This window comes from Cyprinodon tularosa, unplaced genomic scaffold, assembly GCF_016077235.1.
Source record: "Cyprinodon tularosa strain WSP-4 unplaced genomic scaffold, ASM1607723v1 ctg126, whole genome shotgun sequence".
NCBI lineage: Eukaryota > Metazoa > Chordata > Actinopteri > Cyprinodontiformes > Cyprinodontidae > Cyprinodon > Cyprinodon tularosa.
In genome coordinates, this window is record NW_024038070.1 from 1281070 (window position 1) to 1485531 (window position 204462).

Consider the following 204462-nt stretch of genomic DNA (forward strand, 5'->3'; position numbering starts at 1 on the left):
CTAAGTGTGTCACCCCGTTTTATTTTCATCACAGATCCACATCCTGCCAGCAGCTTTGAGCTGCAGGGACATCTTGTGGTTGCTACGTGGGCTTCAGTTTAACTCCAAGCATGCCCATGCCTCCACCAGAAATCTCTTCAATTCTTGCAGAGACAATTCCAATCTTAAGCAAATGGGTTTGATTTTTCCTTTCAATTTACCAACAACTATCAATATACGTAGATTAAGCTCACAAAATGTTAATCAGCTGTTTCCTTTGTGTCACAAACTAAATAATTTATAGAATGGATTTCAGTTTTCCTGCAAGGAGAAACAGCAACCAGTCTTTTATGGAACAGTGTTCATGTCTTTTAATTGTTTAAAGACTTAGACAGACTTTTATTGTCATTTTGTACACACAGAGTCCAGTCCAGTACAGCTCTCAAGACATTTCCATTTCTAAAGTGCAGCAGTGATCAAATGTAAACATAAGACTGGTATATGATTTACATTTTTTTAAGCCCCATTTTATACAACATTCAGCTGTCTGTTGGCAGTGGGGAAGAAGCTGTTTCGGAATCTGCTGGTCCTGCATCGGATGCTTTGAAGCCTCTTCCCAGAAGGCACCAGGAAGAACAATCCATGGTGGGGTGTGAGGGGTCATTGATGATGTTACGGGCTCGGGACACGCAGCGCTGAGATGAAAAGTTTTCTCCATGTTCAGGATCAGGCTGTTTTCACTGCACTAGTCCACCAGCTGCTCCACCTCCTCCCTATAGTTTTGGTTGTTGTCATCTCTGATGAGGCCCACCACCAAGGTGTCGTCTGCGAACTTCACGATGAGATTGGTGGTGAACCTGGGGATGCAGTCATGTGTCATCAGGGTGAACAGCATGGGGCTCAGGACGCAGCCCTGAGGGGAGCCTTTGCTTAGAATGATGATGTCAGAGGTGTTCTGTCCGACCCGGACAGATTGACGTCTGTCTGTGCGGAAGTCTATCAGCCAATTGCAGAGGGATGTATTGAAGCCCAGCTGTTCCAAATGAAAATATAACAGAAGCAACATCCGCAGCATCCATATTCCCATGGATCGCTACTCACCACATCAGCACGGTTGCCAGATGACACTGACTCACGTTTTCTAGCCCAAAAAATGTTCATGAACCGCCTGATACCCAATTTGAACCCAAGTCTTTTGATCTCTTAAGCCATCAATCTAAAGAAAAAAATGTTTTACCCATAGAAGGCCACCCTAAACTGCCAGATTGGGAAACATCCCAACCTGGCAACAATGCACGTAGGAATGTAAACGTTAGCCTTTAGATGCAAAACCCCATAATGAACCGCAACATATTTTTGCAAAATATTCTAACAAAAATTTGCCAAATATAAGTGGAACATCGTAGTCAAGTTTAAAGAAAGCATTTTGGTTTTATTATAATTTAGTTTGTTGAAATGATTTGAAGAAAGTTTGAAGAAATAGAAAAGGACACCATATGCCAACCGTCATAAGGATGTGCATGACAAGGAAGGCCTATATATACTGGATGCATCATTTAGGGACTTAACATTGTATTACTTCTTATTTACTGTCACAGGTAGGAGGTTCAGCCGGAGAGTAAGTAAGTGTCGCACGCTGACATTAGGACCGGCCCATCGGGCAAATGTCCGTTATCACAGATTACCAGCCTGACCATGAGCCAGCTTTTTGTTTCATCTGTGGGTAAACGGTAAGCTGCATGACCCCTAAAAAAAACAATAAGTTGACCAACTACAGTTTAGGTAACATTCCTGACTGAAAGCAAATTACCTATGAACAATGAGAATTGACAACAACAATCTGCCACATAACAGCTACAGCACTTGTCATTAGAGATGGAAAGATTAGACATTTAGAGACAGAAGATGTAAAATACAAAGCTGTAGTATCAAAGTATAAAAGCCAGGTGGGAAACTTTCACTTGCATATATCACCTACCAGTGGGAAAGAACAGATATTACTAACCTTGCTGATTATGAATATGTAAAACGGCTAGAGGCAAAAACAGAAAAAGGTCATGGCAGACTAGTTTGAAGATGTAGATGAAGCTGCTAAGTAAATCTTAACCTGCAAAGGTGCAAATTTAAACTGAATGCAGGATGTTCTTTCCTTTTGTTTTGCGGAAAATCTTGTCAGGTTTATATTGAAACATTACCTCTCCTATGATATATTAGATTAGCAGTCTGTGGAGGCTGGTGTAGGCTGATGTCTTCAAGAGGAAGTGGTGAAACTCAAAGAGCTTGCTTCTGTCTTACACAAATCCCTGCTGATTCCGTCAAGCAGAGGAAGTTGTTGGATCTCTGGCTGACTGAACTGAGCAAATTGTAGCTTCTAGCTCCTATCTTTTAACATTTCTGGGCGCAACCTTAAGAATGCTATCCTGGGTAGGGAATGAGCTCCAGACTGCTTAGCTGAATCTGGACAGCCTTCAGCCTTATAAACATCATTACAGGATGGAACCAGACAGGGAACCAGACTGCAGTCCGAACTGAATATCCCTTTGGGACTAATAAAGTATTATTGAATTGAAAAGTGACACAAATGTAGTCAGCGGCTAAAGATCTCCACCATAAAACTTTATGAAGGTGGATATATTTACAGTGTACACCTGAAGAAATCATGCCTTTTGTCACAATCCATAGGATAGGCTTCCTATACAGTTGTAATTGAAAGCTTATATACCTATCCATTAAAGACTGAAAAAAACAGCAACCAGTAAAACAAACAGACATTGACCAAGGTAATAATGAATAATAAAAATTATGAAAAATGAAACTCGTGAAATTGATTTTGTGTATATATTGATAAAATAAAGTAAAAAAGCTTGATGGAGCTTCTGAACAATTTTTTTTAGAGCACCACTAAAATAAGGTTATTTCTGTAATGTTCAGGAAATGTTCAGTCAGACTTCTGAACATGTTGACAGGTATGTTGGTTCACTGTTCATGAGCAATGCACTTTATTTTGTCTGGGACTTTTTTATCTTTAGAATAGTTTCTGCAATTTCTGCCAGCATTATTAAAGCACTTATTGTGGCAACCGCTGATGCACTTCCGCTTTAACTGAAGTGCTCTTATCAATTTGCACTATTGGGAATCAGCCTACACCTCAGCTCTGCTCCCCAACTCTCATTGTTGATATAGGTTGAATTCAGTTCTGCTCTCCTTCTTCAGTGCTATACATGGATTCATCCTCATGATGTGTCCCACATTATAAGGGATGACAGCTTTAGTTTCAGTCTTTTGTATCTCTTGTAAAAACCATAAAAGAGACCATACTGCTCTGTTGTAACTTTTCTCTGTACATGTTGGACTGATAACATAAGAAAGTATCTTAGCCAGGTGCACTTCAGTCACATTCCAAGCTTCTAGCATGATTCTAGTCATATTTGTAGAATTACTTAAAATTTTCTGGTTTTCTGCCACCACCTGAAAGTTTTGAGCTTTAATTAAAAATCATTTGCATGTTGATAGATGCATGTGTTTCCTCCAACCATTTGACACAGGTCTCACTGCACTCATTAATTCAAAGGAAGCTGGACCAAACTGTAAACAGGAACTCAGGAACCACAAAAACCACATGGACTGGATGTTTTTTTTTTTTTTTTTTTTTTTAGGTTAAAAAAACAGATAGTCAAACAGCTATTTTTGCTATATTTATTCTAGGAAAAAAATATTGTTATTATTAATCAGCCAATTGAGATATGAAATATCAAGATTCTAATATTGTACATTCGGTAACAAAACCATAACTAAACTAGAGAAAAATGCTGGGGGAAAAAATTTAATAAACGAAACCATGCAGAAATTAATATACCGTAAGATAAATTAGATACATCTGACTATATAATAAATGAGACAACATGGAAAAACACAAAATGTAATACAATTATTTCAGTTAATCAATATGGTAAGACCCAAATGCCCAAAAAACAGGCTCAGGTTAATACAAAACAAATTCCTAATGTAAACAACTAAAACCAAACATGGGAAAAACTCCAAACAGAAATGATAACCCCTAAAACTAAACAGAATAAAATGTAAAGATCACAATAAACATAGAGAGGAAAAAAAAAAAAAATAAAAATCTCAAATGACCCAAAATCATAACAGAAAACCAAAATTAACAAGGGCAACCATTGGGGGGACAGATCAGGGAACTGGCAGGTAGCTCATGTAGAGTAAAATCACAGAGGCAACAGTGCTTCAATGATAACAAAATTATTAAACATATTTTTCAAGTGCTGAAGATGATGCAACCAAGCCTAGAAATATTCCTCTAGAGTATTCATGGTGAAGGCAGCATTGTCCTGAAAGAGTTGGATTGCTCCAACTATACTGGTGCTTTGATGCGGTAGTGAAGTGTGGTCTGAATTCTTTAATCTCATTTGGCATCATCTACTGTAGGGGGATTTACCCACATATTCATGAAACTTGCTTTATATCTCAATAACATCTAAAACACATCCGGTTTCTGCTGTAAAATTCAGGTGCACTTTAACCAGAAAAGTGGGGCAGTTTATGTTATATTTAACTATATAAAAAAAGGAAAAACAACCTGTGTGGAAAAAAAAAACACAGAGATCAGAGAATCTGAAACCAGACATGTTACATCTGAACTAGTGAACTGCTTACTCTCCTGAAAGCACCTCCAGATATGAACAAGTTTCCACCGTTTCCTTACATAATGTGCAAACCAGAACATTTGCTACTGAGGTGTTTTTTTGTTAGTTTTTTTCAAAGCAGTCAAAGTTTAATCACTTTTCCGTTAATGTCTGTGATGGGTATTCATCCTGTTTATCAGTTAAAGCTATAAAGCACTTTCTGAGCTTTCTGAAACAGTTCCTTTTTTTCTGTTTCCTGCCATGATGTTTGTGACACATTTAAAAAAATCTGCTGCAGGTGCGTTATGAAAAGTTTCCACATCTTATGTGATGCTCAAAAGTGAGTAAAACTATTTTTGAACAGCTTCAAAGTGAGTAGAGTTCATTTCAAAAAAGAAAAAAAAAAGCTTTGGTCGTTGGATGTTCTTGATGTAAAAAGTGCTTAGGCTGCATTTCTCGGAACAGTGGTCCCTGTTTCCTTTTGCTGCAGTTTGTGATACAGTTTGGTTTCCACCTCAATTTGGACCGTTCGCAAGCTGACACAGAACACCAGCCGTGTTTTTGCCCTGCTCATCACTGACATTTCGCCTACAAGCAAACAGGAAGACACGTTTCACACTTCGCTGTCCTGCTTAGCATCTTGTGAGGAGAGTAAGATAGAGCCTCTGACCACAAGCCTGCCGTCTAAGTAAACATCCACCTTAGCCACAGGTTTCAAGCATTTTTTTTTTCAACAAAGCTTTTTGTGTTGAATAATACTCTCATTTACCTTTCCGTTATCTTTAACTTGACAAGTTTTGTTTGAACAGCTTAAAGATTTTAACACTTGAAGACCCACTATTTGCTTAAGGAAGACATGCACTTGCTTTGGTCGGCAGTGATAATTTCATTCTTTTACTTCTTGTGTGGCTTAATTGCGATCTTTAACATCATCAGCAGGAGCAAATCATCTGTTTGCCATTTTAGCTCATATCTGTTAACAAAAAATAAATAAAACATTCAACATGAAATTGTAGTCTGGCATGTAGGTAGTTGTTCCTGCAACTTATTAGGCTTTGTACCTATAAAGGTGCGCAGAATGACTGTACACATACTATTTCTGCTAACTCTCTCCACGCTTATGGTAAAACAGAAGGTTTTTGTCTCTACAGTCACTGATTGTCGTGTTGTGGGGTAGAATGGTGTTGGCGGTTTTAGTGTACAAGCAGACCACTGTGTGGTAAAAGCTCAAAAGATAGAAGCTAGCTTATAAATCAAACCAATACCATTAAAACTAGCACGGTATTCTTTCCCTTTTAACATTTTCAACATGTTAACACGTTAGAACCACAATGATTGTTTTTTTGATGTGGCAAATATTTAAACTGATATGGAAAGAGGCTGTGTGGCTTGGTTACAGTATTCATACTGCAAGCACTTTAATTAAATATGGCTGACCTGAGCAGGTTAGAAGCTTTTATCTCACTCTAATTAGAAGTAAACTACAGGGATTTACAGATTTTCAGTTTTTTTAAGAAGGTTGGTCTTTGAATAGTTAAGTTAAACTGAATTATGTGATTAAATGACACCTTAATTCCTTTTAAAATCTTGATAAAAGAGAATCTCAGTGCTACTGAGGTACCAAGACCTCCTAATATCAAGGGAACCATAAAAATATCACTATACTGAATGATTTTAGACTGATTATGGATTCATCAAAGACAATTAGACATTTTTATTTAATAAAGAAACTATTCAGTGTTTTTTTCTTATCTCCTTGCCTTTTGAGCCCAAAATGTGTTTTGAACTCAAGCCACACAAGGAGGAATAAAAGAATGCTTCCTGCACAGCAAGCATTTCATTTTCTTTATCTGTGAGAAAGAAAAAACAAAACCTTGTATTATTTTCCTTCCATGTTCCAGTTATGAGCTAGTTTCTTATGCTGCAGGATAAGAACATAAGTTTGCAGTATGGCTTGGTTGCAATGTTACAAAATCTGAACCACAAGAGGTTTTTGCCTTTGTTATATGTATATGTATATGTATATGTATATGTATATGTATATGTATATGTATATATATATATATATATATATATATATATATATATATATATATATATATATATATATATATATATATATATATAAAACATGTAGATTAAAATTCAGTAAAAGTATTGCTTTATTGATAAAAAAAAAAAATACGGACAATTTATTTTTACAATTAACTGTAACGTAGTATCTAAAATGTATACATAGTATTTATATACATAGTTTTCTAATCGAAAATAAACACAGACCATTGCACTGTCGATTCCTTCATACAATAAGGTTAGTATTATCATGTTAAGCTGGAAGTAAATGCAAACACCATCTTAAAATATACTTGGAGTTTGATATCTGGAGAAACTCAGTTTTTAAGTGGTGTTTGTAAACCAGCTTTTCCTAATGATCATATTGGTGCATAATATTAGAGATTTCCTGACCCAAAACTATTTTGCACGTAGAGGTTCTAAGTTGAACATGAAACCAAATACATTGGCATTTACTTAAAGGTGATTCATATTAAAGTCTATCTTTGCAAACCTTCTCAAATAAAAAAAAAACTTTTAAAAACTGAGTGAATTGAGAAATTTAGCTCACAAATCATCAAATCTCTGTCCAGCTGAATTACATGGCATTGGAGGCATCATGGTTTGGTGGTACTGTACGTTATATCCCAAAATCAATAACAGTGATGTAAAATTCTAAAAAAGATATTTTGAAAATATTTGTATGCTTTGAAAATGTTTCGGAAGACTTCTGACTTAGATGCTTTTTTATAGAATGATTACCGGTACCAAAGACATCTCAGAAATCTGGGAACAGGAAAGGATATGGGATTGTTTAAAACTCTTAAACAATTTGCCTTCAGTTTTAAGTGATTTTCAATGTTTATACAAAATTCAAATAACAAAAAAAAAAACAACCAAAACAAAACTATATAACTTTTATTTATTCTATTCTACACATGATAAATTTAACAATACAACATTTACAAAAATACAAACACCAATTCACTGTCACTGTCTCTTCTTGATTTCTTTCTGACCCACTCTTATAAACAAACAGTTTATAAGTTTTTCAGATGGAGAATTTTTTGAAGAGGTGTAGGAACTGACATGCTGCATAACATGCATCCCTTTTGTTTCAGTGGTTTATGGTTTAAAGAGTTTCATGCATAGCATTGTCCTGCAGTCTTGCATCATTAGCGCCTGATCGTTCCTCGCATGTCCTCATAAACATCATTGGTATTTTCAATGCGCCGTGGTTTCACTGTGTTTAATGAGGTCTTGGTCTGGCAAAAAAAGATTGTCAACATGTTAGACTGGTTTGAAACAGAAATGAAATATATACATATTGCATTGGTCAACTGAAAGATGTTTGGAACAAAAGGTAAAAGTTCTGAAAATTCATCTAATAAATGTTTTGCAATTAAGATATTTGCTCAAGAGCAACAGTGTGATTAGGGTAGTTGCAGGACTTTATGATGTTGGCCAATTTATCAGACCACAATCAGCCATTTTAAACCCTGTTTTAAGAATTGAAGTGCAGAAGACTAATGCATTCTAACTCATTTCAAATCAAGAGAAGTACTGTATACATGACCCAGGTTTGTTATGTAAAATCATAACAGTGTAATAAAAGCTGTTTAAAGGAAACTCCACTGTTTCCGTTTCAGATTCAAACTATTTCTTTAGCCTTAAAGGTTGTGCAGACCTTTTGTCTGATACTGATTTGCACTTCTGAGTTTTCATTTTAACACAGCTTATTTCCTCTTCACATCAAAGTGTGAAAATGTTGACTTTTGCAGTACAGTCTCAGCATTAACTGGCAGGAAGCTAAGATCAGTTCATGATTTCAAAAATAATAAACCCATTAGGATCTAATCCAAGAGGCTGTTTGAACACTTAGTGGAATCTGTTTTTTTGTTTTTTTTCTTTGTTTTTTTTTTACAATAAAAAGCATGATACTTCAAATTAAGGCTTTTTTTATCAGATCTGTTTCTCAATTCAGCAGATGATTATAGAAGTAGATTTCCCACGAAACAAAGAAGATTCCACTTTGACATTTGACATGTCCCTTGTAGATATTTTCTTTTTTTTTTCTGGCCTTATATTGAATTTGGTTTATTTGCTGTTTTAGACCCCTAACTGTCAGAATATTCAGAACATTCTATTTGCTAATATAAAATATCTATGTTCAGGATCAGTCGTGTTAGGTTACTGTCACAGGTCAGTGCCTTATTATAGGACAAACAATTAAAAAGGCATAGTTGTGGCATCTTACTCTTCCAGAGAGTTTGTTTAAACGGCAATTTTGGAGGAAAGAAATTGACTTTTTTGTGTGACAATAAAGTCTGTGTGTGAACGAACAACACTGAGGAAATTGCTTGCGAAAGAAAAAAAATGTAGCTAAACTATGTGGTGAGGCTGAAGAAACATTCTTGTTATATATTTAGGTTTCCTGTCATGAAAAACATGGAGTAAAAGAGAACCTGCTCAGCAAATGGCCTAAAACCCAAACCTAGAAATTACCAGACAAAGTGTAAAGCGCCAGGAAACCCTGAGCTACAGAACATAAACCATCATGCTGAACTAGAGGACACTCCAGCCTCTGAGAACTGATCCAATGACAGCAACCAGAAATACACTGTGACAACAAAAGAAGATGCAAAACCCGACTAATTACTTTAACTACGGTAATCCTCATTACAGCAAGCTTCAGTTTACTGGATTTAACCACATCCTAGATATTTAGGCCAGAGTAGCGATACCTGTTGTATTTTGATTGTTTATTATATTTCTCCCAAATTAAACACGTATTTGGTGACTTTAAAATCTTGAAAAACTCAACAAAATTTACAGAAAGTTGTCCCCTGTCTGAAATGTATGTATTTGAATGGAATCAGAAACGGGCGTGGCCAAATACCTCAACAGCGCCCCCTAAAGTGAGATTGGGAAAACCAATCTCACTTGTCAATTGGAGGAGTGGCCTAAATCCCACAGGAAGACAGTCCTTTTGCATCAAAGTTAAATTTTTTGTTCTTGTTTGTGTCAAACTTGAAAAAACTCCTAAAGATTTTAAGCAAGCCACATTGCACTTAGTCAGCATGCAGATAAGGCATTTGAGATTTAAAGTGATCAAAATCGTGAGGTTTTGAGAGTTTTGAACAGGAGTGGGCAGACCCCAAAGTTAGCGTTCTTTTCAAGCAATTTGAAGTTTAGAACTTTTTTCCAAAAAAATCTAGATCAAATGAAATTGAAGTTTGGTATTATTGATACCCTTTTGGTTTCTGATGATATCGCCCGGCCAAATGGTGATATCATCAAAGCCCTAATGCCTGACAGAAAAATGTCACTTTTTTCATTTGGGAGGGTCCCTTTCTGACATTTTTAACCCCATCTAATTGAAACCAGGTCAGAAGGCAGATAACATGTTGGTCTAAATTTATTTAAGGCGAGTGTTTGGATGTTAGTTCAACCCCACACAAATATAATCCAGTGCAATATTTGGTAGTGTGGCTTAATATCTCTACATCGCCCCCTGGAAACATTAAAAGAACCAGCCCCAAGCCATGCTTATACAGAGAATTATGAAACTTGGCACACATGTGTATGCCTCCTGGATCTTCAAAAAAGTATCCTGGGGCTATGGTCCAAACAACACAAAAAATCTGCCATTTTGGATCAAATGTGTCATTTTCTCTCAGTTACTGTTCATATTGAACTCCTTCTTTTGAGTTTATATTTTGAGTTACAGAATTTAAATTCACTCTACATTGTCCTTAGGCATCGGTTTTCAAAAGTTCTGAAAATTATTTTTTTAAATCAAAGCATGCGATGTCAAAATTGGTCATTTCACCATAACATAAAAGGGGAACCTTGGGTCGTGTTTTGACTGAGAATGATAAACATCAAAACCTATATATATATATATATATATATATATATATATATATATATAAAGTCTCTTTGTCTCTTTGAGCCAAACCCCACAGGAAGTCGGCCATTTTGAATCAAAGCCACCCGTTTTCTTTTTTACCTTCATTATGTATCTGGGCAAACTCCTTCTAGAGCTTTTGAGCTACAAACTTCTAACTGACTGAGCCAAGACTTGAGGTATTAGGGATTCAAAAGTTATCAAAAAATTTTTGCTGTGACAAAGCTTGTGGGCATTGCCAAACTTCAAATTCAGATATCTCACATTTGGACATCTCACCATAGACAAAATCAAAGCAGCAACCAAGCCATGTTTTTATTAAGGATTATGAAGTTTGGTAAACATGAATATACCAAAAAGACTCATAAAAAGGTCTGATGAAATTATGGCCTAAACCAAAATCTGCCATTTTTCCTTTACTCGTTTCATATCATAGCAAACTTTTCCTAAAGCTTTTGAATTACAGATTTCATATTCACTCTGCATAGACTTTAGACATATGGGATCAAAAGTTGTGGAAATACTTTTCTGCATCAAAGCATGTGGTTGTGGTCAAGCATCAAAGTCTGTCCTCTCACCATACAACATCATGGTGTTAAAACCTAATGCAGTAGATTTTGGTTTTAAACTCATCCATAGCTTACTGTAAGGTTTGATCTACATTGTCTAGGGTTAGTGGACAAGATAATTGTGTAATACGTACAGGTCCACAAAAATTATTATTTTCTCAGATCCTCACATACATTTATATTCGTAACATTACTGTGATGTCCTAAATCAAAATGAGATGGAGAATTTTTAGCTGTTTCATCAACACACTAGAAGTTCTTCCCAAAGACTTTTAATACTATGAACTCATATTTTAACCTTCCTTTTGATAATCACAATGACATGAAAAGTTAATTTAGTCTTTATTAAATGTGCTTTGTGGTTTTAAAATTGCAATCCTATATGTCACATATAGGACACATGATGTATTTTGTTTTTTAATTGTCTTCAGGAAGTGTGTACTACATTTTCATTTTGCATTAGAAGCTTTATGAAGCGTGTTAAATAGGCCACCGTCAAAGATATTCAGCATTATTAGGATAAGACTTCAGGTAGAAACAAGAACCTATCAAATTATTTTAAAAACTCGACAAGAAATGGAGCTGCTTTCTGCACCGTTCATTCTTATATACTTTATACATAGTATAAGTTAAAAGATTTTCAAAGTATTCTAAATATTTTTGCTGTTAAAAGTATTAAAAAACATATTTGAATTAATTTTTAAGTTAAAGTAATAGAGTACTGTTTTTCTATATTTTTCATTTTATAGAGGGAGGTAATTTGAACAAAAAAATATGAGGAGGTTAGTAAATTCCGTCTAACTATATAACTTTATAGTTGAACTTTCAGTTCAACTATAAAATGTCATTCATGGTGTGTGAATGACATTTGCAAACAACATGTCTGACAGAATCAGGACCATCCCCAGAGACCCAAGCAGCAGTGATGAGTGAAACAGAAACAGTGAACTATTAAATATAGACAAGAGAAAAAGCAACTGAACTGTTACCTTTTGCATGGTCCTACAGATGACTACCAGCATGATGATAAGCAGGACGCCAACAGCGATGACAATATATACCACGGTCATGTTTAGATTCGGTTGACCACGTACATCTTCCTTATGTGGCTTACTCCCTTAAAAAGCAAAATAATATACTGTTTTCTCCACAGTAAAAGTAAAAGTATACAAAATGACAAGTTGTCTAAGTCTAAAACTTTAAAAAAATCTTTTTTTTAATGGATGTCATTTTGCTTGTAGTATCTGTTTTCTTTCTATCAGAATGTTCAAACCAGCCAGACAAAAAAGATAGAATAGTAATAAACACAATGTGACAATCTTTGTCTGCAAAAGTTGCGTTAATCTGTGTGTTTGTATCTAAAACCAATTCACTGAAATTAAGCTGTCTGCAGGTAGTTCATATCTCTGTTTACACGTCATGCAGGATTATATTGTAGCTGATTAAGGTTTGTTGATCTACAGTGGAGGCAGTAAAGTAGAAAAAAAAAGAACTCACCAGCAACAACCAGCAGTATGGATCCCTGTCCTTTTTCGGTAACTTCTGTATAAGTAGCACTTAGTTTAGTATACATACACCAGTATACATCCGTGTCATTTTCATTCAAGTCTTTGATGAGAATATCCACATTTAGGGATTTTCCATGTGTTTGAACTCTATGTATCATTTCTGTATTAATAGTTTCCTTTCCCGTGTCTCTGTGTTTAGTAAAAATGACAGTCTCCATGTGGATGCCCTTTTTTAATTGCAGACTTTCATAATCAGAACTTGATTTGCACTGGATTGTGATGGATTGTCCAGGTTTTTTCCAAACCACTTTCATCTCTACACAACAAGAAATAGCACAGCTTTACAACCATAACATTACTTGAAACATGCATTTTACTTTTTATAATTTTGCTTGACTGAGTCTTACCTGCGGTGCAGCAGAGACATAGGATGGTAGAGAACTTAAGCCAGTTGGCAGACATGGTGATAGTTCGCTTTTGCTAAATTCAGACCAACTCTGGCACCACAGTCAGAAATGTCTTCAACAAGCTCTAACTTGACAGCCAACAGAAACGCATGACCTACATAAAAAATACCTTTTTATGTGGGCGGGAAGATGTCAGCGTCATCACTTGTCAACCCTCATTTATCGGTGAATAAAATCTACAGTGAAGAGAGATTGCAAGCAGCTGGTATAGGAAGTAGAAGTGCTGCATGAGAGCTTTTAATCTTTTCCGAAAGTGCAAGGCAACACACAAACAAGACTAACCAAGGAAAGCTCTCAGCAGAAAAGCAGAAGAAATCTTTATTCATTTTACTTCTGCTTTTGAAGTTGTTCTGTGCACGAGTAAACTTTAAACTTTCAGTTCATATAAAGGCTATGAACTGAAAGGTTTTCATTATTTCTTTCTTCATCAATCATTATGTCTCAGTTATATTACCCTCACTTTCACACTATTTATTCTGTCCTTAGGATTTAAAGAGCAGGGCTAGGGTAGTTTATGGGTTAGACAAGACCATATATTGTGACAAAGACACAACATAGCTTTTAAAAGGCTTTGAGATCTTTTTTCCCACTTTATATTTTCTGACTTCTTTGGTAAACAGAAATCAAAATTACAGTTTTCTCATTTGGCCTTTAATAAATATACTGGTATAGAATGGCAGGAGCTGACAGGCTAATTGAGAGCTAAAAAGAAACAATAAACTAAATATGGCGTATCTGTTTTTTTTTTTTTTTTTTTTTTTTTTACTTTAATTATTACATGTGACCAAACTTCATTCAGTGTTTTTTTTTTAGTTAAACTACAAACACAGTCAACTTTTCAGACTTCAAAACTTTACTGCTATGGCAGGTTTGCAGCCATCAATATCAGATTGACTCACTTTTTTATTTAGGTGACTTCTGAAGCTACAGTAAGAAGTCTCATAAGGGCATAATTACACACTTCGTCCCTTTGTTCTTTCACATGAAAACAAATTAAAGATATCAAAATATGTGATTAGCAGGTGAGGACATTTCATAAAATTCAAGGTAAAAAATACTTTGGCAGACCCGTCGTGTTCCAAAAATAAAAAGACAAGAGGTGAAATCTATTTTATTTTTATTAAAGGCATCCATTATGGCAAGAGCCTTTGCTTTATTAATGTTATATATTTTATAACGGTTGAATAGTCTTCCTTAAAATAGGTTATAGAGGGCCTCTATAACCATCTTTGTACTGCCCACTTGTGGCCAAAAAATAAAAGTGACTTACTGTCTTGTTCTCAACAAAACTAAGGAAGTTTTATCTGTCTGAGGATTAATTGGATACCTCTATGGGTCAATTTCTGAAAATGTGTCTAGAGTAAAGTCCTGATTCTGGTCACAATCAGGGTGCAGAGATGAGGATGTTGCTGTAGGTTGTCATGGTATGTGAATAAGCTCTGTTTAAAAAGCAGTTTATCAATGCATCTACATCCCAACTTTCACCTCTGGTTATCTCACATTAGAACTGAAATTTGAAGCATCTGAGATGGGAAGATTTTTCCTCCCTTTTTAAAACAGTCATCAATACCAAATTCAATCTAATTGGATGGGAACCTACGTTGCATTTGACGCACCACTACAAGATGAATCGACAGATTCGGCTGTATTCATTCGTGGCAAATCATTGCAGCTTGGTAGTGGTGACGTTAGCATAGAATTTGGTATTGATGATGTGAAAAATAATAACGGTAACTCCATTGAAATTATTCAAAACTAAAGTAACGAGCCAATTTGTTAAAATGTAAGGAGTAGAAAGTACAGATATTTGTGTAAAAATGTAAGGAGTAGAAGTAAAAAGTCAATAAAAATAAGTAGTAAAGTAAAGTAAAAATATCAGAAAAATCTATTTGAGTACAGTGACAAAGTATTTGTCTTGGGATCTGGAGAAGTACCACCTTTCTCCAGCAGAGTGCGCCGTGGGTCTCCTGGGCTGGAGCCCTCCTGCACACCTGGTTCTCGTCAGCCCATCAGGAGACCTGCTCTACTTAAGCAGCTGCCAGACCTTCCTTCAACGCCGCAGTGTTGACCAAGTTTGGTTAGCAAACCTGAGCCTCTGTGATTACTAGAATCTTCGTCTCCCAAGAGAAACCCAATTCTAACCTGCCTCTGTCTTCTCACTCACAGGAAACCTATCTCTTGTCTGAAGCTCTGGATGAGCTTAGCCTGTTACCTGCCTGCCTGCCCTAGAGAGCCAAACCTGAAGATCTCACTCTGGAATCCACCTGCTGCTCTCAGGGAAAGAGCTGATCAGTCAAACCAAGGTCTGTCACTGGAGAATCAGAAGCTAGACGCTGCTGCTGCTGAGCACTCTGCTGAACCAACAGTCTCTGGACCCAACCGGTTCCCTCTCTCAAAGGAGAAAGCCTGAACCTCTTCAAGGTATTTCCAGAAACATCTGAAACTCAACAATTCACCTGTTTAACTGGCCAATCAAACTATCCGTCTCTGCAGACGCCAGAGAATCCTGCCCGGACCAGTTTCCTGAATCCAGTCCATGTTGTTATTGTGAAAACTTTCAATAAACTCTGAACTTTTTGTCAGTCTCCAGTGGTGATCTGCATGTGGGTTTAATCCCTAAACCAACCATGACAATTTGTACTTCGTTACTTCCCATCTCTGGTCACTAACCTGAGTTTTCTTCTCTACAGAGATTCCGGCCTTTAGCTACTGAGTCGCAGATTCAACGTGTTGTCAATAAAAACTTTTTTAAATTACATCAGTCTGTCTGCCTGAAATTCTGGGTCCACAGTTCTGAGACATATTTCTTGCTTTTTCTTCTGAACTTATGTTAAATGCTCCAAATAAATAACAATGCATGTTTTAGTATCTTATATCCTTGTATTTCACTTAGCCATGCATCCCAGTAGCATGTCTCACTTATGACCCTTTAATCTTTGTCAAAATTCTTATATGTTTGCAGGTTTTTTATACATTTATCTAATAGGAATCCCTGACTCCCTTTGTCTGTTTAATGACGTTCCTCCTCCTTTCATTCTTCTCAACATATGTCTTCAATATAAAGGATTTTGTTTTTCGAAACAACCAACAAACCTCTACATCTTAGTCTTTTGCATAATGATCCTCTTTAGTTTTCTAGACACTGCTATTGGGCTTAGATGTATAATTTTATCCTTACATTTTAGAAATGTTCTGAGCTCTTCACAAGTGTTTCGAAAACTATCCCGCTTCCCTCCTCTGAGCTAATTTGCACCAAAATTTAGTTTGCAACTAAACTTCTCTCTTGTCTAATTCTTCTCCACCGTCTCTTTTGTCCATTCCTGACCTGAGACAATTTGTTAAAATCAGTGTTTTCATCATTTACCTTTGTTTCTTTTTTACTATTGCTGAAGTTTAGGACATTAAGCACATATAGCCAACCTGTAAACTCGACTTATGATCTCCATTTTATCATGTCTTGATTTGGGTCCTTTTTACAGAATCAGAGGCAGAATGAGGCCCAAATATTACAAATCATTGTCAATGTAGTACAGTAACTACAAATGAGAAATAAGCAAAGAAAATCAAGAATTTATTTATTAAAAATCACAATAAAAAACATTATCCTATAGAAAGTTATCTTAGTCCCTTAAAAACACGTTGAGTTTGACTGAACTATAGCAACAAGCGTACAAAAAAATCATTTATAACTACACACGCATTAGACTGGTTTGTCCATTTTATGAATGTGAGCATTTATTTATGATTAACGGTGCGTGATAATGGTTTATTTTATATGATTCGTCACTGCATTAAATGTTTAAGTGTATTATTATCTATTAATATTGTTTCTCTGATTAAATATTTTTATAATGTTTACAGTATACATCATGCAAAAAAACCTTTTAGCTTAGAATATAAAAGGATAAATTACACATAAAAGATAAAACAAGTATACATTTCTAATGTTTAACATGATAATGATCTTTTCCATTTTTACATTTGACAGCATCATTTATTCAAATTTGGCACCAACATCCACTTCTGTGCACACAAGAAAACTGGGTATAGGAAACTGTTAATGGTCTGAGGTGGGGGTGCAAAACTACTTAACGCGCATCTCTTTTAACGCTGTGGTCCAGGGTGTCACTTGTTTCAGTCGGGTTTGCATGCTGCAAACTCAGGCTGCCATCCTCGGGAGAAGGACCTCGCTGCAGCAAACAGAAAGGGGCGGGGACGGACCTTTCCGTCAGTCCCATACCTTATTTGGAAATGGGACTATTGCATTCCGGAAATGAAGGGGGCGCTATTTTCATAATCACTAGTATAAATGCCTTAAAGACGCGGGGTTAAGAGGAAAGGAAGAAGAAAGAAAGAAGTTTGAATATATATCCCAGAGTTTAAAAAATGTATTCACAAAAGAATATCAGATCAATTGTCGGTATTTACAGCAGAAATGGTGGCAGTTATATTAGGCTTGCAATGGGTGGAGGAGATTCGACCGATCAGGGTGGTGGTGTGCACAGACTCTAAAGCAGTAGTGGAAAGTATTAAGGGAGAAGGAAATAATAGAAAAGATTTGGTATTAGAAATTCATCATATTTTATTTAGACTATATAGGGGTGGCATTGATGTTTGGTTTTGTTGGGTGCCGGCACATGAAGGAGTAAAAGGCAATGAAAAGGCAGATAAATTAGCTAAAAGGGCTTTAGAGGGGGAAATAACGATTTCAATTCCTTTTGGAAAAGGGGAAGGGAAATCACTTATTAAAAGTAAAGAAATGGAGGAATGGCAAAAAATATGGAACGAAGATAGGAAAGGAAGAAGATTATATGAAGTGCAAAAGTCAGTTCGAATTCGAAACAATGAAAGAAACAGAAGAGAAGAAATAATAGTTAGTAGATTAAGAATAGGTCATACCTACTTAAATGACATGCTTTACTTAATAGGGAGGAAAAATAGTGAGAAATGTGAGAAATGTGGTGAAAAAGAAAATGTAGAACACATACTGATGAACTGTAAGTTATATGAACACGAAAGGGAAAAATTAAAGAGAATAGTTAGAAGTATAGGGCATGAATGGAATCTTAAAGGAATATTAGGAAATGAAGGAAACATAACAGATATTCATAAACTAAGGAAAGCATTGTTTTTGTATCTTAAGAATACAAAATTAAAAAATAGAATCTAATAGATGTGAAGTAACGCTGCTACACACTCATGTACAGTAGGTGGCGGTATGCACCTTAAAGTTGCTTGTGATCCGCCATAATAGAAGAGAAGAAGAAGAAGAAGAAAGAAGTTTGAAAAGTTTTTGCACTGGTGTTCGGCACACGATCCATAATGCAAAACCCACAAAATCAACAAAAGGTAATTTTACCTTCTTAAAATTTTTTTCACATAGTAAATTAATACGCTTTTCTAGATTCAGTTTTTTAAGAAAACCTTCAATTTGTCCTTTTTAAAAGGTCCAGAGAAGAACTACAAAAGGAGAGAAAGCGGAAAAAAGTTAATGAGAGGGCAAAATGTGAGGTAAGCTGTAGCTAAAATTCATCACTTTGTTGATTTAAGTCATAGAATTTGTATTATGTCCATTCACAGTGTACTTTTGTTCTATGCTTATTTTTTTAAGTCTGAAAGAAAATCAGTATAGAAGAATTAAAAGGGTTGAAGCAGTTTTGATGTTATTTGGATTTGCATTCATCTTTCACTTAGAACATATCTGTATTTTTACAGACTCTGTGTGCTGATGACCACACCTATGCCAAAGGAGCCGAGGCACAAATTGAGGTTCATTTTTTAAATTTACACATAACTAGTAATTTTGATTTGTGTATCTTTATGTGCAAATGAGACTAAAACCCTAAATGATTTTATTTTTTTTTTTTATTAAAATTCATTATTTGGACAACTTTTTTTTATATCATTAGAGATGAAAGGATAAGATACTGAGAGATATAAAGTATTAATTATTGTTTAATGCTCTTCACCATGCAGGTAGAAAGGATACCGCCAATCTTACAGGTAAGATTCATTCATAATCATATGTATCATCCATTCTTCCTGTATTACAGTCTTGCAATGCACCTGTTTTTTATTTTGTTTGTTTTTTTATTTTTTTATTTTCAGATGCGGAGGAGAGGAGAGTACCCTCGTTACTACTGTGATGGCATACCTGGACTTTGCCCTGAGTGCCAACATTGAATTCAAAGAAAATATAAGTTGCTTTCCACAATCTGTCACATATTGTTAGTTTTTTTGTGACATGCCATTTGAAATCGTTTCTGATAAAGAATATTTACCTTTTGACTTGTGCAGTCCTCCTTTTTCATAATGTGTTCTTTCAATATTATTTACATTTTTGAAAGTTCCTTTTGTTGTAGCTCAGTTGATTTACATCATTTAGTTTTCATAGAAATGGTGTTGTTTCCACAAAGTTACATTGTGGCTGTAATTTGTTGGAGAGACAGTAGAACCAATAAAGTAGTTGTAAATATATTGTAACAGCGTTGTTTAACAATTGGAAAATTTTAAATGCAAGCAAAGCTAATAACTTGCAATATACAATGTTTCCTATACATTTTTGAACAATGACTGGAATCAATACAAATTTTCTTTACAAACCTGACATACAGACAAGTTGTTTATGTTTTAACAGTTAGAATCAACTTGTTTTATGTAATAAAAAATAAGTTGCAGAAACATATTGTTCAGATATAAACATAAGATTAAACGAGCAAAGCGAAGGTGTAATCAGGGTGGAGGTGATGGAAGCTCAGGTGAGGAGCAGTTGCACACATCAAGCTGGACTTTATGAAGGGTGAAGGACTTGAGACCGGCGCCGTTAGGCTGGGAGGGAGGCACCTGAGCAGGTGATTGGCTGAGCAGGTGAGATGAAGACAGACTATTCAAAAAGGTTTTCATGTAGAAAAAAGATCATTCTCTCTGGTCGTTACCAGTACAGTGTCTACTGCCGGGATCAGAAAGTTGAAGATTATTGTCAAATGAACTTTCTAAAACCTACTTTCTGTGCGAGTCTTTCCAGGTTGAAGCTACATTTAAGGTTTTAATTAATCACTTTGGGTTTTGCTACAATTGGATATTCATGTTTTTGGAGTGCAGTTCATGAATTTATTGCAATTGATAAAATTAATATGGTATTTCTAAATGGAATAGTGGGACACCAGTCAGTTTACTAGTTGAGCTGGAGTCCTTATAGGAGATAATAATTGAGCCAGGTCACCTGCAACCAAGTATATTCTAGTTACCGAATGGCACTTGTTAAAAGTTCAAAAGTCCTTTGGTTTGTTTGTAAATTATATTCACAATGAGAATAATAAGAAAAAATATTTGGCAAATAAACAACAAAAGTGCACCGTGAATGGACGTACTAAGTTGGCCAAAATTGTCGACTAAATATTTTACAGACCAAACCTCTTTTCCATCTAGTTCTTATTAAATAAGCCAAAGGCTATTATATTTTAGATTTTAACTTATTTATTTTAAGAGTACCGTTCACAACATCAAAATATATTATTTGAACTTCAGCACCAGCATGTATTTGTTTATATCTGTTTTCTTAATCAGCGATGGACTGGGGATCTGTCCAGGGTCAGCAGCCTTCATGACCCCACTTGAGGATAATTCATAAAAATTAATGGATGGATAAATGTGCTCTTAATGTAATGTACATTTGTCTCCAAAATATTGATTTTATTTTATTTTTTATGATTTTTGTTAGAGATATATAGGGTGTAAGGATAGATAAATACATCTCCATAATGATTCCTTATTGTTGCTTATTTTAGATTGTTTGTTACTAAGATAATTTTAAATAAAGATTTCAAAATAAAAAAGGGACATACCACGTGAAAGACATGCCACGTGACATATCACGTTTTGTAGCCTTTTCTTTACTGTTTAATTAGTATTTTTAATGTTGAAAGTGTTCTTGGGTGTTTTGAAAGGCGTTGTCAAATAAAATACGTTATTATTATTATAATTATTATGAAACGGTCGGTACAGAAAATAGTGTCACTAGCGCCCCCGTCAGTTCCGGAATGAAATGGTCCCATTTCCATGTAAGGTATGAGACTGACAGTGGTCCGTCCCCGCCCCTTTCTGTTTGCTGCAGCGAAGTGTACTTCATCCTCGGCTTCATCTTCAGCCTTGACACATTCTTTGTCCTCATAAACCTTGGTGCTGGTGGCAACGCACGTCTGTTCAACTGTGATGTCAGAGGACTTGGTCTGTAGGAAGATTAGAACATATCAAGACATTTGTTGATCTCACAGCAGTTCATCAGCAAAAGTTGGTTTTAATACTTCTTAAATTAATTTTAATACATTCGGAATAGAAAAAACACAAAAACAATGTAATAAAAAACTGGAGAAATTTTGAAACAGTTCTGAATTAAAGGTGCAAATACATAAAAAAGTGTAAAGAATGATTAAAATATGTCACAAATAAGCGACAAAAAAAGAATATTTGTCTTGTGTAGTGTCATAAAAATACATGCTAGATTGTATTTTTTTTTGTATACTTTGCACTACTCTACACTCTCTTTGCTAAAAGTGTTGCACTCTCGATTTTTTACTTAGCTTCTTGAAGATATTGAATCTAAAAGTTATTTGCACAGTTCTCATCATAGATTCTTATGTATAGATAGAAATATTTCTATCTCCAGAAATATACACATATAAAATATTGCTTAATCTTTAAGAAAAGTAGTCTTATGAGACGACAGGACTGTTCACTCAAAGAGAAAGAGATCAATTAAAAAGGAAAAGCAGTGATAATTCAACCTTGCGCTTAAACCAAATGAAACCGCCTAATATGATCCCAAGGAGAAGGGCTGTAGCAGGGACTGCATACACCATAGGCATGTTCAGCTTTGGCTCCTCGGGGTCCTGCACTGCTTCTGCTCTGGCACATGAGTTTTCTTCTAAATTAGACACAGAGGTCACAACAATGTTTGTCGTTTAAAGCCCAGAATTAATACAGACAGTTTGTTAGGATACAGAAAGATCAAAAAACAAAGAAACAGTCACTTTAAACTTGCATAATTAAAGTAATATTAAAAATAATTCATTTTATTTAATGTCTGATGGTAATGTGTACGGCTAATAAAACGAGATGCATTTACATCACTGCTAAAAGTGATTTAATTCTGGAGAACCTGCGTGTTACAGACCCTTAGCCTACTGTTCATCATATTTCATTTTCTGTGCAAAACATAATTTTCTAACTAAATGCAACAGTGTCTTACAAGAAATATTACTCTTACCTTTTACCACCAGGACCACTGATCCCTCGCCCACTGTAACCATCTCCTTATATGTGTTTTTAGAATAAATGCACCAGTATGGTCCTGTGTCATTTAAATCCAAGTTTCTAAGAATAATATTTATTTTGGGGAATGTTCCATTTATCTGGACTCTGTCGACCAATCCTCGAACAACAGGTTTTTTTTGTATAGATTTTTCTGCATAAACAATGCTTGTCTCCTGCCTGAGGCCCCTTTTGAAATGTATAAAACTTTGACTGGATTTACTTCTGCATTGGAATGTGATGTATTCCCCAACTTCTCTCCAAACCACCACTTTCACTTCTGAATATAAAAAATGGAAAGAGCACCATTTTATAAAAGTTATGAAGCTTTAACAGTAAATGATAAATCAATCTTTTTGGGTCCTATGCACTCTTCTTAGGCTTACCTGCAGTGTAGCAGAGAAAGAGGATGGCACAGACCTTTACCCAGACACCCAGCATATCTACAGCTACCACTAAAAAGATTTACTCAAGCTTTGACACCTCAGTTGGAAATGTGCTCGGTTTTTTACCCACATCGATTAGACTCACGGCTAACAAGAACACGTGACACAGAGAGCTGGTGGTTTTTGTACTCTGACTTTTCAGCAGATAAAAAAAAAAAGTCAGGCATAAGCAGCTGAGCCATACATTAGAACTCATAGCATAGGATACCATCATATGATCTAACCCTGCTTTGAATTTCTCCACCCCTTGATCCCTGACTGTGTAGCTTGGCCCTTTATGATGATTTTAGTTTATCAATAATCAAACAACAAGCAAACATTTCAGGACTTCACAGAACTGCTGGACTTTGTTTACTAATTGGGTGAATTCAGAAGTCAAGAAAAAAAACCCGATAATTTCATATATTTATATATCCAAAAACATTTTATTTCTCTACTTTTTTCACTACTTTTTCACTACTGGCCGATAGAGGGCACTACAGCCCTCTACCTGATATATACCGGTATGTGTATTTAAATATGTATATATAATATATAATATATAATATATATATATATATATATATATATATATATATATATATATATATATATATATATATATATATATATATATATATATATATAGTGAAATAAAATTAAAAAATTCTTCAATAGGTATATCATCAAACTTCCTGTTCGGGCTGTATATTAAATCAACATAAAAACAAAAGTGTGTTTTATACAGACCTCTAGCCTTATCAGACAGGCTAAACAAAATAAAGTTCAAATGAAATTTAAAAGAAGCTCACGGATCACATAAAAGACAGCAGTCACAAAAACAGGATCATTGGAAAATCTCCAAAATAAAATAAATTCTTCCAAAACCAGACTATTGACAGTAAGTGGTGAGTAGAGGGCATAGAGTCATGCAGAAGGCAGGTTTGATTTAAAATAAAAGAGTTTAATATAAAAATGAACAAAACCTGGAAAAAACAAAATGCAAATGAAGGCTCAATTAAACTAGAGACTAGGGGCCAAAGGCTTTTAAGGTTGTTGTAATTAAACCTTTGCTTAAGAAACTGTCACTTGACCCAGATGACTTGGTCAATAATAGACCTTTATCCAATCTTCCTTTCCTATCTAAAATTCTTCAGAAAGTAGTTGCCAAACAAGTGTGCGATCACTTACTTCATAATGAACTTTATGAAGAGTTTCAGTCTGGCTTTAAAGCTCATCATAGAAGTCCTAAATGGAAATGAGGTGGAGTATTTTTAGCTGATTCTTCAACACACTAGAAATTCTTTCCAAAGACTTTTAATACCATGAAATAATATTTTAACCTTCTTGTAAAATTAATTTAGTCTTTATTAAATATGCTTTGTGGTTTTAAAATTGCAATCCTATATTTCCTAGCACACATGATGTATTTTGTTTTCTAAGTGTCTTCAGGAAGTGTGTTCTACAGTTTAATTTTGCATTTGAAGCTTTATGGAGCGTGTTAAATAGGCCATCGCCAAGAATATTCAGCATTATTAGGATAAGACTTCAGGTAGAAACAAGAAACTATCAAATTATTTTAAAAACTCGACAAGAAATGGAGCTGGTTTCTGCACTGTTCATTCTTATATAATTTATACATAGTACAAGTAAGAAGATTTTCAAAGTATTCTAAATATTTTTGCTGTTAAAAGCATTAAAAAACATATTTGATTTAATTTTAAAGTTAATGAAATAGAGAACTGCTTTTTTTATATTTTTCTTTTTATAGAGGGAGTTAATTGGAACAAAAAAAAAAACATTAGGAGCTTAATAAATTCCATCTAACCATAAATCCTTTTGACTTATTCATGGTGTGTGAATGACATTTGCAAACAACATGGCTGACAGAATCAGGACCATCCCCAGAGACCCAAGCAGCAGTGGTGAGTGAAACAGAAACAGTGAACTTTTAAATGTAGACAAGAGAAAAAGCAACTGAACTGTTACCTTTTGCATGGTCCTACAGATGACTACCAGCATGATGATAAGCAGGACGCCAACAGCGATGACAATAAATACAACGGTCATGTTTAGATTCGGTTGTCCACGTACATCGTCCTTATGTGGCTTGTTCCCTTAAAAAGCAAAATAATATACTGTTTTCTCCACAGTCATAGTACAAGTATACAAAATGACAAGTTGTCTATGTCTAAAACTTTAAATATTCTGTTTTTTTAATGATGTAATTTTGCTTGTAGTATCTGTTTTCTTTCTATCAGAAGGTTCAAATCAGCCAGACAAAAACATCAAATAGTGATAAACTCAATGTGACAATATATATCTGCAAAAGTTGCGTTAATCTGTGTGTTTGTATCTAAAACCAATTCACTGAAATTAAGCTGTCTGCAGGTAGTTCATATCTCTATTTACACGTCATGCAGGATTATATTGTAGCTGATTAAGGCTTGTTGATCTACAGTGGAGGCAGAAAAGTGAAAAAAAAAGAACTCACCAGCAACAACCAGCAGTATGGATCCCTGTCCTTTTTCGTAAACTTCTGTATAAGCATCACTTAGTTTGGTATACATACACCAGTATACATCCGTGTCATTTTAATTCAAGTCTTTGATGAGAATATCCACATTTAGGGATTTTCCATGTGTTTGAACTCTATGTATCATTTCTGTATTAATAGCTTCCTTTCCCGTGTCTCTGTGTTGAGTAAAAATTATAGTCTCCTCGTGGATGCCCTTTTTTAATTGCAGACTTTCATAATCAGAACTTGATTTGCACTGGATTGTGATGGATTGTCCAGGTTTTTTCCGAACCAATTTCATCTCTACACAACAAGAAATAGCACAGCTTTACAACCATAACATTACTTGAAACATGCATTTTACTTTTTATAATTTTACTTGACTGAGTCTTACCTGCGGTGCAGCAGAGACATAGGATGGTAGAGAACTTAAGCCAGATGACAGACATGGTAATTATTCGCTTTTGCTTTTGCAAAGTTCAGTTCAACTCTGGCACCACAGTCAGAACTGTTTTCAACAAGTTCTAACTTGACAGCCTGAACATACACGGACCGTTTCTGTTTGCTGTTAGGTTAGAGCTTGTTGAATGTTTACAACAAGTTCTAACTTGATAGTGTTAAGCAGCTGGTATAGGAAGTAGTAGTCCTGCGTGAGAGCTTATAATCTTTTCCGAAAGTGCAAGGCAACGCACAAACAAGAGTAACCAAGGAACGCTCTCAGCAGAAAAGCAGAAGAAATCTTTATTTTGCTTCTGCTTTTGAAGTTGTTCTGTGCACGGCTAATCTTTAAACTTTCAATTCATACAGTATATGAACTGAAAGATTTTGATTATTTCTTTTTTCATTAATCATTATGCCTCAGTTACATTCAGGTACCCTCAAGTTCACACTATTTATCCGGTCCTTATTTAAAGAGTAGGGCTAGGGTAGTTTACGGGTTAGACAAGACAGTATGCAACATTATTCCGACTTTAGATTTTATGACTTCTTTAGTAATCAGAAATCATCAAAGCTAGAGTTTTTGTCAGCCTTGAAACGTAGGACCCAACATTCAAACAGACAAATCCGAATTAGTTCAAACAGTCGTTATCAGCCATTTATTCTAGTCACTGACCAGAGTTTCTGTTTCTACAGAGGATCTGGTTTAACTGCTCCAGCTGGCGAGTGGTCGCGCGCAGTTTATAAGTAAAGACTAAGAGCAATAGTCACTGATCTGGTTCAGAGTTCAGTACGACTACAAAAGGATGTGAGGGATCTCAAGAAGGAGATTGTCTTTCGCTTATGGCGGGCGCCGCCCCCGGAGCTCTGTTTGATGACTGGAGCTGATGCCAACCGACGCCGAGGAGCAGCTATGTCCAGAAGGGAAAATCTGAGCCAAAGTTATAACAGAACCAAGTTCGTAAATCAGACGATAACAGAGCCGATGGGGTAAAGATGAGGGAATCCAAGCCGTGGTCAGATAAACAGTCTAGGCTCGGTAAGCCAGTAGAATCCAGGAAAGAGTCCAGAACAGATCAGACTGATAGAGAAGACAGGGGAAGGGCAAAACTCGGGAACCACTAGACAGAAATAGGTCACAATTAAGTCATCAGAACTATAATCAAAACGCTAGAGTTACTCTCACCAAACAACTCGAATAATCTGGCTCTGGTAGCTTGAAAACAAACAACATACAGTATATAGGAGATGGAAACAGGTGGATCAGATAAGCAATGATGACAAAATGGGCAGAGTGAAACAGTTGGATGGAAAGAACAATCAAGGAAGCCACCAGTGCCAGGAAAGTTTTACATGTACTGGTATAGAATGGCAGGAGCTGACAGGCTAACTGAGAGCTACAAAGATACAATACACTAAAGATGGTGTATCTGGTTTTTGATTGACCTAGATTTTTTTTTTTGCCTTAATTATTACATGTGACCAAACTAAGAATCTAATAAATAGGCTTTCATTCAGTGTCTTTGAATTAAACTACAAACATGGTCAAGTTTTTAGACTTCAAAAGTTTCTCTCTGGACTTTTGCAGCTCCTCCAGAGTTACCATGAAGCTTCTGGAAACTTCTCTGGTTTATATTCTTTTTCCCTGACTTTTCAGTTTTGGAGGACTGCTATGGCAGGATTGCAGCCATGGATATCAGATTCACTCACTTTTTTATTTAGGTGACTTCTAAAGCTACACTAAGAGGTCCTCTAAGGCTATAAGCTTGGGTCAGGAGACAGATCCAAGGATAAAGAAGGCAGAATCCAAATAGCAGTCTGAAGACAGGTCAGGCAAAACAGAAACGAGTCAACAGTTTATTAATATAGACTAAATTTTTTCTGTGTGTATAAGCCATGGAAAGAGTTTCTACTAATTTTCGTTATAAATTCACATTCTTTTGTCCATTCAGAGTTAAACAAGGTCTTGCATTTTCATTATGCTAATTTTCTGTCAATATTTAATTCTGATCCTTGTTTACTTTTTTAACTAATGACAAACAGATATTTATGTGACACAGCACCCCTCTTAGCCAGTCATCTATTAGATACTTGATGCATTTTATACATTCTATGATTGGATATTGTGATGCAGCCTAGCATAAATGGAAATATATCTGCTCTTCAAGCCTTGTCCCTACTAGAGGAGGACAAATACGCATCCGGATGCCTGACAGCACAATGAAAATCCAGACTGTCCGGCCTATAACTGGACATTTGGCCACCCTACTTCAACCAGTCATTAGTGCTGGATTATTCGAGCCTTTGGAGAGTGTTCTCCAGTGTACCTAAGTGTTACTGATTGTCTGAGCCTGACATGTTCTGCTTCTGGACCTCTGAGCCTGCCTGTCCCAGTTCTGACCTTTGTACCTGACCTGACCTCAGACGCCTGCTGGTTTTCTGCCTGTTTACTGAACCCGGAACTGATTTCTGACTCCGTCCTGGATTTCTCTTCAGAACCTCTCTGTACCTCTGATTTCCTGGTTCTGAATCCTGAGCATGCCTTTGAAACTGACTTTGGCTTTGCCTTCTGGATTATCCCGGTTCTGATCTCCTGCCTGTCCCCTGACTTCTGAGACATCAGCGTCTGCCTTAGATTCTGATGCAGTTCTCTACAGTTCCATCTGAAATAAACGTTTTGTGAAACCTAACTCTCTCTCCGCATCGAAAACTGGGTCCTTTAGTTATGAGCCCGACAGTATATTAGTGATGTTAGAGGGGCTCTTAACTGGAGGTTGGCCCCTTCATCTGATCCTGCTACATCCAACATCCTACATCCATTTGGCAGCTAATGGCGATCCTAATAAAACCTAACTAAACTAAACCTTGGATTCTCCATGTTTGCAGAAGCAATGAGAAAAGCTTTCCTTTTACAATGTCAAATGCCTGACATAGGGAAGCCAATAATGATTTTGTTTTGCCTACTTTGCACCGCCCCCTTGTGGCAGAAGAGGAAAGCTTTGTTTTATTTACCCACTAGATTCAGAAAGCCAAAGCACAGGAGTAAAAAAAGTCAAAATATTACATTTTCTGCTGACCTTTAAAATAGATATCTCCTTTTGTATCATCAGCTTACTTTACAATATGAATTATTTGTTCATATATGATGGAACGGTATTACTGCTAAAATCATATTTTAAAAATCCAGAATTAAATGCTCAAATATAATTAACTGCTTTGCCTTTTAACAGAATAGCCACAGAATAAATATTAGCCAATTCAAAGGTCTTTAGTATAAAACAACTACCCCCTGTCATAAAAAGAAATGTTTATATTGTTTAATAAAGTTTAATTTGAAGCATACCTTAATTCTATTTTTAAGGTTCTTGACAGATAACAACTAAACTGGTGATATCAGCTTCACTGTGTTTTTCTGTCAGACAGGGACAGTTTATATGCTTCATAAGAAGTCTACTTATATAATAGATACAGAATCACAGTTATGTGCTCATTGATGTAAAACCTTACACATACAGTGGAATACAGGCGCAAAGTATTTTCATATTGAGATGAGCACACACAATAACAAACTCCATTAGACTGGTAGTCTCCCAAGGGGACAACAAAATCAATCAATCGATCAATAGCTGCAATATAGGTGTGTCTAGTTTTGTCTCATATCCCCTGAGGGAAAGCAGGAACAAATGGTCCTGGTTTCATGGTGTCATCATTCTTTTCTTCATGAGTGCCCTTCCTCCAGTTTCTTCCAGTTTAGGAGGTGGGATATAAGCCACAGGGGAAAGTGAAAGGAGCTTTTACGTCCCTTTGTTGCTACAGAAACAGTCCTGTCCATTTACCAGCCGGTGCTTCCTGTTTAATGTCCCGGAGGGTGGGAGGCAGCACCAGACCAGACCAGGATGATTCCTGGCTTGGTCACAGTCAGGGCAGGAAATCAGACAAAACAGGACAAGAATGATTCATCTCACTGTTGTTTTTTTAAATCAATAACTAGTCATTTTTGCAAGCCTTTTTAATAAAGCCCCTCCACTGAATATTTGCAGAGTCATTTCACATGACTAAATGGTGGTATCGATTAACAGATTGTTTGAGCATCACTCAGAAGTGACTCACCTCATTTCCGCACTCGACTTCCCGTGGTTACGCCTCCTCTTCCTCCTCAGAGACCTCTGGATGGCCTCATCTGGACTCCACATGGCCTAATAGGACTGTTGATCAATTAATCAGCAAATGAGCTAGGCTGCTTAAACACATGGCACCCACACATGGTAGATAAATAACTCAGAGAGTACCAGACCTTAAACAGAATGGGGAGGGTAAAGGTAATCTCCCATCTTTGGGGAAAGATTAATCAGATAAACAAAGGGAATAGACAGCAGAGACTGATTAGCTGCTGGCCAGAACAAAAGCACAGTACATTTAAAAAGTATTTATACCCATTTGAACCTTTCACTGTAAAATATGCATGGAAATGAACTGTCTGTAGTTGATTTTACTGAAGGATCACATAGTAAAAGGGTTTTAAACATTAATTTGATTTTTATAAATTTGATTTTATTTGAAGAAATAATGAGGGTTTTTTTTCTGCTTCACATTTATTTGCTCCTTTGTCTTAGTCATTTGAATAAGATCCTAATAGAACACACTGAAATTTGAGGTTGTGACCTGATGTAATGTGAAAATGTTCAAGGGCTGAGACTTCTTTTGCAAGAGGAAAGACTTTAAAAACTAAAATAAGCACATAAAAGCACAAATCTAATCTTTTCTCTGATTTTTTTTGGTAAGAATTAAAAAAGACTAAGTAGAATATGTGCACTTCTTTGATATTGGCATATAGGCTGGTAGTATGGAGTAAGTGTGTATAATAATTCTGTTCCCTAAGATAAGATAAGATAAGATAAGATAATACTTTATTTGTCCCACAGTGGGGAAATTGCAGCGTCGCATCACAGTGAACAGTACAGTAGGAAACAAAGAAAGAATACAAAATATTAAAAATATTAAAAATATATTTAAAAAAAAATATACATTAAGTATATACAGACAAGGCCATCACACTTGGTGTGAACAGTTAAATGGCTACGGCTAAGGTTACAAACACTGGTATAAAGTGACAACAGTAAAGTTCTGTGCAAATGATTGATTGTATTAAATTATTGCAGAGTTAAATAAATATGAGTGAAGTATACAATAGATATGCAATAATAACAGGTAAAGTGACGGTGGACATATGGTTGATACGGAGCTAGCATTGTTGGTTGTACAGTCTGACAGCAGCAGGAAGAAAGGATCTGAGTAATCTCTCCTTTATACAGCGAGGGTGTATCAGTCTTTCACTGAAGCTGCTCTCGAGAGCAGAGAGAGTGTCCTTCAGGGGGTGGTCCTCATGGTCCAGCATAGACATGAGTTTGGACAGGGCCCTTCTGTCCCCCACCTGCTGTACAGAGTCCAGAGGACAGCCCAGGACTGAGCTGGACCTCTTGATGATCTTGTCCAGTCTTTTCCTATCCCTCTCAGTGATGCTGTTGCCCCAGCAGGCCACACTGTACAGGTTGGCTGAAGCCACCACAGAGTCGTAGAAGGTCTTCAGGAGTGGCCCTCTCACCCCAAAAGACCTGAGCTTCCTCAGGAGGTAGAGCCGGCTCTGGCCCTTCCTGTACAGAGCCTCTGTGTTGTGAGTTCAGTCCAGTTTGTTGTTGAGATGAACACCCAGGTACTTGTAAGTGTCCACCCTTTCAATGTCCTTTCCCTGGATGTTCACTGGGGGAGGGACTGGAGGATATTGTTATATTGATATATTAGGTTTATATTATATTGATATATAGATATTGAAAAAAGAAACAAGAAAATGTATGTAAATCTGAAGACTTTTAAAATAATAGTTCTCTATTAATTCTGGTCATATCTTCATCAGGAGGTTGAGGCAGCTGCAGCCAATGAGAACCACTATAAAGGGCACAGGACTTTCCCTGTTTGCACAACACTTACAGCAAACAAGCTTTCATTGAGCGAAATAAAACATCCTGGCTATTCTCCAGGGCAGGAAGTTCTTTTCCTGATCTTTAGTGACCCATGCATGCCTTTCTTGGTAGAAAAGTGGCCGACACACACTGCTGCTGCTGCACAGCACTAAGCAGCATGAGGTTTGGGGCTGAGAGGTTTCTTTAGCGGGTGACTTGGTAAGATACACAGAAAATGTTGTGGTACCAACCATGTTATATAGTATATTCAGAGTCTCGTTTGGAATGTTTTACATTTTGTGAACATCTGAAAACTTAAATGTATTTTTATGATGTTTTATGTGATAGAGCAACACAAAGTAGCTCATTATTGCGAAATATAAGATAAATCATGAAGATGAAACATCCTACTGAGCCGATATTTGGGATGTCCCCTATTCATTTAAAATTAAGTTCACACTCAGAATGGATGGAGAACATCTCTGATATATCAAGTCTTGCTACATATTAGTAATTAAATATGGGTCTGACTTGGACATTCTTACGTATGACATGATTTGATCTAAAACATTTTGTTGCTGCTCTGACTCTAAGTTTAGTGTTGTTGTCTGGCTTATCTAGCTAAACCTTTTAGCCCAAAGTCTTTAGCAAACAGGCTTAGCCCATGTTCTTAATAAACCCTGTTAATTGATGGTATACCCTCAGCATGACGCTGCCACTACAGTTCTTAATAGTGGAAATGATGGGTTTAGGTTTATGTACAATGGTCTCGATTCCAAGCCCTTCATCTTGGCTGGAATCATTATGTCTTAGAAATGTTTGCATTTGTATCATTTTCAATTAAAGCCTAGATGGTGAACAGGATGTTAATATGATGTTAAAAACTTAGGATATTTTTGTATTATCAATTTTAACTTATCAACAAGTTTATCCCTGAGCTGCCTGTGGTGATTGAGACTTTAATAAGATAAAATATTAAAAACAAAAAAGGGAAATGGTCAATTTTAAAGAAAGGTGTGGTACAGTTTAGTTACATTGAAGAATTAAATGAAAAATGCTAGAATTGAAATAGACAAATGTATTGCTTTTGTTTTCCTAAAGATGGTTTTAAAACTTTAAGTCTGTAGAGATAAGCTTCATCATGACTAATCTATAAAGGAGGACCTGCTTCCAAGGGATTACATGCTTCACAATAAGCAGCTTATAGAGACTTATAAAATCAACAATACGCCCCCATTCAAGGAACCCCCATGTTCTAAAGACCAGAACTTACAGTAGAGTTAAGTGCTTGTGTCATCATAGTTCTTCAGACTTTAGCTCCAACAATGTGCTGGATTGTTTTCATGTTTTAAATTATATAAAAAAAAACATGATTCATTTTGAAGCTAGCATTTAATCAGTATTTAATAACAGTGAGAGACTTGTGGAAAGATTTTAAACAGGACTGTCTCAAAATTTTCTACTTTCATAGACATAACAAGGAAATGCTTTTAGACACAAATTTAAAGAAGTTTTAGATCTACTTCTGAAAACCTCAGTTTTATTTTGAGTTCTTTACACATTCCCAATGAAGTTAAAGAGGCTGCTTTGACATTTATGTTCTAATTTTTAAATGTTGCTTTGAGTTTTCAGACCCTGTTTAGTTCTTAGTCAGATAAATGTTTGGCTGCTATGCTAACAAATGTCTTGTTTTGTTTGATTAGGTGAAATGCAGCTTATGTCGTATTTCAGACACTTACCAGACAGCTGCAGGAATTTTATGAAATCTTTCTTCCCCCTTGAGAATCTCTCTCCCATTACTCAGAGGTTAGAGGAAGTCCATCTCTTCCTTTTTGGAGCCACGAAAAGGTGGAGAAAATCTAACATAAATCCTTTCAATCTAAGGGATTCCAATAAGGAGCTGGTTGGTAGGATTTACAGTTGAAAATTTTGTCATTAATCACATATTTTGTTTCTGATAGAACATGACTGAAGGCAATGACAAAAACATGACTATCTCCAATATGTTCAAATTAAAAAACTTCATTAAATGGAAAAATCTGTATTGATATTACAGCAATTATACTCTTATAAGAGCTGACAGGCTTTTTTAATGTTTTCACTGGTATTTTAATAATAAGCTCCAAGTCTCCACATATTCATCATCAGTTTCAAGTTGGGTAACTGCCTGGGCAGTTCCATCATATTGTTACTTCCAGTCATGAAAAGCATATTCTGTAAACCTTAATCTGGAAAGGGTACTTATAATCTTGACCTTTACATCGTTACCTTTAACATTTGAATCCCTAAAAAGGTTTTTAATCCAAGCCATGTGCTGCTGAATACTGATTTTATTTTGAACAGAAAATTAAACAATTTAGGAGTAAAATTAAACAATCCAACAACTAGGAGCAAATTAATCAATGATTTGTTCCTTTTAAGGTTTCTAAACTAATTAATCAACGTAAAAATCAAGTAAAAATGCATCTATTTTCAACTGAACACACACACACATAATAGAATAAGGTACTTTATTTCCTGATTAAAATGTAAACCTGAAAAAGGTTTGTTTTTTTTGTTCAAGATCAACTCAGTGAAAGCTTTGGGGCATTTGGCCATCATTTAAATGAGTGTTAGCAATTTTTTTTATTAATTAATTTCAAATGTTGCTTTACCTTTGATTGTTTAAGTCCCATCAGGTCCCTGAAGTAATGATTCATCACTTAAAATGTAAGTAAATCAAACTTAGAAGAAACTGAAAAAGACCCCTCCCTATGCTATTTTATCCTGCATCCTCCTCCCGTTATTTAAAAATGGTGAATCTCTAGGAGGGAAACCAAATAAGGAATTATGGAAAGACCAGGATGATCTTCCAGCTTATGTTAAAAAAAAACAAAAAAAACAACAACCTTTAGACGTAACAAAATCCAACACCCAGCTTGAACCAGAAACACACAGAGAGCCAAATATTCAGATCATGATGTCATAAAAAGATCTTGCTATTCTTTTGACCCATTTCTGCAGAAACTATCCGTTATTTGAGCCGTGCAGCTTTCCAGTTTGTAGCCTGTCTTTGCTCCCTGTCGCCATAAGGCTTCATTTCAGTGTTCATAAATATTACTCGGCTCTTTGCTTCTGGACATTTATGCAGATGGAAACCAAGGAGGAGAGAATTAACAGTCGCTTTATGTGCAGTATGTCTAGACTGGCGGGTTCACAACATAAACTGAGCAGTAAGAAAGAAAACAGAGGCAGCATGGGCAATTTCATATGAATCTTTATTGTATTTAGAAATCCACACATCAAATCTTTTTTATTCTTTTTGTTTTACCATTTACAACCGGGGAAGAAATGAGGGACAAACTATGTCATGCCTTTCCCAGCAGGCGAGATGCACTACAGGATGGGCTTAAATGGAAGGGGTGTGGGAGATACATAAAGTGCTTTTGTCAACAGTTTTCTTCTTTCAATAGAAAAAAGGATCAAACAAAAGGTTTGAGGGTGGAGTGAGAGGACATGAGAGTCCATGCATGTGAAGGCATGGGAAGGACAGACGGTGGCATGTTGATGAGGTGGAGGAGAGAGGTGGGGTGTTGTTGTTTTCAAAAAATAAAAAAGTGATTGAATGAAAAAAAAAAAAATAGAAAAAGAAAACAAAAGAGAAAGTTGTTTTAACCAAGGATGAGGCTGGATTTGCCACCAGGAGGGTTTCTTCGACCTCCCGCGGCAGCATTGGCACCTCCCGACGGGGCGGGGGGCTGTGACGTCTCCTTCTGCTCTGGCTCCTCCTGCTCCCCCTCCACATCTTCAGGACTTTCTACAGCAACAATAAAAGGCCACTGTGACTTCATCTGAACTGAATTAGTTGATTACAGCAAATATGATTCAAATCAGCAGCTGAAGACACTGCAGACATTTAGACTAAACCAGGGCTGGTCTACTGCTCCTGCTGTATAATGGCCAAACATTCTGGCTCCACAATCATGGTAGCTTATCAGAGCAGCTCAGTATCAACTAATCAGAAGCTGAACTTTAGGGCTAATTCACATGAACAAACAAAACAAAAGGTGATTAAAAGAAGCAACGTAAAGAAATATGAGAACCAAACGAGCAAGTGGTGGTTGGTCAGTGTGTGACATTGTGGGTCAGCCGATTGGCCGACACCAGAGCTGAACCAAAAATAAGCATGAATAAGAACGGCTGTGTTTGAGCAGCTTTGCATAGGCGTACATGGACATGGATAATGCCTTTTATTCACTCTGACCTCAAACGCTGCTGCTTTTCCACAGCAAACACTCAGCATGGGTTTACAGTAAAGCTGCATTCAATAAGTGAAAGTTATTATTTAGGTTCATTACACACAAATATATTTAAAACCTTTTGCCTTTTAGTTTGAATGAAGTTTTGAAGATTACAAACTAAAGTCTGCCCTATAATTTGTACAATTATTAACATTTCTGTTTAATACTGAAATCACAAGAAAGGTACGTCAGTCTGAGGTCACATCTTAGGTAGTTAGGAACTCAAAAGATACTACATCCAGTAGTATATCAATGGAAAGTTAAGAAGAAGGAGAAATACATTTCCCAGAATCTGGAGGAACACTGGAGAGGCACAAGCTGGTGAGGAAGGCCACTTGTATCCTGGTCTTCGCTCTGCACTCAGTGGAGGAAATGGCTGAGGGGAGGGTCCTGGCCAAGCTTACATCCATCATGGACAACACCTCTCACCCCCTGCACCAGACTGTAGAGGAGCTGAGCAGCTCCTTTAGTAGCAGACATAGAGTGTAATAAGGAGCGCTACCGCAGGTTATTCATCCCTGCTGGCCTTTACAGTGCCACTGCACTATAACCTGATGTAAAAACGTATACTATCTATTTAACAAACCAGAAACCACACTTTACCTGTCACTGGAATAAAGGGAGAAGTTTCTCTAACTTCCTGTTCTCTTGCTTATGGGAAAAAAAAACAACAACTTGGATGCTTGGAAATATATCCAAAACATCTAACCTTCTGCTTCAATCTGCAGGGGAGGCTTGGTAAAAATGTATTAAATAAAACAGGGAGGTATTGAGCTGTTTTTCAATGTAAAATGAATAGCTAAACTTAAGTCCTGTGATTCAAAGAGGATGTATTTTGTCTTATTGCTGTGTGTAATGTCCTGCAGCTGTGAGGTTTGGGGCGCTAAAACTTTCTTGTAAACCAAAGGGGGGACAACCAAGAAAAGTTTGGAAACCACGGGTATAGATGATAATATGATGCCTGATCAGTTTATCCTATTAATTTGCAGCATTATGAGTAAGTGTCACATTTCTATCTAAATTGGAAGCAGTTACTTCCTGTTGTACAGTCCTGAGTAAATATCAAAGTTTGTATTTGTATTATTATCATACCATAAGAATCCCATAGCAGCCCTGCCAAGTGAACACTATTTATGACCCTATTTTAAGAGCAACAGTAGAAGCAGCTGTGGCAACTGGATTCATTGGGAGTTAATGGGCTCTTTGCCACAGACAGTGGGCCTGCATCGTTTGGTTAAAATGGACGCAGATGTTAAGATATTCCTGCAGGCTTTGCTGCCTTTAAATCTGACGCCTTGCTTTCTGCTAGCATACGTTCAAACTGACAAAACAGGAGTTGCAGCATCGTCAGAAACTAGAGTTCACCCAAGAGGAAATAGATCACTTACAGGCAGTGCAACAAAGGCTGCTTTAGTTCCAATATTTCTCCATTCAAACCAGAGTGCAGACCCCTTTTATTATCAGAGGACCCAACCATTGGGCTCCAAACCTGCACCTGGTGATTAATAAAAGGCTTTTCATACTAAGTGAAGCCTGCCATCAAAGAACAGCTGCTTGACTCCAGATCGCCATGCCATGATGACAGGAACTAACCACATCAAAGAGGTCATGTGTTGCTGACTCAGAAAGGGAGAAGCTGAATCCTGTATATATATTCTTTTATTTAAGAAGTATGACTTCCAGCATAGATGAGACACTCTGCAAAGATGTGATATTAAAGGGCCAGGATAAAATTACCTGGTTTGTTTTCAGAGACCATGGAGCTTTTCACTGAGTAATCCAAGTCATGCCCTTCTGGTTAGTCACAGCCATCCTGTGACAGACACTTAGCTTTTGTTTTATAAAAACAGATGAGGAAGGCAGAGTGCTTACCATCGTTTGCTTGTTCTTGGCCGTTTTCACCCTAAAATGTAAAGAAAAGAACAACAGTGTCAAACTGGTCATTGAAAGTATGAGGAACTTTTAATACATGAAAATAAAAGTAAATTTTCTATCGTCTGCTATGTGACCGTCTATGGTAGAGTCCCTGATCCTAGTTTATTCCTAAATTATTTATCTAAATTAAAATTTTAGATTTGCCTTCCAATGAAAATTTCCATCTTTTGACTTGTTATAAACAAAAACTTTATGTTGTTTTGTTTGGATTTTATTTTACAGACAAATACAAAGTACAGAATAACTATAAAGCAAAGGAAAAACAATCTTTGTTTTAAAACAAATATAAAAACTGTGGCGAGGATTTGTATCTAGCCGCTTATTGAAAAAAAAAAAAAAAAACGTAAGAAAACAAAATCTAGGCCTTAGAAAGTCGCCTAAACAAAGTCCATTTATTCTGTGAAGTTTTTTTAATGAGGACAAAGGAACCCAACAGTCAGATCAGAGAGCTTATAAAACAGCCACAGAGATGGTCAAGGAATGAATCCACAAAGCAACCACTGGCCATGAACTCCACAAACATGCTGTAGTAGTTTTCATTTACATTTGACCACAAACCAAGCAAAATGGTAATAAAACCCCAAAATAAGCTTGTGGTCATAATGTGACGGCATTCTTAAATGCATAAAACTCATGGGTAAACTGTGGCTCTTGTTTTGACCAGCTGTTTAAAGTGTTTTTTTTTCTCTCAGTATTTTGTATTTTTAACAATCCTGTAATGTTACAGTGATTATTAGTGTTGCACCCATACCAAAATTGCACTAAAATGGTATTGGCAAGTACCGAGAAATGGGGCACAGATACCATTTTGAGAGCCAAAAGTTTATTCAACTATCGTCACCAATTCCAGGTAGGCAATAAAGTGTTCTACAGGATTCACTTTGTATTAGTCTTTTTCCTGCTTCGCAAAGGTAGGCAGCAGCTTGACAAAGCCGTGATGGCAATTACTTTACATCCAAAACCACACTAGTGGTTAGAAAAGAAAATGATGCTCCATAGGTAAATCTTGCACATCTTGTACAATATGGACTGATAAACTCACTGATTAATGTTCAGGGTCCCTTTTCAATAAACTGAAAAAAGTACAAGCAACATTTAAAATTGGAAGTTTTTTTTTCTATATTTTGTGACGATTTCCTTCACTAAAACTGCTCTTTGAAGACATTCTTTCCATGTCTGCAAGAAAATGTGTTAAAAAACAATAAAATGTGTTGGGATTACAAACGTCGCAGTGAACATTTATCTGAAGAAGTGGATCAGATTCAAAAGCAGAAATCAAGCCATGAAATTTTCCACTCAGACACATTTCCTCTGTGATACTGAGCTCAACTAGACTCTTGCTCTGTTTTGGAAACAGAGCCTCCTCACTGTACCTCTCGTCTCTGGTTCCAGATCAAAGCTGCTCCAGAGTTGTGGATAGTGGTCAGCTCCGGCTGGGGGTTCTTGGGGAAGAGGAGAGGCTGCTGGACCCTCCTCAGAGGGGCTGATGGTTCTCCGCACAGAGTTCCTGTAGGTGCCCCAGCTGGATATTTGAAAGAAAAAAAAAAAACACACCTTAGAGCTGCATGGGCGCTGCCTAGATGAACTCATATGGTAAAGCTAAACAGGAAACATGAACATGGCTTCAAAGCAACAGTCACGCCATATAAAGACTAATCCAATAAGCACCAAAGCCAAACCAGACCCAAATATCTTCAGCTCACCAGGACTCATCAACTCAGCTTTGACTAAAACAGCAGCTTTAAAAATCATCTGACTGAAATACGTCACTGGGAACCAACACTGAGCATCAAATCTGCTTGGACGGCTGCTTCAGACCCAGAAAGACGCAGTGGAAGGCGTCCAACCAGACGACCCCGGTTGCCAAGACCCACATTACCCCATGTAGTGCCTTCATCATTTCCCTTCCGCAGAAAAAAAGCGTTAAAACCCAGCGTTGGCTCAGTGCAGAGAGACAGGCCGTGCTATCCGAGGCCACATAAGTCCGCTGCCATCATCCAGAGGGCCTGAGAGGCGACAATCTGCCTTTGTTATGAGGGGAAACACTGGCTGCTGAAGAGCCAGGAGAGAGGCCACTGTTGTTAATGGAGTTCAATGAATTAGAAAGAGTATATACCCCCAACAAGAGCTCGTTCATAACTCAATATTTCTGAGCCCGATCAGCTTAGTGCCCATTGAACAAGACGTATGAAACATGAGAGCATTTAACGGCAGAGATTGATGGATCATACAAAACAGAGCATCCTACTTATCTTTATTGATCTCAGCGGTCCATGGCATAAAGGCATGGAAGCAGCGAGACAGGAAAAGTAATTCTGTGGTTACCGCTAGTCTGTGCTTCCCCCTTTATTAGAAATAGCTCATCATGTGGGCAGAGGCTGAGGGCTCTTAAACATACCAACCAGCTCTGCTGTTATAACATCCATCAATACTTGAGCTTTCAGGCAAACATATCCTCCCGCAGTCAAACCTATGAAGCTCTCATTAAATCATTTCCTCTTCCTGCTTTCCTTTATTGTCTTTTAGTTTAATACTATGGGAAATTAATTACCAATACAGACATGAGTGCTGGGATAAGAGGGCTCTAAAGCCTGCACTTCATTAGCAAACCAACAAAGTTTCTTGTGGACTATTTGGAAAGAAAAATAAAACAGGATTTGTTTTGCTGTTTAAGTGGCTGGAGCATTTCTGCAGCTTCTTCCTGACTGGCCGCTACATGGCTCCAGATGGTGGAGACATATCCAGTCCTTATAAAACGCACATTTGACCATCTATCAAGGAATCTACACAGCCCTGCACGCCAGATGAACTATCATCACACAGAAGCCTCGCAGGCTGAGCCCAAAGCTTGTAAACTGTGAGATAAGTTACCATTACCCCTAAATACATTAACATCCTCCTCCTCTTCTTCTTCCAGTTGTGTGAGCAAAAGAGGGGCAAGTCTAAGAAGCGTTTCTAAACTTGAAACGGTCCCAAGTAAAACAAAGCAGGCAGGAAAAAAGGCTTTACTGTAATCAGCTGCAAGCTGTCTAAGGCTAAAGAACCCATTTGAGGTCAAATTCTTGCCTGTTCCCAGATAATTTTTGTGAATTTTACTTTTACTAAGCTTGGGATTTTGCTCTTTCTTGAACAGCTATCATCTGGTGAAAAGCAAGGAAACCGGTACAAGCTAAACATTGAATGATGACGGAAACTTTCCGGGCTTTCAGTCCAACCACTCTCGAAGGCATAAACGTCAGATCACATTTAAGCCTCCGTGGCTGAAAGTTTGCAGCGACCTTGAACGCTCCCGGCTCCCTTCATTTCCCTTCTCCGCGTGCAAGGCCATGCCTTTCACCGAGTGATACCGTTTTCCCGTCTTTCCACTGCAAGCACAGATCTACAGCCTTTATTTAACAAAGCTTAGCTTCAAATTACCCTGATGCCTGCACTCCAGGGCCTTTTGGCTGCCATATATGTGGGGAAACTCCCTCTGATGAGCAAAATGAGGCTCTAGTCTGCATCTTATGTTGCCTGCTTAGCCAAACCTTCTGTGTTGTTTATTTTTCCACTTTTTCAAAGTGTTCTAAATGACAGAACTACGCAAAGTAGTGCTTATCTGTAATGTGGGAAGATATCTAACGGTTTTACACAATCTGAATGATATTGTGAACATTTAAATTTAAATTCCGTGACTTTTCACTTTGATGCCTCAAAATAAAGTCTACTGTAACATTTAGGATTCACCAAATTAAACAAATCTCAATCTCTTTTCTGAGGGTTTTGAAGTTTTGCTATAAAACATTGGCAAAATAAATATAACAGAGAACAAGGAGCACAGCATATAGATCAGAGAGACAGTTGTGGAGAAGTTTAAAGCAGGGTTAGGTTCTAAAAGCCCCCCCCAAAGAACATTTCACTTCATTACAGATACTGTAAAACGAGAGAAACAATTGAAAACTGCCTAAACACAGCAGTATATCATACTTAGTTCAAACAAGGAGAGCATTTATTTAGAGTAGCAGACAAGAGGAGTTGTAAAGATTCATAGCTAAGGTAAGAGTCTCAATACTATTGGTCCAACAATCCAGATGAAATGGCTTGTTGAAAAGAAGCCATCAGACTCCTGTTTCACATTTGCTACAAGCCATGAAGGGGACATGGGAAAAAACTGAAGGAAGAACCAAAACTGAACCCTCTGACCTAAATACAAAAAAAAAAAAAAGGGAAAACTGATATTAGCATTTAAGACCACACCTGCATTCAACCGGCATTTACAAACCATCTATATAATGTCACAGAGATAGGACATATTTGCTTAATTTCCAAAGAAGTGTAAGAGCATATTCTCATTCTCAAATGTACAAAAGCTAATAGAAACATAAAAAACCAATAAATGCTGGTTCCTCTACAATGATGCACTACATTGAGTTGGTCTAATGTTTGTGGTTAAAGTGGGAGTTATTAAAAAGATGGTACTGTATTTGGGCTCAATAAATACATGGTACTTTTGGTTTAATGGGGGCTTCTAGAAGTTCTAGACTCCACTAAACTCAGCCACAGTCATCCCGCAGATGTAAAGCTCCTGCAGCTTTGATTATGTTTGGCAGCTCAACTCACTTGGTGGATTGTTCCTTCGATGAGCATGGGGGTCATCCGGTTCTGCGAAGATGCTAGAGGCCATCTTGTTCTTGCGGTTGGGGGTTGCGTCTTCATCTGTGCCAAGAGAGAAGTTGGACTCCCCACCGGGCGGCCGTAGTACCCTTAGGGATTAAAAACAAAGACTGTAACAATAGTGTAACGGGAGGCTTTAACAGCTCAAAACAAAAAGCAGCTGTGCAAAAAAAAAAAAAAAAAAAGAAAATCAATAAATCAATGAGCAAATACAACATGAGGATGCCCTTAGGCTCAAATTCCCCCCTTTACTAAACACATAGAGCGACCGGTGGGTCTAAGCAGCGGTTGTCAGCCTTTCAGTCACAATCTCTGCCCTTCAGCTGACTCTGCTCGCCTTTAATCGCAGACTTAGCAAGCTAGCTGCAGCCTCATCTCAGCATATTCTTTAGCCATGACACACAATGACTTGTTCATTTTTGGACTCATTTAGAATCACAGCTTCAATTTAATTAGGGGTTTCTATTGGACCAAAATCCAGGAACTGAGGTATGAGTCTGTAAAGGTCATTATACATTTAGTACGTTTAGTTTACTTTTCAGTAGAACTGCAACTAATGATTACTTTACAAATGGATTAATCAGTTGATCATTTTTTGCAATCAATCATTGATAATCGGAGGGCAAAATGTTCCTTAAAGAAGACTTTTTAAATGAAATTAAACCAGGTGAAACCAAAACTTTTGCACTTGAGGAGTTCTGGACAGAATATCTTGATAGACGAAAACGTTATCTATTTATTGTTTATATATTTCTTTACAATCTTGGTATAATTACTGCTCTAAGTTGGTTGCTCTGTTAGCTTAAGACAAATTTCAGAGTCTCTATACTCCAGTTAACAATTCATCAATTACTAAATTAGTTGATGATTATTTTTAATAACCAAATAATCATGATTAATCTGATTAGTTGTTTCAGCTCTACTTTTCAGAGACACAAAACTGTGCAGGGAAGTCTTTAAAAGTTCACTATGTGGAGCGACAGTTGGGGTGGATGACAGATACCAATCTGCTAGAACAGCCCATGTCGGACCCCTCCCTCTTCTTTTCAGCAAACTCTCCTCTCCTGGAGTCCCTGAAGCCACCAGCTGACACACGGAGCAGCTGTCCGAAAGGCCGGGCAGGCAGATGGAGCCCAACAAACACCTCACCTCCTCCAACCATACAAAGGAAATAAACCAGAGACATATCTGCACAGCACTCTTCAATTGATCCTTTTTTTTTTGGTGTCCCTCACACACGGCTGTGACAATAATGCCTAAACCAGACTTTATCCCCCGGCCAGAAAGGGATGAGCTCATGGTTTCCACATGGATTGTGATGAGAAGGGGAAAGCTGTTAGCAGCAGGGCAGCTGACCCCACCCTAGATCAAACTGAAACACTATCAATAAAATAATCATCTGTTATAGGGAGCAAGAGGGCAGTTTAAAGGGCAGATGCAGTAGCTCCACAGTCAAAGATGGAATGTGTGATAAAGCAGGGGTAGGAGGGTCGCTGATGACCTACAAAGATTTGATCTCTTTGTTAAAAAAGCTGCTCTCTGGATCTTATTTAGACATACGGAAACAGAAATGACCACCAAATTGTAAAAAAAAAAGGGGGGGGGGGGGGGGGGGGGGCTTTAGAGACCAAAAGCAAAGAGCTAAGATAAGATTTAGAGGCTTAGTTAGCCCCCACCCAAGCCCCCTACATCACCCAAAAGCAGCTTGCAATCTCACAGCCGACATCTGACAGGCTTACCTCCCAAAATCTAGAAAATATACATCTATTTCTATAGAAATATAAATTCAGAGAAGTAAAGGAAGGTAGCTTTTCTGTTTTTTTTTTGTTTTGTTTTTTACTGCAAAGGGGAGGAATTCATTCAGACCATATGCATCACTTACAGGAAAGGAATGACTGCATGCTTTAAGCATGAGGTGGTCTGTTTTAAAGCACATATAAAAAAAAAGCCGTTTATCATGACTGATTAATTTCCCTTTCACCCAAATCACAGAGACTAAGATGAATGCAGACTTAAAGTCTACTCTAGGCAGTCACATGCTATTAATAAGAATGTAAAAATACTGAAGGTTCAATTTATCAGAACACAGAAAGACATTTAGTTGTAACAACAAAAGAATAGTTGAGGGAGGTTTGTGCACTTCTTAAAACGGAAAACAGAAAAAAAAATCTTGTTTTTCTTTCTATTTTAGTCCAGCTCTCCTGGCTAAAGCCCACACTGCAGGCTTACCAAACTAACTTATGGTGGCTAAAGGGTATGGTGCTTCTGCGACCCAATAAGATTAACTCAATTAGCAGCTCTATGTGACAGTTTAGTTCAATCCAGTTATACCCTTCACCACCATTCGCGGACTGCCTTTAAACGAAGCAAGCCGTCTCCCCGCATCCCACTCCTTTTGTTCCTCCGTAGAAAATATTCAACGGCTCCTTCTTTTTTTATTTTTTTACCTGGAGCTGCTTTTAGTACCGGGGTCTAACCCTTGAAACGTGGTGGTCGTCGTCATCTTCGAGGAGCCGTTCCAATGTCTCGGCGGTCAGCGAGCAACACTCAAACTAATATAAAAAATAAAAAATCCTCCTCGTTGCCCGCAGAGAAGCGACGAGATGTAGACTCCACCCGAGACTGGGGAAAAAAACCATAAGAAGAAGAGTTCTGTTGCTTCTGCGGTGCCAGCCGTTCAGACTCAGCCCAATGGCCGAATCACGTACTCTGATTGGATATGACCGCACAGAGGCTCCTTCTGATTGGTCGAGAGGCTCAGCGGTCAAACCTCTTGTTGGTGGCAAGCGTCAGTGACCAGGCAGCCCACATCCCTGAGGCCATATTCCATAGTGCTTGAATTCATTTGTGGGTTTATAAAAGTGTTATCTGTTATTTGAAAAGCAAATATAATAAAAACTGCATTTAAACTTTTAGGAAGTTCATTATAGAACAAATGTGCAGTATTAGAAGTGCAATCTGGGATTAACATTAACCCCAGCCGAAGAAAGAGCTTCCATTTCTATCTAAGGAAGTCAGGATCACAATTTCTTAAATGTAGTTTTGTACAGTCACAGATGCATTTTAAATTTTCAATTCGAATACTAAGGACATATATTAAATATATTTACTGATAAGAACTTGCCTCACCAGTGCAAAAGTGATCCTGCACTGGGGTCCACCTCTAATGGTGCAGGGTACTAGAAGTCATCTGTGCATGTAGAGGGCCCCTGCAGTAAGCAGCCAAGGCACAATAAAATATATGCATTTTGATGCTGTAGATGCTAAAATATACTTTCTACAACTATATTTTCAAGTTTTTAAGGCCAAAATTCAAGTTTTGAATCTAGCTTTACATTTGAATTGCCAAAATTGCACTTAACTTTTATTCATCGACATTGTGATTCTCCAACTTAATTGCAGCCCTCACACAAGATTATTACCATCAATGGCTACTATTATTGAAGCTAAAAACAGTGTAATCTGTTCACTGTATAACTGTGGCAATTTATTATGGCAAAATTAGGCACTATGGCCCAGTTAAAGACTGAAAGTAAATCTGTTTTTAGTGCAAAAAATGGTTTTCAGTGAAAGAAATAGTACTTAGATTACGTTGCAAAATATATATCAAGGACATAATACCAGAAATACAATACCAAGAACATATATAACTATCCCCAAGTTCTAGTTTCTGATCCTTTTGGTTAATGCAGAGCACTAATTATGAGAGCCTGTGAAACTTAACATTTGATGAACCAATTACACTTTGTTATTTTAACAAGTGATTTATTGCATAAAGGCTCATATTAATTTTGTTTACTTTGCTTTTTTTCAGTTTTTTACGGCACTAGTGGCTCATTTTTTTTAAACGGTAGGCTGACAAATAAAGGGGGCATGAGAGCGGGGGCGAGACATGCGGCTAAGGACCACAGGCCGGATTCGAACCCCTTCACACCCTTTTGTTTACTTTGCAAATGTCAAAAAGCACCACTAAAAGCACCCATTGTACTACAGGTTGCAAATAATATGCCAGGAAGTCCAGTTGAAGTGTTTAAACCGCAATAAAGAAAGAAAGGAGGACAAAAATTGGCTGATCTGCAAGGATCTCGCATAAGAGTTTCATTCCTAGATCTGAAAATGTAAACAAGTAAACCTTTGGGGGAAAGAGGACAATAACTTTATTTTAACAGGCATTTGAATAAACAATACAGATGTATATTTAACCAAAACATCCTTTTAGCCTTCCCAAAGTATGAAGTGGTGAAGTAAAATGAGTACTCTTAACATCCAGTACAATATAAAAAGTATAGATTTGTTTTCCCTGATTACAGAGTTAAACAGCAACCAAGTCGTGTTCCCAAGATTGGATATGCTGCTCACTAAATGACAGCCAGACCCAAAACATAACAGCTTAAGAAGAGATCTGCTAGACAATTATCAAGCCTAGCTTAACAGTAAATAACAAGATCAAAAAAACTTTCATTTTTATCTGCTCTCAATATTTTTCTGAGTCTGTGCAGAACGAACCTTCAATCTGGGAGGGAAACTTCTACAAATTTATCACAAAACAGCACGAAAACAAACAAAACAAAAGAATGCAATGTGTTCAGGGTGTAATTTATGTACAAAGACAAAAACAGTAACAGGGGCATGAATAGAAATTCTTTACAGCAGTTTTTTTTTTTTTTTTTTTGTGAAGCACAGAAATGTAAAACCTCCTCTGTAAGAATTATGTTGAGACTGTTGGAGAAGTTGCCAATAGCCAGCCGCTGGGTGTTAACGGGCTGGGGAAGTCAGTCATGTTGGAATCAAAAAGACGGCAGCTGTGGTCGGTTAGATCAGACCCCCCGTCTGTTGTTGGAACACATCGATCGTATCCTCATCTTCCATTTCCAACTGCAAAGAAAAGCAGATAATGTTGTTACAGGAAAAAAAGTGTCCATACCCATCACCTCTATCCACAGGTTAGAATCAAAAACCTGTATTTTATACAGATTTGATGTAAAAGATAGCAGAACATAATCATGCTAAAGGGGTTTGGTAATCTAAAAAGTGCGGCATGCATTTGATTTTAGAGCCCTGAGAAGGCATGGGATGGTTACCGGTTTTGCATTACACCACCATATTAAAAATCCTGGTTTCAGTCAAACTTTTTTGTGGTATAAGTATTCATTTATACATAAATCTCCTCAGAAAACATTTGTTGGCTCCCTTAGGTGCACCTGCAGCATCACCAGCCCTCCCCCCATGGCCCCCTGTAGCTGCTAGTTCTGCAGACTACATGTTAGCTGGAGAAGGGGAGCATTCTGAACCTGCAGTCACCCTGTCACGTATAAACTTTATACATAAATATGAAAGTGCACCACGAAGGGAAGTGAACCCTGCATTGGAGGGACACTTCTACAATACACCTTAGATCTTAAACAGCTTCCACAGCTGACAATTAGAGCTAACTATGACTATGACATCATGAAAAGATCAGACCAGTTTAGCAAACTTTTCAAATATTTATTTATTTTTTATTAATAAATTTCAAAATAATGCAATGGCTTTAAAGTTATATCATACCTCAGAAGTTCATACCAGCCCATACTTCCCCTACTGCAGCACTTTATATCGGTTTATTCTTATAATTAAGACTCCATTGGGTTTTCTTTGACTTGTTTGTGTGATAATGAAAGGGAGATCAATATAGATTTTTTTTTCAATCATACCATGCAATTACATCAAAGTCATTTAAATCAATCCATGTTATGCTTCATGTCAAAATAGTTAAAGTTCTGTCAGATTGGATGGAGAATATTAATGTACAGTGCCTAACCTTAAACCCTGTTGTTTACTTGGATTTGGGTCCAACATGTCTGAACCCTTCTACTGTTGCTCTAAACTGAAACATCATTCATATTCCAGTTGTAAGGTTGGCTGTCACTACCTGATCCATCCCATCAGCTCATTTGCCCATGAGCAACCAGATATACATCTAGGTTTCCATAATCAATTTAATTCTGGTACTAAAATGACTTATTTTTTATCCTTAAATCATTAAAGAATGTAAATACAAACCATTTTGATGCTTTTTACATTTTTTCCGTTAAACTGCTTATCTGACGTCATATTTGGACATGCTCAGAATAGTCCGGCAAAATACAATTAAACCATGTTTATCTGTATTTAAGTTGTTTCTTTCTTTAGGTTACGCACTTTATACCATAATGTTAACAGAAAGGGAAAACATAAAACTCAAAAAGACTCAATTTATGTTTAACTCCAAAGCCGTAAAAGTTGCCTTCCGGAAGTAGCATAGGATAAAAGATGAGTTAAAAAACAGAAAGGATTTAAATGCATTGATTTTTTTAAGAAAATACTTTATTAACCTTTGACACGTTATACTTTAGTATGCTTATTATATTTAGGGAGGAAAAAAACTTTCCTCCCTAAATAAAACTTTTTTATAAAATAAAATCGAGGGCAACCTGGACGTATATCTGGTTGCACAAACGAGCTGATGGCACGGATCGGGTAGTGACATGGGCCTCTGCTGCATTTTAAAGATTATTTGGAGTCTGTAACAGATCTTCCACAATTACCTATTTTTTTTTTTTTTTTATCCCATTAACTGTGACTAGTCTCCACTATTATCCATCCCTCTAAGGGAAACTCTTCCATTAAGGTCAGATTTGTGAGGTTTGTGTCAAAAAGCCTTCCCAATGTTCTTCCATCTGTGCTGTAAAATGGTTCCTATATTTTTGTAAATGTTAAACATTATTTTAATGCAAAGATATGTGTCTAAGACAAAAAAAATATTAATCTCTTATCACTGCAGCTGCTCTTTTTGTTTGCTTCTTTGATTAATTCCCCCTTGCCCAGCCTGTCAATACAACAGTTTTAAAACATGCTCTACGACAAACATCAAAAGGCAAAATCTAAATGTTAAAAGGTTGCAATTCTTTGGTAGTTGGGCTCAGGGTGACACTTTGCTCTATACAAAATGAATTCTATGGTCTGCAGGCATCAAACAGAAAGGCTGGCCACTGAAACGGCAAGCTGTATTTGCCTTTCTTGACAGCAGCAAAGGGAATGCAGACTTGCCTAGCCGTGTAGAACAATACAATAATGATTTGTGACGACCTCAACCACAAGCTGCTGTGAGTGTAACTGGCATCTGTCTGCAGAGACATATTTAACTCAGCGGCCCGACTGGGACTGAGAGTGGTGCATTGCCACTGCCAGAGGCGCTAAAGGCTTATAATGTCAGCACCATGACCTGCATAGAGGCAGCGAGTGGCAGGTTGCTCCCCAATTACATGACTGATAATTGCATTTATAAAGATGGATCTATTGTCTATTTGAGAAACTTTAACCCCAGGGCTGAGATGACGAGTAAAGAAAAATTGTGGGGATGCACCAAGATGAAAATTATTGGCCAAAACTGAAAACAAAAACATGAGGATACTAATGCCGAAAACCAAAACACTGAGAGAAGCTCAGTTGGCATTGGCTACAATGTCTACTAACCCTTTCAAATTAATTATATATATATATATATATATATATATTAGGGATGGGACGATTTATGAAAACCGTCCGAACCGTTCGGTGCGACTGTCTCGGTTCGGTTCGCGTGTGTTTTGTTCGGTTCATGCGCTGTTCTTTTTTCTCATAGGCGAAGCGGTTACACACCAGAGCAGAAGGTGGCGGTACTGAGACTAAAGCCAACCACCAGTAGTAAACAAGAAGAAGAAGCGAAGCAGCTTAGCCGGGTGTAGCAGAAAAAAATCAGTTGTTGTGGAGAATTGTGTGGGTATGGCGAGTGGGAAAGAACAGGAGTTGGAAGACGCGCCAGCAGCACTTTATAGGTCTGCTGTATGGGACCACTTTGCATTTAGAGTGACCTACGATGATGGCGGAAAGAAAGTTGTGGATAAAAGTGCAACAGTGTGCAAGCATTGTGCAACACGTTTTGTTTATGCTAACAGCAACATGACCAACATGTCATGCTAACCCCGAAATCCCTCATACTCCGTCAGCAACCACCGCTCTGCCCCGCTGCGCTCCAGACCGGCTGCTCAAAGCAAAGCCTACAGCCCCCACTGTGGCTCCCGTCCGCTCCCCTCTGAGTCCCTTGGAGATGGTAGAGAGCATGCGCGAGATGATTAAATTCAAAGCAGCAAAACATACGGAAATGATCCAGGGTTTCCGCGGATCATTAAAACTAATTACAATCCATTATTTTCGGGGGATTTTTTCATTAATTTCATAAATTTTTATGGGATTTTGGTGTAACAATCAACATTACCGAATTGAAACGAACTGAAAACTGTGACCACGAAACCTTGAATCGAACCGAACCATGGATTTTGTGAACCGTTCCACCCCTAATATATATATATATATATATATATATATATATATATATATATATATATATATATATATATATATATATATATATATATGTAAATGTTTATTTAATTTCCCTTTGAGAGGATTAATAAAGTTTTTTGAATTAATTTGAATTTATTAACCACTGGCAATGTCATGTCCTTTATCTTGGCAGAATATCTGTAAAACTTTCTTGCGTTTCCAAACACGTCACCACAGACAGTGGCCATGTTTGGTAACAGCTCCCTTTTCTGTGTCGAATTCTTCTCATATTCAGAATGTGGACGTTTGGATTTCTATGGCAATTTGTGCCACTGAGCACGCATTGAGACCTTTGTGCAGAGTTCAAACTCACGCACCATCACTCAGAACCTGTCAGCCACGCACTCAATTACAAACTCTGCTCCACCACCTGTGCAATCTTACTTCAGTACTTTACTTCACACAGTTAACGTTTCTGCATATTGGCTGTACTGTTTGCTTGCGATCCTTTCCCCCTCGTGCTTGATGTGCTGTTTGTCGAGTCATCGCAAGTTTCATCCGTATTGTTTTGGCGTTAAATTTCTATTGGCCGAAAACTGAAAATGCACTTTTCAGTGCATCCCAAGAAAACGTCCTCTTAACGGAAAAAAGGGTAATGGATAAATGCATAATCACTCAGCAATTTCGAGTTAAAAATAAACTTGAAAAAGATTAAAACAATAGAAGCAGATCTAGGTTTTACATTTAAATAAGCAAAAAAAGAAAAAAGACCTGACTTATGTAGTTCCAAAAGAGTGGCTTTGTTTTTTTTATTAATTAAAAGTCTTTTGGTTATTAAGAAATCCTTGGCCTTCTTACACCACGGCACTTCCTGGCTGGAAAAAATTATTCATCCCTCACAATTTCAAGTACTATTTCTTATGTGTTGTTTCTTTTATATTCCGAATAATTAGATTTATTTTATCAGAACATTTGAAGAATAACAACGTGGATATCTTGTCAACAATTCCCAATTCAAGCTCATGACAGAAGGCTCCTTTCTTTATTCAATAAGCCAAAGATGATCAAATCCAAGGCCGCAGCTGTCAGTTATTTTAGTAATTGAATAATTCAGCAATTTTCATTTTCCAGTAAATCTTTAAAGAGATACTCTTACCAAATTACTGACCTAAAACAAGTCTTTGAACTTATAAACAAGCATTTTTAACTGCATTGACAAATGGCGGAAAAAAAATAAAAAATACACAAACTTAAATGTGCTTAAAGGAGTTCTGGATAAGTAGGGTTTTCAAATGCAAAATGATTCAATTTTTACAGTATTTGCTTACTGCTCTACCTGGGTTACCTTTCAGCAAATGGCCCCTTGAAGAGTTTACATACGTATATAAATGAATTAAACAAATACTAAAGTAGCTTGCCCTATAGAAGTCATTCATGTCATCTTCCCGCCTTACCTGTGCTGGTGTGTCTGTCTCATTTATTGGCTGTCCGTCAAATCTGAACCGGATTTGCCTCATCGAAAGTCCCTGGGAAGACGTAAAACGCTTGTCATTCACAGTCACAATCCACATTAAAAACACTTATGCAACAACCTAAGTTTGCTAATAATAAGACAACAATCAAAGACCTAAAAGAGGAGGAATGTGTTTGTTTGATGGCCTTAAAACACACCAACATAGTCAATGTTGGTACAAAACCAAGACTTTCTGGGTGAATCTGCTTCAGTATCAAGGACTTTATTGCTCTACAGCAACAACCTCAGACTTCATTGTCCCTGAGCTTGGAAAGAAATTGGCAATGGAAGTCAAACATGCGAATCAGAACCAAAGCAGCATGAAAATCACTTTCTGAACCCATATAAAGATTTTAAAATTTAACGACAGTCTTGTGCACTGACACTCTAGTGCAATAAATGCTTAAGATTAAAATCTGATTTTGAAAATAACCACCTATCTATTATTCCACCAGTTGCCAGTCTGTTGCAGGGCCCCATAGAGACACACAACCATACATACACACACACTTTCAGACACTTAGGGACTATCTAGATATACCATTCAACCTAACAGTCATGTTTTTGGACAGGAGGAGGGCAGAGAACCCAGAGAGAACCCTTGCATTCACAGGGAGAATTTGCAAACACCATGCAGAAAGACCCCGGGCGGGGATTCAAACCCAGAACCTTCTTGCTGTAAGGCAACAGTACTACAACCTGTGCCACCACATGGAGCAAATCTTCTTATGAGGAAAATCCAGTAAATGTATAGATTGTAGCAATGAGAAGTAGACATGTACAGTCTGGGATATCTCTTTTTCTTGTTATGTCTTACAAACGTAATAAATGCTCTAGGTGTAACAACTGGAGCTCCTGTTGGTGCTGGTTAGAAGTTCCTTTGCAGCTGGAAGAAATGGACACTGCTGCCTGCTTTCACCCTCTGGAAGGAAAGTATTTCCAAATGTGTCATTTCCCTTTACCTCCATGGTGTATAAACCCCAGCACCTTAACTGCTTCTAAAAAAATCTGTGACGGAATGGGTCCCTCTCAGGAGCTCAGTGAGTCCCTGATTGGTACTGAAAGCAGAATGTGACGTGGCCCTTAGATTAGCCCAAGAACAGAACGCAGAGAGCTTCATGGAAAGTGATTCCATGGCCAAACAGCTGCATCCAAGCCTCACATCACAAAGACAACTTGTCCAGTGGTGTAAAATTGTATTTTTCAAACTGGCTCCTCCAGATCTACTCTCCTGGGTGCTTCCGGTGTTTCCCTGCTTCATCACATAATTGGTCATAAACATTTATGTCAGATGCAGCCATTAGTGGTAAGTCATGAATACTGTTATTTGATGCAGGCTGGGGCATCCAACGTTTAAAAACCACTGTGGTAAACCTCCTGGACTCTAGCTCTGAAGAGGAATAGATCTGCTTTCTGGAAATCCAGTAATGAGCCTGGATTCAGCTGCTAGCCAAAGAATAGTAGTTGTTTGTTTGCATCGTAAAGTCCCATAAAATGATGGATAATGATTGTTCATTCATCATATGAATGCAGATGTGTAAGGTAGGGGAGTGGTGGCCTAGTGGTTAGAGCATTGCGCTTGGGTCCCGGAGGTTCTGACTCCCACTTATTCACACAGCCTCAACTCTGGGTCCCTGAGAAAGACCCTTAACCCCAGACTGCTCCCGGGCACCGCACAATGGCAGCCCACTGCTCCCCAAGGGAAAGGGGTAAGATGCGATAAAGGGATTTACATTTAAATGTGTTTGGTTAAATAGTGTGCATTGAAATATGATGAAAAAACAGTTCATTTTTTAGATTTAAACAAAGCTGGATGAGATAAAACAATTTCATGGCTTTTAGTCTCTACATTTGACCTTAAGTGAGCTGCAGTGGATTAGACATTGTTCAGCTAAAACATGATGCCTGATTCATAACATAATGTCACTAATTTAATGTCAAGGGAAATCTTAATTACATCTTAATTAACTGAGTCACTAAGGTCACAATTTGAGCCAGAACCTTAACATCACAGTGAATAAATTCCTAGTGCTTTGTAAAAAGGTAATAATTACAAAACAATTTCGCTTCTCAAACGAGAAAGACAAGTGCATAGTTTAGAGGTGCTGCTCTGAAATAAAAACAAGCTCCTTAGCTGGTCCTTTTAAAAAATTAATTCAGAAGCGGATTATCCTTAACGTTTGTTAGATGGTAAGAACTTTACTGTGCGAAAATGTTTCCACACAGATTTACTTTATGACTAAAAGCTGCAACATACAGGGAAGGGTCCAAGTACAGTTACTGACATTAAGACAAAAAAATAGAAATCTAAAATAAATGGGTCAGATGTTCTACTACCTTCTGCTTTTCGTTTGAGTAATATCTCATGATCAAACCTTTTCTAGCATCCCGCACTACAAAATGAAGAATAAAGGTGTGTAGCATTTGTGTTGATATTGTAATCAGGTCGATAACAGTAAACAGCCTTTTTTAGTAAAATGGGAATAATCTTATGTTTGGATGAGAACGACTGCAGGATTCCTTACATCTGAGAGGCTATTTGCCCACCTGTCTCTCGCAGTAAGCCTTCATGAGTTTGATGAGCGGCGTGTGTCTTTTGATCTTAAACTGCACGACAGATCCATCCTGTCCTGCTACCTTCAGGTTTATGTGTTCGTTGTTTTCCGTCTTGACGCCCTCCTGAGTGAAAAGATAAAAGATAAAAGAAGAGAGAGGTTGGGAATTAGAGTTAAGGGTCACTGTTTGCTAGGGAAGGTTATTCATTGGGATTTTCTGAGGCAGACTGAGTAAAAGTGGTGTCTAATTGTACAGCAGAAGGAAAATGTTAAGCATTTGTTTTCATAAAAATCTGAAAAGCCTGATGTTTATTTATACTCAGCCTCTAAAAGTTAATGCTGGGTAGAACCTAATTTTTCTGCAGTTAAATCTGCAGCAGCTTTACACATCTAGAGGCTTACATTTTGCCAGCCCTTCTAAGCCAAACAGCTTAAACTCTTTCTGATTGGATGGAAAGCAGATTGTGGATCGCCTCTGAGCAGGACACAGCATCATGCTGCCACAACCATTCATGACCATTGCATAGTGTGTTTTCCATGTGGGGCATTTTTTTAAATTTCACACTATCTTTTGAAACATGCTCTACAGGGAGTCCACAACTTTCTATATTACTGCAACACCTAGTCCTGGTTTGAACTTTTCTGCAACTTAAGCTGACTGATTTGTTTCCTGGTCCGTAATCACAATTATCACTATATCAGCGTGGGAATACACAGATCTGCTTTGATGCAATACATGGAAAGTCATGGCATTTCAGACACAAAGCATTAAAACGCCAAGCTCCAATTAGGATGACTTTGATCACCCCTTATGGCAACAACTGATAAAGATCAGACAGTGCAAAAAATTTACATCTAAACAAGTCATGTTTTCCTGAAATAATTGCATTTTTTTCTTGAACTTTGCGACAGGAATAGAACAAATTACATTTAAAATAATTAAATACAAATATAATAGATAAAACTATTGCATTGTCTTATTTCAAGTGCATATTACCTAATAATCTTATTTAAAGAGTAAAAATGCTCATTCCATTTGCAAATCCCCTTATTTACATACTGAAATGAGGGGTAAATACACTTACTTACACAGTAATTTTTACTTAGTTCTTGATCATATTTTCAGTGTAGCAATCAGTTTATCATATATAAATCAATATCTTCGTCATGTCTTATGTTCTTCATCAAAATGCGCCCTTAACAGAACAGCTAAAATCACACAAAGAGGTATTATAACTGATTTATAAGAGTAATAGGTTATCACTTTCACCTTTTTATTTACAATGATGCTCCATTTTGCATTGCATATAAAAAAAAATCACAACAAATGAGTTCAGTGAGCATTAAACAGTTTAATAGCTATGAATCATTTTTTAAACTAATTTAATCAGCAACCAAAAAAAGTACGAGCAAATAAGATTTAGTATTTGGATTTAAAAATCCCCAGGAATCTGTTTTGACTTATAAAGTTTGTGTAATAAAATGGAAAACAATGTTTTGCATCTTCATATTTCCATGTGATCAATTTCACTAGTGTTTATACTATAACAGCTGCTTAACATTGAGAGAACAAGCAGAGATAAAACCGGGCTGCGCGCGTTCACATGCGCGCTCCCAAACCTTCCGGTCTATCAAAGTAGGTAAAGCAGATAGTTGCATTTCAGTATACAACTTTCAAAACAACCATAATGGAAAATTCCGGATTATATCTTTGTTTTTAATCGTTTCATATCACACGACCTATAAAATGGATTAATATTATCGGTTAAACAGCACAAAGACTTACATTTGGTTTCTCATCAGCCATGGTCACTCTTTTGGCGCTTCACTATGCTGCCACACAAAGACTACGGGTACGCGCACGTACTCGTGCCCGTTTAAATTATTCCGAACGACGTGCGCGGTCCTGTGTCAGTGCGCGTTCACCTCACGCTGCATTTACTGGCCAGGGGTTGTCACGAGGGTTTGAAGCGCAGTCACGCACATGGGCGGGAGACTGATATGCGCGTTACAGAGGCCCCATTTCACGTGCACGCGCACACTGATGTTTTTTTTTCTTCTTCCCCCATTTGATGGTGTACTTTCTCAGTTTGTAGCCCTGATTTTCTACAAAACACACGTAATCCCACTGATGGTCTTGAATCTGTGTTGTAACGTTCAGTTCTGATCGTCAGATGGCGTTATACACGTTTAGAGAAAAGCAACATGGTGTTATTGGTGTTTGTACGTCATGTCCCAATGGCCATTTTGTTTCACCTTCTAAGCATAATAGAAATGATCAGCTAAAAGAAATATCCCTAAATTCCAGCTTCTACGGTGGGTTTAAAGGATTATTTTTCAGTAAAATACGTGAAGCTTTAAATTCTCTGCATTCGAAGCTGATCCAGTATTTGGACATTTTTAATATGTGATTATCTACGCATCGGAGGAGGAAACAAATAATAGCCATCCCTGAGGACACGGTCGGTAGGAAAATTCAGGCAATGAGAAGGGCAGCCCAGGCGCATGCGCACTAGCGGCTTCTTAACGGAAGACAGAGGCGCGTAAACGCTGGAAGTGAAAAGCACATGTGTTTCATAGCATGTTTATAGCTGAATTATTCGAAATTTAGCTACATATAGGATCTGTTGTACTGCTCCCTGATGGAGGAAGTGGATGTTGACCCGACAGTCACTGTAAGTTATCTTTGTAAGGTTCATTTTATTCATTCAATGCAGCCAGACAGAGTTTCACTGCTAACCATTTAGCTAAGTAACGATAATCTGTTTCAAATTCTCACAGTCATTGAATAAGAAGGCGTTTAGAACCCGCAAAGACGGCCAACGTTTCTAATAGTAATAAACTCTGCTCCCTAACACACTGCAATTATGTATCTATCTATCATCTGTATATCTATCATCTGTGTATCCATCTGTCATCTATGTATCTATCATCTGTTTATCCATCTGTCATCTATGTATCTATCATCTATCTATCTGTCATCTATGTATCTATCATCTATCTATCTATCATCTATGTATCTATATATCTATCATCTATGTATCTGTCATCTATGTATCCATCTATCTATCATTTATGTATCTATCATCTATGTTTTTATCTATCATCTATGTATTTATCATCTATCTAAACTATCCATCCATCTATCTATCTATCAACATGTTTAATGCGTGATAGACTGATGCTGCCTGATTTAATTATTTTAGAAATAACATAAACCTGAGATCCATTGTAAAGTTTAATTGAAACTGTGTTTGTTGTTTTTTTGTTTTTGTTCGTACATTACTGGATACTCTTGGAACACGAACACTAAATCTAAAGAGTTGCTTGTTTGTTTGTCTATCATTTTGTATGTTGTTTCAATACAGAATATACCAGGAATCAGACATGGGAAGCATATGGGTTTTGCCTGGGGTCCTGGAGACATTCTTGTTTATGAGACACAATTTAAGCCATCGGGTATGTCTGCAAACTGCCTCTTACAAAGGCATTGTTGTTGTTATTATTATTATTATTTTATTTTATTTTTTTGTAGATTTGATCATGTAACAACCAGAAAATGTTATATTTTATAGGAGTTTTTGTGATAGTCCAACTCAATATGAGAAAGATATGAAAGGGTTATAAATTCTAAAAGTATTGCTATTCCACATAGTACAATCCTTTTTTGCATCTACATCTGCAGGTTTTTGGAGATATGCATCTTTTCACATTTAAGGACTAATTTTTCTGCCTATTAATAAAAAAAAATTGCACACTCTCAGGTTGAATGGCGAGCTTCTGTCAACATTCATCTCAAGTTTTGCCAAAAATTCTGAATTAAATCTAATTAGATTAGATAAGACCTCTAAATGCTGTCTGTATTGTCACAGAATTTGAGTTACACACATTGGATTACTTAGATTAGAGAGGGGCTGCATAGAAATGTATGCCACATTTTTATTTCCTTCCTTAACAACTGAGCCCTGTTTTTGAGGTGGTCTGTCACATAACAGATGTATGTTAATGCTTCTACCTTGACACACTGTGAATAATAAAGGGTTGCTATAGTTTTCTGGGACTGTCCAGCCTTGCCTCTCTGGGGGTTGTGACTGTCTTGTTTGTCTTCCTACCATATTCTAGGTTCCCTGCTGCCAGATGCAGGTGGAGCCTTCATCCACAAGGTCAGGAAAGACGAGGACATATACTCCCCGATTTTGCGCAAACTTTTCAATGAGTCGCATCACATCTTTGTCGGACTGCAGACGATCAAAGAGGACGTCCCCAGCAAGAGCAAAAGACACCAGTAAGTCCAGTGACCATTTGATCACATAGCATTTTAGCTCATCTTTGGCCAAATAAGTTATTATAAAATAAAACATTTCTAGGTTGTGTAATTATTTATTTATTTTTTATCTGTAACCTGTCTGTCACGTTTTAATAGATTTGTCAGCATCAGTAGAAATTATAGATCTGTGATTCGGGCTTGCATGGAAGAGCTTCAGCAGGTTGCAGGTAATTCCCCTGAAAATATGATTGAAATGTTTTTGAATTGTTTTATTGAGGTTAAAAAAAATTCCTTCATGTACATTTATGTGTTTTTGTAGTTTCCACGAGGGATACCGAAATGGCCACACAATACGGAAATCAGGCATGTATCAGCTACTTTAGATATACTGGGTTTATTAGAGTGTTTTATTGCCGTCTATTAAAATGTAGATTTTTCTTGTTTCAATCCTCTCAGTGTAATGACCTCATTCACACTTTTTACTTTCCACTTTACCACAACAAGAAACAAATCAGAGTTTATTTTTTGGTTTGGACCGTATTTGTTAACTAAAAGTAAAAAAAAACTAAAATAGTACGGTTCTAAATGACACAGTGAACAAAGTTTTATTATTAATCAGTTTGTTGATCCAAACAAAGTTGTGTATGTATTAGAGCTGAAATATTTTTTAAAAACCTTTTTTAACCAAAAAATGTTTTGGTTAATTTTAATTAGTTTTTTTATTTTAATTTTCATTTGCACTAACCCCAAACTTGCAGCTGTATCACCTCCAGGCTTTCGGTTTTTGAAAGCTTGCTTGCCCAGAGTCCATTGTTATATAGCTTTAATTCCATTCATGGATCTACGTGCTAGCTGCAGCTCTCTCTACCTTTCTGTGTGAAAACAAAACCACTCCAAGTGTTTAATCACCACCTAAAGGGCTGGAGGGTGAAATTTAGTGTCCTACTCTTGTTAAATATCATGTGAATAAATATCAGTGTCTCTGCAATTTGGAAATTGCATGGTGTCACTTTGCAATTATTTTGAAAAAGCAATTATTTTGCAAAAGCAATTAATTGCTCGACCCTAGTATGTATGGAAAAAGAGCTTCCTGTATTAATGAAGTGTTCTCTGGCAGTTAAATGTGGAAGAACTAATCTAGGTCACCCTTTTGGACAATTTCTAGATACCTGAAGCTGCAAAATCATTACTACTTCTAATTAAATATAAGTCAATGTAGAGTGGGAATGTATTCAGCTTTTGTTTATTACAGAAGTGATTTTTCAATACGTCTCTTTTATAGAAATAGAGGTAGTCCTATTTACAGTCATGGGCTGCAGCAGCTTGTGGGAGGTAATGTGTGACCTTAGTGCAGGAGCTGGAAAGGTAAATTTCTGGAACATTTTGCGGATAGAAAAGAGATATCCTAGCTGTAAGAAAGCAGGAAAACTTAAATTTAGATTGTTTTGTTTGACTATGAGGGTAAAAGGCTTTGATTAATATGATTTGCCTTATTATTATGACAAAAAGTGTCAGAAAATGATAATTGTTCTGACCTTTTTCCACTCTTTGCCGCCTTGCCGCAGGTCTCTATTCTTTTGGCCATAGAGCTGATCTGGAACCTGTGTGAAGTGCTTTTCATTGAAGCTGCCCCTGGTAAATCTATTTTATTTTTTTTTTTATTTTGATCCAGTTTCCTTCTTTTTGAAGATCTCCCACTTTTTCTTTCTTGAAATGAAAGCGAACATTGTTTTGATTTTCCCAGCTGGCACTCTCTTGCTTCACCTTCTGGACTGGGTGAGGTTACACAGGGCTGATGTGGAGGAGAAGGCAAAGGACGTGCTGCAGAGCGACAGCCCTGCAGAGCACCACAACTACTGGGATGTGGTAGGTCCTGAATAGGTTCTAGTAGTACTGATGTTCAAGGCAGTGGCAGATCTCAATTGTTGTGTGTTTGGTGTTTGCAGGTGGTGAGTTACGTCCTGCAGGGCAGATTGGAGGAAGCCAGACAGATGCTGGGGAAACAGGCCAGCCTACAGCCAGCCTCCAGGGACATGTATAAGCTAATGGATGGCTTACTCAGCAAGATGCCCTTTTTCAATGTTAGTATACTATGAAGTATGCTTTATTGCTTATGGTTAATGAATGAAATTATATGATACTGGAAAAAGTACAGGTTTCCAGTTTGGATGCCTTTCACGATCACAAGAATTTATTTTTGTTATGATGTATAATGATTTCTGACCTAAAAAAAATTACTTTCCAGAGTGAGAACCAGCAAAGCTTTATATGCAGAGCTTCTTACACCCAAATAAATGCTTTGTTTCCAACCTACTACATTAAAATCAGCCTTATTAAAAGGGTGCACAGAATTTAGAAAACATGTAATTGCTATTTCTTTCCGTCTTCTGTCATTGGTTGAAAATGTCTTTGAATAAACCAGCTGATAGCGTTCCTGTCTTCATTTTCTAGCCTGCTGGCACTCAGACACTAACAGAGTTTGATGTGAAGTGGAAGAACTGGCATGAAGAGGTGGACCGCTGCCTGAGCGATAACTCCTTTGCGAGCAACGGCCATCTTGAGCTCATCTGTAAGGTCAGAGACCCTCTGATTGATTATCATCTATGTTTGGTCCTGTTTTTGTAGTAATGATGTCTTATTTGGAGGGTTTGAAAACATAAACACTTGTTTATACTAACGTTTTTTTTTATATATAATCCATCATGATTTGAGCTTTTTACGACATTTTCAGTCTTTGTTGGTTTGTTGCTTTTCTAGATCCTTGTGGGCGATGAAGACACTCTGCTAGAGCAGAAGGAGTTGCTCGGTACCTGGTATCACTTCCTCGTCACTCGACTGCTCTACTGCCACCCTACAGTGAAACCCATAGAGTTACATTACTATGCACAGGTAAACGCCACTCTATGCAGTGTTGCACTGCCTCTTACTGCTGCAGCGTGGCATTACTCTTCTTCTCCTTGCACTGCAGTCATGCCTCACAATGTTCTTGGACTCGAGGAGCGTCCAGGAGCCTTTGGACAGCATCTTACTGGCTGCCTTTGAGTTTGACATTTATCTGGTGATCAAAGACTGCAGGTAGGATAGTAGAACAATGTCGTGTTGATCTCCAGAGATAAGCAAAAATATTTAAAGGCAAACCAGCTTTTCTTTAACATCTTTTAATTTCCTTCTTTTTCCTCAGCATTGTTCTCAACAACTGGTGGTTTGTGGCTCATTTAACGGACCTGCTGGATCACTGCAAACTCCTCCACTCTCATAATTTAAAGTAAGGATCCGTTAGGTTGTAAAGTTGATTTGGAGATGACAGGATGGTGCAGATTAAAATGGCAATAAGTAAAAATTTATTGTAAAACTAACCAAAATCATTCTCATTTGTCACTCGGGATGGAAGTAACATTCCCTAAAAACACCTGTCCTTTCCATCAACAGCTTCTCTTCTTTTAAACCTAGAGGTACGGAGCAGATCTACTTTGGTGGATTGTGTAGTACATGTTTACTTCCTGGTTTTTGTAACCAATCATAGGAGAGTTCTCAGGGTTCTTAATATTAATAAAAATAATATGGCTTAATAAAAACTTAATATGGCTGAAATGTCTTTACTTGCCTTTTTGAACGTATGCCTCTATTGACTGCTGAAAAATAGTAATATCTGGTATCTTTCTTAAAGCACATTTTAAGAAGAGGTATTCCTTGGAAAACATTAGACATATAATTTCACTCTTGTTGCCCACTCCTAACGGAGGGAGGTATCTTATTTGGGCTCCAACTTGAATAGATTCTTCCAGAAAAGAAACGTTTCCAAAATGTCCTCGTTCAGATCTTAGCTAAAAGGTAGGAAATACTGCTACTGCTGCTACAGGGTTGTTTCAGTGAGTAATTTATGGTCATAATTTTCTTCAGGGTCACGGTTTGCTGTCTTTCTGAGAAGAAAAAGCCAGAATATCCAGTAATTTACATCAGAATTTATTCTGGATTACCTCTAACTCTGCTTTATGGAATGCGATCTAGGTGCCATTTTTACATAAGGCTCTAATATTAAGGTGTTTCTGTTTGTTTTCAGCTTTGGATCCAACATGAGAGAGTTCCTCCTGCGAGAGTACGCCTCAGGTTTATTCACTCATCACAGGTAGACTTAAATTCTTAAGGTTCACATGCTCCTTCCTTTCTTTTTCTCTGTTTTCTCTCTTCCTCACACTCATGCTAGGGGTGAGCGATGTATTTTTTTTATTTATTTATTCGTTTATTTGATAGGGACAAGTATGTTTCATGCATCATGTCACACACTACAACATTTTAGCTAAGGCTAATTCTCAATGTCTGTCCCCAGTTAGGCTTTTACACAAAACACAGTGACTGTACACAAGAAACAACAGAGCAAATTACACATTAAAACATCACAGAAATAAACTCAGGTCAGTTAGATTATTAATGTTCACATGACTGACCTCTCAATAAAAAGTCTTTAAGTTTATGTTTAAAAAGGACCCAGTTTGACTCTCCCTTCAGTTCTGCAGGTAATGTATTCCATGTTTTGGTGCCTTGTACATGAAAGCTGATTGACCCAAAGAGGTTTTGCGTCTGTATCGAATATACTCCACAAATCTCAAGTTTTCCCACGCACAAAGTTAAAATGACTATCGCAGCCATCGAGTACAAATTTGCATAATGGCTTTAAATTGTCTGCATCTATTTCACTGAGTTTTATTTTCCCCACACACTTTGAATGCATCATAAACCCCTCTTCTAAACAGAAATATAGCAACAGCAGGTGTTTCAGCTTAGCAATATATGGCAGTGGTGTGGATTTCACGCCATGGACGTCGAACAAAAGATGGTAATATGTAAGATGTGCTGCAAAAGGTAGCAGTAGAAATTTATTGCACCACCTAAAAGTAATTCGCTGCAAAATGAAGAATGTTGTCAACTCTGCTTGCCAGCGATGATGTTGGCTTTGCCGTTTGAAAAAGCGAAAGGGAAAAGTAGAGATGGAGGGAAATCACAGAAGCTATTTATTACGTTATTGAGATGTTTTTTAGAAGCTCTAATACCTGTGATGTGGTCTTGTTCAGAGGTTTTGCAGGTGTTCTCAATTTTACTACTTTGTGCTTCTTTACAATTCCTCGCACGTAAAAGTCAAAGCAAATAGTTTTGAAAGCACCAGTAATGCTCTATATTTTGGACAGTGTTTCCACTTTTGTGTTTGTAATTTGAGGTCAATTTCTTTTTTTATTGTGCTTTTCTTTTTTTGATTATGCACAAAAGAGCCCTATTTTATTTACATTTTATTTAGTATTGTCTTTTTTTCTTTGCTTCCTGTTTGATTGCTGGGATCTTGTTAAAGATTTATTACTGACACTGAAAGACATAATATGGAAGAATTATTAGTGTAAGCTTTGAGCTGGTTAAAATAGGTGGTTTTGAATTTGAAACCAAATGTTTGAATGAGCAGTTTTATGCTGTCTATTGTTTTTGAGGGTGATTTAAACATATCATGATATATATCGTGTATCGCGATATAGCCCAAATAATTCGTGATATAAGATTTTCTTCATATCGCCCCGGCCCTAACTCATGTCCTTCCTTACTTCCCTCCTCACTCTTATGTCCTACCTTCCCTCCTTGCTTTCCTTCTTTTCTTAGTCCGCTTTTCCTTCCTTCCTTCCTGGCCACAATATTTATTTAGAATGTAATTAGAAGTTGTTGGGGTTTTTTTTTTGGATATTCTAAATGTCTTTCCTTCTGCTCTGCAGTCTCTGGCAGTGCGCTGTGGATTACTTTGACCACTGTCCAGAGTTGGGGCGAGCTTGCCTCGAGCTGCAGATCGAGCGTGTGCCTTTAGACACCGAACGCAAGGCACTCAAAGTTCTCCGGATTTGTGAGGAGAGGCAGATGTCAGAGCAAGGTAAAAGCTTTCCTTTTCCCTTGTGTAACGTTATCAGGGGTTTGCAGTGCATTTTGCATTGAAACACTGCCTCCCTGTTTCTCTTTCAGTGCGGAGTATCTGTAAGATCATGGCCATGAGAGCTCTGAGGAACAACAGACTGGGCTCAGCTCTGTCCTGGAGCATCAGAGCCAAAGACGCTGCGTTTGCAACCCTCATTTCTGAGAGGTTATTAGTTTTCTCTGTTCACGTTGGGTTAACACTGATCTCTTCATTTATGGGTTACAGCATCATTTAAAAGTATTCAGTCACATCACTACCACTGATTTCTCAGGGTAAGGATGCTGTGTTGTGGAAAACAAAAAAAAAATCACACAACTGTAAAGAAAAGGAAAAACGGTGGAAGATTTTTATGTTTTATGAAACAAAACCTTCACATCTACAGTTATGTGACACTAAAGAGGTTCAGTTCAACCAACTAGCTCACATTTCTGTTAAAGTTCCTTTGTAAAATTGACCAAAACAATAACAAATTAATGATTTTTCTTTTTTTTTTTTAGGTTTCTACAGGATTATTGTGCCAAAGGGACTTTTTCTGACTTGGATCTGATTGACAATTTGGGACCAGCGATGCTCCTCAGTGACAGGCTGACTTTCCTTGGTATGAACATCCCTCCTCATCAGATGGCGCCTCCCTTTAGACGCAGATGTGTCTTTCACAAGTTCAGTCTTCACTTCACACTAGGGAAAAACATTCAGCATGTAGCTTCACTCACATTAGACTCAAAGAAACTGATCTAATCAGAGCTGCGCTGTGCTAAATGTAAAGCTGTAGCCTGACAGACTCTGCTTGGACCCAAACTTCTATAAAGATCAAGTTTTATATAAGATCTCACCTGTTTAGAAGTTTGAACTCTCATTAAATCATTTTGCACAACAATGAGCTGCATGGATGGTGTTTTATTGCTTTTACTAGGAAAATACAGGGAGTTCCACAAACTGTACGGGGAGAAGCGTTACAAGGAGGCTGCAAAGCTGCTGCTCTCCCTCATGATGGCAAAGATCGCCCCCAGAAGCTTCTGGATGACGCTGCTGACGGACTCTCTACCGCTACTGGAACAGAACGAGGTCAGTCAACATTCTGGATGCCATTAAACCTTTAAACTGGGGATTAATGGTTAGAAATACAGGGGGATGGCTCTGTAGTGATGTGGTGTGTTTGTATTATAAGCTTTAGAAATACATTTTAGTCCTGCTTACAATTTTTTTATGTACTGAGGAATAAATTCTAGTGACTGTTTATTTGTTTATTGCAAACACTCGGTTTGCTATATAGCGGTATTTTTATTGAGTAATTATGTCTACTCTACTAATTCTTAGGGATGCACCGATCTGATATTTTTATCGGTATTGGTCCAGATATAAGGAAAAAAACTAGATCAGTATCGGTGACAATTGACTCGATATAGGGGCTGATCTATTCATTCTAACTCTATGCTATGCTCTGCCATCATGCGGCAGCGCAACAACAGAACATGGTCATATTAACTATAACACCACCAACTTAATGAAACACCTCCAGAAGTCTCATGACAAGGAACATGCTGAGATTACCGGACTCGGCAAACAAAAACGAAGCAGCGGGAAGCAGCTAACTTCTCGAAGCAAAGGGAAGAAGTAAAATATTTCCATGTAGCAGTATACAGGCCAAAAAAAAAATCCCACAGATGATACTTCAAGTAATATAATATAATTTTTTTTTTTTTTTTTTTTTTTACATGTTGACCAAGTCAGAGAACTTTTGGTTCAGGATTTGTGCACAGTTGTTACATAAATGAGTCATAACATTTATATTTGGGTTGTTTCCTGTTTTTATTTTTATTTTTTTTAAGAAAAGGGAAGTCCAATCATATGCACAGAAGAATGATCCCTTTTTTTCACACAATAAAACAATTTTTTAAGCTAATAATTCAGTGCTGTTTTTGGTATCTGTATCGGCCGACATAAAATTTCAAATATCGGTATCGTATCGGAGGTGAAAAAAGTGGATCGGTGCATCCCTGCTAATTCTGATATTATGTCACTCATAAATCTATCCAGTTAATATCCAAATGAAACTGCCAAATATGTACAATGATGAAAGTTCAGCTTCTTTGTTTCTTCTGTGCTAAAATTTAGGTTGGTTTAAAAGACAGTTTTTCTGTCTAGCCACAACCTGTACTCACCTGAAAGCAGCAAGTGTAGCTGGGGGAAAAAATTGTGATGGATGAGTTATGCTGCATCATAAATTTTCTCATTTTTGGTATGTCTTGTCTGCCTTTGGGAGATTAAGCATCTCTGCTGCTATAAAATACGCAACAAATATTTGATTTGAAAGTCTAAACGGCAGAGCAAATGTATTTCAGCTGAGTTAAAGTTGCAGTCATGGCCCTTTAAACAGCAGTCAAGCAGTCTTTGGTGCATGCATTGCTTATGTTGATGTTGGAAAATGAATTGGTACAGGAAGACACTCTGCCTTAATTAGAAACTCCACAGCTAAGAAGAAGTACAAAATCACTGAAATCACATTACAGCAGTTTTTTTTATTGCCATAATTAAAACTTTTAATGGATCAATTAACTCTAATTGGAGGTAATTCTTAGATGTATCTTGGGGAAAAAATTTTTTTTTTTTTTTAACTATTTCTAACCCTGTTTTCCTCTTTTCAGGTGATCTTCTCTGCAGATCAGACCTACGAGTTGATGTATTGTTTAGAGGAACTGACGTCCTCACTGGACCCTGCAGCTCCTGGTGCAGATAGACCTATGCAGGTATTATTCTGCTTAAATGATCCATCTGAGTTTAAACTTTAAAGTCAAAAGAAGAAGAAAGATCTCTATTTTTTTATAGCAAAAAGTTTGTAAGCTATAGATGCAAACTGCAGATAGATTTCCATTATTGTTTTTATATGAATATGTATAGGAGTTCCCGACATCAAAGATGCAAATACTGGTCATAACGTGTTGAAAGTTTAAACTTAATTCTCCAATTGTTAAAGTGTCTAACAGGCTGATTCATATAAGTTTAATTTAAGCATATTTGTGTTTTCAGGAGGAAGACGTGGAGCAGACCAAAGTGGAGCTCCTCAGGCTCTCGCTGGCCAGGAATCTGTCTAAGGCTATCGTTAAAGAAGGAACCGTGGACACATGAGGGAGATTCGAGATTAAAAACACGGCTCTTTTTTTTGCCTGTTTTTGTGTTGTGTAAATATGAATAAAAATGAAACGCTCAAAATATGATTTTTGATAATAAAATACTGTTCATGATGTACATCTGATTTCTTTTTATTAGATAAAAAATTTACTATAGGACAAAACATGAATACATAGAGCTGGAAGTTTTAACCATATCATTAAGAAAAGTTTATGTGTGCACAACAAGAAAGGATTTATAAATCCTAAAACTATATGTGATCAAATGGTTACAATTTCCAAGAAGCAATAAGCAAAATATGGAGAGTGTAGACATACTTCATGTTTAAAGCTTTCACTTTTTTTCTTCACGTAAATTAGATGGGAGAATAATGTGGATAAGTATAGACACTATGTATCAAATAGTTGTAGACCTGTATGGTCATCTGTCTTAAACCAAATGATCCAGATCCGAGATCAAGTCCCAGCATGCTCTGCTGCTAAACCACAGGATCATCATTCCACAACTACGTTTTCTATCTGGACACTTTAAAACTACACTTAGAAAACGAGCAAATATTTTTGGTTGTATAATGAACGATGGTGAAATATCTAAAACATTTCCAAAGCCTTGGTTTCATCCATGGATAATTTCTGATCTTTAAACTGACTTTTTTTTTTTTTGACAAATGGAGAAACGGAACAGTTCACATCTGTATTTAGAAGCGAGATAAGGAATATGGTTAAGTCTCTACCTGATGCATCTAATGACTTTGGAGAAATAAAATTTCTAGTTTTGTAAAAACATTTAGGGCTGAAACTATTTCATTTCCAAATAGGAATATGCAGTATTGTTTTGGCCCTTGGGTGCATTCTAAACTACTTTATATTTAAATCTATAGTTTGATCAGACTCAAACTAAGTCAAGGCTAATAGCCATTTTTTATTTACTTTTGTCAAACAAGCAAAAGTGAATATTTAAATAATGTGGAAACACTCATTAAAAAGGAAATTAAATCAATAATGTGACTGAAAGATGGCAGAGTCAGAAGGTAAGCACTGCCAGATGGATTTACAACATTAAAGTTGAAGAAAGAGAATAGAAAGGTTTAGCATCCATTTCCAAATCACACTTTGGTTTAATACTACAGAGTTTGAATGATTTATTGCCTGACCACAGAGCATTGTGTCATTTACTGACTCGCAGGGATCTATATAAAACTAAAAAAGACTGGGAGGTAATAGCAGTATGAATGGATACTGTAAATAAGAGGTTGTCATATCTCGACTTAGAATTGGTTATACTGGACCTAAAAGTTCTCTTTTCAGAATAGGGAAACATGAAACAGGGACTTGTAATTACTGTAATAAATCAAAATAGTGGAAATAGTATTTTCTATGATCAATCTTTTAGAAAGTAAATCAAATTCTGTTATAAATCAATTAATTCATTTTTTTTTTTAAAACACTGGATTATTTAATCACATTTATTTGATTGCATGATTTATATATATGAGTGTGTATGGACATAAATTTGCAGATTCATGCATATCATTGAGGTATGTATTATTAACTTCCCTTTTACATCATTGATGACCAAACTCAAGTCTAGAAGGTGATGCACCTTAAGTTGGTTGCCATCCACCAATAAAAAAAAACTAAAGAAGAATAGTTTCCATTATATTTAATAGGGAGGAAAAATAATAAAAAATGTGAAGGATGTGGAGAAAAAGAAAATGTAGAACATGTACTGATAAACTGAAACTTATGAACATGAAAGGGAGAAATTGAGAAGGATGGTTGAAAGGACAGGCAAAGAATGGAGTCTTAAAGGAATATTGGGAAATTAAGGAAATATAAAGGATGTTTACAGATGAAGGAAAGCATTATTTATTTATCTACAGAATACAAAATAAAAAAGTAAAATTTGGTGTAAAGTAATGTTGCTACACACTAATCTACAGTAGGTGGCGGTATGCACCTTAAAGTTGCTTGCGATCCGCCATAATAGAAAAGAAGAAGAAGAAGAATTTCCACTTCACCCCATCTGGAGGCGATAATGAGCTTCAGACAGCTGAACAAGTAACATTAAACGAAGAAGAAGAAGAACGTCACATTTTCAACATGTCTGCTTCCATCTCAGGATTACTAAAACCTTGGACACCGAGGTAATTCTGACTATTTCATCTAAGAACGTAATTTCATCCGGTAAATTCAAACCATGTAGATGATTGTTTACCAGTAAGGATTTGGTTAAATATCAATGGAGACCGTTGTGATCTGAAGTGCAAAGTGGCGTTTTGTTTAACCTGGAGCAGTTTTCCTATTTAGAGCGCTGATTACATATTTTATCAACCCAGTAGAGGAATATATTTATGAGATTAATAATATATAAGTACAAAATATATAGATCTAGATTATGGATGAAAATAATTAAGAAAAAAATCCTTCAACAGTCAGTGAAAGTGTTTGCCTGTTAACATCATTTATTAAATGACAGGACATGGTGTACATTTTATCTTCTAACAGTTTTAAACCACTTAATTTTATTTTAATTAATTAAAACATAATGATTTATGCTAAGTTCTAGTCCTGGATGTGCAGCACTTTCCTACAGTATTTTGTAAGCCACCAACCTCGCTGGAGTAGGGCAGAGATGTAAAGAGCATGTGTAAAGAAAATGTGGAAATGTTTGCTGCATATTTGTATTTAACTCCCTTAAATTAATGTAGAACCATATGGTCTGTCTGAACACAAACATATTAGAATAGAAAAGAATAGAAAATCCCTTTATTGTCCCTCCATGGGGAAATTCAGGTGTTTACAGCAGCAAAAAGATTATAGAAAATTGGTCACACAAATGTGGACCTTAGAAAAATGTATAGAATGACATAATAGTGAAAAGATAAAGAACAAAGAAAGATGTTAAAGCATAAAATACTGTGCTGTAAAGTGTTTTAACAATATAAAAACTCTGCACTGTAGAATAAAATAACCAATATACAGCTATGGGCATTTTTACAGTAATGAATATTTGAAAATAGCAACATCAGAGATGTGCAAAATGACAGCAGCATCTTATTTAACTGATTAAGTGAGAAACCTTGCAAAATCAATTTAGGTTTTTTGGAACAGTGGTGGTTATATAGTCTTACAGCTCCTGGGAGGAAGGATCTGTGATAACGCTCCCTGGTGCATTTAAGGTACAGCAGTCTGTCACTGAAGGAGCTCTCCAGTTTAGCAACAGCTTCATGCATGGGGTGGGAAACATTATCCAACAGAGATGTTAATTTAGTTAGGATCCTTTTGTTTCCCACCTCCTGCACAGAGTCCAGGGGGCATCCAATCACAGAGCTGGCCTTCCTAATCAGCCTATCCAGCCGCCTTCTCTCAGCGACAGATAGGCCACTGCTCCAACTGACAGCTCCACAGAAGATGGCTGATGCCACAGATGTCATAGGAGGTCTTTAGGAGCGCCCCCCTGAGCTCCAAAAGACCTCAGTCTCCTCAGCAGGAAGAGTCTGCTCTGACCTTTCTTATACAGAACCTGAGTGTTGCGAGTCCAGTCCAGTTTGTTATTCAGATGAACACATAGGTACTTATAACAGCTTTATTATTATTATTATTTTTATTTTTCTTTAAACTGGGGAGAGAGTTTGGTAATTCTATATTCTAAAACTTGGATTTTAAAAGCATGAGGTTAGCTATAAATGTTTATTTTAAGGTGGTGTTCTTACATTAAGAGAAATAACCGTTTGAAGCTGCTTAGGGCTGCAGCTAATGATTATTTTGCAAATTGATTAATCTTTCGGTTATTTTTTCGATTAATAGATTAATAATAGGATAGCAAAAGGTTCCTTAAAGAAGATTTTTTGTGAAACTGAAGGCAGGTAAAACTCAAACTTTTCCACTTGAGGAGTTTTGGATAGAGCATATTAGCAAATTATTTTTTAAAATCTTAAATGTAAAATATTTGCATATTTATTTTTACAATTTTGGTATAATTTCTGCTCAAGGTGGGTTGCCCTATCAGCTAAATGCTTTTTTTTTTACAGTCACTACACTCCAGTTATCAATCAGTTACTAAATTAGCTGAGGGTTATTTCAATAATCAGTTAAACCCAATTAATTGTTTCAGCCCTAAAGCTGCTCTCACCAAGCATTTTAACTAATTGTATTGCCTAAAGATTCTTAAGCCAAATTAATGATGCATGTTTTTAGGTTGCACCCTTATTGCAGTGTTTATAACAGACTGTTTACTTGTTTTATCTGCAGAGTTGTCCTGGTGAGATGGAGCAGATACAACCCCTACTACCTGGAGCCGGAAGTCAGGAAGGAGGTCTACAGCCAACCAGAGAGCGAGCTGAGTGCTGAGGAGAAGGAGGAGCGCGAGCTGAAAAAACTCCGTCCCATCAAAGCAGCTCCCAATGGACTTACCAGCTCTGCTTTTGATGACCCAGTCCTCAGGTGATTTAATAACTAACAAAACAACAACAAAATAGATTTGTGTAAGGTTAATAAAAAACAATCGTTTTCCTCTTCCATTCTCAGTAAATTCATCAACATGATGATGAAACATGGAAACAAGATTCTGGCCAGAGAGATAATGATGCAGGTACATCGGAGAAAAGAAAGCTCACATAGTTTCCGTCTTTAGTTGGTTTCCAGGCAAAGCAATAATCAAAATGTCTCTTCTTAGACCTTGGAACACATCAAGAAGAAGCAGGTGGAGAAATTTCACAAAACGACAGATGGGAAGAAGGAGGAGATTGAATGTAATCCATACACCATCTTTCACGAAGCCTTGGAGAACTGCAAGCCTGTTGTTGGGCTGGCCAGCATACAAAAAGGTGGAAAATACTACCAGGTCAGTGGGTTTGGATAAATAGAGCTCTATTGTTTATTATCTCAGCATTTTTTCCACTTTCTTGTTTCCTACAATTCCATCTTTCCTTCCTTTACTGTAATGGTCCTTTATTTCCCTCCTTTCATATAAATTTTTTATTATAAACATAAAGAACAAAAACCTTTGAAAGGTGAGTCTGGACAATTCTGACTTAAATGTGTAATTTTATTAAAAGAGTTGAGATGGAAAAAAAATCAAGAGCTTTTTGACAAAAAAAAAAAAAGATGCATTTGTTTTTTAGGTTAAATTTTCCTCATAAATATCTCAAATCCCAATCCCTACCAGGTGCCCATCCCGCTTACAGACAATCGCCGGCGCTTCCTGGCCATGAAGTGGATGATCACAGAGTGCAGGGAAAACAAACACAGACGCACGCTCATGTACGAAAAACTCTCCCAGGAGCTGCTCGCCGCTTTCGAGAAGGAGGGCAACGTCATCAAGAAGAAGCACGAGCTGCACAAGATGGCCGAAGCCAACAGAGCCTATGCCCACTACCGCTGGTGGTAGACAAGGCTGTGCAGGACTGAACATGCGATGAGGACGAGCCGTCGTTGTAAGTAGTGAATATTTGTGATGGATTACAAGAGACAGGAAAAGGACTTAATGATGGGTTTTTGATAAGTAAATAAAAAAACTGTGTACTCTGAATTGTTTCAATGTTTTATTAAAACATAATAAAATCAGTAAAAAAACAGCAGAGAAATGGAAAGTATTGCCAGTTTGTAGTCAAACTTCAAAATAAACTGTCTCCATTTTTAACTTGATTCTACACATCCAGGCTTGCTTCTTTCCTGCATCCAGCCGGAATCCTTGAACTTCAACGAAAATGTCAATCCTCAACCAATTTCAGAAAATATTGTCTCAGAGTTTTGAATCAAAGTCATAACATTAAAAGAAACAATTGGTCAAACTACACAGTGCCTCAGACTTTAACTTGGTCAAATGTGTTAGCCTTAGCCGTGCTATTGAATGAGCTAAAAAGTAGTTTTGAAGTGATGCTCTGCTGGGAAAACAACTTTTGATCAAAGATGCACAAATCAGTCTGCAAACTTCCAAAGACCTTTAGGTGAACCCTGATCCTTTTCTATAAACATACCCAAAAACTTTGTTTCACTTTAATAAAATAAGTTCAAAGGTTAAAGGCATCTTATTTAAAACAAAAATGGGTAATCAGCCTCTGCACCTCTGGGCTCCTGATTTGACACAAAACAGTTTTAGGTGTTCTAGTTCTTAGCAACAAAACAAAAATCAGCGGGCCTGATTGGTGCATCTCTGATTTAAAGAGGTATTACTATGATTCCACAATCCCAACAAGATTCTTATGCTTAAGATATGTTGGCACTGCTTTTTCAAAATAAAAGCATTTTCTTCGCTTATAGAAAAAAATCTTTTCTAAAACAGAGTAAATATTTTGGTCTTTCAACCGAGGCTGTGAGAACAAGGAACCAAAAATAAAATCCCTGAATAAAGATGGAAGATTCAGGTGACAAAACAGCCTCTCATCAAGCAGTAACAGAAATCCAGCTTCTACAGCAAACTCTTAAAAGTTCACACAGGAGATGAATGTCTAGTTCTCTGCCAAGAATTCAATACATTACAACAATTATAAAAGTAAAAGCAAACACTAAATCAGTCTGAAACTGACTGGAATGTCTCTTTGATGAAAAAGTTTGGTAAACTTGAGGAAATGTTTCTATAAAACAGGAATGCAAAAAAAAAGGATTGAAAAATTCAGAGCTTCTTGGTTTGGATTCAAAATGTAAAAAAAATCTTGTTCAATCCAAAATGTGCCTGAATGTGGCAAAAAAATAGAAAACCCTTGATAATTAAAACCTTTGTTAACTATTGCACATTCCACATCCATCACCTGGATCAAACCCAGTGAACTCTTAACGTCCTTATTGTCATCTTCTCTGATTGCCTGGAGGACGATTCCTTCTACAAAGAAGCTGCTGGTATTTTAATCAGTGGTGACTAAAGGAAAGTGTCCAAGGTGCATGAAAGGACCCGACGCCCTCTCTCAGTCGGTAATTTCACTGTAGTAATATTTGTGGGCGGTGCTACTGAGCATCCAGCCGCCGGCCCTGAACTCCAGGATCTCTAGGAGCAGGAGGCGGGCCATGGAGGTCAGGCCCTCCTGTAGGAGAAAGCCGTCCCGCAGCAAGAAGAACAGCTCGTCCATCCGCTGGCTGTTCACCTTCTCCAGCTGCTCCCCGATACGATGCAGCTGCTGCACCAGGCAGTCTACCTGCAGGCGAGAGAAAGAGGACACTTTACTTTTTAAAATGCTAGAAAATTACCGTAATGTAGACATCTAGACAGATTGGGACTGGAAATTATTTTTGGAGTTAGGGGTCCTTCAGCTTAATCTTAGATTATGTCTAAACCAGGGGTCAGCTGCTGCATGTGGCTTGAAATAAATAATATGGAGGTTTTACTTGAAGTGATTGAATGTTATCCTTCAGACTAAAGAAAAAAGAAAAGATTTAAAATCCTGTCAGTTCTGCCAGATTGGCTACTAAAGCTGCTCCTAATGGTGGACACCACAGCAAACCTGAACAGGACGCTCAGCGCTACTGATAATGGAGAGGGTGAGAGTGTTTGGGCCCAAGCTGAGTGTCAGGGATTTACAGAGAGGCCCATGGTCTAACTTCCCTTTCAAAGGGGGTTCAAACAATCACAATGTGAGAAATGCAGAGTGTTTGCAGCCTGGAATCACCACAGAGAAAAATTAAATAAACACCATTGCTGCCCCTCTGTTAAATGTGACTGCCTTTGCAGGAACAAGGTAACCTGATCGGGAGCTGACTGACGGGCAATGTAATTCAAATGCAACATTTTCACCCACCGACAATCAAAAGGAGAAGGATGCAGTTTTAGAATGCTATAACAACCAAGCCTTATCCCACACGAATAAAAACTCTTGAGACCAGAAGCAACATTCATTCCTGTTGCTTCTCACATGGAAAAAAGTATTTAAGCTGAACACAGTGGAGGATCTTTGATGCTGTGGGTTTATTTCTACCCTAAAACCACAAAGAACCTTGCTTGAGAACAGGGCATCTGAAAAAGGCACAATAGGTTGAACCTAAACCTGTTGACATCAGTCAATAAACTTCAAAAGAACCATCACTTAGTTTTTCCAGAAACGGATCAGAAATATAAGCCCAACACACACTTAATTAGAATTAGACTAACTTTATGTTTGTCTAATTACAATACTACTACTTCTAATAATACTTATACAATATATGGAGAGATGATAGTACTGCTTTAAAACATTTACCGTATTTTCACGACTATAAGGCGCACTTAAACGTCTTTTTTTCCCCCTTAAAATGTGTTCCCTTTGGTGCGGTGCGCCCTATGTGTGTTGTAACTGTGACTTTTGAGACCACCTCATTGAGGAGATGATGAAAGATTGGCTGAATGTAAGGAGACCAGGTGTTTTTTTTTTCACTCATCACCATCGCTGATGTGAAAAACATGGGGAAACAAATTAACCCTGTGCTCGCTGTTATTCAACCGCTGGACATCGGTGTGAACCGGACCCAGCAGGTGCAGCAGAAGCAGCGAGTTTACATGCAAAGTCAATGGTTGACGCGCGTATAGACGCAGCAAAAGGTCCCGCAGCGCGTTTTGAGCAGCAGGCGCTGCGCGTCAGGAGCGTTTAAGCATCTGCCAACACGCTGCTGCTGCTCGATATGTAAAAATTGAAGTTTTGCTGCTGGAAGCTCCGCATCAACCAATCAGAGAAGCTGATCTGGGAGCTGACAGCGAGACAGACACATCGCTCTGATGACATATGATATTAAGGCAAATGAAAAAGGCTGGATGGATGAGGAGATGATGAAAGCGTGGCTGAGGCAGGTGTATGTGATGAGACCAGGTGGTTTTTTCCACGCATCACCATCGCTGTTAATCTGTGACTGCGTGCCCATCTCACAGCCGATGTGAAAAAAAAGGTGAATCAAATGAACGCTGTTATTCCGGGAGGTCTGACAAAGGAACTTCAACCGCTCGACGTCGGTGTGAACGGGCCGTTCAAAGTAAGGCTGCGAGCGGCGTGGGAGCGATGGATGACCGACGGAGACCACAGTTTCAGGATAAGTGGAAGGCAGCGCCGGGCAAGTTACGCCACCGTTTGCGGATGGATTGTAGATGCTTGGACTAAAGTGTCTGCTGGCTCTGTTGTTCAAGCTTTCGCAAAAGCCGGCATTATTTCTGAGGAGCCGCCCGGCACGGAACGTGACTCTGACAGCGAAGAAGGGGAAATTGGCATGTCTGATTTAGCGCAGCTGTTTAATTCAGAAACAGAGGATGATGACTTTGATGGGTTTGATTAATACTTTGTAATAAATACATTAATAAAGTACAATCATACTCAGTTTTGCTCCCGCTCTATTTTTCTACCTGAAAACTTAATTCAACAGCAGCCTCTGGGCGGGTCTACTCCTCTTCACCGCGGTGGCTGGCAGGTGTTTTTTCATCTAAATAATCTAAATCTTGCAGCTATATTTGCTGTGATCAGTGGGAATAAAGTAGTTTTAATATGTTTTTAAGTAAGAAAGGCCACCTGAAAACTTCATAATTGCAGTCAGTTCATCCAGATTATCTATTTCTGTCGGAGGCACTCAGACCCCCACATACCAGCGGTGCGCCAACAGTAGAAATCCTTTCATCAGCAGCCTCTAGGCCGGGCAGCCTCCGGGTTCACCGCGGCTGCTGGCAGGTGTTTTTCATCTAAATAATTTAAACTGCAGGCACCAGGATACCGGTAATAAAAGCGAACATATTCCGTCGGCAGGTTTCAGGATTTTAAGTTAATTTAGGAGTGATCACAGCGCTGTGTCATCTGCGATGTGTCTGTCTCACGGCCAGCTCCCAGGTTTGATTAATACTTTGTAATAAATACATGAATAAAGCACAGTCATACTCAGTTTTGGGCCCGCTGTATTTTAAAATACGCAGTAGAGCTATTTAAAGGTAGTAGAGGACATGTACCTGTATATAAAAAACGCGCCCTATAGTCCGGTGCGCCTTATGTGTGTGTTAAATACAGAAATGGTACACATAACTGAGACTGCGCCTTTTAGTACGGTGCGCCTTATGGTCGTGAAAATACGGTAACATGTAATCATGGAGGTGGGATATTATGATGTCCTTTTCCACAAATCCACACTTTGTTTCACATAAAATATGGATGCACAGTATTGGAATTTTGACAGATCTAGACCGTCTTATAGACACCATGTAGTGTTCTTCCTCCTGCCTCCCCTGTGCAGATATTGCTAATAGTCTTTTGGTCTTTTGTTTCTGAAACTCTAACATGAACACTACCAAGAGCATGTCTTCTGTGAGAGACTTGTACATCAGTTGTGTGCATGAAGAACTAGATAGATCCATTTAGAACACATGATGGAAATCTGACCTCCTCTTCGTTCAGCAGAGCATCTGGTTGGGCCAACCTCATCAGGCAGTCATAGACAGGAAGGACCAGTGCCCCCAGCGGCATGTTGTTCACCTGATAAAGGTTTACCAAGGCAAGAGTTCCGTGATGCAAAGCAGGAGCATAGAGGATTATATTAAAAAAGATAAAATGGCGCGAGGGCGAAATGTAGATATCTCCTACAGAAGTCCCATAGAAGCAGAGAAAACTGTTTGGGGTTCAAACCTTGAGGTAGTCGAAAATGTTGCAGATGAACGTGACGTAGCAAACCCACTCCTGCAGCGAACGTTTCCTCGTCTCCTCGCGTTCCTTGAACTCCTGCTGCAGGCGGTTCAGCAGGTGTTTCCTAAACACAGTTCCATTGTTTTGCTTGGCCTCGCCCTAGGAGGGAAAAAAGAACCAAGGGATATTAAATAGTGCCTTGCAAAGTAATCACACCGATTGAATTCATACATGTATTCTGAGATTACCACCATTTTTCCCCCCAGATATATTTCTCATTCTAAATAAATTACTGCAATAGGGGAAAATTTTGAAAATATTCCCTCTGAACAAGGCCTGGGCAAATAATCGAGCCAATTAATTATTCTGAATATTTTGTTGCGGGCAAAAAAAAAAAGAAAATCTATTTTCTGCATAACACCACATTGTTGTCTCCCTGGGGCTTCCGTAGCTGGAGTATTACTATCGCTTAAAGATCAGGAAGTCTAAGCTTTATTTGCCAAATTCTGATTTAATATGCTGCTATACCTTTATTAATTGTGCTTTGGTGTTTATGGTGTCCATAAAATGAACTTGGCGGTTGAATTGTGGAGAATTTAAGCTTTCTAAGGATGTATAACATGTCTATATTGGTAAACCTTTCACTGGCATTTTTCCAGGCGTACTGCTGTGTTTACTGTAAATATGCACAATGGAGCAGCAGAGATTAGGTAAATGTTAAGAGGTTAATAGGTAGGGCGGTAAATCGGGAAAAAAAATGGTAATTCGTGTTAGAAATAAAAAAATCTGAGCTTTTATTTTTAGGCCGTATTGCCAAAGCCTACCCTGAACCAATACTTTTATCTTTGAATTCTATTACTGATTAGATGCTCTAATTAATGAGCATTTAATCAGTTCACCCACCTAAAGCAATGTCTTGGCAGAGTTGCATTTGCGCCACTGCTCAGAAACTTCTACTAATTGATCCTTGTTTCCTTGTTATAATGACATCATGCTTTGTGTCAATCTTTAACATAAGATCTCATCAGATTTACTAAATGTTTTGGTCATAACGTGAATATGTGCTGTGAATAGCTTAGAAGAAGGGACAAAAGATTATATACGGAAAAAACCAGCAGTGAGTGACTGAACGGACCTGCACAATGGTGTAGCAAATGCGGCCAGCCTCCTTGCTGAAAAAGGGATCTTTTAAAGATTGGTCCACAAGAATGTTGGATACTTTCTCCAGGTCCACAGAACTTGGATCTGAATAAAAAAAAAAAAAAGAAAAAAAAAAAAAAACACAAACAGAAAAGCTTTGTAAGTTCAAAAATATTTATGAAATAATTTTACATTAACAAAGAAAAATAAATGTTTACCTTTCAAGGCTGTTTTTAGCAGTTTCTGTGTATCCACATCAAATGACTGGATCCTGTAGTCTTCACTGGAGTTTTCCATTATAGATGGTTATGTGGAAAAATACACCTGGGAGCTTTCACTCTGTAAATATGAGACATGGTTCATGCAACAGGTCTTAGAAAAGCGGACACAAAGCAAGTCTTTCATAGACAGCAAACCCGGGGACAACAAAACATTAGATCCCGCAGAGTCATCAAACTGGCTGCTCCACTCAGATTACTCACTATAGCAGGGATTTAAGCGATTTCCTATCAGCTGGAAGTGGTATTTATTCAGGACATAGGCAACATTATTATTTTTTTTTTTAAGGAGCTAAAAAAAAACATACACAAACGGGTAAAGAACGTTATCTGGGCTTAAGGGTATAATTTCAGCACGACAGATTTTTATCGACTATTATCGAAGCGATAAAAACGGCTGTTTTCTCACTGATAAACTCTTTGCTAGCCATAGTGTTTCGGGTGTGCTTCGCCTTGCTATCGTCAAGAAATGGATTTAGGTGTACTGAAACGCTAAGACCGGGACTGCATCGAACTGTTGCGATAATTCACCACATGAAATTGAACAGTTTAACAAAAAATATACCTTTTTATCGCTTCTAGGCTGACCATACCACCTGAGTGAAGAAGAGACTTCCAGCGACACAGATCATCGAAGATCAACTACTATCGACAAGATGAGTCTCTGTCGCTTCTTCCGAGTTTACGCTGCATTGTCTTTTCTTCTTCTTCTTGGATTGGCGGTTGGCAACAAATATTTAGTAGCATTTAATTAGCATTTACAAAAACTAAATCCTCCTAATTATTGCTGTTATTAATAAATATTAAAATAAATATTGATAAGATTTTTTTTACTTTTTCCGCAGAATATTTATCAAATCAAATTTAACTTTCTCCTTATTTAGGTCTGTAACCAAATTCCTTCTTTCTTCTTCATACTTCTTACATCGTACTTTTGATTATCTTTTTTTAATTTATTACTGAAATTGGGCTTAAGATCAGTACTCTGGAAAACATGAATGTTATTTTGTTATTTTATTTCTTTAATTAAAACAGAACTGTTTTTAAAACCTGTACGGTTTCAAAGCGTCAAACGTTTCTTCTTCTAAAGATAGAGAACTTAACAAAAAAAAAAAAAAAAAAACAAAAAAAAAAAAACACGGTAGCTGAGTTTGGTGTGGGCTATGAGCCTCTTGTTTTAATTTATCTTTGAAATATGGCGCATGCGTTGTTTACTTTGCGGAAGTGCAATGTGTGGCTTGATGTTAGTCAAATGCAATTAGAGTGGAATTGGTTGTCCTGCTTGCCTGTCTGTTGTTGTATTAATGAATGACATTCAGTTTAAGGTAAATTACCGCATTTCTCATAGCTTCTGTCTTTTTTTCTTTTTCTTTGACCTAACCTGAACAGCTGCCTTGTAATTAGCATAGCTTAGCTCAATCCAAGTTTCCCCTCTCTGTCCTCCACAAACTGTCATACTTATTTTTTAAGTTTTTGGAGTATTTTAAATCATATAAGTGTATATCTCTCGGACAAAAACATGGATGATTTAATTTTCATTCAGAATCGTGCTCACATCTTTTATGCTCTTCCTAAGTTTTGTCAATAGTGCTGTAGAGACATGGTAGGATATGACCCCAGGGCTCAGAATGCAGCACCCTCCCCAAATGAGGCAGCCCTTGCTGGATCAGCTGCTGGGATGGTCAGCAGAGCCCTCATCAGCCCTTTTGATGTCATTAAAATAAGATTTCAGGTAATTACTGAAAAGTGTACTTCCTTTTTTAATATAACTGCTTCTTCCAGGTTGTGACAGTGAAGTGCTTGTACAATGTGCATCTTTTGATTAAATTCTAATGTTTAATAGGATCTTTTTATTTCCACAGCTGCAGATTGAGCGTGTGTCTTCACGAAGCCCTGAGGGGAAATATAGGGGAATATATCAGGCATTCAGAAGAATTTACTCTGAGGAAGGTCTCTCTGCTTTCTGGAAAGGTCATATTCCAGCACAGCTCCTGTCTATTTGCTACGGGGCCGTCCAGGTAAATACTTGGAATAGAAAACTGCTCATCAATATATACATTTTCCATAATGAAACTTCTAACCAGTTATTTGCTTGTGATTTGCAGTTTGTCAGTTTTGAGTTTCTGACTGAGTTGGTTCACAAGTCAACCCCTTATGACAGCCAGACTTCAGGAGTTCATTTTTTCTGTGGCGGCCTAGCAGCCTGTTCTGCTACCGTGGCCTGCCAGCCTCTGGATACGCTGAGGACGCGCTTTGCAGCTCAGGGAGAACCCAAGGTGGAATATTACTTAATGCTTGATTTTTAATCAGATTTTTTTTCTGTTTAGTTTAGAGTTTTGTTTAGGGCTGAAACAATCGATTATTGAAATAATTAAGCAATTTAGTGATCGATTATTGAAATAATTAAGCAATTTAGTAATCCATTTATCGTGTGGCGTATAGACTCTGTGCCTTTAGCTGACAGAGTGACCCATACAGAGCAGCAGTTATACCAAAATTCTATACAAATCCTATTAACATTTTGCATTTAAGATAAAAAGGTTTTTCGTCTGTCGATATCGATCCAGAACTCCTCAAGTGGAAAAGTTTTAGTTTCACATGGTTTAATTTCGCAAAAACTCTTAAGGAACCTTTGATATCCGATTATTAATCGATGAATAAAAAAAAATAATTGATAGATTAATCGATTTGCAAAATAATCGTTAGTTGCAGGCCTAATTTTGTTATACATGTTAGCTAGTGGCTGGAGACTAACTACAGCCTCTTTCAGTTCAAAGATCTTATACATCTAATTACAACATTAGATAAACAACATTTCTTTCGGCATCACTGTAAATTCTATTAAAAGATTAGCTTTTTTTTCTGTTTGGTATCAAAGTTTTATTTTGTCACCCTCCCATTTAGCGGTTCATATTGGTGTTTATGTTTGATTGCAAGCCCATATTTTCAGTCCTCCGCTGGGTTTTCTTTATTCTTGCAGTATGTAGTGATGTTAACCATGCATTTATTACCAGCAGAATGAAGGTCAAGGTTTCAAATGTGACGTTTTTTTTTAAAAACACCTCATTTGTCTCTCGTCGTCTCTAACGTTTTTGTGGTTTAAAGTCCAGTTAATGAATCACAAGAGATCAGATACATGACTGTTTCCATCACAGAAAACTGAGGGTCGATTTATTAGTTTCCAAGGCAGAAAACTTGAAACTTAAAACCTATTTCTGGTAAATTTGCATCTTCAATACATACTTAATCTATTCTTGTTTTTGCATTATTCAATTCATCCTGTTGTTAAATCTGAGCCCATTTGAACTCATTTTAATCCTGTAAATGTAACTAGATGATGCATTACTATACCATGATTTAAAACCCCCTCTCCTGCCTCCTCAGGTTTACGGTAACTTGCGGTATGCCGTGTCCACGATGTGGCGCACTGAGGGGCCACTGACGTTTTATCGTGGCCTGTCTCCAACTCTGCTGGCAGTGTTTCCTTATGCTGGACTGCAGTTCTTCTTCTACAATGTCTTTAAGCAGCTGTTGAGTCCTCCAGTTAAATCCAGAGACTCAGGAGGTTAGTGAAAAACCCACAGGATGTGTTTGGGTTTACCCCGCGACCATGGAAGGAGAGAAAACTGCTGAGATTTTGATTCATTTAAAAAAAGAAGGATTGGAATAACTTTTGGGGAAAAAGTTTCATTGTTGATAAAGGTTTTCCATAATTCTGTGCATTCATTTTAAAAAGAAAACTAATCATTAGGTGAAATAATAGTTTGTTGATCCATGATGTCATAATAAACAGTATTTCAAATCACTACTAGTAGGATATAGGAAGAAACTGCAAATGGATGTTTGTATTTTATTAATTTTTAATTTAAAAACAGGTTAAAATCTATGCATATTATTGGAAAGTTTAATAGAAGGTCAAACAGTGGCCAGAAACGTTGCATAGTAACAGAGATAGACACAACTTCGAAAGGATTTCAATGTCCAGCTGAGCTGATCTGCACTACTTATAGCTTTTATTTTGATGCACATATGCAAACCATTCATGTGTGTCCCTTGTTTTACAGGAAACCTGAGAAGCCTGGTCTGTGGCAGTGGAGCTGGAATGATCAGTAAAACCCTCACATACCCCTTTGATTTGTTCAAAAAAAGGCTGCAGGTGGGGGGCTTTGAGAAAGCCCGAGCTCACTTTGGAGAGGTAAGCTCCTATGCTGCATGTTTCTCCCTGATGCATGAAGTAACCCCAGCCTTGTGTGCGGGTGTTTTCACCTGTTTCTGCGTGCAGGTGCGGACCTACAGAGGCCTGATGGACTGCGCGGTTCAAATAGCCAAAGAGGAAGGTATCCGAGGGTTCTTCAAAGGCCTCTCTCCCAGCCTCCTGAAGGCGGCTCTGTCCACAGGCTTCACTTTTTTCTGGTATGAGTTCTTCCTCAACATCATGAAGAACACAAAGGAGAAACAGAGAACTGATGACCTCAGTGGTGGCCGAAAGGAGAGATGATGAAATAAAAAAAAAAATAAAGAAAATGAGGCAATCACGCACACTATAAATGCACTAATGCCTTGTTGCACTGAACACATTTCTCAACTGGCAAACAGACTCTGGATTTGGATTTTTATGGTGTTTACATATGTTAAAAGGGGAAAGTTAGTCATGTATATCATTGTATTTCTGTATCATTTGCTTTTTTGTGCAACCTTTATGTTTATGTTATGTCTGAGATGACACACTCACAGAAACTTTTCCCCCAAATTTTAAGATTTATGTAATGTTTTTACATAACAAACTCCTAATTTACTTTTTTTTTTCTTTTAGATCTTTTTAATACAAACCTATTATATAAACATTACATGATCAAAACTAATACTAAAGAGTTTATTTCAAATGCATAAAGTTTGTTTGTTTTAATTGTATAATAGTAAGGTTACCTTTATGGAATTGAAACAATAAACTTTATGTATTTGAATTAAAAACACTCAGTATAAATTCTGAGTAAGTTTATCATTATTAAATACATGTAAAATAATTAAGCTTTATTATTCAAAAATAGTGATTATGTAAGGTTTAGATAGTTTGTTAAAAATCAACTAAAAGAATTAAATGGGAATTTATGTAATTTACATAAATATTAAAATTTGGGTGATTTATTTCTCTCAGTGCAGAATGGCTGCAACCGCTTTACTGGGTCAACTATTGAAAGCAAGCAGAGTCGGTCATAAAGGGGCCATGTCTTTACTATGATCACTTTACCTTAAAATTCAATTAGTAATCAAAATCTGGGTCTTGTTACGTGTTTAGAACAGGGATTGGTATTTAGACAGAGTAATTCAGACTGGAGATAGATGGCTAGAGTGGGAGAATGAACAATATTCATGCAGAGTCAATCTATCAAACAATGAGCACAGGAACTAGAATCCCTGTTAGATATATCCGCCTGTATCTTCAGCTACTGATGAGACTGGTGCCACACTGTTTGGTACTCGCTCTTATAGAGGTTACTTCTGTCTTCTGTTTGGGTCATATGCTCCTGCGCTGCCACCACCTCCTAAAATTTGTCAGAGTGGCAACAGTGGGTCAGCTTCAGCACCCCTCCCCTGTTCTGTGTCGCCAAATCTCCACTGTGTATTGAAAGTACATGAACACAGAGTAAAAGGGAAATATCAACGTCTTTTAGGAACTTAAAGGTTTACATGTGATGTCCTCATTAGACTTCATGAAATGTTGCACATTTTCTGTTCAGCTTTGCTCCTGTTACCTTACAGTTTTTTGGGGGAAATCATTTGATGTCCTAGAGTTGCATGCAGAATAACACCTCCATTAAAATACTTGATATTTATTTTTATATAAACTGTATCTAACAAGGAAAAACCCGAATGTATTGTTGACTTTTGTAAGTCTGAATCATTTCAGTTTGTCTGGAATTAAACCATCGGACCAGCTGCTCACATCTCATGATTTTTCCTTTGCTGTGACTTGCAGGATTTTATCTCTTTGGAAATAAAATAAAAAAAGAACAGTGTTTAAAAATTGACTTATTTCTTTTGATTCCATTACAGAATGTAAACCTATAACACATTTTGATTCAAAATACATGTCTAAAGAGCAAGAATAGAATAATGTTAAGCTGTTTAGAGCCCAAAGTATTCACACCCATTTTGTTTTTTTATTGCATCTAATAAACTTTTGTTATTTATTTGAGGGCATTTGGGGGAAAATTAAAAGGATTACAGATATATATTTGCAAAACAATAATCAATTTGAAACACTTCAAAGGTATTTAATCATAAAAAAAGGCACATCACACAAATTAATTGTGGTTTTGGATTAAATTGAATTTTAATGCATACAAAAATTATATTTATCTGAAAATGAAGGGAGACAAAGTCACATCTAGAGGACACTGCATGAGCAGTCATAAAACCATGGGTAAAACACATCCAGTATGAGAGCAAAAGACAAAACAATCAATTATTCAATATTTTATAGCATTATGGCACCAAGAGAGATTCACATGGCAGAGATAAGTCACTATAGATACACGGAAAAATTAGTCTGGCAAAGAATGCAACATAAATCATAGCTACTTCATCACAGAAGTTCAAATTAAGTGTTTACAATTTATTGTTTAATTCATGTTCATACAGTATATACATCACTCAATCACTGTACATATGAGTTTATAACTCTTAATGTTTCACTATCACATTGTCATTACCTTTTCCAGATGAATAGAAACACAGATTAAAAAGCTTCAGGTAATAAAGCCACAGACTCAGAAGAGGGTGAAACAGCAAAAATCTAATTCTGTACATAATGTGGACTAACTGAAACCCTGAAAATATCTAGACACTGAGTTTGAATGGAAACGAGGTTTGTTCTCTGTAAACTGGGATGGATGTTCTACATCTAAGACATGGAGGTTGCAGCTCCTTTTCGGTTTCTATGTTGGAACAAACTCTGCTTTGACTCCTCAAATGACTTGGGTATTTTAAAGGGGCGGACTCTCTACCCGTAAAGGCAGCCTCAGAGCTGCTGACTGCTGTAACACCTGCAACTCTACTGAGGGGGTGGGGATGACCAGATCTGCGGAAAGCCTCTGTCACTTAAAACTGGCCAGGGAGTAGTTGGGGCATTGTTGGATGTGCAAAGCAAGCATCCTCTAGTGATTCACAGGTTAAAGTCTAGGCCTAACCCTCATTCTGGTTGCGGACTGGAGTTCCAGGAGAAAAAACTTGGCAGCTTGAAGAGTGAATCCCTGCGTCCTGGATCAGGCAGGGTCAAGGTCTCTGGAGCTGATTTTTTTCTTGGTCGCTCCTTTGGCACAGACAGAAAGTCCGGAGCTTCGGTGGAGAGGGGAGTTGTTGGTGCGCTGTTGGGGCCGCTGCGGGTGCTGGACGGCAGAGGCGTCTCTGAGATGGCAATGGATGGGGGGAAGGTGCCAATTTTCAGATTGGTAGCCTTCTGAGTGGTACGCTCATACTCCCTCACCTCCTCCATGGTCATATCTGGAATAACAGAGAAACTAACATGAACTCTGACTGGCATATAAGTCGCAGTTGAATGTAAGAGGCAAGCCAAGCACAATGCTAAAAAAAAAATAAACAGAACACTCAAATACTCCCTAGATCTGAATTAATTAAATATTGTCATTAAATACTTTGTTCTGTACAAAGTTGAATGTACTGACAACAAAATCACACAAAAATCATGAATGGAAACAAAATCTCTTAACCAATGGAGGCCTGGATTTAGAGTCACAAAATTAAAGTAGAAAAACAAACTACAGGCTGATTCAACTTTGATGTAATGTCCTTAACACAGCTCAAATTGAGGCTCAGTATTGTGAGTGGCATCCAAGTGCCTGTATTACCTCCCCAAAATGCCTGGGTATGCTCCTGATGAGGTGGTCTAATGAAGGATCTTCTCCAAGACCTAGACTAAAGCATCCGCCAACTCCTGGAAAGGAGTGGGACATTGGTGGATGGATGGAGCCATGATGTCCTAGATTTGTTCAATCGGATTCAGGTCTGGGGAACGGGAGTGCCAGTCCATAGCTTCAATCGCTTAATCTTGTAGGAAATGCTGACACACTCCAGCCTCATGAGGTGTAGCACTGTCCTGCATTAGGAGGAACCTAGGGACTCATATGTGCTCAGTGGGAACCTGCATTCATCTGTGAAGGCACATGGAGCCAGTGTTGAATTTGTGAATCCTGGTGTTCTCTAACAAATGAGGGTTGTTAGCACAACCCTCATCTGTGGACAATGGGCCCTCATACCATCCTCATGGAGTTTGTTTCTAACCATTTGTAGAGAAACATGCACATTTGTGGCCTGCTGGAGGTCCTTTTGCGGAGCCCGGGCAGTGCTCCTCCTGTTCCTCCATGCACAAAGGCAAAGGTAGCAGCCCTGCTGCAAGGTTGTTGCCCTTCTATGGTCTCCTTTACATCTCTTGGTGTAATGGCCTGTCTCCAAGTAGCGCCTCCAGCGTCTGGACACTATGCTGACAGACACAGCAAGCCTTCTTACCATAGCTCGCATTGATGTGCTATCCTGGATGAGCTGCACTACCTGAGCAACTTGTGTGGGTCACAGAGACTTTCTCATGCTACCACGAGTTTTAATGCACCACCAACATTAAAAAAATGACCAAAACATCAGCCAGAAAGCATAGGTACTGAGAAGTGGTCTGTTTCCCCACCTGCAGAACCACTCATTTATTGAGTGTATCTTGCTAAATGCCAATAATTTCAACCCTTTGTCTATTCCATTTGCGCTTCCTAAGTGGACAGTCTGATTTGATAGAAGCTATATTGTGTTGAGAAATGAAAAAAAAAAAAAAAAAATTAAACAAACCTGAGCAAATAAGATCTCTGTCAAATATGAAGACTAAACTGAGGTAAAAAAAAATTTCAGTTAAAACACCTTCTTCTTCTAGGTCTGTATGAAAGCACTAATAAAAACAATGACATTTAAAATATATAGATATATATTTTTATTGTCTTTTAATCAGACATTTGTTTTGTGTAATTAATGTTTCTTCAATAAAGGGAAGAAAACATTCAATTAAGTACCAGCAAATGTTATTTCAGTCATTTCAGTTGGTTACAGCAGTGATGGAAAGAGGAGCCCTTTTATTACAGAAAGAACAACAGATTTCACAAAATGTACCAGAGTTTTACTTCCAACCTAAATTCAATAAAAAAAAATTGATTGTGGGCATCTTGAGCTGGTTTTTCGAGTAAGAATTGGTAAATATGCAACAATATCTACACCAAAGTTTTGAACTCAATATTTCACACAATGCTGCCAAAGATGAACTCAATTGATGCATTCGGTTTCATTACAAATTTCAAGATGGTTAAATCTAAAACCAATCAGAACTTTCTTATTCTTCTGATCATCATCTTTAATAAACTTACCAATCCACTCATCCACCCAGGCAAAGGCCTGCCTGTGTCCTAGAAGAAGAACATCTCGTATCACCTGAGGAGAGTTAGAAAATAAGAGGGTGAAATCACAGCAGAACATGTGGAGGAGGCAATTCAAGGTGAGAGGATGTGAATCATACTGACTTAAAACCGGAAGGTGAAAGTCTGAAAACAAGTTAATGTTTCTGTTTCTCCACAGAAATAAATGATTAATATGAGTCACTCTGAGCGTTACCTTGTGAGTAAGGGCCGGATCTATCAAAGGTTTGCGTGTATAAAAACGTGAGCTATTTCACTGGGCACGCTAAAAAATGTACAAACTGATCTATCAACAGCGTGCTAAAAGGATTTGGTCTTTAAAATGTGCTAAATAGCGCCTCTTATCCATTTAGTACTTTTTCTGCAATGAATATGCAATATGGGGCGTTTACACGCTAAAGTGCGTCTTGTGGGAGGAGAACATGTAAATATATTAATTTAGCACTCGCAAAGAGATTCATCAAACCTGAAAGCAATTTTGCTAACGCTATCTGACTCTATATTTAACACGTTTCAAAAGAAGGTGCAATGGTCTGTATGCGTAATTGCGCACACATGGCAGCGGTTATTGTCGCAAGAAGGAGACATCGAAATGAAGCAAGGAGATGCAGAGAACGCATTTTTTCACTCCGTGTAAATATTTTTGGAATGAACGAGGAAACGATCATCAAAACATATCGTTTATCCAGCATTGCCATTTTGGAGCTGTTGGGGGAACTCCGAATGGATTTGGAGCCAGCCACAAGGAGGACCCACGCAATACCAGATATCACAAAATTCCTTGCAACATTGCACTTTTTTGCATTTGGGTCATTCCAGCGTACGGTTGCAGCGAGAGCTGGGATCTCCCAATCTCCTTTTTTCAGAAGTGCTGTCCGACGGGGTCGGGGTTCTCCCCCTGCGCCTGTGGAGCAACGTGCCAAATGCTGCGGGGATCTCATCCACAGTCACAGGCCAATACAAAACACCTGTTTTTTTTTTTTTTTACTGCAGCACATACCACCTTAGGGAATAAAGGTTGCCAATTTATATATATATATATATATATATATATATATATATATATATATATATATATATATATATATATATATATATATATATATATATATATATATATATATATATATATATATTTAATTTTTTAATTTTTTATTTTTTTTGTTGGGGGTCACTGTAAGATTTAAATTTCTTAATGCACTAGTAGTTTGTACAGACTACAAACTACTTTGCCACAAACCACAAAACGCGCAAAACCATCATTTAAATAGGGCGTCTCCAACAGTTTTGCACCTTCCACCAGTTACGCAATCACTCTTGTTAAATCACCCGCAAACCATGGTTCAACCCCTCGCGCAAAATTCCAGTTTGCGAGCGCAAATTACTGCACGCAAAATTGGATCTTGATAAATCCGGCCCTAAGTGCCCTGACTGTGTCTAAGGGCCGGATTTATCAAGATCCAATTTTGCGTGCAGTAATTTGCGCTCGCAAAGTGGAATTTTGCGCGAGGGGCTGAACCATGGTTTGCGGGTGATTTAACAAGAGCGATTGCGTAACTGGTGGAAGGTGCAAAACTGTTGGAGACGCCCTATTTAAATGATGGTTTTGCGCGTTTTGTGGTTTGCGGCAAAGTAGTTTGTAGTCTGTACAAACTAGTGCATTAAGAAATTTAAATCTTACAGTGACCCCCAACAAAAAAAAAATAAATAAGTATATATATATATATATATATATATATATATATATATATATATATATATATATATATATATATATATATATATATATATATATATATATATATATATATTTATTTATTTATAAATTGGCAACCTTTATTCCCTAAGGTGGTATGTGCTGCAGTAAAAAAAAAAAAAAAAAAAAAAAAACAGGTGTTTTGTATTGGCCTGTGACTGTGGATGAGATCCCCGCAGCATTTGGCACGTTGCTCCACAGGCGCAGGGGGAGAACCCCGACCCCGTCGGACAGCACTTCTGAAAAAACGAGATTGGGAGATCCCAGCTCTCGCTGCAACCGTACGCTGGAATGACCCAGATGCAAAAAAGTGCAATGTTGCAAGGAGTTTTGTGATATCTGTTATTGCGTGGGTCCTCCTTGTGGCTGGCTCCAAATCCATTCGGAGTTCCCCCAACAGCTCCAAAATGGCAATGCTGGATAAACGATATGTTTTGATGATCGTTTCCTCGTTCATTCCAAAAATATTCACACGGAGTGAAAAAATGCGTTCTCTGCGTCTCCTTGCTTCATTTCCATGTCTCCTTCTTGCGACAATAACCGCTGCCATGTGTGCGCAATTACGCATACAGACCATTTGCACCTTCTTTTGAAACGTGTTAAATATAGAGTCAGATACCGTTAGCAAAATTGCGTTCAAGTTTGATAAATCACTTTGCGAGTGCTAAATTAATATATTTACATGTTCTCCTCCCACAAGACGCACTTTAGCGTGTAAACGCCCCATATTGCATATTCATTGCAGAAAAAGTACTAAATGGATCACAGGCGCTATTTAGCACGTTTTAAAGATCAAATGCTTTTAGCACGCTGTTGATAGATCAGTTTGTACATTTTTTAGCGTGCGCAGTGAAATAGCTCACGTTTTAATACACGCAAACCTTTGATAAATCCGGCCCTATGTATGTGTGTGTGTGTCAAAAATGAGCCTCCGGCAAGGAGCAAACAGGGACAGTCTGACCCAAGGACAAATGCTGCTAAGAGCTGGGAAAAATACTTCTGGGAAATAGATAGAGATATTAGGTTTAAATGCTGCCGGCAGGACTAACAGTGAGAGGTGACCAGGATAGATGTTAAAAGGCAAGATAAGAGAACAGCAGATTTCGTTCACTGCTATGGTTATATGTTTCACAGTAGAAAACTGGAGGCAATGATATGTACAAACAAACAAACAAAAAAAAAGTGAGAATTGGGAATCAAAGACTGAGGTTCTGTTAAACTGACCTTGTGCACAAACTGTTCCACACGTGTTTGTAGTCCCCACACTTCAAACTTCACTGTAACAAGTTTGTACGAGCACATGATGGGGTCCTGGGTGTTGATCCATCCTTCCTGGAGATTCCCTCTGTCGGTCTTCTTCGATTTAAAATATCTAAGGTCCTGCAAAAAGGATAAGGAGGACGTTCACAGTAAATCAATACTCCTGCAGTGAATATATATTAATCAAAAGATTTACACTAGATCTCTGCTACTCAGAATAAGCTCGGGATTATAGTAGATTATATAGGAGAAATAGATAATGAATTATGTCTACAGGACAGGAACTCCTGCTTTCATTACAGTACTCAGACAGAGTCCTTCATTGTAGACTTAAAGCTACAGTGTGTAATAATTACAGGCATATAAAGTCAGAAATTTAATATATTATACATAACTATGTTATTTATCATCACCTATGAGCTCAGCCTTTTAACCATAATATTTGCGTTGCCTTAGAATTCGTTATTTATAATTACATAGGAGCGGGTCTCGCAGCCATGGAGGCTGACATCTTTGCGCTACGGCAAGCGCAGAGGCAACAAACTAGCGATTGCGAGATCTCCCATGACGCTCAAAAATAACTACGGCAAGTTGAGAGAGATTAACTGAGACGGTACTGAACAGTAGATGGCAGTATTATGCCTGAGAAGCGTTTAGTCTGCCTGAAACCAAAGAAGAAGAAGAAGCAGGTATACTGCGCCTCAGTAACAAGAAAGGTGAACAAGGCGGCAGGCGTGAGTGACTTTGCAAACTGTTTGGCACTGTGTGGCCAAACATCAGACGAATGGAGGATCATGCCTACTCTGTATCACAACGAAATGCGGCGGACACCGAACCCCCGTCATCTAAGAAGCGGAAACACGACGAGAATAAACGCAAGCGTGACAAGAAACGGCAAAAAACACGGATCAACATTGGCACGGCATTTACACGATGGAAGTCACTGATGGAGGAAAAAGGTTTTCAAAGTGACGCTCAAGTTGCCAGTTTTCTCTTGGACAGGTAATTAATCCTACACACACAATTGTCTAATATCACTGCAGTTTTTGGAGTACAGGATGCTCAGACCTGTCTAAAACAATAACATGCTGCGTGATGATGCTGTTACTCTCCAGTATACTTATTCAGCAACGTCCCTGACGTTTCACAGGTAATGATTCAGTAATTTTCTGTAAAATAATTTTCTGGATATATACCTCGGTTACTTCTCTCCGGCTCCTTTGGAGATCTTCAAGCCTTTCCTCCTCTGCTCTCACCCCGCTGGCTCCCCTCTCTCGCCTGGCCCTAGCTGCACGGCCTCCCTGCCTTCGCCCTCGTCCTCTCCCTCTCCCTCGCGTTGTAACCCCCGTGCCACCAAAATGACTTGGACTCTGTAAACGGGGGATATATATTCTTCCAGCGAACACAATCTCGCTGTTAAACTAATGACTACAATTACTTCGTCTGTTTATATCACCATGCAAAGCAGCTCACCAAGACGTCACAACGACGTAGAAAAAATAACGGGTATATTTATTATCTAAAGTCTACATGAAATCTATACCCTACACAGACTAATGAAATACTATCTGTAAAATTATCTATGTAAACAAACCTCATCACTTGAGAGGGTAGGTGATGTGGACGTCGTAGAAGAAATTTTGTCCCGTAACGCTCGCCGTACTGTTGGGGGGGAGAAGCGGTGGGGGGGAGATGTTCATGTTGCTGCGGTCTGTAGTCTGACCACTAGATGTCGCTGAAAATTACACACTGTAGCTTTAACATGCATTAATCACTCCTCCCTGTGGACTAATTATGTTGTAGTGCTCATTTATCTTTGTGAACATGTGTTTGACTGAAAGAGAATGTGTGCAGGAGGGAGGCAAAGATTTTTGTCCCTGCAGGGAGTTCCTTATAACAGTAGTTGGATTAAAGCCTGTTGAATCACAGAAGAATATCAAGGATAGATAAAAAAAAAACATTTTGTCCTCAGTTAATACTGAAAATCTAAATAAGCTATTCTTATGACGCTTAAACTGATTTTCTTATGCTATACATGGTATTCTGAAATAGACATTGTAGATCAAAATGACACAAAAACAAGCTCTGGCTCTAATATGCAATCATAGGACTCTTTCATTAACCGAACATTTTTTATTGGTTATGTCATTTCCTAGTTTACAATGTTGTGTTTTCATAATCCATGGGCTGAAAATGTGAATAATTTGATGAAATAAAGGATTGAAAACATCAATCTCTGTCTTATTGCTGTATAAAATGTGATACAACTCTGCATAAACAAAGTTATTCATCCGTGGACATGGAGGGGACTAAAGCACATGACATAGGTAGATACTTTGGCAACATAGTGGAGTACATAACTGGTTTATTTTCTACCAAAACTGCATATTTTAGGGATTTTTACTAGCTGAAAATCTTTAGAACAATAAAGACAAGAAACTTAAACATCTCCTATATAACAAAAGTCCAGCGTCCCATGTCTTTTCATCTTTCATGTAAGTTGGGACATCTAAATACTGATTTTGAAAACTTCACTGAATAAATTTTTATGTCATTATATTAGGGATTGTATCATTTTATGAAAGATGTCTCTCTGTGTTTTCTAATGATACTGCTTCCTAATTGACCTGCTCAATCATTATATCATAATTCTCTGCTCGTATGTCTTCTACTGGAGCCTGAGCACTAAAGGCTAGAGACAGACTTAAATAACCAGTTGCTTTGGTACAGTTATTCTAACTCAAGTCAGCTACTGATGAGCTAGATGTTCTATTTTCAGTTAAAGCCGATTTTTCTTAATAAACCTGTGGAATTATATTACCGGCTTTGCTCTTTACTTTGTTGACCTGGTGATGCAGGAGTTCTCTTCCCTTCTAAAATGATGTAGTTTTACCATTTGCAGTTGCATTCACAGTAATAGAGAGACATTACTGGTTGCTGCATTATACTGTGCTTTGACAGTGGTGTGCTAAGAACAGCTTATAGTCTGAAGTCTTTATAAGTCTATTTTGCAAGTTTTCTTACTGAATTGTAAGACTAAAACAGAGAGGAATCATGCACATGGTAGCCAAGAACTTCAGCACAATGCAAAACATCCCCAACGGGAACAACACGTCAGTTTATTGAAGAGAGCTTTTGTATGAATAAAGTCAGCTTTAGCTTTAGAAACAATGGTTACCCCCATGTTCTAGCATTATATCAAGATTGGATTAAAAAAGTTTGTCTCTGTCAAAAAAAAAAATCCATCAACAAAACAAAACGGTTTGCTTCACAAACTTATCATCAAAACAGAGTCAGCTTATCGGAACCCATTGCAATGACAATTCAGACCAAGTATTGATGATGAACATCTTGATGACTATCGACATTACTAGTGTATAGTGTTAACAAATACCATTTTCCACTTGTTTCACCTCCTTGGGGGGAGTGGCGGCCTAGTGGTTAGGGCATTGTGCTTGTAATCCAGTTTTGAGTTCTGCTCCCCAATGGGATGGGTTAAATGCAGAGGTAAATTTCTCCAGTGTGAGATCCAGAAAGTTCAATTGTTAATTATTACTGTGCTGAAAAGGCCTGACAAAGAAATAATGCTAAAAAAAAGTCTTGAAGGTTTCCATCCAAAGTCATTTCCTTGGGTTAATCAAGCTACTCAAAGTTCAATATTGTGTATTGTAATGTGAGAATAAAATATCTTTAATCAAATTGGAAATTATAAGGCGGCATCTGCACTGATGAAAAATCAGACTTTTAATTCAGTCATATATCTGTTTAAATCTATGTTTGGCTCTAGATAACCTCTAAGCTATTCTTAGCTGCTAGAGTTTAAAGCAGAGGACCCTAAATCATGGTGGGAGGTGTGTGGAGAAGGTGTCAATAATAACACAGCAGTGCTGCAGGGTCATGGCTCCTGATGGTTATTAATAGCTCCACTTCTTATGATTGTCACAGCGTGGTAAATTGACCAGCATGGGTGCATGCAAATATCCACTCACTGCAGTTGATATCACCTCCCCCCCTTGTGCTAACATGCATTTGTGTTTCTTCTATCAGTCAGATGAAGTGGATGAGCAGCTGGTGGTCCAAAATATGTGAAGAGTTCAAATCTCATGCGATGTGTTATACTTTCAAAACATTTGATACTTGGATATCTCTATTGATCCTATTTCTATTCTCCCACTTTTTTTACAACATGGAATCATGTTATTATTCAGACACGTCTCTTTCCTCACCTCGGATTCTTTGTAGTGGCGCTCAGGAATCTCATCACAGGCGATGTCCACAAAACACACCTCTGTTTCCTCCTCTCTTGGCTCACTTCCAAAGATCTAAGGGACAACAGAACACACCTTGGTTCTCAACATATGCAAATAGATATGGGGCTGTGCTGATTGTGTCATGTGATTGTTTTGTTTATTGTTTTTGCTATAAGGTTCTAAATAAGATGGCAGTTGCACCTTATTTTTAGAGACTTCTTCCTGTAAAATCATACAAGAACAGTGATCTTTGAATGGTTTTATACTTTTGCATTATATAAGGCTCCGAATAAACATATTTCTATGACAAAAAAATAAATAACATTTTCCCATGAGACTGGGTTGTGTTGGAGACTTGAGAAGAAAGAACACAAGCAGTATGGGAAACAGTAGGGGCAATGAGGTGTTAAGTCAGGAGCTGAAGGAGCAAAGCCCTCCACTGAGCAAATCTACAGCCCTATTTGTTCTGGTCAGCTTCAGATGTGAAATAATGGCCATCTGTGAAACCAGCTGAATTTTGGTGCACCGCTCATTATGGACCACCGAGTGGAGCTGCAGACTTTTGCTTTTGCCTAAAGTATAACTTGGGATAATATTGCATAACTCTCAGACTTATTTCATAATGAAAGAATCAAGCAGCTCTAAAGTAGAGGCTAAAGCAAAGGAAAAAGCTTTAAGATGTGATAAAAGGCTTGACACATCAAAATGCAAAGACACAATTTCATGTTCCATACATAAGAAAAAAAAATCTGAAACTGTTTCTATGAAATATCTGTTTACTGTCTGTTTAGATATGATGGCAATTACACTGAACCCTTTTATTTAAAAAGCTGCTGTTGTATATGGACATTTAATTGAATATTAAATACAAATTTTATGACATATATATCTATATCTATCTATCTATCTATCTATCTATCTATCTATCTATCTATCTATCTATCATCTATCATCTATCTATCTATCTAATCAAACACTAATTACTAAATTTTTTATTTTTTTATAATTAATAATTTAAATATATAAAATTATTTTCTATTTTAAAAATTTTATTATATCACTTTATTTTTATTATATATATATTAATAATATATATAATATATCTATTATAATTATATATATCTTTTTATAATTATTTCTATTATTATTATTAAATATAATTATATATATAATAATATTATTAATTAAAATTTATTATTAATATTATCAAAATTTAATATTAATCTATCTAAAACTATCTATCTATCTTCTACTATCTATCTATCATCTATCTATTACTACTATCTTTTATCTATCTATCTTCTATCTATCTACTATCATCTATCATCTATCTATCAACATCTATCAATCTATCTACTATCAACTATCCCATCTATCTATCTACTAATATCAATTTTTAAAAATATATATATATATTTATATAATATAAATAAATTTATTATTATCTATCTATCTATCTATCAACTAACTATCTTAACTATCTACTATCATCTATCTATCTATCTTAACTATCTACTATTATTAATATAACATATTATTATATTAATTTTTATTATTAAAAAAATTAAAAAAAATAAAAAATATTTTTAAAATAATCTATCTATATATCTATCTATAATCTATTAAAAAATATCTATATTATATTAAATATATCTATATATACTATATAAAAACTAATAAAAATATCTAAAAATATAAATATATTTAAAATATTTTAAAAAATTAAAAAAAAAAAATTAATTATTATTCTACTACATCATCTATCTACTATCTAACTACTATCTATCTACATCTATCTACATCTAACTAACTTCTATCACATCATATAAAAATTAAATATAATTTTTATAAATATTTAAAAAATTATATAAAAAATTTTTATATAATATTATTAATTCTACTAACATCTATCTATCTTCTATCTAACTATTTATTATTAAAATATTAATTAAAAATAATATTAAAAATTAAAATTTTTCTATCATCTACTATCTAACTAATTTTTATTAAATTTTTATCAACTATTATAACTACTATCTATCTACTATCTACATCTAACTACTATCAAAATACTATCTTCTACTTCATCTATCTACAACACTATCATTACTAAATTTTTTAATTTTCTATCACTATCATCACACTATCTACTATCTATCTTCTACTAAAACTTCACTATCACATCTTTCTATCATCTATCTAAATATCTATTAATATATATATTATATATATATCATATAATATATATATCTATATATATATATCTATATATACTACATATCTATATAATATATATATCTACTACTATCAATCTATCTACTACTAACTATCTAATCTATCTATCTATCTATCTATCTATCTATCTATCTATCTATCTATCTATCTACTATCATTATCAATATCTATCTATCTATAATATCTATATATATAATATTATATATATATATATAATATATAAATATCTATAAAATAAATATATATAATATATATATATATAATATATATATATATATATATATATATATATCTATATATATATATATATATCTATATATATATATATATATATATATATATATATATATATATATCTATATATATATATATATATATATATCTATATATATATATATATATATATATATATATATATATATATATATATATATATATATATATATATATATATATATATATATATATATATATATATATATATATATATATATATATATATATATATATATATATATATATATATATATATATATATATATATATATATATCAGTAAAAAGCTGTACTGTGGATTTTGGCATTTTATATACTTTGGGTTTTATTATCTGCATTATCAGCATTAGTATCAAATTTATCCTGCATCAATCCACATGTCCTCCATGAAAATGAAGTTAAATCATTTCATTTCTGCTTTAGGTTCTAGTGCAGAATTGTTTTTACTTGTTTGAAATCTTTTTTGCAAGGGTTTTAAAAAAAATTTAAGCAGCATGGTGAGCTTTATGAGATTTAAAGATTATTTTTTTCATTTACGAAAATCAATATGTATTTTGTGGCAGCTGATTTGATCAATTCTTTCCTGATTCTATTTTGTTTTGTCGCAAAATCCTGCTGAAATATGAATCCAGCAGAATAAGCAGTCCTTTTATTTTATACTTTATTTTATACCTCACAGTCAAAGGGAGTTACTAAGCCTCCATCAAAAGCAATTTATTAGGTGGCCTTGAAGCATTAAAAAAAGTGAATATAGAGTTTGATGAGAATGAAAATGATGAGGCAATAAAACAGACAATAGATAAAAAGCAAATGTCCCCATCTAAACTCTACTGACAAGTCAAGATGAAACAATATTTTTCTTTTTGCATTGTGCACATACAGTTCTTCACCAAGAACGTGAGGTTTTGACCTGTACTCACATTATCATTGCTTCCTTTGTTGTCCTCATATTTGCTCTCTATGTGGATGGAAAACTTGGGCAGGAAGGAGCACTGCATGGAGCAGGGGGGAAAAAAAGCCCATCAATTTTAATAGAGTATTTTTACACTATGATGTCTTTTATCAAAAAATATTAATTCTCTATTTAACACTTTGGATATCTGAGTATGAGATCATCCAGCATTCAGGATTTTTTTTCCTTTGGTAGATGCATGTAATCAAGTAAACCTTTTGTTCATGTGGAAACAAAAGGAAAAAAATATATTTTTCTGTATAATATTGCCTACTATTCAGCAGTATTTAAAACTGATGTAATTAACAAAAGAGAATGGGCGATGAAACCTTTTTATGTCCTTTAAGTGAAATACAGTCTCCATCGGTACAAGGTGAAGTGTTGAAATATCCTGTATGTATTTAATGGTATTTTACACAAACCTAAAAGGTAATCTGTCTCACAGGTCATCAGAGGGAGCCAAATATACACAATAGCCCAGAAAATGTTCTAGAAGATTCAGCATCAAGAGAGAACCAATTTTCAGGTAAGAAGCTTAATACAATAGATTTAATAACATATTTAAGAACCCTTTATAGGGAAAGTTACAGTTCTTGATCACTTGCATACCCCTTACTAATGGAGTCCCCCCCCGTTTAGAAGCACAAGGTCTATATCCAGCCATTCAGCGAAGATACTGCTACATGGCTGTACATCTTATTTTTGCATTTGACCAATTAGATGAGCCCTTGAATGATAAATTACCTACAGTACTGTAAATTAAGTTGGAAAAAAAGTTTACTCAAGTTAAGAAAACAAGGTAAAAATGCTAATTGAAAAGGTAAAAAGTAAAGTTCAAATGTTAATAAGCCTAGTTAACCATTATATTTAGGTTTATAAACAAAATAAATGTAAGTCCCCGTATCAGCATTAATGCCTCTATGGTTATGTTGTACCAAAAAAAAAAAAGTTTCTTTTACTCTCAGAGTGTTTTTCATTAATTTCTTATAGAAGCACATTTCTTGTTATTACTTTTTTCCATCAAAATTTCCATATTTTTTGAATGCTATACAGGTAATAAGGTCTTGTCCTGGATTCCAATGACACTCTTGGCTTCAAACTATTTCACTGAGTGCCCTCTAAAGGTTAAGAGTTGAAATATTCTAATAACCATTATAGTTGTTGTTATTCCAATTTTCCATATTTACACTGATTGTTAAAAGCAGCCACTGCTGCAAAGTGTTTCAACTGAGGGTCACCATATATCTATGTCAAACATTAGACAACATCTAAATTTGAATCTGTTGAAAAACTTTATTCTGCCCAAAATAAAAAATACATAAAATTGGGGGATTTGCTAAACTCTACAGGGAATTTAAGTATAATGCTGTACACTGGCCATATCAGACTAATTTAGACAATTTCTGGAAAAAAAAACACTCAATAGATTTTAATGAATGATTTCATATAATGACCGGAATCGCGTGTCATAAAAAACCACCAGTTCTGTGTAATTTGTATAAATTTATACATTTTCTTTATCTAAAGGAAAGAAAATGTATTTTACAACTTTTATAATTGCAGAGAACTAGCAATGTGTACAGAGAGGAAATAAGGTAATAAATAAGGTATAGGTATAGAACAGATAATTCAGAAAAAAAATCTTAGAAGAGGTATGGCTTGTTTAATGCAGGTTTCGACAAGCTGTCTTTCAACTTATATGTCAGATCTTGGATCAAAGTGTCTTCAATCAAAATGTGTGTGTGCACATGTGTGCAGAGAGTACTTACTGTGTACTCTGACAGAGGCCAGCGGTTTAATGGACAGGGATAGGAGGTAAGAGGAAGAGGTGGGTAAAAGAGAACAAAGAAATAAAACAGGATGTACCATTAGGCCCTGGAAATAATATTTTGGTCTAAGCAAAAGCATGTGGTATAGATGTCTATCAGCTAAAACTTCTTTTTTATATTGCTTCTACTGGGTTTTTTTCAGTCCAAATAAAGGAAAATGTTACCAATCAACAATATTAAAAATAATTCAAAATACAATTATTTGTTATTAGTTGAATCAATTGATTCAACTTTTTATAAAAAGTAGAAATGTTCCTACTTGATTTCCAAATATTATATAGTGATTCCTAAGCTACCAATAATCCAATACGTTAAAAAAAGAACAAGAGATTTTACAGTAGGCTACTAGTAAATTTAGAACCTTTATTATATTATAGTTATTCAAACAGCATAATAATATAAAAGGTAAATGGCCTATTTAAAGAACACATTCAGATGAAATTCAAAGTTGAAAAGTTCTATTGTGTCGGCATTTGATAAAAACATTAAAACAATTGGAAAAATGTTCTTGTTTAGATCCATCTGTAGCTGACATGTAGCGAAAGTGTTATTACCTGTGATGGTGTATGGGTAATAGTTCCAAGCCTTCTCTGTGACATAGAAAATTTTAGGAACCACTGCTCGAGCCCAGCTTGGCAGCTTGCTAAAACACACAGAAAGATCAGGGTTTAGGCTGGAAAGCTGAATAGGAGGAAAAAGGTAGAGAAGACTGGTGAGACAAGCAACTTGTGTTCTCTAAAATCAAATTAGATGCCACTCTTTCAGCTCTTTTTTTCTGGCCTACCAACCAGAAGAAAGGCAATAACAAGCATCCTGCTGCGTAGAGCCATAATGGAGACCATACAATGGAGGTACGATGGCCCCTGGGAAAGTTGATTACACTGATTACATTCTGCAGGGGACCTTTACTAGAGCCCGCATTGTGATAGAAACAGAGAGAAGCATGGAGGGTTGATAAAAAGAAAAATGCAGAGGAGCAGCCGTTTTTCTTTACAAATGGGTTCTGAATGGAGAGACAGATAAACCATTGTCACACCACATAGGTGTTCCCTTCCAATAACAATCACAGATTAACAAAGATGTTCAAGAGAGAATAGAATAGAAGTCATTATTTAGTCTGATTAACATCAATATCTAGTATTGGATACGTCCATTTGATAATCTTAGTATAGCATTAAAGCAGCCTGTTCTTATTTTAGCATCTACATACATTGTTACTGCTTTTCTGTTCATTGGTCCCTTGCATAAATTGGCACATTCATTCATCCACCTCGTATATTTTACATTTCTTAATTGCATTTTATTGTTTCACATCATAGACCAACTGAAGTGATATTCAGTTAGGAATACTAGCAAAACTGAATGTGTAGGGTTCTGTTTCTCTTTTTCTTCTTCTTTTTTTTTTCTACCTGTTAGCATCTAAAGATTGATATGTTTCACTGTTTCTCTTTGCAAAATAATTAAACTCAGTAACACTAGATGTGGCGCATCTTTTAGGTTTTTTAGATTCTGTTCTATGTTGACTGAACCATCTAACACATGAACATGCATTTGCTACACATCTCATTTTGCATAAAGGCCCAAAAGACAACCTTTTTGTCAAAATTTAAGTGGGGGGGTTGAGGGTTGGACTCAATTTAAAACTGAATAATTGCAACACTTTGAAATGTCTTTTTGCGAATCATCTTTTTCTTTCCACTTGGCCAAATGTGGAACACTTTAAGGAATATCGATGCTTTTTCCTGACACTGTATATCTCTGGAGAGGTTTATTATAGCTAAACACATTTGGAAAAGACCCTTAAGACTATAGGCGCACAAGACTAGTGGTTTCCTCTGGCTCCTCTTACTGTTCTGGTAACAGCCAGGGTGTACTATCAAAACACGGCAGACTGGTCACATGTCTCCTGTTTTCACACTGCTGTATTTACAAGCGGCACACATGTGCATTCACATGCACAGACTGCAGTTATAACACAGTAACAGGTGGCTTGGGGGCGGAGAAAGGCAGCCTCGGCGTCCGACAGCGAGTGCTCAAATTAACCATCACTTACACTAACCTCATCTCCCTCTGTGTTCCCGCACAGAGAGACAAGCACAGTGGAGCAGACTCACTGCATACTCTCACACCGTGTAGCCTTCTTTTTTTTCTAGGACTGTGAACGACGGTACATTTGCCCCTTGGGCACACTCACTTGTCATTTATAACCACTTCACCTGTCTCCTGGCATTGCTTGTCTCTTTTGGCAACTGTCTTCTGGGAGTGACTGGAATCAGTTGTTTAATGGACTGTGTTCACTCTGGATAATTTTACTCTGTTTTTCTAAGTAAATCAAATGCATAAAATGCCCAAAAACTTAAGAACCTTTTGCCCAGAAAATAAATCCCTTGACAATAAGATTAGCTATAAGAGGATGTATTTCATTGTCATTCTTTTCATTTGTAAATATTAAAATGTATTGCTAAATTTAAAGAACTACAAAACTTTGCTCCCTTTTCATTTAAAAAGCTCTAAGAAAAGTCACTGCCAAGCTGAATAAATTCCTATTTTTTGTTTAAAGAATTTCCAAAGAAACAAAGAAAAAACTATATAAATTTGATTTTACAGAGATTTTACGAAACAAAAAAAGCAAAAGCAAACGCTGAAGGACACATAAATCTTTCTTGTATAACTATCTGGAATATCCAACAGTGAAATGTCATCCACATGCACCATTTAGCTCTAAAATCCAGCATGGTTTGTTGATAAGATGACATTTGCAAGTAAAACTATGACTTTTTCAATAATTGACTAAAGAATGTTTTGTAAAGAGGAATCCGGGTCGTGAGGGCTGAAAGACGAGGGATATGAGTCATAACAATGAGTCATAATTTATGACTAAAGCAAACTTACAAAAAACTCCCATAACATTTTCTAAATATATTTAACAATTTTAGTTTTTTTTGAACGATTAACATATAAAACAAATTATTTCAAAGGGGAATAACACTACCAGTTGAGGAAGAGACAAAACTGGGTTTATACAAAGCATCCACCAAAAAAGTATAAAAAATAATCCAAACAATTTCAATTCATGCATTGTGGATCATAAAAAATACACTTATGTGAAAATGGAAAACACATAAAAAAAATAGATAAGACTTCTTTTACACATGAAGGTATTCTGTGGATCTAGTCAAAGGAAATGTTGCCCGTTCTTTCTAACATAAAAGCAAAGTCAGACTACAGGTACACATACATGTAATTATCTGTTGGATTTAGTTCTGAACTGGGATTGGTCCATTCTTCTGTAAGTGCATGCATATAGTCCCCTATTAACCAGTGTTTTCCAACCAGGGGTTGGGGTACGTGTACCCTTAGTGGTTTGCGAGTGCATTGTAAGGGTACATGAAAATATTTTATTTCTTAGGTAGTAAAATAAAATAGGGATCAGTTTTGCTTAGTGAGGACCACATTTATAAATTAAACAAGATTTTATTAATCAAAAAGTAAGTTTTCTTATATGTTTGAACTCATCTTGAGCTGTGACAAACATCCAAACCGAGCAGAGGAACAGACTGGATGTGGAGAACAGCCTGGGATCTGCTGTTTTTAACACTGAGCTATAGGAGCACATCAAAGCAGCTCAGGTGTCTTGATGAAAACAAAGTAAAACTAATTAAGTCAGTCTGACTATAATTTTTGCTCTGCATTTTGCTCTGCTCCAGTTTTATAAATACAGGTTTATAATATTATTTTATTTTATATTTATTTTGATTCCTTACTGAATTTCAGGCAGCATATTTACGATTAATGTTTTTTTTTTATTTCAGATGGAAAACATTAAATTATAAAAATTAAAAATTCAAGTTAAAAGATTAAGTAAAATAGCCTAAATTTCAGTTATTGTACGCTCCACTGTTGGACTATTATCAATACTTTTGACTGAGAGGGTACTTATGGTAAGACAAAAGGCCCAAAAGGGGTACACAATTCACAAAAGGTTGGGAAACACTGCTCTAAACCACTGTATGCTTGGGGTTATAATCCTGCTGGAAGCTTCACCTTTGCATCAAGCCATTTGCAGCCACTAATCAGCAGCCTCTATCCCTTCTAAAGAAATGCACCACATTTGCATGATTCTTCCACCGCCGTGTTTTGGTTGGGATAAGCAGTTTAAAGTGAGATGTTTACAGCTTCAAATACAGCTTTATAAGATTGCTGTTCTTTAAAAATCACAGTTACTTTCACCCTGACCTAAGAGCATGTGTTTCTTCTTTTTTTGTGAAAATTCAGAAAAAAAAACTTTCAAAGGACAGCTCTGTTCACACTGAGATTTTATCCCACAGAGATGGTCTAATTTACACTGCCTGGCCAAAAAAAAAGTCGCCACCTGGATTCAACTAAGCAAATAGGTACGGGCCTCCTATTGGATAATTACTGCATGTGCGATTATCTTTCAGCTGGCAACAAGTTATTTAACCGCAACTGGTGCAATGACTTGCTTCTCATTTCTTAAACAACCATGTCGAAAGACACATCCCGTGGTCGTGGAAAAGATGTTAGTCTGTTTGAGAAGGGTCAAATCATTGGCATGCATCAAGCAGAGAAAACATCTCAAGAGATTGCAGAAACTACTAAAATTGGGTTAAGAACTGTCCAACGCATTATTAAAAACTGGAAGGATAGTGGGGGACCATCATCTTCAAGGAAGAAATGTGTCTGGAAAAAAATCCTGAATGATCATCATCGGCGATCACTTAAACGTGGGGTGAGATCAAATCGAAGAAAAACAACAGTAGAACTCAGGGCTATGTTTAATACCAAAAGTAAGAGCATTTCCACACGCACAATGCGAAGGGGAGTCAAGGGATTGGGACTGAACAGCTGTGTAGCCGTAAGAAAACCACTAAATCAGTGAGGCTAACCAGGAAAAAAGGCTTCAATTTGCTAGGGAGCATAAATATTGGACTGTGGAGCAATGGAAGAAGGTCATGTGATCTAATGAGTCCAGATTTGCCTTGTTCCAGAGTGATGGGCGAATCAGGGTAAGAAGAGAGGCAGGTGAAGTGATGCACCCACCATGCCTAATGCCTACTGTACATACCTGTGGGGCGGTGTTATGATCTGGGGTTGCTGCAGTTGGTCAAGTCTAGGTTCAGCAACAGTATGTGCTCAAATAATGAGGTCAACTGACTACCTGAATACACTGAATGACCAGGTTATTCCATCAATGGATTTTTTCTTCCCTGATGGCACAGGCATATTCCAAGATGACAATGCCAGGATTCATCGGACTCAAATTGTGAAAGACTGGTTCAAGGAGCATGACACATCATTTTCACACATGGATTGGCCACCACAGAGTCCAGACCTCAACCCCATTGAGAATCTTTGGGAGTGCTAGAGAGGGCTTTGCACAGAGGACAGACTCTACCATCATCAAACCAAGATCTTGGTGAAAAATTACTGCAACACTGGATGGAAATAAATCTTTTGACATTGCAGAAGCTTATCGAAACAATGCCACAGCGAATGCGTGCCGTAATCAAAGCTAAAGGTGGTCCAACAAAGTATTAGAGTGAATGACCTTTTTTTTTGGTGGCGACTTTTTTTTTTGGCCAGGCAGTGTATTTACTAATAGGTGTATTTCTGAAAGTTAGTTTGTTGCATTTGAATGTATGGTATGATAAATGGAAATGAATACAACATTAACTTCATCTTTTCATTCAAAATGATTCCCCTGCATCAGCAGATGCATTTTGTGCAGTCTGTTATATAGAATCCTAATAATATACTCTTGTTTGCAGTTATAATACAAAGGCCATACAATGTTATGTTAGAAAATATAAATCATATAAAATATATACAAATAAAAAGATGATAAAAAAAATCTTGGTATAAGACATTCAGCTTTTTTCTTTAAGGTTAATCTATATCGTGTATCTTTTCAATGATATATAGCAGTTAAATATGCTCTCTGAGATTAGGATCGGAAACAACTCAGTGGCTAAAATTACTTTGACCTTATTGTGCGACATATGTTGACTGTCAGCATGCCCAGCAGGAATAAACTGCCACCCATCTTCTACCTTGCTCCAGCGCTTAACATAACATCTAAGTCATCCCGGCTACAAAGCAGCACAGCAAAACTGGAGTCTTTCCTTCTTGATGGCTATCGGTGGTTTCAAATTATGTTCAATGACTGACAGATTTGAGGTCTTTTTCAGGGTTGGGATGTAGCATCTTCTATGAATAGAAAGCAGTAGGATTTCTCTATAGCTAAAGAAATAAAACTGATTTATTTAAACACAAAAAGTATAGAGCACATTGTATAAGAAACCAAGCCTCTTTATCTCTTTGAGGTAAAATAGTCCCCCAACTCATCTATTTACCTTCATATCTTTTTCTTTATAGCTTAGAAAAAAGAGACCAGAGAGCTGCTGGAGTCTTCTTCCCCATCAGTCTTTTCGATAAAAGCCATAGAGTTCATATTTCTTGTATAAAGAAAATCCCATATTCTCTGTTGTTCTATTTCTGAGATGAACCTCTTTACAGCGGGGGATAAAGTGTCATTTTCAAAGCCAATTCATAAATGAGAAAAAGATTGCACACAGCAGTCAATTCAGTTATAATCTTCAGAAGAGACAATTGGATTCTCAATTTTATGCTTATCAAATTTGATCAGAGGCCCAAAGACTTAAATTTGACAAACATGCAAAGCGATGATTAAAGAATTCTTCTGAGTAAATTTTTATTTTGCAAATTACTGAAACAACACAGAAATACCCAGTTAAACCCATAAAGCCCTATCTGATATTTGTATTAATTGGAAACTGTCAATAAATAAAATTATTCAAACTCTGCTATTTCATAATAAAAAGTGGTTTAGAGATTTGAAGAACAGATCAGTTGACATTTTTTGATGATTATCCCACTTTTAAAGGGATTAACCAAATTATAAGTGAAAGCCATGTTGAGACGGACAACCACATCCATTATCTCTTTAAAATATATCTTGTAGCACTTTTTATTTTTGGCTGATTCCCCACTTGAGATTTGTATGGAAATGCTGAAGATTTATAAGTCAAATGAAATGACTAGTAAGATATAAATCCTTGACTAGTTGTGAGGCATTCCTTATCTCTGCGAATAATAAAAGTGTTTTTGTAAAAAAGTCCTATATGCCTTTTATTGTACTGTATAAACTTGCACCAACAATTATTTCACTGAAGAAACAGTTTTAGTAATTTTTATTTTGATAAGAAAACTAAAAATATGTGGAAGAAAAGTCGATGTAAAAAAATAAGCTTAGAGTTCAAAATTTAAAGATGACAGCCTTTGCAGAGATAATTGCACAAAACCCACAATTAAAAAGATTTAGCAAAGGTTTACTATAAACAATGTTAGCCAAGCTGTTGCCTTTGCCAGCCCTGTATTATACTGATTACTGAAAATGATCCTAAAATATTATAGTTAAAATAAATAAAATCTTCTATTACACATGGGGTAATTATAAAAGCTGGTTTGGATAGATTTTCCCTCTTTATAAATGGAACTGAACTATAAATTAGAAATTATTTCTAGTTCTTGCAGGGGTTATATTTGTTTGATAGCAAAATTTGTTTTATGTTCTGAAAGGTTTCATTGATGGCAATAAATAAAAAAGCACAAAAATCTGAAGGATACTGTCAGAGAGAAAAAACTTTTCTTCTGGAAATATGCATAAATGATTCCTTGAAGAATATATGCATATATGTTGCTTGATGGAGAAAGTTAAAGTCCTTTTTCTCTTTGACTTTACACCATGATCCTGGCCTGAAGGAAAATAGGCAACCAAACCAATATATTCAGCTGAATGGAAGGGTCAGAAGGTCAAATGTGGATCCAATTATAATGCAGCAGGTATGTCCTTAAGTGGAGAATAAAAAAAAAAAAAAATGAAACATAATGAGACACGACAGGAATAATGCTCACTTGTTGAGGTAGATCCGTTTTTCTGTGAACTGTCCAGATCCGTGCTCAGGATCATCATAGGGCTCGTTCTGCACCACCTCCACACCTTCACCTCGTTCGCTTTGTTCGTGGCTGTGTTTGCTGATCATGTACAGCTGGCCAATACGATACTGAAATAATGAGAGAATGAGAGAGGAGATGTGAGCAGAGAAGTTTAGGTTGGATCAGTCAATTTATAAAGGTGATAAGACATAAATGTCTGTCAATCCGAGCAGATTAATGTTTTTTTTTTCCAGGAGACAAAGCAGAACATTTTTAGCTACCTTTATCATCAATATGTGGATAAAAAGCTAAATTCAAGGTGCAGCTTGAAGTAAAACAATATTTCTAGTGCTCATGACTTGTTTTGCAGCAGATTGATTATTGCCTTTAAGAAATACAGTTGGCTCTGTTTGAGGCTGCTCCATAGTAACCATCCATACCAAACAGAACAACAAAAAACAGAGGCAACAACAGGTTTGGTGACCCTCTCCCACGGCCTCCCAGTGATAAATCAGTCAGCACCCACAATCCTTCACTCAGCACTGACTGACACACTTGGCTCTGTCACAATGTCACTTTGAGCTGCCTTGACAGGCTGGACTAGGGTTTCACATGGCAACTATTTTCCATACATTTGGAAAACGACAGGCGGCAGAGAAGGGATGCTCCATGACAGAGATTTCCAACTGCTTGTAGACCTATTTCCGTGCCTGGGGAAACAGATACAGCCCTGTGACCTATGTTGCTGTGCTGAAATGCTAAGGGGTCATGCAGGACTCAGCTGACAAACACTAAACCATATGTGTCCCAACCAAGGATAGCTGTGTTTAACTAATTGGAGAAAAAAAATTTAATAAATTCTGTATATCCAGCTTCAAAATCCTGATGCACGACACAGAAATATAATTGCATATAGAGTAGAGTAGAGCAGGTTTAAATAGGGCGACATGCTTAAAGTATAAGTTGTTTTTGTGTGATGCCAAATTTTTCAGTCTGTTGACCATGAGAGAAAACTAATGAAGTGTGACAAAGAAATCCCAGCAGGGATGTTGATGCCCGTGTTTCCGACTGCACAGCTGTTGCAGTCTGGCAGAAATGTAACCGTGCCACAACAACACTGTCATCGTACAGGTGAGGAAAAACAGGAAACTGATTACTGCTTGATTTGAGGTGCTTATGAAAAATACCAAACATATAATAGTTCCAGCTCTACTAAACATGTGCTTGATATAGTTGTAAACATCAATACAGTTGTGGAGGGGAACAGTTTTTGATTCCAAAACAAACTTCTCTGTTTAACTCGGTTTTCTTTAGTCCAACTGTTTTTAATATTCTTTTTTGTTTCTGCATTTTTATTTATTTATTTATTTTTATTTATTTATTTATTTATTTATTTTATTTATTTATTTTTTTCCTACTTGCTTTGATTTTGTTTTATTTCCTATATTTTAATCATGTAAAGCACTTTACATTGTCTTTGTACTGAATTGTGCTAAACAAATAAATTTGAAAGGCATGGCAGCCTTTAACAAAAGGCAGAAAAAGGTCATTACTTTCAGTAAAGGGTAAGGCTTTGACCAAAACTGGATTTTTACTATACTTCCCCCTTCAAAGAAAACACCTAACATGTTTCTGGGTCCTTCTGATATGTTTTTTTTTTTTTTTTACCACAGTTTGCTAATGATATATATATATATATATATATATATATATATATATATATATATATATATATATATATATATATATATATATATATATATATATATATATATATATATATATATATATATATATATATATATATATATATATATATATATATATATATATATATATATGACAGTCTGTTGCTGTAGGACCTCCTTTTTTTAAACATTATTCTACCCATAAACTATTAGATTAAATACTAAAGACGTGAAAATAAAAGTAAAGAGGAAATATGTAAACGGTACATTTTTGTTGCGTTTACATATTTCCTACATATTTGTTTCTCAAGAAGATGTCTACTTTAAATCCAAAGTGTGTAACTGAAAGCAGATCTGTGGATTCTCAACAGATCACAGCCGGCGACCCACAAAAACATTTTCTGTACCAAATTGTTAATGTTTTGTATTGTATGCTGTTATAATCTCATGGACAGAATTTTAAAACTAGAGGAGACGTTTTTTTTATGACCTCAGTTCGGAGTGTGGAGACACAGAGAGCATATGAATCTCCAGCCTGGATGAATTTTACAGAGACAAAGTGCCCACTTGAGAAGGCAACAAAGCAGTCCCCTGATCACTCTGATGGCAAAAACCGGAGAGAATTAACATGAAGCACCATCCCTTTTCTGTCGTCCTTCATTAATTCAGATTTTGGACAGTTTGTATAAACAGGCAAGCTATTGTGCCAGGCTTCCTACCTGTCATTATACTTTGGCTGCTTCTGTTGTTTGCCTAAAAGCTGCAGTTAATGAATGAGAAGCAGCTTTTATTGTTATCTTTGGAAATCTCAGCCTAATGACAAATTAGGAGAAGTGGCCTTGGCTCAGGACGGAGTTGGCCACAAATGATGGTTTATTATTTCTGTTTCTTTCTCAACAATGGAAGCTAATCCATTGGATCAGATGACGGATTGACAGGGTGTTCTTTTCTATTTCAGGTGCAATTGCTCTTCTATAGCCCTAAAAGTCACTCACTGAATCTGCCCATTTTCTTTTCAGCTTCTTCTGTCTTTTTCCTCCCAACATTTATCTTTAAACTATTCTCTGAGCTCTCTATGTTTGGTCCGTTACACCAATTCAGTCGCTCTCTTGTCTAATTCATTGCATAACTTTGAATTCATGTATACTGTAGTAGGTAATTGTGCCGATTCTCCCAAAGCTCCTTGTTGCAAGAAAGTCAGCTGAAGGACCCTGTAAGTGAATGAAACTAGTAAGAGAATCAAGCTAAACAAAACCCATAACTTGACTTTCATCTTTTGCTTGTTTGTTTCCTAATTTCTGATGAAAAAAAATGAATACACTAATATTTTAGTTTGATCAAGCATAACAGATATTTCAAATTGTCAATGCTAGCACCACACAAAAGGAAAATATTAATTTCAGTAGATGTTTGCAAGATAGAATAAAGAAAAGTACAAAAAAGTCAAGGTTATCTGAAATAAAGCATTTAATAAATTGGAGTTTGCCATTTCTGTAAGCATAGTAAAGCAAAAGACACCTGATTACATTTAGGATTTGTAGCTAATGAATTATGTTTAACATTTAAGTACAAAGCCTAAGTGCATGTTTGGAAAGGAAAAGATCAAGCTCATCACGTACAAACCCAAACTCGGAGTCTCTGTTTTTCTGGCTCTTTTTTTCTAACACAGCAGCTGGTGGTGGGTAATTGGTAAACGTGCTTTAGCCAAGAAATTTGTTATTGCGAGAATATAGCCAGGAGCCTGCAGAGCACAGACGCATATTTACAGAAAGGGACATGGCAATGTCAGGCACAGTGATAAGATATAATTAATATTCACGCATGGACAGAATAGTTACAGCTCTGAGAACTCAGTGTTGTTGGATAAACGAGTGCGCTCATGTCAAGACACACTTATACAGCCACAGTTTTTTATTCTAATATATTTCCTTTTCCTAAAGAGTGAAATTTACAAATGCAATTAAACAAATAACAGGCACTTCTTCATAACAGGACACTCAAGAAATTATTCCTAATTTATTTGTTAGCATCTAAAGGGTATGTATTAACAACAAGTCATATTTTATTGCCGTAACATGACATTAAACAGAAGAATATATTGTAACAAATCCAGTTCCTAAAAAATCAGTATAATTCCAGTATATCTTAAGATGTACACAGAATTAACTTGAAAACATTTAATCAGTCATATATTAATTTTTGGTTCTAATTAGATTTAAATATGGCATGACACAGATGGTTTCCTTAAACCAATCTTAAGAAAATTGGAAAGACAAGAGTTATGTAGGTGCATTTTGCTCTTCGCAAATTTGGAAATTCTGCAAGGAAAATAATATTCACCTACATACTTATGCATATATTTAAAGCATTGAATATAAACAGTTCCAACTGGAACTATGCTTTCATCATATGTGACCCCGACTGAGATTTCCAGTATCAAACAATCTGGATGGGTCTGACAAAAAACACTGAAAAGCCTGTGTTGAATACAGCAGATGATCTGTGCAAGATGTTTCTCAAGGCCTCTCTTCCAGAGGCCTTGAGAAACATCTTAGACTGTATTGCACCAAACTCAAAGAAAAATATTCTGACCCCATCTTATAACGGAAATTGGGTCCTCAAGCAGTAAAATGATCCAGAACCTACATGAGGTCCAAATTTACCAACAGAGGAATTAGCGGACATTGAATTAACAGTTTGACTGTTATGTTAGAATATGTCTCTCAGTGTTCTGGAATCTTATACTCACTCTAGACAAAGCTTTGGGAAGCTTTACTGAGGCTAACTGGACAAAAAGTTTACAACTTGTAGCCCTTTTCACAGGGGCACTTTTAGTTGGTAAAATGGTTAAAGGAAAATAAAGATTCATTAACGTGCCAAAGAAGGTAAAATTTATGGCAAAATGTTTTCATTAAACATTTGCACATATATATTTGTTGGAGTAATACACTCATAATGTCTCTTTCTATCTCTCCATATGTTGGCTTAGGCACCCTAGCAGAGGAACGGTGCATATTGAAAATCACAGAGCTTCTACCAGCAGATGCACACAAACGGTGGCCAAGCTATTTCCAAATCAGGGACTGATTTATTTACACTCACTTTATCTGAAGCTAATCTTTCACAGGAAAGCCATACACCAACAAAAGTACATCCTGTATCTTAAATAAAATACCTCTGCCGAAGCAGTAGTATGAGTAGACTAGAGTAACACCACCACACTGAACATCAATTTGAGTTTAAAGCAGCAAAAAAGAACACAGAAAACAAAGTTTTCTGCCTTTTCTGCCCCCCATCCTCACACATGCCAAGTCTTGAAGCTATGTCAAATGGCAATCTCCATTTTCTACAAGACAGCTGGCATTGTTCATTACCTACAGAATTCCATTAAGAGCCCCATTAAAGACGCCTCTGGCAGAGCTGCACAGGGTCTGTCTTTGCTGTAAACATTTTATCATGAGCAGTGGATCCTCATGAAGACAAATGTGAACAGCCAGGTTCAACTCACAAAGTCCAAGGAAAGACATATGAAAACATTTCTCTAAATGTGTATTTCTTTGAGGGGATATACTTAAATGTGACATGACACAGAGTAAGATACAACTGAGAAATTAATATATTCTAAATATGGCTAAAGTATTCCCGTTTAATTGATTCAGAATAGAATACATCCTGACCTTAAGATTCACCTCAATTTAAAACCAGACACCAGAGATATAATGTGTGATGGGAAGCCTGCAGAGCTCATTAGGACAGATTCAGCTCCATGGCAGATGCTGCTATTTCTCAAACATCTGTCACACAAACACCAGGCACAGATTTCACTTATCAACCTGCATTAAATCCTAGTTAAACAGAACGTTGACATCGAAAAAGAAACAATTTTCATTAAGAAATCTAAGTCCTAGCCACTTACACTTCAGTAAGTTCCTCACTACGAGTGACGGGAACAAACAAGCTCAAATTCTATTCATTAACACCTACACTGCAGCAAGGCTTCCTGACTTTGCAAAAAACATAGTTCATCTAAAAAACCTCAAAAATGTAGTTTTTATCTACAATGGATAAAGCAGACCCACATAATACACACACAACACCACACATCACTCTCTGCTGTATCAGCAGAAATGTGGGAATGCTGCTGAGAATGACCAACCCACGCTGACTGTATTTTACTCCATGCTTGCTGAACCAGCATAAAGTCAAGGTGAGTGTTAATTCGCTGTGAAGCTTTGACAAATTCACTTGGTGTAGAAGGTGAGCAGGGGACTGTAACAGGATGCAGAGGATGACAGCTGTTGGATGGCAGCAATATGGTACAGCAGCTCGACATTAATGGATTATGTGCAACACAGGTCTATAGGCTGACTTCTACTGTGGTCACAGCATCACAAAAATATACTTGTTAAAATAACAACAAGCACAATATCTATTTTTGCACAACATACATAAACAAATACCTTTAAAAAAAACAACAGCAGAAAACCCAACTCTTCTCATAAATGTGCCGCAATGTGTTGAGTGGTGTAGTTGTGAGAATGCCTTAAGCCTGCTTCTCTACTCACTTTTTATTTTTATGTCCTCTAAACCTAGATCTCTGCAGCATCTACCGTCACTGAACTGGAGCTTATATAATGCCATGATCACCCACCACAGTTCACCCCTCTGTGCATCATCTTTATTTCCTTCCTGACAGCATGCTGAGAGGCCAATGGGAGTGATGTGTTTATGCATACATAAAAAAGAGATAAAAGATTTAATCTAAAGAGACAGAAAGATACAATATATATATATATATATATATATATATATATATATATATATATATATATATATATATATATATATATATATATATATATATATATAAAATGTTAAGGAAACTGCTTAACTGCTTTGACATTACATAACAGGACCTGATTGAACGCAGCTGGCCTGATAATTCTCATTTTCTAATTTTTTTTTAACTTACCTAAGATTTGTATCAGTGTCCACTTAAGTTTTTTCTCCAATGATATCAACATTCTCTGAATAGCAAAAAAACAACCGCTGAGTGGCAGGTTTCCAGCTAAAAAAAGTATGGAGACATGGCTTTAATCAAATATACTGCCACAAGTTAACTGCACAGGATGATACGTGGTTGGATCTATGTTAATCAAGTTTTTTCATATAACTGATATTAAATTCTGTTTTAATGCCCTGTTCCTCTCTACAGTTTTTGATGAATGTATATATGCAAAAGGTGTAAGGCACATATTTCGTGTTCTGAGTGATACCTTTGTATAATGAGATAAGTTTGATTATCTGAAGTGTCTCTGAGAGCTTTGCTCAAGGATGTAGAGAGCAGAGGATCCGACTAAGAGAACAAAACTTTATCTTAGCTTTATCAAACTCACCATACTTTATAGAAGTTAAGAAATGTAGAAAAATAATATGGATTTTATTGTCTCTTTTTCCCATTGCTAGAGTCTAAAAGATTTAGCTTAATATTATTACCCAATATATACAATCTTGTATGCCTAAAACATTGCATTACGTGAGGTTAGGGATTCAAAACAATCTGTGGCATTTTATTGTGGGCAGTCTAAGGCACAACTGTGCACTAATCATGGTGTCTAATCAGCATCTTCATATGGCACACTTGTGAGGTGGGATGGATTATCTCAGCAAAAAAAATGAGGGGTAAAACCAAAAGTGTTGCATTTATGTCTTGTTTAGAGACAGATTTTACTCCAAACTCCTTGAGATGAAAAATCAAGTCTTGAGTTTTTACAGGGATAATCTAAACACCCCCTTTCCCTCTTTATCTGTTTTCAGCTATTGGCTCCTTCTGTCTGGTTTTCTGGTGTATGGTCAATGATGTCTGTGAAGCTGAATAATAAACTGTGCTTCGCACACTGTGAGATCGCAGTGTAGGGTAGGGAAGGAAAGTATTGTAGTGTATTACTTAAATTGAAAGCACCATGGAGTGCTTTAAAAAGCTGTGTAGAAGCCCAGCTGGTGCAAAAACTCCTCTCGACGGGGAACCTCTGCTGGACACAAGACATGCTCTGGTGACTGATGGACTCACCCATTTTAAACACGATCTGCAGTGCTGGATTTAAAGGTTTTCCACATTTCACTGATACATCTATAGTGAGTTGCTCTTTACAAGCATGAGTGCTCTTCATCAAATACATACAATTAAAGGTCTGGCATCCTATTAAATTTTAGTTTAGGAAAGTGTAAAATGGTTTTAGAATTGAGAACCACAGAATGACAAACCTTCCGTGAAGCGTAAATTACTGCCCTATTACAGAATAATTACACATTTCTAAATAACAAAAGCTCTCTTGCAGTAATTTGTAGACCAAACCTCGAATGACAATATGTACTGACTGTCACTAAAACATTTTAAGATTCAGCACTAATCAGAATTCAGCACAAAGTCTTTGAAGGTAGTCTGACTTTATTCTCTAATACAAATATCATATAACATTCTCCCCCCAGGAAGAAAATGAATTGGTTATGAAAGGCAATGGTGCATTGCACTGCTGCAATGGAGAGGGATAAAATCCCAGCATGCGTGTTACATTGTTATTACATGCCCCTTGCTGTGGGAAACCTTTTTTATTTTAATTTTCAAACTGTGAATGACTATATTTCAAAACTCAAGGAAAGAATTTTTGCATTTGCAAACAGCTTGCTGGTTTGAGGCAAAGAACAGGACCCGTATGTGAGAGAGCATATGAGCCAAAAACATAACAGAAAGGTATAAGGTTTATCATGCTAAAAAGGAGATAAACAAATAAATAAAAGAAAAAGAAAACATGAACCTGACTGAATACATAAAAGCAAAAATAAATAGCTGTTTGCTCTTGAAATGAAAGTGCATAAATAGATAAAAGTTACCATAATGTACAGCATCATAAGGATTTGAGCTGGGTACAGGGTTGTATTTGATTTCAGTTGTTTGCCATGGAAATCCTTATTGGTATAATAACAGCATTTCAAGCAAAGGGTAAAGCAACAATCAATAGGTAGTTTTAGTATGTATATAAAAAAAGATTGGATCCAAGAATGTTATCATTTATTTATTCCAGACTCCATTCCATGCTTGATTCAAAAATATATTGAAATATAATTGCTTCCCTGATATCTATTTACTGCTCGCACTAGGTGTGAAACAGGCATTTTTCCCCCACATAAATTCAGCTGCATCTCAAACGTCCCTCTCTCTTACGTAAACCGCCACCCCACCCTATTTGACTTTGGAGTACTTTAATGCATGAAGGGAGCAAAGTGCCCTTTTCTATGCCCTCATTTTGATTTATACTGTAACAGAAAAAGTGTAACAAAAATATAAAAAGAAATTTTTGTTTTTCTTATTCTTTTTAAAGTGCCTTTAACATTTTTACATCTGTCCATCTTCCATGCTATTTGAGAGAGAGTGAGAGATTAATGAGGTTCTGCATAATTAATGTCAGTATTAAGTCAATTATAAACATACCTAAAAAGTCCTGACCTTTAAAAAAAATCAACAGGTTGATGGAAGGGAAAATCAGTTGTTACTTACATTGTCTTTGGGTGTCTTTGGGTGTATGTGTCAGGTATAATTCCTATTTGTTCCTGCCTGTGAAGCTACTGTGCACATGCCCCCTCTGCTCCACTGGCAATCAAGTCTGAGCGGTTACATTCCACTTAAACCTTGATTACTGGTACAGTAGTTACTGCAGCTGGGAGGAGCACTACATATTCCTGGCTCTCCCAGTAATTAGCTGCCAGATTCTTGAAAGCAAGTAGTGAGTAGGTCTTTCAGCAATCCTTGTTCTGAGCTCCTCAACCTTTCATTCCTGTTTTCTCCTGCCCCTAGACATTGCCTTTCTACCTTGCCCCTTGACCAAGTCTGTTTGCCTCTGCCCCTGTCTGATTTGTTCTGTCAAAGCTGTATGATCCAAGCCTGGATACCAGACCTGCCTGTTGCATCTGTCCCTCTTTGTGCCTCCTATTACAGATTTTCTGTCCTGGATCCCAGCCTCCGCTCTCGTCTATCCCCTCTGTAAACCTAAGTCTCATGGACTGCTTATCTGTGCATGACTCCCCCATTATCCTTAGTCCTATCTAGTACTGTCAACATTTGGATCAGTCAATTAGTGATCCAAATCGTCTAAACAGAGCCACCCCATCAATCAGCAGAACTAGGTCAAAAACCTTGCTTCTGAGAAGGTTAGCCACTGTTCAGTGAACCTTCAGCCCCACTGAGTTGTTCTCCTCGCTGCAGGGATTCTTATATCTACAACACTAATTTACTTTTGAATAAACCTTTCAAATACTTAGTACCTGCGTCTGCTGAATTACTAGGTCTTCAGATTCTGCTTCAGTATTACAGAATCGGTAACATTATCATCCTGCTAACCTGGTGCTTTGCCTTTAGCAATAGATATATCCATCTGATGGCTTATATTTGATTGAGACCTGTTAAGTTTTGCTTTAAAATGCAAGCAATGTTGATTCAAAGTGTCATTTTTGTGTGTGTATGAAATTTCTTTTATACAAAATCCAAATAAGTTCGTGATCATTTCCCGATCATAAGCAGCATTCGATGCAGGACCAGCAGGTTCTGTAATAGCTTTCCCCCCTCTGCCACTGTTGAACTGTTGAAAACTTTAATCAAGTCACAAATCGAGACTCTGGATCACACTGATAATATCATACTTGCACTACATGGTGAATCTTCAAAATAGAACCCAACTGTTTCAACTGCATTTTGCACCATACCTATTTATCTATTTTTGCACTGATCTGAACCTTCCAGATCACTGCCTTTTGCATCATGTCTCTCTCACACTGTTTACATTTTGCACCATGTCTCTCCTACGCTGTTTACATTTCGATCAGTGCTGCACTTTATAAATTGAAATGCGCATTTTCACTGCTAAGCTGCTGCCCATTCATGGTCGGAAAGCTGTATGTAATAAAATTTAATTTTGTATACACTCTGTGTATACAAACTGACAATAAAATTTGTCTAAGTCATAGCTTTTTTTTTCTACACAAGAGAATGTTAGTTTTTTTTTTTAGCAGGGGTTTTAATTTGGTTTTAAAACTTGATGGATATTGAATCCATTGTTTTGACACTTTACTAATGCAAGGAAGAGTGAGTATTTCTCTCATGCATTGATCAGGGCTCTACCTACATCTCTCTCCTCCCCTACCCTCACCTAAAGACCTGGAACATAATAGTAAGTGACTTATTATTTTTAAATATAAGGTAAATAAAAATTGTGTGTTTCTGCACTTTGGAAATGGCTTTTTTTTAGAATTGCAGTAATATTTCAAATGTAATTATCCAACCCTTGTTTAGATATAACCCTTGCAGTTTGGTCCAGTTTTTACTTAAAGTGCTACTAAAAGTTACCAAAAACCTACTGAAACTTACTGGAAGTTCTAAGTGCTACTGAAAAAAATAGCACATACCGGTACTCAAATGTCCTGTCATTGCTTCATTTTGCTCCATTAGCTTTAAGAACAGAAAAGAATTCAAGTTTTCACGAGTTGGATAAAACCTAAAAAATTGTGTGCTCCTAAAATTGTTGACTGAAAGGAATAAAAAAAAAAACCTTGGAACCACTCATCAGAATTCATACATCTGAGTTTGTAGACATCTGTAGAGATTTAAAAAATAATGACAAATTAGAAAAGAATATGAATACCAATTTTTTTCTTTAGTCTCCAAAAAAAAAAAAAAAAAGACAACAATGGCTCCCCAAATCTTTATGTTCATTCAAATTGCCAAAAAATACATATAGGAATATTGCAGGCGCAAATGCATGAGTATGAAGTTACTTTGCATTTCTTTCTCATTATTGAAGCCAAAAATTAGATTTTTACAGTTTTTGATGTAAGGGACAAAAGAGGTATTAAAATGTAAGTTTTTTTCAGCAATGAAAATAATCTCTCAAGAAAACATGCATTAATGGGTCTTCAAGGTCTGACTTTCCAAGGAAGTTTGCTCTGTCTGCAGATGGCTACAAAAATTTCCAAAAACCATCCAGTCTCATCAAGGTACCTAAAGCAGGGTTTTGTCAATTTTGATCTGATGGTGCATCTATCTACATTTGGAGATTAGCTTTGGCTACTTTCACCAGTTTGCTGAAACAAACAAACAAACAAACAAACAAACAATAAATAAAAACAATGACCAGGCAAAAAAAACTGTTTGCTTTTTGTTTTCATTTGCATGTTTTTGTTGTTTTTTTTGTGTGAAACAAAGTGTAAAGTTTTGCAAGCCCCAATTTAGCCATGTAAGAAGAAATAAGTTAGAAAAGTGAAAACATAGAATATTTTAGAGTGCCACATAAATGATAGAAAAAATTTCATTTTTTTCAATTTCAGGGCCAGTGTGTCTGCTCTTGTTATAATTGAGCTGCTTCCTCAGAGAAACCATTGTACATCCCACAAAACACAAAACATTTTTTTAATTCTGAAATTCATACAGTTTTCGTGTAATTGTAATGTACATCCATAAATGTCTGTTTTCAGGCATCAATGTATGCAGCAGACTTTTTCTTGTAGTAAATTAATCCAGAGGTCAGGAGAAGTGACCCAGTCAGCAGTCCACAAAGACCGACCGCAACCTGACCTTTTTCTTCCACAGAAAAGGAGTCACCTGAAAGAGTTTAAGTACAATGGGTTAATGTTGCCTCTATTCTGTGTAATATACACCAGATTGATAAGCTTACCCCAGACAATAGTTTGTGGTTCAGAGAGCGCTGAATGTTCAACCATGCAGCTGATTCTTTCTCCAGACGTCGGGGTGTACTCCAAATAAGAATGAGACTGTTAGTAAAATTGCCCATCAGGAATCACATCTGTGTAACTGACCCCTTCAGTGACTTCTTGTCCATTTCGTAGCCAGGTTAGTTTGATTTGTTTTGGATAAAAGTTGTAATCACTGCACTCAAGCATGACTGGGTGTTGACCATAATTCTGTTTGATGAGTTTTAACCTAATGATGGTTGTTGCTGACAGGTTTCCTAAAAGAATATTGGTTATTATTTTATTATTATTAAATTATTTTTCATCATAGCTTGAAAATGTCACATTTTTGTATTATTTTATCTATTACTTTACAAGGCAGGCAAGTAAATGTTAACCAAAATGCACCATACTGTAAATTACCTGCACAGAAAAGTTCAAAAAATTTTTTAAACTTAAAATTCCCAATATCTTTATAACAAACAAGTTAACTCCATCCCATATCATTAATTAAAGCTAAACTAAAACTCATTTTTTTATTGTTAAAAAGAAAAGCTCTTACCTATGGTTTGGATAAAGTTTATATTGTCATAACACAAAAGTTTCTTTTCCATTTTTCTTAGAAGATGATCAAGAGGATCCTTGTTCCAGTTATATGAAGTCATGATTGAATAGTTTGTAAATCCAATCCAGTATCCCCTTGTACTGTTGTACTGCATTAAACTTTGCTTGTTAAAACTAGTTACAACAATGTATTCAATATCATTGAAGTTTGGACCCCTGAATGAACAACATCCTTTGACCTGGTAAAAATCTTCATCTGAGAAAACTGTTGAAAATTGCCAGAAATCCGTTTTAAGTTATTGTCCTAACAAAGTTTTAGATTAAACTTAAATATGAAACAAAATCAGAATAAATAAATTAAACTCACCTGGACTTTCAAGAGATAAAAAAATAGTCAATAGAAAACTATAGATGTTCATGTTTCGTTAGCAGTTTGGCACAAAAAGATGCAGACCTTTAATGGTGTGTAGAGCTTATTTGTTTCACAGTTAAGAGGAAGTAAGTGTAGTTCTTCAGCGTATTGTTATTTAAGACCAAAACCAGTTATTGATACCTCTGATTTTTTTTTCTATGAGCAAAGAATATTTAGAATTAATCAATTATTTTCTTGTCTTATTGTTTTCAAATCATGACTGGTATCTCATCACTTCAAAACTAAAATAGCTACTGAATGTGTAAAAGCAATCTACTCTTTTAATGCATGATTAATTTCATGATTTGTATCTTACATCAGTCATATAGTGCTTATTATCCTTTTGTTAAAATATGTGGCTACTTTGAATACGCAAATAACAATAATATAAATTCCTATTTCCTGATATTGCTACAAAAACTAGTCTGTTCACTGAGCACTAAAATGAGCAAGCCCCTCATTGTTGTGTTAGTGTGCTATCACTTCGACATATCAACTTCACCTAAGACGGTGAACTTGATATGTCGAAGTGATGGCACATATATACTCATGCCATGTATAGAGGGAAGCAAATGTTGCTCCACTTCCTTTCGTTTTAACAACAGCGGTGAGATACACGTTCCTCTGTTTCTAGTTTTGAGTTATACTTCTTGTTTCATACCAGAGTTCCCTAATGCCTCTTCTTCCAAAAAAGTAAAAAAAAAAAAAACGGACTACTGGACTTTGTTTTCCAAGTTTGAAGACATTTCGCTTTTCATCCAGGAAGCTTTTTCATGATGTGAAAAAACTTAGCAAATAGACTGAATGTTTATTGTTTCATTTGCGCAGGTTTGAGCATTTAAAAAGGTCATTTGTAATAGGGAGACCAGGCCACCGCTACAAAGGCGCATGGCTCAACACAGGAGGGCCAACTCCTCAGGACAGAACTGAGCCGTTCAATTACACCTGAAGGCTAAAGGAGACTTGTTTGAGGACAACTTCAATATTCTGACGAAGACAGATGAGTTGAGCGAGGTGATGAGGAAGCCATCTTTGTCAACCTGGGAAAAATATCTCTCAACGGAGGAGGTAGTCTCAGATATAACCTTTCACCCACTGCATGTCACAAAAACCACTCTCACAAAGAAGTTTATGACCCATCAAAACCCTCTAACGGACATTAACACCTCCCAGGTGACCTCCATGGCCAATCCAGTAGGAGGGATTAAAGCCACCTTTTGTTCTCCCTAAATCTTTGTTACACTTATGGTAGAGTAATCACAATACTCCCCACCACTTGTTAGAAATGAAGAAGCCTCTAGGATAAGAGGCAAAAGGTTGTCTAGAAAACTTAACGTCCAGTTGCCTAAACTGAACCTTTCAAGCCAAGAGCATTTCCTGTCAATGTCTCACTGTTGGCCTTTTTACAATAAAAGCACAGGTAAACCTTAACATTACAGACTGCTGCTACATTGTTCTCTATGAACAACTTTTGAATTTCCTCGGGAGACCATCAATTTTTGGAAAAGCCCCAAAAGCTGTGAAAAGGAGAGTCCACTTTGGTTAATTGAGAGCTGGGTCTGGATGATGGTTGGATTAAGAGGAAAACAGATGCTGGGCATCGGTTCTTTCTGTGTGGGTAGATTGCTATGCCACTTTCAGTCTATTAATTCTCTTAGTTGTTATATATTGTCTCTTTTTACTTGATTTGGTCAGTTTCCTTTATTTTATTTGCTCTCAAACTTTTTGAGTAACGGCCCACAATTTAACATACGCATCTGTCCATGACCCCTGTCCCAATGCCGATCAATATACTTATAAGATGCATTTACATAATCAGTCAAGTGCTTATGAACTCTTTTCAGGTCTTAGTCTTTTTATCAACTTATTTTGAAACACACTGAGATTTAAAAAAGAAAGCATCAAGAGGCTAAGTTTCTAAATAGACCGGTGTTGTGCCAAGTTAGTTTATATCCCCTCGCTGGGAGCCCGCATGGCACAGGAGCTGATCGAGTTCACCCCGCCTCAATTCCGTAAGGGTACTACAACATACAGAAATTGTAAGTAAATATAAAACACAAATATAGATTTGAGCACTAAATATGACATGGGATAAAGTAATATTCCAATGGGGTGTAGCCTATGTACACGTACAGTCCCTTAACCTTTGTTTTTATAGGAATATGTTTGACATCAGTTTTCAATTAGATGAGAACGTTTAGACACCATAAAAGAATTACACAATTGTTTTATGGAACATGTTTAAATGAGCAAGGAGCTGTTGGCTTTCAGCAAAAGCAGTTTATACCAGTGGCGGCTGGCCAATAGAGGATCTTCAATAAGACATAAAAAACAAAAAATAACTCAAATTATTAAATTAAAATGTTTCAAAATATACTAATATATTTTTTTGCTGTGCCAGATAAATATTAATTGTTTTAGTTTTTAGGGCACTAGTGGCTCGTTCTAAGGCTGACAGGAAAGGGAGTATGAGAGACTGGGAGAGACATGCGGCAAAGGACCACAGGTTGGGTTTGAACCCGGGTCAGCCGCTCCAAGACTGAGGCCTCTGTACATGGGTTGTGTGTGCTTACTACTGCTCCACCGAAGCACAACCACAAAATGAATTAATCCTTGATGACGAGTAAAGCTGATTTGTTCGTTGTCAGATTGGTGACGTATTTTAGCCCTGGGGCGAAAATATGCCAATAAATCTTTGGCCATTGACTTTGTTAAAAGTTGTACATGCACAGTAGCCTATAATGCAAAAGGACAGGAGTTCCTTAAGGATGCAGATCTCCTGCCGTCCACAGTCGTAGTGGGGCTGATTGACAGGTCAAGTCATGGAAGTGAAATCCCCTAGAGCAAACTAACCAAGAGAAGCTGGAGGTAAAAGCGTTTGGACGTGATCAGCCGAACATCAAAGTTATTCAGCAGTCCAAAGACATGGAGACGGTACACTCAGTCTTTCTTCAGGACTTGGTTTAGCTGCAAGGCTTGGCTAACTGCATGCAGCGAGGCTAATGCTTTATTCTGCTTACCCTGCATCCTTTTTCAAATGCCTGGATCTGGAAAATATTATAATATGGTGTACTTATTCAAGGTGTTTGTTAATTTGCATAGTTGCTCTTAAATAACAATTATCAGAAAATAAATAGTTTTTATACATTAAAAAATATAAAGATGAATAACAGCTTCTCCGTTATTTAACTGGTACACTGCAAAAACAATCCAGAAATAAGTAAAAAATGGCTTAAATTAAGTATATTTAGCCTTAATTTGAGCAGGTAAATAAGATGATTTGCCAATGGAATGAGTATTTTCACTCTTAAAATAAGATAGTTAGATAATATTTACTTGAAATAAGACGATAAAATAGTTTTTTCTTATTTTAAAAGGAAATTGTCTTGTTCCATTGGCAAAGTGTCTTACTTACCTCCTCAAATCAAGGAAAAACACACTTATTTTAAGAAAAAATAACTTATTGAGATTTATATTTTTTGCAGTGTACATTTTCTTTTTTTTAGGTTTGTGACACCATATTGGACCATGCAAAACACAGATTTGCCTTCACAAAGCCTCTTTTTTTATAATGTTTTTTGTTGTTGGCATTCATATAAATATACTGATGTGATAACTTTATATTAGTTACGTGTCTATTTTGAACTTATAGCCTCCCTTGGAGTAAAGTCCACCAGCCGCCACTGGTTTACATGGTTCTTAGCGTCCTGATTTGAAACAAATGCTTTCATGTTTGTTTTTTCTTTTAAATCAAGATCACTGGATATATTCTGCTATAAACTTTGAAGTGAAGAATAAAATAGCAACGCTCATCTTTCATAAAGATAACACATCTCAAGTTTCACGTTTAGTAGTTTGGAACTGAGGCAGAGTGAACTTTGTGCATGCTCCCTGGAAGGGGGTACAAATTCTGGGGATACATATTCTTTGTCCTGGTGTTGTATGAAATTTTGTTTCTCTTGTGTCGAGAGCGCATTGAAGGCAGAGAGGCTGACGTGGCGGATGACAGACATTTTGAATTGAGAATTAAAATACATTTCATAAAGATCATCAAACCAACAGTCATATTTTTTATTATCTTGGATTTCAAAATATAAAATAATAAATGTTTCAAACATAAATATAGAAAAATAATGACAGTCTCAAAATTCACAGGATTTGTTTATTTTTTCCCCCATGTTATAGGGGGAACAGATTATATCAGGTGGCTAAAATATTTGATTTCCCTCTTTTAACTCAGGCAAATAATGATCAAATATCACCAAATCCACAGAGTTTGTTGTTGATGAAGAGAGGAATAAACACAGCTAAGGACTTGCAGGTACATTTATTTAATCCCTTGTTATGGAAGGGGATCTGATTATTTCAGTCAGCTAAAATTTGTGGTTCCCCCCTCATAACTCTAGTAAATAAGGAACAAAAACTACCACAACACAGGGTTTCTTGTTGAGGAAGTAAGGAATAAACACAGTTAAAGACTTGCAGATAAATAAATTTCTTCCCATGTTATGGAGGGGGGATTGTTATGTGTGACAGCATGTAGTATTCTAGAAATTTCTTTAAATTAGTAATCTGTCATATTTTACATTAGAATGGGATTTACCAGAAAGTCTCTACTCTCATCTTCACCCTCAGGGCTAAGCCCTTGATCTCCTAGAATCATAGATCCACCCCTGGTTGAAATATTCTTAACAAATTTTCACGTAAATAAAAAGTTAACCTGAATGTAAGTTGTTAAAAAAACTGTAAATTTTACTATATGGAATAAGTCTTGGCAACTTTCCCTTAAACGTGTCATGATCCGAACGCTGATGCCTTTGGTGTGAAAGTTTTCTAGCATTACCAATAGTGTTCTATTTGCCTTATCCTGACCCGTTTTTGCCTTCGGACCTTGGAGGCTGCCTGTCAGTGCTCTGATCTGTTTGCCTGCCTGTCTTCGGACTCCTGTTGAATTCCTCTTGTGGACTGTACCTGGATCTGTCTTCTGACTTCACCCTGTGGATTATCCTGCCTTCCTTTGTCTACTTGGATCTGACCTCCTGCCAGTTCTGCAGCCTTCAAGGCTTCAACATCTGGAACTCTCTGGCTGTGTCCGCTATGTCTTGTCAGTCTACCGGCTGGAATCTGCCACATTCTCTTGGCACAGAATGCACTGTTAAACCAGGCTAGTGACTCACGTGTTCATAATCTTCCCCTGTCAGATTATCGTGGTCACTAACCTGTGTTTCTCTCTGGCTGTCTTAGTTGCCCTAGCAGCTGCCACTGCAGATTTGCAGTTCTAAGAAACACTTTTTGAGTAATCCCACTGTCTGTCTTGCCTTGAATACTGGGTCCCCTGTTCTGACCTGTGACAAAACGGCTCTTTTCACTTTTGAACTCTATATAAAAAGTTTAAACAAAAAAAAAAAAAATTTGAGAACTTTTTATTCTATCATAGCCATGAAAGGAAATGAACATAACTCTTTGAACATGAAGTCAATCATAACAACTTCGATGAAATAATAAAAATAATCCTGAACGAATTAAAGGTTTCCCAGGAATGACAAAAATGAAAGTCTGTGATATGTAAATGATCTTAAAACGAAACAATATATATTTAATTATTTCATGTATTAATCAGCAAAATCTTGACCGTCACAACACATCTTTCATTTCACAAAAAAGAAAATTCCCGCAGCAATTCCAAGAATCCCTAGAATCAAACCAGAGATACAGAAGACAGTTGGACCCATACCCCTCTCTTCTGTTTCAACATCTAAAGAGAATTAGAGTAGAAGATTAAACATGACATGTAGAAAACAAGTAAAGTTAATTCAGGTTTTTATCAAACCAAATAATATAAAAAAAAATCTTAATGTCTCACCCCAGGTCCTGGTCTCAGGTTCCTCTAGTGCCTCATGTTTTACAGTGCAGCTGTAGATGTCTCCTTGCTTTGGAACAAAGTTCAGATAGGAGAAGACATGAAATGTCCCATCAGAGTTGGATACAATTTTGAAGAAGGGGTCTTCCACTGCCACTTCTTTATTATTCTTGGTCCAACTGATGTTGAGCGCAGGAGGGTAAAATTTGTTGATGAAGCACACAAGGGTGTTCTCTTCATCTTCAAACAGCTCATTTCTCAGGTAAATAATCATTTCTGGTCGGTCTAAAAATAATCAACTGACAAGTTATTTCTTTCATGCTTTAATTATGATCCTGTAATATTTGGCTGAACAGTAACAACTGAAAGGACGAGCTCCACCTACCTGTAGTCCTTCTAACATCTGGGTCTACTTTCCATCGATATATATCTTTTTTACATTGAACTTGACACACTTCTGCATATTTGTAAGCCCATTCATATTCAACAGCTGTTGCTAGTTTGCTGTCCCAAACCAAAATGTTATTTTTAAAATCTGCATAACACACTTCATCGTCATCCAATGTCACAGTGAGGAAGATGCCACTCGAGTCAAAGCATCCGTAGGTAAAACAAAGTTGGTGACCTCCTAAAAAAGAGTTTAACAGTATAAATGAACAAGAGGAAAATAAAGCAATCAACTCTATGTAGGTTGCTTACCTGTTGCACAGGTGAAATGGCCTTGAAGGAAAAATAAAGATACTAAGTACAGATCCACTGAATTGTCTGTCCTACCATTCTTATTGTCTCTGTTCTAAATATTCAATCAACACACATATCTATTATATACTGTATACCATTTAATGACAGTAAATCGCTGTAATTATTACTAACTACCTTTAATGCAATTACGGTAGTCAATTTGCTAGGTAGTGATGAAGACCTTTTTACAAGTGTCTAAAGAGCCACAGGTTGCAGACCTCTGCTATGGGCTTTAGTTTTTGTTTTACAGCACTGTTTAAAAGTCTTACTGTACTAAAGGTTTAATTGCTGCCCTGTAGCTTTTCTTTCTTTCCCAAATATAATTTGTTTTTAATATTTGTACCTCTCTGCTTCACTGTTCTATCTTATTTTCTCCAGTGTCTTCAGTTTCATTTTTAAAGGAGTGTTTCATTAAACTCATTCAGAAAAGCTAATGTTATTATAATTATAATAAACCAGTGCCAATTTTGTGTTGTGACAAGAAATTAAAATGATTCTAGTGACACTTTAGTAAAATACTTCTCTACCATTTTAGTTTACGTCTGTAGATTTCAGTCATAGTTTTAGTGTCAACTAGAGCTGCTTTAATTCAAATTTATTTAGATTTTAGTCAAGAAATATTTCTTTGGCTAAAAGAAAAGTAAAAATCCAATAAATTGTTTTATTCAATTTTTTTCCAACATTTACTCTTTAAGTAAGATCACAGTGAGATTTGCACTTTTAAACGGGTGAAAAGTAAGTACAAAAAACATATTTAAAGTAGTAAGCAATAATTGATGACATTGTCTTTATTTGACCATGGCCAAAATTGAACATTTTTGTATTATTTTAATTATTATATTATTATATTATAGTCAATGTTATCCAAAACACATCCTAAATTATCTACGCAGAAATCACAGCAAAAGTAGATTATTCTTTTTTATATCTTAAAATACTCAATATCTTTATAATAGATAAGTTCACAGTCTTCATTCCATAATGTTACATCAATCTAAACTAAAACCCAATATTATATTGTTCAAAAGTAAAGCTCTTATTTATGGTTTGGATAAAGGGTATATTGTCATAACAAAGATGTTTCTTTTCCAATATTCTTTGAAGATGATCAACAGGATCCTTGTTCCAGTCATGATTGAAGATTTATTAATCTAGTCCAGCTTCCTCTTTTACTGTAATTACTTTGTTTAAAACTAGCTACAATCATGTATTCAACATTCTTAAAGTTTGGACACTGAAAGAACAAAATGTTTTGACCTGTTAAAAAATCTTTATCTGAGAAAACTCTTTAAAATTGACAGAAATCAGTGACTTTTAAATTACTGTCCTAACAATAATTTTAGATGAAATTAAGATAGAACAGAAAAAAACAAAAGAAAAAGCTAAACTTACCTGGACTTTCAAAAGATAAAAAAAGAGTCAATAGAAAACTATAGACGTTCATGTTTTGTTCGCAGTTTGGGACAAAAAGATGCAGATCTTTACTGGTGTGCAGAGCTTTTTTGCTTCACAAAAAAGAGGAAGTGGGTGTAGTTTTGCGTCATAAAAATAAAATGAATAAATGCTTCCATATTGATTATTTAAGACAATTACCTTATTAGATTTTCTTTTTTTCAGCAAAGAATATTTATATTTTTAATTAATGTAAAACTAGCATTTAATCAAAATGCATTTTATATTCTTTTGGATTTGATTTCAGTCGATTTCAGAATCAGAATCAGAATTTCAGAAACCTATCAGAGACTTTATCACTACCTTGCAGGAAATTCTTTCTTTGCTGTGCAACTATTTAAGGAAGAAAGAAAATTGTTAGTAAAAATAAGTATATACAGTACAATCAACAGTATTTATAATTTACATTGCAGCTCAGTACTGAATTACAATCATTGCACGTGACCATGTTATTACACATAGTGAGTAATTAATTTGTAAAAGATATGCTTGTTTTAAAAGTTGTAAAATTGCCCTTGTTTAAGGTTTTGTAGTCTGGTTAGTCTTGTCTGTTTTTCCCATATTTGACTTATTTCCTATTTTAAAACCTGCAAAGGCCTAGTCAAGTATTATGACTATAAACAAACAAAAAAGTATGTATTTATCTTTAAAAAAAAACTATATATTTCAGCAATCAGCAGACTTCAGCAATCAGCAGAGATAAATATAGTTATGCGCCATCTGTTGACAGTTTATCTGAGCAAACGCGGGCTGCTCAGTGGCGCAGTGGGTAGCACTGCCCCCCATGTTCTCCCTGAGCATGCATGCGTTCTCTCCGGTAGTTCCGGCTTCCTCCCACAGTCCAAAAACATGACTGCTAAGTTAATTGATTCCTCTAAATTCTACTTAGGTGTGAGTGTGTGACTTTCTTGCGAGCATACCGCATGATCTCCAACTGTTAGGGGATTGTCCACCCAGTGTGTGAAGTCAGGATTCGGTGGATAGTGCGGAGGAACTACTTCTTGTGATCAACGGGCTGAAAGGCGATTGCCAGCAATGCGTCGAGGAGCGCATAGGGCGTGACAGGACACGTAGGACGTCACGGCTATCCACTGCATCCATCTCGTCTCCAGTCCTCTTCACCTGTCTTGCCACTGGATCTAGATGGTTGCGCAACTCTTCCTCACTTTAATCAAAGTCATAGTGCAAGTCATCTATCATCCTTCCATCCCATACCCTTTGACCCCAACTTCCCCAACCATAGGATGAATATATGGTCCTCATCGTATCAACGGATGAACACATCTGAGCAAACTAGGAACTTTAACAATAGTGAATATAGTACGTATAAATTAACATAGCTGTAGGGGCTAAGCCGACGCTTAAAGCCACTGGAGTGTTTTTAAACCGGAATCTTATAGTTGACACGCTTTGACGGGGTGAGATTTTGAAAAGGAAATGTCCAGACGCTGTTCTTGCTGTTTAAAGGCTGATTTATACAGTGGGAGAAATAAATATTTGACCCCTTGCTGATTTTGCAGGTTTGCCCACTTACAAAGAATGCAACGATCTATAATTTCCATCATATGTACATTCTAACAGTGAGAGACAGAATCCCACAGAAAATTCCAGAAATTCACATCATATGAATTTATAAAAATTGATAACTATCAGATGAGGAAAAACAAGTATTTGACCCCCTACCAAACAGCAAGTATTCTGGCTCCTACAAGCCAGTTACTTTTTCTTTAAGACACAGCCCCAATCTCAACCATCTACATCAAATACTCCTGCCTCACCTCATTACCTGTATAAAAGACACCTGTCAACACCCAAACAACCAGCATCCAATATCACCACCATGGGCAAGACCAGAGAGCTTTCTACGGACATCAGGGACAAGATTGTTGATCTGCACAAGGCTGGGATGGGCTACAAGAGAATCGGAGAGCAACTTGGAGAGAAAAGATCAACTTTCAGTGCAGTTATCAGGAAATGAAAGAAGCACCACACCACCGCCAACCTCCCTCGGTCTGGGCCTCCACACAAGATCTCGCTTCGTGGGGTGTCCCTGATCATGCGTACGGTGAGGAATCATCCCAAAACCACAAGGGGGGAACTGATGAATCAACTGAAGGCAGCATGGAGCACAGTTACAAAAGAAACGGTTGGTAAAATACTTGTTTTTCCTCATCTGATGGTTATCAATTTTAATAAATTCATATGATGTGATTTTCTGGAATTTTCTTTGGGATTCTGTCTCTCACTGTTAGAATGTACATATGATTAAAATTATAGATCGTTGCATTCTTTGTAAGTGGGCCAACCTGCAAAATCAGCAAGGGGTCAAAGACTTATTTCCCCCACTGTAACTTCCCTTCTTTTATAGAGCTTGTACATAATGGCTTCTACAATAGCATTGCAATAACTGGTATAATTCTGATGAAACGGCTGGTTAAACTCCAGCAGCAGTGTGTAGCAGTGAGTAGCATGTAATGACGCACTAACGCACTAACTGAAATATTTCAGGTCTTTTGTTGTCTTAATAAGGATGATTTTCGCATACAGCTCATGAAAACCCCAAATTAGTCTATTTCATCGGACCAATAAAAGAAAAGTGTTCTTAATACAAAAACAGTCAACCTTCAAATACAGTACAGTTATGCACTCAATACTTGGTCAGGAATCCTTTTGCAGAAACGACTGCTTCACTGCGGTGTGGCATGGATGCAATCAGCCTGTGGCACTGCTGAGGTGTTATGGAGGCCCAGGATGCTTCGATAGCATACATGATACACTCATTCCGAGTGTTTGGTCTTGCGTCTCTCAACTTTCTCTTCAAAATATGCCACAGATTCTCTATGGGGTTCAGGTCAGGAGAGTTGGCAGGCCAATTGAGCACAGTGATACCATGGTCAATAAACCATTTACCAGTGGTTTTGACACTGTGAGCAGGTGCCAGGTCATGCTGAAAAATGAAATCTTCATCTCCATAAAGCTTTTCAGCAGATGGAAGCATGAAGTGCTCCAAAATCTCCTGATAGCTAGCTGCATTGACCCTGCCCTTGATAAAACACAGTGGACCAACACCAGCAGCTGACATGGCACCCCAGTCCATCACTGACTGTGGTACTTGACACTGGACTTTTGTCATTTTGGCATTTCCGCCTCTCCAGTCTTCCTCCAGACTCTTGCACTTTGATTTCCAAATGACATGCAAAACTGAACAACAGTCCAGTGCTGCTTCTCTGCAGCCCAGGTCAGGTGCCTCTGCCGCAGTTTTTCTGGTTCAAAAGTGGCTTGACCTGGGGAATGCGGCACCTGTAGCCCATTTCCTGCACACGCCTGTGCAAGGTGGCTCTGGATGTTTCTACTCCAGACTCAGTCCACTGCTTCCGCAGGTCCCCCAAGGTCTGGAATTGGCCCTTCACCACAATCTTCCTCAGGGTCCGGTCACCTCTTCTCGTTGTGCAGCGTTTTCTGCCACACTTTTTCCTTCCCAGACTTCCCACTGAGGTGCCTTGATACAGCACTCTGGAAACAGCCTATTCATTCAGAAATATCTTTCTGTGTCATACCCTCTTGCTTGAGGGTGTCAATGATGGCCTTCTGGACAGCAGTCAGGTCGGCAGTCTTACCCATGATTGGGGTTTTGAGTGATGAACCAGGCTGGGAGTTTTAAAGAGCTCAGGAATCTTTTGCAGGTGTTTAGAGTTAACTTGTTGGTTCGGATGATTAGGTGCATAGCTCGTTTAGAGACCTTTTTCATGATATGCTAATTTTGTGAGATAGGAATTTTGGGTTTTCATGAGCTGTATGCCAAAATCATTATTATTATGTCAATGTCATTATTATATTGTATTATATTGTCATTATTAAGACAATAAAAGACCTGAAATACTTCAGTTAGTGTGCAATGAATCTAAAATATATGAATGTTTAAGTTTTATCATTACATTATGGAAAATCGTGAACTTTATCACAATATGCTAACATTTTGAGAAGAACCTGTACTTTGCATTCTAGCTTCTCTAAAAGAGATAATATATGTGTATGGCTGTTCCGTGTTTACTAACTTACATGTGCATTATTGTTGCGCTGGGCCAATGGTCTTTCTATGTTAAATGCACAATATATGCTAGAACAAAAGCAAAACAAAAATGGAATAAAATAATCCAACTCTGTGTGGTAACTTAATAGAAAGAACTTTTTATGCCACCAGAGTCAGTTACTGGTGTAATAATTGCGAAGGTCATAGCTTGTGACTAGATGCTTGTAGTACGGAACTTTTATCGGCTGTTTTGGAAATTTTTAAACTCTACTTGATTTCTGCATGGCACTATAAGGATATGCAAAATAGACACGAGCTGAACAAATAAACACGCATGGTCCAATCAAACAGTTTTAATGCTTAAGCTATTTAATGGTGTCCTGCATTTTTTATTTCTGAGTTAAAAATGGTTTAAATCAACTGAATATTAAGATGAGAATAACAATTTGCAGAGTAAGATCTCCCTCATAAACTACAGACTTCAAAACCAATATGGTTACTGCATGTTTATAAGGTAGCAATCTACTCTTTACTTGCATGATTACTTTCATAAATCGTTTCTTAAATCAGTCATATAGTGCTTATTATCCCTTTTCTTGAAATATGTTGATACTTTGAATGCGCAAATTGCAGTGATATACATTCCTATTGGCTGGTATTACTACAAAAACTTGTCTGTTCAGTGAGCACTAAAATGAGCAAGCCCCTCATTGTTCAAAGTCCTAGGTGAAATATACCTTTATTCTCATGACATGTATAGAGAGAAACAAACAATGTTCCACTTCCTTTGGTTTTACCGCCAGCGGTGAGATACATGTTCCTCTGTCTGAAGTTAAAATTCTTGTTTCACACCTGAGTTCCTTTATGCCACTTCTACTCTAGTAATCTTCTTGCTTCTTCTATGTTGTCCCTTCTTTGTAATTGACAGTCAGGTCCTTTATTTGACCATAACTTTATCCTATCCTCCCAAAATATGTGAAAGCTAAAGCCTTACTAGTATGTCAAAAAAAGCAGTAGTAAATCTCACAATGATAAAGAAGTAAAGAAATTAGAAAGTGCAAACATTGCATACATTTGTAAAATGTATGACAAATGTTCTATTCTTCAAGATGCTTCAATCAAGCAAAAATTCTTATTGGGTGGCTAAACAGAAACGTTTATTTACAGTTGGATGTTTTGTATTCATGCTGATTCAATTCAGAGTTTAAATGTTCCAAACACATTTTTGCACTTAATTAAAACATTAACATGGCTGTGAAGTGTTAAAAAACTGTCAGTTTACTCTATAAGGATTAAGTCCTATCAACATTTTTTTGAAAGGCTCTTTTTATTTTATGAACTCCATTTCAAAAGTACAAAAGAAAATTTGAAGGCTTGATAAACATTTGTCGTTTATTATAGCCATGAAAGAAAATTGACATAATTCTTTGAACACGAAGTCAACCATAATATGTTCCAGAAAAATATAAAAAGATGAATCCCAGATTAATTAAAGGTTTGCAAAGCATGACAAAAAAGGAAAGTTTGTGATATGTAAACAATTAAAGTAGAAAACATCTCTATTTAATTATTTATATATGTATTATATATTGATTAGTGTTGCACCGATACCAGAATCGGACGGGGCCCCGATACTGCCCTAGAATCCAGCACTAAAATGGTGGTATCGGTATCGGTGAGTACCAACAAATAGGGCACCGATACCATTTTGAGAGCCATAAGTTTATTCAACTATTGTCACCCACTCCTGGTAGGCAATAAAAAGTTCTACTGGATTCACTTTGTATTAGATTTTTTCCTGCTTCACAAAGGTAGGCAGCAGCTTGACGAAGCCATGATGGCAATTATTTTACATTATTATGTTATCGGTATCGGCCGATACTGCACAGCCAGGTATCGGATATCGGTATCGGGGCCAAAAAATTGCATCGGCGCAACACTAATATTGATTAATCAGCAAAATCTTGGGCATCCTTTCACAAAAAGGAGAGTTCCCCCAGCAATTCCAAGAACCCCTAGAATCAAACCAGAGATACAGAAGACAGTTGGACCTATACTCCTCTCTTCCGTTTCAACATCTAAAGAGAATGAGAGTGCAGAGAAAACATGACATGTAGCAAACAAACAAGTAAAGTTAATTCAGGTTTTGATCAATTATGTTTACTGAGTCAAAGAATATAAAAAATGATTTTAATGTCTCACCCCAGGTCCTGGTCTCAGGTTCCTCTAGTGCCTCATGTTTTACAGGGCAGCTGTAGATGTCTCCTTGCTTTGGAACAAAGTTCAGATAGGAGAAGACATGAAATGTCCCATCAGAGTTGGATACAATTTTGAAGAAGGGGTCTTCCACTGCCACTTCTTTATTGTTCTTGGTCCAACTGATGTTGAGCGCAGGAGGGTAAAATTTGTTGATGAAACACACAAGGGTGTTCTCTTCATCTTCAATGAGCTCATCTCTCGGGTAAACAATCATTTCTGGTCGGCTTAAAATAATCAACTGACAAGTTATTTCTTTCATGCTTTAATTATGATCCTGTAATATTTGGCTGAATAGTAACAACTGAAAGGACGAGCTTCACCTACCTGTAGTCCTTCTAACATCTGGGTCTACTTTCCATCGATATATATCTTTTTCACATTGAACTTGACACACTTCTGCATATTTGTAAGCCCATTCATATTCAACAGCTGTTGCTAGTTTGCTGTTCAAAACCCCAATATTGTTTTTAAAATCTGCATAACCCACCTCATCATCATCCAATGTCACAGTGAGGAAGGTGCCACTTGAGTCAAAACACCCAAAGGTTACACAAAGTTGGTGACCTCCTAAAAAAGAGTTTAACAGTATAAATGTGCAAATAAGAGGTAAATAAATCAAACATCTCTGTGTCAGTTACTTACCTGATGCATGGGTGAAACAGCATTGAAGAAAAAATAAAGATACAAAGTACAGATTTTTCAATCTCCACTGAATTTGCTGTCCTGCCATTCTTATTGTCTCTGTTCTAGATATTCAGTAAAAGTGTGATTAGACCAGACGGACTCAGTTGTGCTGGGATTTCCTCAGTGCAAACTAAAAACTGTTGACAAGTGAGGAAGCTGGGTTGATAAAAATCCTGTTGAACAACTTTAAAATGTCCCCAGTGATTTTTACAGACTGACTCTATTTTTCGAACAACATGTGTTATTGTTAAAAATTCTATTCAGTTTCTGATTTTTTCGAAATCAGTTCTCTATTTATTTAGATTGCGATTCAGTTTATTGAGTTAAGCTGTTTTTTTTCTCTCAAGGTTTAGTTTTAGGTTTTAATTTTTTTCTTCAGCCCTATTTTCTTTCATTTCTTCAGTCTAACTTTACAAGAGTTTTCTATAAAACTCAATAAATGAAGCCAGACTTAGATGCATAACTTTATTTAACTTAGACACAGCATCTGCCCATGGTTTTAGCATTAACCACAATTACTAGGTTTTACCAAACTAGACAGCTCACTCAGTTAATATTACAAATGCAAAACATTTCTAACTAATCAGTGTCTGTACTTTTCCACTGAGAAACCATGGCGATACTGGTATTACTGTAAAGAGAAAATCTCAACCCTAATTACCTTTGAAAAAAACAGTTGTAATAAATGATGAAACACATCGAAATCTCTCATAAAATCAGGCTGAAAGAAGTGTGTGGTCATCTACTGGTATGACTTCTGAGAGAAATAACAGCAACTAACCGTTGCTACAGAGCACCTGTCTTTGCATTAAGCAATGAACAGTACAAAGCCAAATTATTCATGGGTGTATGCATACCTCGCAAATAAAGTAGATTTTGCTGTATTTTGCCGAGAATACATGCCCAAATCGATTTGGGGCATGATGTGATTGGCAAATAAAAACAACTTATTAATAGAAAAATGTAAACTCTTAGTTAAATATATTTGAGTTAACATCTCTCATCTAGGCAAGTGAAATTCATATAACTACTAAACTATATTGATATTATTCTCAGCTGATATGATGATTCTTAGCAAATGGCAACACTAACTTTTAAATTATCACATTGACTAAGGCAATAATTAAATCACACTATCAGAATGCTTGATTAGTGATGCTGATCCAAGTTAAATTGATAATAACTTCATAAGAAATACAAGCTAATTTACGTATTGTTTGGCATGAGATGTTTCTGGTGATCACACAAAATGCTCATTGGATTTTTTTAGGCTTATTATAAGGATCCTTTTTAAAAATACTTGCTTTCAACAAGGAATAGAACATATATGACATCAATGGGCTTCTTGCACTGCTGTAATCAATCAGACATTATAATCTTCAGTAATATTAAATGTTAAGTATTGTTCAACATCGTTAATGTGTAGATGATTATATAAACATCATGCTCTGACCTGGTAAATATTGTTTAGAAAATGTTTTGGAAAAGGTGAGATATAAAGGTTAGAGACAGAGCTAGAAAAACCCAGCTACATGCTTTAATGGAAAATGGGGGAAGTTTACCTTTACAAAAAAAAAAAAAAAAAAAAAAAAAAAAAAAAAAAAAGTTGATTATTCAGAATTTAGGCAATGAATGAGAAAAGCTTCTAGGGAGTGTGGTATGGATGACAGCTGAGTGGATGTATATGCAAGTCTAGTTTCTAACAAAAGTGCACCCCTAACATGTTTCTGCATACCACAACAGATATAAGACATAGCATTGAAATCCCATTTCCAGATGATCAGTTCTTCCTTTATAGTGATAAAAAATGTAAGAAGAGTTCAAACACAACAGCAAAAAAAAAAAACCAAGATGGTAATATGAGAAAGGTTTTCTGGACTAAAGACAAAAACGCGGAGCCATGTGCTGAGCACTTCTCAGAGGTGTCCTTCGGGAAACAACTAAACCACAACTTTCCTAAATTTCAACCTATACGTAACTATATTAATAAAAAACAAAGCTGCAAGAACCACTGCAAACATGCAAACCCCAAGAAACAGACTACTATGTTTTTGAATTTTCTTGGCACTACTGTTTTCATAAATGCGACCAATAGGAACAGTTTCTTACATTACAGCAGTTATCAGCTTCATAGTCTAAGCCAACCAGATATCTGAGACTAAATATGGGGATATTTGGTAGCTTTGCCATCCAGACTGACTCACCTCTTTATTCACACAGACTCTTCTATCCATGTATTCTCCATTCCATCATAAATAGAGGCTTTTCTAATTGGTGTGGTAATTCTTACAAACTATTGTACTGCAGCATGATGCACAGATCCACTCCATTTCCCATCAGATATACAGATCCGATGGATGATGAAGCAAAAGCATCAATATCTATAAACCAGATAAGCTGATGTTACACTATATTCTGCGACTGACAATGTTTTTGTGACACTACATGATTGGACCAGCCTTGGGTTAGCAAAGAAAATAACCAATGCGCTGTAGACATGACTTTAATAAGGGTGTTTTATATGCTTTTAGAAATGCTATTCTACGAACCTGAGCTGTATCAGGGGCATATCTGAGCTAAGGTTGCCTTCGTGTTTTATATTCTGCCCAGTCCACGCTGATGTCTGAAACTAGCAAGATATTTTCTTTTATACAACAGTTGGTCATTAGATATATTATCTTGTTGTTCCCAAACGTTTCTTGGTGGGCCCCCCTTTAATTTTTGGTTTTCAAGAAAACAATTGTTTTTGATGGTTTAACAAAAAATAAGGGAATTCACCTGCAGTAAACCAAAATCATTCAACTCATTCATGTAGCAAACCATCAATCATGAGGAAATTAGAAATCAGTTTACTCTCCTTAGTTTCTTAAGTAAAGCCAGTGCAAAAAATGACAAGTTTAATCAGGGTATCAGAGCCTCAGAGGTGATTTAAAATTACTAGTGTTGTTCCGATGCCATTTTTTGGCCCCAATACGATACTCGATACCTGACTGTGCATTATCAATCGATACTGATACAATACCGATACCATCTGTTTGAAGAACTGCACACTACTTAGATGTAAAATAAAAGCTGCTGCCTACCTTTGTGAAGCAGAAAAAAAAAAAAAGTGAATCCAGTAGAACTTTTTATTGCCTACCTGGAATCTGGGACAATAGTTAAATAAACTTCTGGCTCTCAAAATGGTGTCAGTGCCCTATTGGTTGATACTCGCCGATACTGATATCACCATTTTAGTGCTGGATCGGGGCCCCGCTTGATATTAGATCGGTATTGGTGCAACACTAATAATTACCCCTTAACAACTAAAGTTGTTGGTTTCTCTTTTTACTGAACCATCAATCCTCAAAAAAAGAAACATCTACCAATAGGGGAATAATTTACAAAAAGCACTGGTTTGGTTAAAAACCCCTTGTAGAGTTTTAATAGAAAGTCGTTTAACACTGTCTGAATTTCACCTGGTTCCCTTTCATTATAATCACCTGGTCTTCCTGTTTTTGTTTTTATTTGTCCCTGTGTCTCTCTGTTAGATATTAAAGTCAGTCAGGTATTCAGTTTAACTTGCTTTTACACCCCTTTATGGAGATAAATTCTATAGGGTGAAAGCTTGATCTAAACTTTTATCTAATATTTATGTTTATTTTCTGTCTTTCCCGAAAAATTTAATATGAAAATATGAATTTGTGATGAAAAAAAAAACTCATCCAAACTCCCTTTGTCCCCACATCTATTAATCAGCACATAAGGCTTAGATTAGTTTTGAGCGCGGGAACAAGATAAACCAACAACATCCAGTAAAATACCTGTGAAAGAATGCTAAAACCTGAACTTGGCTTATATATATTATATATTATATATATAATATATATATATATGTATATATATTATATATATATGTATATATATATATATATCTCCCCATATATAGGGAGAAGTGTTTTCTATTTGGCATTTGATGAGGTTAGGTGAAAATGTTTTTGGGGAACACATAGTTGAGCTTATTACATACAATTTCAGTTCTGAAGGACTTCCTCAGAAAAAGATGTGTTTTTGTCATTGCAATGGCACTCTACAACAAAATGTGTCTTCTGTTTCTAATCCAGTACTACTAGGGAGTAGCTACAAAACCGGGTAAGCAGTCTGGGACTAAGGGTGATGCCCAGGGACCAATAACAGCAATCTATGGGGTTCACACTTGGTACTTTCGGCATCCTCAGAATTAAAGCACTCTGCTCTAGTCACTAGGCCACCACTCCCTGCACGTCCTGTTGAAAAAAAGACAAATTTGAGGAATGTGGTTGTAGACTTACAGTAATATTCTCTTTAGGTTCCCTTTAATTTGTTCCCTTCAATGTCCTCACCTTGGCAGATCGAGTTGTACACAGCAGACTTTTGTTTGTGGTAAATAAATCCAGATATTAGGATAACCAAACCAAGTATCAGTCCAATCAGACCAACAACAATCTTAGTTTTTTCTTTCTTTGGAAGGGAGTCATCTAAAACATTGAGAAAAGGAGGAATAATTTCAATTTCAATGCCCTTCAGACTTCAATGCCAAGTATTTTCTTGACAGCAATAAACTTACCCCAAACTACAACCCTTGGTTCAGACATTGTCAAATGTTCAACCATGCAGCTGATTTTTTCTCCAGGAGTTGGAATGTACTCCAGGTGAGAATGAAAGTGGTAGTACAAGTCTCCAACAGGAATCACATCTGAGTAAGTGACCCCTTTAGTCACTTGTTGATTATTTCTTAGCCAGGTTAGTTGGATTTGCTTCGGGTAAAAGTTATAAGCACTGCAGATAAGCAAGGCTGGATGTCGACCATCAGGCTTTATAAGAAATTTGATCCTAATGGTGGGTGTTGTTGACAGGTTTCCTAGGAAAACATGGTTATTTATTATGAATTTTAACTAAAGCTCTAAACTTTCACATTTGAATCTTGTTTGATTTATTGCATCATATAGCAAATAGTAAATCTACTCCAAAACATGCTGAATCAGCTTCAGAGTAACACAAAAGTTGATAAATGTGATGTTTTAAAATGTTGTATATTTATTTGCTTAGTTATTAAAAAAAATTTAAAATGCAAAAAATACTCTCTGTGTAATGTCAGCAAATAGGCTTACATAACTTCATATTCTCAATTTCTTTAAGTTAATTACCCATTGTTCGGATATGGTGTAGGTTGTCATAACACATAAGCTTCTTTTGCAGTACTCTTTGAAGCGCATCAGCAGGATCCTTATTCCAGTAATATGAATTAACATGTGAATATTGTGTAAATCCAATCCAGTTTCCCCTTGTACTGTTGTACTGCATCATATTCTGCTTGTTGAAGCTAGTCATAATTGTGTACTCAATATTGTTAAAGTTAGGACCATTAAACGCACAGTATGCTCTGACCTGGTAAAAATCTTCGTGTGAGAAAACTGGTGAAAAATAAGAGAAATCAATTAGTTGTAAATTGGGTTTTTCCCCTGAAAGCTCAGAATAATAAAAATGATAATAAATTCAACTTACCTGGATTTTCAAGCGATAAAAAGAAAATGAACAGAAAACTTTGAGTGTTCATCTCTCCTCAGCAGCTAAGAACCAAAATTGCAGACTTGGACCGACAGAGTTTACTTGTTTCAACACTAAGAGGAAGTAAAGAGAGTTATGCCTTACTAAACAATAAACCCATGTTGTTCTATTTAAGAAATCGGATGCTTAAGCAATGATTAATACCTCTTATGATTCTTTTAAGCAAAATGCCAAATGCTTTTATGTAGTTCTTTTTTTTTTTCTTAAGTCTTTTCCAGAAGTTGTGCTTTATTTTATAACTTTTGAGTTTTCTCATGTTTTGTTTTGGTTTAATGCTTTAGTCAGTCATGTTTTGTTTTTTTCCTTTGTTTTGCATTTCTGTTTTCATTTAACTTTTGTTCCTTTTAAAGCGTGAAAGAACCTTTGCACCTAAATGCAGCAGCATCTACAATATTTCAGTGGAAAAACCCCAGTTAATCAGTTCCAACAACCTTCACTTTGGGGTTTATAAGCACTTTTGAATTATGTCGATTTAATGCTTTAGCTCCTTAGGCTTAGGAATCAAGTTAAAAAGTTGAGACACATTAATATTTACATTATAATTATTGGAAGACCCAGGTTCACTATCTCAAATAGCCCCCTTATATACAGGGTATCTGAAACAGAAAATATACTTTTTTACTAGACACTCAGTATAAGGCCTAGGCTCTGATGTTTTTTGAGGGGATTGTGGTGATATTATGCCTCTGTGCTAGAATACTGGAGGACTGAAAGAAGAGATGACAAAAACAGGAAGCCCAACCCCTAGTAATCTAATACTATTATTATACACTTTTTCATTATATGCTGAGAAAATACTACCAAAAAAATTAGGGAAACTATAATCGTCCCCACTTCTCTGGATAGCGATCAATTAATTTCATTATCTGTTTGTTATAGTCCCCAAAAGTCTCAAAAGTAGTCCCAAGTAATTCTTTTTTATTGATCTTTGGGTTATTTTCCATTTTTTTATTTTTTTTATATCTAAGCCAGTCTTTAGTTACTCTCTGTGGCCCCCTTGTGCCTGTCTCCTTTCCCCCTGGCTCCCTTCTAGTAACATCCATCCACACCTACTCCATACCATCTGATGACCCGGGTCTTTTTTCTGTCTCCCATATGTACTCTCCCCATGCAGTTCTTCAATGCAGGTTTTCTTGTTGTTAGTTGCTTCCTCCACCTGGATCCCCACGTGAGTTTTTCCTGATGTTTTCTGTTTTTTTTGGTTCTTTGTATTTTGGATTTTTGCCTCAGTTACTTCATTTATCCTGCAAGAACTCATCTCTGCCTCCCTTATCTCTGCATTTGAGTCCTCAAGCAAACTCATTACCCAAGTTGACACTGTTTCAGGGTTCAAATACTAAACAGATCCAAGCTGCATACATGTCCGACCCATAAGCTATGGCTTTGCTTTGATATTATCTGCTTAAAGGTCTAGTTCTTGAAGGTTGTTCTGCTATAAAACTAGCTGCTAACAGTGGAAAGGTTTTCATGCTCTGTTATTGGAAGCTGGTCTCATGAGATAAGCAGTTTTCCCTTTTCAGGGTTTCTATTCCACAGTTAGCAGCCACCTAGCAGGGTCATTTCCACTGTTTGGAAATATTTTACACTAGCGAGATCAGGTGACCAGATTCGTGAGACTAAACAGCTCGAACATTAAATATTATCAAGATTGAATTAAATATAGTTGCTAGATGTCCAAATGTCAACATCAATTATCTTCCCTTTATTTGCACTATTTGTCCAATCAGTCAGATAATGTTCCACAACTTCCATTCATAAACAACATGTTAGAGTTTTTAACTGCAACGAAATATGTTTCATCTGCTGGAATTATTAAGGAAATCTTTTTTCACTCTTAACCATGAGCAAGCCTCTCAAGGCTAGTTTGATTTTTAAAATTTGAGGTCCAATATCCTAGGTAGAATGCAGTGATATACTAATGCACAGAACAGAGAACAAAACATGTAGATCAATTTCCTCTGCTTATTGACTTCCTATATTCTAGTAATGAGTTCCCATAACCCTGTTCCTGTTTTAGTGATTATTTTGGCTGGCATATATTGTCACTTGCTTTCACATGAATTTGTAAAAACCCCTATTATCACTTGTTTTTTTTAAATTCTCTTCTCTTTGTCACTTCTATTATATTCTTGGTTGAACTGATACTGATAACAAAGGTGAACTACATTTTTTTTGTTCTGAAACAGATAAGGGGGTTCTCATTTCTTTGACCACTCTATTTCATGAGTAAAGTAAGAGCACTAATATTGCCCCATATAGTGACTTCCACCAATAACTAAAACTCACACATGATCTGGATCATTAGCAAATTTTTATGAATTGTTCATTGGCATGAAGTACCTTCCTTAAAATCCTCTTATAAGTTTATAAATAAGGCGTATTGTGTGTCTGCAGCCTGTGGTGTTTGTTCTGCTCTCACCTCCTTTATTACCTCTATACTCTGCATTCTTGTTTGATCAGCATATTGAGACTTCGAGTGAGGCATGGCTCACCTTTCCTGCGTTCTTGTCTTCAGCATAATACTTCTGGACTTATTTAAGACCGATGCTGAAGCTGTCAATGATCACCGCTGCCACCCTCCGGGTTGGGAGGGAACTGCTTGTTCCGTTAAATTATGTTAAACAATCCTTTAAAAAAATCCTGCATCCAGATTAGGATGTGGATCATTACCAACATATGATGGATTATTCCTTGGACTGAGGTGCACCTTGGTAAAAATGTGATAAATCCGTTCATGTCTTTTCAAGTCATCCTGTGCACAGATGGATGGACAGACAAAGAAACACCCACACAAACGTGACCAAAAATAATAACCACTCATTATTTTTTATTATTAAGTAGCACATGTTCTATTTCAGTAGGTTGTTGAATATGCACAAACAATAATTACTAAACAAAAGGAGAACAGGAAAACCAAGGATCTATTCACTTACGTAAATTTTTTTACCTAGCAAGCACATAAACATGAGAAAACTGGGCTTAAACAGAAAGGTAACTCTCCCCAACCAAAACCATCAAGCAGGTTAAATAGCAGCACATTAAAAGACCCAGGAAGCAGAACCTAATCTTTGAGGTGGAGCCTAAATAGAGCAAGGTATCACTTAGAAGCAAAAACAGAATTACATCCATCTTGGGGATGTAACAATGCTGCATAAGTCCGTTCATTCAAATCAACAATGACTTTGTGAACATTAAGCTTACAGTAACAGTAGACAAAAATTGTAAAAAGTAGATTCTATAGCTAAATAGATAGCTAAATATCAAAGAGCAAGGTCTGAGCTCAAAGAATACTGGCTTCCTTTCGCAAAAAGGAAAGTTCCTGCAGCAATACCAAGAAACCCGAAAATCAAACCAAATATGCAGAAGGCAGCAGGACCCATACTCCTCTCCTCTTTTCTTTCAATGTCTAAAAAGAATTAGAATATGATATAAAGTATTGCATTAACTAAAACACAAATAAAGGTAATTTAAGTTTTGATCAATTTTATTCACTAAGTGTAAAGAAAGAAAAAAGGTCTCACCCCAAAACCTGGTCTCAGGTTCCTCTAGTGCCTCATGTTTTACAGTGCAGCTGTAGATGTCTCCTTGCTTTGGAACAAAGTTCAGGTAGGAGAAGACATGAAATGTCCCATCAGAGTTGGATACAATTTTGAAGAAGGGGTCTTCCACTGCCACCTCTTTGTTATTCTTGGTCCAACTGATATTGAGAGCAGGAGGGAAATAGTTGCGAACAAAACACACAAGGGTGTTCTCTTCATCTTCAGTTACCTCATTTCTGGGGTAAATAATAACTTCTGGTGGGACTAAAAAATAATTTCCAAACCAGTTAATCCGAACATGCTGGATTTATTATGCTGAAAAGAGGTCACTGGAGAACAACAAAAGTGCAGAACTTTGCCTACCTTTGGTTCTTTTTACATCTGGGTCCGGTTTCCATCGATATACATCTTTTTTACACTGTGCTTGGCACCTCTCAAAATATTTTTTACCCTCTGCAAAATAAGTTGATGGTATTTTGCTGTCCCAAACACCAATTTTGTTTTTGGAATCGGCATAACACACTATATCGTCATCCAATGTCACATCAAGGAAGATGTCGCTTGACTCAAAGCAACCAAAGGAAAAACACAGTTGGTGACTTTCTAAAAAAAAAAAAAAAAAGTTTAAAACTGAAATTTAACATAGGAAGCAAATCAAGCTCTATGTAGCCTACTAACCTTCTGCATAGATACAATAGGTCCACAGGAAAAATAGGAGAAGCTCTAGATGCAGATTGTTCGATATCCACTGATTTGGCTGTCCTGCCATGGCTCTTAGTCCCTCTGTTCTTAACGAGTAAAAGGATGGTTTAATCAGGTGGACTCAGGTATAGAGGTGTCATTTACCTTATTCCTGAGCTCAAACTTAAAACCGTTGGCAGATAAGGAAGCTGAGCTGACAAAAAAATCCTGTTGAACAACCTCAACTGTCAAATACAGCTAGGATTTCTGGTCTTTTACTCAAATTATACTGCTTGTTCAAACATATATTAAAAAAGGAAGAAGAAAGAAAAGAAGAAATGTTTCTAGCTCAAATTTCTCAAGTCTTGAAATCAGATGTTATGTCTTTGACTATTTATCTGTCTTTACGAGGGGATACAATCAAATGCATTCTTTCTGATAGAGCTGTGCTTATAGCTGCATCCATATCAGCGCGTCACGTTTTATATGGTAATTTCACAGTAGGCCTACACAGGTTGGAAGACTGATTTGTTCTTGCCCTCAGATATACATTTGCGCCAGATATAAATCCGTGCCAGATCATGCTATCAAGGCAAAAGTAATCATTAGTAGACTCAGCTCCCAACTCAACTGTGAGAATAGATTAACAGCAATGTTTTTTAAATCGCCTGATGACAGTCTAGTGTCCACTGTGTTTTATACCGAAGAGTATTTACATAGCCTTACCTGGACAAGAGTCAGTCTGGCTGGCCAGGATAACATTAAATACAATCTATAATAAAGCTTTCTATCTAAATCCAGTTGAGATATCGTTATTTGAGTTGGAGTAGATTTTCTTGGTAAAAGCAGTTAAGAAGTATGTGGTGTAGGAAAAGAAAAACATTTTCAAAATGAATCTGAAAGAAAACTGCTAAATAATGATTGGTGGCTTTTTTTTATAAAAAACAATGACAACAAGACAATATTGCTGTGGTGAGACTGAAATAAGTCACACCTTATGGCCCGTAAAAGGTCATAAAAATTGAACATCTTCTTTCCAAGTAACTTTAAGGCTGTGTATTTACACCAAGTTTCCAAGACAACACTTGGAACTTGTACTACAATATTTATAGAAACTACAGCTCATTTTTAATATTTTATATAATGGATACGAAAGGCAGACTCAGAAACAGTGTGTACTGTACAGTAAGGTAAAGTCACAACAGCTGCAGAGTGATTTTACTGTCTTCTCTCACTCTCCCTTTTTCTCTCACTCTCCTACATGATAAGGAATGAGGACAACACATTATGTTAGCATGTGAAACCATAGCATGCAGGGAGTGTGAGGCAAGGGTACTCTGTTTCACAGTCCTTTTCAGTTTAACAGAAACACAGTGAATTGTATGAAAAGGGAAATGATATATCTCTGCTGGAGTATGGTTTCAAAGGAAGTAGGACAGAAACTCTGACCAAGATAAATTAATATACACATTTTAATACACTTTCAATATAAAATGTAAAGAAGAACAAAGAAAGTGTGCAAGATTAAAAATTAACGTGTAAACCCTTTTTGCAGTCAATCACATGCGAAAGTCTTAGCTCTCCGTTTTAGGATCTATAAGACTGGCTGTGTCTGAATGTCCACCCTAACTTCTATATGTGTCTAAAGGCGATTGGAGAAAAAAGTAGTGGATTAAAAATTTTCCACAATTTACATTGAGAAGTACACTACTAAAAAAAATTTAAGGAACACTTTGTAATCAGAGTATAGCATCAAGTTAATTAAACCTCTGGGATATTGATTTGGTCAGGTGAGTAGCAGAGGGGGTTCTTAATCAGTTATGGCTGCTTTGGTTTTAATGAAATTAACAACAGGTGCACTAGAGGGGCAAAATCGAGACGACCATCAAAACAGGAATGATTTTACTGGTGGAGGCCACTGACATTTTTTCCCCTCCTCATTTTTTCTGACTCTTTTTCACCTGTTTTGCATGTAGCTAGGATCACTGTCACTAGTGTTAGCATGAGGCGCTACCTGGACTCTACAGAGTTTGCACAGGCAGTCCAACTCCTCCAGGATGGCACATCAATACGTGCCATTGCCAGAAAGTTTTGCTGTGTCTCCCAGCACAATCTCAAGAGTATGGAGGAGATTCCAGGAGACAGGCAGTTACTCCAGGAGAGCTGGGCAGGGCGGTAAAAGGTCTACAGCCCATCAGCAGGACCGTTATCTGCTCCTTTGTGCAAGGAGGAGCAGGAGGAGCACTGCCAGAGCCCTATAAAATGACCTCAAGTGAATGTCTCTGACCAAACAATCAGAAACAGACTTCACGAGGATGGCCTGAGGACCCGATGTCCTTTAGTGGGCCCTGTGCTCACTGCCCAGTGCCGTGGAGCTTGATTGGCATTTGCCACAGAACACCGGAATTGACAAGCCTGCCACAGGCACTCTGTGCTTTTCACAGAAGAGAGCAGGTTTACCCTGAGCACATGTGACAGATGACATGTGACAGCTGTGGAGAACGTTATGATGCCTGTAACATTGTTCAGCATGACCAGTTTGGTGGTGCATCAGGGATGGTCTGGGGAGGCATATCCATGGAGGGACATACAGACCTATACAGGCTAGACAACGGCCCCCTGACTGCCATTAGGTATCGGGATGAAATCCTTGCTCCCATTGTCAGACCCTATGCTGGTGCAGTGGGTTCCTCCTGGTGCACGACAATGCCCGGCCTCATGTGACGAGAGTATGCAGGCAGTTTCTGGAGGATGAAGGAATTGATACCATTGATTGGCCCCCACACTCGCCTGACCTAAATCTAATCCAACACCTCTGGGACATTATGTTTTGATCCATGTGACGCCGCCAGGTTGCACCTAAGACTGTCCAGGAGCTCAGTGATGCCCTGGTCCAGATCTGGGAGGAGATACCCCAGGACTCCATCTGTTGTCTCCTTAGGAGCATGCCCTGACGATGTCAGGTGTGCATACACACACGTGGGGGCCATACAAATTACTGAATACCATTTTGAGTTGCTGCAATGAAATTTCAGCAAAATGGACTTGCCTGTCGCATCATTTTTTCACTGTAATTTTTGGGGTGTCTTTGAATTCAGCCCTCTGTAGGGTGATAATTTTCATTTCCATCAAATTATGTGGCATCCTTTTGTTCTTAAAAACATCGCCCAGTCCATATCAGTATAAACAAACAGCATGCCTTTTTCCCCATTGAGATCTGATGTGTTTTCAAAGTGTTCCTTTAATTTTTTGAGCAGTGTAGTATGCAACCATGGTCACTAGACGAGCAGATATATCCCAGAATACTTTGTAAGAGCTCTCCTTGCACAACGTCATGGGATTTGTTTTGAGAGTGCAAAGATGGCAGTGTGGGTAGCCGGAGTCAACGGGGAGCGAAAAGCAGTATTGTATGTCCGAATGGTCAGTTATCTAAGTGCCCTGTAAAGTCCACTAGGTGATCTCAACTTTATACAGTGTAGTGATTAAGGGGTTAGGGCAAACGTTTGGACACAGCCTCCATCTCTATTTTCGGCCTGCTTCTAGTTTTGTCCTTTCAGGTCTCAGGCGGCCTATGCTGACAGTTGTTCCCCATTCCAGCTCATTTAAGAGGTCTTCTTAAATGTGTAATGGAGGATGCATGCCAGACAAGCCCATTTCTCCTCATTTTACTAGCAGTAATGTGAAATTAATTTCTCCACATAGCATGCCTAACTTCACCTGTTGAGGAGAAACTTCGCAACTAAGGCATCCGTAGGAAGCCCTAACTGTGCTTTCAGTTTTCCCCAGTAGCGTGAACGAATCCCCCAAAAAAACACTCCTGTCATGTTACTCTTTTCTAAAGCCTTTATCTTCTTCTCATACACTTCACAAACACTTTTTCTCTTACTACCCTTGGCCATTTTCAAAGAACTGCAGTGAGGTGAGCTTCAATGACTGGCTGAAACCGTAGCTCACCCTGTATATATGCCTGAAACTGCACGTGTGCAGAAAAAGACAGCTAACTGGGGAGGAGCATGTAGGACGGCATTATGTAAACATATCACCAGAATGATTGACAATTAGGAGGACCACTTATTTTGATCCACCCTGAATAAGAACATCCTCCACTACACCTTTAAGAATTCTGTAGCCAGTCCTTTTTTGCTGGAGCATTAACCATGTGTGGTATGCCTCTTGTCTTCCTATGATACCTAGCGTGAACTTGAACTGAGTTCACATCTGTCTAACAAAGTTCTGGAACTTACCATGTGTTTTTGCTGCTCCCCAGATTTATTTTGCTTGTGGAAGTTCCTCTCAAGCCTCCCAGTTTTGAATGAAACCTCAAAGCGTTTCAAGAAAATGTTTTGGCAAAGTCTGCCTGACTGGCAGCGTCTCTGGCTTCTGGAAAGATCTCCTTCAAGCCCTGCTCACCCTCCATCGTGAATACTATCTCCACTGTGCTCTCCCTCCACCTTGTGCTCAACCCTCGACACCAAGCTTCATCTCTGAATCAGTCAGCAACTCCTCAGTCCTAGGCTCCCGGATCTTTCCATTTTCTCCTGGCGGTTCACTTCATCTTCAATATTAAGGAAATAAGCAAATACTACTACTTATTTCCCCTTTCAAAGCTTCCACTACTAACAGCTCAGTTTTCTCTTCCTGGATTTAGTGGATGACAAATTGTTCCGGGTCCCTGGTTTCCAGCTGTCACTAGCTCAATGTTTCAATAAAACTTTCAAAGGCCCAATCCAAACCGTCACCTCAACACTTCCCCTGAGCGCTAATGCTCCATCTGCAATCTCCTAAAGCATGACAAGCTTAAGAAGGCAGTTTTTTCTCCTTTCATTCAGTAAAAAAAAAAAAAAAAAAAAAAAAGTTTTCTTAAGCAAAGCACCTTCATTATAATCGCTGGGAGACAGATGTCTATGAGAAAACACGTTTGCCTATTCTTTGGTGAAAACAGAATGTATGTTACCCATAATATAATTAGAAGAGCCAAGTGAAGGTCCAGGTGAAAATGTTTAAAGTTCCATTTAAAAAATTGTCTAATTTATTGTTACAGGATGTATACTTTGTAAGTTTTATTACTTTACTTTATAATTGCTTGTATAAAATCTAAAAATAGTTTAAGATGGTGGTCCAACTTTTTTGCTTTACTACTAGCTTTTATCATGTTTTTACATTTATTTGTTTCTATCCTGATTTTACTCTTTCTCTATTTTACTGTTAAATTCATGTAACACACTTTGAATTGCCTTTGTACTTAATTTTGCTATACAAATAAACTTGACTTGCCTATAAACTTCTAGTTCTCAGTCTTACTGCCAAACCAGGCTGATACCAGGATAGATTTATATCCCAGTACTCTGATTTGATTTTGGTTCCTGCAATAGATTCACACCTTTTGACTACAGGGTTACATTTGTTATGATAAAAGATTTGTATCATTTTTATTTATATATGCAAAAAGGCTTTTGTATAATGTATTAATACCAAATTTATTTTAAGTAAAAATATAAACAGGTAATTTGTATATAATTTTTTAACGTTAGAACATGTCGGCAAAAAAAAAATAAAGTTTCTGAATCCTTACTGTATTTCTATATAAGATTATAGTGCTGTATGGTGTTTCAGACTGCTAATTAACATACAGCTACACATAAACACAATCCAGGACCCACAAAGTCATCATCACACAAGCATGGTGCATCTGGGGCCTGTTTCAGAAAGGAGGTTAAGTGAAAACTCTGAGTTTGTTAACCCTGAAATGAGGGAAACTGTAGGTTTTCTGTTTCAGAAAGGGAGGTAAGTTAAACCTGAGAAAGCACAGTAAGTCAAGCCCGTTTCTGAAAGAGAGGTAACTTATACTCAGAGTCAGTTACCATGGCAATTTACTCTGTGAACCTAACCTGGTCGGGAGCAGGTTTTCTTCAGAAAATCCAGAGTTTATTTTGGTCTCCTCCCCTTTTTTAAAGAGGAAGTGGTGTTTAAACACCTCATTGATTCTTTGGGGACATATTCATTGCACACATTTCAGTCACGTAGAGCGCATCAAAGGGAATGAAATGGCATGTCCTTTTATGGATGATCCTGTTTGTAAAGCCAGGTAGCTACTCTACTCCCATGATGTGCTCAAGGCTTACCTGCTTGAAGTATGTTTTTATATTTCATTTTCAGCTGCTGCCATGTTCTTCTGATGCCTGCAGGATTGCACCTATCCATGAAAACTAAATTAGGTTTAATAAAATACTGTTCCTTTCACCTCTGATATTATAACAGTTGGGTAAGTTACTCTAAAATAGTTCTTAATTACTAACTACAAATTTTATCTTAAACAAGTCTAATTAGATTAATGTAATAATTACTGTCTCTAGAAAGTATTGGTCTACTTACTAATTTGTTTTACTTACTTATTAATTACTTTCTAAATCCCAAATCAACCTCAACAACTTGAACAATACAAGGAGAGACAAGAAACTGCACTTCTAATGCTTTTAAATAAACAATATTCAATTGCCTGAATTTATCTTAAATTGACCAAAGTGTGTAACTAGAGGGAGAAAGTTCAAATTAAAATATACCTTTTAAAATTTGATATTAAATCCACTATTGTTTTATAGTCTTTAATTTAATTACAGTATTTATATGACTTAAGTAACTTAATTCATTACACCCAACACTGTATAAAAGTAATTAAAATGTAAACTTACACATTGACTCGAGCAGCTATTTTCACCCAAGCTAACTCTCTCTCCTTCGCCGCTGCAGCCGTGTTGCTTTTTTTTTAAATACATGTTTAAATTCTGCATATGCTTGCATAAGCACATCCAGTTCTGCTGGTGAGAAATATGCACACCTTTTTTTGTCTGACGCTGTTGCCATGGTGACTCGTAATATCTGTGCTCCATTGATAATGGCTTTTTATAGTTGTGGTGCACGCGCTTAACTCAGAGTCAGTCAATTTAGAGTTGATTGAACTAACTCATTTCATCTGTTCTGAAACCCAAAACTCAGAGTTTCCAATCTCAGGATAAGTCAACTCAGAGTTCAAGTTTTAACTCAGAGTTGGTTGAACTTCCTTATTGAAACAGGCCCCTGGTGTTTTCCCTGAAATACATCTGCTAAATGTAAAGTTTCTAGCGACGGAAAATATGCCCCAGTTTCAACTGCTGTTCAGCTATTTTTCAGAGCTACTTCACACACACACATATATATATATATTACTAAAAAAAACGCTTAAATTATAAAAACGTATACTCAGTTGTGTGCTTTCACATATAAACACTGACCAACGTGAACTTACTGCTCACATGCAGAAAGCCTCCTCACTGGCAGATACATCTCCTTGGTGCCTGTGCTGGAAATGTTCCCATGGTACCAAAGACACTTGTTTCTCATATTGTAGCGAAAGAATCGTAAGGTAATACTCATGTATTACCTCACGATTTGTGACGACCTTTATTTTTATGCCCTATATCATGGTCAGTAAACTCAGAGTGTGTTTAAGCTTCAGCTTACCAAAACAAAATACCTTTGGTTTAATATGTCGTGTATAAAATAGAAATCAGGACATTATTTCCTTTGTGCTAGTTGCTATTTTTGACCTGGCGGGTTTTGTGTCAGTGCAGTGAACATTACCTTGATGTTCTTTGAAGGCCTTTCAAAGGATCAAACAATAAATATGCTGCTCGTTAAGTGAATTGGTCAAATCACTTGCTTTGATTTGAGAAAGAAAACTAATTAGTGCGTTGTTCACCTTCACAGAATAAGAGTGCTACAGTGATTAGAGCCCCTGTTAGTAGAAATTCAGTGAATGATTACTGTGCCTTTCAGAAGTGTCAGTTGTTTACTGCAGCTGAGGCATTAACAGGTGTCCTGCTCCAATAAAAATGAAGATGAATCCTATTTGAAATGAGATAATAAATAAATAAATTCAAACCAAAGACTGAGGTTATCCTAATGCTTTAGTAATGTAGTAAGTGAGTAGTAGTAAGCTGTACAAAAGGAAATTTTGTTTTGCATACACTCTATGTAATGGCAGCCCACTCCCTGACCTTTAGTGTTGCACCACACTAAGAAATACTTTCAGGTTTAGAGCGCATTGATGACTCTCACAGAATGACCACGTTGAATAATGTTGGTGACTTCCCCGTTCCTATCAATTTCTTTCTAAAATATCTCTGGCTAGTTACTGTAATGTCTCCCTCACCCCTCCTCTTTTGTTATCCAAACTTGTGACAGACAGTGGCAAAGTTATAGTTTTTTTTGTTTCTTTGTAATCAAAGCGTATTACGTGACACAAAATATTGAATGTCTTCAGAGACATGGTGGTTCAAAATATTGCTCTTCCAGTCTCAGCATTCCAAAGACTTGCTGTTGTTTCACATTTTAACCTGTACAATTAGCAAGCCAATAGGGGCTTCCATGTAAACTACATCCATGTCTTTCCAACTGTCCCCATACACAGGGCGGATTTAGGAAATTTGGGACCCTAGGCAAAGACAGGCAGGGGGCCCTCTGAATTGAGAAGACAACACATAAAACAGACCCATTACACAGATACAGAATTTTTGATAGAATAGACATACATTATTTGTTCTATGTTTTGTCCCTCTCTTCTTGTCCCTTTTCTTGTTTTTTTCCTCTCTGTGTTTTGTACTCAGCTGACTTTTCATGCCATCTCAAAAGGAATAAAAGATTTTTTCCAAGCACTAAGCTCACTTAGCTGTTTGCTCATTGCTGTTTCCAAAAAGGTCACGGGAAAAGTAAATAACCCAGTCCTTCTTTTTTCTGCTTATCTGTTCTACATTTTTCATTTGTATGAACTAATAGTTGCATGAATCATGACAGCAGACAAGATAGAGGAGAGCAGGAGGCGGGGTTAACAATCTACAGTACCTGCTCTGGAAAGCAAGCTTTTATACATTGTTGCTAAAAGTCTCTGCTAGCAGAAAGAAGTCGCTAGGCGCTAGGCACTTTTTTTTTAAATAAAAGTGGTAGAGGGGTCTGAAAAGTCACTAAATATATCGACAAAAGCCCCAAGTTTGCAACACTGCTCTTTGCAACCTTTGTTTTCAAATGATTTGCTGCTATTAGTTTGGACCTTTCTGAACATGTGCAGCAAATGGACTTATCCAAAGGGGTAGATACGGAAGGCTATAATATTAAGAAACACTTAATATTATAAGTGTTCTGATGGCCTTTCAGCTAAAGGAATTCTATCAAAAACATAATAAATGTTCAAAAATAAGGAATAGTTGTATTAACCATACATAAACAGAGTTTTATTGGGGCCCCCTGTAACTTGGGGCTCTATGCAACTGCCTAGGATTGCCTTATGGTAAATCTTTCACTGTCAAATAGCTGTTCCGAAACTTTTTTGACAGTAAACTTTTTCAAAGACTTTTCAAAGATAGCGTGCAGATTGCAATACACTCAGAGAACAATGAAGAATGATTCAGATGGAGGACTACTGCGCAAGCTTTTATATTTGCTTCTCCCTGATTTTGCATGAACTACCAACATCCTTGCCAGACTACTTTGGCAGGTGTGAGTTCAGATGGTCACACACACACCTTGATGCCCATGGTTCAAAAGTATCAAGGTTCTCATGGTCACACTCACTGACAGACGGCTAAAACAGCTTGGGGTCAAATTGACCCCAGAGGAACAACTGCGTGCAGTATACGTTCAGCGCATAGTAAAAATATTAATACAACAATTTTATGCCTCATCAGTTGTCCCCATCAATTAGGAAAAGTCATGAAATATGAAGCAATGAAAGTGACCTACTATTTTTTGAATGATACATTTTTAATTGGGTTAAATTGAACACAAGGACGATAGGAGGGTTAAGAACAAAGGTTGTAAAAGACCAAAGGAAAACAGAAAAAGGGTCATGTGAAACATAGGCAATGTCAACTACAACATCCTAAATGATAAAACAATGGAAAGGTCAAAGGTTTTGCTTTAGATTTTGGTTAATATATTCCATTCTGTTTTAAAGGATTAACCCTATGACTTAATATTTCTCCACAAATATTGAAATGTTGGGATTTTTAATGATTTAATCATCTATTATACACTCCCTGGCCAAAAAAAAAGTCGCCACCTGGATTCAACCAAGCAAATAGGTACAAGCCTCCTATTGGATAATTACTGCATGGGCAATTATCTTTCAGCTGGCAACAAGTTATTTAACCCCAACTGGTGCAATGACATGCTTCTCATTTCCTAAACAACCATGTCAAAAGACACATCCCGTGGTCGTGGAAAAGATGTTAGTCTGTTTGAGAAGGGTCAAATCATTGGCATGCATCAAGACGAGAAAACATCTAAAGAGATTGCAGAAACTACTAAAATTGGGTTAAGAACTGTCCAACGCATTATTAAAAACTGGAAGTATAGTGGGGACCCATCATCTTCAAGGAAGAAATGTGGCCGGAAAAAAATCCTGAATGATCGTGATCGGCGATCACTTAAACGTGTGGTGAGATCAAATCGAAGCAAAGCAACCGTAGAACTCAGGGCTATGTTTAATACTGAAAGTAAGAGCATTTCCACACACACAATGCAAAGTGCAAAGAGAACTCAAGGGATTGGGACTGAACAGCTGTGTAGCCGTAAGAAAACCAATAATCAGTGAGGCTAACCGGAAAAAAAGGCTTCAATTTGCTAGGGAGCATAAAGATTGGACTGTGGAGCAATGGAAGAATGTGATGTGGTCTAATGAGTCCAGATTTGCCTTGTTCCAGAGTGAGGGGCGAATGAGGGTAAGAAGAGAGGCAGGTGAAGTGATGCACCCACCATGCCTAGTGCCTACTGTACAAACCTGTGGGGGCGGTGTTATGATCTGGGGTTGCTGCAGTTGGTCAGGTCTAGGTTCAGCAACAGTATGTGCTCAAAGAATGAGGTCAACTGACTACCTGAATATACTGAATGACCAGGTTATTCCATCAATGGACTTTTTCTTCCCTGATGGCACAGGCATATTCCAAGATGACAATGCCAGGATTCATCGGGCTCAAATTGTGAAAGACTGGTTCAAGGAGCATGACACATCATTTTCACACATGGATTGGCCACCACAGAGTCCAGACCTCAACCCCATTGAGAATCTTTGGGATGTGCTAGAGAGGGCTTTGCGCAGTGGTCAGACTCTACCATCATCAATGCAAGATCTTGGTGAAAAATTAATGCAACACTGGATGGAAATAAATCTTTTGACATTGCAGAAGCTTATCGAAACAATGCCACAGCGGTCCAACAAAGTATTAGAGGGAGTGACCTTTTTCTTTGGTGGCGACTTTTTTTTTGGCCAGGCAGTGTATTATCAACATCTTTTAAACCTAAAATCATATCTGTTGTGATTACAGCTATACACTTAATCCTTTTTAGAAGACACAATTTATTTTGTCTAATAGTTAGTGAAAGTTAATCTTTTAACTTTTTTTTTTTGCTGTTATTTTTTGTTGCAAAAGTGATATAAAAGAGAAAATTGCCTAACTTTTAAGTATGTACAATAAAAAAATTTAGATACGGTAATAATCTTAATTCATTAGTTTTTATCTGATGGATATTAATGCACGGACAATATGAATAATCCTGTTTTAATTTGGGTGAATGTACCTGTTAAATCCATTGTTGAAACCCAATGTAAATGCAGATGCAACACCCAACATCAAAACATGCAGCCACATGCAGAGGTCTGCTTTGGTGCATAATTTTCAAAATAGATGAACAGAAGAAATATAGCTAAATGCAGACCAGCTACTTCATTCTAATACAGCAAACTTCATGTGAAAAACAAAAGAGACAAGGCCATACGGAGTCAACATTACACTGAGTAAAATGTTATGTGGAAAAACATTATGATTTATTAATGTCACAACAGTTTATTTTTAGCATCTTCCTGGTGCGAGTGCATTCAATTTAGGAAATAGCAACTGAGCAAAACATGTGACCACATTATCATATGGAGGCTCAGTTCACCTACTTAATCCATCAGCGGTGAACTCAAATCATCCTGATACTCTGTGATTACATTATGGTGCAGCATGCCCAGCTGCTCTCCTCTGGTAACACCTGTCCCATAACTCTTACGACACACAGTGCGTTGGGAAAGCTTCTATTCTTGGCCACCATTGTTTCTTCCTGTTAGACAAGATGTTATAAGTGAATGTTAAGCAGATGAATAATGATGGACACAGGAAATCAACAGAGGACATATGATTTATATATTATACATGACAGCCCCTTTAACATATTTAACCCAATAATAACACAGGGACAAAAGTAATCTGATTATCATTTTGACTTGATGTAAATGTGTTTCATATTTTACTGAATGACTGTCATTTAGTCTTAAAGCTTTATTCAGTGCTGCATCATCTAGAGTTTTAATAGGAAGACTAGTATTGTAATATGGCGAATTTGTTGTTGTTTTCCCACTTAAACAAATCAGTGGACTGAATTTATATAGTGCATTTTTCAAAGCACTATTAAAATTGCATTGGTTGTAGAATTGTAGAATTCTATTGTATGGCAATTGGTAGGCAACTTTGGGTTACGCGCCTTGCATAAATGCCAGTTGACGTATGACATGAACTAGCTAGAATCTAACCCAGAATTTTCCCATATAAGACAACACTAACACGAGCCACTTTTGATAATAAAAAAATGTTAAGGAAACAAATATACCTCTGGATCTTTTAAAACTTTTTTCCATTTTCTCCCTTGTTTTATTTCCACGCATTACCACTGATCTGTTCAGCTAATTTTCAAATGTATTTAAAAATAAAACATATAACTGTAAAACTACAAAATTGTGCTTATATGTTTGTCATTGTCGTTATCCCCCGCTTCATCCAGAAATTGGTTGCGTGGGCAGGAGTCTTAGCAGACTCTCAGATTTCCCTCGCTCCAGACACCTCCACCAGCTCTGCTGGGGAAGCCTGAGTCGCTCCTAGGCCAGCTGAGAGATAGTCCCTCCATCATGTCCAGGGTTGTTCCCTTTGCCTCCTCCCATTGGGACGTGCCTGGAACATTTCCCAGGGGAGGCATTGAGGTGACCTTCAAAAAAAGATGGCAGAACCACCTCAGATAACTCCTCTCAATGTGGAGAAGTAGCTCTACTCTAAACCTCTCCCGAATTACCAAATTCCTTACCCTTACCTTAACCTAGTAGCTGGACACTCCCTGTAAGGAGAGCCAACCACCCAATATAGAAAGCTCATTTCAGCTGCTTGTGCTTGTATCTGGGATATATTTTACAGTTTATAATTTTTTTAAACAAAGCGGAGTGTGTATGACGTCATCTGCATGCTGGCTACCATTCATTCATCCTGTATGCTGAACTGCTGCTAGTTTTACTCACATGCCTGGAAGATGTCTAGTGCTACTACCATAGATGATCTCGCTCTCGAAATGGAATTCAGATTAGCTAGCCAAATGAATATAAGGGGTAGAGCGTAGCTGCATGTATCCCTGGCTGCCTTTCACAACTCCAGCCGGGCGAGCGGATGACGTCATACATACTCCACTTTGTTTAAAAAAAAATATAAATATAAAAAATATAACCGCGGATGTCTGGGGGACAGTGATTCTCCGACATGTTATGAATGCTGACGTGCCATAAAGAATACATTATGAAAAGCTTAGTTTGTGCCTTCAAGTCGTTTGTTTGCTCCAAATGACACAAAAACTCCTATGGGTGAGTGGAACATGATGTAAAATCATGGGCCAATGTAAAAAAAAAAAACGGTGTTCCCCATTAATGCTGGCAATGACCAAACTCATTCTCTGCTTTTACAGATCCTGGAAGGCCCCTAGTAAAGGGCCGCCAACTCCAGAGTTCCATGGCCAGGACAGAAACTATGCTGCTAGTCCTGAAACCAAGGTTCGCTAATAATCCAAATTCTCCTCTCCAGCCATCTGGCATAGGCCTTCCTAGGAAGACTAAGAATTGTGTTTCCCCTTATAGTTGAAACACACTCTACAGTCCATCTTTTTATGCAGGGGAACCACCACCCCAGTCTGCCATTCCAGGGTCACTGTCCCCTACTCAAAAGGATGTTGAAGAGGTCGGTCAGCCACGACAGCCCGACAACATCCAGAGCTCTGAGGTACTCAGGGTGGTTCTCATTCTCCCCAGAGGCCTTGTCATTGTGGAGATTTTGGACACCTCTGTGTCCCCTGGGTGTGTTATGGTTTTCCCCTTTTGGACTTTGAGTTTTGAGTTATCTAAGTGATTCTGTTTTGTTGATCTTTGGTTTACATTCCCATTTGTGTTATATTTAAGCCGTCTTTAGTTACTCTCTGTTGCCCCCTTGTGCCCGTCTCCTTTTTCTAGCTCCCTTTTGTCACTTCCATCCACACCTTCTCTATATCAGCGGATTACCCCAGTCTTTTTTCTGTCTACCATATATACTCTTTCAGTTCTTCAGTGCTGGTTCCTTGTTGTTTCCTTGTTCCCATATGTGTTTTCCATACGTCTCCTGGATTTTTGGTTTTCAGTACTTTGTTGTTAAAGTTTGCTTCTGTTGCCTTTGGGATTTTGATTAAAACCTACAAGAACTTTTTTCTGCCTCCTTCATGTCTGCATCTGGGTCCTCAACCAACCTCAACCCTCGTGTTGACAGGGTGATAAACACACCATCCCTCGTTGCATCTCGTAAGGCGTGTCATCCGGATAACAGCCTATTGGGGATATTTAACATCATCTTTTAGGAGGAAACTGTCATTAGATTACAAAAATAGTACATCAAATCAGTCCTTTTCCAATCAGGGGGTATAAATCGATCAAGTGTTTAAGCAAACAATCTCAGTGCAGATCACATATCTAAGCACTTAAGAAAAGTGTGTAATCAGCTCACAATGTTTGGTCATGCATATTTACTTTCACCACTAACATAAAACTACTTATATTACCTACAGTTCATATCTATAGGACTAAATACAAAAATACCATGATTTACAGCATTTTTTTTAAATTGTTTTATCTTTCAAACTGAGTTTATATGGTTTCAAATGTTATATTTCAACTGATCTGATGGTACCATTGTTTTAATATATTAACCCTGTCATTGGTCTTATTGTAATGTTTAAGGAACAAGAAATCATTTGAATTTTGCAACATTTTGTGTTGTGCATTAGATTGTTAGATGTCTAGTCTGTATTTATTAACATGCTGAAAAGCATATAGAATATTGTACAACTACTATGTCTAAGCCTAAAGGAAAGCCTTGAAATAACTGGTTTCAAACATGTTGCTGCAGGTAAAACCAGCAAGACACAACAGTGTGAGATGTCACGCTCTAAAATGAGAAGTGCTGGAGGCAGACTTACTGCTATGATTTAGGAAAAAGAAAAACACAGAGAAGTAAACATCAGTTGGCTGTTCAGTTCAATACCGGCTTCTATGTGCCAGTGAAAGTGCATTTCCAGTTGAGTTGGTTATAATCCCCTGGTCTTAGAAAATGATTAATTGGTGATATCTAGAAAAAAAAATGAAATGATGATCCCATTTTTGAAATAATAATTTTTTCTCTTTCCTTTTTATTGTGCTTTCAGCTCTGTCACAGTTGCACCCTTTGATCTGTGTCAGGTCCTACATTCGTCCCGCTTTACCAAATATGCCGAACATTCTTATTGTCATGTAAAATGTGTATTCATGATATTCTGAATATCTCTGCAAACTGCTCCTTGCTAACTATTAGTGCTATTAATATTACTACTAAAGCCCTCACATTTATAATAAATATTACAATGACCAATATCACATACCTACTCAGTAAGGGTCTGTTTATCATCTATAGGTCAGAATGCTTTTCTACATCTCTGACAGCCTGTAGACAGTATATTTGTTTTTTTTCTTTTACTGACTTAACTTCTTTTTAGTTTGTCTCTTATTTTGGTACTCTCAGTCTTTCTCTCTTCAAAGTTAAAGTTATTTTTTAATGCAAAATAACACATGACTGTTTAGTGATTCAGCTTGGCACCAGGTAAATACTAGTGGCTGCCTTTGGCTTTTTTATGCAAACAACTATAAGCAAGTATTTATTATGTGTTAGCTTAAAGAGCAGCAGAGGTTGTTTGAACTTTTCATCCTGTTGTCCTCTATGATATAAACTGCTCAAGTAAACGAACAAATAGATCATGTAAACAACACAATAAAACTTCTATCAAATCAAACTTCTGTGAAATTGTACTGTCCACTTAGGAAGTAACACTGATTGACAATCAATTTCAGATGCTGTTTTGCAAATGGAATAGACAGCAGGTGGAAATTATTGCCAATTAGCAAGACCCACTCAATAAAGGAGTTGTTCTGCTGGTGGGGAACACAGACCACTTCTGAGTACCTATGCTTTCTGGCTGATAAATTTGCTCACATTCGAATGTTGCAGGTTCTTTCACACTCTTGGCAGCATGAGACACACTCTACAACCCACACAAGTGTCTCCATGAGTGCAGCTCATCCAGGAGGGCACATCAATGCAAAGTGTGGCAAGAAGGTTTGCTTTGTCTATCAGCATAGTGTCCAGAGACTGGAGGCACTACCATAAAACAGGCGATTACACCAGGAGACATAATGGAGACCATAGGAGGGCATCAACACAGCAGCAAGACCGCTACCTCTGCCTTTGTGCATGGAGGAACAGAAGGAGCACTGCCAGAATCCTACAACATGACCTCCAGCAGGCCACAAATGTGCATGTATTTGGACAAGTTGTTAGAAACCGACTCCATGAGGATGGTATAAGAGCCTGACGTCCACAGAAGGGGGCTGTGCTCCAAATCCAACGCCAAGGATGCTTGGCATTTGCCAAAGAACACCAAGATTGGCAAATTTGCCACTGCTGCCCTGTACTCAGATGAAAGCAGGTTCAGACTGAACACATATGACAGAGTCTTGAGACATAGTGGATATTATTGATCTGCTGCCTGCATCATCCTTCAGAATGACCGGTTTGGCAGTGGGTCAGTAATGGTGTGGGGTCTCACAGCCCACCATGTGCTCAGCAGAGGTAGCATGACTGCCATTAGGTACTGAGATCAAATTCTCAGATCACATGCTGGTGCAGATGGCCTAGGGTTCCTCCTAATGCAGGACAATGCTAGAGCTCATGTGGCTGAGTGTTTCAGCAGTTCTTGCAAGATAAAGGCATTGACTGGCCTATGGACTGGCCTTTCTGTTCCCCAGACCTGAATCTGACTGAGCAAATCTGGGACATTATGCCTCAATCCATCCACCAGCATCAGAGTGCACCACAATCTGTCCAGGAGTTTGAGGATGTTTAAGTCCAGGTTCGGGAGGAGACCGCTCAGGAGACCATTAACCACCTCACCATGCCCAAGTGTTGTAGAGCGGTCATACAGGCATGTGGAGGCCACACACAGTACTGAGCCTAATTTTGACCTCTTTTAAGGACATAAGGTCAAAGTTTGGATCAGCCTGTAGTGTATTGTTATACTTTAATATTGTGTGTGAAACAAAAGGGCCTCCATTACTTAATACATTCAATTTCCATTGATTATTTTCGTGATTTTGTATTCAACACATTAAAATTTGTACAGAACAAGGTATTAAATGAGAATATGTCATTTATTTATATCTCTGATGTGTTATTTGAGTGTTCCCTTTTATTTTTCTGAGTAGTGTATATTACTCTTGTAACTTTTTTTATGTTTTAAATTGTGTGTTTGAGGTTGCTAGTTTACATATATACTCTATGTAATTTAAGACCCAGCTGCAATTTGCTTGGTTTGTTTACTTCTTGTTTATTGTAGTTTTGTGCTAATAAGGAGTATTTCTATCTTGTTCTTCCTACCTAACCTAACACTTGGTGTTTGCCTTCTATTGAACGTGTGCCTATAAATTAATAAGCATGCTCTCTGTGTGCAGAGTTGCTGTCAACAACAGTCTCCATAAGACCTGGCTACATACACGTACATCATGCAAACACAATCACAGACTTTGACTAAGTCTTTATTACTTATTCTACCTGTCAGTGCTTCACCTGACAAACTGCATGCTTGGCTGCCTTGAATTTAGCAGAGACTATAAATAGAAAAATGTTGACACTCTGTGTTTGCCAGATAATAAATGTTGCTGCATTGGAGAGCCATTTCTGATTTGCTTTTCCTGTTCACCCTTCAGAATGCCTGTTTCTCTCTCTGTCTCTCTCTCTGTCTATATCTTTTTACATTCCTAAAATGCATTTTCCGTCATTATGTTTTGATCGACAACATAAAAAAATAGCGATTCTTCAATTTAAATGAAAACCTGCACTGAGGTGTTACATACTAAGCACAATCAGTTTGCACACTTACAATATTTTGATTTTATTAAAATATGTTGTAGGAAATTCAGTCTTTTAAAGAAAAAAGCCGTGAAAAAAATCTATCTATACAGGTAATGCTGACAGTTTTTTCATAATTAACCTTTTTTTTTTGACAAAATAGAGGTTAAAATTCTTCTGTTCAATTAGGTCTCTTAGAACATTTACATGGTATTCGCATTAAGGACTTCACCTAAAAATGTATGTATATGATGTATGTATATCATGAAAAAATATGTTATTGGTTTATTTTGTGTACCAGATCAGCCTTATATAAATGCATTTGATGAGTGAAGGGGTACACCTTGGATGGCCCCATTTCCTCACAAGGCAACACAGAGGCACACAGGACTAACCATCAAACTCATACATATAGTCTGTAAAAGGAAGCTGAGGTTATTGCATGCACAGGGGCAACATGCAAATTCTATACAGAAAGAACCTAAGGTGATATAATGACATGTTAAACTGCTGCTATTACGAGGGATGATCAAATACCTTTGTTGCAATTTTCTACAAGACAAGACAGTAAACTAATGTATTAAATAAAAAACAAGTGTGAAAGAAAATTTCTCAGGAAATGTGCAGAGAATCACCTTTAAAAGAGGCAACGCACAATTTCACTATAACATCAGTGTTTCAATTATCCTCACACCGGGGACTACCTCAGTTTGTCTCCAAGTCAGGCTGCACAGAAATCAGAGCAAGTGGGAGCAACACACATCAAAGAGTCCACCAAATCAAAGGCATTAAAAAGAAAACTTTATGTGAGCTTTTTTACTATTTTTTAAAGGCATTTTGGAGAAGTAATTTATTCAGACCTAAATGTTTTCTCATGAAAGTTAAGAATGCCTAACCTGAATTAGTAAAGGACAGTAGCTAAGAAAGCCAAATCTGTGAAGTTAACAATAAATCACAGTTTATAGTATGCCTCTATACTATGCATATAAACAGACCTCATGTCCGACTGTCAGGGTTATCCCCTTTTGGGACTCTGAGTTTTTAGTTTTCAATTATTGGTTATTCTGTTTTGTTGATCTTTGGTTTATTTTCCATTATATTTAGGCAGTCCTTAGTTACTCTCTGTTGCCCCCTTGTGCTTGTTTCCTTTCCCTTTGCTTCCTTCTACTTAGTTCCACACACACCTGCTCCTTATTCAACTCATTAGTCCATCCTTTGTTCTGTTCCCCCATTTACTCCACCTCTGCAGTAATAGTGCTGGTTCCTTGTTGCTTTTTTATTCTTCCATCGTCTCTGGCCTCCCACGTGAGGATTCTTGATTTTTGATTGTCTGACTCTGTTTTTTCATTAAATCTACAAGATTTACCACTGCCTCCTGGTCTCTGCATTTGGGTCCTCAAACAACCTCCATACCAATCGTGACACAGACAACTTCACATGGTTACAAGAAATGTAGCTATTCAAACTATGTGTGGGACTATTTTAAGATTCAATTCTCTACTATTGCTGCTAAATGTCGCCTTATCCTGCCAGGTAAGGCTCTTTATACCCGTCATGTTTCAGTCACTCTAAGACCAATGAACCTCCTCGTACCAAGACCAACTTCTGGAGGTGGTCTTGATCTGCTTCCAAGCAGCCTCTAAAGTTGTTGACCACTGGAGTGTGTACCATCTCGATCTGACCCAACTACAGAAAGCCTTAGCTTTGTTTTTACTTATTAAACCTCTCTAACTGGGTCTCCTAATCTGCCATCTTTTGCTTATAAATGTTACTAAATTGAGTGAATCATACCCTTCGGCTTGTAGGACGTATTTGTCAACATTGTCAATAGTTATAAATAGAACATTGTCAAACCTGAGATAAATAAACTGCTGTTGACCCTAATGAGTCTGCAGATGTAATAACGGCCCAAATATAGAGAACAGAAATGCAGGCAGGAAGAAAAAAAAATGTTAGCCTTATTTTTATTTTCAGTCTATGCTTAGTCCTTCCTTAATCATCTCTGTGAAATCGGAGCAATGAGAATCACATATTTTATTTATTTATTTATTTTTTGTTCTCAAAAAGTACCTTATGCAACCATACAGCACCGAACAAAAAGTGGATCAAAGGCCTTTTCCTGGTGTGACAAATTGGTAACTGGTCCTTTTAATCAGTGGTTAAACCAGACACCTACCAATACAAATAGATGCTTTAAGCTTCTAGACGTATGAAGCTTCAAGGTCTCTGGTTTGAATACTGAATGTTTTTATGACAGCAAATAAATGGGTTATCCAAAATGGGGGATTTTATGAAAAACCTGATAGACTGTGAACAGAAAACATAGTTACAGGCAATATTGAACTTGTGATATTATCAAATGAGATATCATACACATTTTTTAGTCTAATGATGTGTAAAAAGCCTTGAAATAAAATTAATTCAGAAGCATTACACAACCTTAAAAACAATAACTAGTTACCTGGAGGAAACTGACTAGAAGGGTGCATTGAGGAAAGAAGAGAAGATATGGCTGGGAAGGAGGAAGGACAATATAAGGTTTAGTCTAAAAATATAAATATTAATTTAATCTGTTATTTGCTTGTCCCAAACTTATACACATCCAAAACATAATTTAATTGAATTTCCAAAAAAAAAAAGAAAAAACAAACAAGCAAAAAAAAAAACCCAAACATGTAATATAAGGATCGTCTAAAGAAAAATAAATAGAAAATAATGATTCTATGATTCTATGTCAATTCGCCATCAGGGTTGCAGTCAGTAGTTTGATTGTTCCTTGGTAAACTGAGATTTTTAATCACTGCCAAATTAGAGCTTAGGGAGTACTTTATGACTGTTCAGCATAAAACACTAATTAATTTGCCACTAATAAAGTGACGTAATACATAACCCCACAAAGAAGCTTTACAAATCATTGGAACAATCAAAATAAAACAGTTTAGAGCTCTAGGTGTCATAACTGCAGCTTTCTAGTGTGTTCTTTTTTTTTCTCTCTGCAGCACTTTTCTTTCATCGCCTCAGGCTGTTTAATGATGAAGACCAGAGCTGTCTGCATTAGATGAGACTCCTCTGCTGGCTTGTCATGTTGTTTTTAAGTTTTCTAGAAAAGGAGTCTGCTGAGTAGAAGTTGATTCTTTAATCTTAATAATGCAGCATGTAAGCAGTAAAAGCAACAAAAGCAAGACACCACGGCCTTAAATGAACTCATCAGGAATTCAATAAACAATAAAGCCTTGAGGAGATGATGATGATGATGATGATTTGTTTCGTTATCAGTTTAATTTCTGAATTAGCACTAAGCTTCATTTTATGTAATTTTCAACAATTAAAGTGACTACTCACGATACCATTTCTTGCTAATGAACTGTGAGTATATATATTTGTACAACAGGGTTTGCATTTAAAGCAACTTCAAGAACAAAAAAAAAAACGGAACCCCCAGTATTGCTTTGCAATTCCCTTGTGTGTGAAGAGCTGATATAAATCACCACAGATGCACACTTAGCAAGTGTGGGCATCTTTGTTTGAACGGACAAGAACTGCATGATTGCCTGTTTCCGCAGGCGGTTGCATATCAGCTATCTGCTAATATTAATAGATCAAAATGTCCATTTGGTAAGTTGTTGACATATCAGAAGATTAAGTTGACCTGCAGTATGGTCATTACAACAACAGATGTAACTGTTTTTTGTCTGGCTGGACTGCCACTGTGTGTTTCATTACTAGTGGAGCAAAGACGGGACACAATCTGCCTCAAGACAAGAAGTGATAAAGGAGCATGCTGGTAATTAGAAACATGAAACTCCCAGAAACCACAAAAGAGGACAAAGGATCAATAGTCCTCAGAGGAAGCTAGTAAACTGTCTGATTTAAAGCAAATAGAGATTCACTCAATTCTATCTTCACTCATTTTACCTATTCTCTCAGTGTGGCATAAAACATAAAAAGCGTTACAAACTTTTGAATCATAGCTTTGTTTAAGGTCCCTAACTCTGCCATCTGTTATGCTGGGTTGAACCATCTGGATTCAGTCTTACCAAAAACAGTTATAAAGTATGCCACAGCACATACATAACTAATATAAATCATTAGTAAGCGCCACAATGGGACAAATGTAAGTCAACACCAGTTTAAAATTTGCTTCTTTAATAACATGACCCTAATATAACCAGATAAATGCTTTAACTGAGCATTCTAACTTACTGTTTCCCAACAGAAAGCCATATATGGAAGTGAACTGAATAAGCACAGTACTTATAATATTTAATTTTTAAAGCAGTCTTCATGTGTTGGTTTCATAAAGTTGTTTAACCTCTAACATCTACAGAAACATGCAGACAATTAATAAAACTACAAATTTTGTAAAAAAAAAAAAAAAAAATGTATGTATTTGGCGCTGTTTTACTATTACAAAGTGATTACAGACATTTGTATATGTTCACCCCCCGCGAAGTATAACATGCATTCATATTTAGCCACTTTATCCCTAAATAAAATCCTGTCCAACCTGAATTAGTCACCTTTAAAGTTCACCTCTGTGCAACTTAATCAAAGTAGAAACACAGCCGCTCTGTGAAGGCCTCTGGGGTTTGATGAAGACCAAGGAACCTGCAGATGGACTGAGATAAACTTTAAAAATCCTAAGGCAGGAATTATTGAAAAAAAAAAATACTGCTATACAACAGTATGTGCCAGTGCACAGGTCAGACCTTGATCTGAAAATGAAAACAGTTTGCTGCAACTTTGAACCAACCAAGAAATGCCAATCCACATGAACCATGAGGGCAATGATCATAAGTAGGTTGTGAAAGTGTGTCTACAGGTTTATGATGTCAATCTGCATATGTTGAGTGCAGGGAGTGTATGTCACACAGCAGCAGGAAAAATTAGCAATTTGCAATTTGCAAATTTGCAACACTGAGGGCCTAATCTATAAAGATTCCATATAAAAAGCTCAAAATTGCATGTGAAAATTAGTCTTTGTAATTTGTTATTGTTAATGTTATTTTGTTAATTTGTTAATTTTATTTTAGCGTGTTGCAGGTGACCAACAATGTTTTTTGTGCAAATGTTTAGATGTGCAAATTGATTTAGTTCCACCTATTAAAATATACAGATTGAGTGTTCTCATCTTTTGCAGAGGATGAAAATGGGATGACAACAGTTAATAATAATAATTATAGTATATCTCAAAGGTCAACGAACAAAAGTAAAAAAAAATTAAATGAAAAAATAATCGTCCTTTGTGTATGATTATGATTTATTAGATAGAAGGGGAACAAACCCTTTTGTAAAGAGATGCGCACTCCATGTTCCCCCATACACTCCTGTCTTTTTGCAGACTCATAGGATATTCCATTTTTCGTAAACATGCCGAAATATTTTTGTTCAGTCACTTTTTTTATTTATTCATGTGGTTTAATTGTTAGCATTTGTTTCTTTACTAATAGTAAATGCAAATATGTTCACGTTCTCAAATATTTCTCCATTCTCTGGCAATGTCAATGGCCTTAGATATATTTCTGAGTCAGTTTGCACATGACTTCAATGCAAAAAACAGCTGCTGCAGTTGTGTTAACGATTAGAAGAATTGCTTTGCACGTGGTAAATGTTTACAATTGCATATCCGCAACCCACAATTTTGAGTAGTTTCGGCTTTAAAATGTCATCTGAATATTGATGAATACAAACACTGTTTGTTGAATGACAAATGCAAATCCCTTCTTACCTTCTTTGAAGATCTGTTCTCCGCATACAAACATGATTTCAGCTGTTCATACATGCACAAACTTTCTGAAGAGCAGGACCTATGTGTTGTAAATAACTAGCACTTCAAATTAAGCTGAGCACACCATCCTAATAGTGAAAAGTGGCAGTGGCATCATCATGGTTGGGGCATACGTTAGAGGTACAGGGAATTGATGGGAGGATAGATACTGCTAAATACAAGTAACCTATCGCCTCACCTTACAGCAGGTCAACAACCTATGCAACCAGAGCTTCAACAGGATGGTTCAAATCAAAGCATCATAAAGTATTTGAAGAGAAGTAAAAGTCCAGGACTAAACCCAGTTCTGAGAGACAAAACCACAAATATATTTTCTGCTCTTCTCTTTATGATTTAAATGCTTTAAAAACGTTCTTCCACAAAGTATTGTACCTCGAAAAGTCCAGTTGAATTTCATAGTTGTATCAAGTTCAAACATTAAGTCAAGTGAACTTCATAGGATGTCAATAGTGCTGTAAGAGCAGAAATGCTCACCCATTCATTTCTATTTGAGAACCCCTCAGCCATCACTCAAGTCACCTGAATCAAGGTGCAAATGGAGGTCAAGCAACCCAAGGAGGGTTGTATTACAGAAGAGGTGGAATAGCTGATGACACAGGGCACACCCTCAGGTTACTAACTGCAGCATATTGACACGGATGAGTTCCTGCAAACTGCTAGTAGCCATTACTTTTCAAGCTGCACAACTAATAGTGCCTGAAATGGGTGTGTCATTTGATAACATTCTCTTTCACACATTATGAGCTCAGATAGATAGATAGATAGATAGATAGATAGATAGATAGATAGATAGATAGATAGATAGATAGATAGATAGATAGATAGATAGATAGATAGATAGATGGATAGATAGATAGATAGATGTAAACTGAGTACAATAACAATAACGGCAATAGCGCCATCCAGCGATTGCAACCGGAATGCAAGTCTTTTGTAGCAGCTATGCTGCAAAATACAGAGAAGAAAACATAAGCAAAACAAAAGCAAACTAAAATAACGCATAGCTGGCAACTTTACAATAATCACTTCAAAGACGAAAATCCACATGAGGGAAAAAGTCCCGAACGGTGATTGCTTTTCTAAGGGACATATTTAAAGTGCAACAATGAAACCAGCAGAAAGGGGATGAAGAATGAATGAAAACTTAACCTACCTCCTCTACTGTCAGAGGCATGCAGATGCGGTACTCCTTCATCAACATTTTTCTCCCTCACAGATAGGTGATGGAAACTAGGAGAAAACTGCGGCTTTGTGAGTTGAACGATCTCCACGATACAAGCAAATAGATCCAAGGAAACGGTAGTAAACACCAGATCCTGCTTCACTTCTTCATCAGCAGCTGTTCCGCAGTGCACGGGATTCTCTGCACACAGAAGCTCCTGAACTGCAAGTTTTTTCTTTGTTTGTTTTAAATAATGCTAAATCCTTTAGCAGTTGATAAAACTAGTTAATCGGCATCCATTTAACAGTAGATAACGAGAAAAAAAAACACAATTAACAAACTCAGATATAAGTCCCTTAACAACTGCTTTTCGTTGGCGGTTATGTCAGAGGGGGTAATAAATAAGCAGAAATTAATTCACTGTGCCGTTATCAAATTTATCAGCACGTCCCTTAGTTCTCCTCTGACAGCCCTGTCCGGAGATGCGCCGCGCCGAGGAGCAGCAGCAGCTCTGTGAAGCAAGGGCGTAGGTTTGATTTTAACTTTGGTAGGGACACGATTGGTCGGGTGTCATTGGTGCTATGCAATATGCACGCCCTTTTTTATGCTCGATGTGAGCATCCGTACTGATAAGAGGAATTCAATGTTAAAAGAGAAAAGCATAATTTTGCTACATTAATAAAAATTAAATAAAAAAAACACTACACTCATTAGATGCTGTTTATCAATGTTTGAAGCATTAATTGATTATTTCAATAATCGTCAACTAATTTAATAATTGATTCATCATTAACTGGAGTATAAAGACTCTAAAACATAATATAAATGTAAAATGTGTCTTTTTCCAACAGAGCAACCCACTTAGATCAGTAATTATACCAAAATTGTAAAACTACAATACATATATATAATCAAAATTCTCCATCCAGAACTCCTCATGTGGAAATATTTTAGTTTCACCTGGTTTATTTAGACGTCACCTGAAGCACTGAATGGCAGCTGCTTCACCTACAAGCTGCCCTGCATCATTATTACTGGATATCTGTGTTTCCTATAATCATATAATGTATAAGTGCATTTTTAATAGTAAAGGATTAAATGTAACACAACCTTTTATCATTGTCCTATATTGCTACTGTCTGACTGTATAAATAGCTCCTTATGTATATTTTCTTTTTAGTGGCATCATCTACAAACACAACACTGAGAATGAGCCTAAGTTTATTAAAATATAAAATCACTTTTAACAATTATAAAAGACAATATAACACTATCTTATCTGTAATTTAATAATATCCAAAATAAACAGTCAGATTCCAGCATTTTTACCAGACATTAATGTTTGTACTAATTTACTTATAGACTGTGTGGAAATCTATGTAAGATAAAATCAATGTTAATATTCTTCATCTGTTTGTTCTTCTCTTTATCCTATTTCTAGAAGTATAAATAGTCAATTAAATTATTATTATTATTTGGAACCCTAATTATGCTTTTTAAACGATATACAGCAGATGTTTAGCCGCCATTTCTTGTTGTTTTCCTCTATAAGAGAAATAACACCTGCTAATAATTATACCTGAACTTCCTCAGAGTCATCAAAAAATGAAACCAGTAACAGCAACTAAATATTGGTAAAAAGGAAACCGTCACATTTTCTTTTTTAGGTGGCTGTGGCTAAGAATCAGAAATGTTGATGGCTTACAGCCTTTATTTGCCCATTTTGTGTCTTCAGAACTCCTGGCTGACTCAGAATATTTCGTTTTATAAAAGAAAAAAAAAGGTTTTTGTTTTTTAGTGTACATGATATTCATTTTTTTTATTGGGACTAGTTTCATAGTCTAATATTAATTGTAGTAACCGCTGCATTCTAGTGTGAATAAATTTTCAATGTTGTGCTCCAAGCACAGCGGACTAGAAAACAGCCAATCAGAAAGAGAGAAGGCGGGACCTAAGGCAGAACAGCCAATGAGAGTGGAGTTAAACAGCGCAGCACAGTTCAATGCGCTGCTAGGTGAAAGGGACAGGAGAGACCAGGCAGAGGAGCTGCGAGAGGAAAAGAGCCACTGCTGTAAATTATAAACATGTTGCTCACATCCAATTATTGGTCGGGACAATTAGGACGGTTCAAAACTTTGGTAGGGACATGTCCCTATGGTCCCTATGCAAACCTACGCCCATGCTGTGAAGCCTGGGAGCGCGCAGCAGCAGAGTGAACCAAGAAAAAACGCATCTGAATGACATCTGAAATATATATCAGCAGCAGCATGAGATGTTCATATGAATGAACTGCTTTGGAGGAATGATAGAGAAAAAAATGCGTCTCATTACGGTTAGATAATCTCTTAGTTTACATAGTTTGTCACAATAAATCCATGCATTAAATTAAATGTACATTACAATGCTCTATTTTTACCACGAGAAAAAAAATATGGCTCAATTACTAATGTATAATTTATAGCATAGACCCCGTTCAATGTTGAATGATAGATTCTTCAGAATTTCTCCTATATAAGAACCGTGGTTCTCATTGTGCTCAATAACCAAAATCTGGCCTAATTGCATTCCTGGGACTGACCTTGGTCCTGAACTGGAGCTAACCATGGTCCTGAACTTTATCTGCGTCAGAATTCTTCGAAAAATGTAATTATCTGCTTTTCTTTAATGTGACAGTTTTAGCTCATCTTTAGGGAACCCTTTAGAGATTTTAGTGGTTTTATTAATAGAAATAATAGATCAGATCATGTTCCTTCTAATTGCAATAAACTGCAGGACTGATTTTAACGTCCCTATACTTTCTTTATAGTATGTTTTATTTCATTTATGTTTGTCTTGTAAACCAGGAGGGACTCATATACTTAAAATTATAACTTTCTTCAAAATGTGGGTTTTCTGAACTTTCATAACACTCATGATTGGATGATGTGGTCAGCAGTATAGTTAAATAAATCATCAATCAAAATAGCTTTCAAGTCTGTATTGTTTAACATGTTGTGAAATGACGTGGTAAAACATTATTTAACACCTTATATTTTATATATTGTGTATTCCTGATTAGTCCCTTGGTAATTTTATGTGTAGCTTTAGTCGCGTAACAGATTCTTTTGTTTTACTGTTTTACTGTGTTTTTTTTATTTATTATTTATTTATTTGTTTATTTTTTTTGTTTTCCCCTCGTTTCTCAGCATCTTGGTTAAACTTCATAGCTGTGATCAACCACCTCTTTCAATGTCATTAATCACTTGTGCGTTTATTTTCTGTTTTTATCCACACCTTGTTAAATCCTTCTCTTCCTATTTTTGTATCTCTTATTCATTGGTACCTCACTTAGCTCTGTATTTATGTGACTCTTTGGGCTTAGGTGTTATGTATTTTCCACAGAGGTACTATGTTGTTGTTGTTTTACATTTAATTTTCCCAGTTTGTATTTGTAGGATTTCAAAAGTTGCTTAACAATCAGATATGTTTATTTGTGACACAAGTAAGATAGATAAAATCTGCAACCGTGAAAATATTGGACACTCAGCCCAGTCACAATGCTCTAACTGTATTTTGTAGATATAGAGAAGACTGGTAGCAAAAAAAAAAAGAGCATATCATGTAAAAGTTATTGTATTTTCCTCTCTGTTTGGTTTTCTGTACTTTTTTTTTTTTTTTTTTTTTTTTTTTTTTTTTTTTTTTTAGAATTAGAAGAATAGATCTGAGCTTGCATCCAAAAAGTATGAATTGACCTTAGCATTTTAAAAAATGCTATTTTTTTTTTTTGTATGATAGTCATGTGATTAATTCAGCTTTTAAGAAAAATATGGAACTGCGAGTTGAAATATTTGCATTAACTGTAAATAGAGGTGATCAAAGTGACAGCGTTTACAGAGAATCATTAAGCTGTCATATAAAGGCATGCAGTATCCCATGTTCTCCGCTAGGTGTCACCAGAGATATTTGATTCTGAATGGTAAAATGGCATAAGATGCAGGTGTCACATTTGTCCTCAAGGGTCAAAACAGATGTTCTATGCCAAAGAGAGCTTAGAGCAGAATGTTTTATATATATATCTATATATCTATATATATATATCTATATATATATCTATATATATCTATATATGTCTATATATATATCTATATATATATATATATATATATATATATATATATATATATAGATAGATAGATAGATAGATAGATAGATAGATAGATAGATAGATAGATAGATAGATATAGATATAGATATATCAGAAGCAACTATAGCTGCCTAACCAAGTAACCTAACTGGTTACATCTGAGGAGCAGCTTTGATTGGTTTAACTGGTTTTCAGTGTGCTCACAGACCAGAAGGGTCCCGATAAATAGAGAGGGTAAGGTAAAAAGAAAAATGCAACTGAAAAAATGGTTGAAATTTCAATTTGAAAAAGAATATGTAAATTCAATAAATAATTCACTTTTTAAATGTATAATTAGGAAAGTTTTTGTAATCAGCATTATGAAACGCTGTAATTTATTTAAAAATAAATGCTTAAATTGCATTTGATAATTGATTGATAAAAACTATTTACAATTCCTCTTTCCCTTATTCAGTGACTTTCTTAGTCCTCCTTAGCTCACAATTAGACTTAGACAACTTTAATGATCATTTTGTAGACACAGAGTGTATACAAAACACAATTTCGTTTTGTACAGCTTTCCGACAGTAAATGAGCAGCAGCGTAGCAGTGAAATGAGCATTTTCATTTCATAAAGTGCAGCAGTGATCGAATGTAAACAGTGTGGGTGAAAAAATAACCTGTTGCAAAAGGAATTGATGTCCAAAGTTCAGAGCAGTCTAAAAATATATCTATATATTTGGTAAGAAAATGCAGTAGAAAAACATTTTTAAGTTGAGTTCTGTTTGGTTTGGTGTTGTCAGTGTGATGCAGAGTGTGTGACTTGATGTACAGTTTTTTTGAACAGTTCAGCTGCTTGATGGCAGTGGGGAAAAAGCTGTGCAGAATTTGCTCAGCCTGCATCTTTATCTTAAATCTGTTTGTTCCTTAAGTTCCTAACAGAGCACTTCACTCTCAATCTGCAGGTTTACTTGCAGTCCTTCAAATTTCTAAAAGGCTGGCTCTGTTGGAGGTGTGTTCCTGTTAAAAAGGTGTCAGATAAAATGGGCAGGGAATTGGAGAAGTATAAATATGCTGAATTTGAATTAATTAAATTGCATTAATATCAGTGAAAGATTCTTCAATATTAACTATCAAGATTAACTTAAAAATACATGTTTCTGCACATGCTTAACATCAGTTTTTTTTTCTTTTTCTATTTGTTTTTTACTCTTGGCATTATAGAAAAAAGGAAATTTACACAAAAATATCTTGATCTGTGCTATATTTAGGGGTCTTGCAGCTATATTCAGGTGTTTTTGCATATGGTAAGATTCAATTTATATCACGGACAGATTACCAAACACAATGAAAAGAGCATCAAAGAGACAACAGACTGTTGTGTCGAGCAGGAGTTTGCCCTGAAACGGAAGGGTTGTTGGTCCAACCTCTAGCTCTGGCAAAACACTTCTCCTGCATTGCATACTGATGCTTGTCTTTGAGTACCTGAACAGATTATACAAATTCAATTAAGGCACCAAGGTGTCCCTTTGTTACACTTGTAGGCCAAATGCTGAGGTCCACCATTTAATAGCAACAAAACATTTTAAATGCACTAATTGACAATTGACTTCCAATAAAGAAGAATTGAGTTTACTTTCACTAGAGGATATAGTCAAGCAAAATTGTGTCATATGAGACATTTACAGTGCATGAAGTAAATTATAATGCATATAGACAAAAAGCCTTTTTTCAAACATAAATATGATAATTGTTTGACCCCCTAAATATCATGTTTTATTTTAATTTACCATCATGCAAAGCCTATGTTTAGCATTTATGATTTTTCTTTCCGTGAATCGTGTTGTAAATTCCTAACTCAAAGGCATTTGCTATATTTGTTTTCTATATGATATTTTAATCTTTTTCTCTCATTTAATTATTGTCACTAAAGCTCCTGTAATTAATTTCTTATGTTGCTTTCGGTCCTCAGTGGTCAAATCCTGCACGTTATAGACGGTTTCATGGTTCAGTGCAACTGAATAAAATAAAGTCTTTATTAGCTGGATAAACTTGTTTCAATAAATGTGGTAGTTTGGCCAACTGAATTACCTGCATCAAAGGAGAGACATGTGCAGCCCTTCAGGGCTTTAGTTTAACGACCGTCTTGTTTTGTTGATACAACAGTTCACATCTTTTATCTCAAGGGGGCGCTTTTAACTCAAACTCTGAGTGAATTTGCAGCGTTTAACACCTCTGTTTTTAGACAAGAAGGACAATTAGGCAAAAATCCAGACCTATATGCACTAGAAAGAAACAAGTGAGCATGCCCTTCTCCATCATTTGATAATGTCAGGGATCATCACTCTTATTGGTAAAGAACTAAGTTCACAAAACTGGTTCCTTGGGCTGGTAATCAAAATAAAAAAAAATGCAGGGCAGCTCTTATAAATATTAGAAAATAACTGCTGGATTGTCTGAGCAAATATATTTTCAGCATCTTACTAAAGATTTCCATGAATTCTTATTGGGGAATTTTAAACTAGTCAGTCGGACTGTAGGGTATCTCTAAGAAAAATATATGATTGCAAACAACCGTCTTTAATGTAGAATAGTAAACATGTGCGTGTGTTCTACCCTATTGGTTATGCTTATCTCATTAGTATGCCTGGAGGGTTTCCATTGTATTCAAACTGCTGTGTGAGAGGAAAAAGTGAGGCTTTTGTCTCTCAAGCTCATTGATATTAAAACCACAACATTCTTACAAGCAGCTCTTACGTGTAAAGAGCCACACATTAAGATAATATATACATATCACGGATTGGTTAAACTGCCACATGGTAAAGAATCGGAAAGAAATGGAAATTGCAGTGCAAACATTTATATTTTTAAAATTTTAATGCTCTGTTCTAAAATAGACATATATATGGTTAATGCAAGTACAAGCGCATAGAATCTTAGACACTTTAGAATTATGAGCAACTTTAGACTGACAAAATGCACACATATACAATGTACTCTGTATTACAGCTAATATCAAAGAGCTGGCAGCGAGGAGAAACTGTTGCTAAGAGACCCGGCTTCCTCGCCTTTTGCCGTTCAACATCATTAGCTGGCCTTTACAGTCACTTTTCTAACCACTCAGCCTGGTCATACGATGTTCCTGTGGATGAAAAAAAAAAAGGGTTCACCTTTCTGCTTTGACAATCCTTTAGGTGTTTCCTGTAACCAAAAGGAAAATGTTTTATTGAAGCCACAAGTTTTGGAAAGAGAAAAGGTGTTTGTGTCGACAGCAGTTTATTGACCAGATAAGCAGCAGGTGAAACAAACCAGTGTAGGGTCTGAGTGTAGCTGATAAAATTCTTCATTATTCCTATTAGTGCATTTATTGCCTGACTAATACAGTTGGTTGCAGTTTATCTCATGCTTAAAATGCTGCTGCTGCTGCTTTTAATACACAGTAAGTATATATAGCACATGCAGGGTATTGGTTTTATGTCAGTCTGTGAAAGTTTTTTTCTTCATAAATCTTGAAGACCATTACTAAGCTTTCCACCCTTTTTTGTCAAAAGAAAGGGTCATAAGAGTCTTTATTTGCTTAATTTGCTTACTTACAAATTTCACATTTCCTTGAGTCTATTAGACAAATATGGACAACCATATCATGTTGTGAGTCTCTATGTTTGGCTTCAGCATCCCTCCAATAAATTTCTAAATCGACTAATCAAAGTATAGCTCAAATAACTAAAATATTTACATGTAAAACAACAATTAGTGTGGTGCTCTCTGGGAAATACAGTATTTATTCTAGTATCTGTCTCTGAGTCAGTCTTAGCCTCCACAGTGTGAATGATTGCAGCTGTTCAGCCAATGCAAGTGGTCCTGCACATGTATGGTAGTCCTTTATAAGGCAGCAGTGCACAGGCTTTTTGTTGGAGGTAAATGTAGGTTGAAGCAAGCATGAGCAAAAATGTGAAAAAATAAATGAATGATCAGAACCACAAAAGAGAGAAAAAAATAAAGTAGATAATGTTAGGATTTCTATCACATACAGTAATCCTTGCAACTCTGATGATCTTTGTCTTGGATGACGGCAGCTATTTCAAATGCTATCAGCAACTAAAGTACAGCAGAGCTAGAAGTAAAGTCTGACTGGAGAAAAAAGAAAGGCCTTTGTTGCATAAATCCTTTAATGCAATTCAAACAAAAGAAAAGGTAAAAATTCATTTTTTCGTTTATTGATATAATCAAAATCTAAGAGAAAAGAAAGGGTGTTTTGCAGATGGATACATTATAAAACAGAAAAACAAAAAGCAGTTGGATTTCAAGTTGTCTAGACAGCTTTTAGAATAATCCTTTTGAATATCAAATAGAAAAAAACATAAATCCTTTAGAGTTTTAGGATAAATGAGATGAATAATGGAGGTATGAATTTAATCAAGACTTTTTTGTAGTGCCTATTGTGGTAAATACAAAAGTGATGATAAAAAAGTGTCAAATACAAAACCATGACCAGTTTTTTTGTCATAGCTAATTATGTTTTGGTTTTCTCTTAAGGTTGTTTAGATTATTTTTATGCAATTGCTTTTTAGTTAGTTTATTTGTGTTGAGTTTGGAAGTTCTTTGTTGTGTCCTATTGTGTGCATTTTGCTTTAGTCTCTTATGCCACTATTATTCCTCAGATTCCTGATGGATGTATAAAGGTAAATTCTAATCACTTTTTTTACATTTGTTTACAGATATGCCAAAAAAAAGATTTCCTTTTAATTAAAAAATGGTTTGAAACAACAATGTGCAAATTGACATTCCATTATAATGAAACAAATTTAGAAACCCCAAGTTCTGAAAGATAATATCACCTCTTTCCACATAGATAACTTAAGCGAGAACCTTCTCCTGTCCATCTTCTAGTCTCTTTTATTGGCTTGAAGAATCAATGTTCTACTATCAACTTTTAGCTTTGATGTTAGATAGGTTTCATGGTTTCCCACGGTATTACAATATGGTGACGATCTGCTTCAGCATTATTTTTTTGACAGATGATCTCAGATTTTTCTCAACCAACTCTGATAAACGACACCATTGTTATGGATTGGAGAGCAGGCCAGGTCAACCCAGCCCAAACCATCACACCTATGCTGCAGAGTTTGGATCAGGTTAATTTGCTGAAATGCAGCATTTACTGAATGCACAAAATTGGTAAAAAGGTAAAAATATCAATAATGGGCATTTCAAATATGCATGGCCACATAAAAGCTATTTTTTGGATGTAGATTGATTCATAGAATTATGTTTTATAAAATTTTTTGAAAAAGTTATAAAACTGTTAAAAATAATGAAAATAATTAGGTTATTCAATAAGTAATCTGAACGGCATCAGAAATCATCATCACCCTTAGTGATTAAATGTATCATGCGGATTTCTAGTAGGAATTGTTGCCTTGCAGAAAGAAGGTTATGGGTTTGATTCCTTGCCTGGGGTATTTCTGCATGGAGTTTGCATGTTCTTCCTGTGCTTGGGTTCTCTCCATGTACTCTGGCTTCCTTCCACTGTCCAAAAGCATGACTAATATGTTAATTGGTTCCTCTAAATTGTTCTTAGGTGTGAGGGTGTTTGCATGGTTGTGCGTCTGTGTTGCAGGGCGACAGTTTGGTGACCTGTCCAGGGTGTACCCCGCATCTCGCCCATGGACTGCTGGAGATAGACACTGGCCCCAACGTGACCTTGATGAAATAAGTGGAATGGATGGAATCCTAGTAAGCAATGAATGACAAACTGTCCATGTAAAACAAGACAAAACACATACTGAAGTTTTCCTCAAATTCAAGCAGAAAGCAGAGACAACAGTTAAGAAAAATATCCATTCACATTCTGGGCTTGAAAACTTGAGAGTAGTTGAGAGTGTAGTGAAGTAAAATCCATCCTCTCTTCTAACAGAGCATAATATTAGTTTTGAAATATGGATTGAGATTCCTCCAGGCAAAGGAGAACCACAATCTAACTTTCATCAGTAGTCAGTTGAACACCTGTGAAGAAATTGGTGTACACTGCCGAAGGTAACAAACTCATATTTTATATATGGTTTTAATACAACTCTTGAGATACCTTGCAAAAGTATTCACACCAATGGTTTCTGTGCGATTACAACAGCAAGCTAAAATGCGATTAAGTGGGATTTCTTTTTGCAAAAAAAGCACAAAATATTGTGCATATATTTTAAGGGGAAGAAAAATGAGACAAGATTTTCAAAGTTTAACCAAGCAGAATAACAAAACAGAAAAAAACAAACTATATGTAGGCCTGTATCTGTATATAAACACTAAGGTTTCTAAGCTTCCTCAATGCATAGAGTCATTTCCGTCTTTTATTTAGGAAAGCTTCACTGTTGGATATATGCACAATGCTGCATTTAAGATGTTTTAAATAACTGTAGCAGCTGTTCATATCTACATGTATACCTATAAACTTTTCTGTTGGTCAGCCAAATGGACCTCTTTATGCTGACATATGATGCAGAGATGGCCACCTAATGCTCTAGGCTGTGTGAGAAGGGCTGGAGGCTGACTGGGGGCTTTGGGTTAAACACTTCATGGCTGACTTTTAGATAAAATGGGAAAGTGAGCAGAGCTCACTGGCATCTGTGCGGGGCTGAATGGGCGAGATGTAAGGGCCTAATAAAAGGTGAGGTCTTCCTCTGCAATTTGTGCTTGTATCAATGATTTTCCTAACCTTGAATGGAATAAATTCTTAAACATGTTTCTTCCTTTGTGTACGCTATCTGATAAACATTCCCCATCGGATCTAGACCGGGTAATAAATGGGTGATACAACAATGATTATATAACATATAAAAGCATGTAAATGCGTATTTTTATCATACATCTACCCTTACAAAAAGTCAAATAATATTCTGCTTACAAAAAGAATAAAAAACATGGAACTGATGGAACATTTCATGTAAACTTTCCCCAACATTTTTATAATTATCCTTCATCTTTTGTAGTTTTTCCAGGGTTCCGTTTACCTTCTTTTATCATATCTTGCTATTATTTTAAAATCAAGATAAAGTAGCTTTGTGTCATGATCGGTTTAGAGATAAACCCACATGCAGAACACCACTGGAGACTTGGTAAAAGGTTTAACAGAGTTTATTAAAGTTTCACACTAGACAAAAACAAGATTCTGGTTCTGGTCCGGGCAGGATTCTCTGGCGTCTGCAGAGACGGATAGTTGGTTAGCTTGGTATGCAGATGAGTTAAATGGGTTATCAGATATTTCAGTGGATACCTTGAAGAGGTCCAGGTTAGTTCTGAGAGAGGGAACCGGTTGGGTCCAGAGACTGTTGGTTCAGCAGAGTGCTTAGGCAGCAGCAGCGTCTTGCTTCTGACTTCCAGTGAACAGACCTTGGTTGGAGTGATTAGCTCTTTCCTAAGAGCAGCTGGTGGATTCCAGAGTGAGGTCTTCAGGTTTGGCTCTCTAGGGCAGGCAGGCAGATTCAGGTTAAGCTCATCCAGAGCTTCTCTCGAGAGACTGGTTTCCAAACTTGGCTAACACTGCGGCGTCGAAGGAAGGTCTGGCAGCTGCTTATAAAGGCCGGTCTCCTGATGAGCTGATGAGCGTCAGCTGTGCTGGAGGGCTCCAGCCAAGGAGGATCCACAGCGCACTCTGCTGGAGAAGGTGGAGAATCTCCAGATCCCAACACTTTTATTAACTTTCTCTGTTTTAGATATGTCATTTTTCATAGGTGCTTGTTGAGGATTTTAGTAGTTCTCAGAAGTTTCAAGCTGGGATTTACTTGTTATGTTATTGTTATGTAGCTCGCCAACTGAAACTGCCTAGTTACAATCTGTAAAATTGTTTAAAAACATGGAAAAATGTTCCCTTATTTGATGTGAGAAATTTGTACAATGATCTATTGCTTGTAACACCTGGATGACATACACTGACACAACATATTCATGCCTAAACTTGTAAATTATGTCTTCCTCAGTTTTTTTCTTTCCTCTGGAAATCACACATTTAAATGACTACAGATGATTAGGTGGATACAGTTATGGGTATACATTCCACACACACATGAAAAAATGCTCACACCTCACACAGAATACACAGAAGTGTTCAAAGCACTCTCCCAGACACTCCCCTGGTGTGCTGTCAGGTGCAAAACAGTGAAGTGGCAGTTTATACCAGAGAAATGACACAAAGAAGCAGCAATGAAATCCTCCCAAGAACATTCACTTTTCAAGGTTTTTGTGTTGTGAGGCGACAGAGTTCAGTCAGGTGATAACTGCAGTATGTCTACACAGCGTTTTACAATTTGAAACCTTTTAGCAGCATCTGAAAAACTTGATGTCACCATGAGAAGTTTATAAGATATTTTTAGAGAGGATCCAAACTCAGAAATTGCTGTATTGAGGCTGGTTAATAATGGATTATTGCTATATATTAAATAACTAGAACTAGAAGTTATTTAATTAATAGGTAATTCAAATCAAGGGTAAGGCTAGTTATTTATTATCAGTTGAATGATTATAACTGTAATTTGCTTACTGACTTACTGGTTTTAGCCTCTTACATAAAAAGTTGGACTCCTGAATCCAGCTGTTAAAAATTCAGTCGTCTTTCATCAATTTAGTAATATAGGCTACAGCTCTTAGCAAAGTTATTAATCACCAACCAACTAAATGTGTTTCTCATTTGGATGCTACTAAAGGAATAGTGAATCCAGACTGAGTGATGAATGATTCACTGTGTAAAATAAACACAAAAGACAGCGAGTTAAAATACAATGGTGCCTTTATTAGCTACAATCACACAATATTATACCCTAATAACTAAACAGACACTAAACACTATTGAAAATAAGGTCAAATAAAGAGATAAAAGGGGAAGACGGGTTTAAAAGTCCAATTAAAGTCTGAGAGATGTTAGAAGTTTAAGGCCCAATGTCAGTCTGCAGCTAGCATTAGCATTCAGTTAAACTCTTAAAATCATCAGCAGATGAATCATAAAGCTTATTTCAAATAAAACACCAACACACATATCTATTCTATCTAGTTCACCCAAAGAGAGCACATATTAAGCATCAGATAGAAAGGATGGGGAAGGATGATGTTACTGTTTTGGTTTGGTGGAGGGAAGGCCTTTGGCTCGCTCCGGTTTAACTGCAGGTAGCCGAGACTTCTCCCTTTTTGCTACCGTGGTTACTTTGTGGGTTCTAATGGCTCATCAGCAAACAGCAATTGGGGGCCCTGTTGTTCAACATTTAGGTTTAGGTTAGCAGAGCTGGATCAGCTCTCCTCTGTCTCAGCTGCAGCAGGCTTCAGGGGACACTGCGTTGAACTCGGCTTGAATTACAGGAAAAATAAAAACAATACATTTAACTGTTTCTGAATGGCACAGGGCTGGCAAAATAGGAAGTTGAACATGAAGTTACTTCTTTTATAACCTCCGCCAGAGGGGTGGGTTTTCAGAGGGGAGTAGTTCTGGTTACATTAGTGGCACTTGATCACAACAATGTCAGTAATGATGTTGGATTTGCTGATGATGTCGATGATAGTGCCTTAATTCTAAATAAAGTAAAATAATAACAGAACAATAAAGAAACAGTAGAGCATGTGGCAGGAATTTAAATAAAAGAACCAATGAGTGATCATTTTACTTTCTAATTAGGACAAAATGTATAAATTAATTCCAAATTTATTAAAGAGTTAAATGAAGTGCAATCAAGAGAAGTCTTTAAGTTAATGCTTGAGGGCCTTGCAGAGTAATTGTCAGCAGTTATAAAATCTATGAAAAATCAACACAATTATAGATGTGCGCTCATGGGTGGAGGTCTTGATTTGCAATGAACGCCAGATAAATAGAGCAAGGACCTTTAGTGCACTTATTCACAATCAGAAAAAAAGAAAGCATTGAAGGACTATAAGAAAAATGCAACATCAAGCCCCTTTTATATTTTTCTAAATTGGAGTTATATACAAACACATTGGTAAAAGTCACCATGTCTCCACCCGTGCTTATCCATCATGCCAATGCGACCTTTTGTAGTGCTGGTTGATGCTTCAGTGTCGACTCTGTTTCCATGGATACACCAAAAACCAATCTACGTCTCAGATTCCCTATGCTGGTCAAAAACCAAAACATGTATCAAGTGTTTGTGGTGGCTGTTCATGGACCAGCATTAGAAAAAGCTACCAGTCCTGGGAGAGATGTGGCCATTGTCTTTTTTTTAAAGCCAGGTAATATCAGTCTTCCCATTTCCTAATTTGGTGGGTCAGGGAGCTACAGTGGTGTCATGCCTATTTCATTTGGAGAGAAGATTGTGTCTTGCATAATGCATAATGAAATCTGGACTATTGCCTGTGGAAAGATATTGCTGTGAAAGATGTGGCATTCTTTTCCATTCTGGGACTCAGCTTACATTTCTCCTGGAAGATTACACAACAAACGCTCAATATCACAGCTATCAGGGTGTGAGGTTTGAACGGGGAGGTGGGGTGCATTCTGACATGTGCATATGTGTTTCTTTAATCTGTTTATGTGTCCTTTTTTTGTTGGCGAATACACTGCATGTCTTTGCAGGCTTTTAAAAAAAGTATGCTTCCTCATGTTGGAAGCTGGGATGACAGTCAAACTGCAGTCTCCATGTCACTGTAGCAACAATACTTACTTATATTGACCAACCACTGAAGAATAAGCATGGTTAAACATTTTCTTGGAAAAAAATATAATCCTTTTGTTTTTCTTTAATAAAGTTTGTTTGTTCATGTATCCATTTAAATCTATTCCCAAAGTGAACAAAAAATAACTTAATGAGAAAGATTAAACATCCTCAGGGGGAGAAAAAGTTAATTCTAACAGGAGCAAAAAGGAAGATTAGTGCACTAGTCCAGTTACATCCATGATTGCTTGTTTGCCTCCTTTAACCAAAGTCTGAAACAAATTGTTAAAACATTTTCTTAGAGAAAAGAAAAAGCTGATTTAGCAGATGCAGATGTAAAATGTACTAATACAATCTAGAAATTGAAAGAAAAGTTATATGGAATAAAATCATTCACTTTTATTGAGCAAATAAAGTCTACCTGTTAATGGTTCCAACACTTATCTTATCAGTCTGATACCCTTTATTCCCATAGCTGTCAAAACCTTATGCTGTTCCATCTGTTTGTTACACGTCTCTGCTCTCCACTTCTGCCCAGAGAGCCTAAAATTAAACTGTGAATATTTTAGCTTTCAATTTGAAGCTCTGATGAGAACTTAAAAAAAAAAATATATGTATATATACAGTATATATTTATAAACAATGCTATAGGTTATAATACAATTGTGTCCAGAATAATTTAGGAAATTTTGATTGCTGCAGTCTTAACAGTGCATTTATTTACAGCTATCATGTAAATGTTTTATTTTTTTATTGTAATGCTAGTATTTTTAAGAAGTAGACTTATAGATAAGAAATCTATTAGCTAATACAAATTCATCATCTAATTTATTTATGCCTGCTCATGATAAACAAGTGACTTTGTATAATAAAGTTAATAGTTCATATCCATCATTAACTAGATCACATTTGTGTATGTACAATTCAGTCTATACATTTACCTGCTAACATTGTCAGGATGTAAACACCAGCTGTTGCCCACTGAACAGCAGCACAAACAAGCTAAACAGCAAAGTTTGATCGTTACTTATGTCAACATGTGGAAAACTGTGATAAAAGTTTGATCAGGCTTGGTCAATGTCAATATGTCAATGTCTTTTTTCCGACTTTACAAAAAGGGATTACAGTATGTGTGTGGGTAAAACTATTAAACCAATGTCCTCATAGCTTTTGGGTAAGTTTTATGCTCACTTTGTTCCTCTTGTATTCTATTTTGTATTCTTTTCATATTATATTTGTTTTGCAGGTGCTGTTATTATACTGTTTCCCAATAAGAAAAGTGCTAGATTACGTACCATGAAGTTCTTTATGAAGCATATTTGAATATATTTCACACACTAAAATCACATTTTTTTTTTTTACAGTTAGCACTCATAGGGGCAGTATTTGTTTACATTCACCTCCCTTGAGGCTCAACAGACCATTATCACCTGTGACTACCAAAACAGTATGTGGACTGAGGGGATGATACCACCTTTAGAAATATATATATAAAAATCCCTGCACAAGCTTGCTCTCCTTTGCGAATCTGAGTTGTTCATTAGAAATTAAAAGTGTTAAAAGTGGCAGGAGTTTTCTAACATGTTTAATTAACTACCCCCTTTTACACTTTTTAAACAGTTAAACATTTTACAATAGTTATATTACTGCTCAGATTTGATGCAGTTTGCCAAATAAATGCTATACATATTCTCAATTTTTTTTACGGATCCGACTCTCAATAGTCTGGTTTGCATAATCTACCTACTATTAATCTGATATAAAATGCAGTGTGACCTATTGTCATCTGAATTATGATATACAAACCTGAAACTAAATCAGAACAGTCTAAGTAACAGAACAATTAATGCAGAGTTAAAATGGACCATTTATTCAGTTATCTCCTTGTAAGGATAAGGTTAATAGGAGAATCCATCAAGAAGTCAATGGAGATTCTCTTTGACCTGCAGATATCCATAGATAAGGTTGAAGAACCTTTTGCGCAGATATTACCTTTATGAAATAAAAGTAAGAAGAAAACCATTGTTGCGGGAATTCCTATTTAAAGTTTTCAACAAACCAATAATGTAAACATTTGTGGTAGGTTATCATATAAAATCAAAGTTTGTGGCTTTCACATGTGAAAATGTGAATAAGTTGAAGGGATGTGTACTAATAGGCAGTGTGGAAATAAACTACTTTGTGATGCTGATTTACCTTTTTACTAAGTTATACAAGTGCATGGTATGTACATGGTAAGTACATGCATGGTAAAGTACAAATTATTAAAGGCTACAAAACACCTTTTTCCAAATCCAATTAAGCATTTGATAGTGTTTTATGCAAAAGAACAGAAGAACAGTTGTAAACAATTAGATGAAAAGTCAAAGGAAAGCAGAGGAAAACGATGAAAAACAGTCAGTGGGAAGAGGTTATGGTAATGCAGGCAAGGCAGAGATGGAAAAGCTGATGATCATACAGGTGGAGGCTAATGAATTCATCTGCAGGGCTCCAAGGTGCTGGTAAGGCTGTGATAAAAGTTATCCCCACACACATACCTCTCCTCACTCTGCCTTTTACCTGAAGAGTGGGAACAAAGACACATTGAATTTATGAGTTTCCTTTCCACACTATTACTGATGATAAATGCTTCCCTCCGGCTTTAACTCTCATTCTGGTTCTTGATGACAGACTTCTAGTGTGTTTCAAGTCTAAAAACTAAATGAACAGGACCCACATTATTTATCATAGTCGATTATACTTGTTGAAGGCATTTTTAGAACATGATGATTATGGATTCTTCCAAATGATATTAAGTTCATTATGTTTATTATCAGGCTTGTGTTTTTCTACTAAGTATTTTGCTCAAATCTTAGTTATCGTAATTGTAGGTTTTTACACTCTAATTAATTTATGATGAACCCCTGAGAGAATAATATGTTCTTTAATTTTGCTAGTAACAGATGAGGAAAGTGATACGCACCAATACCCTTCCGTCTGCAATTTGCCTCTGGGATTACATAAACCTGTGCAGAGTTGAGATGAACAGAAAGGAGGCCCCTTTTCTGGTTGTAAACGGCTTGTTGTTTTTGACAGCCAGCTCAGTCACCCGCGTCACAATGAAATGCAGTGGATTATTAGCACAGGCACCTTACTCCCTCGAGGAACAGTCTGACTGAATGTAAATCCGTTTGTGTGCCATATGCCCACACAAACTGTAAACACAGGCAAGTATCTCCATCTGCTTTTCCTTTGTCCTATTCATCAGTTATAACAAAAGAAAAAAACTATATATATGAGAATTTACAGGGTATGATAGACATGCATAAAAGAGATTCAGCTGTTTGCTTATATTCTGCTTCTCTGTGACAAAATGCAAGCAACTTTGAGAGTTTGTGTGCTGCACAGCATGGGAGTGGGAGAGGCAACTCAGCTTGAAGCAGGAGAGAGCTTGAGCAATGGTATGCAGCTCTGACCTAAAGTCAGTTTTCATCTGTTTAGTTCTTGATTTGGACACTTGTTGGTATCTCTCTCTGTTGGGTTGATGACTGGACCGGACCGGGCACTCGAACTGAGCCATCATCTCCGGGGCTGGTCCAAACCCGGGTCAACGGGTCGGGTTTTATCGCTCCGCCCCCCGCTGGCTCCCTGCACCGGACCAGCCCCAGAGCTCACGGCTCGGTTCTGCTGCACTGTAGTCGACCAAAATCCCGGACGATTATGAAATTTCTCCCGGACATTTTTTTAGGTATGAAAAGTAGGACAGCTCCGAGAAAAAGAGGATGTCTGGTCACCCCAACATTACTGTTAAATCTTGTTAAAATATGTCATCATATTTGATATTGCATGTTAAAAAAGTGATACATAAATGAACATTTGTGGACAGTAATTTATGTCATGCCTCCCACAATACATTCACATAACATTTTGCTTAATCCATCCCTCTATCCCAAGTGGGGTTGCTGGTGCCTATCTCCAGCTGTCAATGGGCATACCCTGGACAGGTCGCCAGTCCATAGACAAATAACAATTCACACACACACTTTTTTAGAGAAGCCAATTAACCTAACAGTTATGTTTTGGACTGTGGGAGGGAACCCATGCATGCTCAGGGAGAACATGCAAACTCCATGCAGAAAGACCCCGGGAATCGAACCCAGAACCATCTTACTGCAAGACAGCAGTGCTACCCACCATGCCACTGAGCAGCCCTGCTTAATCCATAAGTAATATTGAATGTAATTTAAACATACATTTTGGGTTCTTTCACAATAAAATCTAAACTAAAACCATAATCTTATGAAGTATTGACCTGGTATTGTTATGTATTTTTGATATCAAAAAGATTAGAGAAAAAAGAGAGAAAAAGAAAGTACTTTGAAAATATAATCAACGTGATACTGGATTGCAGTTAAAATGACATAGAGCAGTGAGGAGAAGATGATAACAATGATGATGATGATGACTGGACTACCCAGTCCATGAGCGAAATTCAGAGAGGAGTGGTGAGGAAGACTCTCAGTATGAAAGTGTAGCCGCAACAAGCATGGAAGTTGAGGTCCCAACAATAACTCTGGAAACAGTCAGAAATGTATTAGTGAAGGCCAATTCGAAAAGGTAATAAAATATATATATCATGTTCCATCTTTTGATTTCCTTGCCTGTGCTGATGAAGACACAGAGAACAGGTGTGACGTGACACCATACGCGTACTTCTAGCAGTTTGTCACAGATTAAATGCTCCAAGGGACAACAGAACAATCAAACTTGTATTGTGTCCAAAAGGAGGACAAATCCTTAAACACATCTACAAAGGACATAGAGCAGATTCTATACATGTACATGCATATACTTTCCCTGTGTCAGAGCTTATTGGGAGATAGAAAGCAAGCTTCTTGAAGTTTGTGATGTGATATCTAGAGATCGGTTTCTGAAACTGTCAACCCAAATTCACTTTTTAGACAACCTAAGTGCATCTGAGGATGCAAAAAAAGACAAGCTGTGGAAACTCAACCTAGGGTTAAAAAAATATGAGAAGACTTTATCTGCATTCCTCCTGAAGAATGCAATGCAGTTGATGAAATCATGGTAAAATTCAAGGGAAAGTCTAATTTACGTGTCTACATGCCTGTGAAAAGTCACAATTAGGGTTTCAAGGTGTGGGGGTGTGCTGGACAAAGTGGCTTTCTTTAAGACTTATGATATTTGTCAAGGTGCAGAAAATCCAACAATAGAGAAGTCTGGTGTTGGTGTTACAGGAGAAGCTGTGCTGAAAATGAGATCAGCACTTCCTGCAAGAAGGAATCACAAGGTCTTTTGCAGACAGCTACTTTACATCTGTTCCCCTTGTCTAACACGTAAAAGAGAGGAATTCATTACATTGGTAGAATCTGCATAAACAGGATGAAAGACTGCATCATGAAGGATGAAAACAGAAATGAAGAGTGAAAGAGGTTCTATGGACTTCTGAGTTAATCAGGACAACAACATAATTGTCTGATGACATGACAACAAAGCAATAAACCTGATTTAGTCATCTGTTGGCACTGAACCTGTGGTAAATGTGAAACAGTATGGGAATGCGAATCCAAAACTCATATAATGGTTACCAGACCAGCCATTGTTGAAACATAAAACAAATTCATGGGAGGTGTCGATCTCTCTGCGTGACCTTTACAAGTTCAGGTTCAGGTCCCAAAAATGGTAGATGTACATATGTCGGCACACTGTTAAAGTAGCAGTCATCAGTGCTTGGAACCTGTACAGAAGAGACTAGCTGAAACTACAAACCAAAAAGAAACCCCTGGCTCTATGAAGATTTATGGCTATAGTAGGCACTTCTCTCACAGGTGCAAGAAAGGTAAAATTTCAGTGTGGCAGACCATTATCCAGTCCACAAGAGAATCCAACACAACCCCGTAAAAGACCAAGCTGCAGTATGCCTATTGATGTGAGAAAGGAAGGCATTGATCATTTTCCAACGTGGGACACCCAGCAGAGACACAAGCACTGCACTGGCAATCACTTCTCACAAGTCTACTGCCAAAAGTGTAAGGTACATCTTTGCCTGAATAAGGAAAGCAATTATTTTGGTGCCCACTGCTATATGACATAAATGGCTCTGAACAGTTGTTTATGAGAAAAAACCAAGAGAAAAAATGCCTGAAGTATTCTATTAATTCTAAGTGTTACGATTGTTTTGACCAAAAGTTCTACAAAAGGCCTGATGTATCAAATTTGATACAAAGAAATTTTTTGGCAAAAAATAACTTTTTTGTGCTATTTTTGTTTCAAGACTTTAATAAACATCAAAGTTATAAAAAAATATATATTTTCTGTCTTTTAGTTTTATTAATAACCTTAAACATAGATACAAGCTTGGTTCATTTCTCTTTTTTTTCCTGAAAGCAAGAAATGTTTGAAAGGGAATTAAAAAAACAACATCAACAATGACATAGAAAACTGAAAACATAATGGAAACCTTGAAAAATTCTTGAATAGACAAGAAAAAGAATGGGATTGAAAGCCCTGTTAGATAAGGAGCTGGGCACTAACACCGCTTAATAACAGTGACGCACAAACCTGATGCAAATGAATCCTAAGTAAAAATAAACCAGTGTCAAAACAGGATTGATCATAGGTGGGCGGACAGCGTGGAAAGAATTAGATAATGAGACGGTATTAATCCCATCCACGTTTTCTTTACTGGAGGTCATGCAGCTGACAGCTTTTGTCAGCTGTGAAAACAACCACACATGTAATGGAGGAAACTTAATTTTTTTATGCCTGCCATGGCCAGTATACTGAGATAAATAAGAGCGAATAATGTCAACCTAAATCAGTAATGAATTTACCCTGATTCTGGAAAACCTCACGTATGTAAAAGATCAAAATCTTGGAGAGGGGCTTTCTCTCTTTCAACTTAAACAAATTTGACTCAACTCTTTGGAATAGAAATTATTAATATGAAACTGCCTTTTAAAGCATAAATCAACAATAACCCTAACCCTAACCCTACCCCTTTAAAGGAAATCAAAATTTCACAAGAAATCTTTACCAACCACTGTGCCTGACACAGCAGATTTTTTTCCTTTTCTCTTTCTATACTCTGGTCACTATGGTGATAATCAAACTTCGAACAAAGTGCATATTGAATAATGAGGAAAAACCAAATGTGAGCTGGAGAAACTTTGGCTGTGCTTATGTGCTTTTCCTCCCACAATGTTTCTGAATGAGTCACAGGGCTGCTTGATGGAGATGAGAGCTTTTACCAAGCAGGCGAGAAAAATGGTTATTCTGCGTCATTCAAAGGCACAATTAGCTGTATGGCCGCTCACCGAGCACCTTAATGCCTGGTACGAATGGAGAATACTCGTTGTCATTTTTGGAAAAAAAAAGAGAAAAAAGCAACTGACCCAAAAACTGGTCCTTCTCCTCATTTATAGAGCAAAAATAAAACCAAAATGCACACAAATATTTAGACATTTTTATTTTTTATTTTAATCATTTGGTTACATAATGTTTCACTTCTACTGAATACTTGTTGGAAATGTAAGAAAAAGCATAAGAAAAGACAGGATATGATTTTTATTTCTGATGACTGGAAGACAGCAACTTCACTGAGCCATACCTTATCAGAAAATTGTAACTTTCTTGGTCAGAGAAGTTAAATAAACACTTTTATTTGCTTATATAGATGAAGATGAAAAATATCAAAAGAGAAACTGTTTACTTATTCCATAAATGCTGGGTAATTACAGGAAAAACACAGTTAGAAAATCAATTAATCTATCTATCTATCTATCTATCTATCTATCTATCTATCTATCTATCTATCTATCTATCTATCTATCTATGGATCAAGCTATGTAGAATACCCTATTGTTTGTTAAAGATTAGGTTTGATCAATGTTTCTCTCTCTCCACAGGATACAGTCAATAGCTACAGTTTTCACTGTGGCTAAATGAGAGGTTTTTTTTTCCACTGAGCAGTCTGTCCTTGATTTTAAGGTTTGGTTGTTGCTCTTCTGTACTGTGCAGTGAACTGTAGCTTCATGAACACGGAAAAAAAAACTGAATTTTATGTGCATCTATACATAAGAACTCTACCAGGGTTTAAGTTTAAACCAAAGCAATATTTGTTTGGTGTATGTTCATGTCAGACCAAATACTAACTGAGAACCTTGTGTTGACTTTCATTAACTTCCATTCGTGTCATGTAATCCTGACCCTAAACCTAACCATTACTGATACATCTCTAACCCCAAGCCTAATTAACATCTTAGTACTAAGCCTAAACCATAAAGTGAGGACCAGGAAAAGGTTATAGCTTTAAACCAAAATCCTTACTTTACTATTAAAATATGAAAAAACATTACTTTATTGACTGATTTGCTCACTTAAACATTTGCATGAATCAGGACGTGATTAATTTGTATGGTAACTTAATAGATTGCACAACCTCCCTGGACACACTGAGATCTCCCCCTGGGGCTGATTAATAAACTGTTGGATGTGGCGCAGATTCACTCACTACCTTACTGCATGAAATACACTAAAGTAATTCAGGACAGACAACAGCATCTTATTTATTTAACCTAGTACATTTTTCATTACATAATCTGGAAGGAGAATTTAATGATACAACTTTCCTCCAAAAGTAGAGCTCTTTAATAAAGGTTCTTTTCAACAATTATTTTTTTAACTGCTTCTAGGGATTCAGTACGCTCAAAGGTAGTACTACCCACAATCCTACTGGATTTAAGCAATTTATTTGGAACATTTCTCATTCTTCGTTTTCACAACAATATATTCCTCAAAGGCTATTTTTGCCTGTTAAAATTATATAGGAATCTTAGCTCTCTACTAATAGCCTTTTACACTATGTTTTAAATCTACCTAGATAAACTAAAACAACTGAGCACATCATCGTCCACACTCGGAACCAAGTATACTTATCTGGGTCAAGGAGCTTGAGAGGCGACTAATTTTAGTCCAAGTAGCTCATTTCAAAGCCGGCGTTCCAGCAAGAGCAGAATTAATTAATGTTAATGAATAATGTTTAGGAAAACAGTAATATAGAAAACTTTTGAAGGAACTTTTGAACTTTTGAAGGCAAACTAGTTTAAACCTAAATTATCTGTAAAAGAGCTCATAAAGCTGTAAAAGCTTATTCATGTCAGGCTTTTAAATACAGCAGGTCACTTGAATTTTGCACAGCAATATATAATTATTCTGTTTTAAGCTGTATTTTTCTTTAACTCAGGATAGTAAGTCTTGAAACAGCACTTAGTTGGGGTGCATCACCTGTCCCGAGTAGCAGGAACTCTTGCCTGGTAAATCCGATGAGACTGCCTGGAAAGCAGAGTCCCTACTTCACTCTGCATGTAGTCTCCATAGTAACCAACTGCTTCACTGACCAGTAGGTGACAGTATATAGTACCTTGCTGCATTGGATTTTAAATCAAACATGAACCACACAATTAAGCTAAACAGTTTGCAGCAAATGGCAGGAGGTTAGGTTTTCATCAATATTACAACATCCTGCATTCAGAAACATTACAACCTCTTGCTTCCAGGTTTGGGAAACCAGGATACATATTCTTGTAAATCAAACATAGATGATAATGCAATGACCAGTATATTCAATATGAATGCATTAACATGACTAAAAGCAAAGAAAATAACCCAGCAACATTTAACTAGTCTTTTTAAATGAACAGTGGTTTTCGTGTGGGACTCCCCTCACAGGACCCTTTGAAAATTCAACTGTTAAAAATAACTCTGAAAGCCTTACGCATTCTAATCCACACCACCGAGATCTACAACAGGGACACCAGACAAAAAAGTGACAGAGAATAAGAAGATAATTGACACTGAAGGTAACATTGCAGATGTGAAGGAGGCATAGAACCAAAAAGAGGCCGCAGTTAAAGCTTCAACAAGGCAAGCTCTGAGAAGTCAGCTCAATGGCAATAACAAGTTTCAGACCATTAATCAGATACCCTACTCTGGTAACACGTTGGCCAAGGTACAAAATTCAGAACACTGTTACATGAAAACTACTTAACATGCATGGTGGATTTCACACCAAATCTAGTATTGATCGCTACACACTAAGCACAAAGAAGGAGGCGGTGGCCTAGTGAGCATCATAGCCATCATTGAGAATGAAACAGCCAAGCTCCAAGAATATATCAGGAAGATAGCTGAGAAGAGATGAAGTCCTTCCAATGTCTCAGACAATGGAAGATAGAAGAGAAGAAACTGAAGGAAAGATTGTGGGAGGAAAACCCCTACATAGGATTTACTACCAACAGATAGCTGAAGAGATTGACATGACCAAATTCTGCTTATCGCTAGAGGGATTGAGGGATGCAAATAAGGCAAATAAGCGCTAATCATGGCAGCAAAAGAGCAATCATTGATGCCCCAGATACAATCTAGCATGATGTAAGACACAAGCACAAATAAAATACATGGAACACCATAATCAAGTAGTTGGTATACTATACAGAAGCATCTTTGCAGAATACAAACTGGAGACCCCTAGGTCAAAAGGGGAGCCACATCCCAAGGTGGTTAAGATATACAGAGTTCTTGTGGGACATCCAGATACAAACAAAATGGTAGAAGCCAAGTGATCAGGCCTTGTGATAAGCAGCAGAGGACAGCTGTAGTGATTGCTACTTGATCCTTGGAGCACTCGGGGCAGCAATCCTCACCCTGAAGTGGCTCCAATAGATATTTAGAATCATCAGACATCTCAGTCCAGATTTACACAGCTCTAGGAACAGCTAAAATTTAGCAGAGAACTCTCAATCTCCCAGTCCTCTGGTAGAGGACCTGAGCTTCGGGGGGAGTGAGAGGGATCAGTAAGGGACTTTTAAAAAATATATATATTTATGTATAATCTAAACTAGTATACCGTAGCCTTTTTTTTTTACTGGCTTCATGCCATAAACCTGTAAAAGGTTATCCTGTTAGCTGTTACTGTATATTTATTTTCATTTTAAATGCCTATCAATACTCCTAAATGTATCACATGCTGTGCACATGATTAAAACATGGTTACGCAGCGCTGTGAAGATTTTCCCTTTTTCTAAAAAATTTCACACATTTAGCTCAGTGTGCTTCAGATTGTTGAGTTGAGAATGGTCAACATGGTGGAATAAAGAGAGCAGCTTAAGTCCACCATAAAATTTGGCAACAGATGAATCTTGTAAAGAACTATACTTAAAGCGATCTGAAAATGATTTAAATCAGCCATTCCCCTGTACTAACATTAGTTATAGGTGGATCGCAATCCAAAAACCTGCTAGCAAGCCTAAGATTGGCCATCTAAGCATATTGGAAAGAAGTTCAGTTCTCTCCATTTTAGTTTATTGATACAGCACAAATTTACAATACCTGTCTCTGTGTACAGTCACTTCCTCCAAGTCAGGTGAGAGTTCCTGCCTCAAGTGGAGGAGTTTAAGTATCTTGGGGTCCTGCTAATGGGTGAGGGGAGAATGGAGCAGAAGCTCAACAGATGGATTGGTGCGGTTACTACTATAATGCAGTGGCTGCACAGGTCTGTTGAGGTGTAGTGTGAGCTGAGCGATAATGCAAAGCTCTCGCTTTACTGGACAACTGGACTTTACTGCACAACAATATCAACCATGCGAAAACCGCTCTCTGCACGCACCAGGATCATTGTGCTTAGGATCTCATCGTGGTACGATATTCTATCCAGCAGCCAAGCTCGAGGACAGCTGCACTCTCCAAAGCGTCTCTGCCCTCAGACTGATTATCTGACTGATTATGCAAAGGAAAATGTGTTTTGACAGGTTGGGCAGAGACTAACCTTTTCTATTAATCCCCCCCAACACACACTCACCAGTTTTGGGCACGTTACTTTGAAAAAGTAATTAGTTATAGTTACTAGTTACTTCTCCCAAAAAGTAACTGAGTTACTAACTGAGTTACTCCACAATAAAAGTAACTAGTTACTAGTAAAAGTAACTATTGCGTTACTTTTGCGTTTCACGCCCCCGTAACCATCACCACCCAGCCCCCACCTTCTCGCCGTGTGTTTCAAAAGCCAGCTGAATGCCATACCCCTACACTTGTGAAAGTAAAATCTGTTGGGCTCCTTTTGGCATCAAGACGATTATTCTTATTGCCACAATGCCAGACAGGACACTGTTTAAAAAAAAAAAAAAAGCCAGCTGAATAGAGTGGACGACAAAGACAAGAACCTGCAGAGAGTTTTGCATTTATTGCAACGTAACGTAAATTACATCAGGGGGGAACGCGAAGTAAAGTTTTTTAAGAGGGCATTCAGATCTTGTGAGTATATGAAATTAATAACTGGGGATGTCTAACTCTGAAATCCTGTGTGTTTTGGTTGTTATAGATACTGCAACATCTATTTATCCATATATCTATCTATCTAGATGTATACTCTGCGTGTGACATAAAATATGGATCTCTATCCCTGCCACAAAGGCCATCAAATAATGTTTAAAATAAAAATACAGTAGGTTGAAAAGGCAGAGTATCCATCCATCCATCCATCCATCCATCCATCCATCCATCCATCCATCCATCCATCCATCCATCCATCCATCCATCCATCCATCCATCCATCCATCCATCCATCCATCCATCCATCCAAATTTCTCCCTTTCTCCATATAGGCTATCATTTGATTGTTCACTCTCTCCATAGTTCTCCTGTGGCGCGAGCACAGGGCGACTGTTGCGCGCCTTTAGCGAGCATGCGCATTTCCTGTCGCTTGCGCGGTGAATCGGGCCGCCTGTGCGGAGATGCAGGGGAAACCATATGTGATGGGGAAACACAGCTCGACATAACAGCGGTATTTCCATGTGGAAAACGCTGTTTTGCTGCTGGAGTCATCCCCACTCTCCATCTCTCTGTGTGTGCTGTACGTTAACACCCACCAGCAGAAACAACCACCTACCCAACTGACAGACGGAATCTCACTATACATCAGCCATTCTCATCCTCCCCTCTCTAGTGACAAGGCGCGCACGAGTCCTATCATGAAAAAAGGTTCATTGTGCGACCTGAGTAACGCGCAGTAACGGGGTGTCTGCAATGGTAGCTGCGTTATAGTTACAGTCAAAGTAATTAGTTAGATTACTCGTTACTCAAACAAGGTAACAGCGTTAGTAACGCTGTTACTTTGAACGCCGTTAGTCCCATCACTGACACTCACACACATTGGGGCCTTGCAGACACGATCTCAAGGGGAGTAGTGTCAAGAAGCCTTTGACTGAGGCATACCACTTACCCCATGTACCAAGAATGTCTCCTTTGAGCGTTTCCCTTGAGATGTGTTTCCAGCATGTACCACCTACTGTAGAAGAGGCCAAAAACATGGCCCAGGACATGTCAGAAGGACTATGTCTCTTGGCTGGTCTGGAAACACCTGTGGCTTCCCCCAGCAGAGTTAGAGGTTTTTGGGGGTGATAAGTATTAGGGTCTCTGCTGCCCCTGCAACATGGTCTTAGACAAGTGAAAAACAACATGTATAAGTATAAATAAAACTCCTTTCTGTTATTTACAGAGATAAACAAAGAAGATAGAAAAAATAGAAGACCACTACATTAACATGCATTTCGAAATAATTGACTTTTTAATGTAGTGTCCTCATTTTTGATTATCACAAATTTATCTCAAGCAATAAAAAAAAAACTGAATAATTTGAGGCAAGCAAAAAAAAATTTTTGACAAGGAAAAAAAATTATAATAATTTCAAATACGAAATAAAATTTTAATCGGATTAGATCAACGAAAGATGAGGGAGACTATTGATTTACTCAAAATTATTAAATAAAGGAAGAGAAAAAAAAACTTTGCAATAGATTTACATTAATGTCCATGCATTCCACACTATTTTTGGAAAATGGAATATGGAATATGCAAGTAAGTTGGGAAATGTCAACTCCCAGGTAATTTCTTCTCTATACAATGCTCGATCAAATCCTCCTCCTACTTGCAGCTTCCTGGCCTGATTACAGTGTATTGTAAGTACAGTCGAAGCACCGGTAATGCTTTACACTCTCGCACTGGGCTGAACTGCCTTATTACAGTTCTATCTCCTCTCAACAGTCACTACGGATCCAAGTCATTAGACAGCAGAGTGCCTGCTTGAGAGCTCACTGGAGCAGAAAGATAGAGATGGGGAAGGTGGTAGAGGGCAGGGGAGGGGGACACAAAGAGAGGAAAATCCGGTAAACAAGGGAGAAGGTGAACCAATGCCTTACTGTTACTGCCAGGAGGGGATAGCATCAAAGAGGGACAAGGGAGAGGGAAGCAGAAAGCAGAAGATTGATGCAAGCTAAATAAACAGAAGGTGAAATATTAGAGAAATACAGGGGTGAGATGTGACAACGTAGACCTAAGCCAGTGACCAGGGTAAAAAGAAAGAATGAAAGTTGAAGTAAAGACAGCAGAGTGTAGGCAGCAGAAAAATACATAAAATGACATGACGAGGCAGGATGGAAAAACGGCAGTGAGTCAGAAATAGTGAGAGGCTGGATTGAACGAAAACAAATCTAGTCATACTTAAGCAGAAAAGAGAAAGAGAGAAAATTGAAGGAAAAGTAGCACTTGAGGTTGACTTGAGTGTCACTCTTGCAGTCTGCCAGAGGTGAAGAGTCTGTAGTTGGGAAGAGCAAAGAAGTTATTCTGACACACACACTGATGTCTCTTATCTTTGCATTAAAGAGTGTATTCATAAGTTGTCCAACAGTAAGGGAGTCCCATATATGAAATCCGACAGACTATTTGCTACTGTCAAATCTTCAGGTTATGGTACATATAACCAATGTTTTAATCAACAAGCCATTTGTTAAAGCATTTACAATTCCAGTACCTTCCTGAAGTTTCAGCTCATGCTGCAAAAAAAAATAAATCTTAGTAACTCAATTTCTCTTAAAATAATAGCATTTTTCTTGAATTGATCAATTATAGGGAAACACTTTGCCAATGGAATAAATCAATTTACACCTAAAATAAGAAAATAACAACTACTGCCTCATATTAAAAGTGCATAATATCTAGATGTTTTATTTTAAGGGCAAAAATGCTCATTCCATTGGAAGATCTTATTTACCTAATCAAAATGAGGATAAATAAATTTGTTTCAAGATGTTTTTACTCATTTCTTTATTGCTTTTAAAGTGATTTTTTTTTCTTAATTTTCTTGCAAATCTATTATTTTATGATACCCTTTTCATACAGTCCAGATTTTTTTTTTCCTTTGGACTTTTACTGCTTCCTCCACTATTTTTATCTTACTTCCTGTTCTTAGGCATAGCATAATTGTGGACATTTGCTTTAATAATCATAATAGGAGTTTCCAAAACCTCCATGCTTGACATGCTACACCTAGCAAACCATCAGAACAATGTCAGGTTTTATGGCCGGCTGCAAACACAGAGGCTGAGTGGCAGCATTTTGATGAGGATGTTGATGTTACTGTAAATGCATCTTGCAGAGGAGAAGTTGATGGGCGACTCCAGTTGATGAGCACAGTAATCATCAGCTTCGGTGCAGAGAGATTTGGCATAAAATTACCAAAGGCTCAGAACATTGTTAGGCAAAACCAGACTGAGACCAAGATCTCCCAGCTCAGGAAAGAGCTGAAAGCCCAGAACCATCAGTATAAGAGGGCGAGGAGGAAAGACCAGCCCTGAGTGAACTCCAGGACATCCGGATGCAGAAACTCAACAGCCTTTGTTGCAAATCCGTTTGGATATACGAAGCGGCTGTTGGGGCAGACGCGGAGTGGGACACTGCGATGCTAATAGAATGAGATCAACCAGAGCCTTAGTGTCACATACAGCAACAGCAGGAGGGAGGAAAATCTGCCTACCTGCAGAGAGCTACCCACAC

General features: G+C 36.9%; 11 protein-coding genes, 1 long non-coding RNA gene and 1 pseudogene across 17 annotated transcripts; 4 read left to right on the forward strand and 9 right to left on the reverse strand.

The window, feature by feature from the left end:
- Positions 1–16686: 16686 nt before the first annotated feature.
- Positions 16687–26017, reverse strand: si:ch211-188c18.1. 4 transcript variants are annotated; one of them, XM_038276674.1, is made up of 5 exons: positions 25775–26010; positions 25357–25683; positions 24852–24979; positions 21253–21356; positions 16687–17295 (listed from the first exon to the last, which is right to left on the reverse strand). In XM_038276674.1, exons 2-5 carry the CDS (start codon positions 25430–25432, stop codon positions 17217–17219), a joined length of 387 nt encoding a protein of 128 aa, XP_038132602.1. In that variant the 5' UTR covers positions 25433–25683; positions 25775–26010; the 3' UTR covers positions 16687–17216. The 4 variants fall into 4 exon arrangements, 3 of the variants coding, with proteins under 3 accessions (XP_038132602.1, XP_038132601.1, XP_038132603.1); XM_038276673.1 differs by lacking the exons at positions 24852–24979; positions 25357–25683; positions 25775–26010 and adding exons at positions 21912–22051; positions 22394–22717; positions 22824–23032; XR_005279947.1 differs by lacking the exon at positions 16687–17295 and adding an exon at positions 21912–22051 and having other exon boundaries at positions 25775–26017.
- On the forward strand, positions 18404–19353 carry LOC119777685. Its single transcript, XR_005279948.1, has 5 exons — positions 18404–18477; positions 18576–18639; positions 18844–18897; positions 19105–19131; positions 19237–19353. It is a non-coding gene; the product is annotated as an uncharacterized LOC119777685 (long non-coding RNA).
- Positions 26018–35013: 8996 nt separating the features above from the next.
- On the reverse strand, positions 35014–45325 carry LOC119777687 (jupiter microtubule associated homolog 1-like). The gene is made up of 5 exons (XM_038276678.1): positions 45091–45325; positions 42590–42732; positions 39364–39512; positions 37928–37958; positions 35014–35571 (listed from the first exon to the last, which is right to left on the reverse strand). Exons 1-5 carry the CDS (start codon positions 45144–45146, stop codon positions 35426–35428), a joined length of 525 nt encoding a protein of 174 aa, XP_038132606.1. The 5' UTR covers positions 45147–45325; the 3' UTR covers positions 35014–35425.
- Positions 45326–47254: 1929 nt separating this feature from the next.
- On the reverse strand, positions 47255–57000 carry sumo2a (small ubiquitin like modifier 2a). Its single transcript, XM_038276679.1, has 4 exons — positions 56841–57000; positions 55047–55178; positions 52441–52512; positions 47255–47518 (listed from the first exon to the last, which is right to left on the reverse strand). The coding sequence occupies exons 1-4, from the start codon at positions 56859–56861 to the stop codon at positions 47456–47458; spliced, it is 288 nt and encodes a 95-aa protein (XP_038132607.1). The 5' UTR covers positions 56862–57000; the 3' UTR covers positions 47255–47455.
- A 561-nt stretch (positions 57001–57561) lies between these two features.
- On the forward strand, positions 57562–68511 carry nup85 (nucleoporin 85). The gene is made up of 19 exons (XM_038276677.1): positions 57562–57729; positions 58423–58513; positions 59177–59339; positions 59478–59548; positions 59641–59684; positions 60887–60956; positions 61066–61187; positions 61268–61402; positions 61773–61895; positions 62079–62210; positions 62290–62396; positions 62503–62586; positions 63382–63447; positions 65072–65223; positions 65313–65430; positions 65763–65863; positions 66179–66330; positions 67911–68012; positions 68293–68511. The coding sequence occupies exons 1-19, from the start codon at positions 57697–57699 to the stop codon at positions 68389–68391; spliced, it is 1965 nt and encodes a 654-aa protein (XP_038132605.1). The 5' UTR covers positions 57562–57696; the 3' UTR covers positions 68392–68511.
- A 1903-nt stretch (positions 68512–70414) lies between these two features.
- Positions 70415–74039, forward strand: mrps7 (mitochondrial ribosomal protein S7). Its single transcript, XM_038276680.1, has 5 exons — positions 70415–70540; positions 72648–72839; positions 72924–72987; positions 73072–73239; positions 73564–74039. Exons 1-5 carry the CDS (start codon positions 70497–70499, stop codon positions 73783–73785), a joined length of 690 nt encoding a protein of 229 aa, XP_038132608.1. The 5' UTR covers positions 70415–70496; the 3' UTR covers positions 73786–74039.
- On the reverse strand, positions 73927–81030 carry mif4gdb (MIF4G domain containing b). The gene is made up of 6 exons (XM_038276681.1): positions 80933–81030; positions 80308–80428; positions 80085–80194; positions 78953–79108; positions 78710–78802; positions 73927–75526 (listed from the first exon to the last, which is right to left on the reverse strand). The coding sequence occupies exons 2-6, from the start codon at positions 80384–80386 to the stop codon at positions 75299–75301; spliced, it is 666 nt and encodes a 221-aa protein (XP_038132609.1). The 5' UTR covers positions 80387–80428; positions 80933–81030; the 3' UTR covers positions 73927–75298.
- Positions 81031–81535: 505 nt separating this feature from the next.
- Positions 81536–86392, forward strand: slc25a19 (solute carrier family 25 member 19). The gene is made up of 7 exons (XM_038276682.1): positions 81536–81692; positions 81944–82099; positions 82230–82385; positions 82473–82643; positions 83752–83932; positions 84432–84562; positions 84650–86392. Exons 2-7 carry the CDS (start codon positions 81968–81970, stop codon positions 84863–84865), a joined length of 987 nt encoding a protein of 328 aa, XP_038132610.1. The 5' UTR covers positions 81536–81692; positions 81944–81967; the 3' UTR covers positions 84866–86392.
- A 284-nt stretch (positions 86393–86676) lies between these two features.
- Positions 86677–174346, reverse strand: LOC119777693 (cytoplasmic phosphatidylinositol transfer protein 1-like). Of its 2 annotated transcripts, none has more exons than XM_038276683.1 (9): positions 173824–174346; positions 110348–110496; positions 102946–103034; positions 102332–102339; positions 100531–100602; positions 97077–97172; positions 92815–92970; positions 89787–89850; positions 86677–87870 (listed from the first exon to the last, which is right to left on the reverse strand). In XM_038276683.1, the coding sequence occupies exons 1-9, from the start codon at positions 173869–173871 to the stop codon at positions 87560–87562; spliced, it is 993 nt and encodes a 330-aa protein (XP_038132611.1). In that variant the 5' UTR covers positions 173872–174346; the 3' UTR covers positions 86677–87559. The 2 variants fall into 2 exon arrangements, with proteins under 2 accessions (XP_038132611.1, XP_038132612.1); XM_038276684.1 differs by lacking the exon at positions 173824–174346 and adding an exon at positions 119612–119664.
- LOC119777695 lies at positions 122276–123837 on the reverse strand (annotated as a pseudogene).
- Positions 129010–131850, reverse strand: LOC119777696 (H-2 class II histocompatibility antigen, A-U alpha chain-like). 2 transcript variants are annotated; one of them, XM_038276687.1, is made up of 5 exons: positions 131763–131849; positions 130329–130349; positions 130015–130257; positions 129633–129914; positions 129010–129524 (listed from the first exon to the last, which is right to left on the reverse strand). In XM_038276687.1, exons 1-5 carry the CDS (start codon positions 131812–131814, stop codon positions 129418–129420), a joined length of 705 nt encoding a protein of 234 aa, XP_038132615.1. In that variant the 5' UTR covers positions 131815–131849; the 3' UTR covers positions 129010–129417. The 2 variants fall into 2 exon arrangements, with proteins under 2 accessions (XP_038132615.1, XP_038132616.1); XM_038276688.1 differs by lacking the exon at positions 130329–130349 and having other exon boundaries at positions 131763–131850.
- LOC119777697 (rano class II histocompatibility antigen, A beta chain-like) lies at positions 142784–144440 on the reverse strand. Its single transcript, XM_038276689.1, has 5 exons — positions 144319–144440; positions 143961–144227; positions 143381–143674; positions 143157–143291; positions 142784–143060 (listed from the first exon to the last, which is right to left on the reverse strand). Exons 1-5 carry the CDS (start codon positions 144368–144370, stop codon positions 142942–142944), a joined length of 867 nt encoding a protein of 288 aa, XP_038132617.1. The 5' UTR covers positions 144371–144440; the 3' UTR covers positions 142784–142941.
- Positions 147189–153285, reverse strand: LOC119777694 (H-2 class II histocompatibility antigen, A-U alpha chain-like). Its single transcript, XM_038276685.1, has 5 exons — positions 152846–153285; positions 148599–148708; positions 148284–148523; positions 147903–148184; positions 147189–147787 (listed from the first exon to the last, which is right to left on the reverse strand). The coding sequence occupies exons 2-5, from the start codon at positions 148687–148689 to the stop codon at positions 147642–147644; spliced, it is 759 nt and encodes a 252-aa protein (XP_038132613.1). The 5' UTR covers positions 148690–148708; positions 152846–153285; the 3' UTR covers positions 147189–147641.
- Positions 174347–204462: the final 30116 nt, after the last annotated feature.

Coding starts and splice junctions, on each gene's coding strand:
- si:ch211-188c18.1 (XM_038276673.1), bottom strand. CDS start 22,878: ATGCTGGGTGTCTGGGTAAAGGTCTGTGCCATCCTCTTTCTCTGCTAC. Junction 22,052..22,393: donor AGTGGTCCTGGTGGTAAAAG/GTAAGAGTAATA, acceptor TGTCTAATTTAG/AAGAAAACTCATGTGCCAGA. Junction 17,296..21,252: donor GAAGATGAAGCCGAGGATGA/AGTACACTTCGC, acceptor TCCCGAGGATGG/CAGCCTGAGTTTGCAGCATG.
- LOC119777687 (XM_038276678.1), bottom strand. CDS start 45,146: ATGACGACGACCACCACGTTTCAAGGGTTAGACCCCGGTACTAAAAGC. Junction 39,513..42,589: donor TCGAAGGAACAATCCACCAA/GTGAGTTGAGCT, acceptor TCAAATATCCAG/CTGGGGCACCTACAGGAACT. Junction 35,572..37,927: donor CCAAGAACAAGCAAACGATG/GTAAGCACTCTG, acceptor TTGTTGCTGTAG/AAAGTCCTGAAGATGTGGAG.
- sumo2a (XM_038276679.1), bottom strand. CDS start 56,861: ATGGCTGATGAGAAACCAAAT. Junction 52,513..55,046: donor AGGCTTACTGCGAGAGACAG/GTGGGCAAATAG, acceptor ACGTCTTCCCAG/GGACTTTCGATGAGGCAAAT. Junction 47,519..52,440: donor AGACAGACACACCAGCACAG/GTAAGGCGGGAA, acceptor TTTTCTTTGCAG/TTGGAAATGGAAGATGAGGA.
- nup85 (XM_038276677.1), top strand. CDS start 57,697: ATGGAGGAAGTGGATGTTGACCCGACAGTCACT. Junction 58,514..59,176: donor GACACAATTTAAGCCATCGG/GTATGTCTGCAA, acceptor ACCATATTCTAG/GTTCCCTGCTGCCAGATGCA. Junction 59,685..60,886: donor CCACACAATACGGAAATCAG/GCATGTATCAGC, acceptor GCCTTGCCGCAG/GTCTCTATTCTTTTGGCCAT.
- mrps7 (XM_038276680.1), top strand. CDS start 70,497: ATGTCTGCTTCCATCTCAGGATTACTAAAACCTTGGACACCGAG. Junction 70,541..72,647: donor CTAAAACCTTGGACACCGAG/GTAATTCTGACT, acceptor TTTTATCTGCAG/AGTTGTCCTGGTGAGATGGA. Junction 72,988..73,071: donor CCAGAGAGATAATGATGCAG/GTACATCGGAGA, acceptor GTCTCTTCTTAG/ACCTTGGAACACATCAAGAA.
- mif4gdb (XM_038276681.1), bottom strand. CDS start 80,386: ATGGAAAACTCCAGTGAAGACTACAGGATCCAGTCATTTGATGTGGAT. Junction 80,195..80,307: donor GCTAAAAACAGCCTTGAAAG/GTAAACATTTAT, acceptor TTTTTTATTCAG/ATCCAAGTTCTGTGGACCTG. Junction 78,803..78,952: donor ACATTTTCGACTACCTCAAG/GTTTGAACCCCA, acceptor AACCTTTATCAG/GTGAACAACATGCCGCTGGG.
- slc25a19 (XM_038276682.1), top strand. CDS start 81,968: ATGGTAGGATATGACCCCAGGGCTCAGAATGCAGCACCCTCCCCAAAT. Junction 82,100..82,229: donor TCATTAAAATAAGATTTCAG/GTAATTACTGAA, acceptor TTATTTCCACAG/CTGCAGATTGAGCGTGTGTC. Junction 82,644..83,751: donor CAGCTCAGGGAGAACCCAAG/GTGGAATATTAC, acceptor CTGCCTCCTCAG/GTTTACGGTAACTTGCGGTA.
- LOC119777696 (XM_038276687.1), bottom strand. CDS start 131,814: ATGAACGTCTATAGTTTTCTATTGACTCTTTTTTTATCTTTTGAAAGT. Junction 130,258..130,328: donor CCATTTCACCTGTGCAACAG/GTAAGCAACCTA, acceptor ACTCTTTTTTAG/GAGGTCACCAACTTTGTTTT. Junction 129,525..129,632: donor ACCTGAGACCAGGACCTGGG/GTGAGACATTAA, acceptor AATTCTCTTTAG/ATGTTGAAACAGAAGAGAGG.
- LOC119777697 (XM_038276689.1), bottom strand. CDS start 144,370: ATGAACACTCAAAGTTTTCTGTTCATTTTCTTTTTATCGCTTGAAAAT. Junction 143,675..143,960: donor ACACCATATCCGAACAATGG/GTAATTAACTTA, acceptor ATGTTTTCCTAG/GAAACCTGTCAACAACACCC. Junction 143,061..143,156: donor GTACAACTCGATCTGCCAAG/GTGAGGACATTG, acceptor TTTTTTCAACAG/GACGTGCAGGGAGTGGTGGC.
- LOC119777694 (XM_038276685.1), bottom strand. CDS start 148,689: ATGGCAGGACAGCCAAATCAGTGGATATCGAACAATCTGCATCTAGAG. Junction 148,524..148,598: donor CTATTGTATCTATGCAGAAG/GTTAGTAGGCTA, acceptor TTTTTTTTTTAG/AAAGTCACCAACTGTGTTTT. Junction 148,185..148,283: donor AGATGTAAAAAGAACCAAAG/GTAGGCAAAGTT, acceptor ATTATTTTTTAG/TCCCACCAGAAGTTATTATT.
- LOC119777693 (XM_038276683.1), bottom strand. CDS start 173,871: ATGTTGATGAAGGAGTACCGCATCTGCATGCCTCTGACAGTAGAGGAG. Junction 110,497..173,823: donor TGCCTCTGACAGTAGAGGAG/GTAGGTTAAGTT, acceptor TCATTATTTCAG/TATCGTATTGGCCAGCTGTA. Junction 87,871..89,786: donor CTGGGTGGATGAGTGGATTG/GTAAGTTTATTA, acceptor CTGTTATTCCAG/ATATGACCATGGAGGAGGTG.